The sequence below is a fragment of the Diabrotica virgifera genome, chromosome 1 (assembly GCF_917563875.1).
Source record: "Diabrotica virgifera virgifera chromosome 1, PGI_DIABVI_V3a".
NCBI classification, from domain to species: Eukaryota; Metazoa; Arthropoda; class Insecta; order Coleoptera; family Chrysomelidae; genus Diabrotica; species Diabrotica virgifera.
Genome location: NC_065443.1, coordinates 33,214,938 through 33,503,295, shown reverse-complemented (window position 1 = coordinate 33,503,295; position 288,358 = coordinate 33,214,938). Strand labels below are relative to the sequence as shown.

The window sequence follows — 288,358 nt, the reverse complement described above, 5'->3', positions numbered from 1 at the left end:
TTTATTGTTTGTTATACGTTTGTAATTATATGTTTATGTTATTATTATTGCATAAGAACATTAATGTTCTTATTATTTACAAACATTACTCTTAATTGTTCTAATACATTCTCTCTTTTTTTTTGTAAAGTTCCTAAAAAAAAAAAAAAATGTAAAGTATCGACTTTTGGATTGCAATGTAGTGTTGTTTAATTATCGCACAATATTGCTTAATCTTTCAACAGCCTACCATTAGTACAAATGTTCGAAATGTTATGTGAAGGACAATTAATTGATTGGTTGACTTACCTGTTAAGGAAGGACAATCATAATTGTCCTATCTTACATTTCGAACATTTGTACGCTCCCTCCCTTTGATTCTTTCGAACCCACCCGTTTTTGTGCGATCAAAATAAAAAAAAAAAAACAGTGATGTGCGCACGTCACGTGTCAAGAAGCCTAATATCTTCTTTTTTCTTATTCTTCTTCTTTAAACTGTGATCAGCGGCCAGAAAATGCCACTACCATTAGTACAAATGTTCGAAATGTAAGATAGGACAATTATGATTGTCCTTCCTTAACAGGTAAGTCAACCAATCAATTAATTAGTATAGCTAAATATTGAATTTTAATATACAGTGCGTCTATAAAGTAACGCATAAATTCATTATTTCGTAAGCCGCCCACTTTAAGGAAAAATCCCGAAACAGGTCGATTTTTATTTTTAAATTCCGATGTTTTGGCATATATATCATACTAGTGACGTCATCCATCTGGGTGTGATGACGTAATCGATGATTTTTTTAAATGAGAATAGGGGTCATGTGATAGCTCATTTGAAAGGGTATTCAATTCTCTATTCACTAATATAAGCATTAACATCATTATTTATACAAGGTGTTCAAAAAAACATTTTTTTAATTAAAATAATTGAGACAAAAAGAAGAATATAAAATACGTTTTGCTGTTGTCAGAAAACAGGAAAAAAATGTTTATTTGACAAATAAATATAGTTTTTCGCTTAAATTCAAAGTTAAAGCTGCCACCCACCTGTCTCTTGGCAGTTTGAACATTTCGTTTAAGCGAAAATCAATGTTTATTTGTGAAATAAAATTTTTTCCTGTTTACTGACAGTAGTAAAATGTATTTTGAATTAAAATAAATTACATTATATTCTTCTTTTTGTCTCATTTATTTTAATTAAAAAAATGTTTTTTGAACACCCTGTATAAATAATTATGTTAATGTTTATATTATTGGATAGAGAATTGAATACCCTTTCAAATGAGCTATCACACGATCCCTATTCTCATTTAAAAAAATCATCGATTACGTCATCACGCCCAGATGGATGACGTCACTAGTATGATATATATGCCAAAAAATCGTAATTTAAAAATAAAAATCGACAGGTTTCGGGATTTTTCCTTAAAGCCGCCGGTTCATGAAATATCGAATTTATGCGTTACTTTATGGACGCACTGTAGAGAGTTGGTCGAAACTAGGAATGAGTATTTTTTGAGTTTTCTTAAATGGAACTCTATTTTAGTATTGTAACGAAATGATATTTTATGTTACTTTTTGATTTCCTAAGCATTCCCTATACATACCTGACTGCTTCAATTTGTGCTTAATTGTTAATCGCACCAACAATCTTAACTACAATACATATTTTGATAGCTCAACCATTATTGGTATATTTTAGGGATTAGTCAGATCAGACAAGTGCTATTTCAGAGATGCAGGGATGTAAATTCCAACTGATTCCAGGTAAATTCCAGGGAAATTGACAACAAAGATCTGAGAACTATCAGAAACATTTATTACAATCAAACGGCCAAAACCAAAATAGATGACCAGTTGACTGATAAAATTGCAATAGAACGAGGAGTACGACAGGGCTGTATTTTATCTCCACTACTATTCAATATTTACTCTGAATGGGTATTTAAGGAAGCTTTAGACGGTCGTTGCGAAGGGAGTATTAATAAATGGTGAATGGTTGAATAACATTAGATATGCAGTAGACACCACAGTTTTGCCGAGAGAATAATTTACAGATATTAACAAATCGTATAACAGAAGTCAGCAACAGATACGGACTAGCTCTAAACATAAAGAAGGCAAAATTTTTGACAATTAGTAAAAAACCAATACTAAACGCTCAACTTACAATCAACCAACAGAATGTCGAAAGAGTTGAGCAATATACATACCTGGCCAATAATGGGACCACTCGATAGAAATTAAACAGCGAATAATAAAAGCGAAAGCAGCATACGTTAGAATGAGACCCATTTTCAACAGTCGAGACACACATATCATTAAAAACAAAATACCTTCTGTTGAAATGCTATATACTCAGAATTCTGCTCTACGGAATGGAAGCGTGGACACTAACTGTTGCATCTATGAATCGGGTATTCTTCTGGATAATTAGTATTGGATAAAATCTGACTTGCCCTTCCTATGACATTCAAACCTAGCAAACCAGTTTCTGCCCAGTAGACTGGCGTGGTTGCCTTCCGTGACTATAAGAGGAAGTTTCGCTGATCATTGGCCTCTTTTCACCTCCACTGGACAGTCATCCAGTATGGGTATAACTGTGTTTTGATAATCGAGCAAAATAACACTTAATTGATTTAATTTAGGTCGATTTTCCCTAAACATTTTATGGTAGGTTGATTTGCTAATCACTGAGAAACTTGCTGCCGAATCAATCTCCATTTTCACATTTTTGTCATTGAGTAGCATGTCTACTAAATATTTACCGATAATGCTATCAGACGATGCGTTAAATAACGAACAATTATAGTCACCACTTTGATAAAAAACCTTTGAGTATTTTCCGAAACAGGGTCGGTATTGGTCGTCGATCCCTTGGTAGTCTGATGCTCTTTACGTCTTTTATTTTGGTCTTTCTTTTTACCAAAACAAGCTATTTCAATATGTCCAATTTTCCAGCAATATATACAGGTTGATTTAATGTGTTCACAATGTTCAGGAGAATGTTCATTTTCGCACCGAAAACACTTTTTCCGTTCGCGATCAGCTGATTTTTACGAAAACCTACTGCGTTCACCTCTGTGTTCAACTCACTTTCTCGTAGCACCTGCAAACTTTGAACAGCCACCTCGTGTGCCAGGCACATTTCTTCTGCGTCTTTAAGTTTTAACTTTTCTGTGGCCAGCAACTTTTGCTGTAGGGACTCATCAGAAATGCCACAAACTAATATGTCGCGTAGCTGCACTCTGTCAAGGCCAGTTCCTAAACCACATGGTTCTGTAAATTTTCGCAATTCTTTTAGATACACAGAAATTGTTTCACCAGTCTGCTGATTTCGCCTATACAACTTAAACCAGCAGACAATTTCAGACGTTTTTGGCGCAAAATTATTTTTTCAACTCTGCAGTGATCTCTTCGTAGCTCAAATTACTCAATTTTACTGGTCCAATCAAAGATTTATAATCGCATAAGTATTTGCCCCACACAGACTCAGAAATGGCTTTTTTCTTCTCTTTGGCCGTAATATTATTATCCGTGAAAAAAAATCCATTCGTTCCGTTTCGTTTAAAACTTTTCTTATTATTTATCACCGGGACAAATAACGCACTTAATATTGTTGTACTCCACGCATTGAATTTATCTCGTCGCCAGTTTTAAATATTCGGAGTTGATATAATATACAGGGTGTAACAAAAATACAGGTCATAAATTAAATCATATATTTTTGGATCAAAAATAGTTCGATTGTACCTAACTTACCTTAGTACAAATGTTCACATAAAAAAAGTTACAGCCCTTTGAAGTAACAAAATAAAAATCGATTTTTCTAATATATCGAAAACTATTTGTGGTTTCTTATTGAAAACGGACATGTGGCATTTTTATGACAGGAGCATCTTAAAATAAAATTATAGTGAAATTTGTGCACCCCAAAAAAATTTTATGGGGGTTTTGTTCCCTTAAACCCCCCAAACTTTTGTGTAAGTTCCAATTAAATTATCATTGTGGCACCATTAGCTAACAACAATATTTCTAAAACTTTTTTGCCTCCTAGTACTTTTTCGAAAAGCTAGTTTTTATCGAGATATTTTGAAAATTTGTCAAATCCACCACATATTTGTATATTGTTACATACGATTATACAGACCTGGTAATAATATGAAGAATTTATAATTAATTATAGTTTGAGGTATATTTTGACTGTGCATCCTTGGGACTATATGGGAACGAAACTTTGATGTTAAATTAAAAAAATACACAGAAATTGGAACGATGTGAAAGCTGACGGAAAGCGCAAAAGAGGAAGGCCAAAGAGAAGTGGTTAGAAAGGTTAAAACGGATGTAATAAAACTAAGAATACCGAACTGGGAAGAACAAGAGGAAAAAGGGGAAAATAGTGAAGAAAATAGAATGAAGAGCAGTTAGTAATTACCCTTACTTTTCTGCAATGAATTGTGAAGATATAGATTTTTACAATGTTTATGTACTCTAATACATATATATTGTTATATTTCTATTTGATATGAAAATTAAATTTTGATAATTATAAACAAAATTCAATTTAATATAAAATATTTTCAATTTTCTCAACCACGGGCATATAAATTTAAAACAACCTGTATACAACAAATTGTTATATGTAATTTTAAGAAGTGATTAGAATAAGCGTACGAAACTCGGAACAATGTGCTTAGAATTAACAAAGTGAATGACGCGTACCATTATCGTTTCTTCGCGGAAGGTCGATCATTAGCCTATGCTAAATAAAACTCAGTGAAATAGATGATAGTTCATTATCGTTTTTCGCGGAAGGTTTCGATCATTAGCCTATGCTAAATAAGACTCATTTGAAAGAGAGAATAGGTCATTAACCCTTTGAATGCTGCGGACGTCATTTGACGTCTTTGATTTGCCGTGCCTACAGTGCTATGGACGTCATTTAGTTATTTTGATTTGCCGTGAAGTGCTGTGGCCGACAATTGCAGTTTCCTGCGCACGTGTTCATTTGTGGGTAATTCAAGGCGGGGCTAGCGCTTGCTGAGTAGTGGGCGGTCTCTTTACGTCTGCGTTTAGATGTTGTTATTCACTCATTGCCGATGCTTGTCCCAACACGAAAACATTGCGATTTCTATCAGTTTTACTTTAGTATTGCATCATTTTTACATCAGTATCGTCCTATTAGTTTTTATAAATAATGGACGAGCAGCAACCGGGGCCTTCAAAAGCGTTACCAAGACCTAAGAAGGGGCAGTTTTATACTGAAAAAGAGTTACTTGAAATTCTTACTCGAAGCGACAGTGAAGACGAATACATAGAAAATACGCAAAATGCTTTAGATTCCGATGAAGAAATGGACGTTGCTCAAGAGCCCGAAGACCAAACATCGAATAATACCTACGATTTTCTCTGGAAAAAAAAAAGACCTTCTACCAAAAACATTTGCATTTGACTCGTCAGAGGTTGGTTGCACAATTGATGGGCTGACTGCTGAAAATAAACCTTTGGATTTTTGTAAAGTATTTTTTACGGACAATATAGTAAATCATATAGTTACGGAAACAAACAAATTTTATATTTACGTTTGTGAACATGTGGAAGTATCCGCTAAGTCACGTTTGAAGAAATGGAAAGATACAGATTTCAATGAGATGTGGTTATTTTTTGGGATTACATATCTGATGCCTCGTGTAAAAAAATTGCGCCTCAGTGAATACTGGTCAACAAACACACTATTATCTACTCCAGCATTTTCTGAGCTTATGTCGCGTGACAGGTTTTTTCTGATTTTGCGAATGTTGCATTTCTCGGACAACAATCTGCCAAAAAACGGCGACAGTTTGGTCAAGATTAGAGCAGTAATAGACCACGTACGTGATGCTTTCCGAAACGCTGTCAAGCCGCATAAAGAATTGTGCATAGATGAAAGCCTTTTGCTTTTCAAAGGCCGACTCTTTTTCAAACAGTACATACCCTCGAAGAGACATCGATTTGGTGTAAAGTTTTTTGTTTTATGCGACGCAGTGACTGGGTACATTCTCGATTTTGTTGTCTATACTGGAGCAACAACTGACTTACAAACGAATAATTGTAATTTGGGTAAATCTGGCGATGTGGTGCTAACGCTTTTGGCACGCTATTTGGATAAAGGTCATACTTTGTATTGTGACAATTGGTATACAAGCCCCAGTCTGTTTGTATGGCTGTATAATAGAGCTACAAATGCGTGTGGAACTGTGCGGAAAAATAGAAAATATATGCCGCAAATGGCAGAAAAGCTTCAGAGAGGAGAATGGAGTTTCCGAAGTGATGACAAATTGTTGTCGCTAAAATATTGTGATAAACGAGAAGTATACATGCTTACGAGCTTACATAACAACACCGGTATGGAAACTGGTAAAAAAGATCGCCTCACTGGGAGGACAATTGTAAAACCCCAGTGTATTGTTGCATACAATAAGTTTATGGGTGCAGTAGACAAGACGGACATGCTACTGAGTTCAGTAGAGTGCGTCCGAAAAACTGCGAAATGGTACAAAAAAGTTTTCCTTCACCTTATGGATATGGTTCTGCTCAATGCAAACGTTTTGAATAATATAGTAGCAATAACTAAAACTTCGTTGGCAGAATTTCAACTGACACTCATCCAACAGATAGTGGAAGAAAATCACAAGGGGAAAATGCGCACGTCAGCAGGTCGAAGATCAGTCGACGACAATCCATTGCGGCTTACTTGTAGGCATTTTCCGTCGCATGTACCTCCCACAACAAGTAGGAAAGTTGGACTAAGAAAATGTGTTGTGTGTGCCAAAAACAAAAAAAGAAAAGAAACAAGTTTTATGTGCCGTGAGTGCAATGTGCCTTTATGTGTTGTGAATTGTTTTGAAAGATTTCACACCATCAAACATTTTTAGAAAGTAAGTTCTACATAACAAATGACTATTTGGTTTTATTTTTTGTTTTGGATAATTGTGTTTTTCTTTTGTTATGGATAATTTTGTTGTTTTTTTGTTATGGATAATTTTTTTGTTTTTATTTGTTTTGTTAACATTTGTTTACATTGAATTTGAATGCAAAAATATGTGCAATAATTTTTTAATTTGTTTTATCTATCTTTCTATCCTAAGTTTTTCTAAACAATAGCGTTTTTGTATTTTTTTGTAAAATTTATTTTGTTTCAAAAAAAAATAAAAAAAATTATAAATAATTACCCAATTATTTTGTTTATATAAAACAACGTTATAAAGAATCATTTAGTCGCATTATTTAGCGCGAAAGCGGCCGACCGTTTTGACGTCAGAAATAGCCGCACTGGGGCATGAGTATCGCCGGAGAGAGAGCCGCATCGAAAGGGTTAAAATTTGTAAATAGTTAGAAAGTATTTTAGAATGGGAATTAAATATTTTCTTTTGAAATCCATTAAGCATATTTAGAAAGATTAAAAAATTGGTTTTGAGGAATATTACGAATGAGAGTTTGGTGGTGGAAGATTGATTTGTGAATCTGGAAGGGATATTTAGAAAGTAGGTGAAGGAATGACAAAGTGAGATCAGAATGTTTTGAGCTGTCGAGAAGTGAAGTCGAGTAGTAGACGGTAGTGTACGGAGAGTGAGAAAGCCGGTATAGTTCCGTGAGTGTGGAGTATCTATCGTGGAACGAGAAGTAGGCCAGGTCGAGAGTAAAAGAACCTCCTTGAGCCAAGAGTGTCCCGGTAGCTGATAGCAGTTTCGAAAAAGGTAGAACACAGCATCACGACAAAAGCAGGAACGAGAGCTATTCGAGCTAGTTTTCAAAGGAGAACATTACTGGAAGCCAGGACGAGGTTTGATCGCAGCCAAGGATAGCAGGAAACGGGTCTTGTGTGAGGACATTTTCAGTTCACCAGGAAAAGGTCAGTCTCATTTGTTTGGACATGAATGTATGGGTTTTTCGCATTAAATTCCACATAAAAAATTGAATAACATAATCAATAATATCAGAAAAGCTTCATCAAACTTAAATAGAGTTGTTCCTAATAACTCCTAATAGTTAAATGTTAATAAAAAACTTTCAATTGAAAACCAAAAGGAAATAAGATTCCCATTAGTAAATGTTATGTTTAAGAATAATAAGAAATAGCAAATATTAAGCATTGATTGCCTTTTAAATAAAATAAAAAATATTTTGATTATAATTGTAACCCATATGTGTATTTTTTTTACTCTTTTCTTTTCTATCCCGATTAGGAACCATTAAGAAATATTTAGAATCCACGAAAGTAAGTAATTAATTTATAATTCGCCCTGAGATTGAAAACATATTGATATGTGATCTGGTTAATTAATTAGATTAGTATTAATACATTGATTAAATTAAGTGACATATAAGAATATTATCTCATATCAATAATCAAGATCACATCAACTGTCGTCCAACGTGGAAAGCATTGTAAAGTATTTCTAGTGGCAAATTTGAAGGATAGAAAGAGTAAAGCCGGTATTTGAAAATTTATATGCCTGTGGTAAAAAGTGAGATACTTACATTTGATAACATAAAATTTTAGATCTCTTTAGGTACAAATTTTACATAACTGATTTAATATTTTATTTTTACGATATTTGCATTTGATATATTTATTGACAATTTATAATATTTGGGTGAGAAAAAGTCGTCTTGGTAACATACTAGTAAAATTTCATATTTGGCGGGGACAGTACTTCTTGAAAACAAATGTCTGTGACAAGAAGCCAAAGCAAGGACAACAAAAAACAAAAAGAATATTCAGACCAAGAAGATATATTAGACACGACAATCATGGCATCAGAACAGCAAGAATTATCAGGAATAGATAAACTATTACAACTTGTGCAACTCCAGTCACAAAAAATGGATGAAGCAAAACGAACAATGGATAAAAATCAGGAAGAAACATCAAAGAAAATGGATGAATCACAACAAAAAATGGATCAAAAAATGGATGAAACACAACAAAAAATGGATGAAACATCAAAGAAAATGGATAAAGTGGATCAAAAAATGGATGAAACACAACAAAAAATGGATGAAACACAACAAAAATTGGATCAAAAAATGGATGAAACACAACAAAAATTGGATAAAAAAATGGATGAAACACAACAAAAAATGAAACAAGCAATAGAAGAGAACAACAAGAAAATGGAGGAACGCATAGAAAAGTATGAAGTGAAAATGAAGGACCACATGAAAGAACAAGAAATGAAAATTCAAAATAAAATGAAGGAGTTAACGAATTGCCAGAAAAAAGAAATGGAAAGTTTGGAAAACAAGTTGGAAAATGCTATTCAAGTAGACAGAGAAGAAGTGGAAAAAAGAATCACAGAAATAGAAAAACAAGTCACCGAAAACAGGACGCAACAGAATGTCGGAGAAAGAAGAGAAATGGTTATACATAGCACAGATGACGTGAAGATAAGGTTTGGCGGGGATGTAAGAAGATTACACCCAGTGCCGTTCATAAATAGCCTGAAAAAGAAAATACAGCACTTCGGAAATTTCGAAACAGCAAAAGAAACTATCAGAAACCATCTCAAATATGAAGCAAGCCTATGGTTCGATAGTAAAGAAGAAGAATTCGGCAATTGGCAACAATTTGAACAAAAATTTTTGAATTATTTCTGGGGAAAGGTCCAACAATTGGAAATTAACAAGGAATTGCAAAATGGGAAATACAATGATAGGATGGGTGTATCAGAAAGGACATATGCTTTGCAAATTTACAATAATGCAAAACATTTACAATATAATTACTCATCGGAACAATTAGTCGAACTGATTGCAAGACATTTCGAGGAAACGCTGGAAGACCATATCACATTGCAAAATTACAAAGACATAGATAGTTTATGCCAATTCCTACAAATAAGAGAATCACGTCTAAGAGAAAGAAAATCAAGAAGGTCGCGAGAAGATTACAGGCCCCGAGAAACACAAGATTACAGAGATAGAAATCAAGATAGGAGGGACTATACAAGACGAGATTTTAATCCCAGAAGGGAAAACGAAAATAGAGACAACGGAAGAGGAAATTATGAACAAAGAAATAGGCAATGGAATGAGGACAGAAATCGAGAATACCAGAATAGAAACACCACACGCTCAAATCAAGAAAACAGAAATAATGGTAGACAAAATGAACAGGGATATCGAGAAAACCGAAACAGATCCGACAGACCAAGAGAAAATAGAAGAGAAGTAAATAATACCCAGACAGATGAATATGACGGAGAGAGACATTATGACGAAAATATAAACAACGATGAGCAACCGGCGTCTTTTCACGACGGCGCTCACTAAAAACCGAAAATCAAACAGGAATCTTTTGTCACCCCAAGGAGTTTATTAAATTGGCAGGAAACAACGAAAAGAAAAATGGAGTTAATTTAAAATTTGTGGATGGATTTATCAACGAGAAACCAATTAAAATTATGATAGACACTGGATCTGAAATAACATTGGTCAACAGAAAACTAATAGAAGAAGTTAACTTAACAAATTTAATTTATAAAATACCTAGGGTAAATTTAGTGGGCGCAAACAAACGGACATTGGCAACTATAAATGAAGGCATACGAGTAATGGTACGACTGGGCAAGAATATGTATGCACTACAATGTGTAATAATGCCAAACATGTCACATGACATGATAGTAGGAGTGGACGAATTGGCAGAAAAACATGTAGTGATAGATTTTAAAAATAATACGATGAAACTAACAGAAGAAAAAGAAAAAGAACAGGACAAGGAACATGAGAAACAAAATACGGACGAATCAGGTAAAGAACAAACAGTGGAAATGAATTTGGCAGCGAAGCAAGGACAAAGAAGAAAAAGGAGAAAAGGTCAGAAAAAGATAAAAGAAAATGAAACCTGTGGCTCCTCAAAAGAAGAGTTGAGCCCAGAAGAAGAGAATTTGAGAGTATCAGAAACAAAGGAAACCTGGTATTCCTCAAAAGAAGAGACGGGCTCAGGAGAAGAAGAAATAAAGCTAAAAAATGAAAGTGAAAAGAATATGATTGAAACAGTGGTATTTGAAGAGGAGGTATATGCAAACGAGGATGCAGAATGCACGGTAAACATGTGTGAAGAATCTGAGAAAAAAGACAGAAAATTGATATGTGGAGAAGGGAAAGAAAAAGAATTGCGGTTGATGTTAAGAAACTACGAAAATTTGATCAATGAGGAAAACAGAGTGGCTAAAAAGTACGAACATTCATTTGAGGTGAAAAACTTGGGAAATTTTCGATCAAAGACTTACCCGATTCCATACAAGTATCGACAAGAGGTGAAAGAAGAAATAAATAAAATGTCGGAAGATCAAAACATCGAAAGATGTGATTCACCGTATGTTAACCCGATTGTGATAGTAAAGAAAAGCAGTGGAGAATTGAGATTATGTTTAGATGCCAGGAATATCAACCAGCACACTGTATCACAATATGAATCACCTCTAAACATCGAGGCCATTTTTGGAAGAATCACCGGGTCACACATATTTTCGAAAATTGACTTAAAACACAGTTTTTGGTTGATACCATTAGCTGAAAAGTGTAGAAACTACACCGCTTTTTCTATTGATGGTATTGTCTACCGGTTTAAGGTAGTGCCGTTTGGATTGCAGAGTGCTTGTGCTGCACTCGTCCGAGCTCTACATACCATTTTGAATCGCCACGAAGATTTCATAGTTCATTATATCGATGATTTATTAATTTTTTCACAAGATACTCAGAGTCATCTGAAACACATAGAAATAATTCTGGAAGAATTGGACACAGCGGGATTGAAATTAAACATTGAAAAATGTCAATTTTTTCAAAAAGAAGTCATTTATTTGGGTTTTCAATTGGACACCAAAACAGTAAGATTATCCGAAGACAGAGTCAAGCTCATAGATGAATACCCAAGACCAACGAATTTGAAAACATTGAGAGGTTTTCTTGGCACGATTAATTATTTTAAAAAACTGATTCCCGATTTGAGCCAAAAGGAAATCCCTCTGATAAAGTTGCTTAAAAAAGGAATAAAATGGAATTGGAAAGAAGAACAGGAGGAAGCTTTCGAAACATTAAAACGAGAATTCGCAAAAGGAACGAAAATATACCACCCCATTTACAATTTACCTTTTATACTCCGAACTGATGCGTCCATACAAAAATTTGCAGGAGTTCTGTCTCAAATACAAAACGACCAAGAAGTGCCGATATGTTTCATATCGCGAGTGACTAAAACACATGAGAGAAAATATAGTGTTACAGAATTGGAGTTTGCCAGTGTACTATATTCTATATTGCGTAAACAAATTGAGGTTTTACTTATTGGGAGCAAAATTCACAATCGAAACAGACCATGCAGCTTTAGTACATATCATGAAGAACAGATTAGTAAATAATAGAATACATAGAGGCATTCTATTATTACAGGAGTATAATTTTGAGTTCCGATATATAAAAGGAAAAGACAACATAATAGCCGACGCTCTAACACGGGATGAGGACACGGGAAAAAAGGAAACAATTACTCTACAGGTGGGACTAAATAGATTAATACAAGAAGAAGGGATATATTCGTTAAATGAGATAAGGACAAACCAAGAAGACCTAGAGGAAAGAGAGAAAAGAAGAGCGGAAGTAGAAAATGACATATATTTTAAGAGAATAGACGGAAAGGAACTATATTTAGTGACACAGACATTGGCCGAAAAGATAATAAAGAAATTACATGAGGACAATGGGCATATCGGTAGCAGAAAAGTTTGGCTCGTTTTTAGGGAAAATTACATCAGCCGACAGGATTACCGCATTGCAAAGGAAATTACCCAGAAGTGCGATGTATGTCAAAAATATAAGAGTCGGAATTTCAAAAACGAAAATTTTGTCAAAAATATTGAAGCCCGAAACAAACTAGACATTGTAGCAATAGATATGTTAAGCGATCTAATTATGACCACTAAAAGGAACAAACATATTCTGGTAATGGTGGATGTGTTTTCAAAATACGTAAAATTATATAGTTGCCGCACCACAAAGGGGGAGGAAATATTAAGAAAAATCGACAATTTTATAGCCATAGTAGGAACACCAAAAAAGATTCTACTGGACAATGCAACGTATTTCCGAAATGATCGTTTCAAGGGACAACTTCGAGAACGAGGAATAGAGACAAATTTTGTCAGCATCAGGCATCCACAGAGTAATCCTTCGGAACGATTCATACAGGAAGTGACGAAATTTCTTCGCATTGCAACAGATGGTCAACATCGCCACTGGGACAGGAAAATGGCGGAAATAGAAAGGTATCTAAATACAATTCCGAGCACAGTAACAAAAGAGACCCCAGAATACATCATGAAGGGTGTATTGCCGATAAGGCCATGGGAAGACCAAGAGCCAAAAGAATATCAACAGGTGATTGAAACCGTACAGAGAAGATTACGGCGAAGCAACGAAAAATATATCCAAAGACAGGAACAAAATAGAAAAAGAAGACCAGTGACTTTCCAAAAGGGTGAAAAAGTACTCGTGAGGGCATTACGAGTATCAAATCTTCCTGGGGGCATTTGCGCAAAGTTGATGCCTGTTTTCGAAGGCCCGTACATCGTGAATAATGAAAATGGGATAAATAGTTATGACTTGAGGCACAGGAACTCGGAAAAGATCCGAGGAATTTATAATATTCACGATGTATACAAATATCACGAATAAAAGACAGAATTACATGAAGTAGATAGTAAGTTAGGATATAAGACGTAGATTAAAGTAAGGAAATATACAGGGAGTTGGTTTTGCCTCGAGAAAATTTATTTAAAAATGCAGATAAATTTTATCGAATACAAGGCGGGGATTTGTTATATTTCTATTTGATATGAAAATTAAATTTTGATAATTATAAACAAAATTCAATTTAATATAAAATATTTTCAATTTTCTCAACCACGGGCATATAAATTTAAAACAACCTGTATACAACAAATTGTTATATGTAATTTTAAGAAGTGATTAGAATAAGCGTACGAAACTCGGAACAATGTGCTTAGAATAAACAAAGTGAATGACGCGTACCATTATCGTTTCTTCGCGGAAGGTCGATCATTAGCCTATGCTAAATAAAACTCAGTGAAATAGATGATAGTTCATTATCGTTTTTCGCGGAAGGTTTCGATCATTAGCCTATGCTAAATAAGACTCATTTGAAAGAGAGAATAGGTCATTAAAATTTGTAAATAGTTAGAAAGTATTTTAGAATGGGAATTAAATATTTTCTTTTGAAATCCATTAAGCATATTTAGAAAGATTAAAAAATTGGTTTTGAGGAATATTACGAATGAGAGTTTGGTGGTGGAAGATTGATTTGTGAATCTGGAAGGGATATTTAGAAAGTAGGTGAAGGAATGACAAAGTGAGATCAGAATGTTTTGAGCTGTCGAGAAGTGAAGTCGAGTAGTAGACGGTAGTGTACGGAGAGTGAGAAAGCCGGTATAGTTCCGTGAGTGTGGAGTATCTATCGTGGAACGAGAAGTAGGCCAGGTCGAGAGTAAAAGAACCTCCTTGAGCCAAGAGTGTCCCGGTAGCTGATAGCAGTTTCGAAAAAGGTAGAACACAGCATCACGACAAAAGCAGGAACGAGAGCTATTCGAGCTAGTTTTCAAAGGAGAACATTACTGGAAGCCAGGACGAGGTTTGATCGCAGCCAAGGATAGCAGGAAACGGGTCTTGTGTGAGGACATTTTCAGTTCACCAGGAAAAGGTCAGTCTCATTTGTTTGGACATGAATGTATGGGTTTTTCGCATTAAATTCCACATAAAAAATTGAATAACATAATCAATAATATCAGAAAAGCTTCATCAAACTTAAATAGAGTTGTTCCTAATAACTCCTAATAGTTAAATGTTAATAAAAAACTTTCAATTGAAAACCAAAAGGAAATAAGATTCCCATTAGTAAATGTTATGTTTAAGAATAATAAGAAATAGCAAATATTAAGCATTGATTGCCTTTTAAATAAAATAAAAAATATTTTGATTATAATTGTAACCCATATGTGTATTTTTTTTACTCTTTTCTTTTCTATCCCGATTAGGAACCATTAAGAAATATTTAGAATCCACGAAAGTAAGTAATTAATTTATAATTCGCCCTGAGATTGAAAACATATTGATATGTGATCTGGTTAATTAATTAGATTAGTATTAATACATTGATTAAATTAAGTGACATATAAGAATATTATCTCATATCAATAATCAAGATCACATCAATATATATATATATATATAATATACTGGGACTCAAAGGGTATTAGGATCGATGGAAAGATATTAAATCATCTCCTACATGCCGATGCCATTGTTCTCATAACATATGACTTATGCTTGATACGACGAGAATAAGCTATAACTCTAGTTACACTACAGCAAAAGTAACAAAGAGAGTATTTTTAAAGATAAACTATGGATAACAACAATAATGACCAATCTCTTCCCCAATGAGTTAATAGAAATCGAGAAACCGCCCATAAAACTTCTGGAAAAATATGTGTATTTGGTTCACGAAATAAGGTTAACGCGAGACAACCAAACATGTGAACTGCTCAAAAGGATAAGTTCAGGTTGGGCTGCATTCGAAAAAATGACAGACGAGTTTAACACTAGAAGCACCAGAGCGGTCATTTTGACTGCTTTCTATTTTTGACACTCTGTTTTACTCATTCGTAGTTATTTTAGAAACTTGATAATTTATTACTTTTCCTAGATCTATTTGAAGATTATAATTTCTCTTTTACAGCTACTTAGCGGAATTACTTTTTAAAATATGCTATTGTCTACCTAGAAGCACCAGAGCAGTCATTTTGACTGCTTTCTCTTTTTGATCCTTTGTATTACTCATTCATATTTATTTTACAAAATTTATAATTTGGGACTTTAAGATTTATTTGAGGGTTATAATTTCTCTTTTACAGGTACTTTTACAGTATAATTGTATGAATATGGTTAATGTCTACCTAGAAAAATTGGGTAGCAATGACAAGGTATTCTACATTTTTTCCTATTTTTCTGGGAAGTTTTTACTTATTTTATGTATAAAATGCATCGAAAACATTTGTTGTTAGGTACTTAATTTGAGTATAGTCTTTGCAAGTGCGTGCTCAATATGTATTTTGATTTTTCATTGTGATCTTTCTCTTTTCTGCTGTTATCACGTCTCGTCGATATTTGACTGAGCAATAACTATTGGAGTGGTTACAGAATTTGTCAGATAATGAATATGAAGTAGAGTTATGTAATGAAAATGTATCCAATAATGAAGAAGACGAGTATGTGCCTGATAAAGTTGATCAATGACATTCATCGGGTAGCGATTCTGAAGATAAAGTTGAGATTGAGGATATGCTCAGTACTTCTGCTTCAACTTCGAATGCTGACTTCAATACCTCTTTAGGAATTATTACCAACCAGGTAAGAGGAATTCGCGGAAGCAGTTTAGAGAATTCCTCCATCGACACTAGAGGATGGGAGTTACTTTTGCAATAGCGCTAGTACACCAGGTTAGCAACTATATTAGATTAGTAGCTTCACTAGCTTATATTTATGTATTCACTTAGGCATATAATATTTTTGAGCATATTATTTTTTTATGTGCCTATCCGTGATGAATGTTGGCGACCATCATGGGAATTTTTACCTTATCCGCAGGATGTTCTTGTTCATGGGCCCCGTTTTCCAAATATTTTTCCTTGCAGGATGGCTTCTAGAAGGGTATATCTGGATTCATTTCGCATAATGTGTCCAAAGTATTCGAACTTTCGAGATTTGATGGTGGTACCTCTCGGTTCTTCTACATTCTTCTGAGGACCTCCTCATTTGTGACTCTCCGGTTCTTTTGTGGCTATTCTCCGATATAGCCACATTTGGAATGCTTCCAATTTTCTGCACATATTCTTTGTTCAAGGTCCACGATTCAACACCACAAAAACAACAGAGAAAACGTAGCAGGTGAAAGTGAAAAACATGTGAAATTGGTCATATACATAAATGTAAATAAAATTTGTGTGGGTCTTGTACAAGCAAAATTGAAAAATTTTGCTACTGCATAAATCGTGCTTAAATAATTAAATAATTCATTTAAATTAATTAAATATGTCTTTTATTATTAGTTATTAACTCAATATAGGTTTTTATCAAATAAAAAAGAATTCAAAAACGGCTGGCAATAGAAATTCTAATACTCGTCATTTTGACCGCTGCGGTGCTTCTAGGTATGCAGAAATGTTGGTGCTTCTAGTGTTAAAACAAATATACAAATCCATTTAAAAAGTAAAAGACTTAACCGGTGCGTTTTACCAGTCTTTACATACGAAGCAGAAACCTTAACTCTCACAAAACCATCAGCTGAAAAATTGACAAGGGCATAACGAAAGGTGGAGAGATCTTCTTCTTCTTCTTCCTTCTTGTATGTAGGCTTTAAAGCCTGTTTCTTCTTCAATATTATCCTCCTAAATTGTTTAGGTTATCGCACCACCTTTTTCTTGGTCTGCCAATACTTCTTCGTCCACTTGGTGACTTATCTCGTGCTATTCGTACTATCCTATCCTCTGCCATTCTACTAATGTGTTCGTTCCACTCCTGTTTCCGTTTTGTCACCCATCCATTTATGTCTTCTATATTGCATGATCTTCTTATGTTTTCGCTCCTCTCCCTATCCAACAGACTTTTCCCTGATATTCGTCGGAGTATTTTCATCTCTGTTGTTTCTAGTAGTCGTCTCGTTTTAGATGTGTCAGGCCTTGTCTCCGCCGTGTATGTTAATATATGTCTAATTGCTGCTTTATAGATTCTTGCTTTTGTGTCTTGTCTTAAGTGTTTGTTCTTCCAGATTGTGTCATTAAGAGATCCCGCCGCTTTACTTGCTTTTAAGCTTTGTTGTCGTACTTCCTCTTCAACATCTCCGTAACTGGTTATATCAATTCCCAGATATCTAAACCTTGCTTCCTGCTTTATTATTTTCCCATCAATTTCGATTTTACATCGTAGTGGGTATTTAGATGTTGTCATACATTTGGTTTTTTCTGCTGATATTATCATATTGTATTTCTTGGCTGTTGTATTAAAGATGTGTGTTAATCTTTGGAGATCGTCTTCTGTCTCGGCGATTAATGCGGCGTCGTCTGCATAACACAATACTTTGATTTCTTTATTCCCCATTCTGTAACCACGACCTTTACGTACTGCTTCTATTATTTCGTCCATTATTATATTAAAGAGCAGTGGGCTTAATGAGTCACCTTGTCTGACTCCACTTTGTACTGGTATAAACTGCGTTAGTTTTCCATTTATCTTTGCCTGTATTCGATTATGAAAGTAGATGTTTTCGATGGTTTGTATAATATTGATTGGTATGTTTCTTCCATACAGTAAATGTAAGACGTCTTCGACTTGGATGCGATCGAAAGCCTTTGTCAGGTCTATAAAACATAGATATGCTGGTTTATTGTACTCAATGGCCTTTTCTGTGATTTGTCTCAGTACAAATACGGCGTCTACGCAGGATCTTCCGGATCTGAATCCTTGTTGTTCATCTGATAAAGTTGTTAGTTTATTGATTTTGTTGGTTAGGACTTTTGTGGTTAGCTTGAGATCAATGCTTGAAATAAGCTTAAGGAGTAGAGTAAGAAACTGAATGAAAGATATTATCGAACGTATTATAAGGCAAAAATGGAGATGGACGGTATAGGTTGCAAGAATGTAAAACGAGAGATGAATAAAAAAATTCCTTGAGTGGAGACTCAAGCAATTCGGTGCAATTTGAAAATACAGTAGAACCCCGCAAATCCGAACTAATTGGGGGGACAGCCTGTTCGGATTCCGAAAAGTTCGGATTATCCGAAAGTTAGCCTAAGAAGCTAACGAAGATGATTTTTAAAAGATTTGGACTGCCACCGATCCCTTTATGAAACTCTATCCGCACGTTTATGCCTCCAATATTCTAAAGCTGAAAAATATTTAGATCACTGAAATATTAAACGGCTAAGGCCAGTAGTTTTGTTTGGTCACAGGACATGGGAATTCGGCCATGTACTTAAATGATTCATTTAATTTGTAATCTGGATATTGATTACACTATGTTTCTCATGTTTCTTATCTTTTTCAATGTTTTCGTTCATAGTATACCATGGAAAATGTGTATTATGCACATTCCTTTATTGATTGTGTTTAGTCTAACTCGACGCTTTTATTCATCCATTAGTGTTCCAGTGTTTAATACTGTAATTATATCTTACGTAATTATTTTCTCACATAATAAACATGTTTTTAAATTTTTATTTTGAATTTTTAAAAAATTTTTTCACTTTCCGTTGGTTCGGATTTGCCGAAAGTTCGGATTTGCGGGGTTCGGATTTGCGGGGTTCTACTGTATTAATTTATAATTCTAAATTTCTAGCACACCACTAAATATTAATGAAACAAATTAAAGTTTCCTTATTCTTATTTTAATGTAGTCAAACTATTCGAGAACTTTCTCATATTCAGATTATTAAAACAAAACTGTTTTAAACGCAAGAATTTAATACCAACAAATTAGTGGTATTTACTCTTGAAGCACGTCAACCAATTGGAAACTTGAGTTTGTTGATACAATTATCCACGCTCGATTCAGTTTTGAATTCCGCATTCCGAGGTTACGTAGCTATTAGTTATATGCTACAGGGTAGTTTTAACAAAAGCTCCCGTCAATTATTTTCTAGAAATGAAGCCATGCAATTGGAAAATAGTGCTTACAATTATTCGAACAAAGTGAATTTTGTATTTTAATTATAAGGTTTCCATCTCTGATAGTTTTGGCCACAGTGCCATGTTGTTTCCTAAATATTAACCAATCAATATTGTGTATTGTGTATATTGGATTATTTTTGGTTTTATCATGAACAACTACTGTTTAAATCAACTCAACACTCCAGTGGTTAGAAGAGCCAAGAGATAAAACCTTTGAGCTAGAAGAAGAGTTAAATGATGGACCAAGAATATTACAGCAGGAAGGTTGTTCTGCAATAACAGAGTTAAAGGACGGCAAAGCAGCAGGTCCGTAAAATATAGAAGCAGAACTACTCAAACTAATAGAAAATGAATCAATAGCAATGATCACACAGATACTCAACAACATATACAACTCTGGAGAAATGCCAACAGAATGGCTGAAGTCTGAGTTTATTGCACTTCCAAAAAAACCAGGGGCCAAAAAATGTGAAGAATACCGTACGATAAGTCTCATGAGTCATCTCCTAAAGATAATCCATAAGTGAATTTACAAGCTCTGTGAAAGTCAAATTTCTTCCAACTACTAGTAGTTTGGGTTCATAAATGCTGTTGGTACGAGAGAGGCTTTGTTCTTAACACAAGTCTTATTTCAGAGATGCAGAGAAGTCAATTGCAATGTAGACGCATGTCTGTTTGATTATGAGAAAGCATTTGATCGAGTATAGCACGCCAAGATGATACAAATATTAAAAGAAGCGGGAAGTAACAACCAAGATCTGAAAATAATTAGAAATCTTTACTGGAATCAGACCGCAAATCTCAGAGTTGAAGGTGAACACACTGGATATGTGAAGATCATGTGTAGAGTGAGGCAAGGCTGTATTTTGTCTCCTCTAATCTTGAATACCAACTCTAAAAGAATATTTATCGAAGCTTTGCACGAAACTTAAAAAAGTATTCTATTAAACGGGTACTGGCTAAGTGGCTAAACAACATCAGATACGCAGATGGCACCATAGTATTTGCGGACAAACTAGAAAACCTACAAGTCCTTGTGGACAAAATCACGTTTTAGAATCAACAATAATATGGATTCAATATAAACGTAAAGAAAATAAAGCTTATGATTATTAGCAAGAAAAAGGTAACAGAAGGTCAACTCTGCGTCAACCAAACGCCTGTAGAGAGAGTGAGGCACTACAACTACTTCGGCACCATAATAAATAAAGAATGGATCCACAACCAAGACATAGCGTGCATCGGAAAAGCTAGATCCACCTTCAACCGGATTGGGGCCTTTTTTAAGAGCCACAATCTTTCTCTTAGTATCAAAGTAAGAATGTTGCGATGCTACGTCTTTTGTGTTCTTTTTTATTGTGTAGGAATCGTGGACCTTGAACGAAGATATGTGCAGAAAATTGGAAGCATTTGAGATGTGGCTATATCGGAGAATACTTAAAATCCCGTGAACTGACCGAGTCACGAATGAGGCGATCCTCAGAAGAATGAAGAAGAACCAAGAGGTCCTAACCACCATCAAATCTCGAAAGTTATAGTACTTTAGACAAATTATGTGAAATGAATCCAGATGTGCCCTTCTACAAGCCATCCTGCAAGGAAAAATATTTGGAAAACGGGGTCCAGGAATAAGAAGAAAATCCTGGTTGAATAATCTTAGAACCTGGTTCAACACAACATATGTGCAGCTTTTCCGAGCTGCGGTAGATAAGGTAAAGATTGCCATGATGATCATCAACATTCGTCACGGATAGGTACATCAAGAAAAAGTTAAAAATGAATAACCATTTTCAATAATGAATAACCATTTTCAATTTCGTTGCAAAACGAAAATACAGCCGAACCATATTCCAGTCTAATCAGAGAGTGCTGCAAGCACCTCTACCGGTTTCGAATCTTATTAGTCTCTCATCAGGAGGCACATATGCTGCTCTCCCTGATCCAACCAAAACAAACCCCAGCGTGCAGTCCCGAATTGCAACGAACGAAATGGCATAGATGCCCTAGCGGCAACTGCTAGCAAAAGACTAAGTTTTCACTCTAAAGAGAAGACACCAGAGAAGGTTCCCATTGTTTTCATTCTGGTGGGATATGTTATGTGCCATTAGAGTGAAAATTTAGTCTCAAGAAAAAGTTGTTGGAAAATTTTACACGTACGAAAATTAGATCCAGATTATATGCGGCCGGCCAGGCGGTAAGTAAGTGAGACATCTCAGCTCCAGGCGACACAAGATGCCTGGAGTGGGGTGTTCTCATGTCTAAATATCACAGAGATCACGTCTCATGGAGATGGTACCTCCCTGGCTCCCAAGCTACCTCTGCCCCCTACCCAATCGTAGATTATAACGTTAAAGAGAAGAGGCTTTGCTTGGTTTTAATCTTGGATGCGATTGTAAGTGGAGCCTCCAAGGGGCCTTCCTGCGGTGATTCCTTTCGTAGGACTGGCGTTATTCGCCTTTTTACCTCATTTACCTTTCTGTTTGTGAATTGTCTAGAATTGCCTCTTCTTTAAACGTGTGCCCGTCCATCAAGCCAGTGGCCTTAAATTTTGAACTTGATCAAAGCCTCTCCGTACTAAGGTTTTGTTTGTGCCGAATGGTCGACTGTTAATTTGGCAAACGGTGTTTGCTTACCTCGCCAGAAGACCACTCGGAGGGTCTGGTCACCAAGCCCATAGGTACCTAATACGGTTTGATTACTAAGGAATCTCTGTTGCTTCATCTAAAAAAATGAATTCCCCTCACTCCGATCCCCCGATCTTACTAGAGGGAGATGAATTCCCCCGAACCCGACCCCCTATCTTTCTGGGGGAATGTCTTTCCTCTTTTAGATGACCCAAAACTCAAAATGGAATTGATTAAATGGTGTAAACTAGTACATAGTATTTAACCCAAAGGGTGAGGCATGTATTCCTAGTGGTATAGTACCCTCACATACCTGGTGTATGTGTTGTTTTATTTATAATTTTTTTTATAAAGCTAACTATTGCACAAGTTAGAATAGGGGAAAAATATCAAATGGTTTTTGCCTAAATTCTGAACCGAGACAGGGAGATCCGTTGACCCCATTTTTAGAATATATCATGCGAAAAATATATCCAAAAATCAAACCAGACATAATGTTTTATGTGGCTGCTAGGGGATCAAAAATTGTACTAGCTTGGTCGATGACGTAGATGTAGTAGAGTACAATAAACATGAAAAGTTAAGGATATTTTTTCGAGCTTTGAAGAACCTCCATGAAATATTGTTTTAAAAATATTAAACAAAATACATGTTCGTTCCAAAACAAGAACTATGGCTAATAAGACAAAATATTAATCTAAACTATCATAACTTCGAAGTAGTTAAAGAATTTAAATATCTAGGAGCAATAGTTACCAATGACAACAAAATATAACGAGAAGGTGAAACACGAATAATGACGGAAACAGATCTTTCTTTGCAATGCAACATCTAATGAGGTCAAAACTTCTCTCGCAAGCAAAAACCCAGATATAGAACACCATAATACGACTAGCAGTCGCGTATGGAAGCGAAAGATAGACACTAACGAAAATATAAGTAAATAAATTGGTGACTCATTGAATTGATTGGTGGCCCTTGCAGTGACAGTGGGACAAACAAATGGAGGAGCAGACACATTATCGAAAGGAAAATCTAGTAAAATATGTAAAAGACTAATGGTCAAATAGACTAAGTTAGTCAGGGTATGTGATTTGCTATACGCAGTAACGACCATCGTCTTATAAACAGTGTGTTTTGGAAAAATCAGATTGGAGAAGCTTTGTAGGAGGGCCTATAAAAAGGGAGAAGGACGCAATTAGAGAAGATTTCGAGAAAATGGGAGAGGAACAATGGAAATTAGTGGCACAGGACCGACAAACATGGAAGGCAATAGTAAACGCGACAAAGACTCACGAAGCGTTATAACGCCATTGATGATGATAATAATATGTATGTGAGAATATTTATAGTCTCAATTATAATGTGGTATGTGCTACTTGAATTTTCTTCCTGTTGGTTTAACAGGTTTATCCCCAAACTACTGCATGGTCCATATATGTTATGGCAGGTATGAGGATGCCGTTTGCTGGTCTTAACGTTTTCTTTAGGTTTACCCTGGTGTTTCTTCCAATAGCAGATCTTAGAGTGCTCCTTAATGTCCTTCTATTAGAGATAGCATGTTGACATATTATGGTAGGTATGTCTGTCAATCTTTTGTCCATTAGTATTCCTAAATATTTTGCTTGATTGGACTATTCTGTTCATTGAACAACCTCAATCCTGACGTTTGGATTTGGATCCAAACGTTCCGTTTCTATGGTTGTGTCATTGGCATATAGACTGAGCATGATTTGCGAAGTGGTTCGTGTGTCCGCAGTGTATATGGTATACAGTAAGCCCCGGCGCAAATTGATCCTAAGCGAGACACAACCTGCACCGGCGAACTGCGTGGACAGTTTTGTGAAGCACGCTTATAAGCGAGGGAACGCAAATTGAACACAACCTACGATCATAGCTTGCGCTCGCAGGTCTCACTTGGGAACGTTTGTCATCGGCGTACAGTTTTCTTGGGTCGCGTGACTCACTGCCAGATGTTTATTTTTACTTGTTTTTGTTTGCGAGATAGACGTATCTGAAATGAATACGGATGGTAATTACCCAAGTACAATTTATTGTGATAAATAAAAATATTAGCATAGTCAAAACCCCGAGTGAAAACTGCTTTGTCTTTGTCATTAAATTCTGATAGCTATTGGTAGACCAAATAAGCGGCGAAACGAAATTAATAATCAAAGTTATGCCTTTACAGTAACACATTATTAGAAAAATAAGGTGAAAAATTATTCATGTTGCTTAAGGTTGATCTGAACCCCCCCAAAAAAAAATTTGAAGTTCAAAAATTTTGAAAAAATTTGAGAAGGTGTATGTGATTACTAGAAGTATTTTGACAAATTTTGAGCGAACTTCATGTTTTCGTTTTCGAAAAAACTCAAAAATACTCTTTTTTTACAAGTATAAAGCGGGAAAACCAAACATACAATTTTGTTAATTTTCTTACAGCATAAAGATATAATCCTAAGAAATACTTATGAATTTTTTGAAAATTTTTGATCTTACAGTTTTGCCATAATAGGAAAAAATAATATGTTTTGGCTTATAATAAAGCTACCGGCAAGAAATCGGACAAAATTTTAATAACAACATATATAAAACTGTAAGAGTGGAAAATATTTGCAATAAAATGTTGAATATTTTTTTCTAAACATATGAAAAATCTCGTTAAACAAGAATTATATCTTGAATTGCCGCTGTGAATTTGTGTCGCCATGAAGTGACTCCATCTACAACATCGGTAATATTTATGCTCGATAGATAGCAGTACCTTCTGCTAGAATCGCGTCAAACAGAACTTTATCCTAGCAGCGTTGCCATATCAATTACTTTGTACAACAAAACGTGTTATTGTATTATAGTTAGTAGGTAATATAATACAGATATATATACTACTATAACGTCTATTTATAACGCATCAACGTGACCTTCTGAAATTAATTTAACTACTTTTCTTGAAATATTGTCAGTCCCCTTGGCCGTATTAGATTTTGATATATTTAGGGCCGGTACTTTTTGTCTCGATTAAACCCGAGTTGGCTTTTTAATGTTTTTAAGTAACATAAAGTTGTCTTTTTTATTTGTATTTTTTCATGTATCTCTGAAGCTTTGTATTTGACTATATTTTGAATTGGAGCATAAATAGTCTACTTTTGTCAAATAGTTTTTCTAATAACTACCATCCATGGTGTTTCTCTTTTGTCGCACTTATGTTTATTAAAGATTTTAATTGAAATCATTATTTTATCTTTAAAATTTTCATTGTTCATTACTTTTTGCATTTGTGGTGAGCTAAATTTAAAGGAAACCAATTGGACGATATTTAAATAGATATGGAGTAAGAGTACCTAAATAAATAACCACTTTTGAAATTAATTCAGGATAGGTTAAAAAATATTTTCACCGTCATATTAAAAATAAAAAAAGGATCAATATAAAAGAAATAATAACAATCAATTTTAAAAATCTTACATCTATATTGATTTCTTCTATGTACAAAAACAACAGAAATAAATAAATATTAGCGAAGACAAAAGAAAAAATGTGTTGACACTTAATAATATGTTAAATAAACGTATTGATTAGTCTGATGCAAGTAGAACTAGAACTGTTATATGGAGCTAATCTGGATCGGTATAAATTAGATGAGAAAGAAAAAAATCTAATAAACAGTTTCTTTGAGAGAAGAAAGAGAAAGAGTATAGAATATTAGAAAATGAAAACGGCGCGGCAGAATAATCATCGATAAAGAAGTAAAAAAGGAAACGCGATAACGATATCTGGAACAATTGTTTTATCTGATAAGACACGAAGAAAAGCCAGAAATTGCTATCAAAACTGTTTCTTTTAGCTGTAACCTTTCTGATGTTTTTGTGTCCAGCATGCCTACTACGATACGGTCTCGGATCAATTCCTCCTTCAGTTGCCCATAATTACAATGTTCTGCTAAGGTATGTAGGCTAGTAATAAATAAGTCAATGGTTTCACCTGGTTTTTGTACTGTAGAATTGAATTTGAAACGTTCATATATAATATTACGTCTAGGGATAAAATATTTGTCAAAAACATTTAGAACTTCCTCGTAAGTATCTGGAATTTTTTGAAATTGTATCAAAATATCTTCGGATTCTTCTCCCATAAGGTACACTAGGATATCTATTTTTTGTTTTTCTGTCTTTTGGAGCTGCCCTGATACCGACATGTAGCGTTCCAGCCTCTTCCTCCATGCAGGCCAAACTGCTGGGGCCAAAAAATTGAATTTATCCGGAGGGTTAACATTCAATGGTGCTGGACTTACTATACCTTGAGTATTTGCATCAGGAGTAGTATTAGTAGACACTTTCAGTGTTATTTTATGTCGGGTATGATTTCAACCACAATTGACCACAATGCAGAATATTTTCTTGCCCCTTAACGTTGCTTTGCTACTCTTGGCATGTGCTAGTGGTTAATGGGTAATATAGTTTTATACTTAAAATATACGTGCTGCACTCAACACCGCTGCCACCATGTTTAGTTGGGTTCTTTAATAATGACTATTAAGTACTCTTGATTAAGATATCTTTATTTAGTTTGATCATCTTACATCGCTTGTCCCGGTACCGGTTCCCCGGATCAGACCTAACCTAACTTAATCCTAATCCTTGTTCACCTATATGACATCTATATAGGCAACCAAAGATACACTAACAGAACAAAAACAAAAAATATAGTAAAGCAATGTGGATTGTTTGTGTGCTTGGAAAAAGGTTATCGGTATTCAGCCCGAGAATATACACCTCTAGAGACAGCCAAATCCATAAAAACATGTAGCTTGTTAAGTGAATGTCCCTAAAGAAAACAATAACTTCTTCTTTAGCCTGTTTGCATCCACTCCTGGACAAAGGCCTCCCATGAGTTTTCCACTCTTCTCTGTTTTGTGCTCTTTGGTACCAGTTTCTCCCCACTTTTGCTTTGAAGTCATCTAACCATCGTTTTTGTGGTCTTCCTCTGCTACTACTATGCTCGCGTGGTCTCCAATGTACAATGTTCTCGTCCACCTTTCGTTGTTTTGCCGTGCCACGTGTCCTATCCAGTTCCATTTCATTTGCGCAATTCTTCCAGTTACATATTCCACCTTCGTCCTGTTTCGTACGTCCCATTTCAAATATGTTCTCTCAGAGATACTCCTAACATAGCTCGTTCGATGGCCCTCTGTGTTCTTAATCTATTGGCTGATAACCCTGTAAGTGTCACGGTATCCACTCCATCAGTCATAACTGGTAGAATACAACTGTTGAATACCCTTTTTTTCTAGGTTTATTGGTATCTTTTTGTTTTTCAACACATCACTGAGTCTTGCAACTGCTGCCCAAGTAATTCGGATTCTTCTAGTTATCTCTGCCGTTTGATTCTGTTTGCCTAGCTTGATCGTGTGACTCTTCGACACTTTCGATCTGACTTCCATCTAAGTCGATTCTGATATTTTGATTTGTCATCACTTTTGTTTTATTTAAATTTATTTTTAAACCGCTTTTCTTCTCAGATTCCTGTTTAAGCATCTTTAGTATGTAGATTAGTTCTTCTGTATTGTTGCTTATGAGCACTATGTCATCGGCAAATCTTAGATGACTTAAAAATTTAAGTGACAATTTAACTTTTTCTTCTAAGACATAAGGCATCTTCTAATTCAATAGTAAATAATTCTATATTCTATATCTGGAATCAATCCTTGCGTTATTCATTCCGTCTAATACGGCCCAGAGTTCTATGGAATCGAATGCCCTATTGTAATCAACAAATGCTGAATGAAGAGGGTTATTGTATTCGTTACACTTTTCGAGAAATGTCCTTATTGTCTGTAGGAGTAGGTGTTCTACGGTACTATAACCTTTGCGATATCCCGCTTGTTCAACAGGCTGGTAACTATCGAATTTATCTGATAGTCTGTTGGTCATTATTGTGGTAAGCAGTTTGTACGGATGTGGTAACAGACTTATTGGTCTGTAATTTTCGAGTTTGTGTTTGCCTCCTTTATTTTGTAGTAGAAGTAGCTGCGCATTTTGCCAAGTGGTTGGAATAGCAATATCAAAGAGGCACTTCTTCATTAGGATTTTAACTGCTTCCAAGGTAGTTTGACCTCCATCTCTAATCATCTCTTTTGTTATTCCGTCGTCTCTATATTTTCCATTTTTCATTTGATTTAAGGCATTTATAACTTCCTCGTTAGTAATAAACCATACCATAATAATAACTTTAGTAATAAACTATACCATTTATACTACAGCCAACGATCAAATGTGTAATTTGGAGAAGTGTCAGAACAAATGGAGAAAAGGAGAGGGGCCAGGCAAGGTTACATACTGTCGCCGTTATTGTTTAGTTCTTATTCTGAAGAAATCACACAAGAAGCTTTGGTAAACGAGACAGTCGGCATAAAAGTAAATGGAAATTTAATTAATAACATTAGGTATACCGACGATACAGTCATAATATCAGACAACTTGGAAGACTTAGAAAGAATAATGAACAAAATATTAAGATATATGTAATGGAGAATACGGACTCTCCCTTAACCTCAAAAAACCAAAATTTATGAAAAATAGCAAGAACAACAATATAAATGAAATATTAACGGTAGGCGGCCAGCAGTCTGAGAGAGTAAAAAAATATACTTACTTGGGAACGATAATCACAGAAAATAACGATTAGACTGCAGAAATAAGAGAGAGAATTGAAAAAGCACGTGCCAACTTCGTGAAAATGAAAAAGATTTTATGCAGCAAAGATCTGATATTGGCCCTCAAAATAAGTCTAATTAAATGTTATGTACACAGTGTGCTTTACTATGGAACTGAATCATGGACATTAAATCGAAATGCAATAAATCGACGGTTCTCTTAGCAAGACAGAGACGAACTAGTTTTGGTGTTAGTGAAATAGTTTTCAGTATCTTTTCTGTTAAGTCATTTTTAATATCTTTATTATAACCTTTTTTGTCTTATTCTGAGGTATCTCATGAAACTGATTACGCAAAAAGATCTCATGGGAATATTTTTCTCAAGAAACGCGAGGTTTTCGCCTTGCTTAAACATATTTTGCGGAATTTAAAATCAAAATCCTGTTATTACATCTACAGATGCATATAAAATATGATACATCCATGGCCGTCGTCCACATGTTTACAAAAAACATATTGTTTCCATAATCTATAAGCGCTAAAACAAATTTAGCAATTTCCCTATTCTACTTTGCAAAATTCATATAGTATCACAACACTTGATTATACATTTGAGGCATTCGCACTGTCCGTCAACGTGTTAAAAGGTTTATGTGTATAAACAAAATTTGTGCAATGTAATACACTTTTAGATGATTTGTCGACAGTGAATGGAAGAGGTCGTAAAATTTTATTACCATCTTTCAGTGTCAGTGTGAGATAAGATGAATTCCTTACTAACTGGAATATTTAGTTACGGAGAAACATAATATGTAATTAGTCTATTTTGTGAGGCCGCTCCCGTCTAAAAAAATTCTGATTTGGTTTCTTTGCGGATTCCTATTCAAAAATGTCCCCTTTAAATAAATCAGAAGAGTGCCAGCGAAACTTTTGGGCAAAAATTGTTAAAAAAAATGTTTCTAAACAAATTCACAAGATTACCATTTTTTGTCCAGGAAAATATTTTTTCTTGTTTTTTTGGTCATTCTAAGCAAGAAAAATATCTTGTCATTTTTTTCAAAAGTTGATAATTTTCGAGTTAGAGGTGAACTAAAATATGAAAAATGCGAAGATAGACATTTTCGAGGCGTAAAAACTCATATTTAAATTATTGTATTTAAGGTTGGCAAGTCCTTAAAGTGAAGTTTAAACATTCATTTTTGAAATTCTGAGTAGTAATCGGGTCTAACTTCAATTTAGACCGTTGTTTTTTAATTGTTAATTATGCGCGTCGATCCGATTTTAATGCCAATGCAGCAGGGTCTATTTCAACAATCTCCTATTTTTGACTGTAACTCTTTAGGTTTTTTGGCTTCTTCTAAACAAAAAAGATATCTTCTCATTTTCTGAGAAGTTAACAGTTTTCGAGTTACAAGGGATTTAAAATCTGAAGATTGCGAGAATACACGTCGCTTGCTGAGAACATTAGTGACGTAACTTCAAAAACGTAGTTTGTAGCGCCTTAACTGTATCATGTATGGATATTGCACGTAGAATATAATATGTTTTAATGTAATACCGCCACATGTTGCGAGTGCTAGGGGTATTTTACAGAAACGTTTGCACAATATTCCGAAGTATGGGAGAGTTGTAGAAGGAAGTAATAGGACAAACAATTTATGTTTTTATTTAACTATAAACAAATTAAGGAGAAGAGCATGCAAAATATTTTTATTAATACCCTTAATATTGGAGATCGATTTATTCGAACAAGTTGGGCTAAGTCAAAAGAGTATAACATCGTTCAGAAAGATAATAGAGGAAATCATCAAAACGCACAACTATAAACGAGAAACTTAAGGAAACCGTAAGAAAACACATAAATAGCTTTGAGCTCGTAGAGTCTCACTATTTAAGAGCTCAAACTCGTAGAGAATTCCTTGATGGATCATTAACCTTAGCTTAGATGTATAGATACTACAAAGAGTAACGAGAAGAAAAGCAGTTGCCATCTGTCAAAAGATGTACATATGAAACATTTTTTAACACAGAATGTAATATTTCTTTTTTTAAACCGACGAAAGATCATTGCGCAACTTATGAGGTGTATAAACAATGCAATCAAGAAGAAAAATAAAAAGGCCAAGAACAATACACACGTCACATTCGTAGTAAAGAAAGAAGCCGAGAAGAAAAAGCAAAAAATATTACAAATCCTACATAAAAAATAATAAACTCATAGTAGCTTGCTTCGATTTGCAAGCAGTATTACCTACACATTGCGGAGATATTTCTACATTTTTTCATAAGTCCTGTCTCAATTGCTTTAATTTTACGATTTTCGAAGTAGCATCGCAAACAGTTCCTGCTGTTTTTGGCACGAGGCCATTGCTATGCGAGGAGCAAATTAAATTGCAACATGCCTCTCTAGCTATCTATCTACTTTACCTGCAGGAAAAGATATTATTTTTTATTCCGACAACTGCGTTGGCAAGAATAAGAATAAGGCGGTTTTGGTGGTACTTATGTACTTATATGCAGTTACGCATGCTGAAATAAATAACATTACTCACAAATTTTTTACTGTTTGTCATACCCAAAATGAGGGTGATTCGATGCATGCAGTAATCGAGAAAGCAAAAACACAGTTTAACTCAATTCATGTCAGTGGCCACCTCTAATAAGTGCTGCAAAAAGAAAAACGGTAGGCCCAATAAAGGGAATGAAATGGACGCTGAAGACTTTTTGACTCCAAGTACCTTTCAAAAATTTTTGGGCAAAAATTCACCAAAAATTCGGATAACGAGAAAGTAATATGGAATAATATAGAAATTCTTAAAGTAGAAAAGTGTTTTCCTACAAAATTTTTTTACAAAGTTAACTTTGACTATACAACCTATAAAACTATTGACCTTTCTACTCGTCATTTTTCTGATAATAATAATATTTTAGAGCAATATAACTCAAAACCAGCCTACGAAAAGCCTCCTACTGTAGGAGAGAAAACAAAAGAGCATTTACTGGAATTATGCAAAAAAAAATCTTATTGCAAATGTACATCAATCATTTTATTTCAATTTGTTGAGTTAATTTCACTTTGTTGTGATTTATAATATACAATAATTATAATTATTAGATAAATTTATCTAGTAAACTACCATTTATAACTTTGTCTGGTTTTTCATTGTTAATCTGTATAATCGTAGCAGTTATGGTTGATGAGTTATTTAAAAATATAATGCAATACCGCCATATCTTACAAATATTTATAATGGTTAAATATTGCTTGTTTTTCAAAAAAGATATCCATTCGTGTGCTATTGAATTACTAATATTCTAATATTCAATTACTTGTCTTAAAATATCTATTTTGTAGAAGAAGAAAACCGCAGTTGTATCGGTATTGAATGGGATGTGCGATATATTAAGATAAATGAGCTTTTAAGCTTCGAAAATGCGTATTTTCGCATTTTTCAGATTTTAAATCGCCCCTAACTCGAAAACACTCAACTTTTGAGAAAAATGACAAGATACCTTTCTTTCCAATTTCTGGCCAAAAATTTCGCCCTCAGATTTCCTTCCGCAAAGAAACCGAAACATAATTTTCTTTCAGACGGGAGCGGCCTCACAAGATGGACTAAATGTTTCTTGCTATTAACATTGTTATTAGGCGTTGATAAAATTACTGTTTAAACAATTTGGCATCATAGCCAATTGAGCCGATGGGTGTAACGATAAAAAAGTGTTCAGGTTTCTACATATTACTGAGTCATCATGTAGAAATCTACAATTAAGTTGAAAATGTTACCACAATGGCATGCTACAGTAGAGCCATCTCTAGGATCAGAAACAAATTAATTGAGGGTTCATATCAACCTTAAAACCGTGATCGATAAAAATATCATATTACCCTCAACTTCAATTTGTCGGCAGTTTTGTTTATGCTTAAAAATTAAAAACGAAATATGCAGATAGTATTATTTTTTATGAAATATCCGTAGCGGAAGGATTATGAAATAACTCTGAGATTATTGTAAATATGTAGGTATTATGTGTAGAAATGAAATACTGAGTGTAAGATATCTTTTTATGCTCCCGCTTATGATCATGTTCGATGTTTTCGAAAGTCATACCGCTACGACTACTAGGAATGTGTAAGATATTTTTAAAATGTTACGAGTTACAAGTACGGAAATACCGAGTTAAAGTTGCTCACTCAATTCAGTACAAGGATCAGATACATCAGTATTTTGTAATCAGTATTTGTACTCAGTACCACTGAGAACCGGTATCAAAATTAACCGTTACACGTCCGCACTGATTTTGCCCGTCTCTATTCGCCACGTCGACAGCCAACCGTTGAGTCGGGTTGGGTTCAATATGCGCTGTGCTAAAAAAATATATGCACGGGTCACCCTTCCTGCCGGCGCAGGTTGTGTCTCGCATAGGTTCAATTTGCGCCGGGCCTAAGGGTAACATGTGGCACTACACTGACTTCAGAGAGGAGGTACAGAGCGTTTACTTTGTAATTTGGTATAGGACATTGAAGGAAGCGCTAAAATCGGCAGCATTGCTTACTATTCCACTATAGTATTGATGTTTAATCGTCCGTCGGCAGATTCAAACAAATAATTAAAGTTTGGAAATTACTCATTTACAAGGAGTAGGTAACCTAATACGATTGTTAAATTAATACCGGCAGTGGTTATCTACATTTTCGTTTATTGCTTACTATTCCTTGCTCAGCCTTCCCCTCTCTTTAACTTTGGAACCTCACCGCTCAGCAAGAGTAAGCAAATAGTGAGGTATGACATTTCATTTAATATAGAGATGGAAATTACCGAAGAAGAAGAAAGAGGAACAACGAATGCATGTGGCGGAAATGAGAATGCTTAGATGGATGAGTGAAGTGACAAAGAAGGATAAAATTAGAAATGAGTATATTAGGGGAAGTCTAGGTGTGGCACCAATTGATGCCAAAATGAGAGAGCATAGGTTAAGATGGTTTGGTCATGTTCAACGTCGAGAAGTTAATCACCCAATACGAAGAATAGCTGAAGCAGATTCCTGGAAGGAGTAGTAGAGGAAGACCAAAGAGGACCTGGGGGAGACGATAAGGCAGGACATGTTGGTAAAGGGGATTGACATTGATATGACCCAAGATAGAATTGTGTGGAGAAATGCAATTAGGGAAGCCGATCCCGCGTAGGGATAAGGGAAAGAGAATGATGATGATGATGATTATGGAAATTACCGCTATTTAACGGTAACGTTCCCAATGTTACTAGATATCGCGGTAATAGGTGACAATCACCTATTATTTTGTCACCATATTTCCAGATGCATGTTAGATAATTTCCGTTGTCCCGTCCCGTTCTCGTACATGGCGTTCTTGACTTGCCGGGCCAAAACGACGAGCTATTTCGTTATTGTGATTAACTTCTAATCAAAGCGACACTTTGTCACTTTTTTGTAACGATTTGCTGGTGTGGTGCTAACACACACAAGATAAAACAAAAATATAATATTTATTTGTCAAAGAGTAATTACCCAATGTACAACATTACAAAATAGTATGGTATAGAACTTTAAAATTTAAATAGTTAAGTACATGTCATAATAAAAATATAAAGTTAAAACTAACATAGACAAAATAAACAGTGAACGAAGTGACAAAATAATTCCTAATAAAATGTAAAATATTTCTTTATGCCCTACAGTGTACAGAAATGGTTCAAATATACCACCGTTTGCATATGAACTATATCCCAATCTGTCATAAAAACTCCTGCGGACAGATGACAGAGTCTCTGCTGTAACAGAATTGGAGACTTCTCTTGGGATCATCCATGAACTACGTCGTGAAAATTTTGAAGTTTTTAATACCCTCCCCCCTTCCGTCGTAAAGCGTCGTTTGCTGTTGATCCCCCCCCTCATACCGACGCGCGACGTCGCAATTGCAACTCATGACCCCGCTTTTTAGTGATTTTTTTTAATTCCATGTTATTCCTAGATTTTTAAAAGTTAGTTCTCAAAGTTTATTTACGAATGTATCCAAATCAGTATTACTATGTAGCTCATTAATATCCGCGTATTCCCTCAATTCACTGTAAAACTAATAATTAGCTTTATAGGGACAAAAGAAAACACTTTTACCTGAGTTCCTATGCTTTCTTAACTGCATCATATAAATCTTGATACTTATTGTTTTGATTTCAATGCCATTTCTTTTATTAAGTATAAATAGATATTTTTTCTCATGATCATCTTTCAGTGCGTCACAGTTTCTCCATTTCTTTCTAACGCATTAAATTGTATGTGACAGAAAAAAACGTACGTGCCTGATTACAGACATTTACAACATTTATTCTAGTTATTCTATGTAGTTGTCGATAGGTGGCGCCATAATAAAAAAAAATATTTTTTTTTAATTAGATAATAATATTACCAATATAATCTGTATAATTTATAAGACTATACAAATGAAAGAAAATACCATTTTATAAATGCAAGAAACATATTTGATTTGTTTTTATTCCAAATTGAAAATAAAATGTGACAACTGTCAGTTTTAACTAAAATGTCATGTTAGAATAAATGTCATAAATGTGTATTATCACGGACTTACCCTTTTTCCTATCATTTGTTACGCACTGAAAAATGCTCATGAAAAGGACAATACAATGTTACTAACCAAATAGAATAGAATATTTTATTTATATTCATTCTTTTGGAATTTTTTCACACAGAGAATTCAGTAAATAAGTTTACTACAGTTTAATATTTTATGCTTGCAGACGTTGAAAAGAAGCGTCTATTTAAAGACATAGGACAATGTTTTATTGTTTGTTATTCTGTATAAAACTGCTAGCAATATTATTAAGGCTGTGAGTGATAAAAACGAAATGAAAAGTATGCGATAAAAGTAATATACAAATTTTTTTCCTTCTAAAATAGGGTATATTTTTTATATTCGTGAACTTCAAACGACGTCGGATGTGCACTTATGGCCCCCTCCCCACTGTCGTATACCGTCGTAATAAGAAAAGTCCCCCCTTCCCCTTTTTAACGAAGTAGTTTATGGATGCTCCCTTTTAATTCATCCAAGTTTTGAGCTCTAGCCTCAGGATGATCGTAGATGGTGTTTGTTAAATATCCCCAAATAAAAGTCCAGTGGTGTAAGATCTGTTCCACTGATCACCTGTTCCACTGATAACTCGATTCGGGAAAGTATTGTTTAAATACGTCCCGATTATTCGTGCGTTGTGAACTGAACATCCATCTTGATGAAACCAAACATTCTCCAGATTTATATCAGGAAAATTGATAATAGCGGGAAGAACATGATTCTGCAACATATCGAGGTATTTTCTGCTGTTCAAGTTGCCTCAATAAAAAATGGACCTATTATGTGGTCTTCTAAAATATCTGTCCAGACGTTAACTTTTTGGGGACGTTGAGTTCGGCCAACAACACTGCCGTCCTTAGGAAAAACGCCGTATCTGCAGAGAGATCGCATTTGAGTAAAATCGGTTTTTGTTTAAATGTCTAGCCGTTGAAAACTATTTAGAATTTTTTTTTGTTTTCTACTTTATATACATAATAAATATCATAGAATTCATATTTATACATAAGATTGACAAAATATATTTTATTTACTCTAAAAACTCATGTTACTGCGTTCTTTCTAAGTATACTACATAAAAATTAACTTCTTCCTGCTTAGGAAGAATGTAGTACTGCGTTTGCGCTAAGCATTTTCTTATTTTATAATACAGTAGGCTCTCTATAACGAACACGGTTATTACGAGGTTTCGCTTATAACGAGGTACACTAGATGTCCCATAAAATTCCTATTGAACTGAACATTTCTATAACGAGGAAAAATGAAATCGTAAAATATGTATCTTTATTATTCTTTATCTATTTTTAGCGCTGTAATGGCTACAAGTAAATAGCCCAACTACCTACCTGTATACATAAATTCCCAACATCTATGCTCCGTGGCGTTACAACCCTTCGTAGGTTTTAGCCGACTCGACAACATGCCTCCACTGTTTTCTGTTGAGGCCGACTCCACTGAAGATATCGAGGGTAGTGCTTTAATAAAAATCCACGCCTACCTATAATAAAGTTCTTCCTGTTCTGTTTATTTATTGGCCGATACTGAATATTGTAAAAAAATTTATAATTTATGATGGCGAAGCCTTATTGTGGAAGAAACAATATTTAGCAACTTATATTGCTCCGAATGGCATCACTATATAATAGAAAGTTAATATTTTAGACAACGATATAGGTATGTATGCACAATATAATTGTTGTCTGATATAACGAGATCCGCGTATAACGAGGTAATTAGTCTGCCATTTCAGTTCTCGTTATAGTGGGACTCTACTGTTTAATAAATACAATATAACGATGAAAAAGGAGAATAAAAAACATTTTTTATAAAAGTGTGTCATGAAAATGGATAAAAAAAGTGTTGGAAATAATTTTGGAATTAATAAGTTTGCGTTTTAATAAGGGGCGTTTCTTGAATTTTAAAATTAAAAACATTCCAGAAACGATTAACATTTACGATCAAGTTTATTTTTAATTATTAATTATTATACATTGATTTAACTATGTACTTTTATAACACATTTTTTATTTGGAAATTCTACGACGTACGGCGATCAAAATACTTGGTACCAAAATTCCTATTTCGAACAAACTTTATAAAATTTGCACTGTTTAAAATGCCTGATGTAACGTAATAATACAATGTCGCATCAACAACAATATTCATACACATAGGAAACTCCGCTATACCTCACATTATTTCTTGATCACCAACAACTCAAACATATGTGTTTAGATTTTCTATTGATAAAGAAAGAATAGCGTTCTGCAGTATTAACTTTGTTCTATTTTCTATTTGACATATTTAAAAAATTATATCAAACAACCGTTCACGTTGAAAAATGGCAACAAACTAACCCTATTGAAAATTTTACACATGCTGTAAAAATCTGTCAAATGCTTAGGCAGAACGCCGCATCTAGTGCCTGCTTAGGATAAACGCGGCAAGTGACCTTTAAATACGGCGTTTTTTCTAAGTATTTTTCAGATGACGCATTTATTCTAAGTATCCATGAACATTTTTGCAGATACGGCATAAAATGCGTTGTGTTTAATGTATTTTGGCTTAATTTACGTCATTTTTAGTAAGTAAATAAGATAGATATGCACATTTGGGTTAGAAAAATGTATAAATCTAATTTTTTCAGATTTTTGCAGATACGGGGTTTTCGCTAAGCACGGCAGAACACTTCTATGTCTGGTTTTCCCGAGCCCAATACCTCGTAAGGAAGGATCATGTCTCCCTACTAACGAAACAGAAGATTCATCAGTGAACAACATGTTTTTAATAAAATTTGGATCATCATTAGCCTTCGTCATTAGATCTTCACAAAACTCCATTCTTCGAAAGTAACCGTCTGGATAAAGTTGCTGAGTTTTTACATATTCAAAAGTCTTGTAACCGTGCTTTTTCAATACTTTAGTTACAGTTGCATTGCTAACATCCAACTCTTGAGCAACGCTTCTACTTGAATGTGTTGAATCTACGTCGACTGTAGCACAAATTTGTGTATCCCGGTATTCTCTTTTCTCAACTTTTTCTGGTGACACTTCTTGAGGGTGGCAATTTCTGCATTGTTTGAGGCAATAACAATTTTCAAAATTTTTAACAATATTATGAATTGTTTTTACGCACGGAATTGGTCTCCCCTCACAAAACACAGAAAATAAATCTACACACTGTTGTCCGGAATTACCACTGTAAAACCATTTTATTGTTTTAGCCTTTTCTGCTGGAGTATAAACTGACATGGTAACAAACAGAACAAAACAGATAAAACACAAACAGAAATTAAAAAACATACACTGTACCGTCTTAAACAACCAGGTAGAATTTGAATAAATGAAAGAATTGCCGCAAAATAAATTGGCACAAAATGAATTGGTGCGAAATGGGGTGCAATAAGTTAAATTTCAAGAAGATATCGTTGTTTAAGATGATATTGTAACTGTTAAAGATGTAACTGGAAAAATGTATCTACTCGTTCGAATAATAACAGTATGTTATTAAAATCACTTTGTCAATTTTTCTCTTTCCTCGATTATTAGTCTCTTTATTGCATAGTAATATAAATTATTGCAATCACTGAGTACGTAGTTGGTGAAAAAATAATCCTATTAATTAATAATGAATAATGTAAAGCAATTAACAAGTAATGAATTATAAGTAAAGCAATTAACAAGTAAAGATTTTTAAAAGAATATTCAAAAACTAAAAAAATAGCCACCTCTCTTTTGAAGATGAAATTATGACTATGCTACACTCTTCTTGTTTATAATACATGTCTAATAAATTATTATAAGAATCCAGGGCTGATTGAATTTGGGAATCCGGCGAAGAAATTGATACTCTTTAATGATTACACATGCCGCTGACACTTTTAAGTTTACATGTCTATAAATTATAATAATATAGTTTATATGTAACTTATTGCATGTGGGAAGCCGACAGTACATATTGCCATTTTAAGACCCTATCTCTAATCGCCAAGTTAACACAGTGTACTAGTACTAGTTAACACAGTATGTATCCTATCTAAACCCTGAACTAATTATTTTCTAGATATGACGAAATAATGAATGTAACCTTTCTCTATTCAAGTTGAATAATTTTGTAAGCCCTTATTGTCAATATGAATGAGTCAGATAAAATTATATTACAAGAGGTGTTTATCAAGCAACAAAACAAAAGTTATTTATCTTATTAATATTTTCCATTTTGTTAACGATTTCTGAAGTAAAAAATGGAGCGTCAAATAAACTAATTTTAAAGTAAAATTATGGTTTATTCCCAACAAAAATGGAAAATTACATTTAGATGTCACAAGAAAATACCTTCAGAACAATATTTTAAATCTAAATTAAAGGTTTTTAAACCTTTTATAAAATAAATGTATAAAACGGATCTGTAAGTGGCTTTTTGAAAATGCTTTAAGTAAGTAATTATATTATCATCTGTTTTTTGTTAACAGTCAAAATTTTACCCTAATTTCATTAAAACAAAGTGAAATTTCTTTCTTTCAAGTATCACCAATCATCGTATGAGAGCACGAAAAACAATTTTGTATCCTTTTAGATATTTTCATAATTTTATCAATTTTACAAATTATATCAATTATTACGTTTGAAGTTTTACACGTCATTGTAAGTTTTATTTATTGTAACAAGCTTTTAGAATTTTTCAATTATTATATTAATATCCGACCGGTATATTATTTGACAAAATTTGAGATTCTCTCATAACATCTTAGAGAAATACGATATGCATTTTTAAAATTTTTAAAAATATTACGTGTATTGCATATACAATTTGTTTGTTAAGAGTGTAATGTTTAATAATTAAAAGTACTTATTGAAAATGCCAAACAGCCGAAACGTTTAAGCAGAACCAAGTGTTTTATTTATAACAGACCGCAAACCCAGGAATAAAAAACCAACTGTTTATAATGTAATAAAGCATTATCTTGACAGTATGGTCGAAATGAGTTTAATTTTAATATGATATAATATTATGTCATATATAAAAACGAATATAATATTACAGAGTATTTATTTGTTGTTTAATAATAAAATTTGTGTTACACTCTTCCATAGATCAAGAAGAGAAATGATAGAGGCATTCAATCAAATAGAACGAGCTGCACAAAATAGTGGCCTGAAAATCAACCAGAACAAAACAAAATATATGCAGGTAAGTAAAAACACAGAAATAAGGCAGCCACAAAATATAACAATAGGAGAATACAACATTGAGGGGGTAAAAAACTTTACATACTTGGAATGCCTAGTCACATCTGATAATAACGTAGCAGAGGAAGTGAAGAGGCGAATATTTATTGCCAATAAAAGTTATTATGGCTTAATTCGGCAACTAAGATCAGACAACGTCGCAAGGAAAACAAAATGCCAAATATACAAAACCCTAATAAGACCGGTACTCACATACGGCTCAGAAACCTGGACACTCACTAAAAGAGAGGAAACATTGCTAGCCACCTTTGAAAGAAAAATCTTGCGACACATATATAAGGGCACAAAATAAAATGGAATTTGGCGAAGAAGGTACAACTTTGAACTATACGAAATATACCAGGATCCAGATATCATAACATTCATTAAAATAGGACGGCTGCGTTGGATGGGACATGTAGAAAGAATGGAAGAAGGCGAAATACCAAACAAAATATTCAAACAGATGCCAGTAGGAAAAAGAACAAGAGGAAGACCGAAGCTGAGATACTTAGAACAAATAGAAAATGATATAAAAACCTTAAAAATAAAAAAACTGGAGAAAAAAAGCACGAAACAGATCAGAGTGGAGAGGAATCCTGGAACAGGCCAAGACCCAGAAAGGGCTGTCGAGCCAATGATGATGATGATGACACTCTTCCATAAATAAATTTGCTCATTTCATAATGGAGTTAAAGCAAAGCCCATTGCAAAAATATTCTTAAACACCTAACCAAGAAATTAACTCACCACCATCAAAATGGGTCATTTTTGCTGTCTCGAATTTCCTAAACCTGTTGTACGACTTAAGCATTTTTTTAATATGTTATAGCCTTATTCTTTAACAATATCCCCTTAATAATATTGTTGCTAGACAGGTTAATTGTCATTGTATACCGGGTGTACAAATTAAACTGTGATTTTTTCTCAAAGTTCGGGTGACCCTGTGGAAAATTCTAGCATTTATAAAATACTGAAATTAAAATCCAACTATAGCCTTATGTTTTCTCAACATTCTGTTTTTTGATTTATTCGCTTATGTTGGATAGGTAATAAAATAGTTAGGTACTTTAATAACTAGCCTTGTTTTTCGTCAATACAGGATGTTTTTAAATAAATATGGCAAACTTCAAGGGGTAATTCTGTATAAAAGAATAATGACAGTTTGCTTTGGAATCGTACATTTTCAAATGTTTCCGAGATAGGGAGTGTTAAAATTTATCTTACAAACTGACGATTCATTTACTGCTCTCAAACCGGTTAAGATATGCAAATGAAATTTGGTGGGTTTTAAGAGGTAGTTATTACGCATTTTTTTATACACAATTATGAATTAAATATTCACCATGGTCGCGCATATGGATAATGTGAGCCTTATATGCGCCAATGGTGAACATAAAATTCTTAATTGTATGTCAAAAAATGCACAATAACTACCTTTTTAAACCCACCAAATTTCATTTGCATATCTCAACCGGTTTTAGAGCAATAAATACATCGTCAGTTTGTAAGAAAAACACCCACTATCTCAGAAAGGAAGCATTTGCGGGCATTCGTTTATAAAGCAAACTGTCATTGTTTTTCATGCAGAATTACCTCTTAAAGTTTCTCTCACTTATTTAAAAATAGCCTGTGTTGATGAAAAGCAAGGCTAGATGTTAAAGTACCTCCTTTACTTTTCTACTATCCAACTACTAAGTAACTTTTCTATTATCCAACATAAGCGAATGAATCAAAAAACCGAATGTTGAAGCATGTGGCTATAGCTGGGTTTGAATTTCAGTATTATTTTATAAATGCTAGAATATTCCACAGGGTGACGCGAACTTTGAGAAAAAATCACAGTTTGATTGGTACATCCGGTATACAATGACAATTTACCTGTCTATCAACAATATTATTACAGATATATTGTTAAAAAATACGGCTATAACATGTTAAAATATCACTTAAACCGGACAATAGTTTTAGGCAACTCGAGACATTCAGATGACCAATGTTTAAGGTGGTGCGGGTGAATTTTTTGGAGAAGTATATAAATTACTATTTTAATTAAAAAGAAGTATTTTACATACATACAAACAATTCACTATACAGGGTGTCCCAGACTAATTTAGCCAGGCTATATCTCTTAAACGAATAGAGATTTTCGAATGGGACTAAAACTTATCTATTCCATTTGTAATACACTGTAATATGGCATAGAAAAAATTATCCCCTAAATATTCATCCCTTAGTTACAACCCCTAACTTTAATTTTTTTAATAGCACCCTGTACATTTTTTTATAGTTTTGGATGTGGTCTTCGATCTTCTATTCAACAAATTTGCTAAAAATAAAATCGGTTCGTAAATAATCAAGAAAATATCAGTTTATTTTTGTTAATTATGTGTCCCAGAATTTATCCAGGCTATATTTCTTAAACGAATAAATATTTTCGAATGGGACAAAAACTGATCTATTCCATTTGTGATACACTTTAATATGGTGTAGAAAAAAAATCATCCCTTACATATTCATCCCTTAGTTACAGGGTGCTATTAAAAAAATTAAAGTTAGGTATTTAACACAACTCAAGTTGGCCATTGAAATCCAATATGTGAGGTTTTCTCCAAAAAAGTTCCAACCACGTGGGGAGAGTCCTGTGTTGCCCTGGGTAACATCCAGGTTTATCTATAACATCCGATGAATTTTATATAAATATGTAAAATATCTTTATTATTTACATTTAAAGGGTTTTTACCCTATACATTTTGGTGGCTCAGGCATGCAAATTTTGGCTTTTAAACACTGATGATGGATTCCTTAATCCGAAAACCTTTTGTATTGTGACCCTTATTTAGGGTATTTTAATATATACCTTTTACAAGAAACTTGTTATTATTGTCAATTTATTCTCACTCTCTTGTGACATTAATAATAATTATAATTAGAGCTCGGGAAATATGCAAAATGCATATTAAGTGCACATTTGCATATTTTGGATACATTTTATAAGTGCATATGGATTTATTAAGAATGCATATTTTCATACTTTTTTTACCTTAAACTCAAACGATAGCAACAGAAATTTTCTTTAAGAGAAATGGGAAGTCTCAGATCTAAACAATAAATCTGAAAATTCTCGTGGAACCACTTTCTGGTAACATCCTTAATCTCTGCCTTTTACAATTTATAAGGCAAGGTGCCGACGAATAAAGGAGACGAAGGGGACTCTACAATATGCAGTAACATTTTGTTAGTGAAATTTTTTTTTGTTATGGTTAAGTGATGCTGGCCATATGACCAAAGGTGGACAACATTTAAAAATATTTTTTTCTGTTTGTTACTTGTTTAGCACACGCTTTAAATAGAGTAGTAAAAACTGTAAGGACAGAATAACCACTGGTCAACACTCTTGTATCAAATATAAAAAAATACTTTTAAAAAGCCCTTCTGCAAGTAGGTACAGGTGTAGAACGTTTACCTAATGTGCATTTGCCACCTGAACCTGTAATAAATAGATGGGGAACAGTGTTAAATTCTGTAAATTTCATAACCGATATTTTTGAGCGAATTAGAGACGTCATTTGTAGTTTCAATGTAGATAACACTGCTTAAAAAAATTTGTGGACGTTTTAAAAAAACCGGTATTAAAAAGTAATTTGATACATCCAAACAAATTTTGTAAATATTGTAAAACCAATTATTAAATTAGAAAAGCGAAACATTTCCAAACACTTCCAAAGACTAAACAATTGATAATTTCCAATTGAAATTATCAATTCATTAAATGAAAGAATTAAACACCTTGGGGAAACCAACAAAGTGTATCAAAAATTCTGCACGGTGTTGAGAGAAATATGATGTGTATGTCAAAAAAATTGTTCAAATAAATATTATTAAGATGAGGAAATGTGAAGATCATTTAATTTTATAGGCAGAACCCTCAATTGTACAATATTTTAAGTTTGCTCCTTTAAATTCATGTGAAGTAGAAAGAAGTTTTTCCGTGTATGAACAATTATTATTAGATAGACGGCTAAGTTTTTCTGTAGAAAATTTAGAAAAACATTTAATTATGTATAGTTTTAATTGCAATAATAATATAATAAACAATGATGATAAATATAAAGTATAAATGAATGAACGTATATATGTGCGTAATAATAGAAATTTCAATAAATATTATTTGTGACTTTAGCATAAAATAATTTTTTTTTATTTAGCTTAAATGCCTCGGCAGCTAAGGCCATTGATATACAATAAATAATTAAATACCTTCAAAACAAGGATTACTACGTTTTTTATTTATATGCATATTATAAAAAAGCATATTTTAGTGCATATTTCAACTGTTTTTTGTGCATATTTGCATGCATATTTTAGGTTTTTTAAGTGCATATTTCCCGAGCTCTAATTATAATGTTGGGAATTTTCTACCTAGATTATTATAGTTAGTATTATGAGATCTAAGGAATTGAAACCTACCTTTAGTCTGGGCAGATTATCGGAGAATATGCCATTTTTGGGAAAAATTAAAAAAACACGATTTTCGGGTGCCATTTTGTTTATAAAAAAATATCACACTATCTGTGGACTTTGCTTACCTATATTATTAATATATATAATCATAAGGTTCGATTCCAGCAATAAAATTGTTGGTAAATAACTTTTCCCTGTATTTTGCTAATTAGCCCAGAGTAACCTTAGTTTATGGGCCTTGCAGTCCTCTACAAACTTACACCATTGTTTTTTCTCTTAAGTACAAGGGAAAAATTTTAAAAAAAGTTAACACAGGCTGCTTCTGTTCACCCCATTGAGTGAGGTGAATAGAAGCAGACACTGTTTTCCAAGTATGCAGGTGCAGTTGCTTCTGGTTGCTTGTAGCTTTTGAGTCCTCTAAAGATGGTAACATCTTTAGTACTTGATTGCGACAAAGAGGCACAATACCACATTTTCTAGAAACAGCTGTGAACTGTGTTTCTATTCACTCAACACATCCTAAATATGTTAGCCCAAGTAATGAAGCTTAAAATAGGACAAAACCTCGCAATTTTTACAGAATGGATCGATTTGCTTGAAAATTTGAGAATAAGTAGTGGATAGTCCAAGGATCAAAATCTATATTATGTCGAAAAGCGCTTTTGCCGTGGGGGTGGTTGCCACCCCATCTCGGGGGTGGAAATTTTTTATTATATTTTAATCGCAAAAGTTGGTAAAAACGTTCATTCTAAGCAAAAAACGATCTATACATTTTTTTGATAAAATTGATAGTTTTAGATTTATTCGCTATCGAAAAAGTTGTTTTATATAGAAAAAATCAATGTTTTTAATAAGTTTTCTGCTAATAACTCCAAAAGTTTTCGTTTTATCAAAACAACTTTACTTAACAAAAATGTACCTTTTGAAAAAATAAACAAAAACTTTTTTTTTAATTTTCTTTAAGACCAATAGTAATCGAGCTATATTTTATTATATGTTGACTCTTCTTCGTCAAATGCTAAATATTGCAGTTTCAAAGTCAAAAGACGGGAAAACTATGCATTTTTTGAGGACAACTTGTTCAAACTAATTTAAAGTAAAAAAAAATGAATAACCATTTTCAATTTCGTTGTAAAACAAAAATACACCCGCATCGCATTCTAGTCCAATCAGAGAGTGCAGAAAGCACCTCTACCGGTTTCGAAACTTATTAGTCTCTCATCAGAAGGCACATATGTTGTTCTCTCTGATCCAACCAAAACAAACCCCGGCGTGCAGTCACGAATTGCAACGAACGAAATGGCATAGATGCCGTAGCGGCAACTGCTAGTGAGAATCTCGTGCTAGCGAGACTGGTTCCAATCTGTAGAGGTGCTTGCTGCACTCTCTGATTGGACTAGAATACGATGCGGGTATATTTTCGTTCTGCAAGGAAATTGAAAACGGTTATTCATTTTTGATTTACATGTTTACTCTGATTGGAGTACGAATGGAACCATTCTCGTTGGAACTTTACTGATCTGAGCAGATGGGACGTGAATTATAAATTGTAAAATTCCCTCATCTTCCTTAGTTCCAGCATCCGTTATGGCTTGCAATTTGTAGAAGCCTCAGAGGTGTAACCAGATAATGTTCCCATTGTTTTCAGTCTGGTGGGATGTAGAGTAACATTATGTTGTTTTACATGCCATTAGATTGAAAACTTAGTCTTTTGATAGCAGTTGCCGCTACGGCATCTATGCTATTTCGTTCGTTGCAATTTGTGACTGCACGCCGGGGTTTGTTTTGGTTGGATCAGAGAGAGCAGCATATGTGCCTCCTGATGAGAGACTAATAAGTTTCGAAACCGGTAGAGGTGTTTGCTGCACTCTCTGATTGGACTAGAATACGATGCGGCTGTATTTTCGTTTTGCAACGAAATTAAAAATGGTTATTCATTTTTGATTTACATGCTTACTCTGATTGGAGTAGGAAGGGAACCATTCTCGTTGGAACTTACCGCGCTTAGCAGATAGGACGTAAATTATAAATTGTAAAATTCCCTCATCTTCCTCAGTCTCTGCATCCGTTATGACTTGCAAATTGTAGAAGCCTCGGAGGTGTAACCAGAGAAGGTTCACATTGTGTTCAGTCTGGTGGGATGTAGAGTAACATTATGTTGTTTTACATGCCACTTGATTGAAAACTTAGTCTTTTAATGTAAAGTACTTAAAAATATCTATCTGCAGAAATAAGAAAAAAAAGTTTATAGCTCAAAAATTAAGTGACTTATAATGAAAAGAATGTCAGTCTCTATTTTTTATAGCGGAAAAGTGATCGCAGGCAACCCCCTAATCACCATCCTAGTTAAAATTAGTCATTGACCTTATTTGGTCTTTTTTATTTATATATTCCTAATAGGCTCTAGAAGTTTTATCGACTTAGAATGACTAGTTTTAAAAAAATGGAGTTAAAAACGAATAACGAATTTTTGTAGTTTGGAAAAAATGGCCTTTTCTTCAGAATAGCAGGATTAGCATCAGAGATACGAAAAAATGTTTAAATATGAAATTGTAGCCTATTTAATTCCCAAGAACTTGGTTTGTAAAAATTTTTTCTACGTCAAAAATTGAGTGAGCTATTGACAATTAAAATCTTATAATGACATGCAAAAACCATCTTTACCAACCCTTTCAAAGTCACCTCTTCTTGCGATTGAGGATTCTAAAAAGATTTAATATTAATAGACTTATAGATTGTGTAAAAACCTACACAATTATTTTTTACCAAACTTTCTAAGATAAAAATAAAAAAGTGACGGTAAAAAATCCATAATTTTTTTGGAACAAAAAAAAGAAGAAATCCAATTGGAAGCATAATTGAATAAACTTGGGCTGGAGCTGGACTGTACATAGGTGTTTTCTTTTTGTGTTTCCAATGGTTAAATAAATTTATACTGATTTACATCTATTAATTGAACATGTATTATGGAAAAAGTTACAAACCAGTATATGAAACAAAATTTTTCTACATTCAACATTAAAATATCTATGGCAACAAAATACAATTCTTCTTCTATTCTTCTTTCAAATTCTTCAAGGTGGGCTAAAAGGAAAACTGTACATACCCCCCACCTTGAAAGAAAGTCTTTCAACACTAAGTTTCAGCCAAAGGAAGAAGGCACAAATTGGCTACGGCTCTTCTTATATTTCCTCTGGAAGTGCGTAGGGACGCCACTCGTGCTACACCATCAGAACCAGTATGGAGGTGGGTAACTCGTCCTAACGTCCATTGCATAGGACCTTGATGAGGTTCTTCAAGAAAAACAAGATCATTGATCTTTAATTTAAATTTATTTTCCTTCCATTTTGGCCTGGACTGCAATTCAGATAAATACTCCAATGACCATCTCTGCCACAGGTGCTGTCGAAGCTGTTGAATTCTTTCGAAATGGTCCAGTCGATTAACGTTAATTTCTGTGAAGTTCTTCTCAGGTATAGAGGTAAGAGGTCTTCCAATTAAGAAATGAGAAGGTGTGAGACAGGAAAAGTCGTCAGGATCGGAAGAAAGGAGTAAGAGGTCGTGAATTTAAAATTGACTCAACTTGAACTAAAATAGTTTGAAAATCTTCATATACGAGAAGAGCCTCGGAGAGAACACGCTTTAAATGTCCTTTCATGGACTTTATACCAGCCTCCCAAATACCACCGAAATGAGGGGAGTAAGCAGGAATAAAATGCCAAGCAATTCCTTGGGAGGCACAAGAGGAAGATATATTTTCATTATTAATATTTAAAAATTTTCCAAGTTCCAAAAGATGATTGTTGGCACCTAAAAAGATAGTACCATTGTCTGAGTAAAGGGCTTGGGGTTTTCCCCGTCTGGAAATAAATCGTTTCAAAGCTGCTATGAAGGCAATACTTGTCAGGTCAGTAACGATTTCTAGGTGAACCGCCTTCGATGAAAGGCAAATAAATAGGCTAATATAAGCTTTATAAGTTTTAAATCCTCGACCGCGTCTGTCTTTTAAAACAAAAGGTACCGCATAGTCAACTCCAGTATTAATGAAGGGAAGGTATGGAGTCACTCTTACTTCTGGGAGATTTCCCATAAGGGGAAAGTTGAAAACGGGTCGAGCCTTAAAACAAATAAAACAGCGATGGACTACCTGACGGGCCAAAGCCTTGCCGTGTATGGGCCAATAGGTTTCGCGAATTGAATAAAGCAATTGTTGATGACCGGCATGCATTAGTCTCAGGTGCTCATGTTCAAATAATAATTTGGAAAGACGATGCTTTGGAGAAATTATGATAGGATGTTTCTTATCATACGAGTAAGAAGATTGATGTAGTCTACCCCCCACCCTGAGTAATCCACTTGCATCAAGAAAAGGATTCAAAGATAACAGTTTACTGTTAGATGGGATAGTTTTTCCATTCAACAAGCTAAAATATTCAGTATAAAATGATTCAATGTTGAGAGAATTTGACTAAAATACTTAGAGCTAAATCAAGCTCTTCTACAGAAAGAGCTCCAGATTTCATCTGTTGGGCCTTAAGTACAGCAGATGAGTTATGAATGAATCTCAAACAGTAGGCAAACGAACGCTTTAAACGACCAATTCTAGAATATCTATCAAAGGGAAATTTAAAACTTTCTATAGATACCATTAAAATTATTTTTGGTTGCTTAATTTCAAGTTTAGTTTTCAATTCTAAGGGTATAAAGGGCTATTCTTCAATAGATTTTAACAAAAATTCGGGGCCATGCCACCATAAATTACAGGATATGAGACTAAAGGGATTGATTCCCCTAGAAATAAAATCTGCGGGATTTTTCTTCGTGCTTATATGTCGCCAGGAAAAATTTCTGGTGAGAGATTGAATCTCTGACACCCTGTTAGCTACGAATGTTTGTAATACGTGAGGTGACGTTTGAATCCATGAAAGGGCTACAGTTGAGTCAGACCAAAGAAAAATATTATGAATATTAATCGATAAAAATTCAAGGACTTTCTTTAATAATCTGCTCAAAATCAGGGCAGAACATAGTTCAAGACGAGGTATTGTTACCCTTTTCAAAGGTGCCACCCTAGATTTGGCGCAGATCAATTCGATTTGAACCTTTCCAAATGCATTAATGGAGCGAACGTGAATGCATGAGCCATAAGCAAGCTCATATGCATCACAGAAACCGTAAAGTTCATTGAGGAGAGAATCATGTAACTTGACGTTACGAGGTATAGTCTGTTCGCTAAACTCAGACGCAACTTTCTAGATATTTTAGTCGGTAATTTTGCCAATTTTAGTAAAATTGGCAAAAAATAATTACTAAATAGTTAATAATCACTAAATAGTTAGTAATTTCGCCAATTTTTGCAAAATTGGCAATAGTAAAATTGGCAAAAAATAATTACTAAATAGTTAATAATCACTAAATAGTTAGTAATTTCGCCAATTTTTGCAAAATTGGCAAAAAACAAAAAAATTATCGACTAAAATATGTAGCCAGTTGCGTCTGAGTTTAGCGAACAGACTATACCTCAAGATCATTTAATTTAAGCAGTTGCTCCCGAAAGGTCATCCATTCAGTATGAATTTGTGAAGGTGCTGATTCATCCCAACTTAAGTTCTCTAACCACAATTGTTGCATTAACACTTTGGCCTTGATAATGACTGGACTTAAAAGTCCTAACGGATCAAATATACTGGCAATACTTGAAAGTATCGTGCGCTTCGTTATCACACTAGAAAAAATTTCGGAAGAAATAGTATATTTAAGCGAATCGGAGCTTTGAAGCCAATGAAGACCCAAAGCTTTCGTCCCATTATTGGAACCAAAGGTATATGTAGTATTCTGAGATTCAATAATTTGTTTGATACCTTTTAGAACCAAGACTTCGTTGGATACCCATTTACGAAGAGGAAAACAACCTTTAGCTAAGATGGCTACGATTTGTTTACAATGCAAAATAAGTTTAGAAATGGAATCGGAGCCAGTTAGCAGATCATCCACATAGAAATCATTAGCTATAATTTTAGATGCTTCAGGATACTCATTTAAGTGTTCCTCAGAAAGTTGTATTAAACATCGAGTAGCTAAAAAACTTGCCGAAGCAGTACCATAGATCACAGTATTCAGACAAAAAGTTTGCAAAGGTTGGGAAGGATCTGATCGCCAAACTATTTGCGATTGAAGGTTTGCCGAAGGTTTCTTTAAGAAGGATCGATTAAAATTTGATGGTACATTTTTGTAATACCAGCGGATACTACATAAGGATGTTGTCTAAATCTCAGAATTATTGCAATTAAATCATTTTGAACTACTGGACCTACCATTTGTAAGTCATTCAACGAAACTCCAGATGTAGTGGGTGACGAACCATTGAAAGCAACTCGAAGTTTTGTAGTTAAGCTACCTTCTTTTTCCACTCCATGATGAGGAAAATAGAAGTTAACTGGAGACTCGTTATTACATGGAGACATGTGACCCATGGATAAGTATTCGTTCACAAAATCAGAATATTTTTCCTTTAACATAGGATTCTTTTGAAACTTACATTCAAGAGACATAAATTTACTTCTAGCAATAGATTTTGACTCACCTAATTGATCAAGAGAGTCCTTAAAGGGAATTGTTACGATGAACCTGCCATTTTTGTTCCTCTTACGAAATGACTGAAAATGTTCCTCGCAAGAGATTTCTTCCTTCGAACGTGGGGAAGATGTAGAAATTTTCTCTATTTCCCAAGAGCGAGATAGATCGTTTACATCAGATAAACGGGAAACATTACAGATTGTCCGGTTAGACGTAGTTTGAGCAATTGGACCAGAAACAATCCATCCTAATCTCGTTTTCTGCAAAATGGGACCAACGCGATTTAATTTTATCTGTCCCACACACAGCAAGTTATAAAATAGACCTACTCAAATTAATAAATCTATCGATGAGTTAATATGAAAATTAGGGTCAGATAGCTGAATATTAGAAGGAATTCGTAATGAAGATATATCAACATTACAGCCAGGGAGTTGATCACATATTGAGTTAGTAATTAGACAATTGATAGAAATTTGGAACGATGAATAGCAAAAACCAATTCTTAAATTACAATTGTATTTTAAATTCGAGGAATCTTAACCAAAGCCAGATACTGATACATTCAAACGGTTTTTTGAGATTCCCAATTTATCAAAAAAATTAGAGACAATATAATTTGATTGTGAAGCACTATCCAGGAGGGCACGACATTTGTGCGCTGTCAAAAACATTCACTAGAACTGTTGACAACAGAGCAGACTTGTATTCTGGGACATAGTTAGATAGTGTTTGAGTATTGTGTACAGTCGAGTCAGATTGAATATTCGAAGATGACTGCACTGGATTGGAATATGAAATTAAGTTATTTGAGTTGTCCGTATTGATATGCAAGAGAGAATGATGCTTTTTACCACATTTAGTACACTTTGCGTACTTACAATTTAAATTAATGTGGCCTGAATGTAGGCAATTGAAACATAATTTAAGCCTTTTAACATTTTCGGCCCGATCAGAAATACTTAAACGATTGAAATCGGAATACAAACTTATTTTATGATTGATGGATTTGCAGAAAGCACAAGAAGTTTGGGTGGCTACTAGAGCTCTTGAGGATTTCTTATCGGAACTGAATCGTTCTTTATTATTCTGTCCAAGGTTGGCATCAATTTTTTCCAAAACATCAGCCTTACCTTTTAGAAAATTAATAAGATCCTTTAACGTTGCGTTTGAAAGTTTCTTAGATTCCCACTCCTGTGTGGTGTAGGAATCAAGTTTTTCTATTATAATAAATATAAGGTAGGGTATCCCAGGTATCAAATGGTTGGTCCAATGATTTAAGTGACCTTAAATTACCTTGAAGTTCATCTATTAGTTGCCTGATGCTTGATTCAGATGGCTTTGTGATTTTTGGGAGAGAAAAAAGACACTTGGTATGATTGTATATTAATAAATCTTTGTTTGCAAATCTTTCACATAGCATTTTCCACGCAACTGAGAATTTATCCGAAGACACTGGCAAACTACTAATGACCTTTTCGGCAACACCGCTAAGAGAGGATTTCAAGTAGTGGAATTTTTGAATAGGATTTATATCTGAATTATCCAAGATTATTGACTGAAACGAATCTCTATACTCTAACCACTTCTCATAGCTCCCGCTGTATTTTACAAGTTGAAGAGTAGGTAATTTAATGTTACAATTGACGCGAATCTCTATAGTCTAACCACTTCTCATAGCTCCCGCTGTATTTTACAAGTTGAAGAGTATGTAATTTAATGTTACAATTGACGTTAGGTCGACTAGAAGGACCTGCTAGGGATTGAACATCGTTTTCTGAATTAATGTTATGCAAAACTTCATTGGGATTGGACTTTGATAGCAGCGATCGTGTTTTAGTAATAATAGAGAATAATATTTTTCGAAGAGCTCCCTTTGGGACGCTTCCTCCTCTAAATCGTTCACATGACATTCAATTTCGGATTGAATTTCATCGAAATTATATAATAAATCTACAGCTTCATTTAACCTTAATTTGATTTCCTCTGACGGAATATTATAATCATCGTTGGAAATATTGGACTCTACATCTGTGATATAATTTTTAAAAATTGTCAATTTAGATTTAAGCCCTGCTCTCTTTCTCTTGTACCTCTCAGCGTTGGAAACTTGACTATGATTTTCAGTTTCGGACATTGTGACTTATATTGAAGTAAAAAAGAAGAAAATAAAATATGTCAGATAGTTTTAACAAACCAAATTAAATGAAGAATTGTTAAATATAAAGGATTGATATTAAATAATTTGGTTAATAAGTTTGAAAGTAACAACAAAATTAATAACCAACTGGAAACTTAGGCGTCACAAGTGAATGATTAGACACTGTGACCTTAAATATCAAATAATCGATCAATAAAATAAACCAAAGAAATATGAATAAATTTTGTGACAATTGGTGACTCTGGCGAATGGTTAGACGCCGAAATTGTCAATTAAATAGGAAAATTAAATATAATTAAATTTTATAACACTGGCAAATAACTAGACGCCGAAATTGTTAATTTAATTATATCCAAAGTACAAATTCGAAAAATAACAAGTACCTATGAGTCAATTCTTATTCAACAAGAAAGTGGAATATAAGAAAAGGAATATAAGTTCTAACCTTTTAACTTCAACGGCTAAAAGTCGGCTTCTCGTTATTATTCTTATATGCGGTTCGAATAGGACCAATGAATAAACTTGGGCTGGAGCTGGACTGTATATAGGTGTGGTTTTCTTTTTTGTGTTTCCAATGGTTAAATAAATTTATACTGATTTACATCTATTAATTGAACCTGTATTATGGAAAAAGTTACAAACCAGTATATGAAACAAAATTTTCTACATTCAACATTAAAATAGATATGGCAACAAATTACAATTCTTCTTCTATTCTTCTTTCAAATTCTTCAAGGTGGGCTAAAAGGAAAACTGTACACATAATAATGTCAGTTATCGGTGTTTTTAGTGATTGGCCTTATTCATTCTTATTTATGTATGTATGTATGTATTATTAATAGATTTGACTGGCTTAGAATGATCAGTTTTTAAAAAACTGGAGTTAAAAGCGAATAACGAATTTTTGTAGTTTGGTAAAAATGCCATTTTCTTCAGAATAGAAAGATTAGCATCAGAGATACGAAAAAATGTTTCAATATGAAATTGTAGGTTATTTTAGTTCCCAAGAACCTGGTTTGAAAAAAAATTTTCTACGGCAAGAATTGAGTGAATCGTAAATGAGTAGGTATATTGAAAAACATTGATTTTTTCTATACAAAACTAACACTTTCGATAGTGAATAAATCGAAAACTATTAATTTTATCAAAAAAATTTATAGAACATTTTTTGCTTAGAATGAATATTTTTATTAATTTTTGCGGTCAAAATATAATAAAACATTTCCACCCCCGGGATGGGGTGGCAGCCACCCCCATGGTAAAATCGCCTTTTAGAATCACATAGATTTTGATCTTTGGACTATACACTACTTATTCTCAAATTTTCAAGCAAATCGATCCATTCTGTAAAAATTGCGAGGTGAAAAGCTTCGGTTCCTGGCCTATGTGACACAATCTCAACTAACATCCTGAAAATAGAAAACTGTGTTATTTATACATTCTTAAAGTATGTTATCCTTTTTATAGGTATATAACACTAAAGAAATAGTACAAATCAAGAACATAACATGACAAGATATAATACTTACATCCTTACAAGTAAAGTTTGGAAAATGACGAAATATCTGCTTAAAACAAAACGAGTTATTCTTGCAATAAAAATCTGACTCTCAATGTTGCCAACCACATAAACTTATTTTTCTCTTCAAATTTAGAGTGTTATCAACTTGCAACCAGAAATTTACCCCTTTACTACTACTTTTACCACCTGACATATGACATAAAACTATTTTGGAAATTTTGTTACTATTCGCCCCACTGTTTTTATTCACCCCATTTTACAATATATTAGGTTTGTTCTAGCAAACAATCAAACTAGTCAGAAACCGTCAGCGAACAGTTGGTCAGTGCAGTGGTGGATTTAGGGGGGCTAGAGGTGCTGTAGCACAGGGCCCCCACGTTGTAGGGGCCCCCAGAAGACCTACACATTTGTCTAAAATTACGTATTTGGCATTCTGACGCGCCGTCGTACTTACCCTACCAAACTCCTCTTATTTATTGTAAAAATTACTTTGAAATTATTGTTGTATTGACAATTTCATATAATCTATTTTCTGAGAGAAAAGGAAAGGAACGACCGATAACCACCCTTTTATGACATTACATAAATGGCAACAGATTAGCAGGTATACTTTTACATCTCCTTTTCCGAAATCTTACAATACAATGCTTTTAAATCGCTCTGAAAGTTGAAGGTGTTTGACAAAAATAGATGTCTTTCAATGGGTGCCATAAAGTTAAGAAATGAAATATAAAATATACCTACTTTACCCTTTAAGCTTAACAATAAGTAAAGCTTTTGTTTACAACCAAGTAAAGTACCTGAAGAACGTCAAAGACGATAATAATTAGTAATCCATACCTACTTGTGTTGACGTTAGCTTTTAGTCATTTATCATTAGACTGTGAATCGTGAGTTGACGCTGGTAAATTTGAAACTGCTTTTTTAACCGTATTTTGGAACGAAATTTTAAAACAACTTGGAACAGTTAGTACCATTCTTCAAAAACTTGGTCTGGATCTAAACACTGGCACACTTCTACTACAAGGACTACACAGTAATATACAAAAACATCGTGAAAATTATGAATAGTTTGAAGAAAAAGCAAAAAAATTGAGTTTATACGTTAAATTTGATTATTCAAACAAACGAGTAGATTCAAAAAAAATTTTCCAGACGGGCCCTCTTCACATTTAGAAGGTTCAAACAAATTTTAAGTCGAAACATTTTATTTATCGCTCGATACATCAGTGACAGAGTTAGACAAGCGACATGAAGCATACGGTTATGTATCTAATCTTTTTGCATTTTTTGGAAATTTTCGCACTATTGAAGGTGAAACATTAAAACAATATGCGCGAAATCTTATCGAAACGTACCCGCTTGATATAGATCAGGCATTTATCGAAGAGATTATATTTTTTCAAAATTTTATTTTATCTCTTCCTAATTCCGACAATTCTGTAGTAACACCTAACGACATGTTGGATATTATTATCGAAAAAGACCTTGTTTCAGTGTTTTCAAATACCTATATTGTTTTAAGAATATATTTAACTATATCTATCACGAACTGCGAATCCGAAAGGTCATTTTCAAAATTAAGCTTTATTAAAAATAAATTAAGGTCATCAATGGGCGAGAACAGATTAGTTTCGTTATCGATCTGCTCTATTGAGAATGACGTATTGGGGGAAATTGATTTCGAAAGTGTCATAAAAGCATTTGTTGAAAATAAATAAAGAAAAAAGCGTTACCTTGTCTTAGCCTTGTATCTTGTGCATAATTTTAAATGTACTGAAGTTTATATTGTTTTAATTTTTAAAGTGTCTTGTCAAAAAAGAGTTGGGTAGGACCCTCTACAAGAATTAGCACCGGGCCCACTAATGAATAAATCCACCCCTGGGTCAGTGAGATAACATAATACAGTCACCAGTGCTATCCCCTCTACTCGCGCTGGTCCACTATTCGCTGATGGTTTCAAACCGTTTGACACTGATGCTAGAACAAACCTATTGTTTCTGTTTATTTACAACAAGTTTCCTAATTTTCACAACTGTCACATTCAGAAAATGAACCATAATAATCTTTTAGTTCTACATCTAATGTCAACGAAGACAATAAAAATCAGCAATTCTAGCCGCTCGAGTATACTTCGGTAAGATTATTTTCATGAATAAAACTGTACTTATAACTAATATTTTATTGATATCTTCCTCTGAATATTTGTTAACCTGTACTGTTCATTTTGACGAGTTGAAAAATATGCGACACTTACATATAAAATACAAAGACTTGAATTTTATATGTAAATATTCAAAAATAATTTGTCGAATATCACACCATAGTAAGAACAAACAAGAAAATAATGCTCCAATTTTGTTCTCAAACTTGTTTTCATTCGAAAAGGCAACAAGTTTTCCAAAAACTGTCGCATAATTTTCAATTTATTCTCACTCTTTTGTGATACTAATGTTAAGTATTCTATTAAAAATACAAGGATTGATATCATCTGCTCATATTCCATAAATAACTTTCTCATACTCCATAAAATAAAATTAGGAGATTAGGTTCTTGGTTTAAGAACTAAAGAACGTATGACAGATGATACAAAATACAAAAACAAAAGTTTTCTACATGAGCTAAACTTTTTTAATCCACATACTTTTCGAAATACCTTTTTGTTGATGAGTCTAGGTACAACTTTTTAAGAAAAGGAGTAATTTGATTAAAGTGCCGAGCGCGGAGTTGATCATCAAACAAGACTCGCAAACACTAAAGTACAACAAACGAAGTGATTGCATAGTTAAGAGACAACTTTAAAACAAAGAGATCCGTTTTCTTGAAACAAAGTTCTCAACTAAAAAAAGTTTTAAAAGATCGCGAAAGAGTTTATTATTCGTTGTATTAATAATTTTATTTTATATTATAATATTAAAAACACGTTATAAACTATTACAAAGATAGTCCGTTCTTTAACGGTAAAATATTGCAAAAACTCTAAATTTTAAAGAACCGCTTGGATTGACATGAATTTTGGCATACACATAGCTAACAAGTCAAAGAAAAAAAGTGATATTGTGCCGATATGTGCTTTTGCCCTGGGGGAGGTTTTCACCCCCTCTTGGGGGTGAAAAAATATTCGTCCAAAGAAAGTCAGGAAATGGATAAACTGGCTAATTTTAAGTAACTTTTCTTCTATAAAGTTTTTTCACTAAGTCAATAATTTTCGAGTTATTTGATAGTGAATATGTTCATTTTTTCAACAAAATAACCACGCTTTTAGACGGTTTTTCGTAAATAACTCAAATAGTAAGTATCTTGTCGAAAAAACATTCTAAGCAAAAATATAGCCTGTAAAATTTTTTAAAAAATGGTGTATATATCACGTCTCTACACCTAGTAAAAGCAGAGTTATAGCTAATGAAAAATAGGTTCATATTCGTCAAATTCCAAATGGAATAATTTAACGTGAAATAACCAAAAATTAAGCACATTTAGGGGAAAATTTATTAAAACTTATTTAAATTGTTTAAAAAAGCTTCATTTTTGTTTTATAAAAAAAATTTCTAACATCAAAATTAAACAAGTTACGCTCAAAATAAAGTTAATCCCTTTTGGTTTTGGTAAAAAAATCGAGAAAATCACCCCCTAATTAATATCTTAAATGAACTTAATCGTTACGACTTCACAAGTTTCTTGACTCGTGTATATATTGTTTATATGATCTGTAAGTTTAATCGGTTCAAAGTCCTTATTATTGAAAGGGCTGTAGTTAAAAGGGGTAGAACGGGTCACTGATCACGAATGTATGCAAATTTAGAAACACCAAATCTTAATCAATTTTTGTATAACAGAAAAAAAAAACATGATATTTAGAAAAGCAAATCTGACTTTTTTTGTTTTTCGAGATTTTTGGTATCTCTAACAATTTTTAAGTTATTTAAAAAAAAGCATATTTTTCAAAATTTAAATTTTTAAAAATTTTATTTTGAAACCAAATTTTTTCAAAAATAAGCACTTTGACTCGATCAAACTTACAGATCATATAAACACAACATACCTAAGTAAAATAATTTGTGAGCGGTAACGATTAATTTCATTTAAGTTGCTAATTAGGGGGTGGTCTTCCCGATTTTTTTTTTGCAAAAACAAAAGGAACCAACTTTATTTTGAGCGTAACTTGCTTAAATTTAATGCTAGAAACTTTTTGTAAAAACAGAAATAAAGCTTTTTTTAAACAGTTTAAAAAAGTTATAATGGGTTTTTCCCAAAAAGTGCTTAATTTTTTGGATATTTCATGTCGAAATTTGAAATTTGGTGAATATGAATCTATTTTTCATTGGCTATAACTCTGATTCTACGTGATCCAGAGACTTAACGCGTACACCATCTTTTTTCACTTTTTTATGTGCCATATTTTTGCTAAGAACGTTTTTTTCGACAAAATACTTACATTTTGAGTTATTTGCGAAAAACCGTCCAAAATTGTGGTTATTTTGTTGAAAAATGAACATATTCACTCGCAAATAACTCGAAAAGTGTTGACTTGGCGAAAAAGCTCTATAGAACAAAAGTTACTTAAAATTAGTCAGTTTACCCATTTCCGGGCTTATTTTGGACATATACTTTTTCAGCCAAAAGAGGGGGTGAAAGTCACCTCCAGGGCAAAAGCACACATCGGCACAATATCACTTTTTTTCTTTGACATGTAAGCTATACGTATGCCAAATTTCATGTCAAACCAAGCGGTTCTTTAAAATTTAGAGCAAAAACCGTGAAAGAATGGACTAAGATACAGTAGGATATCGTACCGTTTTTGTTACTATTGGCAAATTAAAAAAAAATAAAGAAAAGTTATTCACCAGCAATTTTATTGCTGGAATCGAATTTTATGATTTTATAATATTAACACTAGAAAGTCGGGCTTAGCTTACCTACCTAGAAAGCCGGAAGGGATCATTTTGGCTCCACGTTCTATTAAAACTCAGTTTAAAGAAATTAAATCTACTCTAGACGATATAATCTGATTTTATTTTTTACTTTTATTGTTTAACACCTTCGCTGCCTATCAAAAACATTCGGAACACCATACAGTTTGCAGTTTTTGATATTTGCCACAAATTGCCTTGTTACAGCCGCGGCAATGATTGGAAGTATGATTTCCTTTACAAAATATTTTCAACTGATATTTTTGTCGTTTTTGGATAGTAACAGTGATAGTTGTTGGTAGACCTGGTGTTGCTAGGCGTAGTTCCAGATTTCGAGAGGCAAGGTATGGGGCCCATAATTCTTCACACAGCCGAAGAATAAACTTACAAAGACTGAGTCTACTTACAGTTATTTCTTTATAAATAATCCATGCATTTATTGCTTTCAAGTCAAGAGTATTATAAAACACGTACATAGATAGGCCATCGTATTGAAGTTACTTTTATAGTGTGAAGACGCGTCATTTGGTCCTCTACACCCACAATTGTATCTTTGTGTTCACTTGTGTTCACCAACAATTTTATCTTTATTACGTGGATGGTCAGTACCAGTATAAGGGTAGCCATTTGCAATAAACATACATAAACATAATTTTACCCATCCGACAGGTATTTGAAAGAAAGACTCGTCGAATTTCCCAGAAAACGATAATAATTTACACAGGGCCAATTTGGCCCCTTTAGACTTCTATGGTAGATTTTTTAGAAAAACCATTTAATAAATTTAGTAAACAATATTTTTTTGTGTTAAATAAGTCTTTGTATCAAAATATTAAAAGTCATAAAATATTAAATTATTATTGCCTCAAATAAAAAAACTTCAAATCGGAAAAGGGGCCAAATTGCCCCCCCCCCCCCGACTTTCTGTCCGCAAATAGTAAGCTATTTTTGTTATAAATAAATAAGCGCTCCGAAGTCGGTTTTTTTTTTCAATTATTGTTCTGTAACTTCGAAGATTTTAACTTTACATAAAAACACTCAGATAAACATTCACCGGAATTTAATTCTGGATAGTAATATTTATGCAGATTTGCTTCGACAAAAATTTTCCTCGGAAAATTCGGGTTTTCCCAACAAAATATTTTTTTTGCAACTAAAATTTTAGGTAAGTAATTATTTATCAATAATTAAATAACTCGGTAACATAAACCTTTTTTGGTATCGATTATATTTCCAGAAACCGGTGGAAATTTAACGAATAGTTTAGCAACAATTAATTTGTTAATTAACAATTTACGGTCGCAATAATTACTATAATAATTATGGCATACTGAATCATCTACTTTACATCGTGCAATCTGCGTAGTAGATGACTCAACGCCACTTAAACTGAAGGAACAAGAAATGCGCATAACCCACCTATCTAAGCAAAAAAATGCGCATCTGGATTGGTAAGCCTCTGCATGGGCGACATCTTAATGGGGTCAACCAAGAATATGTCGACAGTAGAACGTCGAACTATTGGTCGTGGTATCGGGAAAGATGTTTCTCGAGACAGAGGGTTTCCTACTTGCCATACAGGATCAGGTTATTTCAGCTAGAAATTACCTGAAGTACATTATCAAAGATCCTCATATCCAAAACGACAAATCTCGATATGAATGTCAAGCCCAAGAATCCATTCAACACCTTACTGGGGGCTGCCAGGCGTTTGTCGGAACTGATTATAAAGAACGCCACGACTCAGTAGGAAAGATTCTCCACCAATAACTAACTAGCAAACTTGGACTTCTCCGAACCGATCAGCTCCCTTATTATTAATACGTCCCTGATTAACTGCTTGAAAACGATAACTACACGCTATACTGGGATCGCACTGTGCTCGTGCTCACAGACCAAACAGTGGCACACAATAAACCGGATCTCATACTAGTTAATAAACTTACTAGGCAAACAACATCAATTGAGGTGGCGATACCTAACAACAATAATTTGCATGTTAAGCACAACGAAATGGTCGCCAAGTATAGAGATCTCAAAATAAGAATAAGGAGATAATGGAGAATGGAAAGTACCCAGACAACACCTATTATTCTTTCAACTACTGGAGTCATTCCGAATAACCTCATAGAAAACATCAAAAAGCTGGGTCTAAATGAACATATTTACAAGACTATACAGAAAGCTGTGCTACTCTCGACGTCCAGATGAAACTTTTTGGGAGATACTCCGGCGTACCAAGTCACCTAGGGCTCGATAACACGGAAAGAGTCCCACCAGAGCTCAATCAAGTGAATTTTCCCCATTAGAGGGAGTGTGGGCCGTATGGCTGAATCTGGATGGTATACCAATGGTATGGTTTCGATATGCAAAATGACCAGAACATCGAGGCCTTGCGCGGCCATCTCGCTGTAAAGCAAGCGCGGAAAATTGACATTAACAAATGAAAACCGACACGGTAAGACAGCTTAATCGGTCATATCTCAATAGAGACATTTGTTTAATAGTAGGGGAGCGAAGTATGCTAAATGTGCAGACACTTGAGCGCTTTGGGGACCTATTGGGTTGTAACGAGTATGTCCTAAAACCAGGCCCGGCCCTAGGAAATTTGCCGCCCTGGGCAAGATCGTCGACCCCCTTGGTAGACCCAAAAACACAAAAATTTCACCATGGCTCTTAAGTTGCTGAAATATATCAGTTAATGCATTAAGGGTTGTGTCTATAATTTTTAAATCGAAGTCAACTTAATACCATTTTTCACTTTTCTCTTATCACTGTGCCTCCGATTTTCGGATTCTCGATTTCTAACTTTGATGATAGCTCTTTTGCGCCTGTCAAATAGCCCTAGAATTTTAAATCACTTCTGAGAGAACTAAAATGGATTTCCGTTTTTTTTCTAATAAACTTACAGCTTGATACACTCCCATATTAATACTCTGCAGTGATTTGCTGACTACGTTGATGTGAAGTAAAATGTTATGCCATATTACCACAGAGCAAAGAAAGGTAAAATCACGAAGTTGATTTGCCAAACAGCTTGCCTCATGAGCACCCATTTTATTGTTATTTTTATTGATAGTCATTTCTACAAAAGCATTGTAGATTTCTTCAATTTGGTATCTGATGGGAGTATTGGCATCAATTCTACTTTCCAATCTAGTTTCGGAGAAAGGTTTCAATTTTAGGCTAGAAATATGATTTTTCAGTACAGCCCAACGATAAATAGATGCTGAGAAAAAGTTGTAAATTTTTGTCACTAAGGAAAAGAAAGAAACTGCAAACTGTGAGGCTTTAGCAGCATCGTTCACGACTAAACTGAGTGAATAGCTAGGCTAGAGCATGGGACAAAAATGTTCCCAAGTTCTTCCCTTTCATGTTTGCCCCATTATCATACCCTTGTCCTCTTATATCTTTCAAAGGCATTCCCAGTTCATTCAGTTTTTGCAAAATAACTTCTGTAAGTCAAAAGCCAGTGGCTGCCAGTACAGGCACAAATCTAAGAAAATGTTCTGCAATTTTTACACTTTGTGAAGAACAAGAACCTAAATCGACAAAACGTACAACAATAGTCATCTGTTCCACTCCAGAAATATCAGGATGTACAATCTAAAATTATGCTATAATACTTTGCTGATTTCAAAAAGTTTAAAATTTTATTTTTGATTTGGTCATAGAGGAGCTGAATATTTTGGTTTTGAATACGTTTTCCCAAGTAGTGATGCTAATTGTTACTACTATTCGTTGTTCTCCTAATGTGCTCTTGTAAAACACAATAAAATTTTCCAAAGAGCTCAACAAGCTTTAAAAAATTACCATTGTTGTGATGAAAAAGTCTATCAGAATCGCTTCTCAATGGAAGACAATGTTGTGCTGGGAACTGTATTATTGATATAAGTTTTTCTATACACTGTGTCAATTTTAAAACTTACAATGGGCTATATCTCACGAACAAAAGCTGATATAGAAAAATGCTTGAAACCGTTTCTAGGAAAGTACGGGGGAACTAAAATGACATGAAAGAGAACTCACCCCCATCAACCCCCTAGGCTTCACCCACCACAACCAAAAAAATTTAAATTGCAAGCCCCTACTTGTGATACATCATTTAAAAGACTATACTATAAAAAATGCTATCCAATGGTATAAATAATAATTATACAGGGTGTTAATATCAGGCGGCTTACTATGACTTTTATATTTGTAATGCTATCTCCCTGACTATTATTTTGAATGATAAATTAAATGTCCGTCGGTACATTTTTTTGTATAAAAACTTAATTTGCCGTTTTGGCAAAACAAGTTAAAAACATCTGTTTTTTGGTTTCTGTCAGACTCAATAATTTTTGGTTTATTTGAGACCTTTAAATGTCATTAGTTTTCATCATTTGCACGATCGGTACTGTCATTAAGCTGTAGTTGTCACGATGGTATTTACAGTATACCTAAACGCGTGGAGATCATTTTCATAATTTGTGTCCCAGAACCAGTGTTATTTAACCCTTTGACTGCGGGAACCGCATATTTGCGTAATTTCAATAGTGCACGATATGTGCGGGAAACGCATTTATGCGACAGGGCTAACCGCTTCGCTGCGGTTAGCGATTATTTGCGGATAGACGAAAAATAACGTAAACAAAATATAAAATATAATGTCATCAGATGTTTTCTTATGAATGGGCGTGAACCGCCCACCTAAAGTGCCTCGAGCGGGATGAGTAGGAGGGGTAACTGAGAAGGTGTTTAGTATTGCGAATGCGTTAATACCGTAAAGTGAAATTGTCGCTAATTATTACGTTTTATTTGAGATAAAAAATACTGGTAATAACTATTACATCATGCCGCTGCCACCAAAAAGGGGTAAACATTATTCGATGGCGGAATTGGAAGAACCATAAGAACAAATGAACCCTATCATTTGTTTTACTACATTATTTATTATATATATTATAATAGTTCTAGAATTGGCAATAAATAGTTGAAATAAAATAATAAAGTAAAACAAATGATAGAATTCCAACAATTAAGTCAACTGTAACCTAAAAGCCAAAAATATTTGCTTCACTGCGGGAGACGTCTATTAGCGCCGCAGTGACGAGATGCAAATACTCTCAGTAACTCCGCAGCGAAAGGGTTAAGAACAGCTCAAATATTTAATAAAAGGCATCCGGACAAAGATTTAAGTCACGTGTACGTCCGCGATTTAGTTGAAAAGTTTAGAGAAACGGGATCAGTGCAAAATAAAAAAGGGATGCCCCAAGATTAGTGAATGAAGCATCATAAATTGAGGTCCTTGGAAATTTTGCAATATAGCCTACTGCATCAACACGTCAAGTATCTGCAATGACAGGACTTTCACGTGAGTCGGTTAGAAAGGTGTTGAAATTACATAAGTTTCACCCGTACAAAACACAAATTCTTCAAGAACTAGGCGATGATGATCCAGACCGACGAATTGAGTTTTGTGAACTCATGACTGAAAGAATTCGCGTTGAACCGAGATTGTTAAAAAATATTTGTTTCACTGATGAATGTACTTTTATGCTAAATGGTAATGTAAATATACAAAACTGTCGGTACGGAGTGATGCGAACCCGCATCGATTCAGAGAAGGTCACAATCAATATCCTGAAAAACTGAATGTTTGGGCAGGAATATTAGGCGATGCTATAATTGGCCCCTTGTTCATACCAGGCAATTTAAGTGGCGACATTTATCTCGATATGCTGAAAAACACCATCGAACCTTTAACTATGCATGAATTAAAGAACCAAATGGATGACCACGGCAACCTAGCTCTATGCTGCACTTCCAACAAGATGGAGCACCCCCTCACTAGGCAGCTCCAGTTAGGCACTGGTTAAATACTAATTATCCGAACAAATGGATTGGAAGGAAAGGTCCTATTGATTGGCCACCGAGATCACCAGACTTACCGCCACCTGATTTTTTTCTATGGGGTTACCTCAAGTCAGTTGTTTATAAAAGTCAACCTGCGTCACTTGAGGAATTGCGAGAAAGAAATACGCAAGCATGTCGGGCTATTACAAGAACAACATTTGCCACAGTTCGTGCAGAATTTTAAAATAGGCTGTATTATTGTTTACAAAACAATGGAAGCCACTTTGAATATTTATTTAATTGACATTTTTAACAAATGTGTAGTTCAACAAAAACCTTATTAAATTTTTCATTTAAGCCAAAGTTTCACAATTATTGCTTCACCCTGTATAATTATTATTTATACCATTGGATAGAATTCTTTATAGTCTTTTTAATGATGTATCACAAGTAGGGGTTTGCAATTTAAACTTTTTTGATTGTGGTGGGTGGGCCCTAGGGGGTTGATGGGGGTGAGTTCTCTTTCATGTCATTTTAGTTCCCCCTTACTATCCTAGAAACGGTTTCAAGCATTTTTCGATATCAGCTTTTGGTCGTGAGATATAGCCCATTGTAAGTTTTAAAATTGACACACTGTATAACTTTTTGTGTTTCTTCGTCTATGGTTTTTTCTGATTCTTGTCTAATTGCTAGTTCTACCCACTGTCGCTGTGACTGTCGATGAGCTGGAGAACTTAGCGTGGCTGGACAAAGTCAGCCATATGTTTTCGTTTATTATATCCATTTTCACTAAATTTAATTTTGACATTGGAAAATATTTTACAGAAAAACCAGTACACAGAAATATTTGTCTTAGAATAAATTAACCACTTTCTCTCAAGAGTTTCACCATTGCACATTTTGTATCTGTAGTACTTAGTTATAAATCTACGGGCATCTATCTAAAAATCTGAATTATCTTTCGGGCACAACTGAGCCTCTGCAATGGATAATTTTGGCGGGGGCGTCTTGTTACCAAAGTTGTTCTAACAAAATCATTAATTTTATTGGGCCACTTTGCTGGATCATAATAAATAATAACATTGTTACCTGTGACAGTAGTAGTTTCATCAGTAGCTGACGTAGATGCTGATGATTCTTCTAGGTCCTAGATGACCGTCGTTCGACTGAGAGGGGGCGGTAGCAGATGTGGATGCTGATGATCGTCCTAGGTAACTGTCGTTGGTTTTGCCGCCCTTATTCATAATATTGATTTTTCACAATATTAAAAACATAATTTATTATTTCTTCAATTTCAAAAATTAACTGTCCTCTAAAATTTGCCACCCCTAAATTTGCCGCCCTGGGCAGCCGCCCAGTTCGCCCACCCCTGGGGCCGGGCCTGGGCCCTAAAACCAAAAAAAGTTAAGTAAAATTTTTCATTTTAGTGGGTGCTTGCCATTTTTTAATTTAATTTTCCATTTCAAACAATCGTTTTTTCCGATTATAGCGCCATCTATCCATAATTTGAAAAAATGTTTCTAATAAAAGTTGCTTAGTTTTACGTAAAGAATCCAAATCTGGAATAAAAATTTGGGGCTCCTATTTAAGATTTTAAAGTAACCCCCACCCCACCTCCGTGTGGGGTCGTGTTTGGTACCATTCGATATCGAATTTCATTGATAAAATGCGCATATCCCACCGATCTTCGCTTCGATCATACACAGAGGTATAGGGTTTCATGTCCACATGGTGCCCTCTGCCTCTAAACAAAAAGTGACATGATACTTTTTATAAAATGCTTATTTTTGTTATTTTATACAGTAGGACATAGTGCTTTATACCTCTGTGTGGAGAATTAAAAGTTCATTATAACTGCAGTACAATCCCAATATTGACAAAAATGGACATAGTGCCCTTTACCTCTGGCATATACAAATATTTCCTTGCAAGATGGCCTGCAGAAGGGCGTGTCTGGATTCATTTCTTATAATGCATAATGATTATGGTAGATTACGGTAGTAAGTATTTATTAATGTAATTTGAATAATAGTAAATAAAGTATAAAAAATCCACAAGGAAAAAGTTTTCCTGTAGTCGGCTGTATACCATGTGATACAAAAAAAAACAGTAAAATCCTGTATAAAAGGTATGTTTAAAAACCCTCAAAAGGGCCACATCAAATTCACATAACTAGATTTCGGCTGGTTTACCAGTCATCATCAGTGCTTACCTAAAATGAATATAACCTGATAAAAAGGCAAAGATGTTGAAATTTTGACTAGGGTTAAAAAATAGTTGGTTATACTCACGTGCAATGTACGTGCTAACCACCAAGATAGTATTATACAAAAATATGTGGGTCAAAGCCCAGTAAAATTAGTCCGTCAAGGAAACATTGGTTTAAAATGCTACCTTAAGCCTTAAGCCTTATGACTTGTTCACATGTTGGAAGTGAGACGGCAGGTGAAAATGAAATGGTTGGGAACCTCGGAACGATGACAAGACAAACGACAGTTCCACAGGTAGTTAAAAAATAACCTGTCATATTTAAAAGTAAGGTGTGCAGATTGTTGAAATTAGAAATGATGTAACAACACACTCCATTGTGAAAATTATCATTTAAAATTCATTAAACTAGTTGTTATAGTAAAAATGGATTCACGTAAACTCTAAGTGGAACTAGTTAGGCAAACATTACACAGAAGTTTTGTGTTCGACAACTAAATACAGTAGGTAATAAAATCTTATTATCAAGAGATCTAAGATTTAAAAAAGCAATTTTGTGGTGATTTAAGGTTATCGAATTTATTTAACTTATTATTAGCTGTTGGAATTTGTGTAAGTGTGTAAGAAATCACAATGGGGGTGTCTTAGGTGTAAAAATGTCTTAAATAATCTAAGGGATGTATCATTAAGAAGGCACAAACTCAAACTGAGGCGACTATTTCCTAAAGGCATTGCAGGCTGCCCGGATCTCTAAGGGTCCAAAAACCAAAACCGTAATAGGATGATGACAGTAGAGGCTGGGGGGTATGAGATGTCTGTTAGGAAATTAGTGAAAAAGGAACAAGAACGAGACCCAGAAAGAAAAAAATTAAACTGTTGATTTGGTTTTGCTAACGATGAGTATTATTATGTTGGTGATGACAGATGGAGTAGGTATGGTGATAATAGTCATATGTAAAAATATAGTGGTGGGTTGAATGCAGATGAAAATTTGTTTAAAATGGATGTCTGCGGATGATGATATCAGTAATTTATATGTAGGTTATGAATGGATAAAATTGGTCAGATGGCTGAGGATGACAAAAGGATTATTGTGACTAGTAACAGATAAATTATTATAAGTGTGAATGAGAATGAAGCAGTTGAAAGTAGGTGAAAAGAAATATTGTAAATGTATTAAGAAAAAAGTTGTCGATGGAGTGGTTGGAAGTCCCGATTGAACGAAACATGGCGGTTGACACAATTCGGACTTTTTTGTTTTTCTTTGATTATTTCTAGGTCCTCGTATAAGTCTAATTTTAAGAAGTCTTTCTGTGGGATATTTTGAAGTAAAGCGACATCATCTGGGATATTCAACGTATTGTTTTTTTGTTTGAGCTATTGTGAAAAGGTAGAGGTGTTCTCTCTTTTGGTGTGTTCAAGAGAGCGAGAAGCAAGTGATCTACAAGTTCTTCCTATGTAAGTAGCATCACAGTCAGAACATTGTAGTCTATAAACACCACTACGATTCATGTAATTGATGCTATCTTTGGAATTAGATAGAGATTGTCCTAAGTTGTTGGATACTTTAAAAGAAATTTGGATGTTGTCTACTGATCTTTTGATAATATTCGAAATATCCTCAGATAGCCTATCTTAGTGAAAGGGTATGGAAGCATAAGTAGGTTTGGTTTTCCATTTGGTAGGTTGGAATTCCATTACCATTTCCACCACTGATTCAATTATTCAATTATTACAATTTTGTCTAGCTCAAGACTTCTTTGTATTCAACAATAAATATTACAGACAACCTGATGATTTAGCCATGGGTAGTTGCCTATCTCCTCTTTTAGCTGATATTTTTATGGGTCATTTAGAATTCATACATATCATGAAAAATCCTGAAATTCTACATTGGTATCGTTATGTTGATGATTGTTTATTGATCATCTCAGGTAACTCAAATACACCTGCCTTATTACTTTCTAAAATTAATCAAATCCATCCCAATATTAAATTCACCATGTAATTAGAGTCATCCCAATCAATTAACTTTCTTGACCTCACTATTACCAGATTAAATGACCACTTCGATTTCAGTATGTTTAGGAAGCCGACACAGACTGACCATGTCATACCTCTATCCTCTAACCACCCTATGTCACACAAACTTGCCGCCTTTCACAGTTACATACACCACCTTGAAACCATTCCCCTGTCACAATCTAATTACAATAAAGAATTAAACATACTTCGTCAAATTGCTTCTAATAACGGTTACGATCCAAACATCATAGACAAACTCATTCATAAAAGACAGCTTAAAGTCTTACTACTTGCTGCGTTCCCTAGGGATTCGACAACCAAACCTACTTATGCTTCCAAACCCTTTCACCAAGATAGGCTATCTGGGGATATTTCGAACAATACCAAAGATCAGTAAACGACATCCTTTCTTTTAAAGTATCCAACAACTTAGGACAATCTCTATCTAATTCCAAAGATAGCATCCATTACATGAATCGTAGTGGTGTTTATAGACTACAATGTTCTGACTGTGATGCTACTTACATAGGAAGAACTTGTAGATCACTTGCTTCTCGCTCTCTTGAACACACCAAAAGAGAGAACATCTCTACCTTTTCACAACATCTCAAACAAAAAAAACATACGTTGAATATCCCAGATGATGTCGCTCTACTTCACAACATCTCACAGAAAGACTTCTTAAAATTAAACTTGTACGAGGACCTAGAAATAATCAAAGAAAAACAAAAAAGTCCGAATTGTGTCAACCGCCATGTTTCGTTCAATCGGGACTTCCAACCACTCCATCGACAACTTTTTTCTTAATACATTTACAATATTTCTTTTCACCTCAGTTCAACCGCTTCATTCTCATTCACACTTATAATAATTTATCTGTTATTATTCACAATAATCCTTTTGTCATCTTCAGCCATCTCACCAATTTTATACATTCATAACATACATATAAATTACTGATATCATCATCCGCAGACACCAACATAATAATACTCATCTTTAGCAAAACCAAATCAACAGTTTAATTTTTTTCTTCCTGGATCTCGTTCTTGTTCCATTTTCACTAATTTCCTAACAGACATCTCATACCCCCTAGCCCCTACTGTCATCATCCTATTACGGTTTTGGTTTTTGGACCCTTAGGGATCCGGGCAGCCTGCAATGCCTTTAGGAAATAGTCGCCTCAGTTTGAGTTTGTGCTTTCTTAATGATACATCCCTTAGATTATTTAAGACATTTTTACAACTAAGACACCCCCATTGTGATTTCTTACATACTTACACAAACTCCAACAGCTGCTAATAAGTTAAATAAATTCGATAATTTTAAATCACCACAAAATTGCTTTTTTAAATCTTAGATCTCTTGATAATAAGATTTTATTACTGTATTTAGTTGTCGAACACAAAACTTCTGTGTAATGTGGTTTGCCTAACTAGTTCCACTTACAGTTTACGTGAATTCATTTTTACTATAACAACTAGTTTAATGAATTTTAAATGATAATTTTCAGAATGGAGTGTGTTGTTACATCATTTCTAATTTTAACAATCTGCATACCTGGACTTTGACCCACATATTTGTGTATAATACTATCTTGGTTGTTAGCATGTACATTGCACGTGAGTATACCCGACTATTTTTTAACCCTAGTCAAAATTTTAACATCTTTGCCTTTTTTTCAGGTTATATTCATTTTAGGTAAGCACTGATGATGACTGGTAAACCAGTCGAAAACTAGTTATGTGAATTTGATGCGACCCTTTTGAGGGTTTTTAAATATACCTTTTATACAGGAGTTTATTGTTTTTTTTTAAATAACGTATGTTTAGGCAATACGTAAAGTATCCTTAACAATAGTAACCTATACTTATTGTACGGTTATAGAGTATATTCCCATAGGTAAGCTGGTTAAGAGTAGATAACGATTTTTCATATGTAATTTAAAGTATTATCTGCATAAATGGCACAAAGAATATTTGCTACGAGAGGTATATGGTTCAAAATGCATACAGTATCACGACTAATAAGTTATGTTCACATACATGTAGAGTACTTACAGTTTTATTCCTTGATGACGTGTCACATCAGAGCTCTGATTGAATTCCATAATCCATTTGGTTCATTTGTAAGGCACTCACTAATACGCTAAATAAATCATCGTCGATAATACTGAGCAGATTGAATTATCTGAGCGGTATAAAACGATAGCAAAAAAAGCCGGTAAAATGCGGCCTTTTTACGAATAGCGGGAGCGTCGATAGATTAGAGATGATTCTCGTTAGGAAGCTTTTGACGATCTGCCCCGGCGAGGGGTTCAAATGCGAGTCTCAACAATAACCTGGAGTTTCCAGAAAGGTTACATAAATACTACTTGAATTTTAAGTAATCAGTAGTACAGGGGCGTAACTAATTATTTTAGTGAGCCGTGTATAATATATTTATTGTACATATTGCCGGGGGCGACAGGCGAGAGAGATGGCCTATATCACCTCGAAGAGAGGGGATTGGCAAAGATGTGCACAACGATAAGAAATGTTTGAAGAAATTAGAGTTTATATACACAAGGGGTAACAACGATAAAATGGAGGAAAACGATAAGTTTTCCCCCTAGGGATAGATTTTAATCTTCCAGGGGAATCACAGCGATTTTCGTAATACCACGAAGAAAATCACCGTGAGTAGTGTGAATCTTGACAGTACGAACTAGACCATCCTTACCAGGCAATACATCTATTACCCTGGCAGTTGGCCATAAGAGTGGAGGAGTACCATCCTCCTTCAACAGAACCAAATCCCCGATCTTGACAGGGTCAGTAGGGTCGGTCCATTTATTTCTTTGCTGCAGGAGGCAAAGATAGTCTTTTTTCCACAATTTCCAAAATTGCTGTTGAATTTTACTAATACGCTGAAAAAGATTCAACCTATTTTCAGGTATCTCTGAAACACTTGGTTCAGGGGGCGCGGTTAAACTTCTTTGAACTAAGAAGTGAGCTGGAGATAGGAAAGCGAAGTCATTGGCGTCAGACGACATCCTAGTGATGGGTCTCGAATTTAGAATAGCCTCGATTTGGTATAATACTGTGTTAAACACTTCAAAGGTGAAGTGGGAATTTCCTATAATTCGATAGAGGTGATACTTCACACTCTTTATTCCTACCTCATGGAGGCCGAATTGATGGGGGTTGCGGGGAACACCCATCTTGAAAGTTATGGAGTTTTGAGTACAGAATTCCTTAATCTGTTCCGAATTATTTTGATTTAAGAAAAAATCATAGAATTCGCGCATTTCATTTTTTGCCCCATGGAAATTTGTGGCATTGTCGCTCCAAATAATACTGGGCGTGGATCTTCTGGCAATAAACCTTTTCAGAGTAAGAATATAGGCTTCTGCGCTTAATCCTGTGACGAGTTCGATATGAACACATTTAGTGCTCATGCAAATGAAATAGGCTACGTATGCTTTGTAAAGCGGTGCCTTCCTCAAATGTGAGGACTTAATTAAGAAGAACCCCCCATAGTCCACTGAGACGACTTGGAAGGGTCTAGTGGGGAGTACACGATCGGGATGCATATCTGCCATCTGTTGAACAGAATTGGGTGTCATGAATCGGAAACAGTTTACACACTTACGAATTAAGCGTTTAATCTGTCTTAATCCGTCAATTGGCCAGTACTTCATTTTGACATACGAAAGTACTGTTTGCGCGCCTGAATGTAATAACTTATGATGAGCTTGAGTCAAGATTAGTTCTACAACTCGACATTTAGAAGGAAGTAGAATGGGGTGTTTTTGATTATACGATATGGGGGCGTGTCGGAGACGTCCTCCCACACGAATCAGCCCATCATTATGTTGTAGGAAGGGGTTGAGTTTACGAATGGCTTTATTGGTCACGAGTTTAGCATTTTTCAATTCAAGAATCTCTTTTTTAAAGTAGATACTTTGGATATACCTGATGATCGCGTGATCAGCGATCTCCATTTCGGGTGGCGTCAATATATCCGTATCTCGTGGAGAGTTATTTATTTTCTTTTTAATATTACTGATGAATCTAAAAAGATAAGCGACAATTCTTTGAATTTTACGAAAAGAAGAAGATTTAGCGAATAGATTTTCAAAGGTGTCGTTGAGTTCGTGATTTGTTGCTATGTTTGAGACAACTAACTTCCTTAATTCAGGAAGATCATCCTGAAAATGAGGAATTTGATGAAGAGAAAAATCGATGGGATTGTCTCTAATAAAGCTAGGTCCGCATAACCAGTCTTCGGTGGTCTGGGGATTATCAAAGACATTTATCCCTCTGGAAGCGGGGTCAGCGATGTTTTCGTGACTTCTGACGAAATGGAAATCACAAGGAAAAGTTTCCAACAAGGAATTGACCTTTTGAATTCTGTTTTGTACAAAAATGTTCCAAATGTGTTTTTTAGAAAGTATCCAAGACAAGGCAATTGTAGAGTCAGCAAAGAGATGAGATGAAGATATACTCAAATTTTTCTTGAAGATGTGAAAAAGTCTATGAGCCAGAGTGACTCCCAACACTATTCCACAAAGTTCCAATTTGGGGATGGTGAGTTTATTTTTTAGCGGAGAAATTTTGTTTTTAGAAGCGATAAGCCGCGACGATACAGAAAAGTCTGAGTATGTCGCTTTGAGATACACACAAGTGCTGTATATTTTTTCCGATGCGTCGGTGAAAATAATTAATTGAACATCAACAACTTTCTTTTGTAAAAGTAAGCATCGAGGTACCTTGACCTCTTCTATAGTTTTGAATGTCGATAAGAGGTTTTGCCAATTTTTCATAATGATGGGTGAGTCAATGGGTTGATCCCAGTCCAATTTCTGGGACCATATTTCCTGTATCAAGAGCTTAGCGTTCACAAGGACAGGGGATAACCATCCTAGCGGGTCATACAAAGTAGCAATGTAGGAGAGAATAGTACGTTTAGTAACAACATTAGCCAATTTGAAGATAGGAGTTTTAAACGAAAAGTGGTCGCGTTCTGAATCCCAGAATATGCCTAAGACTTTATCAGATCCCGTGAAGTTAAGACTGACTTCAGAGACGGGATTTAAATTGTGTTGAGACAGAAATTCTGAAGAACTGCAGTTCCACTTGTGGAGGAGGAAACCATGGGTTTCTAGCAAAGAAGTTAATTGTTCGAAAAGACAACTTAATTCATGAAGACTGTCAGCACCGCTGATCAGGTCATCCATATAGATAGATTCTTGCAGAACACTAGTAGCAAGTTCGTGGGTATGTTTGTTGTTGTCAGCGATGTGCTTGATAACTCTTTGAGCGATAAATGGGCTACTTGGGAGCCCGAAGGGTAATCTTTGAAATTGATAGCACCGTAAAGGCTGCTGAATATTGTCCCTAAAGAGAAAATTTAACAGAAATGTTTCAGTGGGACAAATGGCGATTTGTAGGAACATAGCCTTGATGTCGCCTACTAGTGCGAATTTAAACTGACGAAACTTAGCGAGAATGTCAAAAAGTTCATGTTGGACGACATAACCTTTGTCTATGACGTCACTGAGGGAGATTCCCGTAGACGATTTATTGTTTGGATCGAAAACTATACGAGTGGAAGTAGTAGAGTTGGATTTGAAAACGGGAAAGTGAGGGAGAAAGTAATTAGGTTTACCTGAGTCATTTAGCATTTTTAACGGCACTTGAATTATTTGTCCGTTATTGAGATATTCCGATATAATGTCCTGATATTTTTCCAATAAATCAGGGTTGAGTTGAAAACGTTTCTCGAGACTGAGAAAACGTCTTTTTGCCGAGAGAAACGAATTTCCCATGTCTATATCTTCGATAGGGAGTTTGAGATTGAGTGTGGACTCATATCGTCCATTGGGGAGAACATTAACATGTTTTACAAAATTAATTTCAGCGGGGTGATCATTAATGAGATCGGTGTTCTGAGGAGCGGCTTCTTCCAGCTCCCAGAATTTTTGTAAATGATCGGATAGTTCCTCGTTGGACACTACCGGCTCATTTACGGCGGAAGGAGTGTTATGAGAACAACAAGTAACGAGAGAGTTTGAATAAAATTCCAAAGCCTTTTTAGTATTTTTCGACTTAAGAGCAAAGTCTGGAACTGACCCTGATATCGTGTACCCGAGTAGAGTGCGTTGAAGAACGGGAAGACCTTTTCCCAAACGAATTATTTCAGGTTGAATGATATCGTTATACAGGTCTGCACCGAGCAGGATACCAATTGGGGATGTTACATGGAACATCGGATCACCTAATGGTATCTCTGAGGGTATGTTTAGTTTGCTCGCCGAAATAGAAATTTGAGGAAGCGGATTTGTTATCTTTGGGAGTACAGAGCACGAGATGTCAAAAGGAACGTCGTTAGCGACAGCGAAAATTGTTGTATCTACAATAGATTGAGACGAGGATGAGGTGGAGTTAATTCCATTGATCCGTAATTTTCCATCTCTAGTGGTGAGTGACAGTTCCTTTACGAGGTCAGCACTAATAAATGAAACCTGTGAGGCCGAGTCTAAAAGTGCCTTTGCGAAGACCCTCTTGCCGCTAGGAGCGACAAGATAGACCTGGAGTGTGCTTAATAACACCAAATGATTATCAAGCGAGGCTGCAGATAGAGCCATTGAATGTGGAGTCGAATTTTGAAGATTAACTTCCGTTTCAGGAGCTCTAACATGTGAGGGCCCCTGTTGTGAATTACCCTGTGTATGGGAGTTATTTGAGATAGCGGTTTTATTATGATTATTTGAGTTGTGTTGGCCAACAGCCGCGGAAGGGTTACTATGACCCGTTTTGTCGAAATGGAGCAACGTGTGATGACGAGATTTACAAACTATGCAAGAGAATTTGGATTTACACTGATCGAGCATGTGAGACCCAAGACAATTAATACAAAATTTATTTTGTTTGACAAAACTAAAACGTTCTTTAGAATTCAACTGCTTGAACTGAGGACAAGAGTAGATCGAGTGAGAGTCGTTGCAATAGGAACATTTCTTAGGACCTAAGCGAGGCGAAAGGTTACTGGTAGAAGTGTCTGAGGCTAGGTGTAAAGAGTGTCTGGAAGTAGTAGTCGATTTTGGTTTTGATTGAGATTGAATATTCTCAAGATGAACAACGCGTGTCTCGATTTCCCCTAGAAAATGGACAAAATCAGGGGTAGCTTGGCTACCACCGGATTGGAACTCAAGAGCCCTAATGGTAGGTGCGTCGAGTTTCTGAGTAGCGATATGTATGAGAAGTAAATGCAAGAGATCTGAAGGGGGCCTATTCAAGTTCAATAGGGCCTTGAAATTATTTGACATGACCGTATGAAAATTTCTTAATTGTGAGTGATTTGCGTTTCCAGAAATAGGAGGCGCATCAAGAATTTGAGAGATGAGAGTTTTGATAAGCGATTTAGAGTTGGCGTACCTTTGTGTCAGGTTATCCCGGGCTATTTTGTAATTGTCACCTGTGAGTGGGATATGCTCGAGAAGCGTCAAAGGCTCGGAAGTTAGAAAACTTTTGAGGTAAATGAGTTTTTCCAGATCACTTAATGTAGTATCAGATCCTATTATTGTATCAAAGGTCTCAATGAATGAATTGTATTCAGTAACTAAGCCACTAAATGGTTTTAACTGAATACGAGGGAGGTTTACTGTTCGTTGCCTAGCCATAGACTGTGAGGTTAGAGAAGAATTAGGGTCAAATTGGAGGGAGGGGGTAGCAGTCACATTAGAACTTTCAATGACCTCTAACCTTTCTTCCAATAGAGAAATTGTATCCAAATATTTATCAAAAACCACAGAGGAATCAGTAGAGGGGGTAGGTTCCTCGGGGATCGTCTCCAGCACATTTTGAGCATCGCGGAAAAGTCCGTAAGAATGTTTGAGTTGTGAAATTATTTCACGAATTTTATATTTGTTTAGAGAATTAAGAGTTGTGGGAACCGAATCAGCCAACTTGGTTATATCAAGTTTTGCGGTGAGCCTCTGTCGGTTATATTTTGATCGGTCAGCCATGTTGCGAGAATGTGAGATTAGATAGATTATTTGCAAATGTCTAAACCTATAAATCGATGCGAAAATGAGAGAATATGTACAATATATTATATATTACACGTTTAATAGTGTGAGATTGGCTTAATAGTATCACCCTGTATGAGCGCAGATTAGTATATGAAATGCAAAACTATAAAATTTCAAAATATATGCAATTTTCCAAAATGGGTATTTTTCAGCAAGTGTGAGACACCCTTAACAAGTATTTAAATTAATTAAATTGAAGGAAAAAACAATTATTTATTTTCTATAGTTTTCTAGAAGTGTAAAATGAGCTTAAGCGAAGCTAAATGTAGCAAAAACTTACAATTTATGCAAGAAAACAAAATTATTTTTAATAATTTTTGTAACCTGTGAACCAGGCTTAATCGGATTCAAAATTATAAATTTAATTTAAATCAAAAGGTTGAACAAACAATGTTAAAATTATAACACCCGTACTATCAGCCAAGAAATGAGTACACTTTTTGTATACTATAAACAGAAAAATATATTTACGAAAATAAAATAATGTAATATATGCAAATATTTTTTCATACAAACAAAACGACTCCTTTATTTGAACAAAGCAAGTAGTTTCTGAAATTGCACGTGTAGACCGGGCTTAACAACCTACCAGCTATTGTAGAGACGTGCTGGGTTAAATACTGAGAATTTGAGTGCAGAAAGAGAGGAATATTTTATTTTTGTGCCGGGGCGGCGTGGCTTGGAAATTTCCAAATGCAACAGAAAGACACTATAAATGAAAAACCGTTATTCTCAGAATAGAGATTATCAAAATATGCAAATACGAAGGACCTTGAGGATTTAATTAATAAATAATTAATATGATACGGCTCGATGGAACAGAAATGTTTAGGCAATACGTAAAGTATCCTTAACAATAGTAACCTATACTTATTGTACGGTTATAGAGTATATTCCCATAGGTAAGCTGGTTAAGAGTAGATAACGATTTTTCATATGTAATTTAAAGTATTATCTGCATAAATGGCACAAAGAATATTTGCTACGAGAGGTATATGGTTCAAAATGCATACAGTATCACGACTAATAAGTTATGTTCACATACATGTAGAGTACTTACAGTTTTATTCCTTGATGACGTGTCACATCAGAGCTCTGATTGAATTCCATAATCCATTTGGTTCATTTGTAAGGCACTCACTAATACGCTAAATAAATCATCGTCGATAATACTGAGCAGATTGAATTATCTGAGCGGTATAAAACGATAGCAAAAAAAGCCGGTAAAATGCGGCCTTTTTACGAATAGCGGGAGCGTCGATAGATTAGAGATGATTCTCGTTAGGAAGCTTTTGACGATCTGCCCCGGCGAGGGGTTCAAATGCGAGTCTCAACAATAACCTGGAGTTTCCAGAAAGGTTACATAAATACTACTTGAATTTTAAGTAATCAGTAGTACAGGGGCGTAACTAATTATTTTAGTGAGCCGTGTATAATATATTTATTGTACAACGTATATTGTAGTCAGATGGGATAAGTTGTATTAAACATTTAATTAAGGACTAAAGGCACTTGATCTTAACCATCAACATATTTATTTTACCACACACTGTTGTTAACACGAATAAAAATCTATCTTTAAGGTATTAAAAATTGATCGGTATGTAATATTCCACAAAGTTCCGTCAGTGAATCTAAGGGAACATTTTAAGGGCAACCGTTTAGCACAACTAAATTTAACTTTTAAATTGTATTCGAAAGTTATTTCGAGTTTCGAGTTATATTCCAAATATATCCAATAAGCAACACTTGAACCTTTTGTTAAAGTACATGATTTTCTAAACTAAAACTAATTTATATTATAGATGTGGTACTGACATATAAAGCAAAGAAAGTTATGACGTTTGATAACAAAATATGTAGCTCGTAAATATAGACTATGCAGAAAGGGGCTGCTTAATTAATTTCTTTTTTATGTTTTGTAAACCATTAACAAAGTAAAAAAAATATTTGAGTTTTTAGACACTAAATGAACTTGTTTACGCGTTATTTTTCTAAAATTCTTATTTCGTTTTAAAATATGATTAGAGGTTTTGACTCGTTTTGAAAAAATGTGAAAACCTTGAATTATTCATGTCGGTTTGTCCCAATGTTAATAGATCATTGCATAGGTTGTCTCGTAACTTTAGACCAATCAAATGCTCGCTTTTTAAAGGTGGCAATACGTTACCCGTACGACAATTTTAAAATTGTCATAAGTTTCAATGCTAATAACAGGTTCAAAAACTTAAGTTTTGCAATATATTTTGGGATTTTCTTGAGTATAAGTTTATTAAGTGGTTCTTATATTGTGGATATTACAGTAAAACCTCCGTTAACCGAAACATCGTTAAACCGAAACGGGTAACAGTTTGTATAATTTCATCAATAAAAAGAAAATATTTATCGTAAAACGGAGACAAGTCGATGTTACAATGCTTTTATACAACTAAAGAACACAATTAAATATACAACACATTATGAAATCACCTCATAGTATTTTTTAATACCAACTTTGACCAAAAATACCATGTAATTTGATACAAGAAGAATACAAAAAACAATGTTATTTTTAACCGAATTTTTTTTATCCGAAACGGCCTACCCCCCAGTTATTTCGGTTAACGGAGGTTTTACTGTATATCCATTTTCCCCTTAAAAATCAATAGTCTGATGACAAAAAACTAGAATTGATTGAACACTTATTATGTGTGTTTTAAATGGACAAAACAGTTTAATTCGCACAAAAACCCAAAAAATAAAAGAAAAAGTTTAAAAGCAAAAATAATAATATGTAGGTTACTTACTTATTATGCTTTTCGTGGAATGTGCAGCATTTTTATCATTTTTAGTGGTTTGCAACAAAAAAAGAACGAATAATATAAATAATTATTTATTATTAGATTAAAATACAAAAATCACAACATAATATGTATTAACATATTCAGACACGAGGAAGTGTTTGCTACATATTTTCTTATGTTTAGACGCCCATTCATCTTTATGGCAACATTTTATTATCAATTGTTTGATAATGTTAAGGTATTTGAGAAATGTAAATAAACATTATTTTGTTTCCATTCGGTTCAGGAATTTTGGGGTTGCTTTTACATATATGTAGCTATGCTACAAATGTTACCGCCACTCATCTAAAAAACATTTCGCTTGGGTTTGTCCGTCTGTAAACACAACTCCTCCATGACTAGACGTGACTCGTGATTAGACAGAATGACAAGTGAGTAGTGAGGTGCCGAATAAAAGCTTATAGCTTTTGATCGCGCTGTACATCCTGGGTATACCCAGAGGGAGAACGCCTGCGCATTACAAAATCGAGGGTTCGCGAACGACTTGGTTATACTAACATCCACTTTAGCTCGAAATGACGAAGTACACGATTGAAAACATTGATTTACAAAACACGTGCAGAAAATTTGACGCGAAAGACGACCCACTTTAACACATACAACGTTGTTACACCGAAAGTTGAAGTTTGACTAATTTTTAAACTACCAAAACAGGCAAGTTAAGTCTCATAATATTCCCCACAGTCAGCAGTACATTATTTTGCACATTTAGAACGTTGTTCCATGGAAAACCCACATATGAAAGTATTGGCGGTTACAACCTTGTTCCAGCATAGCATTCAATTAACGAAACAAACTCCAATTATGCGGAGCTTCTAAAATCGTCTTATTCGGACCGCATAAAGAAGTTGGAAAATCGCCGAATATTGAACTATTAGATGAATATCACATACAATAAAAGAATTTTCTTGAAAGAAACATGTTACCGTTTGATAACCTCGTTATCAAACGAGGTTACTTATAAGATCAGCTATTATATGAAGCAAAAAACAAAAAATTTCACTCTTAAAGACTATTAACTTCAGTTAATCAGTTGACAGATCACTTCCTGATAACTAAAGTGCTAAAACAGAGAGATGGGCTTGCTCCGAGCTCCGACTCTGTTTTATATATGTGTCGAATAATGTTATTTATAAGAAAAATGTCCGCAAACCCAAAATTTATTGTTTAATAAGTCTAAGCAGATTGTGATGTACGCAGATGATCTAAGCTTGATGGGATGAACCGCAAGAGACATCTCAGAACTTTATGTGGAGCTTGAAAAAGTTCGAAATAAATAGGGCTAGCCGTCAACATATAACACTAAAGTCCTAATACAAGCAAGGAAATAACAAAACTTGCAGAATTCGACAAAATACGATGCTAATATCAATGCTAATATTGAAGTAGTAAAACAGCTCACATACCTGGGCGTACAGATAACTAAGGGAGAACAACAATTTTCTCCTCCTCACAACGAGGAGGAGAAAATACGGAAACGCATAATGCTTGCTAATCAGGGCCGCCTTAACCCGGAGGTGTAATCCAAGTAATAAAGTCCAAGGGGCGCAATCTGAACACTTGCTAGGCTCAAGCTTGCGCTTTTTGTCCTTAAAAAACTACAAATAACAAAAACATACAAGTGCACTTTCGGTATTTTTACAAAGGCTATTAAGGCTTACTACACCTACGATATAGAAATAAAATATGAAACCCATTTAGATTATTCCGACAATAATTTCAAAAAGGTGACGCGTACACTATTTTGACCAATATTGAATGTGGAGTGACAATGAATCACCATCTTGTAAAAATTATCAGTGTATCCGAATCGCTGCTATAAATTGCAGCAATTTATCCTCATAATAAATTGCTGCAATTTATAGCAGCTACAAATTTATTATGACGATAAATTGCTGCGATTTATTGATCCTTTTAAAGCTGTTTAGACGCTGCGATAAATTGTTGCGATATACCAATCCGATACCAACTCCAATCCAATTACAATTCCGATAAATCGCCGCGATTTACCGTTTACACACAATGATAAATTGAAGCAACACGATTGACATCTATAAATTGCTGCGATTTATCGCTGTGCCTAAACGCAACCTAAACAAAATTTTAAAGTTAACTTTTATTATTACATATTAGACATTAATTGCCATTGCAAAATCAAGTGAACGATTTAAAATGTTGAGAGAACATAATTATAATTTGTTTTCATGGAAAGTATATTGAGTTGGAGAAACTCCGAAGAACACTCAAAAGACCACACAATGTTTAAATTTACAAAATAAAACTAGCCCTTGGAAGCAGATCTGATATAGATAATGAAGCTATCTATTCCATGAGTTAGAATTTTTACCAATATTTTTTTTAAATATAGACACAACTCCACTCGATATTTTAAGCTACATACTGTTATATTTCTATTTGATATGAAAATTAAATTTTGATAATTATAAAAAGGATTCAATTTAATATAAAATATTTTCAATTTTCTCAACCACGGGCATATAAATTTAGAACAACCTGTATACAACAAATTGTTATATTTAATTTTAAGAAGTGATTAGAAAAAGCTTACGGAACTCGGGACAATGCGCTTAGAAAAAACAAAGTGAATGGCGCGTACCATTATCGTTGTTCGCGGAAGGTTCGATCATTAGCCTATGCTAAATAAAACTCAAGTGAAATCGATAATAGGTCATTATCGTTGTTCGCGGAAGGTTCGATCATTAGCCGATGCTAAATAAGACTTAGTGGAAATAGAGAATAGGTCATTAAATTTTGTAAATAGTAGAAAGTAATTTTAGAATGGGAATTAACTATTTTCTTTGAAATCCATTAAGCATATTTAGAAAGATTAAAAATTGGTTTTGAGGAAGACTGCGAATGAGAGTTGGTGGTGGAAGGTTGATTTGTGAATCTGGAAGGGATATTTAGAAAGTAGGGGAATGAATGACAAATAGAGATCAGAATGTTTTGAGCTGTCGAGAAGTGAAGTCCAGTAGTAGACGGTAGTGTACGGAGAGTGAGAAAGCCGGTGTAGTTCCGTGAGTGTGGAGTATCTATCGTGGAACGAGAGGTAGGCTAGGTTGAGAGTAAAAGAACCTCCTTGAGCCAAGAGTGTCCCGGTAGCTGATTGCAGTTTCGAAAAAGGTAGAATACAGCATCACGACAGAAGCATGAACGAGAGCTATACGAGCTAGTTTTCAAAGGAGAACATTACTGAAAGCCAGGAAGAGGTTTTGATCGCAGCCAAGGATAGCAGGAAACGGGTCTTGTGTGAAGACATTCTCAGTTCACCAGAAAAAGGTCAGTCTCATTTGTTTGGACATGAATGTATGGGTTTTTCGTATTAAATACCACATTATAAATTGAAGAACATAATAAATAATATCAGAAAAGCTTCATCAAACTTAAATAGAATTGTTGCTAATAAATCCTAATAGTTAAATGTTAATAAAAACTTTCAATTGGAAACCAAAAGGAAATAAGATTCCCATTTGTAAATGTTATGTTTAAGAATAATAAGATCTAGCAAATATTAAGCAGTGATTGCCATTTAAATAAAATAAACAATATTTTGATTATAATTGTAACCCATATGTGTGTATTATTTTACTCTTTTCTTTCCTATCCCGATTAGGAACCATTGAGAAATACTTAGAAGCCACGAGAGTAAGTAATTAATTTTATAATTCGCCCTGAGATTGAAAACATATTGATATGTGATCTGGTAAATTAATTAGATTATGATTAATGCATTGATTAAATTAAATGACATATAAGAATATTATCTCATATCAATGATCAAGATCACATCAATACATATATTCTAAAATAATTTACTCTCCGTTTTCCCAAATATTTCTACATGTCTAAGGAAAATATTTAACCCTTCCAGTAACAATAGCTGAAGGAGAAAGGTCTTTTTCTAAACTTAAATTGATCAAAAATATATAATGTAATAATAATAGTCTCCCGTTTTATACCGCTCACGTGGCTTTGGGAGTGTATTAAATAGTGTGTTGTTACTGCCTTCTGGTTCTAATTAATTAAAAAGACTAAACACGTCTTACTATACATTATATTTTATTCACTGGTATCCAATATCTAAACAATAACATTAATGATTCATAGCGCCTCGCCTTACTACATACTAACTTCTAATAATTATTTGTATATCTATATCCATACTGATTGCTCAGCGTGTTTTTATACCTATCTGAACCATAACAATAAATATAGTTCAACTACACTCAACTTCACTCGTAATAAACATGTGATACAAACTATAAGCTATTGTTTTTATGTATGTTCAATACCCTAAAGGTTAATAACATCATATTTAAATTATGATTTATACAGAGGGTTCATAATATACCACATCTCCGCCGTTTTAAAAAAAAGAAAGTCCTAAGAAGAGAAGAAGAATATCTGACGGTATATTCCTCTTTCCCTTTTACAAAATGTTTATGGTTACCTAATACTATTTTCAAAAATTAAATTTCCTAACTATGCTAACTAACACTTATTGTAAGATATTGTCTATCCTTAATTCAAATACTTCCATTTTCCGCGAAAATTTAACCTGAATTCATTATCTACATTTAAAAATAAGTTATTTATAATTAATATTACTTTAGAGAAAAAAAAATTTACAGCTTTAATTCTTAGACATAATTCAATGATTAGCTACTTATTTGATATTATTCTTAATTTTGCTTCTTTTCTTGCAATTTTTATGTGTCTTCTTTCATTTTTCCCACATATTTTAATAAAAAAATTATCTTTTTTTCTCTTCTTCTTCTTGTCTGGTACTACAACTATATTTCTTCATTTTCTCCACATAATAACACTTCTACAGTGTACATAATTCATCTTCATATATATCTTTCATATAACAATCATATTATCATTTATCTCATATATCATTTCATATAACATCATAATCATCACTTCATATACTAGCTCCGATACCTTCGTTTTACCTTAATAAAAGAGGTTTCACTCGGATGTCTTAGTTCTCCGCCAATATTAACCCGAATTTTCGCCCTGATCTGTACGCACCATTTAGGTGGTATAGTTAACTCAAAACACGAAATAGGTATTTTATGCGGTTCAAATTCTTCTAAAAATATTACAACCTCTATCCCTTGCTTTGAGGCCGTTGTTTATTCACGAATAATCATGAATAAAATAGGTACCCTTCAAAACACAGAGTGGGTCTCTAATAAGCTTTCAAGCTTCTATAAATCACTTAGTACCTTCCTAATTTGACAAGAGCAGTGGGTTTCTTATTGTCTCTAGTTGCCTCATAATATTTAGCTTATAATATTGTTAGTTATTCTTCTTATCTATATAGTTCTTCTTCAAATTCCTTATCTCGACTCATCAGATCGGTTCGTTAAAAATATATCTCTTGCTTATAGCAATGTTTGTTGCATGTCATCCCTAATCATTATTCATTAAAAAAAAATCATTTATATATCATTAGTCACACAAAAATTATTAATTCAAGTTCATATCATAAAAAAATTTAACACAAAATCGATAAAAATGTATCTAAAAGATCAATAACAAAAACAACTGCTAATAAAATTCAATAAAAATTCAAAAATAGCATATGCAAAAGTTAGATAAAAATATTCAAAATCAGTTCATATCTCAAAATTCGATAGAAATTTTTGAAAAAAAATTCGAGATTCCATAAAATATTCAAAAATAACCGGACTAAAAATCGAAATCGGATAGAGATTTTTCAAATAAATTCAATAAAAATTCAAAATTCAATAAAAATTCAATAAAAATTCAATAATAACATATATAATAAACTTTGATAAAAATATTCAATTCAAAAAATCACTTCATGTTTCAAAATTCATAGATAAAAAAAATCGATACTTCATAAATTATTCAAAAAACAGCAAAGATAAATATTCAATGTTCAATAATAATATAAAAACGAGGGAAGCATTTTTAATAAAGATAGACATTCTTACTTACATTTTATCACTTTGTCTTTGTTCCCTGGGTTCTCTGCATCTTCGCCCTGGTCCATCTTCGCCGTCTCCGTTTCCAATTTGTTACCGCCATCTCTGCTCCTTTCAGAAGACCTCCTCTAATCTGCAGGATCAGCCATGTATTAAATAGTGTGTTGTTACTGCCTTCTGGTTCTAATTAATTAAAAAGACTAAACACGTCTTACTATACATTATATTTTATTCACTGGTATCCAATATCTAAACAATAACATTAATGATTCATAGCGCCTGGCCTTACTACATACTAACTTCTAATAATTATTTGTATATCTATATCCATACTGATTGCTCAGCGTGTTTTTATACCTATCTGAACCATAACAAATATAGTTCAAGTTCACTCGTAATAAACATGTGATACAAACTATAAGCTATTGTTTTTATGTATGTTCAATACCCTAAAGGTTAATAACATCATATTTAAATTATGATTTATACAGAGGGTTCATAATATACCACAGGAGTATAGCAGGGTATTTTGCTATATCTAGAGCCTACGGTATACAAGGAAGGTAACAGGGCCAGTGCTACGCTTCAACCGCCTATTATTACCCCTGGTTTTACCCAAGGTACTCATTTTATTCAGGCTGAGTCGACCTGGGGCCTATAAACATTTTTAAAAATGTCTAATAGTTGTTCTTGTCGGCGGAGGTAGGATTTGAACTCCGGACCACCGGCACGGGAGCCAAGCACACTACCGCTTAGTTACGTCGGCCCTATTGATAAAAAAATAATTGGCTTTAATAAGTAGAGAAAAGCAAGTAAAAATAGATATCACCGCAGCAATAAAAATTTTTTCCAACTTAAAAGCTAGAAAAGTTGATTTTATATTTTTTATGATTTTATATTAATCTACATTAAAAAGTATGGTATAGTTTATAAGATTGATCTCTTTTGAATACTGAAACCATGTTTTTTAATATACAAGGTGGGCCAAAGAAAACAGTCCACCTCGATATTTGGCAGTAGTTATTAGATTTTAAGGAAATGGAGAAACATTTCGATTTTTATTTTTATATTGCAATTTTTTAGCATATATGTATTTTATACTGGTGACGTCATCCATCTGAGCGTGATGACGTAATCGATCATTTTTTTAAATGGGAATATTACTATTGGGAATACTATTCAGTAATATAAACATTAATATCACTATTTATACAGGGTGTCCAAAAAAATAATTTTTTAATTAAATTAATTGACGCAAAAAGAAGAATGTATGTAAGTTATTTAACTCAAAATACCTTGTACTGCTGTCAGAAAATATAAAAAAAAAATGTTTATTTCACAAATAAACATTTCTTTTCGCTTGTTTTTTTGCCTGTTTCGGCATTTCCTTAAAATCTAATAACTACTGCCGAATATCGAGGTGGACTGTTTTTTTTTTGGCCCAGCCTCTATAAATAAAGAAAGCCAACATAATTAGTTTTAATTTTAACGTACCTATAACCTATATGATCTTCTGACAGAAAAGGGGGCGCAAATATGAGTCTTGTACCCCGGCGCCGTGTATGGTTAAGACGACCCTGTTGCTAATAAAGCATACTTCTCTGTCGCAGGTTTTTCTATCTAAAAATATCCACAGGAAATTAAAGTTCAAAGTTCCTATATTTATAAACGATTACTCCAAAGAAATCAAAGTTCGAATAGAGAAAGCAAGAACAAACTTCAATAAAATGAGAAAGGTACTTGTGTACCGTCGCGGAGATGGCACGTGAAGAAGAAGATATTTATAAAACTGGTACGACGAATAGCAACATAATGGCGTAGACACATGGCGTAGAAAAGGTATTGAGAAGGATACTAGGACCCATTTGCGGCAGTGGTATGTGGAGACTAACTCAGACTAAAGTTCAACCACGAGTTCTATCAATATTACAAAGAACCCTCAACTATGTAACAAATTATGCAAAAATTCAAATATTGTGCTGGCAGGTCACCTTATAAGAATGGATACTGGCAGCGCTTAGCAGTAGGTACGTTTAGTGGAATGCAGTAGGTATGTTGGGATGTCGGCCAGTAAGAAGACCAAGGAAGAGGTGAATAGACGAAGTGAGAACCGTTACTAAAGAGATATTTAGGATTAAGGGTGGATAACTGGAGGAGAGCAGCCAGGGTCAGAAATACTTGGAAGCGGATGCTGGGGAGGCCAGTGTCCGACTTGGGCTGTAGCGCTGTAGGAGAAAGAGAAAGAATATTTATAAACCACATAATCAAGAAATTAGTCCTTCTTCTTCTTATTCTTCTTTTAATAGGATTATGTCCTGTTTCTTCTGTTGCAGTCTCTGCTGCGATCTGGAGCTTCATCTCTCGTACCATCGTTTTTGGGTCTTCCTATGGATCGCTTGGTGTTGGGCTTCTGCTGTGTCTTCGCCCATTTCGCCATGCATTCAAGGTCCATCCGAGCTACGTGCTCTCCACAAACGTCGTCGTGCTCTTGTCTCTTGTCCATCTTCATCTCACGTCTTGAACACCTAGATGTGTCTTCGTTTGTTCATTTTAATCCTGCTATGCTTAGTGTGACCAACTAGTCCGAAAAATCCGGGACATAGCCCGAATTACGAAGTTGTGTCTCGGCGTACCGTACAAGGCTTCCGGGCCATCCGAATTTTCAAAATTTTGGTAAAATTCTATTTTAAAATTTTTAATTGAATTGGTGGGATGAAAAAAAGTCGACAATTTCTATAGTGTAATAAGGTAGGTACTAATACCACATCCAAAACGCATGCATTTTATATCATGATATTATAGTTCTACGAAAACTAGAACGGTGGACTTTTTTTCGTTTCTGTATTTTAATTATCGTCTTCTAAAAAAAAGCCCGATTTTTATTGAAAAGTCCCGGATTTCAGGTATTTTTTTCAGCCTTGCCCCGGATTCGACTGAATTGGAGTTGGTCACACTAGCTATGCTATGTAGTTTTAAAGTAAAAATATTGCTAATTTATACCTACCTATTTTTCAGATTTGTTGAAATAAATCTATATACAGTCGGAAAAATTAAAGAATACCCATGAACGATCACATCAATCACTTATTTTGTATTTGCTATCTTTTTCTATAACAAACGTTTGTTATTTATAGAAAAAGACAGCAAATACAAAATAAGTGATTGATGCGATCGTTGATGGGTATTCTTTCATTTTTCCGACTGTACATGACAACCCTGTAAATAGTAACCAATACTCTACCAATTACAACGCATTATGATAATGATAAAATGATAAACCTCACCGACAGTGTCGCGTTCCAATGAACAAACAGTCTACCTGCTTGTCTATCAGCTCAGCTCAAGCTCAGCTATCATTTTACGTCTGCTGGTGATAGTGTCGGTGTCTCTTCTATATTCTGCATTCTGCGTCCTGCTTAGACCGGTCTTGTAAATAATAAAATAGATACAATTTAACCTTTTGTGTGTTGACTGTAAATGACCAGTTGTTTAAAAAAACAGTGGAATTGTTTTTACCGCATTCCTAATAATGGCATTATCTGTTTTAGGTAAGTTTTTTGTGTTGTTATTTAAATATTAACAGATTAAAAATAAATTGTTTTGAATTGGTTTATTCTATAAATAGTGTAAAACAGCATTTTTCTCATATACTGGACTATATAATTTTAGCTAATATAGGTAGGTACATACTTGGCGCCGCGCCGTAGTAATTTATATTGATTGTATAACAACATATTGATTTGATTTTTAATACAATTATTTAGAACCTTGAACAAGCATGACAATGAAAATTACAAAATGTATATTTCACTACATTAGATGCAACCATTCCTATAATAATGCAATTTTTGTTATTTCCATACTAGGCTATTCATTATGTTCAAAATAAGAGAGCTCTAAAAGGAACTACAACGTTAACGAGATTTTATTGTCTCATATGGTCAATGTACAGCTGGTTCTTAAAAAAATTGATAGATTCTACGACTCTTAGTAAGATTTGATCATTTTGAGCAGTGTATGATTGGTTTGAAATTATATTATATTTATTATCACAGACAAATAATAAAATAAACAAACAAACAGCCATTTTTTGAGGTTGAAGTTATCATGACAAATTTTAAGATTTGGCAGTGACAGTGACAGTATGTAAATAATAAGTACTATCGAACAAGCGAGACGTGGCGCGTGACCTTGTCGTATTGTGCATTTATCGCTGTGTATTTTCGGGCAAGGTCAGCCGCCAGGACTCGTTTGTCAGATAGTATTTATCCTTTAAAATGTAATAAATTAAATATAATTAAACTCATATTCATTATATCACACTTCACCAAAAGCTTTTTACAAGAACATAGTCAGCGATTTTGATATGGCTTAGAGCCAGACTACATCAAGATCGCCTATAAATCGTGCTGGTAATCGCCTTGCAGCGAGACCAAAAACAAAAAGAAGAAGAAGAAAAAAATACACTGCTCAATTTTCTACAAAATACGCTTTAAGAGTCGTATCAGTTTTTTGGAACCAGCTGTAAATCTAAATTTGAAAAAACCGCGGAGTGCTACCATTTAAATGGGTGCGATTTTGAGGTGAATTAGTCCCTAGGCACAGGGTGAATTAGGGTGAGTTCTATGCCCTTTTGGTACAAACAAGACTACTTACCGGAAAATTGTTCCAGGTTAAATTTACATCAAAATATCACATTTTAAATTCAAAAATATTTCTTTTTACAACAATATACTCAAAAAAAAGAAGAAAGAAAGCAATTTTGTTTTTTGCCCCATAACTTTTTTCCACAGGGAGATAGGTATACGCATTGCTTCAGCGAAAAATAACTTCCATCTTTCCTCTTTAAAATGACGTTTGGTAGAAGTCTCTAGGACCTAGAATTTATAGCTTCTGAAATTAGATTTTTTAAAGTTCGCCGCTCACAGCATTTTTGGGCTATTTTCCCCATTATTTCGCAAAAACTGTTCTGTAACTTTTTTCTACGCATTTCTAGGTATATGCAATGGTGCATTTAGTAGGAAAAGAAGTCAATTACCTTAATAATGGTCTATTGTGTAAGGTTGTACGACTATTTTTAAGCAAGTTATGCTTTTTCATGGATTTATCCTTTTAATGATTTTTTGATATTTCTATGATTATTTTTTAAATGTTTCATTATTACTATTTTTCTTATACATTTAGGTTTATACATTGTGAAATAAAAAAAGCATATTTTGTTTACAAAATGGTGTATTGCAAAAAATTCTGGGACTATTTTTAAATAAGATATCCGTAGGATATCCAAGGGTATCCGTAATTTGAGAAAAAATTTTAATTTTTTTATTTTTTTCAATTAGGAGAATATAACTGCATATTATAACATAATTTTTAATTACAAATAACTTATCTTAATAACACTTTTCGATATTGTAAAATATAAAGGTACTTTACTCTTGAGCGAAATTCATATTTTTTAATATACCTAGTACTAACGTGTGATCCAAAATTATTGTCACCATAGGTGGCTCTGAACGACAGAGATAGCTATACTCTGCATGTCCATTCTTAATTCAGATATATCAAATGATATATTTACCAGTTTACGTCAACTTTGCAGTGTACGTCAACTTCAAGAAAAGTAAGGTTATGTAGAGATGTTGGTTGTTTGATTTTATTTATTATTGTTACTTATAATTTTGTTAATTCTTTTTATTTTTGATTAAAGTTCTGTGTTAAAGGTTTTGACTGATTTTTATGTTTTATAATGTTAATCAAAATTAATTGATAAACCAATGATATAAATTCCGATTCAAAGAGGACATACGTAATTTTTTGCACGGCTAGCTTTGATCCCAATAATTTTGGATCGCTCGTTAGTACACTATTAATAAAATTTTATATCATCTGATAATTGCTTCTTAGGTTTTAGTCTATGCAGAGCATTTTATAAAGAATTTTCAACGAAAACATTTCGTTTATAAATTCGCAAAAGTGTGTGTGTTATTGCGTTGCCGCTCCTGCAATACCCAGATCAGATTTATTAATGGATTCTTATGTAGTTTTTTCTTCTGAATCCAAATCTGAAAACGGCATTTCGATATTTCTAACCGTCTTCGAGATAATCGACTTCAAAGTCTAAAATGTGACGTCACAATCGTTTTATTTTCTGCCGACACATTACACGTCCTGACGTCCAGCTGAAATCGTTGCTATTAAGTAGGCTAGTTTTTTAATCTCAATTTGTTAAGGCTATGGGTACATAATTCGCAAATATTTTACGTGTATCCCTACTTTTTTTGTCTTTACACGGCAAATTACGTGTAGTAAAATTCACACTGGTATGGATATGTAAACATTACTAGAATGTCATTCCACTTGAAAATGTCATCATTAATTTAAAGAGATGGGTTTTGAACGTTCTTGGATAACTGTTATTTTTATAATTGCAAATTATTAATTCAGTTAATAAATGTGATAATTTTTTCACTAACTATGTATTCAGTGATTGTAATAATTTATTTGTACAACAAAGACTAATACTCAATCGAGAAAAGAGGAAAAGTGTTAAAGTGATTTTTTAATAATATATTGTTATGGAACGCTTACAATTTTGAACATCTTTAACAACAAAATACTTGGATCACAGAATATATTATCCTGATGTATTCTCTGCTTGGATCTTCCACAAATAATACACAATAAATAACTTTTTATTAAGTTCACGTCTTAAATCAATTATTTATCAAATACACTATATATCAATAATATTTAATCAATTACTCAACATATTCCCGATGCAATGTCAAATATTTAAAATTGTCACTGATTGTCAGTGTCTGACTGACAATATATGCTGACAATATTATATTCGGCTGAGTGCGTTGTAAGACAAAGATAGATTTGGAAAATATTACCACGGCATTGTGTTCATTTTTTTCGAATCCTGAAAAAACCAATAAATATTTTTGAAAAATTTAAACGCAGAATGAAAGACTAAATTATTACCGAGGGCCGAAAGTCCCTTAGAATAAATAAAAAGTTTATTTTGAATGATATATTTGAAATTAAAAATCACACTAAATTTTCTCTTAGTTTTTCACCCCTGTAAATTATTAAAATATACATTATAGAAGTTCTCAGGGACTTTCGGCCCTCGCTAATAACGTAATCTTTCATTCTGCGTTTAAATTTTTCAAAAGTACTTATTAGTTTTCTCAGGATTTGAAAAAAATGAATCCCCATTTGATTAGCATTGCAGCCGAAAATACGTACCGATCCTCTTAAGCAAAGCATAGGTTATTTACATTTGAGTTTGACACTTCGTGAATGTCAAACTAAATTTTAAATTAAGTATTAATAAGACATTAATGACATTTGATAGTGAATTTAATTATTATATAAAATAAATAAAATGTTCAAAAATACAATTAGAGTATATTTTAAAATAATAATTATTTATTAACAGCTTTAAAAAGGTTTATACGGGTATTCGGCCTCCCCTTTATGATAAATGGACTGTTCCATTTGCTATGAAATTAAAATATAGTCGGTTCGCTAAACTCGACACAACTGGCTAGTAATTTTAGTAGGTAATTTTTTCGTTTTTGCGAATTTTGCCAAAATTGACAAAATTACTAATTATTTAGTAATTATCAAGTAATTAGTAATTATTTTTTTTTTGCCAAATTGGCAAAATTATTGACTAAAATCACTAACCAGTTGTGTCTGAGTTTAGCGAACCGACAGTATATATATATATGAAATAATATTGTTTGGTATAAAAAATTATGGTCTGATATGTGCAATTACATCCTTCTAATGGAAAAAAATATTTGAAAATTTTTCTCAAATTATGGATACCAACAACATTTTCATTTATAACTCTTTTATTTTTAATTTGACGAAGAAAAGTTATTCTTCATAAAAACCTCTTCATGTTCTAAGATTTATGATGCAACCAACCATCATATGTAAAATTTTAATAATTTTATACGAGGTATATAAAAAATATGAATTTCTATCAAAAGTAAACTACCTTTATAGTTCATAACATTTAAATTAAAATGATATAATTGCACATTAAAACATAATTATTAATTCTAAACTACTTTTCCTAATAGCAATTTTCCATATTATGAATTAAAATACATACGTAAATAAACAAAGTTTTCGTTATAATAATGCTCGCATTTTCAGCTTGTTTTTTATAAAGTTAATAATAAAAAAGTTTTCCATATGGATCTAACTTAGTGGGACATATTATTGCATCTGTATAATATGTCACACTTTGAAAAACCATATCTTGTTTACAAATAGTCCCAGAATTTTTTACAATACACCATTTTAAAGTAAAGAAAATAAGCTTTATTTTCTATTGCACAGTGTATATACATAATATGTACCTAAATATACAATAAAAAAGTTATAATGAGAAATTTAAAAATAATCGTAAAATATATCAAAAACCATTAAAAGTATAAAACCTTGAAAAACCATATCTAGCTTAAAAATAGTTATTCAACATAACACGATAGACCATTTTTAAGGTAATTTACTTGTCTTTCTACTAAATGTAACAATTACATATAATATGCCTAAAGCTGCGTGGAAAAGAGTTACAGAACAATGTTTGCGAAGTAACAAGGAAAATGTCCCAAAATCACTCTGAATGGTGAACTTCAAAAAATCATATTTTGGAAACTGTAAATCATAGAGACTTCTACCATACGTCATTTTAAAGAAAAACGATGGAAGTTTTTTTTCTGTAAAGCAATGCCTATACCTATATCTACGTGGAAAAAAGTTATGGGGCAAAAAACCAAAAATGGCTATCTTTCGTGTTTTTTTCTTGCTTTTCTTTTGAATATATTTTTGTAAAAAAATATTTTTGACTTTAAAATGTGACACTTCGATAGCAAATTTAACCTGGAACAATTTTCCTGTGGACGTGTTTGCGCTAAAAGTGCATAGAACTAACCCTAACTCGCCCTGTGCCAAAGACTAATTACCCTTTTCTCAAAAACGCACCCCTTTAAATGCTAACACTCCGCGGTTTTTTCATATTTAGAGGTCCATGGATTATATGAAATAAAACCCCGTTAACGCTGTAGTTCCTTTCTAAAATACATAATCAATAGCCTGTACATATAGGTTATTAAACCTACAAGTAAATTTGTATCTCTGGGATTCCCTAACGCCTGACAGATTACAGATTGAGTAAATATTATATTTATATAGGGTGAAGCAGATAAAGGGCCTATTAGAAACATCTCGAGAACTAAAGGTAACTGAATTATGAAAATTGGAATAATGGGGTTTTGAAGACTGATCTATTTAATGCAAATATTTTCATCTACATGGTACTTCCGGTTATACCGGAAGTTGCTTATAACTTCGTTTTTTTAAATGGGACACCCTGTATATTTTGGCATTTTTGGATTCTCCTCGATTTCTTCTTTCTTAAAATATAATGTTTTGTAACATTATACAGGATAGGTTAAAAGATAATTACGTTATCTTAACTTCGTAGCATTATTAATTTCGTAGCAATATTCACACCCTGTAGGATTGTAGTAGTTTGACATAATAAACTCTATTTATGTTCAAATGATTTTTAATATAGTCTACTATTGTTAACAATTATTAGTATAGCTAAGTTTTTAATTTTAGTATACAGGGTGGGTCTAAACTCGGAATGAGTATTTTCTGAGTTTTCATAAATGGAACACCCTATATTTGAGTATTTTAATAAAATGATATTTCATGGTACTTTTTTATTTCTTAAGCATTCCCTTTACCCAACTGCTTTAATTTGTGCTTAATTGTTAATCGCACCAACAATCTTAACATCGATGGTATTTTGACAGTTCAACCATTATTGGCAATTTTAAGTATCGTTCTAGATTAATATGTATTTATTTCCAAAAAATTATTTGTGATTGAATATTTTCACGGTCAACCTAATACAATTTCACATATTTTGTGTTGCAATTAATGTTTTGCTTGAATCACCAATAACTCACAAATTAAAGCAGTTAGGTATAGGGAGTGCTTAAGTAATTAAAATGTACCATAAAACAACATTTTATTACAATACTAAAATACAGGGTGTTCCATTTAAGAAAACTCAGAAAATACTCATTCCGAGTTTCGACCAACCCTGTATACTAAAACGAAAAATTTAACTATACCAATAATTCCTAACAATAGTAGACTATATTAAAAATCATTTGAACATAGAGTTTATTATGTCAAACTACTACAAGCCTACAGGGTGTGAATATTGCTACGAAATTAATAAGAAAACCTAATTATCTTTTAACCTACCCTGTATAATATTACAAAACCTTATATTTAAAGAAAGAAAAAATCGAAGAAAATCCAAAAATGTAAAAATATATAGGGTGTCCCATTTAAAAAACGAAGTTACAATCAACTTCCGGTATAACCGGAAGTAGCAAAGAGACCAAAATAGTTTCATTAAATAGTTCACACCTCAGAACCCCTGTATAACAATTTTCATGATTTTATTACCTTTAATTCTCGAGATATTTCTAATAGGCCCTTTATCTGCCTCACCCTGTATAGTATAGAGGTTTTGTCCTTGGTACCAAGAGCATTATTAGATCAGGGCACTTGGAAAAAATCAATCGATTTTTAAATACAGCACCTAGAGACTTAAAACTTTTTGCATTGTCTTCGGATGACGCCAGGAAAAAAGTATAACTACTATTACGCCAGTCAATGGGAACAAGAATAGGATATTACCTCCGAATTCTATCCTACCGCATGGATTTTAATGAAATTTTGGGAATAGCTTCTACTTATCTCCTATTTCAAAGTCTACCCTATGCCGATGTGTGCTTTTATCTTGGGGGTGGAAAATTTATTGATGAAAATAATCACGGAAGTGGCTAGAGAACCTGATTCTAGGTAAAAATTGTTCTATTATTTTTTTTTTGAAAACTCAATACTTTTTGAGTTATTCGTGGTTAAGAATTGGCCATTTTCATTGAAACATAACTCCTTTTCGAACGGCTTTTCCGAATACCTGAAAAACTATGGATCTAACTAAAAAATCGATATAAAACATTTTTGTAGCTTATAGAAAAACAAAGAAATTAGTTATTTCATAAATCTTCTAGTTATGATACAAAAAGAGATATAATAGGTGAAAATAGTTTGTTTTTTGGTGCATGCTCATATCGGTTTATTCAACTTGAAATAACAGAGAAACGGTGGATTTTAGGTGTATGATGCTACCAGTACCTTTTGTAGTGCTTGAATTGACCTTTAAATTGAGCAATATTAAAGGTCTATTAGATATAAACTAAGCGATATATGCTGCAAAAAAATTAATGACTAATGTATTTTAAGAAAAAATGAGAAGTGTATTTAACCCTTCATCCACCAGAATTTTAATGCATCATTTTACTTCTACAATACATTTTATTATAATGTTATTTATATGTTCAAAAAGTTGACCGGTTTAAAATGAATGGTTCAAAAAAATAAGATCAATTTATAAAGCGCATTTTTAATTTTTTTTAAATCTTCCTTTTTTTACATGTAACTTGAAAATGATAAGAGATACAATAATGAAAATAGAAACAGAATTGTTGGCAAACAAAACCCTATATTTTTGCATGTTATCTTTTTTCGTATCTCTTACCATTTTCAAGTTACATGGAGTAAAAATTATTGTAGAAGGAAAAGATGCATTTAAATTCTGATGGACGAGGGGTTAAATATAATTCTGATTTTTTCCTAAAATACATTAGTCATAATTTTTTTTGCAGCACATCTCGCTTAGTTTGAATGTAATCGACATTTAATATCGCCCCTTTTAAAGGTCTTCTCAAGCACTACAAAAGGTATTGGTAGCATTATACACCTAAAATCGACCGTTTCTCTTTTATTTTAAACTAGAAGATTTATGAGGCAACGAATCTCTTTGTTTTTTATAAGCTACAAAAATATTTTTTACAGTTTTTTTCGTTAGATGCATAGTTTTTAAGGTATTCTCAAAAAACCGTCCGAAAAGGTGTCATTTTTCAATGAAAACGGCCAATTTTCAACCACGAATAACTCAAAAAGTATCGAGTTTTCAAAAAAACATTATAAGTAACAACAGTTGTTACTTAGAATTAGGTTCTCTAGTCACTTCCGTGGTTATTTTAACAAAAAAATTTTACACCCCCAAGAAGGGGTGGGAACCACCCCCTAGACAAAAGCACACATCGGCAGAGGGTAGACTTTGTTTATTGAGCTATTCTCTACTTACTTTGAAATTATCAATTAAATAGATGTAGTAGGATGGAATTCGGAGCAAATAACCTCATTGACTGCCCTATATAGAAAAAGTTGTGGACATACAATTGCATTTTAAAGTACATAACATGCATCCAAAAATTCATAAACATATCAAAAACAGTATATTAAGGACCAGATTTTCTTATTCAGGGGGTTTTTGGGGTCGCTGAATACGAAACCGACCCAACCCAATCCATGACATCAGAACCGACCCGCGGAAAGCCTAGTGCCCAGGGTGACTGATATGCACGTCATTTTCTGGAATTTCGAGGATTTCCGACACTAAATTGATGCAAATAGATTACTCCGGATTTTTTGGGGTGACTAAACACGAATACGCCATCAGAACCACCTCCGAAAACCCAAAGCCCTCGAACTTCCAGAAAATGACGTGCATATCCTTCACCCTTGGCACTAGGTGCTCGCTCCGAGGGTCGGTTCTGATGTCATATTCGTGTTCAGCAACCCCAAACCCCCCAAGTAAACTCATTGTTAATAATTAAAAATAACAGCTTAATAATAAAAAAATTACAAAAATATCTTCAGGATCTTGTAGGGGGGCCTTTAAACCTTGATTTGGTCACTTTCTGACTTTCATATTAATAATTTTTAACCGAGTTATTAAGCCTTGTAAATGGCCATTTTCGAGTTTTTCAAATTTTAAATGGGGTCATCTCGACAACAATCAATTGTAGAGAAAAATTACAAGGGTGCTTTTTTGCTCAGAATGGTTCAAAAATCTAAAAAAAAATTGTCCGAAGAGAAAAAATTTATTTTTTGAATTTGTTTAAAAAGAAATGTTCAAACAATTTTCCGACCGCGGTACTGCCTGGCACCCTATGGGTTTGTTATAAGAACTTCTTTTTGAGTAAGTTTGTGCCTTGTGTAGGGACTTGAAATAAATAACTTCTTGTTGTTTTGTTTTATTATTTTATCTGTCTAGTCGATTTCCTGATACATTTTTGTTCTGCGAATAATAATATTTCAATGTGTTTATGGTTAAACCTCTTCTTCTGAATTATTTGACACTCTTTCTTTTTTGTTGTGCTCGGTTTCAGTGCTCCTCAAATGGACTTGTTGCTAAGTGCTGGATATATTGGAGGTTGTCGCCATTTTTCCTTTTTGTTATTTTCGTGGGAATTGTTACGCCTTATTTACATAATAGGTACTGCATGTTTTTTGCTCTATTCGATCTTTAATCATAATATCATAAATATGATTAAGTGAACCATGTGATTTACAACGTTGCACTTCTTCTAGGCGTTTCTAAATGCTTCTTAATTTCTAAAGCCCTTTACAGTCTAGCGTCCTATTTATAGATCACTGAAAGTTTTATTTTGAATCCTTATAGACCGGGAGATACCTATTAGATATAAGTTCAGCCACGATTTTATGAGTCCTGCTCTTTGCAACTGGAAAGTTACAGTAAGTACTTACAATTTGTGGAAAAACTCGCGGGTTTCCTGTGACATTTTCCAGTAAAAATTAGATTTTCCATGAAAAAAATAAATTGGGTGCAATGAATTTCCAAGTCCTGCCATATCCATAGAGTGACATGATAATATCATGTACTATCGATTTTATAAAGAAAACTGTTTGGGCAGAAGGGGTTGCAAAAAGAGCTAAGGGAGTATATAATATGCAGTGATAAACGCACTAATAACCGGCAACATAACGCAAAAGGTGCAAAACATAATACATTTTAAAGTAAAAAGAGATGAAACTTGTAGAGGTGGAATTATGAATATAAATATATAAATTAACATTACATAGTTTCCCACCTTTAGATGTATCGGAGGGGTATGACAACCGTCACTGTGCCAGATGAATTTTATAAAATTCCTTTCACTCGCCAGTGAAACTCCTTTCACAGACGACTAAAGGTGGGAAACCATGTAATGTAATGTTAATTTATAGGTTCATATCGATAATTTCCAATTCTACCAGTTTCAACTCTTTTTATTTCACAATATTAGGTTTTCCATCTTTTGCGTTTTTTTGCCGGTTATTCGCGCACTCATCACTGTATATACAAACATGTAATGAAAGTAATAAAATCTCATGTAATTTAAATTTTTTTTGTATTTTACAGACTGATAGAAGTATTATAGTAATTAAGGTACCAAGGGTATTATAAGGATAACGCTTGAGGTCAATGGTGTATATACCGAGGGCCTTCGGCCCGAGGGATATACGTTGACCGAAAGCGTTATTATCTATGATATCCGTGGTGCCTTCAACGTTTAATGTCGACTAAATTATTCTTTATATGCAAAAAATTTGAATGAATTTTGAATTAATTAGTTTTCAAATAAGTACATTTACCAGCAATAGTTGTAACGTAATTGTGGTAACCATAGTTTTACTTATGTTGTTATTTGTCAACTTAACAGTATTTAACTAGTTATTTAAATTTAATGCCCTAGGACGTTATTTTTCAAAATAGCGCCCTAGGGCATTATATCATACTTAAATGACTTTGAAATCATGTCATTATTTGTCAAATCATATAAAAGCCGAACATTAATATACAGGGTGTTTGGTAAAGAATGGGCCATAGCTAAACCTTAGATTCCTGAGGTTCAAATAGGCCGATTTAAGCTAACTTGCCTTACTACGAAAGTTGATAATAACCGAAATACAGGGTTTCAAAATTAAACTTTTTTTTTTATTAGAAAAAGAAGTCGCATCCACCAAAAGGTTATTAGCGACGGAACAAAATATAAATAACAAAAGTAAACAACTACAGATTGTAGAAAATGTTTATGGATCTTAGATAATTAACTATATTGTCATAGGAACAGTTTTGACCTAGAGCCTCTGGTAGAGCGTTTGGAATATTGTTGCGCTGTCTTTCTTAGTTATATTTACTACAACTTGTTAAAAAGTGTTCGACTGTTAATCGAACGTTACACTGATCACATATAGGTAGATTTTTCTTTGTTGAAAGGTAAGAGTGCGTTAACCTGGTATGTACTAGACGTAAACGCGCAACCACAATTTGTTCTCGTCTATTCCGCGACGGTGGAATCCACTGAGACACATTATTTTTGATTTTATTCAGCTTAAAATTATTTTGAGACCACTCATTTCGCCACAAACACAACACTTTATTTTTAAAATAAGCTTTTAAGTCACTGGAAACACACTTGCCTATCGGTTCCGAAAAATCACTTAAAATTGCCTCTCGTGCAGTCCCGTCAGCTTCTTCATTTCCTGTTATTCCGACGTGTGAGGGAACCCATAAAAATGGGACGCGTCTTCCATGTTCATGAGCTTGGGACAGCTGGTATTTTAGCAACTTTTCAAAAGGATGTTTCGGAAAAATGTGTTTTAATGTGTTTAGAGAACTAAGAGAATCTGTTATGATCAGGGCTTTTGTGAGTGTAAGCTCGTTAAGAAGTTTCACAGCACGGTATATGGCGTAGAGTTCAGCTGAATATGTGCCACATTCTGGGGTTAAACGGAGAAGATTGTTTTCTAAAGAAACGATTGCTATTGCTACACCACCGCTTGCACGACTTGCGTCTGTACGGTCTTTGCGGAAGCAAGTGAAATATTTTGAATTGTACAACTGATTGGTTTTTGAGTTTGTCTCCTGTAGACAAATAATATCTGGATAATATTCAGATAAAAGAAGCTGTAGCATAGGGAGATGACGGAAAAATTCATCAATGTTCCATTGAGGTATCGAGTTGAATATTGTTAACAGATTCGGAGTTGGATGATACTGAACAATTGTCTACAGAAGAGTCACTGTCTAAGTCAGAAATCTCTTTCCCTAAATGGTTGTGTAGTTTCTTTTGAAGCTTTGTAAACTTGGTTTTTGTAGATCTATCATTTGCATATTGATAGCTGCTTTGTAAAAGATGGAGTAAACCAGCCATATCAGTTGTAAATTCTTTAGCGACGCTAATAGTGTCGGGGGAGCCTTGGACATTATCAATCAGTAAGGACAATTGGTGGTATGTAATTTAAAACGAATGGTGAGGTATGATTATCAATAAAATTTTCAAGAGTTTCCCGTGTAGATGGGACTTTAGATGAGCGCGGTTTTTTTGGTTTAGAGGATTTGGGTTTTGCAAACAGATTTTGTGATGAAATTGCTGAGTCTGAAGGAGGCGTAACAACCTCACCAATACTGCGTTTCATGGAAGAACTTGCGTTTTCGCAAGTGCTATTAGAGTTTTCACTTAGATGTTGTGGCTTTATTACATTTGGAAGTACTGGAGCAGATTCATTGGTAGTGACAGAAGTCGAGCTTGAAGTTTTGTTTGTAAGATTGGTTGAAATGGTTGTTTCAGAAAATTGTGGTGATGTATCAGTTTTATTAGAGTTTTCTGCAGTTATATATAATGGAATAGGTGCTGATAGATAGGAGGATATTGCTTCCGAGGTTTGTGGAAACCGTATTGCTGCCGCTGAATGTGGTTGATTGAAAGTGTTGCTATGAGTAGGAGTATTAGTAATTTCTTGGTCATGAAAATTTGTAGGTGTAGGTGATATGCTCGGATTTGATAATGCATCACTTGACGACTGCTGAGTGTTTGGTACCTTGTGTAATATACTTGTTGGAGCTGTTTGATTTGGTACTTCATTGTTTGAATCAATAAGAGTTGATTCCGTTACTGAACTGTTATTTCATTGGGATGATATGTGTCCTGTATTTTTGCAAATAAAGCAGGTGACTGTACCTTGTGACAAAAATATGCGGTAAGGTGTTTGGTCGAAATTTATTAGAATAGAATCTGGAATTGATGATGTTATGGGGCTTACATAAACTTGCCTCCGGAAGCTCAATATGTGACTATATTCCGTAAGATTCGAGCTAATTTTCAGAAATGTTATTGGGGAAATAAGCTTTAAACGGATATTCTGTAATTCTTCAACTAATACTTGATGAGGAATTGACGGGCAGACACCAGACAAGACTAGTCTTTCTGCTGGAGAGACAAGTCTCCGTGCTGTTACAACTTCGCCGAGTACTTCTATAGAGCCATGTTGTGTCATGAAATTATCTACCTACTACGGTTTTGTTTGCCAAATACATGCAGATTCTATTATGAGATAATCTAGATGAAAAAATGATATTTTTTGGGTTTATTATTGTGCCCAACGGAATTAAATAATCCTGCAGTTTAGCATTATCGATACAACTAAATACAATTGCTTGGGTCTTACTCGGAAAAGAATGTGAAGCGGCTGATGCATAACTGTTTGTGATATTCGAACGTTGATTTACTGGACTGGTTAGATCGGAAGGTGTGTTTACATTATGTGAAGTCATCTTAAGCTGCGGTGGCGAAAGCTTCAGTCCGACTCTGGTAAGTGACAAACCAACCGCATGTTAGCTAACCTCACAAAATGATTGTACGGTGGTGTATATTTATTATTTAACGTTTTCTTTTCACAATAATAAAGTATTAATTACGTATAGATGACTTACGTAGTAGTGTCTAGTAGATAAACACTTTAATTTTAAAAACTATTTAATATTACCACTTGTTTTTAGTAAAAACTAGGAGTACAATATCAGTACAACTTGACCATACCTTGCCAGGGCCGGTCTCAAAGTTAAACTTTTATTTTATTTATTCTTGAATATTTCCTAATATGCATGGGATAATAACACGAAATTTGGTAAGCGGGGGTTTTTTGGGCCAAGAAATCTAAATTCGCCACCAAAAATGATGTATTACCCAGATCGCGCCACATACTCCCTTCGGCGCTCATTTAATAGGTTAATTTTTTTTTATTACCCACTCTACATACTTTTTGAATCAAAACTTTTGTTGTCTGAATATGTTTACTTAAAAAAGGTATACTACATTCATCTCGGTATACTCAACAGTTTTCAAGATAAAGCATTTTAAGTCTGCGAGACAACATAATTTTTTGCATAATATCATTGTAGTAACTACAAACTGTAACTGTTACACCCGATAACTTAAACGAACCTTTAACGAAAAATAACTTAAAACCATAAAAATTTCCAAAAATGTATCGCAAATTTCTTCAAATAGAATTTGCCATGCAATGACATAAATATGAGAACTGGAACAATTATTATGTTTTCAAGTTTATTTTTCGGGTGTAACTACAATGATATTATGCAAAAAATTTTGTTGTATCGCAGATTTAAAATGCGTTTATCTCGAAAGCAGTTGAGTTTAGCGAGATGAATGTAGTATACCTTTTTAAGTAAAAATATTAATAGAATAAAAGTTTTGATTCAAAAAGTATATAGAGTGGGGGATAAAAAACATTGAACGTATTAAATGAGCGCTGAAAGACGTATGTGGTGCCCTCTGGGTAATACATAATTTTTGGTAGCGAATTTGGATTTCTCATCCCAAAAAACCCCCCTTACCAACTTCGTGTTGTTATGTCATGCCTGTCAGGAAGTATTCAAGAATAAATAAAATAAAAGTTTAACTTCGACATCCTGTATTTGGGTTATTATCAACTTTCGTACTAAGGTGAGTTAGCTTAAATCGACGTATTTTAACCTCAGGAATCTAAGGTTAAGCTATGGCCCATTCTTTACCAAACACCCTGTAATTTATAGGCTGATAGGAGTAAAAACGTATTTTCAATAAAAAACTATATTATTTTTGTAACAGTTACATAATTATGTTTTTTCAAAAAACAATATTGGTTTGAAACAGCACGCCACAAAGTCAAAATGAATATGATAGCAAATCATTTATCGCTGTGTGGCTTCTAAGTAGCTTCGAATTTCTAGCAAGTTTGTTCTGGCCATTTTAATTCAAGGTGTTATTAGAAATGTTCTAATTCAGGACTCAAATCCTCAACAGTCAAACTGCCCAGTTATTTGAACTTAGAGGCTTTGGTTCCATCTTCCGTATACATTTGTATGTACCAGTTGAATTAAATCCCGGTTTACCACCAATACTTTTTGTTGTGATGTTAATTTTAAGAATAATAGATGTCCTCGGCTGTGTCATCAGCATGTCTTCACTTATTTAGCAATGTTCCGTTTACTTTTATGCTATATTCTGAACACTCAAGACCTTTCTGGACTTTAATCTCAGAGATTGATTTTTTCATTTATTTTGATAGCTATATTATTTAATTTTCTTAGTTTGAAATTTTATTTGATTGTCCTTGTGGTAGTGGAGCCCAAGCGGGGATTTTTGCAGTTGCTCGAGCGCGTCAGATTATTACATAGGGAGAAACCTTGTACCCTGAAAATGCACCTCTAACCATATTATTGGCTCTTAATGCAAGAGAGCTCGTTAAGGGGGGGCCGAAAAAAAAATATATCCTTAGAAAAACTCGAAATCGTCATAAGATAAGGTAAGTTAAGTATGTACATGCAAAACAGTTTATATTTTAAAAATCTGACGATTTGAGCTGGGCCTAAGGAAATGGGTGAGTCTCCAAAGTTTCTCAAGAAAAAAGCGAATATTTCGCGAAATGAATGACAGATCGAAAAACTAAAAAATACGTGCTCAATATTTTTCAAAAATCTATCGAATGATACCAAACACGACTTCCCACGAAGAGGGGCGGGGGGTAATTTTAATATTTTAAATACGAATCCCCTGCTATCTCGCGAAATGAACATCAGATCGAAAAACTGAAAAATACACTTATTTCAATATTTTTGAAAAATCTATCGAATGGCCCCCACGGGGCTGGTGTGGGGGGTTACTTTAAAATCTTAAATGGGAGCCCCCATTTTTTTATTGCAGATTTGGATTCCTTACTTAAAAATAAGTAACTTTTATTCGAGACATTTTTTCAAATTATGGATAGATGCTATAATGTAAAACAACGATTGTTGAAAATGGAAAATTAAATTAAAAATAGAAAGTTCCCACTAAAATGGAAAACTTTACAACTTTTTTTGTTTTAGGACCTACTCTCCACAACCCAATAGGCCCCCATAACGCTCGAGTGACTGCACATTTAGCATACTTTGCTCCCCTACCATTGTTATCAAGTATTTTCCTATTATTGAATAAGCAGAGTTTCTCGTAAAATATTCAAAACTATGATTAATTCATATTAATGACAGTTTTGTCAATACCAGCGATAAACTGTAATATTTGAAATTTCTGATAACTAACAATAAATAAAAATACAACTACGTAAAATTACTGATAGTGATAACAAAACTGTTACTAAGGTGAATCATATTTTTAAATAAATGTCATTTAAATGATGGGGGAATTACCAGCTATTCAAATAAAACTGTAATTTATACATATAACTTCGATTTGAAGTTTCCCGAAGGAGCTCTGTGTGATTCCTGTGGTTTTTCAGGTTTGATTCCTCGTTGAACCGTTTTGGTTTTGAGAAAAACCATTATTTTGACGAGGTTTCAGCAAGGTTTCAAGTTATCAATCTGGGGATCATATGGGTCATTCACTGCCATCTATTCTTGCAATCCATTAACCTGGAAACCTCTGATACAAATAATCCCAGAAGAAATGTTTTCTCGAGTATCTGTCGTAGTAGATAAGTCTGGTCAATTGTTGATTTTTGTGCAGTGATTCCGGCCTGGATTTTTCTATTATGGCCACTGTGAAAACTTGTAACTTTTCATGAGGTATAACATGATTATACGTCTGTAGTTTTCACACTAGAGGTGGTCGCCTTTCTATGTAACGGGTATATCACGCCTTGAGACCATTCACAGAGCATTTTGCCAGACAAGGAATAAAAGTTTATACAGTGTTTGTAGGGCATCCTCACCATTCTTATAGAGCTACTGCAAAATTGATCAGTTCCTGGTGACTTATGTTATTTTTAAGCTTTTTAACGGCTTGGGTTAACCTTCTTAATGGTGGTGGTCTTTCGTTGAAGGGATTAATTTTTCTATCTCATAGGATGTAATCTACTTCTTCGTTATGACGGCTAATAAATTTTGCATTGAAAAATTCAACCCCTCTGTTCAAGATTGAGGTTGTATCATTTAGAATAATATTTCCGTCTTTATCCTTACAGCTCCTTATTCATGGCTTAAACTCTTTGGTCACTTTATTTAGATTTCTGTAGAGCATTCGAATTTTGTTTTGATTTATTAGCCCTTCTATGTTTTTAAACTGCTTTTCCTCAAATTGCCTCGTTTTATTTTATATAACCTTTATCTTCTCTTCTTAGAGTTCGCTATTCCTCCTTTGCTCTTCTGGTGCATTCTGCTTGATTTGTTTTTAGTCTAGTTTTACCAACTAGTCCTATACTATTTCAGTCATGGGGGCGACTGAATTCGAGTAGGTTTTGTATGCAGAGTATTAGTTACATATCCTATGCTATTTCGGTCCTGAAATGAACTGTATCGGTGTAGGATTTGTAAGCGAAATTTTTTATTATTTTTGAGCAAATGTCTATACTGTTTCAGTGATGTAAAATAAAACTAATCAAATATTTACTAAATGGATTTATTATTATATCATAAAATTTAGATATGCTTTGAAAATTAAAATTAATAGTATATATTTGGATAATATTAAAAATTAAAAACAAATGAATAATTACTAATGTATGAATATACAATATACATACATATACAGTATATCCCTGTAAGTTGGAACCATATGGAAAACTTTTTTATTATTGATTTTACGAAAAAAATATATTCTTCATAAAAAGTTCTGCATGGTCTAAAACCGAAGATGCAATCATCTAATATCAAGCTTTTTCAATAGGATACGAGGGATGTCAAAAAATATGAATTTGTCTCAAGAGTAAAGTACCTTTATATATCACAAGATTGAAAATTGTTATTACGAAAATTTGTTTGGACTTAAAAAATAATTTTCTAATATGCAACTACATTCTTCTAATTGAAAAAAAAAAATTGAAATTTTTTCTCTAAAGATACTTTACTCTTAACAGAAATTCATATATTTTGACATTTCTCATATACATACTATTAATAAAACTTACTAGTAGTAATATCAGATGTAATAATTCAAAAGTAATATCAGATGATTGCATCTTCTGTTTTAGACCATGCAGAACTTTTTATGGAGAATATGTTTCTTTTTTTCGTAAAATCAATAATAAAAAAGTTTTCCATATGGTTCCAACTTACAGGAACATACTGTATATATTCGTATATTAGTAATTATTTCTTTGTTTTTAATTTTTAATATTATCCAAATATATATTATTCATTTTAATTTTCAAAACATATCTAAATTTTATGATATAATAATAAATCCACTTAGTAAATATTTGATTAGTTTTACTTACATGACTGAAACAGTATAGACATTTGCTCAATAATAATCAAAAATTTCGCTTACAAATCCTACACCGATACAGTTAATTTCTGGATCGAAATAGCATAGGATATGTAACTAATATTCTGCATACAAAACCTACTCGAATTCAGTCGCCCCCATGACTGAAATAGTATAGGTTTCGTAAATTCGCGTCCCGGAAAAGGCTTCTGGGCCATCCGAATTTTCAACGTTTTGGTAAAATTCTATTTTGAAATTTTGAATACGTTATTCTTCTAAGAATTCTCATCAAACTGAAGTGGTGAGACGAAAAAAGTCGAAAATTTCTAGAGTGTAATACTAATACCACATCCAAAACGCATGAATTTTATATTGTGAATATTTATATCGTCTTGTGAATATACGATGTAAAAACAATAATGTAATATTTAAAAAAAATGGACCGGTTTTCATTTAACCGTCCCGGATTTCAGGTTTTTCTTTTCAGCCTTGTCCCGGATTCGACTGAATTGGAGTTGATCTGGTCACACTAGTATGCTCTATTTTTGTTATCTGTTACTTTTTAGCACCACTTGTTAAACCATACGGATTCTTAACTGGTTTGGTTTTTCCCAATATTTCCGTTGCCTTCTTAGTTATTATGTGTCTAGATTTTGTCCACAATTTTTCCACATTTTTTCCGATTCCAGGCTTTCCTTTCCCTCCTACATTTGTCTCCTATACTCTCTCGCAACGGATTCAATACGCGCGTTATCCACATTAATTTGGTCTTGTTTCATATGTTTATCCTTCTTTAGGTTTGATATTCTTCCTCTGATTTTTGCCATTACAATAAAGTGGTCACTATCTACGTTTGGACCTCGGTAGCTTCTGACGTCCATGAGATCCGAAGAATGAATAGTATCTATCAGGTATTTCCATGTTCCTTTGTATATCATTTTATGGGAAAATATCCCATAATATTGGTAATAGACCAATTTGAGAATGTATCAAAAAACTATTATCGTTTTGTATTATAACTAGAAGATTTATGAAGGAAAGTGTCTCTTTTTGTTTTTTTTATAACCTACAAAAATGTTTTTTATTGTAGTTTTTTAGTTAGATGCATAGTTTTTAAGGTATTTTCGAAAAACCGTTCGAAAAGGTATTATGTTTCAATGAAAATGGCCAATTTTCAACCACGAATATCACAAAAGTATTGAATTTAAAAGAAAAAATTATAGAACAGTTTTTGCTTAGAATTAGGTTCTCTAGCGAATTCCGTGGTAATTTTAACCAAAAAATTTTCCACCCCTAAGAAGGGGTGGGAACCACCCCCAAGATAAAAGCAGACATCGGCATGGGCGCCCCTACGCATGAGCAGGGGGGCCGTGGCCCCCTGGCTTTTCGGGTGCTGTTAACTATATATGGTTATCCAAAGTACACAAAATATAATGTGCAACATCTTCACGTCTGGCCCCCCCCCCGAAAATTTTTATATGGGCGCGAGTGGACATCGGCATAGGGTAGACTTTGAATTAGGAGATAAGTAGAGGCTAGGCCCAAAATTTCATTAAAATCCATGTAGTAGGATAGAATTCGGAGGTAATATCCTATTTTTGCTCCCATTGACTGGCGTACTACTCGTCGTACCCTGTTTTATTATAAATGATAAAACGAGTGCAAATAGGTGTTGAAACAGTTGTTCATCCATTCTTGAAAAAATTTTGTAGTCATCTAGCTTACTGTGGAGTCCTCGGATCATTTACCCATAACCATGACTCGAACGTCTACTTAACCAGTTTTTTATCCACACTGTTCTTTGCCTCCTTTTTTCCTCTTTTTGAGAACCAAAGCAGATGCGATTAGAAACTCTAGATCCAATATTATTGACTTCACAATTGATACTGACACTTTTTTTTGATCAATATTATTGAGTCTTGTAAGGGCTACCGTTTTTTTACCATTTATTCGTCAATAATATTGCACCAATAATATTGACCGTGCAAAGTACTCTTAAGGCTAAACAAGGTTAACAGCTCATAATTTAAGGACATTAACTGTGTTAATAATTTAACGACATTATTAACAAAAATAAATTAAAAGACAGTGAGCAGTAATCGAACCAGTTCCGTTTTATGTATCTGTAGGCTTAATAAATTACTTAATTTAAAATCAATGTCTTAGTTTTATACTACTACTAAGTAAATGTTTTCATAAACCTCCAGTAATCATGAACTTCTAAACTTCTTCTTCTTCTTATGCCGTCTTTTAACGAAGGTTGGCGATCACTTTTTTAAACCTTCTCTATCTTTTGCAACGTGAAATATCTGTTCAACACTAAGGTTAGAACAATCTCTGATATTCCTCTCCTCAGCCAATACTTCTTCTTTCTTACCAAGCCTTTTTTCCCCTCTACTCTTCCTTGCATGGTGACGTGTAGCGGAGATTATTTATCGTTACGAAGTATGTGGCCCAGATACGATGTTTTTCTTATTTTAATTGTGTTCATAATTATTATTGTGTTCACTTCTAAACTAAGGTCCATAAAATTCAAAATCTATTGACCGGAAAGTATGTACATCATATCGCATTATCGTAAGTAAGATACCAGTTGAAAGAAAATCGAATAACAGTTCAAGTTTAAATGAGGAACTCGACCAGTTTAATATTTTAGGAGTAGTGTTATCTCTAGGACAGTGATTCTCAACCTTATCATTATTGTTTAATTTCACTTCTTCAAGGAGTAAACACAACCCTACACTTGAAAGAGTGTCAATGGAAACATTTTTTTATGTCGGTCTCTGAGACGGATGTTAGCTTTAATGTTCAGAAAACCTATGTTAGTTGCGGAAGGTTAAAGAGATGGCTTTTGAATGTTCTTGGATAACTGTTACTTGTATAATTGCTTAAATTATTAATTCGGTTAATTAATATGATCATTTTTTCACTAACTATGTATTCAGTGATTGTAATAATTTATATACTGTACAACAAAAACTAATACTTAATCGAGAAAAGAGGAAAAGTGATAAAGTGGTTTTTTAATGATATATAGTTACTATGAACGCTTACAATTTTGCACAACTTTAACAACAAAATACTTGGATCATTTACCCTGGTGTATTCTCTGCTTGGATATTCCATAAATAATAAACAATAAATAAGTTTTTATTAAGTTCACGTCTTAAATCAATTATTTATCAAATATACTATCAATATTATTTAATCAACAACTCAAAATATTCCTGATGCCATGTCAAATATTTAAAATTTTCACTGTCCTGTCACCATATTATATTCGACTCACTGTGTTATAAGACAAAGATAGCGAATGTTCGATTTGGAAAATATTATGGTGCCCTTTTTTCTAATCTTGAAAAAACTAATAAATGTTTTTAAAAAATTTAAACGCAGAATGAAAGACTAAATTAGTATCGAGGGCCGAAAGTCCCTTAGAATAAATAAAAAGTTTCTTTTGAATGAGATACTTGAAATTAAAAATCACACTACATTTTCTCTTAGTTTTTCACCCCTGCAACTTATTAAAATAAACATAGAAATTTTCAGGACTTTCGGCAGTCCGTAAGAACCTAATCTTTCATTCTGCGTTTAAATTATTCACATTAGTTTTCTTAGGATTCGAAAAAAATGATTACCATTTAAATAGCATTGTAGCCGAAACTTTGTACCGATCCCCTTAAATCAACGTTTGTTACCTTTTTTGAAGTACATGGTAATCACTTGTTTCTTGAACAGGATAGTCCACTACAGCTCCTACGGGTCTCTTCAACAATTTATCCATTACTTTATAATAAGAATAACAAGGTACATCCTCCTTCTGTATTTTAGTTTTATAGTCACCTATTTGTAAAGTAAAATTGTATTTAAATTTATTAGTATTAAATTATGCGGTCCTGATTTTGGCAGTGTTTTTGTGTTTGTAGAACCACCTCAAATAATGATATTATGTACCATAGTTCGAGAACCGCTGCTCTAGGATATTGCGATAGTAAACTATTGACTATTTAACTTAAGGCTGCCATGCTAATGTATATATATATATATATATATATATATATATATATATATATATATATATATATATATATATACATCCCGCTATCATTATGTCATCTTTTCATGTTGCAGTCATTTGGCATCACTAAGAAATACTATCATTTTCGAATTTTAATTCGTGTATGTTTGTTGAGCGCATTTTTTAATGCCCTGTATCGTTCTCAGTTTTCTAAAATTTTGATTTTAAAAATTTAAATTATATACAAAAATTTTTACACTTCACAGCCATTTTGACTTCCACCACATAAAAATGTGTATTTGCGATCTATTTGCCGTCAATCGAGGTTGCCACGAGTTAAAAATATCGAGCGTTTGAGGCCAGGTAGAAAAGGTATATTAGAAACTATATAAAAGGTGGGTTCTTTACCTGTTCGGCTGGTAAGGGTCCAAATATTTTACGAGTTGAATTGTGTTTATTTTATTTCATCTGTTAAATTATAATTTTCTCATAACGACTTAAAATATTTGTTTGAAAAATTAATTTTGTGTCATTCCATTTCAAATCACTCAATTTTGGAGCAAAAAAAAATTTGGACCTCCGATTTGTTTGAAAATTGGTATATAGCTTCTGCGGGACGTAAAAATAAGATATTTAAGGTCAAAAAATCTTCTTCTTCTTTTTTTCTCAAAATGTTATTTTATTCGATTTTACAGTGATTTGGTGTTTATTTATACAAATTTCCATTTTCTCTCGTAAAGTATCAATGGAAAACATAATATTTTAATAGAAGGGACTCAAAAATGTCATTATATGGCATTATAACAAGTTACTTTGATTCAAAACAAGCTTTTGATTAAATTTTATAGTGTAGAAAACGTTAAAATACCGTTTTTTTTACATTTTTCTCCATTCCCAAAATGCATCATAATCGATTTGGCTGAAAATTTGCCCACAGATAGACAAAACATAGGACTTTAAGTGGTCATAAGGATTTGAATTATATTACAATACCCAAAAAGTTACATGCAATATTATAGTCAAAAATATAGGCGTCTACTGTAAGTAAAATTAACTCGAAAATATCGACCTCACGACAAAAATTGTTAAAAATAAATTGTAATAATTGTAAATACGATTTATTTGGAACAATTTCAGTTCCTTCCATTTTTGTGGAAAAGTTAAAAATGGCGGAGATATTGAGCAAAACAGGTTCTCCTTTAAAATCAAGATGGCCGCTAACGTAACGGAGGAATTCATTCGCGATTTTAAATTTAGGCTACTATTGACTCCCCTAAAGATCAGAAAAATAAATTTTTGTGCAGCTTGGCATTCAAGGTCAAATGCTATCCCGACTGGACTAATATATACTTTTGAGTATGATATTACTGCATGTAACTTTTTTGGTATTGTAATATAATTCAAATCCTTCTAACCACTTAAAGTCCTATCTTTTAGCTATCTGCGGGCAAATTTTTAGCCAAATCGATGATGATGTATTTTGGGAATGGAGGAAAATGTAAAAAACGGCATTTTAACGTTTTTTACACTATAAAATTTGATCAAAATCTTGTTTTGATTCAAAATAACTTGTTATAATGCCATATAATGACATTTTTGAGTCATTTCTATTAAAATATTATGTTTTTCATTGATACTTTACGACAGAAAATGCAAATTTGTTTAAATAAACACCAAATCACTGTAAAATCGCATAAAATAACATTTTGAGAAAAAAAGAAGAAGAAGATTTTTTGACCTTAAATATCTTCTTTTTACGTCCCGCAGAAGCTATATACCAATTTTCAGACAAATCGGAGATCCAAATTTTTTTGCCTGAGTGATTTGACATGGAATGTACCTTTTACATTTTCATTTAATTTACTTACGGTTTTTGTTCAGAATTTTGAAGAAACGCTTGGTTTGACATAAAATTTAGGACACGCATAGCTAATATGTTAAAGAAAAAAAGTGATATTGTGCCGATATGTGCTTTTGATCTGGAGGTGAGTTTCGTCCGTTATCGGGGATGAAAACAAACACGTTCAAATAAGTCCGGAATTGGATAAACTGACTAATTCTAAGCAACTTCTATTTTATAGAGTTTTTCACTAAGTAAATACTTTTAGAGATATTTGCGAGTGAATATGTTCATTTTTCAACAAAAAAAAAAAACACGTTTTTAGACGGTTTTTCGCAAATAACTCAAAAAGTAGGTACCTACTTTATTGAAAAAAAAAATTAGCAAATAGCAAATATAGCTTATAGAAAAGTGAAAAAATGGTATATGTGTCAGGTCTGTAGACCCAGTAGAAGCAGAGTTATTGCTAAGCTTTGTTTTAAAACCAAGAGGAGTAGGTAAACTAACCCTAATAGCACACGACGTCCTCTGGACGTCGAAAATAGGTCCATTTTTGGTCCTAACGTCCATGGACTATAAATGGACGTCCTTTGGACGTCCGGCGTTGGACGTCCTTCGGTGGACTAAATATGTACGTCCTTCGGACGTCCGACGTTGGACGTCCTTCGGTGGACTAAATATGTACGTCCTTCGGGTGGAATAAATATGAACGTCCTTTGGACGTCCGTACTGGACGAAATACGGACGTTTGCTGATCGTCCATATTCGACATATTATACGAATTACGGGATAAAATAGCAAAATAATTCAATAAAATATTAACTTAATTATGTTAATAAAATAGTTTACATCGAAAAGATAATTATATTTAATTCAAAATTGCACAGTTTAATATTCTAAACATGTTTTTGTTTTTTTTTTGTAAAGTGTGAAAATCTTATTTGTAAATTATTTGTTACAATGTTTTATTATTCAGTTACCAAGATGACATAATTTTGCTAATTAATTCTAGTAAGCAAAAATATAATTTTTATCAATGTATCTGTACTAAAAATGAATCTTAAGAGCATCTTTTTGAAGTTAAATATACGTGGCCGTGCCCAAAATAGGTCCAGTCTTAGTCCTAATATCTATGGACTATAAATGGATGTCCTTTGGACGTCCGACGTTGGACGTACTTCGGGTGGAATAAATATGAATACGGTGGACTAAATATGTACGTCCTTCGGACTTCCGATGGTGGACGTCCGTTGGTGGAATAAATACGAACGTCCTTTGGACGTCCGTACTGGACGAAATACGGACTTTTTGTGGACGTCTGAAAATCACCCCCACTACTTGGTTCCTCTGTTCACAAAACTATAACGATAGGCGATAGATTTTCGATTCACCCACCGATATCAGTTCGAAGTTGGAGAGTTGATCTCTCAGTCGTTGTCGTCGTTAGGGCTCCCGCGTAGAGTTTTATTCATTAACCACTGATTTTCATAATGTAAGAAATTATATTATATACGAATTAAAGTATAATATACTTATACATATACTATATATTACGTAAAACTATGAAGACGCTGTTTCACAACATAACACAGAGTCCGACCGCCTCATCGGGCCATTTAGAGCATCAATGCATAAGCCCATCCAATGGATTATTATGTGCCCCTTTGACATAGGCGCACAACATTTTAATCTACCACCCTGAGGATTCCTGCTCCTGGAGTTTTTCTGAAGTGCCGAAACAGTCTATGTTCCTGATTCCTCGATCAGATGAGGAGTTTTCGGAGCCATCAACCCCAGACAGCTACTGGAGCTCCACGTTGAAGCCAGTCACTTCTTGGTAAGTGAACGCCAAAGAGGAAGCATTCAGACTCTGCTGCTACCACCGTCTGGACATAGCCTATCGATCCCTGATGGCCTAGAGGACAAACTCACCGAGAATGATAAAAAAAACCACCAGCCAGGACAACTGGTATCCAAACATTGGTATTATTTACGTTTTTTATTACATTTACATATTTTTTCATGCTCTTTGATATATATTTCTTATTCTTTCTGGTATATTTTTCATACATTTTTCAATCTTATGGGTGTTTGGTAAAAAATAGGCCATAGCTTAACCTTGGATTACTGAGCTTAAAATAGGTCGATTTAAGCTAACTTACTTTAGTACGAAAGATGATAATAACCGAAATACAGGGTGTCAAATTTAAACTTTTATTTTATTCTTGATTATTTCCTGGGCAATACATCAATGTTGGTGTTGAATTTAGATTTCTTGTCCCAAAAAAACCCCGCTTACCAAATTTCGTGATATTATCCCATGCTTGTTAGGAAATATTCAAGAATAAATAAAATAAAAGTTTAAATTTGACACCTTGTATTTCGGTTATTATCAACTTTAGTACTAACGTAAGTTAACTTAAATCGACCTATTTTACCCTCCGAAATCTAAGGTTAATCTATGGCCTATTCTTTACCAAACACTCTGTATAAGTACATATTTGTATTCTAGCCAATCTTTTTGATTTTCTATAAAGTATAGACTTCCTTGAATTTTGAATTACAATTGTTAAAGGAAAGTTTCGCTACCGCGGTCGCCTTTTGTTCGTCTTAACTTATTACCTTTACCCATAACGGTTCTTTTGTCAAACAGATTGGGTTGGTTATTGTACCTAGTAAGCAAAAAGTATTTATCTCAGTATTTTATAATCTATTTATAATATTGAATTATCTAAAGACAGAAAGCGAAGGCGGATGAAAAAAAATTAGACAAAAGTTGAATGATTATTATAATATTATAATATAATATTACACTATACACACTATACAGTGAGCACGTAAAGGTTGGAATAAATTCATTTTCTCGAAAATGGACTATTTTGGAAAAAAATCCTGAAACATGTCAATTTTTATTTTTAAATTACGACTTTTTGGCATATATATTATACTAGTGACGTCACCCATCTGGGCGTGATGACGTCATCGATGAATTTTTTAAATGAAAATAGGGATCATATAATAGCTCATTTGAAAGGTAATTCAATTCTCTATTCAGTAATATAAACATTAACATAATTATTTATACAGGGTGTCCAAAAAAAATTTTTTGAATTAATTTAATTGACATAAAAAGAAGAATGTGCGTAATTTATTTAATTCAAAATACATTTTACTGCTATCAGAAGACAACAAAAAATGTTTATTTGGCAAATAAATATTGTTTTTTGCTTAAATTCAATATTAAAGCAGCCACCCACCAGCCTCGTGACAGTTTGAATATTTAATTTAAGCGAAAAGCCATGAATATTTTTCAAATAAACATTTTTTTGTTTTCTGAGAGCAGTAAAATGTATTTTGAATTAAATAAATTACATACATTCTTCTTTCCATGTCAATTAATTTAATAAAAAAAAAATTTTTGGACACCCTGTATAAATAATTATGTTAATGTTTATATTACTGAATAGAGAATTGAATTAATTTTCAAATAAGCTATCACACGACTCCTATTCTCATTTAAAAAAATCATCGATGACGTCATAACGCCCAGATGGGTGACGTCACTAGTATGATATATATGCCAAAAAGTCGTAATTTAAAAACAAAAATTGACCTGTTTCGGGATTTTTCTCCAAAATCCTCCATTCTCAAAAAAAAATGAATTTATTCCAACCTTTACGTGCTCTCTGTATAATAAGTATACATAGATAGAATATCTTCTTTTTAAGAAATTGTCCATTATCTCCAAATGAGCAAGGTGTCGATTTGAAATAATATGTATATGTATAATATACAGCCCATTACGCACCACCTTAAAAATTGAGCATTTTTGATGTCTCGAATTTCTTAAACCAGTTGTCCCATCTAAGTGATTTTTTTTATAATATTATAGCCTAGGCTATAGGTTACCTCCTTAAGCTTGTCATGCACGGGGAGCTATATACTGTAATATATATTATATCACATAGCTCTCTATAGTAATGAGTGAGCCTGCACACACGGAACCATTAGTTCCGTGTCTCCAGGCTCACTCATTACTATAGGGAGTGATATGATATAATATACATAATATATTACAGTATAGCTCCCCGTTCATGACAAGCTTAAGGAGGTAACCTTGTAGCCTAGGCTATAATATTATAAAAAAAATCACTGAGATTGGACAACAGGTTTAGGAAATTCGAGACACCAAAAATGCATCATTTTAAGGTGGTGCGTTAATTTCTTGGAGAAGTGTAATTGTAATTTAATGTAAATAATGTAATATCCAATAATTGTAATTTAATATAAGATGTAATATGTTCCTTAAAAAATGTATTTTTTATTTCCCACAATACATTCTCCACAGGTCTAAATATCGTCGCTAGATGTCCACCGAACGTCCTCTCAGGACGTTAGATGGACGTTCGGCAGCACGACATTGGACCAAACTGGGACGTCCTATGAAGGTCCAATTGACGTCCACCGAACGTCCCTTCGGACTTTAGGTGGACGTCCATTGGACGTTAGATGGACGTCCATTGGACGTTTGGCAACGAGGCATTTGGACCAAACTAGGACGTCCTGTTAAGGTCCAATTTACGTCCCCTAGGACGTCCGATTAAGGTCCAATTTACGTCCGATTAAGGTCCAATTTACGTTCGATTAACGTCCAATTTACGTCCGATTAAGGTCCAATTTAGGTCCCCTCGGACGTTAGGTGGACGTCCATTGGACATTTGGCAATGTGGCTTTGGACCAAACTAGGACGTCCTGTTAAGGTCCAATTTACGTCCCCTAGGACGTCCGATTAAGGTCCAATTTACGTCCGATTAAAGTCCAATTTACGTCCCCTCGGACCTTAGATGGACGTCCAATGGACGTTCGGTAGCGCGACATTTGGACCAAAATAGGACGTATAAAGGACGTTCCTCGGACGTAAACGGACGTCCTTAAAGTCCGTGAAGGACGTCCTATGGACGTCCATTGGACGTCCTTGTGCTATTAGGGTAAAAAGACAGATTCACACCCAAGAAAGTCACTAGAAATATCTTCAGATACATCTTCTTTTTTGGTTGATCATATCGGCCTTTGACGGTAATATTGACTAAAAATCTAAAAATAAAAGGAATAACGCAGAAAATGCAAAAATCGCTGATAAAATAAATAAACTAACCTATGAAATGCCAATAGTGTTAAAATTTTATAAATGTCATTATTGTCAAAATTTGATATGAGTAAAATTGCCTGAGGTTGTACCAATTACAAACAAGGTTTACGGCGCGGGAAATTTGAATTACTCTTAGTTTAAAAACAGACTATAGTGAAAAATAAGCTCTTATATGTCAAATTCCAAATCGAATATTTTAACGTGAAATAAAAAAAAATGAAACATTTTTCTGGGAAAACTTATTACAACTTTTTTAAAGTGTTTAAGAAAACGTTTATTTTTATTTTTTTTTTAAGTTTCTAGCAGCAAGAGTAAGCAAGTTACGCTCAAAATACAGTTGTTCCTTATTTTTTGGTTAAAAATATCGTAAAAATCTCCCTCTAATTAACAGCCCAAATGGAATTAATCGTTACCACTTCACAAGTAACTTTATGTATTGTCTGTGTTTGTAAGTTTCATCAGTTCAAAGTGCTTATTTGTGAAAAAATTTGGTTTTAAAGTAAATTTTAAATCATTAATTTTGAAAAAAAAAAGACTTTTTTCAAAATAACTTAAAAATTATTAGTGATACCAAATATCTTAAAGAGTAAAAAATGTAGGTTTTGCTTTTTTAAATATTTGGGATTTTTTGATTTTCTGGAAGACAAAAATTGGTTAAGATATGGCTGTTTAAAATTTGCATATACATACTCGTGACTAGTGATTCGTTAGAGCCCTTTCAACAAAACCCCTTTCAAAAATAAGCATTTTTAACCAATGCAACTTACAGATCATATACAGGGTGTCCCCGAAAATAGTGCGTTCCTTAAAGGTATAGATAGAAAGCACAATGTAGAGCAAAAAATTCTTATAATAGTTTCAGCAGTTTAAAACTTTTATAGAACAAAATTTGCTTAGAATTAGAATTAGTCAGTTTATCCACTCCCGGACTTATTTTGAACGTATGTTTTTTCACCCCCAAGAAGGGGTGAAAGTCACATCCAGGGCAAGAGAACATATCGGCATAATCTCATTTTTTTCTTTGGCATCTTAGCTACGTGTGTGCCAAATTTCATGTCAATCCAAGCGGTTCTTTAAAATCTGGAGGTTTTGCGATATTTTACCGTGAGTGAATGGAATGATTGCCGTTGTCACTTTTAGATAAGAAGTCATTATCACAATGACATAGTCAGGTTAACTGAATTATATAATTATTGTTTTTATTATTAAATGTGAAAACCTAGAATTATCCATGTCTGTCCGTCAATAAACACAACTCCTCTGTTAGTAGGACAGAAAGAATGACAAATAAGGTGTCAAATGAAAGCCTATAACCAAAATATGATATTTTATGTGAGAAGTTTGACCTCGGACTGGCTGTTCCAGAGTTGCAACCGAAAATACTGTTTTAAATTCGTCGAAATAGTACAAACTATTATTCAACGCGACTAAGAAAGACCAGAACAAATACATACTTCCGGTTTCATGCCTGTCTGTTCGTCCATGTCTGGCGGTGAACAAAATTCATCCGTCATATCAACTGACAAAAAGTTACACGAAGAGTTCAAATATCGACTGCCGGTTCAACTTCCGGTCACCTTGGGTGAAAAATTAGAACTTACGATGTCCAATTGCTTGTTACAATTTTTTTATAAGTGTTCTACTCTATCTATTCTGACTTTTTCTATAACTTACTTAGATCACATATAATTTAATACAGTTTTGATGTCAGGGTCTTCAAAATTTATGTGGTGAGTTCCGGTATGTGATGAATGAAAAACGACTCTATAAACAGAAGAAAAAAGTGTTCTTTAAAGTGTTCTCAAGACATAAGGCAATACATCGACTCACAAGAGCGTTGTCACAGTAGCAAAAATTCGAGTTGGGGTTCGAATTACTTTCTCATGCGGCTTAGTCTCCTGACTTGGCCCCCTCCGATTATTAAGTGTTCCCAAATCTGAAGAAATGACTCGTAAATAAAAAAATCAGCTGAGATAATTGAAGAAAAAAATAACTATTTTTCAGAGCTTTCAGAATCGTATTATGCGCACGGCATCGACATAAAAAATTTGTAAAACCGTTAAAATCGCTGTATTGAACATATTGAATAAAATTAAAGAATTTTCATGAAAACATGTTTTTCATGAAAATATGTCTACTTTTATAGGACGCACTTCAGCAGTTCACAAAAAAAGCTTACAGACTTTCTAATGCTTTATGCTAAGTAGCAAAAATAACAAAAAATTTTTTACTCATGAAGAAGATCAAGCAGCTAAATTTAAAGTAAAATCATTAGATGGCATATAAATAGATATGGAATAATGGAATAGAAGTTGATATCCACTTCTGAACCCACCTCAGAAGAAGTGGACGAAATAGAGTAATTGGGAGTCCTTCAAAGGTCACCTGAGCACTCAGAACCTAGTACCAGTGCATGCAGCTGCGATAATATTAAAGAGAAATCCGATAAAAGAATTGAGAGGGAACTCTGGACCAAATATCAAAAACCAGTGTAACCTAACACTTCCAGCTTCATATTAATAATAGAAAATCACCGAAAGACAAATATGTAATGTAAAGAATTAATATCTCAATATTCCAGTCTACTAAACAATAACGACTGGAAAAACATTAAAGTCTTTATTCAAGTCGTATATTCAAAAAATAAGACAAGTAGAGTAATAAATGGATAATTAAAAATTGCGAGAAACAGTGCAAGAAAATTATTTAATAGACCCGAAGACAAAACAAAAATTAATGTGCTAAATAAAAGTATTGATTCGTTACTGCAGAACTAGAACTGTTATATGGAGCTATACTAGTCTGGATCGGTGTAAATTAAATGAGAAAGAAAATAATATAATAAACACACTTTAAGAGCAGATAGAGAAAATATATGGATTATCAGAAGGTTCAAACGGCAGAATTATCAACGATAAACAAGAAACAGTCAACAAAATAATGATTCTGGACCAACTGTTTTATTATAATTAGGGGTACGGAATTTTCGTTTTTACGAAATAGATGCGAATTTCGGCGAAATTTTGAACATAAATGCGATAAATGTGAAATATGGAGTTTTTGTTTATTTCCGCGAAATACCTGCAGGTGCCCAACTCGCCCGTAAATAAGTAGGTAGTTACGTAGTAAATAAGGCATGAAAAGATTTTACGGAAAGTTTTCTATTGTACATAATTTTTGAAAGGTTGTTTATTTTTCTAACACGTGTTGAAACAGAAGGAACTTTCATTGTTCATCATTAAATAGATAAAGATAAGATAAGGAATTGATATTTTTCAATGTTGATTCTTTGAGAAATATAAATAATCTGACTGTTGTTATCTGCATTTCGGTCTTTTGTATTGGTAAAAATCTAAGTAGGAATAAAAGTCGGCTAATTCTTATTTTCTAAACATATAAATTAGTCAAACAGGACAATCAGTGCTCATTCCGTCAATTTTTATTAAGAACATGGTCTATCAAAAAAGTTTTCATAGTAACATAAAGTTACTTAAAGTATCCCCTAAAATGGGACGCCCTAAAACAATTTTGAGTGATCGAGTCAAAGAATTTGCAACAGATGACCTATATCTGTGTGACACAAGACACAATTGCTACACAGTGCAGTTTTCCGTCATTTGCTAAAGCAGCATTACAGAGCATTTGGAGTCCAACGAACAGCGTAGACGCAGAACGATTCTTCAGCACATATAATATTGTAGTGACAGATCGAAGAACAGCTCTTAAAGAGTCGAATGTCGAAATTACAACGATGCTAGCTTTTACTTAATGTTTTCTGTTGTTTTACTCGTAGTTAAAAATAAATGCGAAATTTTGTAATTATAAAAAAAGTAAATGCGAAATTCATGTTTTTGTTTGCGAAAATTCCGTACCCCTAATTATAATTAGTTATAAAATAGCTTCAATGGGGAAAAGCTGTAAGCTTAGACCAAACACCAGTAGGGGGCATCCAATTAATTGAGGAAAAAAATTAAATGTATAACAATATTCACTTCATTTACTGAAAAGGCATTGTCCCGCAAGAATGGTTGAAATCACAATTAATAGCCCTACAAAAAGACAAGCGCTTAAAACTGATAAGACCATTGAACAATAAGCATGTAAGCTACCTTTTAAACACATTCTCAAAAATAATCCATAACACAAGGATTGTTAGGAAATTATTTTATAGACTTCAGGCAACAAATTCTCCTGATCATGTTTAAAAAACGTACGGAATGTACTAAATAAAAAAATATATTTATCATTTAAAAATATATACCCTTATACTATAACATAATTCTAACGTTGAATATATAATGCTTTCCTGTGGAGTATACAAAGGATGGTCCTGTTTTTCCGCACGCTGCCTTGTTTAGTCTTCTTTGTCGTTTAATTCGTTAAATTCTATCCTCTTATGTCACGGCTTCACGAAGCAGTGGATATATGCAGTGAACGGGAGGCCTATGTCGAACAGTGAACGAACGGAGCCTTTTCGCGTTTATCATGTAGAGAAGTCACTTGTCAAAAACTGGACATATGTAATCGTATTCAATTTGTTAAATACTCTCACATAATATGTCATACACCTCTGTGCGTTAATCCATTTTATTTCTACAATTTTAAGGTGCTATTACATGCCGCCATTTTGATTTGTCTACAGCCGCATTCTGCCCGTTAAATCCCATCGTTTGAGGCGCTGTACGTCACGATTGGATCAATTGTAGCGAAGCTGCATGACTAAGGCCCTTTTAACATGTCGCTGTATTTGATTTTTCTGTGCCATTTTATATTATTTGTCAAATACTATTATTTGAGGTGCCGAACATCACGATTGGACCAATAGGACCGTAGATACAAGACTAAGGCCCTTTTGACATGCTGCTGTATTTGATTTTTCTGATGTCATTGTATTCTATTTGACAAATCCAGTTATTTGAGTTGCTGTACTCCACGATTGGACCAATAGGAGCGAAGATACGTAAATAAGGCCCTTTTGGCATGTTGCTGTAATTGATTATTCTGTGTCATTGTATTCTGTTCGTTTAACCCTATCATTTGAGTTGCTGTATGTCACGATTGGACCAATAGGACCGAAGATACATAACAAAGGCCCTTTTGACATGTTGCTGTATTTGATTTGTTTGTGTCAAATTTGATTCTATTTATGAAGTCCTATTATTTAAGATGCTGTACGTCACGATTGGACTAATAGGACCGAAGATACGCTACTAAGGCCCTTTTGACATGCTGTTGTATTTGATTTTTCTATGTCATTGTATTCTGTTTGTCAAATCCTATCATTTGAGGTGCTATACATCACGATTGGACTAACAGGACCGAAGATACATAACTAAGGCCTTTTTGACATGCTGCTGTGTTTTGATTTTTCTGTGTCATTGTCTTCTATGATGCCTAAGGCATGTCTATGATATGCCTTATTTTTAAACAAAACAAGTAATTGGACTTCGTAAGTCCTAGGTTTTCACCCAAAGTAATCGAAAGTAGAACTGGAAGACGATATTTGAATTTTACGTGAAACTTTGCGTGGATTGATATACGAATTTACTAATTTTGAGTCATTTTTACTAAACTTTGACATTTGTCACCTCATTTGTAATTCTACCCGGTATAATGGCGGAGGAGTTATATTGGCGGTCGTACGAACCGACAGAAAGATTGCCTAGGTCAAATATCTCACCTTTAGTACCATCCTTGGATTATAAGCTTTCATTTGACACCTCATTTATCACTCTAGCTGGTATAATGATGGAGGAGTTATATTCGCGGTCGTACGAACCGACGGAAAGACAGCCTAGGTCAAATATCTCACCTTTAGTACCATCCTTGGATTATAAGCTTTCATTTGACACCTCATTTGTCATTCTACCTGGTATAATGATCGAGGAGTTATATTCGCGGTCGGACAGACCGCCAAGGTCAAATATCTCACCTTTAGTACCATCCTTGGATTATTAGCTTTCATTTGACACCTCATTTGTCATTCTACCTGGTATAAGGACGGAGGAGTTATATTCCCGGTCGTACGGACCGACGGAAGGACCGCCTGGGTCAAATATTTAACCTTTAGTACCATCGTTGGGTTATAATCTTTTATTTGACACCTCATTTATCATTCAAGCTGGTATAATAATGGAGGAGTTATATTCGCGGTCGGAGGGGCCGACGCACAGACCGCCTAAGTCAAATATGTCACCTTTAGTACCATCCTTGGATTATAAGCTTTCATTTGACACCTCATTTGTCATTCTACCTGGTATAATGATCGAGGAGTTATATTCGCGGTCGGACAGACCGACGAACAGACCGCCAAGGTCAAATATTTCACCTTTAGTACCATCCTTGGATTATTAGCTTTCATTTGACACCTCAATTGTCATTCTACCTGGTATAAGGACGGAGGAGTTATATTCCCGGTCGTACGGACCGACGGAAGGACCGCCTGGGTCAAATATTTAACCTTTAGTACCATCGTTGGGTTATAATCTTTTATTTGACACCTCATTTATCATTCAAGCTGGTATAATAATGGAGGAGTTATATTCGCGGTCGGAGGGGCCGACGCACAGACCGCCTAAGTCAAATATGTCACCTTTAGTACCATCCTTGGATTATAAGCATTCATTTGACACCTCATTTGTAATTCTACCTGGTATAATGATCGAGGAGTTATATTCGCGGTCGGACAGACCGCCAAGGTCAAATATCTCACCTTTAGTACCATCCTTGGATTATCAGCTTTCATTTGACACCTCATTTGTCATTCTACCTGGTATAATGATCGAGGAGTTATATTCGCGGTCGGACAGACCGCCAATTTCAAATATCTCACCTTTAGTGCCATCCTTGGATTATCAGCTTTCATTTGACACCTGATTTGTCATTCTACCTGGTATAATGACGGAGGAGTTATATTCCCGGTCGTACGGACCGACGGACAGACCGCCTAGGTCAAATATCACACCTTTAGTACCATCCTTGGATTATCAGCTTTCATTTGACACCTCATTTGTCATTCTACCTGGTATAATGACAAAGAAGTTATATTCGCGGTCGTACGGACCGAAGGAAATACAGCCTAGGTCAAATATCTCACCTTTAGTACCATCCTTGGATCATAAGCTTTCATCTGACACCTCATTTATCATTCAAGCTGGTATAATGATGGAGGAGTTATATTCGCGGTCGTACGAACCGACGGAAAGACAGCCTAGGTCAAATATCTCACCTTTAGTACCATCCTTGGATTATAAGCTTTCACTTGACACCTCATTTGTCATTCTACCTGGTATAATGATCGAGGAGTTATATTCGCGGTCGGACAGACCGACGGACAGACAGCCAAGGTCAAATATCTCACCTTTAGTACCATCCTTGGATTATCAGCTTTAATTTGACACCTCATTTGTCATTCTACCTGGTATAATGACGGAGGAGTTATATTCCCGGTCGTACGGACCGACGGAAGGACAGCCTGGGTCAAATATCTCATTTTTAGTACCATCGTTGGATTATCAGCTTTCATTTGACACCTCATTTGTCATTCTATCTGGTATAATGACGGAGAAGTTATATTCGCGGTCGTACGGACCGAGGGAAAGACAGCCTAGGTCAAATATCTCACCTTTAGTATCATCCTTGGATTATAATCTTTTATTTGACACCTCATTTATCATTCAAGCTGGTAGTTATATTCGCGGTCGGAGGGGCCGACGCACAGACCGCCCAAGTCAAATATGTCAACTTTAGTACCATCCTTGGATTATAAGCTTTCATTTGACACCTCATTTGTCATTCTACCTGGTATAATGACGGAGGAGTTATATTCACGGTCGTACGGACCGACGGAAAGACAGCCTAGGTCAAATATCTCACCTTTAGTACCATCCTTGGATTATAAGCTTTCATTTGACACCTCATTTGTCATTCTACCTGGTATAATGACGGAGAAGTTATATTGGCGGTCGTACGGACCGACGGAAAGACAGCCTAGGTCAAATATCTCACCTTTAGTACCATCCTTGGATTATAAGCATTTATTTGACACCTCATTTATCATTCAAGCTTGTATAATAATGGAGGAGTTATATTCGCGGTCGGAGGGACCGACGCACAGACCGCATAAGTCAAATATGTCAACTTTAGTACCATCCTTGGATTATAAGCTTTCATTTTACACCTTATTTGTCATTCAACCTGGTATAATGACGAAGGAGTTATATTCGCGGTCGTACGGACCGACGGAAAGACAGCCTAGGTCAAATATCTCACCTTTAGTACCATCCTTGGATTATAAGCTTTCATTTGACACGTCATTTGTCATTCTACCTGGTATAATGATGGAGGAATTATATTCGCGGTCGGACAGACCGACAAACAGACCGCCAAGGTCAAATATCTCACCTTTAGTACCATCCTTGGATTATCAGCTTTCAGTTGACACCTCATTTGTCATTCTAGCTGGTATGTTGACGGAGGAGTTGTGATTACAGACAGACGGACGTGGATAATACAAAGTTTTCACATTTTTTCAAAATTGGGTGAAAACAACATGATGCCAGAATGATTTGTTGATGAAAATAATATATACATTCTCAAATTGCCTATTTTTCGGTGTGGATAATATTATATTCAACAGTGATGCCAAATTTCTGATGCCAAAATGATTGATAATGAAAGTGGGATATACGTTTTCATGTATATAGCGGCAGCGACAAAACGGTAAAACACTGAACTAAATGTATATAATATTTTCACTGTACCATCATTTTGGACTCAAACATTTTATGGAATAAACTTATATAACTTAGTAAGGGATAAACAAAGAAAGCTGATATATTAAAGTAACATCAAGAAATCAAATCTCTAACTACCGAGTTGATTAGACTTCTGGTAACAAGGGCAGAAAAAAAGTTATTAAGGTAGTGTAAAGTGGCATCGATATACAGATGCCACTTTGCAAGACGATGCCAAATCGATGGTAAATGCATAATGTATCGATGCCAAATTGATAGTAGGATGTATATATATATATATATATATATATATATATATATATATATATATATATATATATATATATCTCTTCTTTTCACTAATTGTTGTATTGATTTCCAACTTTAAATGTATCTATTCTAGCCTATTCGATTGCAAATAATTCATAAACTTTTTACTGCGCCTAATGAGATTAGAACATCATGGAACTGGCTGTATGGCAAATTGCCGAAGCCATAAAAAATAAAAAAAAACTCAAGGCTGCTCAACCCCAGGCCCGCGGGCCAAAGTGTGGCCCGGAAAAGAATTTAAATGGCCCGCAAGTTAGTTTTGAAAATATGAAAATACGCACCAAATTCAAAAATCCCGCCAAGTTACCTGCCGCGTAGATGGGCAGCATGTCCATACAAGGATGGATTCAATTGATGGCATGTCCATTCAAAAGGATTCAAGGGGCAGCATGTTGAAACATTTCTTCGACTTGAGAGAACAGGTGTTGCAATTTTTAGAGCAGAAAGGGGCTTTGCTGAAGTTGATTTACTAAAGAATAAATCCTGGTTGAGTGATCTTGCAATTCTTGTTGACCTTACGAATTACCTCAATATTTTGAATCTCGAATTACAAGGTAAAGATTGCTCACTTCCAACTATGCTTAATTTGATAAGCGGACTTAAACCAAAATTAAATCTCTTTTCAATTAATTTGACCACAGAAAATATTGATCTCTTTCCCACACCAAAACTTTTGAAAGATGAGTTCAATATTGCTACTGTTAATAATTCTAAATACCAAACTAAAATAATGCTTATCACAGTCGTTTGAGAGATGATTTCAAGATTTCGAAAGTAAAAACAAAATATTCAAATTTTATAAATCCTTTCATAACCTCTTTCATAATAAGTTTGGCTGAAATAGTTTGTTATCCTGCCGATATTCATTAGAATATCAAAATCATGATACATTAAAAAACATTTTTTCTGACAGATTGTCTTCGAAAGCAAAAAATTCTTCAGCTGATTTTGCAGATTTCTGGAAATTGGTACCAAAAGGAGAATTTCCAGCAATCATTGACATGGCGCTACAGTTTTTAAGTAGTTTTGGATCTACATATCAATCGGAAACAGTTTTTTCAGATCTTAATTATGTAAAAAATAAATACCGCACATCTCTAACTGAGAAACTGAGCAACATATTTGTGACTTGTTACTATCAATACCAGATTTGTTGCCAAATATAAATAAATTATTAAAAGACAAACAATCGCAGAAATCGCATTGATTGTAATCGAGCCAGAAAAATCGGTCAAATGGGACTAAGTTTTACCCATACAATCAATGTGATTTCTGCCTTTGTCTTAAGCTTTGTCTTAAGCTACTTACGTTCAATTTTGCTAGATTTTAGAATAAGATTTGTTCCTAATATTATCTGCCTAAAAACAGTAATTAAATTTTATTTTCTTAATAATTGGTCTTTATTGCGTTTGTCCTGAGAATAACTGGAACAGGAAATTTATTAGTGGTCCGTCGTGAACGTCTGAATCCACCGTTTGGCCCTACACTTCAAAAGGTTGAGCGAGCACCCTTGATTTAAATGATGAATATCTGGTGAATAATCAAGTGTCTACCTTGAAAACAAAATCGACTGGTCTGAACGATTTCAAAGAAAATTAATAAATTACCCAAAAATCCTGTTTAGTTTTTGGTGCGCCATCCTGTATGAATATAACCACGACGACATCATTTCTATAAGTAAAAGTATTTTTATACCTGGAGCCTCCGCAGCCACATCTACATTTTTATTGTACCGTCTGCATTTTTGTAACACGTACATTAATTTTTGTAATACCAGCATTTTGAGCGAGTTTTCATATTTTCATAATATTTTGCTGAAATAGGATATCCGCCTTATTTTTACCGTTTAAATTACTGGGATTCTACTACACATCTACTATTTCTGTTTAAACTATTGACCTTAAAAAAATTCAAGAATTTGAATACTTTCTTTCAATTTATCCAAAGTGGCAAAAAACTTAGATGGTATTTTTTAGTGACGTGAGTTATAGGGCTTTTCATTCAGTCATTTGTTTCGAGCTTCTGTCATGTGTCACATAATATTAATATATCTACGTCATACCTTATTGGTATTCTGTATCCCGAAATAACCAAAGTACGTGCCTCCTAGCGGCGGGATACGGGCAACAATACATTGGCTTATAGGGCAGTCCTTACAGTAGGGATCCTGGCCTATACAGAAAAATGCAGGCGGGTGTGGGGTAATACTGCACTTTGGTTGCATTGGTGGTGTATTGGCTAAACGTGCAGGGCAGGGTATGGTGCTGATAGAAAAGGCATTCAGGCATCAAATATCCAAAAATCTTTTCAGGCCATAATAATGAAAAGACCTTCTCCAAACGCAGTAAAAACTTATACTGAAATGATGGCATCTCCTGAGGTAAAATGTTCCGGAAGTAAAATGAGCCTCCGTTCGGATCTCCGGGTGAGGACTATCTCAGGGGGAACACCATTGCAGGTTAGAAAAATCAGGATAGGGTCTTGGAATCTTGGTAGTCTTACAGGTAAGAGTCTGGAGTTAGTGGATGCGCTCAAACGAAGAAGAGTTCAAATTGCTTGTATTCAAGAAACTAGGTGGAAAGGACAAAGGGCGAAAGAACTAGGTGAAGGATACAAATTGTGGTATGTAGGGAGTAGTAACACTAGAAATGGAGTTGGTATAATTGCTGATAGTGAAATGAAAGGTAACGTAGTAGAAGTTGTAAGAACGAGTGATAGAATGATGTCAGTGAAATTTGTAATTGATAAAGAGGTATTGAATGTTGTTTGTGTGTATGCTCCCCAAACAGGTCTGGGTGAGAATGAAAGAAGAGCTTTCTATGATCAATTAGGAGACGTACTGAGTGATATTCCAGCAGAGGAGAAAGTTATAATAGGAGGTGATTTCAATGCACATGTGGGCCAAACCAAGACAGGATATGAAACAATACATGGGGGATTAGGCTTTGGAACTAGAAATGAAGCTGGAGATGACATGCTTGAATTAGCAACAGCATTGGATATGGCGATTGTTAACACATTCTTTAAAAAGAGAGAAACTCAACTTATTACCTACAAAAGTGGACAACATCAATCCCAAATAGACTACTTCATGATAAGGAAAGAAGACATACGTGAATGCAAGGACTGCAAGGTAATAGTGAGTGAGACAGTAAGCCAACAACATAAGCTGCTTGTTCTGGACATCGAAGTAAAAAGCGAAACTAAACAAAAATATCGGAGAGGACCACAAAAAATCAAATGGTGGCTGCTGAAAGACGAGAAAGAAGGTCTATTCAGGAGAAGAATAGTAGAAAAAATATGTTGGAACATGAAAGGAAGCCCTAATACAATTTGGAGAAAAATGGCCAGTAGTATTAGAGAGACTGCTATTGAAATACTTGGGAAAACGTCAGGAAAAAAGTTTGAGGATAAAGAGACTTGGTGGTGGTCAAACGAAGTACAAGGAAAAATAAAAGAGAAGAGAAAATTATATAAAAAGTGGCAAGAAACCAGATCCGACACAGATCTTCAAAACTATATGGTGGCGAAAAAGGAAGCGAAAGTAGCAGTAGCAAAAGCCAAAGCAGAAGCGTATTCAAACCTATATGATCAACTTGATACCAGGGAAGGCGAAACGAAGATATATAAAATAGCCAAACAGAGAGCAAGGAAAGCAAAAGATTTTAATCAGATTAGATGTATCCGAGATGAAAATAATAAAATACTAGTTCACGAAAGGGAAGTCAAAAAGAGATGGAGAAAGTACTTTGACAGCTTATTAAATGAAGAATTTGACAGACAGCCTGTAGAGTCAACGGAGACAGTAGCAGCAATGGTCACCAAAATAACCAACGAGGAAGTGGCTCAAGCGCTTCAAAAAATAAAGAAAGGAAAAGCGGTAGGACCAGATGATATTCCTGGGGAAGTATGGAGAGCATTGGGAGAGACAGGAACAAGGTGGCTAGCAGGTCTATTTAATAGAATTATGGAAGTCGGACAAATGCCAGACGAATGGAGAAGCAGTATACTGGTACCTGTTTACAAAAAAAAGGGAGATATACAACAATGTACAAACTACAGGGCTATAAAACTGCTTAGCCACACCATGAAAATATGGGAAAGAGTAATTGATAGACGGATACGTGAAGAGACCGAAATATCCGTGAATCAATTTGGCTTTATGCAGGGTAGATCAACAACAGATGCAATTTTCATTATAAGGCAGTTGATGGAAAAATACAGGAGTAAAGAAACAAACGCTCATATGGTATTCATTGATCTTGAGAAAGCATATGATAGAGTTCCTCGAGAGATTCTGTGGTGGGCACTCAATAAGAAAGGAGTCCCTGGTGAATATGTAAAGATTGTGAGGGATATGTATGAGGGAGTAACGACTAGTGTTAGGACAGGTGTGGGAGAGACTGATAAATTTCATGTGAAAGTAGGATTGCACCAAGGCTCTGTGCTTAGTCCGTATTTATTCTCATTAGTTTTGGACCAGATAACAGCGAAACTACAGGGTAACATTCCATGGTGCTTAATGTATGCTGATGATGTCGTGTTAGTAGGAAATAGTGAAAGAGACTTAGAACAAAAACTGGAACAGTGGAGACAAGCTCTGGAGGAAAAAGGTTTAAAACTTAGTAGGACAAAAACAGAGTATTTGGAATGTTCATTTAAAGATGGAGCTACTACAAATAAAATGGTATCTTTGGATGGTGAAATGATTGTGAAAAGCAATAGTTTTAAGTACCTAGGATCGGTATTACAGAGTAATGGAGAAATAGATGGAGATGCATGCAGTAGAATTAGGGCTGGATGGATGAAGTGGAAAGAAGCGAGTGGTGTGTTGTGTGACAGAAAAATTCCAATGAAGCTGAAGGGAAAATTCTATAAAACAGCCATAAGACCGGCTATGATGTACGGAACTGAATGTTGGGCAGTGAAAAAGAAAGAGGAACAACGAATACATGTGGCGGAAATGAGAATGCTTAGATGGATGAGTGGAGTGACAAAGAAGGATAAAATTAGAAATGAGTATATTAGGGGAAGTCTAGGTGTGGCACCAATTGATGCCAAAATGAGAGAGCATAGGTTAAGATGGTTCGGTCATGTTCAACGTCGAGACGTTAATCACCCAATACGAAGAATAGCTGAAGTGCAGATTCCTGGAAGGAGTAGGAGAGGAAGACCAAAGAAGACCTGGGAGGAGGCGATAAGGCAGGACATGTTGGTAAAGGGGATTAACATTGATATGACCCAAGACAGAATTGTGTGGAGAAATGCAATTAGGGAAGCCGACCCCGCATAGGGATAAGGCAAAGAGAATGATGATGACCTTATTGGTATTTTACAATAATACAAACCAAAGACGTATGACTTAGTTATATTAATATTAACTGACACATGACAGAAGCTCGAAACAAATGACAATCCATGAAAAGCCCCATTGAAAAGGTACAGTTTTACCTTGGTATAAATTGCATTGTAATCAAACAAATTTACAGTTGAGTCCACGAGTCTTTACCCGTGCGTCATCATTTAAAATTTAAAGCATACGAAATAAGTCGGAAATTTATTAAACGCAACAAGTGACAGAAAGTAGGTATTAATTATTATTCCGATCACGGATTATAGTATACTTTGACGTTATCAAATAAATAGAATGTCAAATTTAAGTTTTGCTTTAAAATTTTGGTGCATAATTACAACTACATTTGAAGTAGCTTAATGAATTCTTTTATTATCACATAATTTATAATAATAAACATATATTAATAAACAATTTATAAAAAAATTCAATAATATATTTTCTTTTTGTTATTTTATTCACTTTGGCGGAACATTAAACACAAGCATTCCTTAACTGTGTAAATATGGTTAGCTTTCTACGTTGTGAAAATTTATCGTAAAATAACATAAACTTACTATAAAATTTCTCCAATATAAAATTAGTTGTGAAAACAACTGTTAGGTACTGTTTGTATACTACAAAAAACTTAAAATGCAAAAATTCGACAAAATAACAGCAACAAGTTCAACAAACTGACAGCCACAAAAGTAAACAAACCAAAATGTCAGAAATTGTATTTAAAATACATATGTGAAAACATCCCCAATCGTCTTCCTGTGTACCTCTCTCTTTTCAATGCATTGAGTCTAGAGTCTAGATCGTTCATAAAAATAACATGTGTTTTTACTTAATAACAGGCGGCAGCTGGTTTGTCATTAGTTTCATGCGTAGAAGAGAATGATGCTGATGCTAGATAAAAAGTATGTGTTTTATCTCGCCAGGTATTAATGACGTACAGGTAAAGACTCGTGGACTCAACTGTATGTGATTTTTTATTTTTTTTTCATTATACACAATAAAATTCCAATGCACAACTCAATTATTTATACAATGGATATTCGTGCTGTCGCCAGGGGGGGTACAACGGCCTTCTTTATTTATTGTATTTTGACCAGTAGAACACGAATTTTTTAGGTAACAGTTAGTCCGGATGTCGATAAGATTATTATAAACAAAAACTTGCCAAATTACATAAAAGCGATTTTTGGCAAAACAAAACATTTTTTGTATTTTTGGGGTCATTCTAAGCAAAAAATGTTGTTATTTACAAGTTTTTTCATAGGATGCCTAGTTTTCGAGATAAACGCGGTTGCGATGGTGGGGATTACAAGACTAGCATTTCCGTTCCGATAATGTACTGGGAAACGAGATCTCCTTTGTGGCCTCACCTCACCGACAGGCAGTTTAATTGATAAATTCTATGTCTGCACCAGAAATTGTTTTCGGTGCTTTTTTAATTGAGGGATCTGCCAACATTATGGCACCTATGTAAGTGGAAATTGTGAGAACGATAAAAATTAGTACACATCGTTGGCGTGTAATGTGTATTGCGTCGTGGTATGGGGAAGGGGGAACTGGAAGTTAGAATTAGCCAATTGTAATATAAAATAGAAATTCGTCTTCGTCATAGGGATGATACAAATGTATTTTTCAGTAACAGTTACGTTACGTTCCGGTTCCATATTCATACACTTGTTCCAAATACTAGTTACTTTTTAACCTAGTATTTTTCATATTTTCCTGTCACAAACGGTTGTGATGCCACAGCTACCGATTTTTCGGCAGATCTACCGAATTCCTGTCAAATCTAGCGATCTACCGAAGTTTTTTTCTACGGAAAAATGAAAATTGAAAATATAAAAATATTCGTTTTTTGTTTTGATACTTATTGATTGCAGTTCATTATTAGAAATTTTTTTGGCGGTTGCCCTGATAGATTATTTGGCAATAGAGTTAATAATAATTTGGCAATAGAGTTTAGTCAATTTTCAAGAATCCATCCTTGCATTTGCTTGCAGTTACTTTGGTTGCTCTAACTTCGGCTTTTGGGTTCAGGAACTCCACGCCACCCATAAAAATAAATAAATGGCATTAATAAGTATGGCTTACAATATATAGGTCCTACTCCTACTATCCCATATCGAATGTAATCTTTATTTGCTTTTTTAATTTTTAATTAACTAAAAAGTTATTTGCACATACAGAAAGTGTGCCATTCAAACAAAAAACTAAAATACTTTAAGTATAGAATAATATAGTAAAAAGAAAGAACCAACATGATACGTTTCACATGTGGCATACTTACCCCACCGTAAACCGTATTAATCCCGTGAAAACCTCAATAAAACTACATACAAAGTATGTAATACCCTACACACAAAATGTATAGTAACTGAAACTGTTCCCAGTGCGTATCAGGTACCTGTTACAAAAATACCACAGCGCGTATCGAGTAACGATTATAGACCTTAAAAAAACATTAAAAAGTATAGCTAAAAAGATTGAATGGGTCTCTTCGCTCAATAAAAATACATCAGCTACAACTCTTTGAAATCAAGCTAAGAAACTTTACAGAAAACCGGTATCAAACATAAAATCTTTAGATCAGAAATGAATGGATGACTTTCTCATTAAAGTTGCACCCCCCAACTGCGAACCCTCAAATAATTCCCAGCTACATAGCATCAACCCCAGCTGACAAAAATCATTTTCTCTTAAAACCTTTCACTTGCAATGAACTAATTTTCGCTATAAATAATCGTAAAGATAATAGTCCAGGATACGATCATATCAAATACTCCATGCTTCTAAATCTTCCAGAAGTAGCAAAACATTTTCTATTGGACCTTTTAAATCGTATAGTTCCAGACAGTTCTGACGTAAATATTTTTAAAAACATAATTGTTATTCCGATTCTAAAACCTACAAAAGATCCAAATTCAGCCGAATCTTATCGACTCTTTTCTATTTTTTCGTGTGTATTTAAAACTTTAGAACGGATGTTAAAAAACAGACTAGAATGGTGGGTACATACTAAAAAGTTACTACCAAACAATCAATTTGGATACAGACGAGGATGTGGAGCTTTAGATGCTCTAGCTAAAGTTGTAATGGACATACAGAGTAATTTTTCTAGAAATAATTATTTGCTCACTTTATCACTAGATATAGAAGGCGCTTATGACAGTGTGTGTTTACCTCGATTAAAAGACAAAATAATCAATCAGTTTTAAATACCCATAAAACTGGCACAAACCATTCTTAATTTCTACACTGATAGACGCCTATACGTTAGAAACCATAAAAATGAACTTCTTGGACCACGTTATAATATAGGAAATGGTTGAATGCTCGAATATATTATGAATTTTACAAAGGCAAAGGCAGATATCGAGCACTGAATTTATTTAATCTTTCTTAAGTATACTTTCGCTATCTAGAACATCATCAGGGGTATCTGAAATAAGTAAAGAAAACGCCATTGTAAAGGAAGAAAAAGTTGAAACTTCGACAAAAAATCGAAAATGAAATGATAAAAAAATTCAATAACGTTTTTACTAACTTCGTCAATAAAGAGAAGGTATTATCCTCGAATGTCATTTAATATGAAATAGTTTGGTGGCAACTTGCCACCAGCAAGTATTTCAAATAACTTATTATGTCTGTATGGATTGTCATTAGTGTTCAAACTTTCAAATCCATTTATCTCAAAAGTTAAGATTTTGACTTAGTGCATTTTGGTTGTAAGCCCACGATTTTTTATCTGGGACTTTTTTCTTTTCTTTAGGAGATGTCGTTACAGGGTCCTAAAAGTGGATTTTCAACTATTTTTAAAATTCCACTTAAATATACAGTTTGGTTTCGTTTTGATTCAGAGGTGTGCGCGCAGATCCCCTGAGTAAAACAGAAACAGCTGTCTGGAGATTGTATATCGCCTCTGAATCGAAAGCAAACATACCTATAGTCCGTTTAGAAAATATCCGGAAAAAAGAAAGCAGAATTATAATTTTACGGTATTTATTTCTATCAGTTGAAATATAAAATTTCAACAAATAATTCATCTCATTTACTTATACAACCTCCATTTAATGTTGTTCTGAAGGTATTTCCTTGTGGCATTTTTATAACTAACTATTTTTAATGGGAATAAGCCACAATTTTACCAAAAAAATGATTTTTTTTTAACGTTTCGAAGCCCAAATCGGGTTTCGTTGTCAATATACAAAATACTACTAAAAATGTTGTTGCTACGTAAAAAAAATTCTTCTAATAATTTATTTAATCTGACTCATTTATATTGGCAATACTTCTGAATATTATACATTTTAAAGTAGAAGACTTTAAAATGATATCGCCAATATTTATGAGTTGCGTTCGTGGGACGACTTTACTAAAAGATAGTTCATTCGATTACATGAAATCAATCCCAACTCAAGAATATCCGTCACAAAAAAATCATAGCATGTGATCTGTCTTTAAAAAGACAACCAAATGCAACGATGACAGTAAAATTCTCGCGTTAGAGATTCCATAGTAAATCACGACGGAAAACCAGGAAAAAACCTCGTGATACTATCCCGACGTCGTAAGTATTTATTTGGTCTTACATTTAATTTACTTTCAAAAAACTAATACCAAATTCTGACCTTAATATGTTTAAATTATAAATAATATTAATAATACATAGATATACAATAAGTAATACTAAAATATAAAATTTGTACTAACTCGATATGATATTGACTTACTAATCGTGGTATTTTCTTTCTATTGACTTCCTCTTTCAGTATGGATAACCACATCCTACTGCATTCTACCGAGGAATTTGCGACACAATTGGTTTCATTTAGCATAATTAGAGCCGCTTCTTTGATTTTTCTCTTTTTACTATCTGATTTTTTCAGGACTATACTTGAATCTCTCCACTGAACTCATATGTTCATTATCCCATGCGTGATTCGTGTATAGTCCTGAAAGAATCATATAGTAAAAAGAGAAAAATCAAAGAAGCGGCTCTAATTATGCTAAATGAAACCAATTGGGTCGCAAATTCCTCGGTAGAATGCAGTAGGATGTGGTTACCCATACTGAAAGAGGAAGTCAATAGAAAGAAAATACCACGATTAGTAAGTCAATATCATATCGAGTTAGTACAAATTTTATATTTTAGTATTACTTATTGTATATCTATGTATTATTAATATTATTTATAATTTAAACATATTAAGGTCAGAATTTGGTATTAGTTTTTTGAAAGTAAATTAAATGTAAGACCAAATACTTACGATGTCGGGATAGTATCACGAGGTTTTTTCCTGGTTTTCCCTCGTGATTTACTATGGAATCTCTAACGCGAGAATTTTACTGTCATCGTTGCATTTGGTTGTCTTTTTAAAGAGAGATTACATGCTATGATTTTTTTGTGACGGATATTCTTGAGTTGGGATTGATTTCATGTAATCGAATGAACTCTATCTTTTAGTAAAGTCGTCCCAGGAACGCTAATCATAAATACTGGCAATATCATTTTAAAGTTTACTACTTTAAAATGTATAATATAGGTCTGAATTGCCAATATAAATGAGTCAGATTAAATCAATTATTAGAAGAATTTTTTTTTACTTAGCAACAACATTCTTGTTTATTTTAGTAGTATTTTGTATTTCGACAACGAAACCCGATTTGGGCTTCGAAACGTTAATAAAATCATTTTTTTGGTAAAATTGTGGCTTATTCCCATTAAAAATAGTTGGTTAACCTCCATTTAAATTTAAACACTTAACTAAACGTCCAGGTACACCCGAAACTAGGTCAAGGCCATAATTTTCGGTAATGGTGTTCCAGGCCTGTAAAACTGACGGAATCAAACCATCTTTATCTCGTGGCGCTTCTCGTTCCACTTCAATCTTCATCGGTCCCCATATGTTTTCAATGGGGCTAAGATCTGGAGATGCCGCTGGCCACGGAGTTGTTGCCAATTCGTGTTCTTGCATCCAAGCTTGAGTATAAGCAGAAGTATGGCATCTTGCATTATTTTGCTGAAAACGCCACCCCTCTGGATATAAAAGATGAACCGTTTCAAGAGGAAAACCATTTAGGATGTCACAATATTTCGCACTATCAACAGTACCATTAACTATACAAAGAAGTGTAGCACCACGCTGAGATATTACTCCCCAAACCATTATTTTAGTGGGAAATTTGGAAATTTGAACGGTAACATTTTCTCTTGATATAACTTTTAGATGATTTACACCAAGCTGGAAACAACTTTCATCAGATATAAAGACATTATTAAAATTATCTTTTCGAAAACGTTGACAAAAATCTATTCTTCGTTGCCTTTGCAGAGGTGTTCTTGTAGGGATTTCTTTTGGATACCTTGATATGTAGCCTTGCTTTTTCAGTGACATGCGGACAGTTTCTGGGCACACTTTTATTCTTCGTTGATTTTCAAATCTGTTCGCTAATTTTCTAAACTCTAGGCGCGGATTTTGTCGTCCTAAAGCCACTAAAGCATTTAAATTGTTTCCGCGAATCTTAAGCGGTCTACCCGAAACTGGTCTATGTCTCATATCTATGCCATTTTTTATCCTGTTTATTTTTTCATACACCGCACTTTTTTCGAGTTCAGTCAATTACACTAATTTTTTAACGTTTCGGACACCCTTTCTATACAAATATTCCGCCACATTTCTTTTTTCTACTTGCGACATTATTTCACAAACCTTAAGTCTGTTTACAAACAACAATATTTGACAGATGGTGTTGTCATGCTATTTTGCCCATAACCTACTATCGTCACAACCTACTTGATGCATTACTTTTGTCTTAAAATATTAGAAAAAGGAAATCTATTACAAATAGGAAAATATAAAATTCCGGATACTTTCTAGTAATATAAATGTCTTTTATTTTCACATAGTATATTTTTTATTTTTTGTGTTTTTAGAGGACTTCGTTAAAGATCTTTTGAAAGAAAATATCATCCAGAATTATACAGCACAAAGAATAACCGTTCGTGAATTTTACAACAAAAATTACAGAAATGTGGGAGGGATGTGTTTTTATGAGTTTAACATGGAGTTATGGAGATATTGGTATATAAACTCCTTTACCACAAAAACTATAAAATTTGATGAACGATGGATCAATTATTTTGCTCTTCAAGTTGGTAAGTAGTTTTTCAACAATAAAAGATACTATACGAAATGCGAAATATTTTGATAAAAAAAATCCTTTATAAAAGGTATATATTTAAAAATCCACAAGGAAAGAGTTTTCCTGTAGTTGGCTGTATACCATGTAAAACAAAAAATAGTAAAATCATTTATAAATGGTATATATTTAAAATCACTAAAAAGGGCTACATCACAATCACATAAATAGTTTTCGATTGGTTTACGAATCATCATCAGGCTAACCACCAAGATATAATTTTACAAAAATGTGTGGGTCAAAGCCCTGTAAAAGTAATCCGTTAAGGAAACATTGGTTGAAAATGTTAACTTAAGCCTGGATGTTTAAAATATCGATACATTTTTGTCAAAGTAACGTAAGTGACATTTTTGGCGACAATCATGTTTTTCCATTAAACTAACGGTATTAGTGTTTAGAAGGTACTGCCAAAGTGTAGTAAGCCTAGAATTACTTTAAAACCTTTTTTTTTAACTATTAAACGTATGTCCAGAATTGTTTTAATCATACCCGCAAAACAAACGCAACTTTAGCACAATTTCCATAATAATAACGTAAGCAAACGTCGTTTACCGCCATAATAACGTAAGTACCGGTCGGTTTCTGTTACTTACGTCAGATTTTCGCAGTCAGTGTTTGGCTTACGACAGTGACAGATTCGTGCTACAATCGACTAAATTATTGATTTTAGGTAAGTTATAACGAAAAACATGTTTTCAAAAAACTCTAAAACCTTAACTAACATTATGAACCTGTAAAACTCCTTTTCATATTTAATTTCGTTTATTTATTACAAATTATTTTCTCATAACCTAAGAATAAATTCGGTTGAATTGTTTGTTAAAAAATCTTTGTAAATTTTGACATAGAATGTAAAATGTTTGTCAAGAATAAGTTAAAAATTGTAAAATTATCAATTTGAACTCTTGTATCTAGAAAACGATCAGAAATAAAAAAATATTGCTTGCATGTTTCTATTCTGATTTGCATAGAATAGTGCAGTCACTGAAGCTTTTCACCTTCGATTTCGTTGAACCTTCATCGATTTTCATTAAAATTGGCGAGTTGTTAGAGGTTACCATAAGGAATAAAGTTGACATAATGCAAACTTGCGCTTTTACCCTGGGAGTGGATGATCCCCCTTCTCGGGGTGAAAATTATTTTATTAAAAATAATACCCTAAGTCGATAGAGGGACAGATTCTAAGCCAAATTTGTTATATAACGTTATTAAAATGAATTAATGCTTTTTTAGTTATTAAATATCAAAGATTTTATTTTTTCGTAATAAAAAGCCTGTTTTAAAGCGGTTTTTCACGTATATCTAAAAAACTATAAGCTTTTACAAAAAGTTGTTACTGGCGAAATTGAGGATAATAAAAAACTAAATACACCCCTTACTCAAAAAACTAAACTAATGTTAATTCAAAGTGAGTTATGGGTAATTGAGTGTATATTATTTTCGACGAGTACTCAAATCTAAGTATTCAAGCTTAAATAACGGGAAAACGATGCACTTCATAAAATATACCTGCTAAACACTTGTCAAAGTACTTGGGAATACCTATCAAATGAGCTGCAAAAAAAGTTAATAGCTTCAAAATTAAGCAAGTTATGATGAAAATAACAGAACCCTTTCGAATTTTTTAGGAAAAAGTGAAAAATAAAACATATCCCATTTCCACAAAAATTAAAAATTTATAGTAATGCTTACAAGAATTTCTTTATATTAGTATAGGTAATTATTCCAACAAGTTTGACCGGTTTAGAATGCATATTTTTGAAAAAAGTGTAATTTAAAAAAATCAGAATTTTTAAAATGATCGTAAGTTTCATTTTCTTTTGATAATAACTCTAAAAATTTTAGTTTTTTCCGTGTCAAATATTTTACCTTTTTTACTTAATTGATTGTTGTAACATTATTTTGTGTTTCTTATAATAAACGATTGTTTGTAATTCTTTCCAAATTATGTACTTTAAGTGCTACAATTTCCCGCCAAAGTGGCGTATGTGTGTGATTACGTTGTATTTTTTATCAAGACTCAAGATTTTAGAACCCATAAAATAACTTAAGTATCAATTAACAGTTAAAAATATACAAAAACTTTAAAAAATATTGTTCTTTATTAAACTGTATACCTCAAAAAACACCCTGGTAAATTTTGTATAATTTGAATAAGCTTAACCAGGTTAAATTAAAAACATGGTTTTTCTACAAAAACGTTTTTGGTGACTTACGTTACTATGCCAAAAAATATTATTTTACTAATATGCCCCAGGTAACATCTGAGCTGTGGTTTGACTTGTTCACATGGTGAACTTGCTGACATACCTTCACCATCTGATCAAGTCAAACCACAGCTCAGATGTTACCTGGGGCATATTAGTAAACTATTTTAAACATCCATGCTTAAGTTAGCATTTTCAACCAATGTTTCCTTGAAGGATTACTTTTACAGGGCTTTGACCCACATATTTTTGTAAAATTATATGTTGGTGGTTGGCATGTAAATTTCACGTAAGCACTGATAAATTGGTAAACCAATCGAAAACTAGTTATGTGATTGTGATGTAGCTCTTTTTAGACCAGAGAAATTAGTAAATAAATGGCCTCTTTCGTGATATCCGTTGATACAGGTATCTAAGAACTGCTTTGGGTAAATTTGGTTACAACAATATCCAATATAAAAATTATGCAAAAGATCAAACGTACTTTTTATCTTATAAACAATATATAAGCAATTAAAGATCGCTATTTGATTGTAAATATTAAAGGTGGAGACCGGTATGTTATACGGAAAGGTGATACAATTTTGCTGAAGAAGCATAGAAAATTGTTTAAAATGAGAGTTTGAAAAGTTATTTTAAAAAGATAGAAAAAATATAGAAGAAAAGATAGAATAAGTTTGAAAAGATATAGTATTACAAAAATATGTGGGTAAAAACCCTTTACAAGTAATCCGTCAAGAAAACATCGGTTAAAAATCCGAACTTAAGCATGGGTGTTTAAAATATTCCATTAACCCTTAAACGCCCAAGGGTGGGTAAAAAATGTCCACCTAATGCGTATATCCTTGTAACATATTTATTACGTGTTTAAAAATTTTCCAAAAATTATTTATTGTTAAAAAGACAGCCTTTTATCGAATGTTAAATTGTTTCTACCGATATTTTTGAAAATAAAAGTAATAACTTGAGTTAAATATGGGTGGGCATAAAAAAGTACACCCTTGGTAAAACTTTTTACTAAAGTTTTCTATATAATTTCTCGTTGGTAGGAACATAAACCATATAATTATCAACATATAATTACATAATCGACATAATTATCCGCCAACCAGGAGGCTGAAAGGAAGAATATGGAGAAAATCTACAAATTTGAATTACTGGCTTTTACTGGTATGTTAATTTTGATGTACATTGTAATTTTGTTGTAAGGCTTGTAAATTGTTTATATTAATATTTTACAAGATGCTGCGTTTATTAAGCATAAGATCCTTAAGTTTAATCCATTTCCAACAACTCTCAATAAATATATTAGCTATTTTCGAGGTGGACATTTTTTACCCACCCTTGGGCGTACATGGAACCTAAAAAAGGTTGGGCGTTTAAGGGTTAATACGCCCCAGGTAACATCTGAGCTATGGTTTGACTTGTTCACATGATTACAGTATGGCAGCAACATCCATGCTTAAGTTCGCATTTTTAACCGATGTTTCCTTGATGGATTACTTGTAAAGAGTTTTTACCCACATATTTTTGTAATATTATATCTTGGTGGTTAGCATGTAAATTTCACGTAAGCACTGATGGTGATTGGTCAACCAATCGAAAACTAGTTCTGTGATGTAGCCCTTTTTAGGGATTTTAAATATATACAAAAAACAGTAAAATCCTTTATAAAAGGTATATATTTAAAATCCCTAAAATCGGCCAGAGAACTAAGGATTTTCCCGTGACATCCGTTGATACAGGTATCTAAGAACTGCTTTGGGTAAATTTAGTTACAACAATATCCAATATAAAAATTATGCAAAAGATCAAACGTACTTTTTCACTTATAAACAATATATAAACAATTAAAAATCGCTATTTGATTTTAAATATTAAAAGTGGAGACCGATAAGCTATATGGAAAGGTGATACAATTTTGCTGAAGAAGCATAGACAATTCTTTAAAATGAGTGTTTGAAAAGTAATTTTTGTTAATTTGTTGCTTAGTTATGGGGAAAATAGCTTTAAAAGTCGGTTTTTTGAAAATCATTAATAACTTTTCTAAAAATACACAAAAAACTTTAATTTTGCGTCAGTATAGGAACAATTACAAGTATTCAGCTGTTAAAATTTCAAGAAGTTTCACTTAATAGTTATTGCAAAATTGAAATTGTTTATCCCAAAAAGCTTTTATCTACGGCAATATTATGCGTAAACTGTTAGGTCCACATAATTTCTGAAGACATCAAAAGAAAGAGAAAGGCTCATTCTATCAAACTAGATCACTTCTTGAATAAAAAGTTTGTAATAAATGTTGTAAAATAATTTTGAAATAGTAGTGTTATTTTAAGCTTATAAACAATTAAAATAACTCAGACGCATTAACATGAAGAAAGTTGATTTTTTTTATTCGACATGTTGGTATTCTTATACAAACTGAAACAAAAATTTAATACCCTCCGACCCTTAAAACCCGAGTTAGCCACTTTTTTTCAAAAATTCGCAGGGGCTTTGTTTATAAACATTAGAAAATTTGAAAAGAAACATTGAAACGGCTGAAAGATCACGTTTATACAAAAAAAAAATCAAAACGATTCTTGTAAAAATGAGCCGTCCATGAAAGTGAAGGGTTTCAAAGTAAAGCGATTCTTACCCTATAGATTTTATTATCAAAAACTTAATACACATTTATAAAAGGCGCAATACCTCCGGTTCTTACCAACGAAAATGGATGTTCTTTTTGCAGTGAATACTTCTTATCGGTTGGTATGGAAATTTAATGACAAATACTAAATTCATATTTGGCGTCATTCAAAAATCATGACGCGATTGGTAAGCTTGCGGTATACCGTATACATCTGCATCTGTAGAGTAGGGAGGGTGAGTCAAGTCCCACAGCACTTATTCCACAATTGACCCATTGTGCATCCTCCCAGGGGGTTGTCGTCTTTAGTTCATTATCCATCCTGCCATTTCCAGAAAGGCGGACAAATCACCAGGTGACATCTCCCCTATGTCGGCAGACGTTATACCGTATACATAAGTATTATACTTTCATAATAAACTTGATCCTGACTGTTTGACTGGTTTCAGGGTGATTTCAACTATAGATCCCGAATTTTAAATAATTAACTGGGTTTAGGTCGTTTCAACACTAGAGGGGTGATTTATTAGGTTTTTCTTAAAAATAAAGTACGACACATCCTTTTATGGTAAAACTAAATATAGATTCCAAATTTTTTATCTTTGGCTAGCTGTTCTGTTTTTTTTTTAATCTAAAGCGAAACATGTTTTAATACTGAAACTAAAACTAAATCATGTAGATTCCGAATTTTAAATTAGTGGGGTGGTTTGTCGGTATTTGCTGGGTTTGGAGTCATTTCAATCATATAGGGGTAGATTTATCTAGTTCTTCCAAAAAATAAAGTGCGATACGTATTTTTATGGTAAAGCTAAGTATAGATTCAGAATTTTATATCATTGGTTCGGTGTGGGGTGGTTTCAACCCTTTGGGGTTGATTTGTTCTGCTTTTTAATCTAGTGCGAAACGGACATGTTTTTATACTAAAACTAAATCATGTAGATTCCGAATTTCAAATTAGTGGGGTGGTTTGGCGGTGTTTGCTGGGCTTGGGGTCATTTCAACCTTATAGGGGTAGATTTATTTAGTTTTTCCAAAAAATAAAGTGCGATACGTATTTTTATGGTAAAACTAAGTATAGATTCCGAATTTTATATCATTGGTTCGGTTTGGGGTGGTTTCAACCCTTTGGGGTTGATTTGTTATGTTTTTTTTTAATCTAGTGCGAAACATGTTTTTATACTAAAATTAAATCATGTAGATTCCGAATTTTAAAGTAGTGGGTTGGTTTGGCGGTATTTGCTGGGTTTGGGGTAATTTCAACCCTAAAGGTTGTCGATTTATCCAGTTTTTCCAAGAAATAAAGTGAGATATGTATTTTTATGGTAAAACTAAGTATAGATTCCGAATTTTATATCATTGGTTCGGTTCGGGGTGGTTTCAACCCTTTAGAGTTCAATTGTTCTGTTTTCTTAATCTAGTGCGAAACATGTTTTTATACTAAAACTAAATCATGCAGATTCCGAATTTTAAATTAGTGGGGTTTTTTGGCGGTATTTGCTGAGTTTGGTGTAATTTCAACCCTATAGGTTGTCGATTTATCCAGTTTTTCCAAAAAATAAAGTGAGATACGTATTTTTATGGTAAAACTAAGTATAGATTCCGAATTTCATATCATTGGTTCGGTTAGGGGTGGTTTCAACCCTTTAGAGTTGAATTGTTCTGTTTTTTTAATCTAGTGCGAAACATGTTTTTATACTAAAACTAAATCATGCAGATTCCGAATTTTAAATTAGTGGGGTGGTTTGGCGGTATTTGCTGGGTTTGGGGTCATTTCAACCCTATAGGGGTAGATTTATTTAGTTTTTCCAAAAAATAAAGTGCGGTACGTATTTTATGGTAAAACTAAGTATAGATTCCGAATTTTATATCATTGGTTCGGATCGAGGTGGTTTCAACGCTTTGGGGTTGGTTTGGTCAGTTTTTTCAAAAAATATTGTGCGACACATCCTTTTATACTAAAACTAAATATTGATTCCGAATTTTTATTTCTTGTTGATTTGTTCAGTGTTCCCAAAAATAACGTTGGACACATGTTTACAATAAATCTAAATATAGCTTCCAGGGGTAAACCCCTTCACTGATTGAAACCGCCCTCCCCCCCAAAGCGAGCCAATCATAGATAATTAGTAGTCCACACTTAGTTTTACTTTTTTTGTCTCAATTAATTTAATTCAAAATTTTTTTGAACACTTTGTATAAACAATTATGTTAATGTTTATACTATTGAATAGAGAATTGAATACCCTTTCAAATGAGCTGTTACATGACCCCCATTCTCATGTAAAAAAAATCATGGATTACGTCATCATGCCCAGGTGGATGACGTCACTAGTATGATATATATGCCAGAAAATCGAAATTTAAAAATAAAAATCGACCTGTTTCGGGATTTTTCTTTAAAGTCGCTGGTTTACGAAATAATGAATTTATGCGTCACTTTATGGACGCACTGTAATATGTATATTACGGTATACCGCAAGCTTACCACTCGCGTCACAATTTTTTTATGACGCCAAATACGAATTTAGTATTTGGCGACAAATTTCCATATCAAGCGATGAGAAGTATTCACTTCAAAAAGAACATCAATTTTCGTTGATTACAACCGGAGGTATTGCGACTTATAAATGTGTAGTTGTTGTGAATTAAGTTTTTGATAATAAAATCAAGAGGGAAAGAATCGCTTTATTTTAAACCCTTCACTTTGGCGCATCATGGACGGCTCATTTTTACAAGAATCGTTTTGAATTTTTTTTGTATAAACATGATCTTTCAGTCGTTTAAATGTTGCTTTTTAAATTCTCTAATGTTTATAAACAAAGCCCCGGTGAATTTTTGAAAATAAGTGGCTAACTCGAATTTGAAGGGTCGTAGGGCATTATATTTTTGTTTCAGTTTGTATAAGAATACCAACGTGCCAAATTAAAAAAATTAACTTCCTACATGTTAATGCGTCTGAGTTATTTAAATTGTTTATAAACTTAAAATAACACTACTTTTTCAAAATTATTTTACAACATTTATTATAAACTTTTTAATCAAAAACTGATCTAATTTGATAAAATGTGCCTGTCTCTTTGATATAATGTCTTCAGAAATTATGTAGACTTAATAGTTTACGCATAATAACGCCATAGATAAAAGCTTTTTGGGATAAACAATTTCAATTTTGCAATAACTATTAAGTCAAACTTCTTAAAATTTTAACAGCTGAATACTTGTGGCATTGTTGCTAAACTCACGTGACATTAAAGTTTTTTTGTGTATTGTTAGAAAAGTTAATAATTTTCAAAAAATAAACTTTTGAACCTATTTTCCCAATAACTAAGCAACAAATTAACAAAAATAACTTTTCAAACACTCATTTTAAAGAATTTTCTATGATTCTTCAGCAAAATTGTATCACCTTTCCATATAGCTTATCGGTCTCCACCTTTAATATTTAAAATCAAATAGCGATTTTTAATTGTTTATATATTGTTTATAAGTGAAAAAGTACGTTTGATCTTTTGCATAATTTTTATATTGGATATTGTTGTAACTAAATTTACCCAAAGCAGTTTTTAGATACCTGTATCAACGGATGTCACGGGAAAATCCTTAGTTCTCTGGCCTATTTTAGGGATTTTAAATATATACCGTTTATAAAGGATTTTACTGTTTTTTGTATATATTTAAAATCCCTAAAAAGGGCTACATCACAGAACTAGTTTTCGATTGGTTGACCAATCACCATCAGAGCTTACGTGAAATTTACATGCTAACCACCAAGATATAATATTACAAAAATATGTGTGTAAAAACCCTTTACAAGTAATCCATCAAGGAAACATCGGTTAAAAATGCGAACTTAAGCATGGATGTTGCTGCCATACTGTAATTATGTGAACAAGTCAAACCATAGCTCAGATGTTACCTGGGGCGTATTAATGGAATATTTTAAACACCCATGCTTAAGTTCGCATTTTTAACCGATGTTTCCTTGACGCATTACTTGTAAAGGGTTTTTACCCACATATTTTTGTAATACTATATCTTGGTGGTTAACATGTAAATTTCACGTAAGCACTGATGATGATTGGTCAACCAATCGAAAACTAGTTCTGTGATGAAGCCCTTTTTAGGGATTCTAAATATATACCTTTTATAAAGGATTTTATTGTTTTTTGTATTACATGGTATACAGGTAACTACAGGAAAAGTTTTTCCTTGTGGATTATTCATATTTTGATAAAAATAATTATAATAAAATTGCGAAATAATATTTCGATTATTTCTTATTCGATATGCAGATTACACAATAATAATTATAGATTATCTAATATTAAAATCCCACACAAGTGTAAATAATATTGTATAGTGTAATATTAATTCCCCTAAAACTACGTCTAGTTAAATGCTACCTACATTTTCCAATCTTTACAGATTTTATTAATGTCATTAAATTAATCATAAACATCAATAAAGTAATGTCATCAATTTAATCTTACCTACTCCTACTATATGTTGTGTTGAGGCCTCGACGCTGACAGAGACCCTCATAAAAAAAACTAGAAGCATTCGAAGTGTGGGTGTACCTGAACCGAACATGTCACCAATATAGAGGCAATCCACAGAATGGGAAAAGAGAAAGGAATCGTGAGCACAATTAAACAAAGAACACTTGAATATCTAAGCCACATATTGAGAAACGATCAGTACCTCCTACTGTATTTGATTATCTAATCTAGGGCCTAGGGGAAAATAGAAAGTAAGAGTGGTTCAAGCAGGATAAGCCACTCCAAAGTGGCTCCAAAATCTGCGGAAGTAATTCGAGCTCACATCGGTCGAACTATAGGGCTTTTCATCGCTTCTCATTTGTTCCGGGCAATTTTCATGTGTCACATGAATGTATTATACTATATGACACATGACAAGTCGCCGCAACGAATGAGAAGTGATGAAAAGTCCTATTCTGAAGTGCCGTAAGCAATATCAAAATTGCCATGTTAATAGACAACGTTCGCAACTTACAGGGTACTCAAAGAAGAAGAAGTGTAATATTACACAAAATATTTGAGACTGAGCTCTAAAGACTAGACTAGGTTGACAGTGTTTGATGGCAAATGCGAGTTGTTAAAGCAGTCATGTTGTCACACCAGAGGCGTTGAGCGCTAGCTTTCTTTCCCGTTATTTCTGGTATCTCGCGTTTTTAACAGCTGGCAATCCTAATTTGCGGCCATTTTTTTACAGGCACTCTTATATCATCCTATTAGAAAAGAATACTTTTCTAATAGGCTAGCTTTAATTTTTGAATGACACTCTGTTAACAATGTATTCTCCTATTCTCAAATTTATATGAAAATGTAATTTTAATTATCTAACTACCTAATGAACGTATAATACTTTTTTTAGGAGGAAGCTCTGTGAATAAGAAACCATTTAACGAACAGGTCTATATCAATGACAAAAAGTGTCTGTTGTGTAATGTTACTTTTGACAATCGGAATAAATATGTAAGCCATGTAGACAAACAAAGTCATCAAGTTCGTTTGAGCTACGCTAAAAACAAGTAAGTTATAAATATAACATACTCCCATATACTGAATTCGAAGTCATAACGAATGAAAAAGTGCATCTTGCATTTTAGACAGAGCACATCAAAAAATTTAAAACAATTTAGGCTATTTGTTATAATTTGCTTTGAATTTTTTTGTGGGAGTGATTAACCTTCATACCGAAAGGTCGGTTTATACACAGCCGTGACCGTACCGTGATCGGTACGTGATTCTACCGGCGGACTGTGGTTCCAAATGCCGAAAACGTGGTCATGAACCTTTAAAAGCGTATATTGTTCATACTCTTCGGAATTACTTTCCTAAGTACTTTTCCTAAGGATTTTTGACATCGCTGATTATGAATCTGGCGTTTTTTTGAAAAACAAAATGTCGGATCCAACACGGCGGAAAGAAAATGAAGACTTATAATATATCAATCGAAACGCAATATTTTTTTTTTCAAATTAAGGTATTTTACTTATTCATTAACAAATTTTATGCATTTATTCTTATAAAATCTTAAGTCAACTTTTATCTTACATTAATAGATATTTGAAAAAGAAAAATCTCTACAGCGATAAAATTAATAAACTACCAAACTTTCAAAATTACTTCGTACTTGTCCCTGAGCTATGAATGGGAATACATCCGTTCTGATCCTGATACCTGCGTATTACGACTCTGCGAAAGTATGAGAAAACAACTGTAAACATAGCTCATGACCACTTTTTCAGCATTTGGAACCACTGTGCGGCGACGTAAAAATATTCTTCTGGGGAAAATAAACGGCCGAATTAACACATGTCCGGCACAGTGATCAGTGCTGTCAATCGGCGGGTGTAATTTCCTCACCAAAATAATCTTTTGCCTGCGTTTATAAGGGTATGTCATAATCTCACAGGTATTTTCCTCACCAAGACCAAAATGGTTATTTCAGATATTTCAGGTAGATTTTATTAAAAGGCATTCAATTGAATTATTTATCTACTATTAAATTACAGTAGGTACCTATAATTATAATAATTAATTAATTAATTATAGTATTTTATTTTTAGTCACAATTGGAATTTTGACAAAAATGGCATGTTTAATAGAAAGTGATCTCGGTAAACCTTACGCGTTATTGGTATTTGAAAATTTTATTTTTTATAAAGTGAAAGTTTTAAAAAGGGAAGAAGTATTCTGGAGGATGAAACAACTTGTAGTGCGAAATTTTTTACTATTGGTGCATTTTTTACAATATCTAGAAGTAGCCGACAACATAATCATGAACTAGATTGTCAGAAGTTAGATCGAAAAATTATTTATTATTATTATTATTATTATTATACATAAGCAAGGGCAGAGGGACAAGTCCCTATTATGCCCAAAAACAAAGAAATTACATAACTAACCTACTAGTAGATACAATATAAAACAAAAGAAAAAAGATATAATTTTTGTTTACATAAAAAAAAATAAAATAGTTCAGCTATAATAAGAAACGGTCAAGTCTGTTTTTAAACGTGTTAGTAGAGGGGGCCGTGACAATGTTATCACTAAGGTTATTCCAACTCTCGAACACTCTATTTGGTAGGAAGTTCTGCCTTGATCTCGTAGAAAAGTTCTCTTTTTTAAGTTTGAACTGGTGACCTCTGAGGCGTTCATCTTGGTTTATAGTAAACATTTCGTCGAGATTTCCGAAACTGAATTTTAATATTTTAAAAGTGGTTATTAAGTCTCCACGTTGTCGACGAAGTTCGAAGGAAGTTAGATTGGCCATACTAAGTCTCTCTGCATAGGAGGGTCTTCTCAGTCCCAATGGAATTCGAGTTGCTTTTCTTTGGACGTTTTCCAACAATGTTTTGTCTCGAACCAAATCAGGATGCCACGTTGGACCAGCGTATTCAAGAATCGGTCTTACGTAAATAGTGTAAAGTTTACAGAATGACTGCATTGAAACTCTCGAAAAACACCTCCGAATAAGATATAGTCTGGAGTTCGCACGTTTACAAATAGAAGTAATGTGGTCGGACCACGTTAGACTGCTGTTTACGATAACACCAAGGTCGTTATACGAGAACACTGAATCTAATGGTCGCCCGTTAACAAAATACGGCACAAGTGGGTTATTTTTACCAATTCTAAGCACTACACATTTTTCCGCGTTTAAGGGTAGTAACCATTGGGAACACCAAGTAAAGATAGAGTCCAAGTCCATTTGGAGGGTTAACTGGTTTGTCATAGGATTGGCATATATTTTTGTGTCATCAGCATAGAACGATATTTTACTGGAAACATAATAAGGAACATCGCTGGTATAAACCGTAAAAAGCAGAGGTCCGAGGACAGAACCCTGAGGCACTCCACTTTCCACTAACCTGTCCTGTGAGAAAGATTCGCCAACTCTAACTTTGTAATGTCGATCTGTCAGGAAATCATCTATCCAACGAAGTAAAGTACCGCGAACTCCGAAATGTTCTAGCTTATGTAGAAGTCTGCGCTTAGGGACACGGTCAAAGGCTTTAGAGAAGTCTAGATAAATAACGTCGACCGGCTGCGAACTGTTAAGGGATAGCGTCCAGTCGTTAACACAATGTAGGAGATTGGTTAGAGTAGAGCGGCCAGACACAAATCCATGTTGTTGTGTTGGAATGACATGTTCCTGGAGAAGGAATTTAGTCATCTCCTCGGAAATAATGGCTTCCATGACCTTACCAACTACTGACAGCAAGCTAATCGGACGATAATTGTTGGGATCGAGTTTGTTGCCTTTTTTAAAAATAGGGGTGACGGATGCTAATTTCCAACTAGGGGGTAAGGAATTCTGGATAAAAGAAGTCTGCATAATTAACGTTAAAGGTATTGCAAGCGTGTCTGCGCATCTTTTTAACATTTTTGGTGTTAAACCATCTAAACCAGGTGAAGCGACTGTGCGAAGTTTCATTAAATGTTGTTTGACATGATCCACTGTAAATTCGACTTGCTCTAAGGATGCGCCGACACGGTTACACCTAATAGGAGGTAGATTGCCATCATTCGATTCTTTAGTAAAAACCTGTGAAAATGCTAAGGAGAGAGTTTCGGAAGAATCTGTGTCAGAAGAGCATAAAGTCTGATTAGGTTTTTGTAGTAAAGGTATGGACACTTTAGATGTCAATGAGGATCTTATGTATTTGTAAACTTTTTTAATGTTACCGCTTTCAATAACACTTGTTTCAAAATTACGTCTTAAAGTTTTTAGAAATGTTTGTAAATTATTTGAAAATCTGCGGTGGTTTTGAAAATCGCTGTAAAGCCCGGTCTGTTTAAATTTCCGCCAGAGATGTCGTTTGTGATTAATTTTTTCTGTTGCCGTTTGATTAATCCACGGTTTAAGATTGTTTTTATAAGTCTTACGGATGGTAGTATTTTTAGAAATTATATTGTAGACGGTATCGAGAAATGCAGTCCACATTGATGAAGGGTCGTTTAAGTCAGCAAAAAACAAATTCCAGTTGATTTGAGAGAATTCAGCGTCGACTTCAGAAAAATCTGTTATGGTGTATGTTACAATATTATTTTTGCGGGGTAGAATTTGATTGAATTGGATGTGAGCCGTTATAACTGCATGATCTGACTTTCCTATAGGAGAGCTGATTTCGAGAGATGAAATCAGCTGTTCGTCGTTAATAAGCACCAGATCTAAAGTAGATGGTTGGTTATTAGTTCTAAATCTGGTAGGTTCTGTAATGAGCTGTATTAAGTTCGAATTTACTACAAAACTTTTAAATAAATTATGAGAGTTTTCGGTGTCAGATAACGAAGTTATTGGCCAGGTGATCTCCGGAAAATTAAAATCTCCAGTAATAATGAGATTATCGAGAGATGATAGTTCTTCAAGTTTAGTAAACATAATATTATCGTGTGCAAGTACTGTAAGAGGTGGACGGTATATACAGACTAAATTAAGGCAAAATGGATTTTTAGTAATAGACACGTGAATAGCATCTATTCCAGGAATATCTAATGGGTTAATGTTAATTTTGAAAGTTGTGGTAATAATATTAGATAAATAAATGCATACACCACCACCGACACGATTTTCTCTGTCTTTACGATAAATTGTATATCCATTGATGTTAACAGAAGAATCAGGGATTGAGGGTTTAAGCCAGGATTCAGCAATACACATAATGTGTGGCTGAAGAAGTTGCACTGTGCATACAAATTCATCAAATTTTGCAGAAAGTGAATCTAAATTCGTATATAGAAATAGCCAATCATTAAATCTATCGGTAGAAAAATTATGAACGAAATTTCGTGATTCTGGGAGTGCCATTAATGTATTTAATTGTTAAGTCATGTTCACCGTTATTTTTGCGAATTTCTAGTTCATTTCGGAGTTCTTTTAAGCGTGTTTGTTGGATGGGCGTCTTATCGTCAATTATTGAGAATTTTTCCGTGGCTTTGTTTTCCAAAAGTTTTGCTTTATTTCTCAAAATATCTTTAACGTGGTATTCCGAACTCATTACTACCTTTATCATTCGGGGAAAACGTTGGTTCGCTTTGCCGACTCTGTAGAAAGTGATTTGCTTTTCCTGACAGCCAACAGTTGCCAAGACAAGGTTAATCTTATTTGCGTCGTCATCTTTTCTGCGTTGTGCATCCCCAGAGGAAGATTCTGGAACGCCTCTGATTAGAATATTCTTCGCACGTGTCATGCGATCTACAGCTTCGTTTGCAATATTATCCGTGAATTCGGTAGACTTAAACAAGTCAATTTGGCTGAGCTTGTTATTTAACTCAGTTATTTTACTTTCAAAATCATTAATTTTCGTACGAATTTCCATTTTAAAGTCCAGCAAAAGATCTTTTATTTCCGAAAAATTAGAGATATTTGAGCTGCAAGAATTACATAGGATACTTATCCCACGAATTTTCTGTCGAGTAACGCGATCGTCGGAAGAAAGATCCGTGCATGTGATATGTATTTGTCGCTTACAACCATCGCACTGAAGTTTACGGTCAGCTGTTGCTATGTTTTTGGAGCAGTTAGAACAAACTGAGGTAGAAGGCATGATCGGGTTTTTTACTGGTATGTAATTAGTATAGTTTGTTTTATTATTAATAAATTGTGAAATGGTACTCACAGTTGTTTATGTTCACTGTAATTGCACTTTTTTTACACAAAATTTTTTACAACCACTAATGACTATTGGTATATGGAAACTGGTATGCAAAATTTCTTTACGAAATTATTATTATTTACAGCGTAATCTTGAAAATTACTAGGAGCACAAAAATGTACGTGTGTCGTTAATCTACTAGCGATAGACTGAATTTAGATTTCTAACTATTGTAAACGTAAAGCCGAAGAGAATTGAAAAACCAGCAAAAATTATACGCCAAGCACTTGCAGCTAATTTGTCTGAAACAATTACTACGATTGTTGTCAGTTAGATAAGAAATAATATTATCGACGAAAAATGATACCTGGTCGACTTCCTTCCAATATTGATGAGGTTAAAGAATTTGTGACGGGGTGTGATCAAAAAACAACCAAGAGGGAAAATTTTCTCTTTATAAACTGTGTCAAAATTAGGATAATTGTATTTAGTTGCGAAACAAATATAAGACTTTTAGCCACATTGAATTTTATTATATGGATGGCACATTGCAATTATTCATTAGGTATTCATGGGCTAATGAATGGGCATTATATTTCATTATTATACTGTTTACTGCCAAACAAAATAACAGAAATTTACAACAATATTTTTTATTTGTTAAAATCAGAAATTTTTAAAGCTCTCAAAATTGAGTTTAAGCTAGTAAAATTTTTGAAGATTTTGAAAATGAATGCAATCATTGAAATGTGTCCGAACACTGAAATACATGGTTGTAAATTTCACCTACACTAAGCTTGGTATAGAAATGTTGGTATCTTGATTTAATATCAGAATATAAAAATGATTCTGAAAGAGGCAAGTGGCTCAAACATACTTTTGGGCTTACATATAAAACCAGAAGACGTATCAGATTGTTTTGTGTTTGATTTAATATCATGCAAACCAGGAAAAATTAAATCTAAGATAGATTATGTTGATTATTTAGTTTAAACTTATAGGTCTAGACGAAAATGCCATATTCTCCCCATATTTGTGGACAGAGGCAAATTCTTCTGTTAGTCGTATTACGAATGCTTGCGAATCTTTTCATTCGTATTTTAATTTATCGTTTTGTAATACGCATCCATCCATATTATATATTTTCTTTGAAAAAATAAAAGAATTTCTTTGAAAAAATTGAAAGTTTGCATATTGCAAACCTATAAAATAGGTCTGGATCCCGCGTATGAAAAAATAATTGATTAATAGCAAGCTGAAAATTTGTTAATAGCTTAAGGGTGTCTAGTCGGATAAACTCTGATATATGGGAACACTGGAACAGGGGCAGTTTTAATTGTGGAACAGGTTAAAAATTTGGAACGGTCAGACCACGAAAACGGCACATTTATTTTGTCCGACAGAATAACTTTAAACTCTCCGAACAGAGATTAAACTCTCATGCAAAAATCAGACTGCTATTTATCACCTGTCATAATTCCTGTCATTTGACATATTCTACATGTTCCACTCATTAAAACGCCCATTTGGTGATAAAGAGCAGTCTGATTTTTGCATGAGAGTTTAGTCTCTGTTCGGAGAGTTTAAGTCTGTTCTGTCGGACAAAATACATGTGCCGTTTTCATGGTATGACCATTCCAAATTTTTAACCTGTTCCACAATTAAAACTTCCCCTGTTCCAGTGTTCCCGTACATCAAAGTTTGTCCGACTAGATACCGTTAAGCCATTAACAAATTTTCAGCTTGCTATTAATCAACTTTTTTTTCATACGCGGGATCCAGACCTAAAAGATAAACAAGTTAAACTGAAATTAAAAAATGTAGTAAATTTATTAATAAGATATCAGTCTAATCAAATGACTAGAATGGATTTTGTAAAGTGTCTGTCTTGTTATAGATAGTAAATATTAAATAATAATTTATACGTCTTGCATATTATCTATATTATAAACTATTATAATGTAAGGAAATTAATGTCTTGTATTCGGATTTCGGATGCTTTCATAATAGACATTTTTAAATTAAACCTATATTTTTATTTTATTACCTGAGTGAGTTCGTGAGGAAAATACCTACCGGATTAATAGGAACCTTTAAATTTGGTGAGGAAAGTACCTGTCGGATTATATGTTTTTAATGGTTGGTGAGGAATTTACCTCCGCCCCTGTCAATGTTGTCGACGTAACCGTACCGTACATAAAGATTTATCGCCGACGTAATTTTTATTTTCACTGACGGACCACTGCTGCATTTGTCAAAATAAATGACGAGATGTTAATTGAATTGGTGTTTCAAAATTTGGTTCTTTTTGATATGTCAAATCCTAAGTATGTGGACACGGAATATTAAAATATGATATGGCACAAAATCGGCCTGGAAATTCTTTTGTGTTTGTATATTATTTTTGCATTATTTCTCTTGAATTTTATAAATTGCGTTTTTGTATTGATGGTAACTATTAGTATATATCGCCGGTCCGGAATAAGAATGACGTAACTGCAAATTTTGTCAATTCCTGTTTATCGCGTAATTAACTTCTAAAATACTGTGTAAAGATGATACAAAAGCAACAGAACTGTAATTACTTGCTGAGCCACTACAGGGTAGTTGCATCGTTATTGAAATACGCACCATTTTAGACCTATTTCAGATGAAGAATGACGCAATTATAAATAGGGTTGAAAATGGGGAGACTAAATTAAGATAATGAAATGCAGACCAATAGGGATGAAAATAAAAGCCATGGCTGTAAGAATAAACGGCATACTAAATATTTAAAAATAGTTTTTTGTACCTACCGAAAAATTTTAAGATTAAAAATTACGCAACTGTAGATCGGGTTGAAAATGGGGCGAATAAATGAAGATAATGAAATTCGAATCAATAGGGATGAAACTAAAAACCGTCATTGTAAGAATAAAGCGGAATGGGACGTTTCATCGACGCCGGTTCGTCGCCGCCGTTTCGATACCGCCGGTTCATCGCCAGTCCATTTCATCGCCGTCCGTTTCATCGCCGTCCCTTTCATCGCCAGTTAGTCCGTTGATTTTGTATTATGGGAGATGACACGACACGACGTTAAATTCAGTTCAAAACTTTTGACAATTAAAAAGATAAAAAATATTATTATTTACTGTTTACTGAAGAGTTGGTCTGTGCCCATTGAATTGGCAAGTACCTAGTATCTTCGAGCAGGGAACCATGGCACCCTTTTAGCATGTGTTCCACTTTATCCATTAACATCGACTTGTAGTCATAACATTTTAACATATTACATTATGTAAACCATATATATGATGATGTTAACACTATTTACAGTGTGCTAGTTTCAAAATACTCGGCAGGATGCACTGAAGATGTTCTGTTTAGAACGAAAACGTTCTGCAATCGATGACATTTTATAGTTTTAAATAAACGATTTTATACCAGAATACATCTCGAAGTTTTTACTTCTGTATTGGTTTTGTAAGTTATATTATAATATTTGGTATATTATGTATTTTTTTTCTGTGATACTATTTATTTTGATTTAGCTATCTTTCTTTCCTTTATTTCTATTTTTTGTATAAAATTTGGTTCCTTAAAGTAACCAGTGGCGCCCAATTGTTTATTTTTTTATTTTACATCCTTATTTCGATTTTTCTATCTTTTTAAATTTTTTTAAGCTAATAATAGTATATTATTAACACCACTTAAGAATCCACACCTCATTAGATCTCTGAGACTAGAGCGACCGTGGCCTTGAATTTTGTTGTGTAACATCCCCTTATATGACATATCAACATCTTGTCAAATTTCAATCCCCATTTCATGTTACAAGTTACGTCATTCTTATTCCGGACCGGCGATATCTAGAATAAAAATTTTGCCATTAGTTTAATTACAGCTCTCGACCGAACTATGGCTGGTGAGAGAAATCCTGTCGCGTAAAGTTTAGGTGGGTGTACGACTGACGACAGCGTTTGTCACCGGCTAGGAATGGTTCGCTCCGGGAGCTGTGTCCTAGGAGCTGTATCAAAACACCTCAAACTGCAAATCATTCTACTAGTGTGATAGCTTTTCTACAGTGTGTATTTTATTAGTTAGATATACTTCTAGTTTGCTCAGCACCACCATGAACGAATTGTGAGACATTATGAAATAGGTATTCAAAAACTTGTTTCCATCGGCCATCAACTCTTTATATAGAGTATAGAATTCCCCTTTCGTTGCTCTCTTCATCCAAGCTTGATTCCACAAGCGTTTATTTGTAGTTTCTGTTTTCTTTCCCTGTCGTTCTTCTTAATCTAAGTTTATAGCTATCATCAACAGTTCGCTATCGGAAAATACCGCCATTCTGGTAACCTTCACGGCACTGTCACCGTATAAAGAGGGTCCCTCTTTATACTGTGGCACTGTGCTGTGTGAACACGAAGTGGAACCGTCAAAATCACGGTCCGGCGAGGCGGGGAAGAACTGACGGCACTGTCCCGTTGCGGTTACGTGACGGATGTGTGCGAATCGACCTGAAGGAAGGTTTTTCTTCAACGACTTAATAGTTTTGTATATTTTTTGTATATTTTTTGTATATTTTGTAAAATAATATGTATTATTTTAGGTCAAGTTTTAAAAACAATAAAGAATTAAAAATAACTTTAATATTTAACGGAAAAAATTATGCGGAGAGAAAACTTCAAGTTCCTGTGAAAACAGATATGCAAGCAACCGTACGCATCCAAAATATCTCGAAAAAAGTAATCAACGTTATGGACATCATTAAGATTAATAACTTGTTCCGAGATATCAGCATTCAAGAAGAATTTGAGAGTGGGGTTCTTTTGAAACCGTCTGGTTCCGTTGATGTTACTATGAGGGCTTATTTCGAACATAGCGTATCTGTTGTATATCCGATTGTAGTGGTTACTGAAGAAAATAAGACAATGAAGCAAAGTTTCCACTTAGTCATGTTTGTAAGTACTGGTCTCAAATATTTTTTAAATTAAAATATAGTGTCATGGTGTATATCAGTGGTCGAATTAGACTTAACTGACGAACCGGAACGCACATACTTTTCATTTAGTGCCGGCGCAAATTGAACCTAAGCGAGCACAACCTGGCACCGGCGGGACGGGTGACCTGTGTAGTTATTTTTCTAGCGCACCGCATATTGTTCACAACAAAACCCAACCGTTGGCTGTCTCTGAAACGAATAGAGGGACGGGCAAAATCAGTGCGGACGTGTAACGGTTACTTTTGATACCGGGTCTCAGTGGTAGATACTGAGTACAAAATACTGATTACAAAATACTGATGTACCTGTATCTGATGTGTTTCATAGATTATAACAAGGCCTTTGATAAAGTGCGGCATGATCATCTAATCAGACTCCTGGTAGAAAAGAATTTAGATAAACGAGATATCCGACTAATAGCAAATATGTACTATAATCAGAAAGCAGTAGTGAGAGTAGAGAATAATACCACTGAAGAAATTGAAATAAAGCGAGGTGTGAGACAAGGGTGTATACTGTCACCAACCCTGTTTAATCTCTATTTCGAAGACGTAATGAATAGAACACTCTCTGAGCAATCCATAAGTATTAAAATAAATGGTGTTAGATTAAACAATCTGAGATTTGCCGACGACACCGTTCTGATAGAAACACTTGAAGAGCTACAGACATTGGTGAATAAGATAGCAGCGACTGCAGCGAAGAATATGGACTATCTTTGAACATAAAAAAACTAAATTTATGGTAATATCGAAATCAACACGAAATGTCCAAAATTTATATTTACACAATGAAATTATCGATCGAGTTAACAAATACAAATATTTAGGCACTTTTATAAATGAAGACAACGATAGCTCAGCAGAAATCAAAATAAGAATAGAAAAAGCAAGATCCATATTCACTAAAATGAAGAGTGTTCTGTGGAAGATTTGAGCCTTGAAATGAAACTTCGCCTGATGAGATGTTACGTACTTTCTGTGCTGTTCTACGGAATGGAGTCAAGGACGCTGAAAAAGATTGATACCTAAAAATTAGAGGCATTTGAACTGTGGATGTATCGCAGAATCTTGAGAATATCATGGACGGAGAGAGTCACAAACGTCGAGGTCTTGAGAAGAATGAATAAAGAAAAGGAAACTTTGAGGTGATGTTTAAGAAAAATTCTAATCCTAAAATCCTAATAACTAGGACTGTGGACAATAGATTTCTACTTCCTCTTGTAATTTGCATCTCATTTGTACCTTTTAAAACTTTAAATGCCTACGTTTTCTCAACAATTAACAAATTTGCTTTTATGTACGTCAGTGTCCCGAAAGGTGCGAACTTTGCTAAAAACTAATTATTTTATCAGCCGATGCCGATACTATTATTATAAACAACACTGACTGTGATTTGATTGTCGTTGCAAAAACTGCTTACCTATTATAGGTCTGGATCCCGCGTATGAAAAAAAAGTTGATTAATAGCAAGCTGAAAATTTGTTAATAGCTTAAGGGTGTCTAGTCGAATAAACTTTGATATGTGTGAACACTGGAACAGGGGTAGTTTTAATTGTGGAACAGGTTAAAAATTTGGAACGGTCACAGCACGAAAACGGCACATTTATTTTGTCCGACAGAACAGACTTAAACTCTTCGAACAGAGATTAAACTCTCATGCAAAAATCAGACTGCTATTTATCACCAAATGGGCGTTTTAATGAGTGGAACATGTAGAATATGTCAAATGACAGGAATTATGACAGGTAATAAATAGCAGTCTGATTTTTTCATGAGAGTTTAGTCTCTGCTCGGAGAGTTTAAGTCTGTTCTGTCGGACAAAATAAATGTGCCGTTTTCGTGCTGTGACCGTTCCAAATTTTTAACCTGTTCCACAATTAAAACTACCCCTGTTTCAGTGTTCCCATATATCAAAGTTTATTCGACTAGACACCCTTAAGCTATTAACAAATTTTCAGCTTGCTATTAATCAACTTTTTTTTCATACGCGGGATCCAGACCTATTACATATATTTATATCTCGTCTACATATTTTGTTTTTAAGCATGAACAAGCCCGGTATGATGACACATTTTATTTGAGGATATGCGATATTCACAGGTGTGCTTAACTGTTTTTAGTAATGAATCATTTTTAATGATAATGTTGTGTAGATTTAAGAAATGAATGATATTTACAAAATTTTTATACCTACAGAAAAGGGATTACGCCATCATTTGTGATATTGTATTTCTAGGCCTGGATCCCGCGTACCAACAAAAAGTTGATTAATAGCAAGCTGAAAATTTGTTAATAGCTTAACGGTGTCTCGTCAGACAAACTTTGATGTACGGGAACACTGAAACAGGGGAAGTTTTAATTGTGGAACAGGTTAAAAATTTGGAACGTCATACTACGAAAACGTCCCATGTATTTTGTCGGACAGAACTTCCAATTGATTTGTTACCCTTTCATTAAACTCTCATGCAAAAATCAGACTGGTAATTCCGAACGAGTTCTATTAGCTTCTCTACGTCCATCTCGAAACCAAAACCACATCTGAGAATTGAGTCACGCGTCCCACGACACCAGAAAACTGTGTTTCGATGACAAACGTTCGCATGTGTAGACCTGGCACTGTATTCACTGATATAGGATGCGCAGAACTCTCTACGCACCCCACCGGTGCCAGGTTGTGTTCGCTTAGGATCAATTTGCGCCGGCACTTAGAGTAAGATAGAGGCTAAGAGGGGACCTGGAATAAACAGTGCTGGAAATACATAGGACTAGAAAAAAAAATATGTGGAATTAATTATTCTGAGACGATCTAGATCTAGAAGATATTTTTATTGAAATTGGATTTAAACATTTCTTGCTTCAAAACTGTTAAAAATTTCTTTTAAAATATAGATAAATACAAAGATATTAAAATGTCGCTTATCCCTATGAATGCTGGTGACGCCCAAAAACGTCATACCGTTACCACTGTCAGTTGCGTATGACGGCTTCAGGCGTTATATGCGGAATACGGATATGCACAACATTCGTTTAGAGATTAGTATTTGTATGACTGACTGAAACAAGTTGACTTTCTTTTGAGTATGTAGATAAAAGTCTTTTTATAACGTCAGTTTAAATTCATAATATGGACACAGTATAATGCTAACGAATCAGTAGAGTCACTTTCGATTTTTAAGGTTCGATATTTTTTTCGACGAGTACTCAAATCTAAGTATTCAAGCTTAAATAACGGGAAAACGATGCATTTTATAAAATATATCTGCTACACACTTGTCAAATTACTTTGGAATACCTATCAAATGAGCTCCATTAGAAGTTAATAGCATCAAAATTAAGCAAGTTGTCATGAAAATAAAAAACCTTTTCGAATTTTTAGGAAAAAGTGAAAAATAAAACACGCCATTTCCACAAAAATTTAAATTTATTGTAATCCTTACAACGGTTTCTTTATATGAGCATAATTAATGATTTTAAGAATTTTGACCGGTTTGTAATGCATATTTTAAAAAAAGATACAATTTTAAAAAATCAGAATTTTTAAAATTATCGTAATGTTCATTTTATTTTGATAATTAGTTTTTTTTTTGTATCAAATACTTAACCTTTTTATTATTTTTCTAGGGTAATAAATAACCGAGATAGAAACGTTTAAAACTTAAATTTTAAATTTAAGGCGTTTAAAAGATTAAATTTAGCGTTTAATAGCCCTTGGAATTACTTTTCAAATGGTTTTTAGTTGAACCTGATATCTTAAAAATTCACGGAGTTATTTAAAAAAAAACAATAACATTTTTTGGAAAAATGTTTAAAAGATAAATTTTAAAAATTTTTGGAGCATAAATTTTAATGCTATCAACTTGTTTGGGCGGCTCATTTGATAGACATTTCTAAGTACTTTGACCAATGTCTAAAATTTATGTTATAAAATGCATCATTTTCCCGTTATTTAAGCTTGAATACTTAGATTTGGCTACTAACCGAAAAAAATATAGTCAATTGCCTATAACTCACTTTTAGTTAACATTAAAAGGTTTTTCCAATAAGGAGTCCATTTCATTTTTTATTAACTTCAATTTTGATAACAATAACTTTTTTGTAAAAACTTATAGTTTTTGAGTTATTTATCGGTTAAAAACATGCATTTTTCTCACGAAAGATTAAAATTTTTGATCTTTAAGAACTCAAAAAGTTTTGATTTCTTTTAATAACTTTATATAACAAATTTTGCTTAGAATTTGTCCCTCTATTGAGTTATGGGGTTATTTTTAATAGAATAATTTTCACCCCGAGAAGGGGTGGCATCCACCCCCAGGGTAAAAGCGCAAGTTGGCACTGTGTCACCTTTGTTCCTTGAGCTATCATCTAACCGCTCACCAATTTTCATGCAAATCGATGGAGGTTCAACTAAATCGAAGGTAATAGCTTATATCCACCTTCAGTCACTGTAACTAAGAGGATTTTGCGCGGAGTAATCCTAGTAATCCTACTGACACGTTAGCATTACACTATTTTAACTATTTATAATGGGAAAGAAGCCACAATATTATGAAGATAATCTACAAAAAATGATTTTTATTAACGTTTCGGTTTCGACGCCCAAATCGGGTGCCGTTGTCAAAATACAAAATACTACTAACATAAACAAAAATGTTGTTGCTTAGTAAAAAAATTCTTCTAATAATTTATTTAATTTGACTCATTTATATCGGCAATTCAGATACATATGATACATTTTAAAGTAGAAGACTTTAAAATGATATTGCCAATATTTATGAGTTGCGTTCCTGGGACGACTTTACTCAAAGATCGTTCATTCGATTACATGAAATCAACCCCAACTCAAGAATATCCGTCACAAAAAAATCATAGCATGTGATCTGTCTTTAAAAAGATAACCACATGCAACGGTGACATTAAAATTCTCGCGTTAGAGATCTCGTAGTAAATCACGAGGGAAAACCAGGAAAAACCTCGTGATACTATCCCGACATCGTAAGTATTTTGTCTTACATTTAAGTTACTCTCAAAATTAATACCAAATTCTGGCTTTACTATAATTTTGTTTAAATTATAAATAATATCAATAATGCATGGATATATAAGTAATACTAAAATATAAAATATGTACTAACTCGACTATTGACTTACTAATTGTGGTATTTTCTTTCTATTGACTTCCTCTTTCAGTATGGGTATCCACATCCTACTGCATTCCACCGAGGAATTTGCGACACAATTGGTTTCGTTTAGCATAATTAGAGCCGCTTCTTTGATTTTTCTCTTTTTACTATCTGTTTCTTTCAGGACTATACTTGAATCTCTCCACTGAACTTTATGTTCGTTATCCCATGCGTGTTGACATATTTGAGATCTATCAAATTCTCTATTTTTAATAATAATATAATAACATTTAATAATAATATAATAAATTTAATAACATCAATCTTATATTAAAAATAGAGAATTTGATAGATCTCAAATATGTCAACACGCATGGGATAATGAACATAGAGTTCAGTGGAGAGATTCAAGTATAGTCCTGAAAGAAACAGATAGTAAAAAGAGAAAAATCAAAGAAGCGGCTCTAATTATGCTAAACGAAACCAATTGTGTCGCAAATTCCTCGGTGGAATGTAGTAGGATGTGGATACCCATACTGAAAGAGGAAGTCAATAGAAAGAAAATACCACAATTAGTAAGTCAATAGTCGAGTTAGTACATATTTTATATTTTAGTATTACTTATATATCCATGCATTATTGATATTATTTATAATTTAAACAAAATTATAGTAAAGCCAGAATTTGGTATTAATTTTGAGAGTAACTTAAATGTAAGACAAAATACTTACGATGTCGGGATAGTATCACGAGGTTTTTCCTGGTTTTCCCTCGTGATTTACTACGAGATCTCTAACGCGAGAATTTTAATGTCACCGTTGCATGTGGTTATCTTTTTAAAGACAGATCACATGCTATGATTTTTTTGTGACGGATATTCTTGAGTTGGGGTTGATTTCATGTAATCGAATGAACTATCTTTCAGTAAAGTCGTCCCAGGAACGCAACTCATAAATATTGGCAATATCATTTTAAAGTCTTCTACTTTAAAATGTATCATATGTATCTGAATTGCCGATATAAATGAGTCAAATTAAATAAATTATTAGAAGAATTTTTTTACTAAGCAACAACATTTTTGTTTATGTTAGTAGTATTTTGTATTTTGACAATGGCACCCGATTTGGGCGTCGAAACGTTAATAAAAATCATTTTTTAATAATATTGTGGCTTATTTCCCATTATAAATAGTTAAAATTGTAAAAATGCCACAAGAAAATAGCTTCAGAACAGCATTATACTATGTTATAGATGAAGCAATTCCAGTGCCATCTCGACCAAAACACTAAAATGTAAATGCAGCGAAAAATCGAGTATCTGATCCTGATATTCTGGAATCAGGATCTGGAATAGAATCACTGAGAGAATCTGGAATAACAACAAGGGGAACCAATATTAATAGGAGTCTTATAAGCGTATGTGGATTATGAGCGGTATGAGTGGTCTTATGAGCGTATAAGCGTATGTGGATGCCATCGATATCCTGGCAAGAAGAAAGGCGGACCTGGTCCAATACTTCACGGCATTAGAAGTAGCAGCAAAAGAATGGGGCTATACGCTATACGTTAATACTAGTAAAACAAAGTATATGAAGGCGACAAACAATAAGAAAGTAGTAAAACCTAGTGGAACATATAATTTCGAAGCAGTAAGAGAGTTCATATATCCAGGCTCACAAATCAGCCAAAGTGACACAATAACAGCTGAAATCAACAGGCGAATATATCTAGCAAATAGAGCATACTATAGATTAAAATAAACTTTTAACATCAAACATAGTCACGAAAATATTGATCTACAGAACTCATGTCAAATCCGTCCTCACTTACGCATCAGAAACGTGGACAATGACAAAAAGTGATGGACAACGTTTAAGCAGTTTTCAACGTAAAATCTTTAGATATATGTTTAAAGGCGTGCAGGAGAAAGGATTATGGGGTGAACGCTATAATTTTGAGCTAGTATTGGCTAGTATTGGTACGTGGCTACGCCACGTAGACAGAATAAACGAAATAGAGCCGTCAAAACATACTTATAACCAAAGACCGGATGGAGTGAGCAAAATATACATGATCAGAGCATGATTTAAGGACTAGGTGGAAGACGACTTACCAAGTCTTAAAAGTACGAAAACCAAGGCGAAGGATAGGAAGGAATGGAAGCTGACTCTAGAACAGGCCAAAATCCACCAGAAGTTATAGAGTCGATGATGATGATCCTGATACTAAAATATTATTTGTTTAGTTATTAGTCCATTAAAATGTTACATTTAGGTTGCATTTCTTAGAGGAGTCAATTTTATTTTTTTAATGTGTAGGGGGTTCAGTAGAAGCTTAAGTTCAAGTTTTTGGGGTCGCCACCCTTGTCCCCCGGCCGCCATATTGGAAAAAGGGGTGCAAAGGGCTTTTGCGCCGTATCTCATAAACTAGCAATCCTACAGAAAATTTCATTAGACATAAAATGTAGAAAATTAAATTTTCTATAATTTTATATCCATTACTTTTTATCGTCAAGTGACCAACAAAAAAGTTATACACAAAAATATGAGAAAATTGTGTAAGAAGTTTCCTTTTGGTGGTTATAAGTTTTTTTTCCTTTCATTTCACAATAAAATAACCTCATAGCGATTTTGCAGAGGATTTTTCAATTAATAATTTTCACTATAAAGTTGTTTAATTTTATTTATTATCTAGGTTTTACAGCGCTCCAATCTTGACCAGATTCTCGAATTCTCATAGGAATACAATAAAAAAAAATACTTTTCTATAGTCGAGCGGCAGCAATCGTTATGCCTACCACGAAAATCAAATTTAAGGTGAATGACCAATTTTGGTCTATTTTTATGTTTTCGAGGTCGCTGAATCCGAATATGAAGTTTATTTTTATCTAGATTTGGTGGAACATGTTCAAAAATCAGATTTTATACAAAAATGCCGAAAATCAGTTTTGATGATTTTTCAAATTTACCTCGCTGTATCCTTGGTCGCTGTAAATATTTCCTTTTAAAAATTTTACTGTGTCATCTTTGAAGTATGTAACTAACAATGGAATTTGTCCAAAATTTTTAAACTCATTAAAAAAGGAGTTGTTAATTTTTAAACATTTTGTCATCATATTTCGTTAGTTTCATGTTTACTTAAAAAAGCTGAGTGACAAATTTTTTAGTTTATAATTTTAACCAACACAACAATAAAATATAATTCATGAAGAAGTTTTTGGGAAAATTTTAAGTCAAAATATACAATAGGAAAAAAGTTATGTTACTTCAGACAAGCGGCACACCCCAAAAAACGGTTTGTATCTCGAGGTCCTGACCACGGTGTGGTGAATGGCTAATTTTAATCATACTTTATGATTTTGATATCAAAAATTTTTTTTTCCTCTTCTTAAGAATTTTACATTTTGCGGTTGCGTCATTCTTCTTCTGAACCGGCAAACAACTTCTTGGGTCTTTTCTATATCGTCGCCTTAATACTATAACTTGATAACTCGAAATTAGTAGTTTTGAGATAAACGAGTTTAAAGATTTTAAAGATATTTGTGCTGCTCCCATGATGTTGGTAAATACGGAATTCACTCTGCGGCTATAAAATACTGTTCCTTAACTTTTTGGCAACTGATCTATTTAGGAATATGGTGTAAATTTGTTTTCCAATATGGAAAAAACATGAAAAATTAAAGTTATCAACTTTTAGCACTACCATAATCTTAACATTTGGTAATGCCGCATGTTGTGCTAAGTCGCATATAAGTGAACTTTTAGCACAACTAATATTTTAAACATCATTTTGTTGAAAATTAGCCCCCTGCCATGGGGGTTGCCAGATCTGCTAACAATTCTCGAATTCTTGCATTAAAATGAACCGAATTAACAGATAGCAATTATGTGGTAAGTTCAATGGTTTCAGAGAAACACGTGCTAAAACTAGATACCTCGAGTTATCTAGTTATAGCATTCAGTGTATGTCGTATTCACGATTATTTCTATTAAAAAATAGCTTGATAACTTATCTTGTCAAGTTTTAGCACTGAATATTAGCGGCATTTGAGTTTTATCAACTTTCGTCAATCGTAAATAATTACTTAACCCGTTTAAAGCTAGTTATCAAGTTTTTACACAATATAGAGGCAAATAAAATACATCTTGTGAACTAGTTATCTCAAAAACGTCAATTTTGGAATTATCAAGTTATAGTACTAAGGCGACGATATATGCTTAGGGTTATAAGTTTTATAGTGGGGAGAAAGGTCAAAAACAGATTAATAATAGCATAGGAATGTTAAAATCATAATAAATTGTATGAATAAAAAATATGTATAGATAGAAAAGTAAGCCTAACTTTTTTTATCGTATCCCTATGAGCATTCGAGAATCTGGTCAAGTTTGGAGCGCTGTAAAACCTAGATAAATAAATAGAATTAAACAACTTTATAGTGGAAATTGTTCGCTGAAAAACCCTCTACAAAATTGCTATAATGTTATTTTATTTTAAAATGAACTGAAAAAAAGTTATATCCTCCAAAAGGAAACTTGTTAAAAATTTTTTACATTGTTTATATCTTTTTGTTGGACACTTTACGACAAAAAGTAATACAAACAAAATTGTAGAAAATTTAATTTGCTACATTTTATGTTTAATTAGATTTTCCGTAGGGTTGGTAGTTTACGAGATATAGCACGAAGCCCCTTTGCACCCCATTTCCAAGATGGCGGCCGGGAGACAAGGGTGGCGACCCCAAAAACTTGAACTTAAGCTTCTACTGATCCCCTTACACATTAAAGAAATAAAATTGGCTTAAAAAATGTAACATTTTAATGAAGTATATGTATTAACTTACTGTATAGTATAAGAGCTGTGAGACATTTTTGAGTAGGTATTTTAGGCAACCTGAAAATTTTTCAGGTAACTCTTCCATGACAGCCTAATACAAAAATGCCGGTCTGGCTGGAGGGTAGCGGTTATTTTCCCCAAAAATCCCCCCCAAAGTTAAAAAAAAGGGTAAAAATTGTTATTACAAAAAATATCATTGATGTGACTTTAAAGTAAATTTAAATATTCAAATATAAAGAAAATAAACAGGCCAGGCGATTTGAGGGCGATTTTAACTCTGCAAGATACTTGCATGGGCGCCCCAGGATTATTTTCAGGGGATGCATCTGAACTTCAGAAGATTTCATCTGAATCTGTACATACTATTAACGAGTATAAAATATACAACTATACATGCAAAGCTATGTACATTCCTTCAGGACAGGGAAGTACAATTATTATTTTGACAGGGTATTTTTTAATATTAAAAATAAATATTCTAAAAAGACAGGTTTTTTTTGGTGAAATTTTCCAACTGCCATGTGATCGAACAAATTACGCGTGCATATAAATGAAAAGCGCTATAGGTAAACAGGAGTGTGAGAAAGAGCGTATACCGATAGCTGTGTGCGTCCTATGTTGTACCTGAGCGAGTCCGTTAGCTCGAGAAAAATCACGTGACCTGGCGATCCCATGTTGTTGTGCCTCGAAACGTCAGAGTAATTATTATATATTATAGTTTTTTTAGGTAACTTTTTCTTAATTAAAGGAAAATAATACGTACTATACAATAGATTTTGCAAATATGATAGAAAAAGACAGATTTATTATTATAAAGATATAGGTAGAAAAGTATAAAAGTATAAACTAAATTGAGTCTGTGTCCGAGTCTTGTACTTCTTCTTCAAACTCCTCATCTGAGCTTAAATATTCACTGTTTTCTTCTTCGTCAGACTCCCCTTGAGACTCAGATTCCTCTTCTACATGATCTGAAAATAGTTGTAATATGTATTTAGAATTAATTAAGAATTAATTAGTGATTAATTAATTGAGTCTACGTATTCTCTGTCCTTTTATACGGAGTCGAAGCCTGGAGAATCACGGGCGCATCTGAAGATAGACTTGCCATTGTTGAGATGTGGTGTTATCGAATAATGTAAAAAAATATCATGGACGCAACACGTAACAAACACGGAAATATTAATAAAGACAAAAAGTCAAAAAAATACTCAACACTATGAAGGAAAGAAAAATGAGCTACTTTGGTCATATACTAAGAAATAAAAAACGTGATATAATTTATAATATAAGGAAAAGTATTAAGTATTAGTTATACATTAATTTTTAATTAATTCTAAATACATATCTACAACTATTTACAGATCAGGTAGAAGAGGAATCTGAGGCTCGAGTGGAGTCTGACGAAGAAGAAGAGAATGAATATTTATTTTGGCTCATTTTTCTTTCCTTTATAGTGTTGAGTATTTCTTTTGCCTTTTTCATCTTTCTTAATGTTTCCGTGTTTGTTACGTGTTGTGTTCATGATATTTTTTACATTATTCAATAACAGCACATCTCAAAAATGGCAAGTCTTTCTTCAGATGTGCCCGTGATTGTCCACGCTTCGACTCCCTATAAAAGGACAGAGAATACGTAGTAATTCAATTAAATTATCGCTAATTAATTTTTAATTAATTCTAAATACATATTACAACTATTCACAGATCATGTAGAAGAGGAATCTGAGTCTCGAGGGGAGTCTGACGAAGAAGAAGACAGTGAATATTTAAGCTCAGATGAGGAGTTGAAGAAGAAGTACAAGATTCGGACACAGAATTAATTTAGTTTATACTTTTATACTTTTCTACCTATATATTTATAATAATAAATCTGTCTTTTTCTATCATATTTGTAAAATCTATTGTATAGTACGTATTATTTTCCTTTAATTAAGAAAAAGTTACTTAGAAAACTATAATATATAATAATTACTCTAACGTTTTGCGGCACAACAACATGGGATCGCCAGGTCACGTGATTTTTCTAGAGCGAACAGACTCGCTCAGGTACAACAGAGAACGCAAACAGCTATCGGTATACGCTCTTTCTCACACTGCTGCTTACCTATAGCGCTTTTTTTATGGCAGTTGGAAAATTTCACCAAAAAAAATTCTGTATTTTTTAGAATATTTATTTTTGATATTAAAAAATACCCTGTCAAAATAATAATTGTACTTCCCTGTCCGGAAGGAATGTGCATAGCTTTGCATGTATAGTTGTATATTTTATACTCGTTAATAGTATGTACAGATTCAGATGAAATCTTCTGAAGTTCAGATGCATCCCTGAAAATAATCCTTAGGCACCCATGCAAGTATCTTGCAGAGTTAAAATCGCCCTCAAATCGCCTGGCCTGTTTATTTTCTTTATATTTGAATATTTAAATTTACTTTAAAGTCACGTCAATGATATTTTTTGTAATAACAATTTTTACCCTTTTTTTAACTTTGGAGGGGATTTTTGGGGAAAATAACCGCTACCCTCCAGCCAGACCGGCATTTTTGTATTAGGCTATCATGGAAGAGTCACCTAAAAATTTTTCAGGTTGCCTAAAATACCTACTCAAAAATGTCTCACAGCTCTTGGACCAGTATTTTGTATGCGTCTATTGAGCTTGCCTACTTTTTATATTCTCTTTTTCTAGGAAATTGAATCATTGTCCGAATTTTCTTTCTTAAAGCCAAATTCAAAAACATTTGTGAATAAAGTACCAGATGCTTTTACGATTTTCTCTAGTGAAGGCGACATTGTTGTACCAGGACAGAGACCAGAAGAGTAAGTATCTTCCATTGCTTTTATGAAATCTATTTTTTATATTATAAGAAACCTTATGAGCTGGAAGATATCAATAGATTTTTCTACTAGTCCAGGTAAATAAGATTTTTGTCGGGAAACTCGCCCAGCCAGGTTGCAAATGTGTTGGATAGTATATACCCAATAGTAGCATGTCTGACTTCCACGCAGGTAGGCCGGGGTGGTTCGAAACCCAGCGCCGGCGAGAACATCTAGACCAGCGGTTCTCGACCTTTTTGAGTGACGTAACACCTACAGTTATTTTTATTATTTTTGGTACCACCTATATTTTTAAATTGTATTATCAATACTTACTAAGTACTACAATTTTAATTTTTTCTGTTTTGTGTACCACCGCCAATAATGATATGTACCACCAGTGGTACATGTACCACAGATTGAGAACCTCTGATCTAGACATTTTTTAAATATCTATAGGCCCCAGGTCGACTTAGCCTGAATAAAAATAAGTACCTTGGGTAAAACCAAACAAAACCAACCACGACACAAGAAGCAAAAGCAGCAAGATTAAGTGGTTGCCTCCGAGAAAACATACGGAGAAACAAATATCTGACCACTGAAAGCAAAATAAAAGTATACAATACAACAGTAAGACCTATCCTAACATATGCAGCAAAGACAAGCACCGATACAAGAAAGACGAAATAACAAATCAACAATATCGAAATGAGAGTATTAAGATCAATAGCGGGCATATCATTAAAAGACAGACAAAGTAACAGAAGTAGACGAGAACGATGCATTATTCAAAATATTAACAGGTGGATAAAAACAAGAAAGAAAAACTGGAACGAACATGTAAACAGAATGGAACCAGATAGATTAGCGAACATCTGTAAAAACAACAAACCGTATAGCAGAAGACCCGTTGGAAAGCCGCCGAAAAGGTGGAAAGACAATGTACAGGGTTATTCACTACAGGGTGAGGCAGATAACTGGCCTATTAGAAATATCTCGAGAACTAAAAGCAACAGAATCATGAAAATTGGAATACAGGGGTTTTGAAGGATGATCTATTAAATGAAAATATTTTCATCTCTTTGCAACTTCCGGTTATACCGGAAATTGCTTATAACTTCGTTTTTTTAAATGGGACACCCTGTATATTTTTACATTTTTGGATTCTCTTCGATGTCTTCTTTCTTAAAATATGAGGATTTGTAATGTTATACAGGGTATTTTAAAAGATAATTACGTTTTTTTATTAATTTCGTAGCACTATCCACACCCTGTAAATTGTAGTAGTTTGACAACTAAAACTTTACTTACGTTGAAATGATTTTTAATATAGTCTACTATTGTTAAGAATCATTAATATAGCTAAATTATTAATTTTAGTATACAGGGTTGGTCGAAACTCGGAATGAGTATTTTCTGAGTTTTCTTAAATGGAACACCCTATATTTTAGTATTGTAATGAAATGATATGTTATGATACTTTTTTATTTCTTAAGCATTCCCTATACCTAACTGCTTTAATTTGTGCTTAATTGTTAGTCGCACCAACAATCTTAACTACGTCGGTATTTTTAAAGCTAAACCATTATTGGCAATTTTAAGGATCAGTCTGGATTAATACGTATTTATTTCTGAAAAATTATTTGTGATTGAATATTTTCACGGTTAACCTAATAAAATTTTACGTATTTTTTGTTGAAATTAATGTTTAGATTTAATCACCAATAACTCACAAATTAAAGCAGTTAGGTATAGGGAATAATTATAAAATAAAAAACTACTATGAAATATCATTTCATTGCAATACTAAAATACAGGGTGTTCTGTTTAAGAAAACTCAGAAAATATTCATTCCGAGTTTCGACCAACCCTGTATACTAAAATTTCAAAATTAGCTATACTAATGATTCTTAACAATAATAGACTATATTAAAAATCACTTGAACGTAAGCAGAATTTTTAATGTCAAACTATTACAATTCTACAGGGTGTGAATATTGCTACGAAATTAATAAAAAAAACGTAAATATCTTTTAAAATACCCTGTATAATATTACAATACCTCATATTTTAAGAAAGAAAATATTAAGGAGAATCCAAAAATGTAAAAATATACAGAGTCTCCCATTTAAAAAAACCAAGTTATAGGCAACTTCCTGTATAAACGGAAGTTGCAAAGAGATGAAAATATTTTCATTTAATAGATCATCCCTCAAAACCCCTTTATTCCAATTTTCATGATTCTGTTGCCTTTAGTTCTCGAGATATTTCTAATAGGCCAGTTATCTGCCTCACCCTATATATTTTGACCCCCCCTTTAAACTGATTTATTTACAGAATTAGAAAAAAATATAAAATGCAAAAAATTCGGTTTTTAAATTATGATTTTTTGACATATATATCGTACTAGCATTGATTATAAATATTCCAATAGTAGTTATTAATCAATGGTACTAGTCATCCGTTTGGGCGTGAAGACGTAATCGACTATTTTTTTTAAATGGGAATAGGGATCGAGTGGTAGCTCATTTGAAAGGTTATTCAATTCCCTATTCAATAATATAAACATTAACATGATTAATTATACAGGGTGTCCTAAAAAAAAATTTTAAATTAAATTAATTGACACAAAAAGAAGAATGTATGTAATTTATTTAATTTAAAATACATTCTACTGCTGTCAGAAAACAGAAATAAATGTTTATTGAACAAATAAACATTACTTTTCACTTAAATTCAATGTTCAAGCTGCCACCCATCTGCATCTTGGCAGTTTGAACATTGAATTTAAACAAAAATCAATGTTTATTTGTGCAATAAACTTTTATTTCTGTTTTCTAACAGCAGTAAAATGTATTTTAAATTAGATAAATTACTTACATTCTTCTTTTCGTGTCAATTAATTTAATTCAAAAAATTTTTTTTGGGCACCCTGTAAAAATAATTATCTTAATGTTTATATTACTGAATAGATAATTGAATTACCTTTCAAATGAGCTAGCACACGACCCATATTCTCATTAAAAAAAACAGTCGATTACGTCATCACGACCAGATAGATGACGTCACTAGTATGTTTATATTTATGTCAAAAAATCATATTTTAAAAATCGAATAACTTTTGTATTTTACATTTTTTTCTAATTCTGTAAATAAAGCAGTTTACAGGGGGGTCAAAATATAGTGAATAACCCTGTACAGTCGAACAACAACTGAAACAGAATAAGAGGCAGACAAACAGGAGTAATCCTAGTCGTACGAAGAAGAAGGGTAAAACTAGGGGTAATAATAGGTGGTTGAAGCGTAGGACTGGCCTTGTTACCTTCCTTGTATACCATAGACCCTAGATCCCTCTTTATACTGTGCCCTGGATATAGCAGACTACGCTGCTATAATCCCAAAGACGCGTTAGCGGTATAAAACGGGAGACTACTATTATTATATACCTAATACATTATAAATATAAAAATGCCCTTTACGGTTCGGAGGCACATACTAGCTGTTATTAACAAATAATAGTTAAAAATGTCAGTTTTTTTGAAATTATATAGGTGTGTATATTCGGCAGGTCTGAGAATAGTTGTAATCTATTTTTCATACCACTGAGTGAAAAGGGGTGTTCTCCCTAACATGTTGTAATGTTAGGTGGTGATATATGTACATACTGTACAAGACTACGAGTATATAAATATATACAAATTAAAAAAATTATGATCAAAATCCATCGACAAGCTCCTGAGATATTAATCGTAGCATATGTTAGAAGAATCAATTTAATTTTTGGAGTGCACGGATTTTATAATACACCTCCACGGGGTCCGAGCCGATTTATTTAGGACTTCGGTTTAACGCTTTATTAACCGCTCTGTGGAAGTTAAAAGTTTACTCAATCTTTTAAATAACATGTATGTTTATATTATGTTTACATTATAAACTGTATAACTTAACCTTCGAAATGGCTCTAGTTAGGTTGCTTAATTTTTATAAACAAAATAGCTGTGAATTAAATAAACAAAGTGGCCAACTTTGACTCTAGTTGATGTAGGCGAAATTTTTTGTGAAAATTCGTGTACAAATACATATCATCTTTACAAATATCAAAGTGTACTTCTACAGTCAATATTATCAAAGTTATTCAAATTATTTATAAGCCAAAAATTAGTTTTATTGATTTTTGTTAAATATACTGAATATGTCTGTATACTGATATGTCTTCTTCTTTCATGTGGTATCCGCAGAATCGCTGTATCATTATCATTTTCTGAGCGATAACATTGTAAAGAAAGTTCTGTGAAATAAACAAATTGAATAAAATTTAAGCTAATTAACGAATCGTCTTGAAATTTTTTGTGCATTATAAGGACTAGTTAACGCAACTTTTTGTGGAATATCAAAGTCCCTACATTCATTTTCGGAAAAATTATAACAGATTTTTTATTTTCAAAATTTAAGCATTACATATTTTACAATTTCCGAAGCAATAAACGATTCGATAAAAATTCAAAAACTGCCATTTAAAATCTTAGCGCGTCTACTAAAAGGTGAATACTTTAATAATATATTTTTTGTACAATCACTTGATAAAGAAGACTTTTTTGCTTGTCAATGGTAACGAAAAGTTGACGTTTACTGAGTACCGTCACTTTATTGCTCTAGCGCGTAAAGTATGCACAATACAAACACATTGAACATTCTGGTAGGGGAGCAAAGTATGCTAAATGTGCAGTCATTCGAGCGCTATGGGGACCTATTCGGTTGTGAAGAGTAGGTCCTAAAACCAAAAAAAGTTAAGTAAAGTTTTCCATTTTAGTGGGCACTTGCCATTTTTTAATTTAATATTCCATTTCCAACAATCGTTTTTTCCGATTATAACGCCATCTAGCCATAATCCGAAAAAATGTTTCAAATAAAAGTTACTTATTTTTACGTAAGGAATCCAAATCTGCAATAAAAAATGGGGGCTCCTATTTAAGATGTTAAAGTATCCCCCCATCCCATTTCCGTGCTGGGTCGTGTTTGGTGATATTTGATAGATTTTTAAAAAATATTGAATAAGTGTATTTTACAGATTTTCGATCTGATGTTCATTTCGCGAAATATCGCGGGATTCGTATTTAAAATATTAAATTTACCCCACCCCTCTCCGTGGGAAGTCGTGTTTGGTATCATTCGATAGATTTTTAAAAAATATTAAGCATACATTTTTTAGTTTTTCGATCTGTCATTCATTTCGCGAAATGTTATGACATTATAATGACAGATATAAAATAAAGTTAATGATGTAAAAATAATGTCATTTTAGTAAGTGATTGTAGAAAAAATGTTGTATGTATTACAAGCGCAAAGTGACATTATTGCTTTCGAGTAATTACCGCTCTCCGCTACGCGTCGAGCGGTAACTCTTACTCTCAAGCAATAATGTATCACTTTTCGCTGTTAATACATAAATAACTATTAATTGCCCTATTTTTACCGTTAGATATTTAAACGAGAAAACTGCCATTTGAGTCACTTATTTGTTAATAACTATTATATGCCTCCGAACTGCGACGGGCATTTTTGTATTTATAATGTTAGGTACATAGTACCCAAAAAACGCATTTGCAACCTGGCTGGATCAGTGTTCCGATCAGGTATATTTTTGCCCTATTTCCCTGGAGTATTTATAACCCGAATTAACGAATTAATACCGAGCTCTTAATTTTTTTAATTCTTGGTTCATTTTTATAGTTGAAGTTGCCTTAATGTATTATTAAAATTAAAAATACAAAATTTCATATCGATGACATGGACGATATTGATATAAAAGATATCTTTGTTCATAATTTACATGTTAGAAAAATAATCTTGGAATTATAGGTTTACATCGTACTACAAAGAACAGTTACCATTGAATCAATTTAAAATACCACGTGAACTAGAAAATACATTCCAAGTACTACTAACTAAATATCCTCAATTTGGAATGAGAGTACCTGTACTGTACAAAACAATCAGTAACATATTGGAGATTACCCCAGGCATTGACCAAAATAACTATTTTACCAAGCTTGAAAAACTATTACACGTAGAAGAAAATCAGTTAAGAATAGACATAAGAAATTATGACACCTTGTCCACTTTGAAGGTTGTCAAAGGAAAATCCTTATATGAACTAGAGGTAAGTTTTCGGCCACTCAAAAGAGATTTCAGCTATTATTTTCTATATTAACTCTATTCTTATGAAAAATATTAGTTTATTGAGTGTTAGGTACACATCCTAAAAACGTACGCTGATGTGCAAATTTCAATTATTTATCGTCACGTCAATAACTAGGGTAAAGTGGGGTAAAGTGGAATAGCTAATTTTTAAAATTAAATAAATTTTACAATTTTCGAAATAAAATTTTTTAATAACCATATCTAATTACAATCATTATGTCACAATATAAATTAAATTAAGTCATTTAGTCAAGTACATTTTTTGTTATGCATGGATTATTCAGACATTGTCTTTTTTCCACTTTGCCCCGCTTGGTTGGGTAACGTAAAATAGTTTGGAATACGGTTTGAAAATCTGCCTAGCTTCTTTCTTGATGCTTCTTCCTCATTTTTTCTGGATTTAACGTAGCAATAAGAATTCCCTGTCGAATAGCAGCTTGATTTTGGCTAAGGATTGCAGATTTCATTGACTCCACGGCCTATTGTTGTTGGGTCGGTTTTCGTTTATAATTTTGGTAATCAAGTATAGTATCTTTACTACAAAAGCGATATTACGTAGGTCAAAATTTTTGACGTAAGAGAACTGTCAAAACATTAGAATGTGACTTTTCATTATTGCCATGTTTATAACCAACATGGCAATAATGAAAAGTCACATTCTAATGTTTTGACAGTTCTCTTACGTCAAAAATTTTGACCTACGTAATATCGCTTTTGTAGTAAAAATACTATATAATTACATGTGGAGCAAAGTTAAACGATATTTCACTTTGCCCCATCTATTCACATTTCACATTGCCCCAGCCAAGTGGATTTAAAAGCAACACTTGTCCAGTAAACTGTAAATTTTTAACCCTAATTTAACACTCTATATTTGCTATAAAAGATAGTTAAGTATGATTGTCTTTGTGCGTTGCTTTCAAGAATATGTTTAGTTAAATACGATAGTAGAATTAGCAATAAATTACACTCATCTGCAGATGTTGCAATTAGTCGCCCAAAAATGTATAAACAGTAATATTTTCAATGAGATCGACAGATTATAACAGATGAATAAGATCGCCACAAAATGGTCGATAAGCACGTACTACTTCTAAACATTGACTGGATTGTAAACAGTGGTGGCTCCGTTTGCTGATGAATTTGATAACGTGATATTTCGCTTTACCCCACTTTTTCACTTTACCCTTCCCTCCACTAAAAAACGAAATTCCAAACATTGATAGGAAACTTTATTGAACTAAACTGAACCTAATGAGTATATTATTCTAACAAACGAAGAGCCGGGAGGCGAAGAAGATGATTTCGATATAAATCTATTACCAGGACGGCAACTTTCTGCAAATGCTGAAGTTGTATTATACAATAACCAAAGAATAGGTGGTAATATTGGCATCGATGATGGGGTTAACAATGAGGATGAGTCATGTACTAAGCCGCGCATTGAGTTAGACAAAAACTTTTCTTGGGTATTTGTGTAATAGTGGAATGGGTGGAACTGACCTAATGGACGGAAATGACGGTCGATATAGGATTGCAATACCTTCGGAAAAATGGTGGTGGGTAATATTTACATGGTTGGTTGATGTATCGATTGTAAATGCTTGGATTATTCATCGATCATATGCGGGTACAAAAATGTCACAACTGGTCTTCAGACGTAAAATTGCAAATATTTATCCATCTCGATATGGAACTGCGCCTCAAGTAGGTGGAAGACTATAGTAGCTACATCAAGAAATAGTATTTCCTTGAACAGAAAATATGATGATTTAAGGTATGATGGAAGAGATCATCTTTTGGTACCCACTTCAGAGACAAATAAGAGAGATGAAGGTGAAGGATGATCGTCAATTATTCGTACAATGTGCAAAATATGTAATATCGAGTTATGTTTGGAACGACATTTTATATTTCATCAAAAATGAGCAACAAAGCTGAATAAATATTTTTAACATGCATTTGTAGTAATTTTCTAAAACAATGTGTGCGATTTCATAAAGACCTAGCGTTGCCATATGGCAACGTGCATTTTTGAAAAAACTACAAAACTTTTTTTGAAAATAATAAATATTTTGGTTTAATTTAACTCATTGTGGATTAATTCGTGCTTTTATGGGTTCAATATATGAACTAAAATTAACTATATCTAGATCTATAAAATGACCTAAATTTTAAATTAATAAATCCATAGTTCACAACAGTTTGCTCTTCAGCTAAAATTATTGAAATAAATAATACTACAAATGATATCCACCTACAATAAAAATACAATTTAACATTTGAAAATTTTGAAGAATTTCAATGAATACTAGACTAAATTCATGCACTACTCATTGACCTTTAAATAACTCCATACGAAGAAGTCCAGTGGACTTAAATCGGGGTATCTTGCTGGCCGGTCAATAAAACCTCTTCCGATCCATTGCCTAGGAAACTGTTCATTGAGGTTACGTTAATGCCAAAATGCGTAAGTGCACCGTCTCGTTGGAAAACCAATCATCTTATGAATACACACCTGTTACAATTTTCCATTCAAATTTTGTTGCAAAAGGATGGCCCAACAATACGATCCCCATAACTTTCTGCCCATAAGCTTACTTTTAATAGCTGTTAGGTAAGCGTTTCTTATAAAATTCTATTTTCTACGAAAATATGATGGAAGTGGTTAAATGGCTGATAAAAATGGATTTTTATCCGACCAATAACTGTAATTGTGTTGATTTACAGTACATTAAAAAAATATATTCATTCACAAAACGCATTAAACATAATTTTTATTGAGTTTGGATTATTACCCACATAACAATTTCATGTTCTTAGTAGATTCATAGAACATACTTTTCAGAAAAAGTATATACTGAGAATGTGCGTAATTACCATTGCGAATGTGCAGAGCAGATACTGAGTATATACTACATTACAGTACTTAAACGTTCTATGTATATACTTAGAATGTACTACCGCACTTCTTTTCAGTATATACCAAGAATGTTCTTTTTAGAACATTCCAAGGACGTGCTATAAACCTTCTATGTGTATACTTAGAACATACTACCGCACATCTTTTTAGTTTATACCAAGAAGGTACTTTTTAGAATATTCCAAGGAAGTGCTATAAACCTTCTATCTATATACTTAGAACGTACCTACTACCGCACATCTTTGTATGGGAAGAATATATATTTTTAAGAATATTCTAAGAAAGTGCTATCAAGTGCTTTATTGCTTAGAAGTATGTTTTCAGCATCACCTAATCTCATCTTAGGTTCTACTGGTTCTACCAAATATCTATTTACATATTTTAATTGCAAATGAGAATGTAGTTAGTACCTATATTCTACAATATTACTTAAAAAGTAAGTACATATTTATAAATTTTAGTTATTTATATAAATCATTATATAATATTTAGCTAAACTAAACTATGCATAATAAGTAACTAAAATTTATATAATACTTATATGTACTTACCTATTTAAGTAATATTGAGTTATCAAAATATGTATTTTGAAGCACCGCAAACAAAATAAACAGATTATGTATGTTCTTTAGTCCTAGTCCTACTACTACATCATTCGCCTTCATCCTTAACACTGCATCTGCATAGATCTAGGTCTGGATGAAAAAAAAGTTGATTAATAGCAAGCTGAAAATTTGTTAATAGCTTAAGGGTGTCTAGTCGGATAAACTTTGATATATGGGAACACTGGAACAGGGGCAGTTTTAATTGTGGAACAGGTTAAAAATTTGGAACGGTCACACCACGAAAACGGCACATTTATTTTGTCCGACAGAACAGACTTAAACTCTCCGAACACAGATTAAACTCTCATGCAAAAATCAGACTGCTATTTATCACCTATCATAAATCCTGTCACTTGACATATTCCACATGTTCCATTCATTAAAACGCCCGTTTGGTTATAAATAGCAGTCTGATTTTTGCATGTGAGTTTAATCTCTGTTCGAAGAGTTTAAGTCTGTTCTGTCGGACAAAACACATGTGCCGTTTTCGTGGTCTGACCGTTCCAAATTTTTAACCTGTTCCACAATTAAAACTTCCCCTGTTCCAGTGTTCCCATATATCAAAGTTTGTCCGACTAGACACCCTTAAGCTATTAACAAATTTTCAGCTTGCTATTAATCAACTTTTTTTTCATACGCGGGATCCAGACCTAATCCATAGATGATACAAATAATGAAATAATGCCTGTTTTCTTTTTCATATTTTACGGTTTTTTCCTATCCCTGATCCATTCAGGTAATAAGAATAGAAATGGTCAGAATATGATGGGGGGAGGGGGGGGGGTTATGAATGTATTGTGGAATAACAAAATCGGTGTTGCCAAACGGAGAGAAATTTCCCTTTTTGAGGGAATTTTCAACATAAAAGGTGATAAAGGGAAAAAGTTAACTCAAAAGGGAATTATTGTTCCAGTCCAAATTGTAAAATATTAAGAAAAAATCAAAATATTTGAAAATAATTCAACATATCTTCTCAGATTTTGTAAACAGGAGGGAAGTTTTTTTTATAAAAGTGGGAATTTTTAAGGTAAGTTGACGGAAAAAGCTTACTCGACGGTTGGCAACGCCAAAGCCTCTGGTTGCTTTGGTTGTGCAGTTTGGCACGTTTTGGAATTCTGCGAAATGGCCTATTGAATTGAATATACCTAAATTCAAATTCCAAGGATGTAAAAATACTAATGATTCATGATAAACTCGAAATGATAAAGTCATTTCAATTATGAAAACGAATTTTTAATAGTATCTATGTAAACGTTAATACAATTAATGTTTAAACTTTTTTACCCTACAACAATTTTGAAATGAAATTCGTCCAATACTACCTACATACATAAATTTTATTAATTATGTATTCTAAAAAATAACGAAGTTGATAATCTATAAGGCTAATATTATACTTCCTATACATACAAATTATTTTTAAGATATTTTAAAAGTATCTACTTACAAGTATGTGTTAAGAATGTACTTATAAGTATGTGTTAAGAATATTCGATAAAGGTATATTCTAAGAATAAACTTTTACGAATATTCCGAGATCCTACGTACACGAATATACTTAGTATATTCGGTACGAGAATATACTCTGAAGTATATGCAAAGAACATGAAATTTAGAATGTTTTTTAAGGTAGATGCTATGCTTGTACTACACATATACTAAAAAGAATATACTCCGACGAATGTTGGTAGTATATGCTTAGAACATGATGCGAACATCATTGTTATGTGGGTATTTAGTTTATCAGGTTATATTCTCAAAAAACCATAGTCCCCTCTCTGGAGCATATTTATTTATTTCCTGTACCAAGTGTATTTTGTAGGGATAAAATTTCTAATGTTTCAGTACTCTGCGGACAGTAATGAGCGAAGAACCCGTTTCTTTATTTCTGAGCTATTTTTTAGTACCTACTTAAGTGGGTCCAAATAAAATTACTTAATAAAAATATATTACCATAAATTATTATATTCAATGCTTTTTACTTTGTGAATAATAAATATTTTATCTCATATAGATTAGCGTCCTGTTTCTAATGGAATGAACAACAACCAATTTTTCCAGTAAATTAAATTCTGATTATATAATTAAATAGGTACTTAACAGTAAAATATTTCTACTCATGATAAAACATATTTGTGTAAACAAATTGCTACAGGGTACTTTGCAATAAATTGTAAGATAATTTTAAAATTGCTTTTTTTAATTTAATTTATTTATTTTATTTGAGGTTTGAAACGTCAGTACCCTGAGTACCTTAAGTGTAAATAATATCCATATGCCAGTGATCCACCATACTTTGCTTACTTCGTTATTTCTTCATAAAAATTATAAGGAATATCACTAAGCCACAAGCCCTTATCTCTTGCTGTACTGCTCCAACATAGGCCCACATAGGCCGATCAGACACCAGTGTATTCTAGTCTTAAGATGGAGATTTATTTATAATTTTAAACTACTGCGTTAGCCTTTTCTTTTATTTTTCTGTACATTAGGGCCTGGACTTAAACTCAAATACATTCGAGTATTTGAAACAGAATACCGAAAACTCAAATAAATAAATAAATAAACGAGAATCTTTTACTAAACGGAACTAATGTCGAACGAATATGGATATCTTCGAACAATGATCAACAAATAATTACTTTCAGGAAATCAAAATCAAAATAGGAAAGGCTAGAGCAAATTTAGGAAATACAACAAAAACAAAGTTGCTTGTGGTTGAACTGAATGAACCTTTAACAAAAGTCAACCATTTGAAATACCTAGGATATTGGATAAACGAGACACTAAATCCGGATGAAGAAATTAAAACTCGTATAGAAATTTAGTACATTTTTTCACGGTTTTTGCTCTAAAGTTTAAAGAACCGTTTGTATTGACATAAAAATTGGCATACGCATAGCTTACATGTCAGAGAAAAAAAGTGATATTGTGCCGATGTGTGCTTTTGCCCTGGGGGTGACTTTGACCCCCTCTTGGGGGTGAAAAATTATTTGTCCAAAAGAAGGCCGGAAATGGATAAACTGACTAATTTTAAGTAACTTTTGTTCCATAGAGCTTTTTCGCCAAGTCAACACTTTTCGAGTTATTTGCGAGTGAATATGTTAATTTTTCAACAAAATATCTACATTTTTAGACGGTTTTTCGCAAATAACTCAAAAAGTAAGTATTTTGTCGAAACAAATATTCTTAGCACAAATATAGCCTGAGAATATTTCGAAGTGAAATATCCAAAGAATTAAGCACTTTTTGAGGAAAATCCATTTTAATTTTTTTAAAGTGTTTAAAAAATCTTTATTTCTGTTTTTATAAAAAGTTTCTAACATTAAATTTAAGCAGTTACGCTCAAAATAAAGTTGGTCTCTTTTGTTTTGGCAAAAAAAAAATCGGAAAAACCACCCCCTAATTAGCAATTTAAATGAAATTCATCGTTACCGCTCCATAAATTATTTAACTTATATTGTGTTTATATGATCTGTAAGTTTCATCGATTCAAAGTGCTTATTTTTGAAAAAATTTGGTTTTAAAGTAATATTTTTAAAAATTTTAATTTTGAAAAATATGCTTTTTTTCAAAATAACTTAAAAATTGTTAGAGATACCAAAAACCTCGAAAAACAAAAAAAGTCAGCATTGATTTTCTGAATATCATGTATTTTTTTTGTTTTTCTGTTACACAAAAATTGATTAAGATTTGGTGTTTCCAAATTTGCATACATTCGTGATCAGTGACTCGTTCAACCCATTTTAACTACAGCCCTTTCAAAAATAAGGACTTTGAACCGATGAAACTTACAAATCATATAAACAATACGTACACAAGTCAAGAAACTTGTGAAATCGTAACGATTAAGTTTATTTGAGATAATAATTAGGGGGTGATTTTCCCGATTTTTTTTACCAAAAAAAAAAGGGACTAACTTTATTTTGAGCGTAACTTGTTTACTTTCAATGCTAGATTTTTTTTTATAAAACAAAAATGAAGCTTTTTTTTAAACACTTTAAATAAGTTGTAATGAGTTTTCACCGAAATGTGCTTTATTTTTAGTTATTTTACGTTACAATATTCCATTTGGAATTTGACGAATATGAACCTATTTTTAATTAGCTATAACTCTGCTTCTACTAGGTATAGAGACGTGATATATACACCATTTGTTTAAATTTTTTACAGGCTATATTTTTGCTAAGAATGTTTTTTCGACAAAATACTTACTATTTGAGTTATTTGCGAAAAACCGTGTAAAAGCGTGGTTATTTTGTTGAAAAAATGAACATATTCACTGGCAAATAACTCGAAAAGTATTGACTTAGTCAAAAAACTCTGTAGAACAAAAGTTACTTAAAATTAGTCAGTTTATCCATTTCCGGACTTACTTTAATATGGAAATGCCATTGAAGACACTGAATGCCAAACAAGACCCCCGATTACCATTGAAGAAGTCACGTCAGATATTAAAACAACTAAAGATGGTAAAGCTGTAGGGCCTGACCAGTTTTATGTAGAATTCCTAAAACTTATGGATGAACAAGGAATAAAATGGATAACAACTATATTCAACAAAATACACGTTACTGGAAAAATACCCCAAAGCTGGTTAAAGTTGACCTTGGTAACTTTACCCAAAAAAGTAAATGCCAAAACATGTGAAGACTACAGAACAATTAGCCTAATGAGCCACTTACTCAAAATGTTTCTGAAACTGATACACGGCAGAATATATAAAAAATGCGAAGAACAGATATCATGGACGCAGTTTGGATTCCGCGATGCCTTAGGCACCCGAGAGGCTCTATTCGCTGTCCAAGTGCTTATGTAAAGATGCAGGGATGTTGACTTTGACGTGTATATTTATTTTATCGACTACAAAAAGTCGTTTGATAGAGTAAAACATGATAAACTCATAAACATCTTGAAAGAAGCGGGAGTAGATGACAGAGACTTGAGAATCATATATAATTTGTATTACAACCAAACTGCCAATATTAAAGTGGATAACCAATTGACAGAGGCAGTCTCCATAGATAGAGGAGTGAGGCAAGGATGCATCCTGCCCCCGGTGCTGTTTAATATATACTCTGAATGTATCTTCGAGCAAGCGCTGGGAGAACTACAGGAAGGCGTATTAGTCAACGGAGTGCGTCTGAACAACATTAGATATGCCGACGACGCTGTAGTTTTTGCAGACATTCTAGATGGTTTGCAAAGAATAATATCGCGCATATCAGATATAAGTAGAGAATACGGACTTGATCTCAATAAGAAAAAAAAACAAAGTACATGGTAGTCAGTAAGCACGAAATATTAAATACACAGCTTTTGGTTAACCAACAACTAATTGACAGGGTCGACAGCTACACATACCTTGGTACCAACATAAACAGCCAGTGGGACCACTCAATTGAAATAAAACAACGCATAGGAAAAGCGAGATCAGCGTTCATAATGATGAAGTCTCTTTTCAGAAGCCACGATTTACCTCTTGCTACCAAAATCTATATCATCAGATGCTATGTATTTTCTACGTTATTATACGGAGTAGAGGCCTGGACACTTTCCGAGGCTTCTTTGAGAAAACTCGAGGCATTCGAGATGTGGTGTTACAGGCGCATTTTGAGAATTTCGTGGGTGGATCGTGTGACTAATGTTGAGGTTCTACGTAGAATAGGCAAGTAATGCGAGATTATTAACAAAATCAAAGAGCGCAAACTAGAATATCTTGGCCATGTTATGAGGAATGAACATAGATATGGCTTGTTGCAACTCATTCTTCAAGGCAAGGTATTTGGAAAAAGAAGACTAGGGAGAAGAAGAATATCTTGGCTTCAAAACCTGAGAAAGTGGTTTAATACATCGACAACCGGACTATTCAGAATAGCGGCAAGCAAAGTTAGGATAGCCATGCTGATCGCCAACATCCGGAACGGATAGGCACCTTAAGAAGAAGGACTTACTTTGACCGAATAGTTTTTCATCCCCAAGAGGGGGTGAAAACCACCCCCGAGGCAAAAGCACATATCGGCACAATATCACTTTTTTTCTTTGACTTGTTCGCTATGTGTATGCCAAATTTTATGTCAATCCAAGCGGTTCTTTAAAATTTAGATGTTTTGCAATATTTTACCGTTAAAGAACGTACTAATTGCAAGAGATCTGTTCTGAGCAACTCTCAGCTGAATTTACAACTAAGAATCAAGTTAATAAAATGTTATGTGTATCCTGTATTACCGTGTGGATGTGAAACCTGGATCATGAAGATTAACATGATGAACAAATTAGAAGCCTTCGAGATGTGATCATACCGTAGAATGCTCAGAATATTTTGGGTTCAACGCATTTTAAACAGAGAAGCCTTAAACTCGGGAAATATAATGAGAGGTAGCAGATATAGGATGCTATATTTGGTAGAAAGAAATATTCATGGCCCCGAAACCTTCGTCAATGGACTAGCTTATCAACAGGATCAACTATTACATGCCGCACAAGATCGAGAACGATATCGGCAAATTTTCATGGAAGCTACCCACGCCTTAAATTTGGGCACGATACTTAAACAAGAAGAAGAAGAGCAAATTTGAACAAAATGAGCAGAGTGTTCTGCACAAGAGATTTGGAGTTAGAGTAAGAGTCAGGTTGGCTATGTGCTACGTTTTCTCTTTGTTTTTGGAAGAAACACAGAGGTCTGATAAAAATGACCAAAAAAATGGAAATCTTAAATACCTACATACAGTCAAAACAAGAAAATTTGCTGGACATATTACACGTGGAGAGAGATACAACTTGCTTTAACTCATTATGATTATGCAAGGAAAGACTTTCTAGCAGACATCTCTATAAAGTCCGAATAGCTATGATGATTTCCGAGCTCCGTCGTAAAGAGGGCACTTGAAGAATATGTGATCATAGAATTTACTTTAGCGTTTTTCATGCCTTTGTTTGGTATAAGTCTTTAGTGGAAGTTTTCTTGTTCTAATGTATGTCATTTTTAAAGGATTTAAAAAAATGTGCTTTCCACGTTAGCTGTTTCAAGCGTTTATTTTGTTCAAACTTCATTGTGTCTGTATTTCGTTGGCATCAATTTGTAATCTGGACAGCAAAGCAAAACTCACCTTTTCACTCTTTTCGGTTGTAAAATCTCCTTATATGAGGAATTTTCGGTTACATTTTTTAAAAAAAATCCACGTATAACTGTGAATCAAGCACAAAATAGTAAATTGAGATTTGAGATTTCTAGCTATGCCAAAACTGACATACTAGTGTCAAGGCTATGCTGTTTAAATTCTGATTTTTTGTGTATTATCGCAAACATTAATTTTTTCTTGTAATGCCAATATGATCAACTGTCTTATTAGTCCAGTCGGGTTAGACGTATAACAGGCCCTACCTTGCATTAGGAGCTGCCCCAAATTTTATTTTTCTAATCTTTAGGGGGGGTCAATGTAGTGTAAATTTAAAATCTCGACTGAAATCGCCCGTTGCGTTAGTCGCCATCTTGATTTTAAACGGGAACCGTTTTTGTTCAATATCTCCGCCATTTTCAACTTTTTGACAAAAAGTATAACAACCAAAATTGTTGAAAATGTGATTTTCTATCATTTCTATTGTTACAATTTTTTCGTGCCGTCGATATTTTCCGAGTTATGGCGGAAAATAGTGATAGTTAGAGCATAATTATTGAATTATCTCGTTTATTATTAGTTTTACGACAAAAATGTTCCTATATAAAAATAGAGAGAATTAAATTCTACATAATTTTAATCTCTTTAATTTTTTTGCTTAAGTTAATATTTAAGTTAGTACGTATGCGATAATGGCGCGAGCGTAAGACCTGATTGATTTTTAGCAATTTTTTTGTTCAATATCTACGCCATTTTCAAGTAAAATTGTTCCAAATATGATTTCCTACAATTTCTTTTTAACAATGTTTTTCATGCGGTTGATATTTTCCGAGTTAAGTGGGTAAATAGTAAAAAGTGATTGGGGGAGCATAATTAGGTACTGAATTGAATCTTGTTTCCGAGCTGCCCCAAATTTTATAATTATATCCTTTAGGGGAGATCAGTAGTAGTGTAAATTTAAAATCCCGACTGAATTTCGAGGTTGCATTAGCCGCCATATTGATTTTAAAGGTGAACTGTTGTTGCTTAATATCTCCGCCATTTTCAACTGTTCGACAAAAACGGTAAAAAATAAATTGTTGGAAACGCAATTTCCTACAATTTCTTTTCGACAATTTTTTTATGCGATCAATATTCTCCGAGTTAAGGGGAAAAATAGTGGTAGCGGAGGGGAAGCATAATTATTGAATTGTCTCATTTATGAGATACTTTACGACATAATTGTACATAAACAAAAATAAAGAGAATTATATTTTATACAATTTTTGAAATTGCCAATGAAACACCAACCAAACTAAGTACATAAAAGACAAATAATTATATGCATTAAGTTCACTTAATTTTATTAACTAGCGGGTTTTATTGGTTGAATTTGTCTGTCTATAAATAAGTTTCATGTCAGCTAACAAATTTTAATATTTCAATAATTTTTTTTAAATTTTGGACCCTGTTAGTGGGAATTTTCCCATCCCCCCCCTCGTAGACCCGCCACTGGTTCTCTCGAAAAATTGTAGTAAATCGTAATTGCAACAATTTCAGTCCTTACACTTTTTGTCGAAAAGTTGAAAATGGCGGAGATATTGAACAAAAACATTGCTATAAAATCAATCAGGTCTTCCGCTCGCGTATTTACCACATAAGTACTACCTTCAATATTGATTTTATCAAAAAAATGAAGAGGTAAAAATTGTACAAAATTTAATTCTTTTCATTTTTGTATAGGTACATATTTGTTGTAAAACTAATAATAAACGAGATAATTCAATAAATCAATAATTATGCTTTAATTGTCACTACTTTTTCCCCATAACTCGGAAAATATCGACCGCACAAAAAAATTATAATAAACGAAATTATAGAAAATCGCATTTTCAATAAGTTTAGTCTTTACACTTTTTGTCGAAAAGTTGAAAATGGCGGAGATATTGAGCAAAAACCGTACTCGTTTAAAATCAAGATGGCGGCTAACGCAACGGTCAAATTCAGTCGAGATTTTAAATTTTTACTACTATTGACCCTCCCTAAAGATTAGAAAAATCAAATTTGGGGCAGCTCGTAATGCAAGGTTAAATGCTATCCCGACTGGGCTATATTTTTTAGTATTTGAGAGTATCGAGCCTTCATGCAAGACAAATATTGATCTCTGAATTAGAATATGTTAATGTCTGATTATTGATTTTTATAAAATAAGTGATTTATAATATTAAATGTTTATAGGTTCCTGGATTGGCTGAAGCCAGGCCGTCCCTTTTACGAAATGATAAAGTTTATATAAAAGAAAAGAAGTCTGATTCTGTAAAGTATGAAGGATGTATTCACGTAGTACTTGAAAGAAGCGTACATATAGGATTAAATCATAGGTAAGAAATATTTTAAAAATTATATTCAGAACAAAAATGTTCTAGTTCTAAAAGTCAAAAACCATTCAAATTATTTGTTTTCTCAATAAAATTTTAATTTGTTCTTCTTCCTCTTCTTCCTACTTTATAAATAGGCTCAATGCCTGTTTTACTTCGGTTTTTAGCATTAATTGACGTTGTCTGACCATCTTTTCCTCGGTCGTCCCAATGATTTTCTTCCATTTGGCGATTTGTCTCTTGCTATTCGTACTATTCTATTTTCTGTCATTCTTTCTATGTGTTGATTCCATTCAATTTTTTCTCATTTTGGTGCACATGTTTATTTCTTCTATACCACATCTCGCTCGTATTTCCTTACTTCTTACTCTGTCTTTTAGAGTATGGTTTGTTATTTTTCGTAAGAGTTTCCTTTCTGCTGTTTCCAGCAGCCTTTGTGTTTTCGCGTATCTGCTCTTGTTTCCGCTGTGTACGTCTTTATCGGTCTTATTATTGATTTATATTTCCTGATTTTCGTTTTCGTTGTGAGGTATTTGTTTCTTCAGATTGTGTTGTTGAGACATCCTGCTGCTCTGTTCCCATGTTCACTTGTCTTTGTACTTCTTCTTCCACTTTTTTGTAGCTTGACAGTTTTATTTCCAAGTAGGTATTCCGTTTCCATCACTTGTTCTATTTTGTTATTTACGACCAATTTACATCGTCTCGGTTCCGCTGATATTACTATCGATTTAGTTTTCTCTATTGAGATCACCATGTTGTACATGAGCGTCCTTTCTTCGAATTCTTTAATTAATCTTTGTAGGTCGTCTTCATTTTCGGCTGTTATTGTGGCGTCGTCGGCGTAGCATATTATTTTTATTTCCTTTTCTTCCATACGATATCTTCTTCTTTTTTTAACTTTCTTTATGGTTCCATCCATTATCAGATTAAATATTAATGGGCTCAACGAATTTCCTTGTCTAATGCCAGTTTCATACTTGATAGGTTGCGATAGTTTTCCTTTACATCTTTCCATAGCTATGTTATCTGTATATATGTTACGGTTGATGTGATAAATCCGATCTGTATTAAGAGTAAACAGTAGCGATCAACAGGTAGCAATAAAATATAACTTCGGGAGATAGTATCATAAACTTTGGCAACATTGGTAATCTTTGACATTATGTAAGATTAATATTATTGAAAATTTAACTCATAGGCGCGCTAAATGGAAGTAACCGAAAACAATTTTGTTATTAGTAAATAAATATTTATAAAAATAAACCCAAATGGGTGAAAATTTTATGTTAACATAGGTATTTGTACGAAAAAATAATAATAAATAATAATTTCCTTGTGAAGCAAAACGAGTGCAGTCTTATTTTATTTAGTTCATAGAGCGCCAAAGGCACTCTAGAACACCCTTTAACCCTTCTTAGGGTCCCATCAGAGGTGCATATTTCATTCTCTTTGAACTACTAAAATTCGGGCTACCGTTATCGGTTCACAACGAAATGATGGCATGAATGCCGTGGCGGTATCTGCTAAAGACGAACGAAAGTTTTACTTCTAATATTAACAATATCAAAAATAAAATAAAACTTAGAACTAGTCTTCTGGTTAAACCAATCGTGGCTTGTGGCTTCTAAAATTTGCAAGCCAACGAATTGCCGGAGCTAAGAAGGCCGAGGGAAATCTACCAGGTTAAGTCGTACTTCATGGAATGATTATTTATTATTTTGATTAGTTCTACTCGTAATCTGAGTATTCGGAACTAAGCTTTGTTGGAATTTTACCGTGCTGGACAGGCGGGAAGTAAGATGCAGCCTGATAGATCTTCCTCGGCATTGTTAGCTCCTGCACTTTTTATAAAAATACACTTTCTTCAATTTTTTTATCCGATGCCTAGATTTTGTGTCATTTTGGAACTACTAATGAAATAAAAAATTTTAGTAGTTCCAAAATTACACAAAATCTAGGCATCGGATAAAAAATTTATTTGAAGAAATTGTATTTTTTTGTTCTTCTTAATGGCGGTACAGGCTCGTTTTTTTAATATTGTATTTAATTACAGAGTAATTTCCATATATTAATATATTTTTCAAATTGGGCCCTGTACCGCCATTCTTTATTTTATTACGAATACGTGTGCCAAATATCTCGAAAAAATATTCAAAATTACAGCCGCAATCTTGGAACGCGTTTTTGCTACCTGTTGATCGCTACTGTATCACCTTTAGCAAAAATAAATTTTTTCGGGTTCAAAAATTGCAATTTTTCGATTTTAAGTTCAACCGCGTTTATCTCGAAAACTATGCATCCTACGAAAAAACTTGTCAGAACAGTTTTTGCTTAGAATGACCCAAAAAATACAAAAAAAAATGTTTTGTTTTGCGAGAAATCGCTGTTATGTAATTCCTCAAGTTCTTTGTTTATAACAATCTTATCGACATCCGGATCAACTGTTACCCAACAAATTCGTGTTCTACGGGTCAAGATACATAAAAAATCTTGGGTAAGACCATCTGAATAAAGGAGGCCGTTGTACCCCCTTGGCGACAGGACTATGAATATCTACCTAAAAAAAATTGGCATTTGTACTGTAGTCAGGATTTCTGTACCTAAACATAGATTTATTACGAATTTCATTTTCATGGGAAACAACTTTTCACACTTTTTTTATGTATGACAACAGTATTCTTGTTCTCATGATCATTTTTCAGTGCGTCACAGTTTTTCGATTTCTCTCTAATGCATTAAGTTTGATGAGACGGAAAAAGCGGTAGCTCCGTGATTAAACACAAAAATAATGCAGCATTACAATGGTTGTTCTGAAGCTATTTACTTGTGGCATTTTTATGATTAATTATTTATATGGGAAATAAGCCACAATTAAAATGAAAAAAATAATTTTATTTTATTAAAAATAAAATAATTTTTTTCATTTTAATTGTGGCTTATTTCCCATATAAATAATTAATCATTACAATGGTTATATACATAAGATGTCTATTCCTAACCTACGTTTGATTCGTTGATATTTAGAATGCGCGTTTTTTATAGCCAATCAAATACACGTATTACGAATATTTGACGAAAACTTCGTCCATTTTGGCCACTTTTTAGAAGTGTCAAAGAGTCAAGTGACGGTTATTATTCAGGTCAGTATTTTGTGTACCTGTCATTTTGAAATTTCGAATTCGACTTCCCTTGTGTTTCACAACTTTTTTGTGCATTATTTTGTGTTTTGGTTTAGAATTTAGTTCGTTAAAAGTTAGTTTTGTATTTTGGTTTAGAATTTAATTCGTTAGAAGTTAGTTTATACTCCAGGTCATTATGCAAGAAAAATATCCATAGTAAGGAGACGTAACTCATGGCTGAAGAACCTTAGGAACTGGTTTGGATGTAATAACAATGAATTATTTAGAGCCGCGGTTTCAGAAATAAAGATCGTTCTGATGATTACCAACTTTTTAAGCGGAGACAGCACCTAGAGAAGAAGATAAAACACAGTTTATGGATAGTTTTGTGTCATTTTTTAATGTTTCCATATTTATAAATTTAATTAACAATATTGTTTACTTTTTAATTTTATTCCCCTTTATAAAAAATACCTACATGTTAATATATTGTGTAAAAATCAAATCTACTAAATTACTAATTAGTTTAATTCCACAAGCTTTTCATCTAAAGTACGATTCTGGCATCTCTCAGATTCGTCAATAATTACACGAAATAAGTCTCGACACACCCAATACAGTATATGACGTCATAATTAATGACGCACTGAAAAATGATCATGAGAACAAGAATAGATTACTTCTCATAGGTACTTACATTGTTAAAATTTGTGGTGGCTCCAATTTTGATGTTCTCATAATTTTGGCACGGCTTTTAATGGACTTTTTCTTGGAATTATTCGCTTTATTTGTCGTTTGATTAACTTTTCCCATTTCGTTAAACTATTGATAATATGTTAAAAATAAAATATCCTCCTAAATCTTTATACTCGCATTAGAATTCCAAATGTTTTTACGTAAAATATACTTACCTACCTACATAGAACTGAACTAAAACACAATTAACAACAATCTATTATTTCAAACAGGCCAACAACTTATACAACAACAACAAAAATATAATAAATAACTGTCAATAAACACTATTTTCCTATGAAACAACTATAACGAATTCTTAAATTAACACACTACTGCACTGGACTAATATCAATAAAGATGACAGAACAAATTAGAGAAAATCTGACGCAGGTTTGTCAAAATGGCACTGATAATTTCTCTATGTTGCCTAATTAGTTATTTAGTTATAATATGTTCGATTTCTTGTTAGAAATAAAAAATTTTAGTAGTTCCAAGATTACACAAAATCTAGGCATGCGATAAAAAAGTTTATTTGAAGAAAGTTTATTATTTTTTTCTTCTTAATGGCGGTACAGGCTCCTTTTTTCAATATTTTATTTAGTTATAGAGTAATTTCCACGTACTAACATATTTCTAAAATTGGACTCTGTACCGCCATTCTTTATTATATTACGAATATGTGTGCAAAATATCTCGACAAAATATTCAAAATTAGAGCCGCAATATTGGAACGCGTTTGCTGCTACCTGTTGCTCGCTACTGTAGCCTCTTAATAATTACCAGTAAATATTAATAGTAACCGTAGCAGCTGGTCAATGTGATTAATAATGCCTTTTTAATCAGATTTACCGGCTACTATTAATACTTTCCTAACAATTCTGGTTAATGTAATAAAAACACATTTTGAGCTTCACTATTGCTTATTTATGAAATTTGATAATAAAGTCATGCCTGGTAAGCTTAAGCCATGCCTTAAGCTTAGCTTACGAAACATACGTGTTGCACCAGTGACTATTAGATCAATATTAGGCTTGCCACAATGGATTGTCACGAGGATTGCATAGATAAAATTCGAAAATTATGGTGCAACATAAGTGAGACTTAAAGCGGCCATATCTATAAACTGAGCTGGGCCAAGCTGGAGCTTAAGTTTTGTTGGTGCAACCAGGCATTTAACACTTAAACATAATTTATCGATAACAAACTTCAACTAGATACCTTATAAGTAAAAACAAAGTCATAGACACGCATTACGCTTTAAGTTACTATACTCTAATTACTTGTTTTTATAGGAAAGGCTCTTGTGGCACTTAGAATTACAAATAACGTTTAATTTTTTGCGTTTGCAGCGTTTTTAATTGCATTGACCACTACAATTGCAGTGGTAGAATCCTTGACTGTCTAAATTCGAATCTTTGCGAACGCATTCAATGAGACTTATGTGAGTATCAGGCGCTTCATTGATTTATATAAGTGTTATAGCTTTTCATCTACAGTCTTAGCTTTATCAACTTCTGGAATTCGTACTCTAACACTTTGACTTACTTTTTCAACCGGGAATCTATCATTGGAATGCTTTAACATTCTGTCAGATTCTTTTACAAGTGGCTGTTTAGCAAGATCTCGAGTTTTCTGAATTTTCTTTTGAAGTTTTGTTAATTGCACTGCCATCTTTTTCGTCTCCCTCATTTTGTTTAACGCCAATACCGGCATTGTCTTTCTCATTTACAGCAATTATCCAACACGCATTATGTTCCATTGGGCTGTTAGTGTTACCTGCTGTATCTTCAATATTCGCTAACTGTGAATCCTCGGTTGTACTGTTGAGTTGCATATCACCACGATGCTTTGCTCCATCATAAGCGTCATCAGAATGATCTGCTATTATCGCTTTTAAATCTTCTTCTGATTTCGGATAAAGTACCAGGAGGTAAACATGGTTTTATTCCTGCTTTAGCCTTATGTATTTAATATATTAAAATTTAATAGTGTATTACACAGTGGCCGACTACATTTTGACTAACACTGTGGTGTGCGTTATGCGCCGTATTTAGATTTGGTATGTCGCAGTGACTAATAAATCTTTGTACTTTTCAGCCCGAAAATAATTCACCTGCCTGGTCCTCGTTTTCCTTCTACTTTTTCCTGCAAGATTAGTTGCAGCTGTCCATCTCTCGCTGTTCCTTATGATGTAATCGAAGTATGATTTTGACAGTTTTTATTGTGGTCAACAGCTCTTTTTCTTTTTGCATTCTCAATAAAACACCCTGATTGGAAGCGTAGTCGGTATAAGATATCTTCACGATTTGAGGAGAAAGCCTCATTTCGAAAGCCTCAATTTTCTTGCAGGTGGCCTCTGTGAGAGTCCAAACCCAACTCCGTGGTTATACCCAAATTGTGGTTAATTTCCGTTAAAGATATTAAATTGAATATTTTGTGTTTTAATTTTTTCAATTTGTTTATACACATATATTACACATATTCTATTTGTAGGTTCAACAAAATATTTATCCCTAACAAAAAATTCCATATCGAATTTGGTTTTAACAGAAGGTCAATACGAGTCGAGAAACAAGCTCTATTTTTAGCTCATACACATGGAATTATTCCAACTTTATATCCGAAGGAAATTGGGATTGGGTTATTGACTGAAGTCAACCTGTAAGTTATACAAAATTTGTCAAATCCGCCAAATTTTCTACAATATTGTCCGTAAGACTTTCTTTTTGGTACTTCAGATTTTTCAAATACCTTTTGAAAAACGAAGCAAATTATAGAATTAGCTCGTTTTCAAAATATAATCTATAAAATCAGGTAATATTTATATGAGGTTTAATTTTGAAGTAAAATTTGTGAGATCAGCTGATATCCATCGCTATATTGGAAATTTTATGAAGAGGATATAATAAAATATTATAAAAATGATAATTATAATAAAATTATAAATAGTATCAAACTTAGTAGGACAAAGGCTGAGTATTTGGAATGTTGTTTGAAAGATGGAGTTGCTACAAATAAAATGATATCTTTGGATGGTGAAGTTATTGTGAAAAGTGAGAGTTTTAAATACGTACCTAGGATTGGTATTATGGAGTAAAGAGTAATGGGGAAATAGATACAGATGCATGCAATAGAATTAGGGTTTGGTGAATAAAATGGAAGCAAGCAAGTGGTCTTCTGTGTGACAGAAAAATTCCAATGAAGCTGAAGGGAAAATTCGATAAAACAACCATAAGACCGGCTATGATGTATGGAACTGAATGCTGGGCAGGTAAGAAGAAAACGGAATAGCGAATGCATGTGGTGAAAAGGAAAATGCTTAGATGGTTGAGTGGAGTAACAAAAAAAGATAAACTTAGGAACGAGTATATTGGGGAAAGTCTAGGAGTGGCACCAATTGTTGCCAAAATTAAGGAGCATAGGTTAAGATCGTTTGGTTATGTTAAACTTCCAAACATTAGTCACCCAATACGAAGAATAGCTGAACTGCGAGTTCCTGGAACAAGCAGAATAGGAAGACCTCGGGGAAGACGTTTAGGCAAAACATGCCGATAAAGGGGATTGATGTTGATATGACCCAAGACAGAAACTTATGGAGAAATGTGATAAGGGAAGCCGACCCCGCAGAGGTAATGGCAAAGAGAATGATGATGATGATGATGATGAATTATAAATGATAACATCTGATGTACGACTGCAGTCCAGTAATTTCTTATCCTCACCGCCCGATGGCGCTACAATCGCAAGAGGAATTCACTGTCGTATATTAGGTACATTCTAGTAGACGGCTAATATAAAAATTTCAGCCGAATTGGACTTATACTTTTGTTTTGACCGACGTTTGTAGAAGCGGGTGTGCCCGAGGATTTTAGAAAAATGAAAAAAGAGCGATATGGGTCATTCATTCGTTCTTGTTTGTGGAAGGGAAATCGCGCAGCTAAATCAAAGAGCGCTTAAGCTGACAACTCACGGTACTGTGGTGTCGTTCGACAAGATCGTCAATGATATCCATTCTGCAGTACTGCAGCAGACAAGTCAGTCTGTCTGCGGTCAAATTGTACGATTTCTTTAGATGCACGGGACAACAAGCGCAAGGGTGAAACCACTTCAGAGCAGTGTTTAAGCGCCATCCAAAGGAGTTTCTGATTGGTTTTGTGACCACCGACGAAACATGGATCCACTGGTTACACCCCAGAGATCAAATAACAGTCGAAATAGTGGGTTTCATACGGTTTAAGTGACCTGAAAAAAAGCGAAGACTCTCCTATCGGCTGGAAATGGAATAACCACTGCTTTCTATATCGATTATCTGGGTTAGAGTGAAACGGGTCACAGGGCTGTAATATGTCAGCTTATTGAGCTGCTTCTACGTCAAATTGCAGAAACAACTACCTCCTTGTGGCGAAGAAAAAACTGCTCTTTCACAATAACAATACATCGGGTCACACTTCCGCAATCCCCATGCCCAAATTGGGCTATGAACTGCTGCTCCACCCAGTTGTGAATTCTGACTGTGCTTTTCTCACCCATTATTCTAAGACTAAGTTAAATGTGTCTTGCTTGTTCTTAAAATATCAATTTATTTAATTTTTAAGGGCAATGTCAAACAGAAAATTAAACGAAGAACAGGTACTTGCTGTTAAAAATATTGTTAAGCATAGGAGTTATCCCTTTATAATTTTTGGTCCACCGGGAACTGGAAAAACAGTAACAATTGTGGAATCAGTGTATCAAGTAAGTAAAAATGTTTAAATAAAGTAAATGTTAACTATTTGTTAATATATGCATTACAGTTGAGTCCGAGAATGTTTACCCGTGTGTCATCATTTAAAGGATACGAAATAAGTCGATGATAAGTCGGAAATTGAAATTTACTAAACGCAACAGCAAGTCACTTACTGTCACTTGCTGCACCCGTGTTGAGCTGCCCCCCCCCCACTTGCAAAAATCAAAAAACAAATAGCCCTGATTTATGAACTCTCATATTCCGCAAACTAAAATTTTGAGCTCGTTCCACTGAGCAGAAATTTGACACTTTAGTGGGGGGGGGGCTGAGTCAGCCCCCCCCCCACTACTTAAAAATAGGAATATTGAATCGGTTTTTGCGGCAGAATTACGAGCTATTTATGAGCTCTTAAAATTATATAGTTTCAATTTTTGAGCTCATCCCCTTCACCCCCAAACAACCCTTTAATTGATTTAACTTAAGAGAAAAATGCTGAGAAAACTTAAAATATATCGTATTGCGGATATAATTCCTATGGCTTATATACTCTAAGAATAAACTATTAAATCACGTGCATTTCGATTATTGAGCTACAACCCCTTCGCAAGAAAACCACCCTATCTTCCCGGCTTAAGAGAAAGTTGTACTTAAAATGCATTAAACTAATTATTTGGCGACAACATATAATTGAATAATTTATAAGCTTCCAAATTACGCGCATTTAGATCAGTAAATTGCAATTTATTTTGTATAGTGCAGTCACTGAAAGTGAAAATCAACGATTACCTTCAATTTCTGTGAACCTTTATCGATTTTCACGAAAATTGGTCAGTGGTTAGAGGATACGTCAAGAAACAAAGGTGACATAATACTACCTTGCGCCTTTACCCTGAGGGTGCATACCGCCCCTTCTCGGGGGTGAAAATTATTTTATAAAAAATAACCGCACAAATCAATAAAAGAACAAATTAAAAGTAAAATTTATTATATAAAGTTAATAAAATAAGTCAATACTTTTTAAGTTATTAAAGATTAAAGATTTTAATTATTCGTGAAAAAAATGCATGTTATGAAGCGATTTTTCGTAAATCACTGAAAAACTGTAAGTTTTTACAAAAAAGTTAATAGTAGTTTAATTCGTATAGCTTATATTCTAAGAATAAACTCTTAAATCACGCGCCTTTCGATTATAGAGCTACAACCCCTTCGCAAGAAAACCATCCCATATTCCCGGCTTAAGAGAGGGTTGTACTTAAAATAATTTAAATTAATTATTTGGCGACTACATATCGTTTAATAATTTATGAGATTGCAAAATATACGCATCTCAATTATTGAATTGCCATTTTCTTTCTATAGTGCAGTCACTGAAGGTAAAAATCAACTATGACCTTCGATTTCGGTAAATCTCCATTCATTTTCACGAATTAACAATAACAATTTGAGGTTTTAACCGGGGGTATATGTCACCCCTTCTCGGGGGTGAAAATTACTTTATTAAAAATAACCCCACAAATCGAGAGAGGGACAAATTATAAGCAAAATTTGTTATATAATGTGATTAAAATAAATCAATACTTTTTTAATTATTAAAGATAAATATTTTAATTTTTGTGAAAGAAAATGCATGCTTTAAAGCGATTTTTCATAAATAACTCAAAAACTGCAAGTTTTACAAAAAAGTGTTTATCACTAAAATTTAAGCTAATAAAAAATATAATAAATTGCTTACTTGAAAAACCCTTTAATGTTAATTTAAAGTTAGTTACTGGTAATTAAATGTATATTTTTTTCTGTGACTCTTCAAATCTAAGGATTCAAGCTTAAATACCGGAAAAGAGATGCATTTTATAACACTTAGGTACTAAATACTTGTCAAAGTACTTAGAAATACCTATCAAAAATGAGCTCTAGAAAAAGTTAATAGCATCAAAATCCGCTCACCAATTTTCGTGAAAATGAGATTTACCGAAATCGAAGGTCATAGTTGATTTTTACCTTCAGTGACTGCACTATAGAAAGAAAATGGCAATTCAATAATTGAGATGCGTATATTTAGCGAGCTCATAAATTATTAAACGATATATAGTCGCCAAATAATTAATTTAAATTATTTTAAGTACAACTCTCTCTTAAGCCGGGAATATGGGATGGTTTTCTTGCGAAGGGGTTGTAGCTCAATAATCGAAAGGCGCGTGATTTAAGAGTTTATTCTTAGAATATAAGCTATACGAATTAAACTATTATTAACTTTTTTGTAAAAACTTACAGTTTTTCAGTGATTTACGAAAAACCTCTTCAAAGCATGCATTTTTTTCACGAATAATTAAAATTTTTGATCTTTAATAACTTGATAAGTATTGAGTTATTTTAATAACTTTATATAATAAATTTTGCTTATAATTTGTTCTTTTATAGATTTGTGCAGTATTTTTTATAAAATAATTTTCACCCCCGAGAAGGGGCGGTATCCACCCTCAGGGTAAAGCCGAAAGGTGGTACCATGTCACCTTTGTTTCTTGAGGTATCCTCTAACCACTGACCAATTTTCGTAAAAATCGATGAAGGTTCACCGAAATTGAAGGTAATCGTTGATTTTTACTTTCAGTGACTGCACTATACAAAATAAATGGCAATTTGCTGATTTAAATGCGCGTAGTTTGGAACCTTATAAATTATTAAATGATATGTAGTCGCCAAATAATTAATTTAATGCATTTGAAGTACAACTTTCTCTTAAGCCGGGAAGATAGGGTGGTTTTCTTGCGAAGGGGTTGTAGCTCAATAATCGAAATACACGTGATTTAATAGTTAATTCTTAGAGTATATACGCTATAGGAATTATATCCTCAATACGATATATTTTAAGTTTTCTCAGCATTTTTCTCGTAAGTTAAATCAATTAAAGGGTTGTTTGGGGGTGAAGGGGATGAGCTCAAAAATCGAAACTATATAATTTCAAGAGCTCATAAATAGCTCATAATTCTGCCGCAAAAACCGATTCAATATTCCTATTTTTAAGTAGTGGGGGGGCTGACTCAGACCCCCCACTAAAGTATCAAATTCCTGCTCAGTGGAACGAGCTCAAAATTTTTAGTTTGCGGAATATGAGAGCTCATAAATAGCTCATAAATCAGGGCTATTTGTTTTTTGATTTTTGTAAGTGGGGGGGGGGCAGCTCAACACGGGTACTTGCTGCTGCGTTTAGTAAATTTCAATATCCGATTTATCATCGACTTATTTCGTATGCTTTAAATGATGACGCACTGGTAAACATTTGGGGACTCAACTGTAAAATATTGTCTATTTACTGGCTAGCCTTGAAAATGTCACCAAGTTTTTAAAGCGTTTTAATTGCTGAGATAATTGATGGTACACTTCACTAAACGCATTATTGTGATTTTCGGTTTCAAGGTAAAACTCGTTAAAAAACTTATTGTACTTAGTGAATTTTTCTTTAAAATCTGGAGCGACGAATCGGTAGATCTTTCTAACAATTCGTTAGTAAATAATATAAGAGTAGATGGGGTTTCAGAGTTATCAATTTCTGATAGCGAGAGTAAGCTTTGGTTTTGCGAAGCAATATTGCGATGAGTAAACGTCAGATTGCGGTCATTTAAGGTTCTTCATTGCGGCAATGAAATGTGTAAACTCAGAAAGCGTCGTCAGTACTGTTTTGCGGTGAAAACAAGCGACTATGGACGAGCTCAATGTTGCTCTTTTTGTAGTGCTAGATGGTGAGGAATCAGAAAAAAAATTCATAGAAGAAGTGAATCTGGCCTTTTTAAAAATAAAACTGTAGAGGGTGCACACCAAATTTTTATTTGTCGCCATCTACATACGAACGAAAATAAGTTCATAGAATATTTTCGTTTGACTCCGGGATTATTTGATTACGTCTTAGGATATACAGTGCGCTGGAATAAGTGCTACCCCCTCACCCTATTTAACTTATTTATTTTTAGCACATAAGCAAACGCTCGGACAGTGCATTTTTTAAATTATTATAGTATATTATTGCATCAACGTTTCGAACTTTACGCGATCTCTCTTCAGGTGAAGAGCGTAGAGGCAAAATTTTGGTCCAATGCCTTTTAAAATCATCCATTTTTTTCGAATCTTTAGAAAACTAGTAAGTATTTTTGAAAAATTTAAACGCAGAATGAAATATACATTATTACCTACCAAGGGCCGAAAGTCCCTTAGAATACCCAGAAGTTTCTTTTGAATTCTATCCTTGAAATTAAAAATTACATCCAATTTTCTCTTTTTTTTTTCATCCCTGTAACTTATTAAAATAAACATTATAATATACATTTTCGGAAACTTGTGGACCTCGGTAATAAGGACATTTTTCATTCTGCGTTTAAATTTTGAAAAATACTTATTAGTTTTCTCGGGAATCGAAAAAAAAATGAAAAAAAAAATTAGACTGACGTTTTGCGCCTACGCTCTTCAAAAGTATTAGAGTATTATAAATTTTTGTAATAAATATGTCAAAAAGTTTTTAAATGAGATGTCACATAATGTACTTTTTCATATAAAAAATCAAAGTTATGACTGTCACCTGAAGAGGGATAGCGTAAAGTACGAAACATTGATGCTATGATATACTATGATTTGTTTAAAAATCGACCTGTCCGAGCGTTTTGCTTATGTGCTAAAAATAAATAAGTTTTGCAAATCCATTGACTCCTGAGCAGAAATTATGCCCGTTTTTAAGGTACTTATTTCCATTACTATTGCCTACATCGAACACAAAAGTAATACATGTTATATATACATGGTGGGTCAAATAAAACAGTCCACCTCGATATTTGGCAGTAGTTATTGAATTTTAGGGAAATGCCGAAACAGGTCGATTTTTATTTTTAAATTACAATTTTTTGATATATATATTTCATAATAGTGACGTCATCCATCTGGGCGTGATAACGCAACCGATATTTTTTTAAATGGGAATAGGGGTCGTATGGCAGCTCATTTGAAAGGAAATTTAATTATATATTCAGTAGTGTAAACATTAATATCACTATTTATACAGGGTGACCAAAAAAATAATTTTTGAATTCAATTAATTGACGCAAAAAGAAGAATGTACGTAGTTTATTTAACTCAAATACATTCTATTGCTGTCAGAATGTCAGAAAAAGTGTTAAGGTAAGTTTTCCATAAAGTGGGGGACTTTCAATTTTTTAATTTAATTTTCCATTTCCAACAATCGTTTTTTCCGATTATAGCGCTATCTATCCATAATTAAAAAAAATGTCTCGGATAAAAATTGCTTATTTTTAAGAAAAGAATCCAAATCTGGAATAAAAATAGGGGGCTCCCATTTACGGTTTTAAAGTAACCCCACACCCCACGTTCGTGGGGGGTCGTGTGTGGTGTTATTCGATAGATTTTTTAAAAATATTAAATATGTACATGTATTTTGCAGTTTTTCGATCTAATGTTCATTTCGCGAAATATCGCGGGGTTCGTATTTAAAATTTTAAATTTATCTCCACTCCTCTCCGTGAGGGTCGTGTTTGGTATCATTCGATAGATTTTTGAAAAATATTGAACACTTATTTTTTAGTTTTTCGATCTGACGTTCATTTCGTGAAATATTCGCCTTTTTGGGAAATTCTGTGACTCGCCCATTTCCTTACGCCCCGCTCAAATCGTCAGATTTTTGAAATGTACACTCTTTTGCATGTACTTAATTTACCTTATCTTAATCTGACGATTTCGAGTTTTTTTAAGGATAGATATTTTTTGGACCCCTTAACGAACTCCCCTGTATTAAGAGCCAATATATGGTAGAGGTACATTTACAGGGTAGGTACAAGGTTTCTCCCCATGTGATAATCTGATGCGCTCGAGTAACTGCAAAAATCGCCGCTTGGGCTCCTCTACCATTGTATTTATATGGGATTATAACTAAAGTTTAACGTTTGGATTGCCACTGTGGAATTCGTTCTCAAAAAGATTCTTTTATTTTTGAGTTTTGTTTTCTTACACCCTCTTCAACAAAGTTCTCTCAAATAATCTTTTTGAAATCAAAAATGTATAAACATTTTCGATTTCTTTGCAACACGAAAATGCAGCAGCTGCATACTGCTCTGGTTAAATCGGAGAGTGCAGGAAGAGTCTATACCAGTTTCGGAGGTCTTTTCGGAGAAATTGCAAAGAAAGAAATGTCACGGATGAACTAGAGTCATCTACCAAAAAACAAAGTAAGTTATCAATCGAAGTAGCACAGAAAACAACAAAAAATATCGTTCCCATACCACCAGATTGACAAAAGGTGGAATACTTTCTTTGGTTACACCTCCTGAGATTTTCAAAATTTATAAATCATACAGGATGCCGAGGAAATTAAGATGAGAAAATTTTAAATAATTCACAACTCATCTGCTTAGCGCGGTAAAAGTTCCAGGGCCGTGCCGTGCTATGATGCGGTGAGGCAGCCGCATCAGGCGGCATCACAAGGGGGGCGGCATATTCAGTAAAATCTAATATATGCAATAATAGATAATTCAACATTATTGGAGAGAAGTTTAGGAGAGTTTAACGAGAGTCTGATAAGTGGTTTGTTACTTATTTAAGCATCAGTAGACAAGATGAATTGATAAGTTTAATGGGTAATATTATCTTAAACAGAATTGTCGAAATAACCAAAATCGCCAAATATTTTTCGATAATCGCCGATTGTACCCCAGACGTAAGTCATATTGAACAGCTCGCATTGACGATAAGAGTTGTCGCTTTTAATTCTTGTCAGAACAAATACCTATACTATCGAAGGATTTTTATTGGTTTTTTTGAAGCTAGTGATTCAACCAGTGAAGGTTTAACGGAACTTATTTTGACAAATTGGGAAAAGTTAGGTCTTGAGTCTTGAGTTAGAATGGCTTAGAGGACAAGGCTATGATAACGGGACCGATATGAAAGGAATAAGAAAGGGTGTGCAAAATAGAATACCTACTTGAAAAATATCCGAGGCGCTTTAGGTGCCCTGCGCATGCCTCTTTTTATAATTAGGTAGTCATAATTGACGCAGCGTCTTCTTCTATAGAAACTTCATCCTTTTTTGTATTATACAAGAACTGTAGGTGCACTTTTTGTCTGGTTCTACAAAGCGTTGGAAAGTTCTGAAAAAACTAGTCTCAAACTAACTCTAAAACCGTTGAGTGTTACTAGATGGTCAAGTCGAATAGAAGCATTGTAATCTTTAAGATTTAAATTTTGTTAAATATATGATGTCTTATTCGAAACAATAGAAGATATCAACAGATCCAGAAACTAAAGTCAAAGCACGAGGATTAGCAAAAACTACTTATTAAAAATTATAAAGTTATATGCGTTGTTGTTCTTTGGCATTTGGATATATCATATAAATTCAGTCTCGAAAATGTTGTAACATATAACTATAAATTTGTCAGATTGTGTAAAAATGTTGTCAGAACTACAGAAAAAATGAAAAGTTACAGACAATCTGGCTAAAAACAAATGCAAATTATTGTTAATGGAATTGCAGAAAATCTTGATATAAGTTCCGAATTTCCAGCTGAAAATGAAATTCGAGCCAGGAGAAAAAAACGCAAATTTGATTACAAAAATCTATGGATGAGTTCTTAGCGGAGGAAGATAAATTTAAAATAAGTAATGTTTCATCTATATTTTAAACATTGCCATTAATTCTTTGAATGGCCGATTTTCGCTTCTAGAAACTCATAATAAAATTTTTATTTATATATATTAAATGGAGGAAAATAGATGATAAAACACTAGAAAAATGTATGAACCTTCATTCGATACTTTCAATAGAAAAAAGAATAAGAATCATATATAGAGTCAAATGATATTCTAGAAAAATTGCGTGATATATCTCTAATGATACCGTACTCCATGAAAACTTTTTTTAAGGTTTGGAGATTTTGAACTGTTTGTGCCAAAATAACCTAATTTCTTTATAACCAAATATAGTTGTACCACTAAGAATTTTATTAACACTCCCTGTCTCGGTAGCTAGTGGGTAAAGAAGTTTTTCAAAATTAAAAATTATTAAAAACTATTTACTAAAGTCCATAAGACAAACAAAACTAAAAAATATAGCACTCATTCCAATAGAGTCCTCACTAGCTGCTACTTTAACCAATGTGATTGACGAGTTTGCCAAAATTAAAGTCAGTAAAGAAGGGCAAAGTTGTAATGTTTGTAAATGTTATTTAATGTTAATACATTATTTCATTTAATTTAAAGTAGGTTTTGCCTTTAAAATAAAAATTGTCCTTCATTTTGTGTAGGTTCATTTAATAAAAATAAAAGTTAAGTTTCAATCATACTTAAGGGGCGGCATTTCGAGGACTTGCATCATATTGAAATGCTGTACCGCACGGCGCTGAAAAGTTCCAACAAGAAAGATCCCTTAATACTCATACAAAAGAGTAAATGAATTAAAAATGTATAAACATTTTCAATTTCTTTGCAACACGAAAATTCAGCAGCTGAATAATACTCTAGTTAAATCGGAGAGTGCAGGAAGAGTCTATACCGGTTTCGGAGGTCTTTTTCCCCTCATCAGTAGTCCCATATCCTCTTCTCTCCGATTTCCCCAGGCATCACACTTTGGGCCTTCCAGAATTGCAAAGAAAGAAATGTCACGGATGAACTAGAGCCATCTACCGAAAAACAAAGTAAGTTATAAATCAAAATGATTTAACCAGAGCATTATGCACATGCTCCATTTCGTGTTGCAAAGAAATTGAAAATGTTTATAAAGTTTTAATTCATTTACTCTTTTGTATGAGTATTAAGGAATCTCTCTTGTTGCGTATTAAGGAATAATTATTAATGAGTATTAAGGAATTTTTACCTCGCTGAGCAGATGAGTTGTGAATTATTTAAAATTCTCTCATCTTAATTTCCTAGGCATCCTGTATGATTTATAAATTTTGAAAATCTCAGAAGCTGTAACCAAAGAAAGTACTCCATCTATTGTCAATCTGGTGGTATGGGAACGCTATTTATTTTCGTTTTCTGTGCTACTTCGATTGATAACTTACTTTGTTTTTGAAATCAATTTCTAGAGTGCAAATCGAAACGTCAAACATTAGTTAGTTAAAAAATTGTAATTTTAATTTTAATTACAATCAATTGTCGCTTATTTTCAGTAGTAATAACCCAAGGACATTGATAATTGTTCGAAAAAATTTTATAACAGATTTCGAAAGCTTGTTGCTTGGAAACAGACCGACGCCGTAGGCGGAGGTCTGTTGCCTGTAAGCAACAAGCTTGAGAAAGTTGTTAAAAAATTTTTGAGCATTTTTCAATGTTCGAGGGTTATTCGGACAGAAAATTTTTTGTTGGTTATGAAAAAAAAATACAGAGCAGAAACAATGTATTTAAATGTGCAATTAACAAAGGAACAATTAGAAAAATTTAATGAAGATCCAGACATGTTACAACCAAAGTATTAAAAGTATTACAACCAAATCGTGACATTTTGAAATATTGAATATTTGAAATGTCAAAATCGAATTGAAACGAAATGTAGGTATCCATAGCTACATGATTGAGTCAAAACAGCCCATGGGATCTGTTTTCAGTATAATGTTGGTTGTATTCAATCAGATGACCACAAATTAATTGATTTCATTGGATTTCTAATTGAGCAAAAAATTTTCATGTAAACAAAACATTTAATTTAGACTTGCCACAAGAAAACAGTTTCAGAACTTTAAAATAGGCATTTTAAGATAACCTATCACAATATTTTTGTTTTTATTTTAGATTTGGAAAAATTATCCCAAATCCAGAATTCTAATTTGTGCCCCATCCAATGCTGCAACCAATGAAGTTGCTGTAAGGTTAAGACCAATAATTCCCAAAACCGAAATATTTAGACTTCTTGGAGCTGCCTATTCTCAAAATAAGCTTGAGTTGCACGGAATTGAAGATATTGTGAATGTAGAACACGGTGAATTTTACATGCCTTCCATGCAGGATTTGCTGAAATACAGGATTTTGCTAACAACAATAGTAACAAGTGCAAGGTATGTAAAAACTTTTGTTAGGTAGATTTAATTTTTGCCCACAACTCGTTTACTTTTCCTCTTTTGATTGTAGGAGTTTTGATTATAGTACTCTGTTTATTTTTTCTTAATAAGTGGTGTTTTGATTAAAACCAATTTGTGGGTCGACAATAAATTGGGAGTCTTTAAAACGACTAAAACTAAGACACTTAAAGTATCTAATAACTGGCGAAAACCAGATAAGTTACCTCTGGAAAAAATAGTAAGTTCAGAGAAAAATAAGGAAATTTTTCTCCCACGTCCGCGCCTATGAGAAATTTTAGGTTAACCACTTTTCAGCAACAACTTCCAGTTCCCCCTTCCCCAACCCACTACACAGTCTGCAATTGCGGAGTAAAAACCGGCTTTAATTTACGCCGGCACTAATCCAGTGGTATTTTCGGGATTCTGTAACAGAGGTCCTTAATGTCCTACTTCGTGTCATGTATTAAAAGGACCACTCATGATCTAGTATATCTTCCTTATGCCTCCGGCTGCGTGTGAATAGAAGATTTTTTCTTTTTTCCAGTTTTCGAAAGTACGTATATTTCGGGCGTTCAGTTCTATCAGTATCTTTCGATATCAAATCTTTATGATCAACATTCTTATCATCATTTTAATAATCGAACAGTAGAGCTTATCATTCCACATTTGTTTGGGAGAAATTACGTTAGGAAAAAATGGAATCTTACGCTGTTTTAAGGGTGCCTATAGTTCTCAGGTTCTTCATTTTTAACACAAGTAAAATGGTTTCAATATCTAGGAGCAGTTTTGACAACAGATGGGCTAGGACAAGATTGAATTAAACGACAAATAAAACAGACAAAACGTATTTGGAAACCTTAATGTGGAAGTCTCCAGTATGGTGAGACAGACAGAGAACACAAAGATTAGGATTGGACGAGCATTTGTGGATTCTGTAGTAAACTATGGAAGTGAAGTGTGGACTTTAAATACTGAATCAAATGCTGGATGAATCATTTACATAAAACAAAAAGTTACAAAAAACAAAACACCGTAAGTTCCACAGGCAAAACTATTCAATACATTCCGTAAGAAAAAATTTACAAGAATTTCCAATATTTGTCGCTTTAAAACGAAAGAAAGATAGGTGATCTGTTAACACCTTCAATGAAAATGGTGAAAGTTTGACACAAAATTTTATTGTGAGTGCCGGGGTCTCTGGTGTTCAATTGGAGTTTAAAATGTCCGTCTATACGAATCGCCTTGTATAGTGTGAATGCTTCGACATTTTATAAAAAGTGGGATATTTTAAATGAGGGAAATGAGAAAGAAAAAGAAATAACCCATCAAAACTTGAAATCAATACATAACAGAATATGTGAACTTTGTACAAATAAGTTTTAAAAAATATGATCTGGAAGAGGCGCTTTTCCAAAAGAGGTAAAGTAGGCAATTTAATCAGAAGATACATTTGAATTTATTTAGTTTCTTCATTAATTTTTCACTTTTATCTTCTTGTTTGCAACATTTTTTTATCTTTTGTTTTTTACCTGTATAGTAAAAGATATTGTTCAGCAGATTTCCTCGATATATCTGAGGTTTTCGACAAGGTCCCACATAACAATGATGTTCGCATCATGTTCTAAGCATATCCTACCAACATTCGTCGAAGTATATCCTTTTTAGTATATGCGTAGTACAAGCATAGCATGTACCATAAAAAACATTCTAAATTTCATGTTCTTTGCATGTGCTTCGAAGAATATTCTTGCACCGAATATACTGAGCACATTCGTGTACGTACCTAGTATCTCGGAATGTTCGTAAAAGTTTATTCTTAGAATATACCTTAATCGAATATTATTTTAGTATAAAAGTTTATTCTTAGAATATACCTTAATCGAATATTCTTAGTATATGCGTAAGTATATGCAAAAGTATATGCTTAACACATACTTGTATATACTTTTAAAATATCTTAAAAAAAGAATATACTGTATGTATGTACCTATAGGAAGAAGAATAATGTTAGCCTACAGATTATCAACTTCGCGTTAAGAATAATTAATAAAATTTAGGTATTTTGGTAGGTACTACTGAACTATCTAATTCATAATTTTTTTAAACCGTTTTAATTGTATGGTAAAAAAGTTTAAAACTTAATTCTATTGAAGAAAAATGAGAAATTCTCGTTTCGTTTTCAATTGAAATGAATACACCATTTTGATTTGAATTTATACCATAAAAATATTTTTACCTATAATTTTCGGGAATCCGGAAACGGCCATTCATTGTCATTCTGACCCTTGCATTGCATATTTTATACCTGCACAAGGGAAGGGGGTAGGTAACAAAAAGGCAAAATATGAAAATAGTTTCCAGTACAGTTAAGGCATTTATGTCTACGCTGTGAGGAAGAAGCGACTGTATTTGTAGCTACAAGGACTAAAACATTTTAAGAACATAAAAAGCAGCTTGAAAATAATAAATTCATATTGGTACTTCAATATTTCCTAAATACCTAGTAAGTAAAAGTATGTATAATGTATATAGATACCTATAAATTTTAGTAATTTACATACATATTATAATATATTTGGCTATTATATAATTATATAAGCAGCATTTTTATTTTGATGTGCACATAATAACTAAATATATTACTTATATTTTATATATAGGCTACTTACCCATATAATATTTATTATACATAGGTACCTATATAACTAACTGAAGTTTATATATTTTATACTTACTTTTTACGTAATATTGTAGAATGTAATAATACATTCTCATATGCAATTAGAATATGTAAATATAATATATTAGTAGAACCTAGGATGAGATTGGGTGATGTTGAAAACATACTTCTGAGAAATATAGCACATCCTTGGAATATTCTTCCCATATACTAAAAATATGTGCGATAGTACATTCTAAGTATATACATAGAAGGTATATAGCACTTCCTTGGAATATTCTTCCCATATACTAAAAATATGTGCCCTAGTACATTCTAAGTATGTAACTAGAAGGTATATAGCATTTCCTTGGAATATTCTTCCCATATACTAAAAATATGTGCGATAGTACATTCTAAGTATATAAATAGAAGGTTTATAGCACCTACTTAGAATCTTCTAAAAAGTATGTTCTTGGTATATACTGAAAAGAAGTGCGGTAGTACATTCTAAGTATATACATAGAACGTTTAAGTACTGTAATGTAGTATATACTCAGTATATGCTCTGCACATTCGCAATGGTAATTACGCATATTCTAAGTATATACTTTTTCTGAAAAGTATGTTCTATGAATCTACTAAGAACATGAAATTGTTATGTGGGGTGTGGCATGCATGATTGTAAGTTGAACTAAAGAAGCTACTGCCCCATCCCCACTTTCAACTACTACAATTATACCGGACATAGGGTGCATCGAAAAAATAAAAGTTGAAAATGTTATATCTAATAGCGTGAAAAAGTTGCTAGTGTTATTTTTCAGCATATTAGTATTTTTATTTTTTTTTTCTGAGCGAATTTGCTGCCCCCCCAACCACCTTGAATTTTATTAAATATCTGATTTTTATGGAAATTGCAATTTATATTATTTGTAATAAAATATGAGCTAAGTCGATCTAAGATTAATTAAAGAAAACTAAACATGTTGTCAATTACAAATTTAAACGATATTTAAAGTTTTATTTGTTTTTTCAGTCTCCCCAGCCCCTTTGAAATGTCCCGCTTCGTGAGTCCGTGCGTGTAATTTTCGCTTATGTTTGGTGCGGTGCGTTACTTTGTTATTATTGTTGTTTGTAAATTAAAGATTTTTAAAATAGATAAACCAGGATCATGGCGAATAAAATCAAGATGTGCTGTGGACCGCCCCATTTTTGGGTAACCACCAAATATACCTGAAAATATTTTACCGAAATACAAACAAGCGATGAAGTTTTGTAGTTGCAAGAGGATAAAAAACTCAGCAAGAGACAGAATTTTCTGGTATTGCCGAACACGTTGCAATTAAATTGGAGGAAATATGGAAAAAGGCTTTAATTCCAATAATTTAACATACAAGAATTATTCGGCTTTTAAAAGCCTATCATGACAAATATAAATATGAAACTTATGAAACCATTTAAGAGCAAGCAAAACAGTGAATTTTACAAATATAAAATTCAATGCTTTAAGAACAAAAGTAAAACTACACGTTTCGATCTTGCAGCATGCAAATGTGACACTCTGATTAATTGTCTTTGTAGCAAATCTCAAAAAGTGCCTCTGGATGAGCGCGAATTTCTATTAAATCAAAGAGGTCCCAGAAAAATGGTGATAAGCTCGATTGATAGGGAAAACAAAAATAAATATAATCAGAGAGAACAACGGTAAAATAAGAAAGTTACCGACGCAAAGACAAAACTTTAGCTCAAGTAAAAAACAGTACCAAGTTTTATGGTCAATCGATCGTGGAAGAACACATAACATTTGTGCATGAGCCAGGGTGCAATTATTTCGGATATGGGTATCCGCTGTCTGGTATATCAGAAAGTATCAAATCCAGCTATTGCATGTGACGAAACAGTCGTAAATACTGGCGTTAAGGGTGATGTAATACGGCTGTTAGGAGAACATCTTTAAAAACCGCTACAGTGGTTTGTATGTCTGCGACATTCAAATGATCTACCCCTTGGACATCAAAAGAAGTTTGCCAGTGACCAAATCAATAAACGTGAGGGTCTTCAAACTTTCTCCTATAAAAATTTTGATTCAAACCACTACTTTGAGTTAATTAACTAACAAGAATATCACCTTACAGAACCACCTATATTCATATTCTCTAGATTTTCGAGTGACAATCTGCGAGATTTTATTAAGAATCCTAACTTAGACCCTTTTAACATTGAGATTGAGAAATATCACTGCCACAAAGAATAGAACGATGTGTCAAGCTTGTGACACAAGCTTCTCTATCAGTTTGTGGAGCGTATTCGAGGGATGGATTTATAAAAATTCGAATTGATTCCAGAAAAACTGTGCCTCACTTTAATGCTAAATCGGAAAACATCTTCGAATAGGATGCTTTTACCATATTTTTTTGTAATATTTATATACCTAATTTTGTACTTTGCTTTATATTTATTTTAGTATTAAAAAACTTGGGTGACGTCAGGGAGACGAATAAGTTAGGCTATTTTGTTATAAAAAGAATGTTTTAGTATACTTTTCTTAAGTAAAATTTTTAATTGCCTTGTGAAACTAGAAAATATTTTCCAATTTAAACCGAATTTATTTATTCAAGCTCTATACGGTATTACATTTCACTCACAAAAGAAATTCGCATATTAATGTACTTTTTCTAATATTTAGTTGCCGTGGGGGCAGAAAATATTTTTTATTTAAACGCAATTTTACTAAAATACTAAATAGTGTGTTAGGCCACTTTTGTGAGCTATTACATTCTCGTTTCGAAATCAATTTTTTTTCGTCTGTTAACATTTTCTCAAAATTTTTAACTGTCTTGGGGGGGGGGGGGGCAAAAGATATTTTCCAATTTCGAAAAAAAATTTATCAAAATACTTAACAGTTGATGGGGCAACTTTTTTGAGGTATTACTTTTCCATCGCAAAAAAATTTTTTTCGTCTGTTAACATTTTTTCAAAATTTTTAACTGTCTTGGGGGGGGGGGGGGCAGAAGATATTTTCCAATTTCGAAAAAATTTTACCAAGATACTTAACAGTTGATTGGGCAACTTTTGTGAGGTGTACAGGACTTATATTATCATTCCAAAATAAAAGCAACTCATATTCATTTAATTTTTAAATATCTTAAAACAAACATTGCCTGTTGTTGTAAATAACTAGGTGACACAAATTTCCCAATATAATGCACTTGTTTCAAGATCACCTTAGTCAGCTATTTTGATATAATTATTTCATTAGGTCGAATCGTGTCAACAATCATAATAAACAATTGGGATTGATTATAGATACGTAACAAGTAAATAAAGAGATCATTCATTATTCAGCATTCATTATTCAACCATCAAGGTAGTTATAATATAGACTTTCGTCCACCAACTTGTTACTGATAATAAGTAGTAGTGTTCAATAAATAAAGTATGAACAAATAGTGTATTCCTAACAACCAACCCTCTTCTCAGAGTAACTACCCCATTACGAAACGTATTCTATTATATGGCGACCTGGAGAGACGAGCTGGACTTCTGAGGTAGGGATCAGGAAAGATGGCGAGCTTCTATAATTGGAAGAGAAGGAAAAAATTGGTAGATGGAGTATGAGATGGATTTGGAGAGACCTAGCCGCAGGGTAGAAATGGTAGATGTCGGCAGGAATGAAGTTCGGAGTCTTGGGACCACGCCCAGCTTCAAGAGGACTTGGAAACCAAATAGACAGTAGTGGACAATGACAATAGTGAATGTGAGTAACTCTTAACTATTTTTTAAATTGCATACAGTCTCACAGACACGTACAAATTTTCTTTTAGTAAATATAATGCATAATATATAATTATTATGGAAGTATTAGGGTAATTATTTTTTATTACAATTAGTAAATTAGGTCTAGTTTTCATAATATTCGTTTCAAGAAACATTTACTTGACAAGTTACTTGATATTTTAACTACATAAGTGATGTTATATTTTATTTTTTGAAAATAGATGAACTTTCATTTAAATACCTAGATATAACTTTTAAAAGTGTTTACGATTTTTTTATTTACATAATAGCTATTTTTAACTCAATACGAGTACATATTATACATAAATCTATTTTTAACTTGAACGGATTAAAATGCTATATCAGGCTTTTATTTGGCATAATATTATACTTTTGTTACCTGACCCTGAACGAGTCAGAAATACATACATGAGGAATTTGCTGAATAGAGTTTTACGCATTACATAAGACATAAAAATTACTGAAATTATACACTAGGAAAGGTGAATTAGAATTATTGTTAATGGAATTACGATAATGAAGATTGAGAGAATTTTTTTTACAAAGGACAAGACAAAGAGAAGAATCCTAAAAAGGAAAATAAAAAAAATACATGAAGATGACAAAGAAAATAAAATTATTTATGTACAAGGATATACAAGAATTTTTATACAATGATTTTAAGAAGAAAAGAAAGTAATGATGTAAGAAGAAAATAAAGACATACAAGTTATAATGACGTAAGGAAGATATATATGACAAGGAAACCCCATTGGAGGAAAAAGACAAAAGAATATGGACAATTAAGCCTTAAAAATTATCATAATGAAGGACAAGTTTTAAGGATAATTTAAAGAAGATTTGACTACAAAAGATTAGGAAACCGAATAATTAAAAATAATTTTATACGGTAAAAAGTACTATTTAAGAAGAATACGTTTTATTGCTTCAAGTACATGTAGATATTTAGTATAATACTAAGTTACTTTAATTTTTTTTAAGGTAAACTAACTTTAAATTCTTATAATATAAATATATTTTGATTGAAAACATAAGACAAGTCATGTAAGACTGTATCTCAATTAGAGAAATAGAGACTTTTTTGTGACGTAATTAGTGACCATTCGCGAACCGAACCGAACTAAGCTGAACTAAGTGAGAAAAAACTATTATTTAGTAAATAGCAAAATCTCACATTATTTATTTAGCGTTTATTCATAAGTTTTTCTCGCTCTTAACTTTTAGGTTCATTTTATAGGTAGTAGATGTGCACATAGTATAGGGCCCTAGATAGGAAAAATAACCCTAGATAGATAGATGTTATATAGATAAATAGAATAATCGAAAAAGAATAATGCTAGATAGAATAATCCCTAATAGCACAAGGACGTCCAATGGACGTCCATTGGACGTCCTTCACGGACTTTAGGGACGTCCATTGGACGTCCGTTTTCGTCCGAGGAACGTCCTTTATACGTCCTATTTTGGTCCAAATGTCGCGCTACCGAACGTCCATTGGACGTCCATCTAAGGTCCGAGGGGACGTATATTGGACCTTAATCGGACGTAATTTGGACCTTGATCGGACGTCCTAGGGGACGTAAATTGGACCTTAATCGGACGTAAATTGGACCTTAATCGGACATAAATTGGACCTTAATCGGACGTAAATTGGACCTTAATCGGACATACATTAAACCTTAATCGGACGTAAATTGGACCTTAATCGGACGTAAATTGGACCTTAATAGGACGTAAATTGGACCTTAATGGGACCTTAATCGGGCGTAAATTGGACCTTAACCGGACGTAAATTGGACTTTAATAGGACGTAAATTGGACCTTAATCGGACGTAAATGGGACCTTAATCGGACGTAAATTGGACCTTAATCGGACGTAAATTGGACCTTAATCGGACGTAAATTGGACCTTAATCGGACGTAAATTGGACCTTAATAGGACGTAAATTGGACCTTAATCGGACGTAAATGGGACCTTAATCGGACGTAAATTGGACCTTAATCGGAAGTAAATTGGACCTTAACCGGACGTTCTAGGGGACGTGAATTGGACCTTAACAGGACGTCCAATTTTGGTCCAAATGCCACGTTACCAAACGCCCAATGGAGGTCCACTTAACATCCGAAGGGACGTTCGGTGGACGTCAATTGGGCCTTCATAGGACGTCCCAGTTTGGTCCAATGTCTTGCTGCCGAACATCCATCTAATGTCGTGGGAAATAAAAAATATATTTTTTAAGGAACTTATATTACATCTTATATTAAATTACAATTATTGGATATTACATTATTTACATTAAATTACAATACACTTCTCCAAGAAATTAACGCACCACCTTAAATATGGGGTATTTTTTATGTCTCGTATTTCCTAAACCTGTTGTTTCATCTAAGTGATTTTTTTATAATATTATAGCCTAGGCTATAGGTTACCTCCTTAAGCTTGTCATGCACAGGGAGCTATGCTGTAATATATGTACATTATATCATATCGCTCTCTATAGTAATGAGTGAGCCTGCAGACAGAAAACAAATGGTTCCATATGTGCAGGCTCACTCATTACTATAGAGTGCGATGTGATATAATATATATTACAGTATAGCTCCCCGTGCATGACAAGCATAAGGAGGTACTTAACCTATAGCCTAGGGCCTAGGCTAGAATATTATAAAAAAATCACTTAGATGCAACAACAGGTTTAGGAAATTCGAGACATCAAAAATGCCCAATTTTTAAGGTGGTGCGTAATCGGCTGTATATACAGGGTGTAACAAAAATACACGTCATAAATTAAATCACATATCCTGGGACCAAAAATAGTCTGAATGAACCTAACTTACCTTAGTACAAATATGCACATAAAAAAAGTTACAGCCCTTTGAAATTACAAAATGAAAATCGATTTTTTCGATTATATCGAAAACTATTAGCGATTTTTTATTGAAAATGGACATGTGGCAGTATTATGGCAGGAATATCTTAAAGAAAAATTATGGTGAAATTTGTGCACCCCATAAAAATTTTATGGGGGTTTTGATCCCTTAGATCCTCCCAAACTTTTGTGTATGTTCCAATTCAATTTTATTATTGTGGTACCATTAGTTAAATTCAATATTTTTGTTTCTTAGTATTTTTCAGATAAGGCAGTTTTTATCGAGTTGCGACTTCTTTTTTAACATGTCTACATAAAATTTTTATGGGGGTTTTGTTCCTTTAAACCCCCCAAATGTTTGTGTACGTTCCAATTAAACTATTACTGAGGTACCATTAGTTAAACAGAATGTTTTTAAAACTTTTTTGCCTCTTTGTATTTTTTCGATAAGGCACATTTTATCGAGATCTGGCTTCTTTTTTAATATGGTTCAAAATATCCCTAAAAATGTAAAGCATAAATAAGTCTGCATATTATTACCAAGTCTCCATAATCGTACTTAACCATATAAAAATATGTGGTGGATTTGACAAATATTCAAAATATTTCGATAAAAATTGACTTTTCGAAAAAGCAATAAGAGGCAAAAAAGTTTTTAAAACGTTGTGTTTAAATGGTACTGCAATAATAATTAAATTGAAACGTGCACAAAAGTTTGGGGGGTTTAAAGGAACAAAACCCCCATAAAATTTTTATGGGGTGTCCAAATTTTACTATAGTTTTTTCGTAAGATACTGCTGCCATAATAATGCCACATGTCCATTTTCAATAAAAAATCTCTAATAGTTTTCGATATATTGGAAAAAATCACTTCATCTTGTAACTTCAAATGAATGATAAAGGCACAGAGACTTAGATGGCGAGGTCACATTGAAAGGATGCCAAACACGAGGACTCCAAAAATGGTACTAAACTACACTACAGCTTCAAGAAAGAGAAGAGGAAGGCCGAAAAATAGATGGAAGCAAGAGGTCGAAAAAGGTTTGGAAAGAATGGTGCTACAGGGTCAGAAAAGAAAAATGAATAACAGGAAGGAATGGAGAAAAATCACATATCAAGCCAGAGAAGATCTCAGTACATAAAGAAACGTGAAAATGAAGAAAAAAAACAAACTTTTCAAGCCATGGGCCTCTAAGACCCTTGGTGCTATTATATATATATAACTTCAAAGGGCTGTAACTTTTCTTGTGTGCACATTTGTACTAAGGTAAGTTAGGTCCAATCAAACTATTTTTGGTCCCAGAATATGTGATTAAATTTATGACCTGTATTTTTGTTACACCCTGTATATATCTACATACTTCGTCTAATTTACTAACTGTTGCGCGTCATCCGCGTCGTAGCCTGTGAGGTTGCATGATACCAACACGAAATATTTAGGCGGTAGGTGTGTTCTTTTTTAGAATCACTTTGCCGAGTACACTGGAATTACAGCCACTAGACATATTTTATTATATACGCGTAGAAATAATATTTGAAGATTTCTATTAATGTTAACCTAAAGAAATACACAATAATATGTTTCATTTAATTTGTATAAATGGATTATAAAGCGTTTTTATGAAGCAGATTTGTTCGGATCACACTGTAACTGTAATCGAACGAAGGTGACATTTTAGAATAAATTGGTAACATTTATTTGACAGTTACGGTGATGACACTTCATATTTGTTTATATTCTTTACTATAAGTATCTGTTTTATTTATTATATTTACTGTTTTTATTATTTACTTTACTATAAAAAGATCCTCTACTATAAAAATATAAATTTCACCTAATTTTATAACGACTTGGAATAATCGAGGTATCTGACAACTTTTTTAGTTGTTATTGTAGACATACTTATACAAAGAAACCTACCGGCTTTTTGCCAAGAGTTCGGAGCCGTTTTTTAATTATTAACAATGCAGTGCAAAAACTCTTGCACTGCAAATCTTAAAAGATTATAACTTAATTCTTGTTCTCTATTTCTTAAGTTTTTACTTATTTACATTGAATATTAATTTGTTTTGTTGTATAATCCACGTTTACAATAATTATGTGACATATTTGATTTAAAATGGATTCAGGATCTTTTTATACTTTGGCAACTATGTCAACTTAGATCTCTGGCGTAGATAATGACGTGCAACAGTAAGTAAATTAGATGGACTGTAGGTTATATTTGGTTCTTGGGACATCAAAGTATATTTTTTAGACATTCTTAGTCACTGATGTGACATACCTCCGATTTGTTTTTTCATGAGTTTTGTAAGAGAGACTAAAAACTTTTTTTATAGTCACCTCCTGTTTTCATATATTTTTTGACATGTTTTGTAGTAAATTCAACTATCTATTTACTACAAAACATGTGAAAGCAGATGATCCTAAAAATGGTTTTTCGTCTCCTACAAAATTCATGAAAAAGCAGATAGGAGAATTATTGTACATTACAATTCTCTGATGTTTGGGAAAAAGGGCTTAAGTCAGAATTGCACATCGATAATGTTTTGATGATTTCTACAGTACTGTAGTAGATTCTACTGTACATACAGTTTACATCTACAACAGTTTTTTTCTGGTCCAGAAATCATTAAAACATTATCAATGTGCAATTCTGACTTAAGTCCTTTTTGCCAAACATAAAAAAACAATCTGGTCATAACTGACCAATGAGCAATTTTAATTTAGCCTAAATTACTACTGTTTCTTAAAATGAAGAGCTTACCCCATAGCGTCTCTTATCTAATCTAACAAGATCGTGCACTATTCTAATATACACAGGCACAGCACACAAGCACTATGCTCCGTTTTTCACTATCACCTATCACTCAAACTAGTTCAAAAGGATTTGTCCTCTTCAATCTTCTAGTTTGCCCAGTAGTATCGAGGAGCTGGATTTCCTCGATATTCTTGAACTCATGAAGTTGATGCTCGTGACCCTGCTATCTTCTTGATATTTGTTGATAATGTAATAACTTATTATGCATGGACAATGTGGACTTTCTTCCAACTAGCCAATACACTTTTTATATCTCTCTTTTGCCTTTCATAGCCACAAGGCTATACATTTCCTTCTTGGTTTTTTTTTGTAGGCCACTTTCAGCTGATTCTAAAAAAAATTAAAATGAACGGTAATTTTTCTATTCTTTACAATTAAAAATCAAAAGAAATAGGTACCTATTTACAGGTAATAATATGCATGTATAAATGATTCGTTTCATAAAGAATAAAGAAAATTAAAAACGGATTTTATAATACTTACAAAATTGTTTAAACAAGAGATCTAGCCAGTGCCCAGAGCAAAAACTAGCAGACAGTACAGCAAAAAAGCCACTAATTTCCATTTCCCACATCCCCTTATCGATGCATTTTTTTCCAATCAAAATTTTTACTTTTTTACTAAATTTTTAGGTTATCGGTTATGTTATGAAAATGAAATGTGATGACCAATGACCACGAGACGCTACATAGATACTCGCGCGGCAAATTTGAAAATGAACGCAAATTGAACAGTACAATAAATGGCCTCTCTTAAAATCTTGTAATGGAAAATTTTACCCCTCCAGGAAGACATTGTACTATGTTCATAGAATCTTGTGGTAACTTTCCACCCATAATTTAATCAGATAGATGTTCACGGAATAGAACGGTAGTACCCTACATTCCTGGAATGTTTTGTGTTGTTAGGATTAAACTTTTATTTTATTTATTCTTGAATATTTCCTATTGTTAAACATTGTAACCAATAATTTACAAATAAGATTTTCATTACATTACATAAAATCAAAAACATTTTTTGGATATTAAACTATATAGTTTGTTTATAATTGTAATAATTGTATATACAATTTTGAATTAAGATTTAATCTTTTCGATTTAAACTACAGTAAAACCTGTGTTACCGGCCCCCTGCAAACACCGGCCACCTGTACTAACGGTCAGTTTAAAAATTCCCCAAACCAATTACAGTAAAACCTGTCAGTAACGGCCACTAAAAATGAAAAAGCTATTGGCCGATATAGAAAGGTGACCGGTATTGCCAGTTTTTGTAGTCTAGATATAATTGGTTTGGGGAATATTTAAACTGGCCGTTAGTACAGGTGGCCGATTTTATCAGGTGGCCAGTAACACAAGTTTTACTGTATATCTAGACTACAAAAACTGGCAATAACGGCCACCTTTCTATATCGGCCAATAGTTCTTTCATTTTAGTGGCCGTTACTGACAGGTTTGACTGTATTTCATTAACGTAAAGTTAACGCGTAAGTTAATATTTTATTGAATTATTTTGCTATTTGATCCCGTAATTGGTATAATGTGTCCAATATAATATATACGCGTTCATAAAACGTCCGTATTTCGTCCAGTATGGACGTCCAAAGGACGTTCAACGTCGGACGTCCAAAGGACGTCCATATTTATTCCGTCCGAAGGACGTCCAACGTCGGACGTCCAAAGGACGTCCATATTTATTCCTTCCGAAGGACGTCCAAAATGGGACGTCCAAAGGACGTCCGTTTATAGTCCATGGACGTAAGGACCAAAAATGGACCTATTTTGGACGTCCAAAGGACGTCGTGTGCTATTAGGGATGATAGGTAGAATAGTGTTAGGTAAAACTTTTTCCGTGATTTTTTAATAAAATATAGTCTATTTTTATTACCACTTTCTTTCGAATTTTTATTGAATGTTGAAGTTTTGATACCGACAATAAGATTTTTGATTTCAAGTTTTTAGTATCGGTTGAATTTTAATATAAATATGATTTTTTAATGTGTTATGATGAATTAAGTAGAGTAGACAATTGATTTTTTTTAAATTTATTAGAAGCATAATTAATTAAAGACAACTCAGGAAAAAACACACTCTTGTCAACGAAAAAGGTACAAAATGAACATCAGAAGATTTTAGCATGCTCATTTCATGTTTTGAAGCTAACCGACTCTCATCAAGACTGAGCAGTTCGGATCAGACAGGAATTTAGAGATGCAAAATGTAGAAGATTTTTTTTAAGCGCACAACTATCCATTTTGTCTTTTTGGAACAAACCTTCCCACGACTAAGGACGTGGAGAAAGGACCGGAAGCAAATACAAGGATTGAAAGCTGCGAAAAACCCACCGAGTAGGTAAGGGTTAGAAAAGAAAGAATATGTGAAGTAAATACGAGTTTAATGAAGAAATATGAAGAAGAAGAAATATGTTTAACAGTACACTATGAAGAAAGTACTAAGTATAAAGAAAATGAAAATATGTATTAGTAAAGTACCAGTCAAGAAGAAGAGGAAGAAATCGGAGAAATTTTTTTTAATTGAAGAGTATGTAAAAGGTCAGAAAATCAAATAATTATTTTAAAAGTGAAAGAAGTATAATTAAAAAGTAAGTTCAAATGTAAGAATTAAAGTTATAATTTTATTTTAAGTAGGGAAAAGGTAAAATATACATTACAATTTCTGAGTGTAGAATTTCGCGAGATATAAGGAAGTAATAAGTAAGAATAGACGATGTTTGAGGACTAATTTTTTTATAGGGCAATAAGTTGTATATTTGTATATATTATATTTGTATTTTATATTTGTATATTTGGATAAATCTTTAACACAGTAATGAGTTGGTGACGTTGTTTAGAAAAATTTTCTTCTTTGTCGGAAAGGCAGAGGAAATAAGGTACATCTCTCAGAAAATTTTTCTTGTAAGGGTAGGGGATGTACAGGACTTATATTATCATTCCAAAATAAAAGCAACTCATATTCATTTAATTTTTAAATATCTTAAAACAAACATTGCCTGTTGTTGTAAATAACTAGGTGACACAAATTTCCCAATATAATGCACTTGTTTCAAGATCACCTTAGTCAGCTATTTTGATATAATTATTTCATTAGGTCGAATCGTGTCAACAATCATAATAAACAATTGGGATTGATTATAGATATGTAACAAGTAAATAAAGAGATCATTCATTATTCAGCATTCATTATTCAACCATCAAGGTAGTTATAATATAGACTTTCGTCCACCAACTTGTTACTGATAATAAGTAGTAGTGTTCAATAAATAAAGTATGAACAAATAGTGTATTCCTAACAACCAACCCTCTTCTCAGAGTAACTACCCCATTACGAAACGTATTATATTATAGAGGTATTACTTTTCCATCGCAAAAAAAAATTTGTCCAAAATTTTTAACTGTCTTCGGGGGGGGGGGGGGTCGACGAGGGGGGGGCAGAAGATATTTTCCAAAACAGTTGATTGGGGCAACTTTTGTGAGGTACTACTTTTCCATCGCAAAAAAAAATTGTTCGCCTTTTTCGATGCACCCGGACAGATAGACACTTCCAAATAAAACATGGAAGTGAATATACAGAGTTGCATCCAATAAATTCCACAAGGTAGCGTGGTTGGACTGATCCTTTACTTATTGTATACTGCAGACGTGCCCTCAACACGACTTACCACTGTTGCGATATTTGCTGATGATACAGTCATTTTGGCGTCCCACATTGATCCAACATCAGCCTCTAGCAACCTGCAAACTAATCTAAACAAGATCCAAAACTGGATAAAAGGATGGCGTATTAAAGCAAACGGAGTGAAATCAATACACGTGACGTTTACCCTCCGCAGAGAAACGTGCCCCCCCTGTCCAATTTATTCTAAATTTTCACAATCTGATAGCACCAAATATCTCGGTATGCATGTGGATTAACGATTGACTTGGACAAAACACATATTCACTAAGCACAAGCAACTTGGCCTCAAATTAAGAAACATGTATTGGCTCATCAGTCGCAAATCAAAACTCTCAATAAACAATAAAATATTAAAATAAAAATGTATACCATTTTTATTATTCATTTGCAATGCGAAGGCAAAACAATCTTACTTTTCAATTAGAATACGGAGTGCAATCCAGCTCTCTGAATCGCGATTTTCGATTCTTATTGGAATCTCATCGGAGAGAGCGCAGGCTTGTTATATTATCCATATCCTAACTGACCAGCACCGAGAGCTTTTCCCACACATTGCAACTGAAACAAATGGGGTAGGTGACTAGCGTCATCTGGCAATTGAAAGATGAAGTTTTTCAATCCTAATAGCAACATTAATAATATTGAAAATATTAAAAATATTACTAAAAGTTTTTTAAGAAAGTTAGGATATGGAGAACAAGCCTGCGCTCTCTCCGATGAGATTCCAATAAGAATCGAAAATTGCGATTCAGAGAGCTGGATTGCACTCCGTATTCTAATTGAAAAGTAAGATTGTTTTGCCTTCGCATTGCAACTGAATAATAAAAATGGTAGACATTTTTATTTTATATTCGTATTACTCCGTAGAGTATCTAGGTGCATTTTCCGTTGGAACTTTACCAAGCTGCAGACGGGGATGTGAATTGCATAGTGTAGAATTCCTTCCCTTTGTCTTCACTGCAGCATCCATTTGGCTTGCAAATTGTAGAATCCTTGTAGGTGTCACCAGGAAAATTTACCAATAAATTTTTCAATTTAAAAATCTTTTAGTAATATTTTTAATATTTTCAATATTATTAATGTTGCTATTAGGATTGAAAAACTTCATCTTTCTAATAAAATATTATTATACAAAACAATCTTAAAACCTGAATGGACCTACGGCATCCAGCTGGAGCTGTGGGGAATTGCTAGCAACTCCAACATATATCGATATTGCAGAGATTCCAAAATAAAGTACTGCGAACTTATTGTTAATGCTCCCTACTATATCAGTAACGAAATCATTCAACATGATATCCCTTTAGAATCCATCAAAGAAGCCATACATTGTTTTACTGTCAATTATAATAGTGAAAGAGTGTCAGAGCCATTGACATATTAAGCGTAGACTCGACATATTCATCAAAACAGCGTAACGCGGAAACAGCATGAAAACAGTCGATTGGTGGTCTATCTATTTCTTTTAACCAAACGATCCCGCGCATGTGACCGACAAAGATAGCTAGACCACTCAATCCTATGTCGACGTTACACCCCGATGCATTGAGTGGCATATCCCTAGGCAAGTCTATTCTCTTAACATGCCTCTGGTTAGTGCACACAAATCGGTTCCCACATAACAATTTCATGTTCTTAGTAGATTCATAGAACATACTTTTCAGAAAAAGTATATACTTAGAATATGCGTAATTACCATTGCGAATGTGCAGAGCATATACTGAGTATATACTACATTACAGTACTTAAACGTTCTATGTATATACTTAGAATGTACTACCGCACTTCTTTTCAGTATATACCAAGAACATACTTTTTAGAAGATTCTAAGGAGGTGCTATAAACCTTCTATTTATATACTTAGAATGTACTATCGCACATATTTTTAGTATATGGGAGGAATATTCCAAGGAAGTGCTATATACCTTCTAGTTATATACTTAGAATGTACTATCGCACATTTTTAGTATATGGGAAGAATATTCCAAGGAAGTGCTATATACCTTCTATGTATATACTTAGAATGTACTATCGCACATATTTTTAGTATATGGGTAGAATATTCCAAGGATGTGCTGTATTTCTCAGAAGTATGTTTTCAACATCACCCAATCTCATCCTATAGGTTCTACCAAAGAATACTAACACACCCACTGGGTGTGTCAGTATTCTTTGGTTCTACTAATATATTATATTTACATATTCTAATTGCATATGAGAATGTAATTATTACATTCTACAATATTACGTAAAAAGTAAGTATAAAATATATAAACTTTAGTTAGTTATATAGGTACCTATGTATAATAAATATTATATGGGTAAGTAGCCTATATATAAAATATAAGTAATATATTTAGTATTATTATGTGCACATCAAAATAAAAATGCTGCTTATATAATTATATAATAGACAAATATATATAATATGTATGTAAATTACTAAAATTTATAGGTATCTATATACATTATACATACTTTTACTTACTAGGTATTTAGGAAATATTGAAGTACCAATATGAATTTATTATTTTCAAACTGCTTTTTATGTTCTTAAAAATGTTTTAGTCCTTGTAGCTAGAAATACTTGATCCTACCTAACATCGTCGACATAAATGCATAACTGTACTGGACACTGGAAACTATTTTCATATTTTGCTCTTTTGTTACCTACCCCCTTCCCTTGTGCAGGTATAAAATGCAAGGGTCAGAATGACAATGAATGGCCGTTTCCGGATTCCCGAAAATTATAGGTAAAAATACTTATGGTATAAACTCAAATCAAAATGGTATATTCATTTCAACTGAAAACGAAACGAGAATTTCTCATTTTTCTTCAATAGAATCAAGTTTTAAACTTTTTACCATACAATTAAAACGGTTTAAAAAAATTAATTAGATAGTTCAGTAGTACCTACCAAAATACATACATTTTATTAATTATTCTTAACGCGAAGTTGATAATCTATAGGCTAACATTATTCTTCTTCCTATAGGTACATACAGTATATTCTTTTTAAGATATTTTAAAAGTATATACAAGTATGTGTTAAGCATATACTTTTGCATATACTTACGCATATACTAAGAATATTCGATTAAGGTATATTCTAAGAATAAACTTTTACGAACATTCCGAGATACTACGTACCCGAATGTGCTCAGTATATTCGGTGCAAGAATATTCTTTGAGGCACATGCAAAGAACATGAAATTTAGAATGTTTTTTATGGTACATGCTATGCTTGTACTACGCATATACTAAAAGGGATATACTTCGACGAATGTTGGTAGGATATGCTTAGAACATGATGCGAACATCATTGTTATGTGGGTTAGCCGCCCAAATAAACATGCACGATGCCAATGAAATCCGTAGGCTAAAACGTCTACTGCCATCCGACCTATCTACATCACACAGACTTTAGTTTAGTTTTTAAGGCAAATGTTTATAAATTCATACAAACAATGTTTAACTTAGGTTTATATATCTTCAAAAGATATTATTCATTGAGATTAAGAAACACAGAAAAAACGCTTATTGCCTAATAGGCGGATTGCAGTTCTTTCTAGGAGTGAATAAAAAATATTTTATTATATGTATATGTATATATTTTGAATATGTACTTAAAATAAGCGTTCATTAACAAATTGAACGTTCCAGGCTCGTTAATGGCGGCGTTCCACCCAACCATTTTTCGCATGTATTCATCGATGAAAGTGGATATGCCACAGAAACGCAAACTCTGATTCCAATCGCAGGAATTTTATCGAATAGTGAACGAAATGGTAATGTTATGGCCCAAGTGGTACTTGCTGGAGATCCGCAACAACTAGGTCCATTGGTTCATTCTGGATTTGCTCAACATTGTGGATACGGTAAGTAGGTACTAGTATAGGTGAATAATGTTTGTATTTAACAGGTTGACTGCCCATGTATAAATAAAAAAAATTGCCCCATATGCCAAGCACATATTAATATTAAACATGCCTTTCTGAAATAATTACTCTTTATTTAAATAAAAAAAAATTCAGAATAATGAAAATTTTTCAAAAAAACCGTTAGCGGGCGTATGCGCCCGCCCGGGCACAGGCGGCATATTTATGCCCGTGGTGCCAGCGGGCGTCGTACTGGCGGTCGCTTATATTCGAGTCTGAACTTGTCAAACAGAGAAGTGCCACAGTGCCAGACCAGACTACTCAGTATATCTTTGACTGTTGTTTGATGTATGTGTTGTGTAACAATGAGTAAACGAAGCAGAAAAATTGTTGAACTTGCTTTGAGAGATGCTGAAATGTCAGGTAATAACGATATTCATTTTTGAAATAGATATTATTTTTTTGAAATCCACGGATTTTTAATTTTTTTGTTATGGTTCTTTTTATGAGGATTTTTCAGTGCGCCACTAACGATAGAAAAAAAGGTAAGTCCGTGATAATATATATTTTAGTGACATGCCATTTTAGTTAAATCTGACAGTTGTCAAATTTTATTTGCAATTGGGCATAAAAACAAATCAATTGTCTTTATTGCATTTATAATATGGTATTTTCTTTGATTTGTATATTCTTATAAATATAAATTGTACAGATTATATTCGTAGATATATTATATAATTAGTAAATAAATTGTTTTCGATTATAGCGTCATCTATCGACAACTAGAATAATCACAGAACTAGAATAATTACCAAAGTAATCACCGACGTGCCTTTTTTTCTGTCATATACAACTTAATGCGTTAGAAAGTTACCGAAAAACTGTGTCGCACTGAAAAATGCTCATGAGAAAAAGCATAGTTACTATATTTCGTATTTTTTATTATTTCAGGTGACGAATCTGACCCCTTTAGTTCACTTGATTCCGATCTTGATCCCATGTTTTTGCCAACCAGTGATGAAGAAATATTATCCAGTTCAGATTTCTCAGACATAGAAGCATCTTCAGACATGTTTTCTCAGAAAATAACATTGTCCAAACCCAAGTCAAATATTAAACGCAAATTGCAATCATCCAAAATCACTTCAAAGAAATTGTGTACGAGGAATGTTTTGGAACAACCAAGCTGTTCTACATCACTTTTGCCCGATGATGCCTCTGAGGAGGAAGAAGAAGTTGCTGATGCTACAGCCACAATTCCATTTACAGCAACAGACGACAATATGTTATCTAAAAATTTGGAAAGGGAACAGAACAATATTTCATCTGAACAATTGGAAGAATTTTTTGATGTTGAAACTTTAGCTCAAACTCAATTAGCAGATACTGACGATATCCAGGAAAATGAGGTTGGAGCAAATCAAAATGTTCTAGAACATACGTGGACGCAGCCAATTGGAAATCATCACGAATTTGAATACTCTGCGGAAGATGGATTATGTGGCAATTACGCTGCAATCCTTATAAATGATTTATCGCCTTATAAGTGTTTTCGTACTTTCGTTGATGATGAAATAATTGACGAGATTGTAAATCAAACAAACTTATATGCTACTCAAATATTGTGTGATTCCAACGATATTACCAATGATTCAAGACTACAGAGATGGGTTCCGACCGATAAAAAAGAAATGATTAGATTTCTTGGTATAGTTGCTTACATGGGTCTGGTAAAAATGCCTTCTTTGGAAAAGTATTGGAGCAACGACGACCTATATAAAAATGTTATTATACCAAAAACTATGTCCCGAAATAGATTTCAGCTGCTTCTTAGAATGTGGCACTTTTCGGATAATGAAAGATGTCCAGAAGGAGATCGTTTATTCAAGGTGCAGCCATTACTAGAAAAACTTATCAAAAATTTTCAAAAAGTTTATACTCCAGGTCGAACATTTTGTGTAGATGAGTCTATCGTTCCATTTCAAGGAAGATTGATATTCAAACAATATATTCCCCAGAAAACGCACAAATACGGAGTAAAACTTTTTAAATTATGCGGTGGCAATGGATATACATGGAATCTACGCATATATGCTGGAAAGGAAACAAGGGAGGGCAACGCTTCTGTACCAACTAACATTGTCATTAATCTCTCAAAGGACCTACTAAATTCAGGACGAACTATTATTGCTGATAACTATTATACAAGTCTTGAACTAACAAATATTTTGTTGGAAAATAAAACACATTATATTGGTACATTGAGAGCTAACCGGCGTGGAAATCCGAAAGATGTCATACTCAAAAAGTTAAAAAGAGGGGAAGTATTTGGACAGGAAAACGAAAAAGGTGTATGCGTCTTGAAGTGGAAAGATAAGAGGGATGTTCTTCTTCTCACTACTAAGCACACTACAGAAACCGTAGCCATACAGCGACGCAGTGGTGTGGTTCATAAACCGAAGGCAATAATTGAATATAATAAAGGAAAGTCATCTATTGACCAATCTGATCAAATGACCTCTTATAATTCATCGTTAAGAAAATCACTAAAGTGGTATCGAAAACTAGCGATAGAATTCATTCTGGGGACAGCGGTTGTAAATTCTCACATAATATACAACCAACTTGCTAACAAAAAAGTAAAAATTACAGAGTTTCGGGAAGAATTAGTGAGATCCCTGCTAACTTATGATGAGATAAATGATGATGAAAGTGAAACAACACAATCGACGTCAACGAAATCAGCACAAATTCATAAGCTACTTAAAAAAGAAGGGCCTTTTAATAAAGCCAGAAGATATTGTAGAGGCTGTTATGCAAAAAAACTTCGTGGAGAAATATCCAAAAATCGTGTAAAAAAAGTTGTGACCTATTGCGATATTTGCGAGGACAAGCCTCACTTTTGTTTGGATTGTTATAATATACATTCAAAGTAGTTATATTAATTTGTTCATAGTATAATGTAGCCTTTTTTCTTGTGTGTAGTAGATTTACTTTAATTTTTTATTAAAAAATAAAAATAAATAAAAATTGTAGTTTTCTTCAATATTTGTCTAGCAATTCTATAACTCGCATTTATATGCGAGCCTTGTATGCCACAGCGGTCGTATACTGTATCTAAAACCATTCTAAATAAGACCGCTGGCAAATATAGACATACAATTTTGTCGAGTGCATAGCGGGCGTATACGCCCGCCGGGGCATATCGGGAAAATTAGGTAGCGGGCGTATACGCCCGCCCTGGCAGTCAACCTGTTAATAATTTTTTATTGTGGATAAGTGAAATTTTTGAAGTATATTTAAATTAAGAGGGACGCGCCTAAAAATTACAAACCCTGTCAAGTCTAAATATTTTCTGAAGGGAATATGCTTTAAATTATGTAGAAAACAAAACAAAAATCGAAAGTAATATTTAAGTATGGGTTTTAATCCTAGAATGTAATATAATAATGATACTACAAAATTTGAATTACCTATTCGCTATAATATATGCATGCAAAAACTAAACTACAATATTAAAGCTAGGTTTAAAGCATCTTTGTGCAATATGAGTTTTCATCATTCAATTTTCAGGCGCTTAACTGCCGTATGGCGTATTTTTAAGGGATCATAATTAAATTAATTAAAACCCAGAAGCTTGTTAGAATTCTGTATAAAAATATTGTCGACTCCAGCAGGCGCGATCTATATCATGTGTGTATACCTACCTATAGAACGTTCACAAAAATAGTTCATTATCCTACTTACTTTACTTTACTTAATCAGTAGACCCATTTGCACCTTTCGGTGTTAAGCCGTTTATAATACAATTCATTAAATTAAAATATTTTACAATCTTCTGAGTTGTCCTAGCTCTTAACGAACTTTCTCCATTCCTTCCTATTGGATGTCATCTGTGTTGCTTCCTGCCAAGTCTTACCCTTACTCTGCAGTATCTGCGAGATGTCACTGTTCCATTCTTTAATGGGTCTTCCTCTTCTGTTCTTCCCTATTGGTTTGGCGTCCCACACTCTTTTTACTTGTCTATTATTGTCCAACCGGGTTAGATGTCCGAACCATACCAATTTTTTCTCCTTGATTGAGTCGAGTATCGGGTTGATTTTAAGTTTTTCTCTTATTTCTTCATTTCTGATTCTATCAGTTCTTTTTACTCCGATCGTTCTTCTGAGGTATTTCATCTCTGCTGCCTGAATTCTAGTGTCTTTTGTTTAATATCCAATTTTCTGCTCCATATATCACCGTAGGTCTATATATTGTTTTGTATATTGTCATCTTGGTCTTTGTTGATATTTCTTCGTTATTAAGGAATCGTCTATTTAGTGCTTGGAATAGTTTTCCTGTGTTTTCCATTCTGTTGTTTAGATCGTCCTCGATGTCTCCTTTGTTGTTGATTACTGTTCCTAAGTATTTGTATGAATTTGTCTGTATTATTTTTTGTTGGTCTATCATTACTTCTATTTGATCTTCCGTCCCTTGTTTCCTTGATATTTTCATTATCTGAGTCTTCTCTTTGTTTACGTTTAAGTTGTATTTGCTTGCTTCTAGGTTCCATTTATCTAAGTTGTATTTCAGTTTTTCTGCTGTTTTCGCAATTAATACTATGTCGTCTGTAAATATATACATCTCAGCGTTTATCATTTGCATTCTGTTCCAACCGATGCAGTATTTCTTGAAAGTTTTCTTACATTTTTTCACTATCTCATCTATTACATTTATGAATAGCACTGGGCTGAGACTTCCCCCTTGTCTAACTCCTTGAGTTGTTTCAAATGGTTCTGACTGTATATTTAACATTCTTACTGTAGTTGTTGTTTTCATGTATATACTCTTTGTTGCTTCTATCAGTTCTTCACTTACTTGCTTCTTCTTTAGGCTTTCCCATATATCTTTTCTTTTGACTCAGTCGAATGCTTTTTTCATGTCTATAAAGCTCAGATATATTTCTCTATTTTTCTTTAATGCTTTTTCTATTACTTGTTGCATGGTGAAATATATGGTCTTGTGTGTTGTGTCCTTTCCTGAATCCACTTTGTACGTCCTCTAATTTATGTTCTCTTTCTTTTCTGATTTTCCTTTCTATTATGGTTTCGTATACTTTTGCTGCTACAGATAGTAGTGATATACCTCTATAGTTCTTACAGTCTCGTGTGTTTCCTTTCTTGTATAGAGGTAGAATTGCTGCATTTGTCCATTCTCTGGGTATTAATTTTCTTTTCCATTTTAAGTTTTTAATGTATAACAATTTTTCTTTTGCTTTTACTCCTATATATTTCATCATTTCTGGTGCCACTTTATCGCTTCCTGGTGCTTTTCCAATCTTTATCTTTCTTATTGCTTCTTCCAGTTCTTTTTCTGTAGTTTCTGGATTTTCCGTGTTTCTCATGGATACTCTCTTGATGTGGCTTTCCTTCTCCATTGTATTCGCTTGATTTCCATTCAGTATCCACTGGAAATGTTCATTCCATCTTTCCATTATTGTCTTATCGTCATTTATTATTGTTCCTTCCTTGTTCATTATTTGTTTCAGTTTCGTTTCTTTGTTGCTTCTTAGGTTTTTCAGTGTTCAATAAAATAATTTTACGTTTTCTGTGCTGTTTTCTTCCATTTTTTCTCTGAATTTTCCCAACTTTTTTCTTTCTCTTTCTTAACTGTCTCTTTAACTTTTGTTCTTTGTCTCTTATAATTTTCATATTTTTGTTGTGTTTTGTCTTGTATGTATTCTTTCCATAATTTCTTCTTTTCTTTTATTTCTCTTTTCACTTCATCGTTCCACCAAGATGTTCGTTTCCCTCTGTTGTTATTTCTTGTAGTTCCACATATTGATTTAGCTGTTTGTATCGTCGCATTTTTAAATTTTCCCCATTCTTCTTCTATTGTTTCTGATGTTTCATGTTCATTGTCCATCTCTTCCTCTAGCCCTTTTTATTATTTATTTGTGTTTTCTGTTTATGTTTTCATTTCTTTTTATTTCTTTTCTTTTGCTTTTGAATGTCGTTTCTAGTAGATAGTGGTCACTACCAATTTCATAACTCGTGTTCACCCTTACGTCTCTTATCCAGTTCTTCTCTGTTTTTTGCACTATAGTATAGTCTATAATTGATTGTTCGTCTCTTGATTTGACTTCTCTTGTAATCTTGTGTATCCTTTTATGTTGGAAGTGTATGTTCATAATCACCAGGTTATTGTCTAGACAGAATTCGACTAGTAATTTTCCATTTTTGTTTATTTTTTCCTCCCCATAGGTCCGATGACATTGTTCCATTTTTCTCCTTCTTTCCCCACTCTACTGTTCATGTCTCCTGTGATCACAATTTTCGCTGTACAGTCATTTATCACTTCTTGTAATTTGTCCCAGAACTCATTCTTTTCGTTTTTTGTTGCGTCTTCATCTGGTCCATAGCATATGATTAGGTTTGTATTGGTTTCCTCTGCATCCATATCTATGTCTACTCTTAGTATAAGTTCGTTGTAATATATCCAATTTTTTACTTTGTTGATACTGTCCTTCTTAATCATGCACGCTACTCCTGCCTGAGCTCTCTTCGTTTCTTCCACTCCACTGTATATTAGTAACATTCCGTTTTCTAATATTATTGATCCTCTTCCTTTTTTCTTTGTCTCTGTTATAGCTACTATTTCAATGTTCTTATCTCTAATTTCTTCCCCCAGTTCTATTTCCTTCCCATTTATACCTCTTACATTCCATGATGCCATTTTCAAAATTGTTGTGTTCTTTTCTGTGTTTAAGTTGTACTTTAATTTGTTTTTCCTTTCGTTTGTGTTTTTATCTTTATATCTGCTCATGTCCCTGTTCTGTGCCTGTTTTGTTTCTCAGTCCGTCATTGTGTTTTCTTCAGCTAGTTTTAACAAGTTGGTTCTGTATTGTATGTTACTTTTTCTATCCGGCTTGTTTTTTGGTTCCATTTCCACTTAATGACTTCAATAACTATGAAACCATATCCAATTTTTGTCCTTTTCCGATTAGTCTTTTCATCTGCAGCTATATTCCTAAGGTTTCTTTGTATTTCTATCTCTTTTAATGCTAGGTCACATTCTATATATACTCTATGTTGCTTTTAGTTCATTAGTTTACCCTTGGCTTTCAGTGTTTTCATTTTATCTTCGAATCTTTTACATTCGATAACACACATTGTTTTATTTATCTTTTGTACCCTATTTATTTCTGATTATACTCCCATTTTTGTTTCTATGAAGTTCTCTAGTTGCTCTGCTTCTATTGTGTCTATTGGTAAGCCTCTCATTATTAGGTTATTTTTCTTTTCTTCCTGACATGCTTCCAAGGTTATTTCTATTGTATTTATTTTTTGTTTCATCGTAGCAATTTCTTTCTTTAGATTTTCAATTTTCTCTTATTATTTCTTTCATTTGCAATTTGTATTCACTATTTTCCTTCCTAACTTCTTTTAGTTCCTCAATCCATATTACCCATTGTATTTTTTATATCTTCCAGGTCCTTGTTTTTCTTTTTAGTATCGCTTGCTAATTGTCTCAGTTCCATCATGTCGTTCTGGCTGCTGGTTTTTCATTCGTTGATGGTTTCGACCTGTCTGGTGTTCGGTTCACTTATCTGCTCCTGCTAAATATGTCTAGCTCCTCTTTGCTTTTTCTTTTACCCTCTTCATTAATGCTATCATTACCATCCGCCATCTTTCTTCTTATTCAAATAATTAAAGTATTTATAAATATAAATATTTGTAACGGTTACGGATCGCGACAAGCGCCGCACCCACCTCAACAGTTAAATCTTAGCAATTCTCGACCCTAACCAGTTTCGACTTCCACCGCTTGTAAATACATAAATATACAATCAATATCAAAACAAATAAATTCAGCCTTTATAATTCTGTATAGTTTTACCGAAGCCTGAATAACAAACCTATTGTTTTTGTTGATAATTATTATTGTTTATCGTTCTTAATCACCCGTCCAGCGCAAAAAGTTCAACTTGTTTCGACCACTCAGAAGTTTCACTTTTATCCGTAGGGCAATTAAAACTAACTATTAATTTATTAATACAGTTCAAAAACAGATGCTCAAAACCACCCAAAATTGGAATTTAATTTCGGAGCGACACTACACACGTCCAACTTGTACGATTGCCACGTTCTACCTCATTATCCTAACGGCATTTTAAAAATGATGATGAAGTATTAATATAGTTCCCACTTATAGATATTCCATATATCCGACATATTTACAGTTTTATCAATGCCTTTTATTATGCGTATAAATATAATATGCATATTCTGTCATTATTGCCGCTTAAAATTTCTGCCTGTTTTATTTACTTACTTATTCGTGGCTTTATATAGCATATTCTGTTTGCCGTTTACCATATCCCAATCGTCATTTCTTCTTCTCCTATATGCCTTTTTCAGCGAAGTCTGTTTTTTCCATTACCTACTGTTTGTATTTGTCCGTTCCACTGTAATTCTGGTCTTGTCCATTCTTTGCTTATGTCCATATGAGAGGAATTTTGATTTTACTATTTCATCATTTAGTGTCTTCTTCGCGGTCATTAGTTCTCTAATTTGTTCATTTCTCACTTTGTCCATTAGTGTTCATCTGCAGCGTCTTCTGCAAAACATAATTTCTATTGCATTTATTCTGTTTTCCATTTTTTTATTTGTCATTTAAGTATCTGAGCCATACATCTAGCAGCTTTCCACTATTGTTTTAAATATATGTTTTTCAGTTTTGCTTGTAATATCGTCGGTACATATATTCGAGTGTAATAGGGAACTTGCATAAATTTTTAAATATTAAAATGATATTAAAAAACATAAGGTATTCTTGTTCTCATGATCATTTTTCAGTGCGTCATTAATTATGACGTCATATACTGTATTGGCTGTGTCGAGACTTATTTCATGTAATTATTGACAAATCTGACAGATGCCACAATCGCACTTAGCCACAGGTGAAAAGCTTGTGGGATTAAACTAATTAGTAATTTAGTAGATTTGATTTTTACACAATATGTTAACATGTAGGTATTTTTTATAAAGGGGAATAAAATTAAAAAGTAAACAATATTGTTAATTAAATTTATAAATATGGAAACATTAAAAAATGACACAAAACTGTCCATAAACTGTGTTTTTATCTTCTTCTCTAGATGCTGTCTCCGCTTCAAAAGTTAGCAATCATCAGAGAGATCTTTATTTCTGAAACAGCGGCTCTAAATAATTCATTGTTATTACATCCAAACCAGTTCCTAAGGTTCTTCAGCCATGAGTTACGTCTCCTTACTATTAATCTTTTTCTTGCATAATGACCTGGAGTATTAGATATACATCTCTCATCACATGTCCCATATATCTCAGTTTTCTTCTTATTTGTTAGTTCTCGTTCCTTATGCGTAAGTCTCATTACCTCCACGTTGGCTATTCTATCTACTCATGAGATATTTAGCACTCTTCGGTACAAATTGAATGTCTCTAGTCTCCTCACGCCAATGACTAACTTTTAACGAACTAAATTCTAAACCAAAACACAAAATAATGCACAAAGACGTTGTGAAACACAAGTGAAGTCGAATCCGAAATTTCAAAATGACAGGTACACAAAATACTGACCTGAATAATAACCGTCACTTGACTCTTTGACACTTCTAAAAAATGGCCAAAATGGACGAAGTTTTTGTCAAGTGTTCGTAATACGTGTATTTGATTGGCTAGAAAAAACGCGCATTCTAAATATCAACGAATCAAAGGTAGGTTAGGAATAGACATCTTATGGATATAACCATTGTAATGCTGCATTATTTTTGTGTTTAATCACGGAGCTACCGCTTTTTCCGTCTCATCTAACTTAATGCATTAGAGAGAAATCGAAAAACTGTGACGCACTGAAAAATGATCATGAGAACAAGAATAACATGATCTTAAAACGCTTGCATGCGAAAAAAACAAATATTTTTAACCCGTACGCTAATTACGACGCTTTGAGAATGCTATAAAGTTCAAATATGTCCTGTTATAAAATATTAAATGGTCTATATCATTGCCCAACTATCTTACAAGCTATAAGCCTCAATACTGTCCAAAGACGGGTTTCCCCAATTTTTCGCATACCTTATCATAATACGAACTATTGCTTTTACTCCCCATTGTCACGCACCTTGCGTCTAATTAATCAAAATCAAAACAGTCTTGATCCATTTGTGGACAGTCTTCGTGTATTTAAAAGAAGCATACATAATTCAGTAACTGAAGTAAAGCACTAAGTTCCTATAATTTATTAATTATTTATTATTGTTACTAATTTAATTTTGTTGGTTTTTATTGTTGTCATTGTTGTCATTTTTATTATCTTTTGTTATTTGTTAATTTAGGTTAAAATTGGTTATCTTTACTGTTTACCATAATATTTCATTTTTTTTATACATTTTTTGTAAATTGGCTCTGCCGTTTATTGAATAAATAAATAAAAATATCTTAGGAGGCTCTTGAACGTCCTTCTATTGGTTCGACGTCACGGGCCACGTTCAACCGGGCTAGCTAGTCGGAAACAACGCGATTAGGGTAGGTATCACGGGTATATTACATTTTAATCGTCTTTAATGGAAAATTCCTAGGTATTATTTATGTTCATCTTATATATTGTAATAAGTAGTTCCCCAATCAGCTTAGTTTTAAACTGAAATTGATAAAGTTGAGTGCTACTTTGTAAAGAGTTTAAAACGCATAAAATGACGGACGAGGGTTTTTCAAAAGGTCAATCTGACTAACTTACCTACCGTTGATGTCTTCATCGTGGCAACTTTTATAAAAAGTAGTGAAAGCTATTCTATTGGAGAAATGCGAGGTGTCAAGGCAAATAAGTAAGAGTTATTAATAAGCATGTTTAAACCGTTTATAACAATAGTTTGGTACCATTATATTATAGTATACGGTTTACCCCGAGGGTTTGATCTACCTACCTCTAATCGAAGGATTTCGTATATCCTGGAAAAGATTACGGTGTAATTTGCATTATAATAAGGATTATATTTTATTGTAATGTTTATTAGTACCTACTGGAGCCTTTCATTATTGTGTTCAAAGCCTTCTGAGAAAAGATTATGGTGATTAGCAGACGTACCGATAGAACGTGTACATAGCCAACAAAATCCTTCTTTACAAAGTTAATAATACGCATAAATAAGAAGAATCATTGTAATTTTACAAGTTAATAATATCTTTATCATCTCAGCTTATACTTACACTGCATCCCTCGGTAGGCCGCAAGCTATAGTAGAAACCCGACTGTAGACCGCAAGCTATAGTAAAAACCCGACTGTAGACCGCATACTATAGTAGCACCAATACTTTTTAGTTACTCTTACTTTTATTACTAAAAGTTTTGTTTATTTTTAAGTTACTTGTTTCTTCTTTGTTCTTCAACACAAGAAACGACAAAAGTAATTTCATAAAAAAGAACTTTTTCATACAAGAGATAAAATGTTTATATTTTGCCTGTCACAGAAAAAATAATTTTTGCCACAAAGTAAAACAAGATATTTCAACTATATTATTTATCTATATGCAAACTGCATTAAATGCAATAGCCCACCCCAACGGATAAACGATACGAGTGGCCTGTGATGTCAGACCCCAGGTCTCGCTTTTGAAGTTGTACGGAAATTTTAGGCGCGGAACTTTGATTAGATGTTGTACGTACACTATTCATTGTTAAGACGTAATATTTTGAATATAACATTTTAAAACAGAAATTAACAATTTTATGCAAAAAAATTTTTAGTGCAAGTTCCCTATTATAGGGTTATTATTTTTCCTTTTTTTTATTTGAAGCGTATAAGTGCAAAACCAGACATTTGACATTTTCTTAAATATATGTAAACATTGATAGAGATTGATTTTCTGACCCTTTAGTCCATATACAGACATTTGAATGGGATTATTCACATTTTAAATTTAGCCTTAGATGCAAAAGCAGACATTTGTGTAAACTTGTTACGTGCTTAAGCACACATTTGCCTTTAAACCAATCCAAATCTTAGTCACGTGCCGTCGTGTTTGTGCTATTTTGTTGTTGGATTCGTATTTGGTTATCCTCGATCCTGGCATTTTCGTTTTCAACCATCTAAACGATTATTTAAAGAAAACAAGAAAGGGTGCGTTTATGTCACCATTTTATAAAAATTTACTTTCTGAGCCAAGAGCATCTACAAGAAAGGAAAAAATATTACTAAAATTCAGTTACAACCATGGAATCTAAGGGAGACGTTTAAAATCACATAATATAAAAAACATATCAACTTTGTTAACGAAACTTTTTGAGGTGCATTGGGCGGCTGATGAACGTCTTCATTTTTTCAGAAGTTCTTTGTAACTTCTTGTAAAATACTAACCAAGCGGAAGATCATGGTGGAGAAGACGAAAGAATGATTACTTCATCTGATACTGTAGATATTAACTTGTATATTTCATTCATAGTAGATTCTGACCAATAGAAAGATACAGAAATAAAAATTGCAGCGATTACGTTTTAATGATTTTAACTTCCAAACGTACAGTAAGATTTTTCATCACGTGTTTAATTATGTCCAATCGGACTATTATTACATCGGTAATTTTCTACTGTACAAAATTACAGTGGGAATTTTTTAAGAAGATTGTTTCTGTTTATTTGCAACCAGTTTACAAGTTGTGACAACTGTCAAATTTAAGAGAATATCCATAACAAACTTTTAGTTCTGCATCTAATGTCAAACTGTCACGAGGAGAACACAAATAGGCAAATTTAAGCGCTCGAGTTTACTTCGATAAGATTATTTCATGAATACAACTGTATTTATAAATAATTCTTCGTCAAATTCTAATATCTTCATCTAAATATTTGCTAAGCTGTGCCGCTCACTTTGATTTATTGGTATCAATGTCACTGAATGTTTTTATGCAAAAACTTGAATTTTATATGTAACTATTAAAAAATAACCTTACCAATATTACACGACAGTAAGAATAAATAAGAAAATAATGCTCCAATTTTTGTCAAACTAGTTGTCATTGGGCTATAGCCACTCGAGCCCTTCGGGTTTTTGTGTCTATTGCCAGACAAGTTTTCGAAAAATTGTGGCATTATTGTCAATTTATTCTCACTCTCTTGTGATATTAATGCCGATAATTTTTCACTCCCAGATACCCTTCGTTACTACGCAAAAATAAACACTCAGTGACATTAATGACAATTAATGTTTTACAACTTGTCACAGAGAACACCGAGAAACAGGTTTAGCAAATATTCTGGTGAAGATATCAATAAAATATTGATATCTTTAGATCACCATGATTCACTTTATAGTCAAAGTTGACCTAAGATGGTTGATTGAGGTTTTGGTAGGGTTTCACCATGTTCCCATAGGCTATATCCTTTAACATCGGCGTTTAGCCTGTTTATTATTATTTTTTAAATAATGTAAATTGAATTTTAAATTCAACCATTGTTTGGTTCCGGGGCTATTTAGCAAGTATGCACATTCACTGATGATGGACCGACAGGTCTGAAAACGTTCTGAATTGGACATATTTTATTCAATCCATTGGGATTTTTTAAGTTTTAATAAATATACCAATTTACATAGAAGTGGTTTTACTTCTTGTTAGAGTTTTTTAACTATATGGTATACAGCCAACCTAGGGAACTTCCCTTTTAGTCAATAAAATATTAGTTAAAATGATTTAAAAAGACACTTTGACATAATTTCACGACCCGCAGGGGAGTCAACTTTCAAAGTATCACTCGGGAAACAAATCGATAATTTTTAGAGCTCTAGTGAAATTCCTACTTATAATTTAGTTTTGTTTATATACTCATTAAAAGTATTATTTTCCAAATTTGGTTTTATATTATTACGACCGTTTTTTGTCAGTATCACACATGAGACCATTAATATTATAAGAAATACAAAATCAGTTGTGGTTCATTTAATTTAGATGCATCAGCAGACATGTGCAAGTTTCAAGTGCAAAACAAAACATGTAAAATTTTTAAATAAAAATGAGTCTAGGGGAAAAACAAGGAATGTCACGTATTCATTAATTTTGGTTGTCCTCGCCATGTGGTAGCAAAAACTGAGTACATACTATCAACTAGAACTAGGCTATCGATTCAGTACAATAAACAGAAAGACCAGTCTATATAAATTTTCTAAGAATTTGTATCCAGACGAAGGACCAGGATTGTCCGCACGCCACTAAACAAAAATAAGGGATGTTAGCAAGTTTTTTAATGCATTATTAATTAAATAAGTTAATATAGATTCATATTATATTAGGATTAAAGAATAAGAATTGCTAGAATTCTGCCAAGAATCTCCTAAGTAGTTTTTAGATATCATAAGAATTAAACGTTTATTGGTGTTTATCTCAATATGTATAAAATGTGACATTCCTTGTTTTCTCCCTGTACTCTTCAAATATCTTTTTACTAACAAGTCTAATTTTGTGTTGTGGGTACAGTAGTTTCGTAGATTACAACAAGGCTTTCGATAAAGTCCGCCACAAACAGCTAATGGACGTCCTCAAAGCAAAACAAATACAATACAATGACCTTCGAATTATAACAAATCTATATTATAAACAGCAAGCACACATACGCATTAACGAACACACATCAGAAGAGTTCGAAATTAAAAGAGGAGTGCGACAGGGATGTGTATTGTCACCACTACTATTCAATGCATACTCTGAAGAAATTATGAAAAGAGCTCTTGAGGGAGAAACAGCAGGACTAAAGGTAAATGGAACGCCAATTAACAACATTAGATATGCGGACGATACTATCATAATAGCAGACAACCTTAAAGACCTCCAAAAGCTAATGAACAAGATAGTTGAGTATGGAGAAGAATATGGATTATCAATAAACATCAAGAAAACTAAATTTATGAGGATATCAAAAACCCAAAATAATGATGAAAGCCTGACAATTAAAGGTAAAACTTTAGAACAAGTAGAAAACTATAACTATCTTGGCACAATAATTAATCACACAAACGATTACTCCAAAGAAATCAAAGTTCGAATAGAAAAAGCAAGAACAAACTTCAATAAAATGAGAAAGGTACTTTGTGCAAGAGAACTGAAATTAGACTTGAGAGTTAGGCTGGCAAGGTGTTACATTTTTTCGACTCTGCGTTACGGGATAGAAGCATGGACTCTTAACGCATCGACTACTAAAAAGTTGGAAGCATTTGAACTGTGGGTGTACAGAAGAATCCTGAAGATATCATGGACCGAGCATATAACAAACAACGAAGTCATGAGAAGAGTCGACAAAAGACTGGAAATATTGGAAACCATCAAGACACGAAAGCTGCAGTACCTGGGGCATGTTATGCGTAATGAGAGATACAACATACTTCAGTTGATTATACAGGGGAAAATCCAGGGCAAGAGAAGTGTAGGAAGGAGACGAATTTCGTGGTTGCGTAACTTGAGGGAACGGTACGGATGCACATCAACCGAACTGTTTAGAGCAGCAGCATCTAAGATTAGAATAGCCATGATGATTGCCAACCTCCGTCGCGGAGATGGCACGTGAAGAAGAAGAAGGTACAGTCGTAACTATTTCTATTAAAGATAGAAAATTTTTGTTAAAACGCATGTTCATTGGTGTCAAATTCCGATTTTGGTAGGCTTTTTTTTTGTTTTACTCAAAATAACTTCAACAACGCCAAATGTCTGGTTTTGGATTTATACGCTTCATTTATTATGATATGCTTTTCGTCTGATTCTGTATTTGTTAAATTTACCCCCAAGTATTTATATTCATTTGTTTGTTTTATGGAGTTATTATATTTATCTCTAGGTCTTCTGCACTATTTGCAATAACCATGTATTGCATTATACATATAATAATTAATATTTATACCCAAGCTCTCAAATTCTTCTTCTAGATTTTCATCATGTACACGATGTTGTCTTCTACTAAAATTATTTGATCATTGGCAAACAAAAAGGCTATGGATATAGTTGGCAATTTTACGTAAAACTTCGGGAAAAAGTAATTCCAATTTACTGCAAATAAATTCCAAAAACGATGTAATTATTATATTATTACGTTTTTATTACCTAAGGTATGTTGTTTTTTTTTTAGGTCAGTCAATGCTACAAAGACTTATTTTCAATCAATTATATTCTAAAAATGAAAACAATTCATTTGACGACCGTTGTGTTACCAAATTGGTAAAAAATTATAGATCTCACGAATCGATTCTTAAAACATCAAGTAGATTATTTTATAATAATGAGCTGATAGCAGCTGGCAACGAATATACGGATTTGTTCATCGGTTCAGAAAATCTAGTAAACCAGAAATTTCCAGTTATTTTTCACAACGTTGAAGGGGAAGACGTAAGAGATGAAACATCACCAAGGTAAGTATATACTTTTAACCAAAGTAAGTAAAAAGCAATAAATGGTATAGTATATGTAAGAAGTATAGTAGGACGGTCAGATTTGTAGTTTTGATAGTTCTACTTTAAGCTATAGTGCGGCGGCTGGGTTTTTCTGGTAATTAATCCTTCTTCAGTATTTTTTTGCGTCACTATTATCATCCAATTCAATAATTTTATTTTCTCCATTAACGTAGAAGTGTCGTATCTTCTTATATTATTCTTCAACTTTGACCACTTTGGCGATTCTTTTTTGCCAGTAGACTTTGGTAATAAATTAGTTCTTTAGTAATTAGTAGACGTCTCAATATAATGTTCCATACTTTTTGGTACACGGGGGCGTATAATTTATTACATTGCTTCGTGTGTAGAACTTCAATAAGTCGATTTTTTGTGTAAAAATCTTCGAAATACAAATCATTTTCCATTAAAATGCTTTGCCGTTCAGCTTTTCTGAAGATGTAGTTGGTATCTTAGTGAGCTGTCGAAAACTATTGGAAGGGTTGTCAAGCACTATTACACTGTTTGGCTTTAAGATTGGGATCAGGAGTTTTCAATCTAATCTTCAAAAATTACTACAATGAAATACAAACTCGGCACAAAAAACTGTATATTTTACTGGATTAAGAACAAGTGTGTATAAGTACTATAGTACATATCAAGATATTTTAGAAAACCTTATCTTAATCCTATTACAAAGTCATTTGTATTTGAATGGTATCATTAAATTTCGAGAGGTGAGCATACTGAATAGCAGGTATAATAATTAAAAGTACAATAGATTAAAACTTGAATTGAATTTCTACCTGGGCCGAAAACTTAACCACACCATTCAAACTTAAAATAAATAATAAGTATAATATACTATATATATATTATATATATATAAAGGGTTGTCTAGAGCTAATGCCGTTTCCCTTCCGTCAGCCAGGACTTCCATTTTTTTCGATCTTCCCAGTCTCCGTCTTCCAATCCTTTCTTAGACATGGCTTCGTCGACTTCATTTTCCAAGATCTTCTAGGTCGTCCTCTTCTTCTCGTTCCTCTTGGGCTCCATTCTGCAACCTTGTTTATCCAAGTGTTTTCTGCTCTGCGTACGTGGCCGTACCATTTCAGTCTTCTCTCGTCTATATATTGCAGGGCATCTTTTTCCACTTGCATTCTTCTCCTTATCTCCTCATTTGTTATTCTGTCTTTTCTGGTGAGACCACAGCATCTTCTCCAGTATTCCATTTCGGTTGCCAGAATGCTTTTTTGGGTTTTTTTGTTTATGACCCAAATTTCTGCGGCATATGTCATGATGCTTCTTACTATTGTTTGGTATATCATTCTTTTTGTTTTTCCCTTGATGTTTTTATTCCAGATTACATTATGGAGTTGTCTGATGCAAGATCTTGTTTGTCCCAATCTACTTTTTATTTCTGCTTCTGTTGTTCCGCTTTTCGACATTATAAAGCCCAAATATTTAAAATTCTTCGTTCCTTTTATTTCAACTTGTTCTTCTACTTCTAAGTTTTTTACGTCTTCTTCCGATATTACTAAGTATTCCGTTTTCTTCATATTTATTTCCAGGCCCACCTTTTTGTATTCCTCTTTTAGTTTTCTTACCATGTAACTGATATCCTCTTCATCTTGAGCCATCACCACCTGATCGTCTGCGAAACACAATGTGTAGAGATAATCGTCCCTTATCGGTATTCCCATACCCCTACACTTTGTCTTCCAAGTTTTTAGTGCGTGTTCTAAAAATATTTTAAATAGAGTCGGTGACGTTGGGCATCCCTGTAGTAATCCTTTTGTTGTTTTGAAGTTAGCAACTACCTTGTTTCCGATTTTTATATTTACTTCATTTCCACTGTACATGTTTTTGATTGCTTGTGTTAGGTTAGGTGGTATCCCTATTTTAGTCATTGCTTTGTACAGTTCTTTCCTTGGCACGGTGTCGTATGCCTTCCTAAGGTCTATAAACGCCATGTGTACATCTTTGTTCTTAGCTCTTTTTTTCTCTATTGTCTGTTGTATTGTATGGATATGATCTAGACATGATTTCCCTGATAAATAATAAGTAATAAGCTTAAAATTAAGGTTTACAAAAATATATTGATCGGTACTATACAACGAGCACCAAAAATACTATGCCTATGTAATTAAGGTGCGTATCTACTTTTACTATACTGCAAAAACGGACACGCTACAAACTGTACGCAACTAACAAGCGCATTTTTTTGTAATTGGAACCTATGTGCAATTTTTTATTCCGCATACCAATACACATTGTGTTTTAGTGTAAGAAAATTATTTTTTTTTTAAGTTATACTTCTTTACGATCGAGAGTGAAATTTTATAATACCGGGCGCATGCGCACACAGACAGTATGCAGTTCATTGCTAGTATTTCAAGATATGTATGTATCAGCGCTGTCAGCGTAAATATGTCATTAAAAGGATATATTAGTGTTTTTAGTAAATGTATTATTTATTATAATTTTTGTGTCTTTGGATTTGTCTTCCTCGGGAATAAGATATTTTATAATAATAGTAAGTATATTTAAAGTATTTTTGTATACTTCACTTGGTCTATTAAATTTGTCAGTATGTATGAGAAATCTTGTAACCTATCAAATCGAAGAGAATATAGCTCAGTAGGAGAGCGTGTGACCGGAGATCGAGAGGTCCCGGGTTCAAATCCCGGACGATTCATATATTTTTTTTATTTTTGGTATCGTTTTAATAAAACTTTTTTAAAAGTGGTAGGTAAGAAAGTTAGTTTAATATTTAAATAAAATACAAATAACCTGTTAAGTATATTTATTTCTTTGAAATTATATAATAGAAGTATAACTTCTTACGTGCGTACAAAGTACACACACACATTCTTTTTTTTTATTTATAATTTTACACTTGTGCTTTTGTATGTTAACGAATACGGAAAGAACAAAATTAAAAACGTAATACGAACATGGTAAATTTCACTATTATTCCACATGTGATTAAAGATATTAAGCAGGGTTTGTTTCGCCGTTTCTGGAAGATTTTTTAGAAAAATAGGAGGGATGTCATCGGGGCCAGAAGAACTGTCTTTTAGTGATGAGAGAGATTCCTCCATTTTTTCTTTTGTCAGTGGCTTGTTTAGGGAATCAAGGTTTTCCAGCTCTTGGATTCCGTAGGGAGAGCAATGTTATTATTGGTTATATTTCTGTTTATGGTAAGCTTATGATAATAGTCTGCGAATGCTTCACCTATTTCTTTTGTTTGGTTTATTCGTTTGCCGTCATAATCTAATGCTTTAATGACATGGTTAGTTTTGTTTCCATAAATACCTTGTATCTTCCTCCATGCCGATGATATTGAAGTGTTTCTGTTAATGCTTCCGACGCACTTCTCCCGTGACTCTTTTTTACTTTTGTTGGTAATATATCTTGCTTTTGCCCTATGTTTTTTGTATTCAATTATACATGTTGCGGCTTTTTCCCTCCTACATCTATTTAGAGCAGATTTGCTGTTTTGTTTAGCGTTGGCGCATTCGTCATTCCACCAAGGCACAGGTTTAAATTTCTTGATATGCTTTGTTTTCCCTATTGAAAATGCAGCGGCTTTTATTATTATTTAGTTAAGTTGAGTTACTGCTGTATTTGCGTCCTTCACATCATTAATTTTGTATATGTTATTTTCAATGATTTTTGAGAAAGAGCTCCAGTCGGCTTTCTTTATTTTCCATTTGTGATAGACGCAGTCTCCGTTTCATATTTTGTCTTTTATATTTGAATTCGTTAATTTTATGGGAAGGTGGTCACTGCCTAGTAAGTCATCCATTACTGTCCATTGTAGGTAAGGACTAATAGTTGGGCTACATAATGAAATATCGATGCTAGAAGAATTGCCAGTGACTATATTGAATCTAGTATTGCTGCCATCATTCAGTAGACTTATGTTCATGGTGTTGAATATGTTTGATAGAATGCGTCCCTTCTGTCAGTTTCCTGAGAACCCTAGGAGTAATTGTGGACATTAAAATATCCTAGAAGAATGAAAGGTGTTGGAAGTTGATTAATTAGAGATTATAGTTCATCCCCAATGAAATATTTATCAGGAGGAATGTATATGTTGCAGATGGTGTAATTTAGTTGTGCTTTAATTTTTACGACTATCGCTTCTAGGTTTGGTATTTATTCTAAGTTGTGTTGCTTGTAGATTCTTTGAAACGTAAATTGCTACGCCGCCACTCGCAACTTGTACATTTCGGTTTGTAACGAACTCATTATATCCCATCATTTTGTGAACATTTTCGTCTCGGAAATGAGTTTTTTGTAAAAACAATATATGTCCAGAGAATGGAGGGCTATGATATGCTGTAGCATATTTAAACGGGTATAGTACCCATTTAAGTTCCACTGAAGTAATGACTCGAATGTATTTATTGGGTCTCTTGAGATGGGTTTGAGGTATCAGATTGGGTATCACTTAAATCTTGGGATTGCTTTAGTAATTGGTTTTCTAGCCTTGTGACACGAGTTGTTAGCTTCGTAGTGTTTGCGTGGGGATGAAGTTCTTTTAACATTATTAATTTTGGAATATATTCTGTAAAGCCTTCAGCAATGCTAAGAACATCCCTCGACCCGTATGTATTTTCTAGGAGCTGTTTAAACTGACGGCTGTTGATTATAAGGGGAGAAGAATGGGAGTCGATATAGTTTATAATGGATTCAGTAAGTTCTTTTTCTGGATCTGATGTATTAGATTTGGGTTTTTTGTTTTTCTGAACGACTGTTTGGGGAAGAGAGAAGGTAGAAGTATTGGGTGGCATTTGTTCTTCTGGAGTATCTGGAGTCATATCTTCAGCTGTTCGTTTTGTTGCGGATGAAGTTGTTGAATTAATAGTTTTTTCCGAGGTTGGGATATTTTTAGATTGAGCAGTGCGATCTGGATTTGTTACCACATTGGATGTGATTAAAGCCGTATTGGCGAGTTTTGCAGAATTTTCTACTACTGAGGAACTTTCGGGTAGAATATTATTTATTGTGTGAGAATTTAAGTCATTAGGAAATGTTTCTTCAGGTTGAGATATTGGCGAGATTTAAACATTATGTGTGGGTTGTGGTGATTGTTCTGTATTTGGGTTAATATTACCAGAAGGGCATTGGGATGCAACATGACCAGATAGTTTGCAAGTGAAGCAGCGTTGCCTGTCTAGGGCTAAAAAGATTCGATATGATAGATTCTCATGTGTTATTTCTAAGAATATCGAAGAAGCGATATACACCTGTCTTCTGAAGCTGAGTATGTGTTGGTATTCTGGATTTGATGCGCCTATTCTAAGAAAGTTTATTGAAGCAACTAATTTTAATCCAATATTTTCCAGTAAGGTTACAAGAGATTGATGTGGGATCGTTGGGCTTACATTCGATAATACTAGTCTGTCCGCTGGTGAAATCAGACGTCTTGCTTTGATAATTTCATTATTTACAACTATTTGACTATAATTAGTTAAAAACTCATCAACCAGTGATTTATTGTTAAAAACTCATCAACCAGTGATTTATTGGTTAGATAAACTCATATTCTGTTGTGTGAAATTCTGCTACAGAAAATGATGATTTTTTGGTTTTACCAGAGGTCCCAATTGGAGAAGATAATCTTGAAATTTTGCTCCCTGAATGGAGCCGAAGATAATTGCTTGGTCCTTGTTAGGATACTTGTAGATATTTTGTGAGACAGTGCTTGCATAAGATGCGTTGGATGTACTCATATTATTTAAATTGGTTATCTGGTTGAGTGTTGGTGGATAAAGATTGATTTGTAAATGTTGGTTGTGACATTATATTTAAAATATTCAAATTTGCTAAGTTATTTTGTTGAATATAATTATTGTCCAAAACATTTTTCTCAGGCCGATCCTGCCTTTTTGTTAAAAATTCACTAATGGCCAGGCGAGTTTTTGCCAGCTAATCAATTTTCAACCGTGTGGATCTGAATTTTTAACGTTGTTCTGAAGCTATTTCCTTGTGGCATTTTTATAATAAACTATTTTTAATGGGAATAAGCCACACAGTTTTACCAAAAAAATGATTTTATTAACGTTTCGAAGCCCAAATCGGGTTTCGTTGTCAAAATACAAAATACTATTAAAATAAACAAAAATGTTGTTGCTAAGTAAACAAATTCTTCTAATAATTTATTTAATCTGACTCATTTATATTGGCAATTCAGACGTATATTATACATTTTAAAGTAGAAGACTTTAAAATGATATCGCCAATATTCATGAGTTGCGTTCCTGGGACGACTTTACTAAAAGATAGTTCATTCGATTACATGAAATCAATCCCAACTAAAGAATATCCGTCACAAAAAAATCATAGCATGTGATCTGTCTTTAAAAAGACAATGAAATGCAACGATGACGGTAAAATTCTCGCGTTATAGATTCCATAGTAAATCACGAGGGAAAACCAGGAAAAAACCTCTTGATACTATCCCGACGTCGTAAGTATTTAGTCTTACATTTAATTTACCTTTAAAATACTAATACCAAATTCTGACTTTAATATGTTTAAATTATAAATAATATTAATAATACATAGATATACAATAAGTAATACTAAAATATAAAATTTTTTACTTAGCAACAACATTTTTGTTTATTTTAGTAGTATTTTGTATTTTGACAACAAAACCCGATTTGGGCTTCGAAACGTTAACAAAATCATTTTTTTTTGGTAAAATTGTGGCTTATTCCCATTAAAAATAGTTTATTATGAATTTTTAACCTCAATCTGCCTAACAAAAGTTGTCTGGATGCAGTTATTATTGAAAATTTTACTCACAGTGGTGTTCTTGGTGTTTTATGTCACTGCACTATTAAAACTTAGCTATTAAAAGGCTTTAATTTAGCGGCAATTTGTTTAAATCGACTGTAAATTATAAACGTGTGTTTATTACAAAACAGGTCTCACAGACAAGTCCGTTCTTCAGTTTTACTATTGCTCTTTTATATTCTTTCCATTTAATACCATCTCGATCATTAGTTTCAGCACTAATATTTATGAAATCCTCGATAATTTCCTCTTTTTTACCGTTGAATTCACAAAGTACTGTTGTCATCTACTAATAATTTGTGTGGTAGAGAACAACCGCCTTCATCCTTAATATCTCAAATGCGTCTTGTATTGCTTGAGACTTTTAGTCGTTCTAAATAGTAGTTGGCTTGTTCTCATTTCAAAAATCTGAATACATTAACTAAATATATAATTGTTAAATATTTTCTTCCAACTTTTTCACTTAAGACTCAGTTGTAATTCAAATTAGCCTGTATAATTCCCAAGTGCGACAAACTTTTAATTAGTTTTTGATTTAAAAACAACATTCTTCAGATTCATTTATTGTTTGGGCCGTGGCGAAAATTTACAAATTGTATAATCCACTGCGGTAGCTCAAGTCAAAAAACTTTGTGAATTTTTAAATCTGTCTTTAGAGTTATACGGTTATACAATGATGCTGATAAAATTACTACTATTTACTCTTCTTTGAACGCCTACTCTTTTTTATACAGCTAGTTATTTATTACTTTGTTTTTTGATTAACCCAGATATTCCTAAAACTTTTTATATTTGTAATTTTTTTTTTCAAAATTATGCGTTATTTATATAAGGTAAAAAAACATACACTCACGGACAAAAATATTGCATATTCTGAAATTAACGTGCGAAATGAAATTTTTTTGTGCTGCCGCCAGTGTCATAAATAGGATTTCTTTTCCGAATGTGATGTTTAATGTACTATAATCGGATTTAAATTTGATATGGGCTATATGATGGCCAACATAATTTTTCAATTAATCTTATCTAGGTAAGTATTCACTATTTCACGGACATGACCTGCGTTAAGGTGCATTAACACGAATTTGTTATCCAATATGGCTGGAAAATGGCGAAACATGATCTTCTAAAATATTTTTAATATACATATTAGCTGTCATTCGCCCAATCACCTCCACAAGTTCGGTATCTCCTTCCTTTCGAAGAAATACCACTCCATATCACTATGCCGCCACCACCAAAATTAACGCTGTGTATGAGGTTACATCTGGCATACCGTTCATCATATGGAAGCAAGATTGACAAAACTTCGTCTACAGAAAAGTTGGCGAACAGTATGTCAGTTGTAACCTCATAAAGGGCGTTAGTTTTGGTGGTGGCGGCATACCAAATGGCATACCAAACACGTGGAGGTAATTAGGCGAATGCCAACTAACATGTACATTGAAAACATTTTAGAAGATCATGTTTTGCCACAGTACCGGTGCTAGAGTATCAGATGCCCTCATGCAAAACTAGCACAGCCCCCCCCCCCCACACACACATATATATTTGTACAATCGCAGCCTCGGGGGATATGTGTGTTCTAATAGAACATTGGAACCCACATGTCTGAAGATCAAACCGGTCGCACTCCGTAATGGTGTGAAACCTATCTGACCTCCAAGCTATACCACCACGACTTGTGTACAAGTCGCACTACCTCCCCATCGCAGTACATAACGAGTAAGGAGGCTTTGTACTGAACTTTAACTTGGATGCCCTGGATAATGGGACATCTTCTGTGTTACTTTATGTGGTTAAGCCACCTGATTTTAGGGATAGCTAGAACTTCTTTTATCCCTATTAATGACTTGACTTTGGACTTGTGTCCTAAAAATGTGTGTTCCTGACTGTGCGCGTGTCTCGATGTCTGGACTGTGTGTGCTCGCTCACTCAACCGTCGAATTGGCAAAATAAATTTTGTTCTCCTCGACGACTGAGCGCCCGAAAGGTGTGGCCATCGAGCTCACGTCTATCGGTACGTCACCTTGATGCTCAACTTCCGCGAGTATGGTCCATTTGACCAGTGTTTTTTATCGACAGTTTTTTACCTTTTGCCATCTATTGGCATTTCTCGAAAGCTGTAGAACGAGCGCTGACATGAACGAGCAATGAGAAATGCAATCCCGACAAAACCGTAGATCACCGGTGAACCTGGTTCAACTGAACCATAGATTACCGCAGGTATGAGAAATCGACCCTTAGAAATTCTTGAGTATTGTCGATCTTTGAAAGTATTAGATTCTGCCCATCACTAATACCTATGTATGTTATATTTGCTAGTGAATTTAAAACACTTTTAATTAATAATAATTATTTTTAACAAACCTTTTTAATTTATTTTTAGTTTCTTTAACGTTCAAGAAATTGAACAGACTGTTGAATACGTTTCAAAACTACTATCGACTAAAGCTAAGGGGGTGGCTATTAAGCAAGATCACATCGGTGTTATCACCCCTTACAGGAAACAGGTAATAATATTTATTTTCTCACATACATACTTTAAGTGTACTCCAATGGATCTTATTTCCGTGCAACTTATAATTATTATTATTGAAATTTATAGCAAATATCGAGTTTTTAAGTTTAAAATGTTAACTTGTACAATTCTAGTTCTTTTAATAATAATTAAATGGTTATGGCTATTAATTGTCGTGGCATTAGGCTAAATAAAATAAATAATAATTAAAGATATTATTCCAATAGCAAAATATCACATACATTAACCCGGTGGCGCCCAAAATCCCGACAGCCAAAATCCCGACAGGCCAAAATTCCGACATGCGACAATCCTCGCATAAGCAAAAATCCCGACCACTACATTTTTAATATTTATTGTTTCCTTTTCAAGTGCAAGGCCAAATCATATTATACAGTATTGAAATTGAAAAATGAATTACTTAATAACAAGTACGGGTACTAATTATTATGTATTTTACAAGGAAAAATCATTCATAACACTTCATTCTATAATATAAAAGCTATACTTACTGAAATGGAAGGTTGTTAGTGACATGATAATATCTATCATATGAAAGTAAACTTGAATTCAGGATTTGATTATACATATATTATTGGACTATATATGGTAAAAAAAAATTTAATTCATATTAGTATAGTATAGTTGATCCAATTTATTTAGCGTATGGCTTAAGTATATCACAGAATATATTTAGATTTATGCATTATACAATGCATCACAAACAGATGTCCAATTTTTTTTTATATATTCGATTGACCCTCCGGTTGCCATTACAAAGTCTATAGGGTCGCCTGTGTATGCTCTGCGTGGGCAGTCCTGAACAATGTGACTGATCGTCTGTCTTGCAGCGCCGCAGTCACAAGAAGGCGAGGGGAGTTTACCCCATCTGTGGAGGGAGTCGGCGCATCTTCCACAGTTTGTTCGAATTCGATTAAGGGCTGCCCAAATCTTACGGGGACGTTCAAATTCGCCAGGTTTCCCTATGATGTCCGGTAGACTATGGTAATGCGGATCTGTCCTACTTTCCCAATCTTCTCTCCATCGGGTATTTAAGTCAAAGTTGGATTGCTGCAGCGCTTGAGCAGATTGTAGAGGGGGTAACCTGGATCGGAGACGGTTTCCAAGAATATCGGGGATGTCGTTGTGGACTAGAAGCTGGCGACTGTCCATTATTTTGTTATATTCTTTAACCAATGCATGTTCGCGGCGTAGGTTGGGTGGTGCTATATTACTAAGGGTAGGTAGTCACATTGTAGGGGTGGGCTTAATTGTGCCTGTTATCATACGCATAGTACGGTTTAGTTGGGTGTCGACCAGGTGGGTATGCCTGCTATTTAGCCACACTGGAGCACAGTATTCTGCCACCGGATATATCAGGCCAAGAGCAGAGGATCTTAATGTTGATGCTGTGGACCCCCATGTAGTGCCGCAGAGTTTCTGTATTATATTGTTGCGTGTTTTCAATTTTGCTGCTGTTTTCGTCAGGTGTTCTCTGAATGTGAGCGTTCTGTCTAGAGTAACCCCAAGGCATTTCGGGTATTTATTGTGTTTTAACAGCTTGTTATTAAAATACACTCGCAATTCTCTGTTTGCCAACTTGTTGTTTAGATGAAAAGCTGATATTTCAGTTTTTGTAGTACTTGGCTGTAGTCTCCATTTCTTAAGGTATTCGCTGAGGATGGATAAGTCATTGGTGAGAGTGATTTCTGTAGTTTCTAAAGATTGGTGGCTTGTTGCAAGGGTCCAGTCGTCAGCATATCCAAACTTCCGAGATTCGGTTTCAGTCATGTCAGCAATATAGAGGCTGAAAAGTAAAGGGGCAAGGACAGAACCCTGTGGAAGACCATTGTTAAGTTTCATCTGTCTACTCGTCTCCTTTCCCATTATAACCTGGAAGGCTCTGTTGGTCAGCATGTTGTCAATGAGGTTAATTATCTTTCTGCAGGGGATAATGCGGGCCAGTTTATATATTAATCCCTGTCTCCAAACAGTATCATATGCTGCTGTTAGATCTATAAATACTGTTGCTGTCTTTTGTTTCTTTTGAAAACTAGCTTCTATAAAAGTTGTTAATGACAGCACTTGGTCCGTACAGCTTCGATGAGGGCGGAAGCCAGCTTGTTCAATGGGGACATTTTCTAGTATCCTGTGACTAATTCTGTTGAGGAGAAGCTTTTCTAATAGTTTATATACCATGCTGAGTAGAGCTATGGGGCGGTAGTTTTCTGGCTTATCGTTTGATTTGCCCGGTTTCGGAATTGCAATTATCTTTGTTCGCTTAAGTGAGAAAGGAATGTTACCTGACTGAAGTATATCATTAAAGAACATTGCAAGCCACTGTTTCGTGTATGCACCACTGTGTATCAAGAACTCTGGATGGATACCATCAAAGCCAGGTGCTTTACCTGATTTCATTTCTTTCAGCGCATGTGTGATTTCAGAAATAAGTATTCTTGCTGAATATTCGGAGTTCGTTCTGTTCATTTGTTTTAATGCCCTTAAGTCTCTTTTCACGTTGGTAGTATGTGTTCGATCTCGTGGAGCTCTGGATAGAGATACTATATGGGAGGCAACCTTGTTAGGAGACATTTTAGACTCTCTGGATTCCAGCTGGTTAACTCCTCCAATTTCCCGCAACAAGGACCATGCCTGCCGGCTTGATTTTTTGAAGTCAAGGTTTTCGACAGTCTTTATCCATTTTTGGCGTCTAGCTGTATCGATGTTGTGTAAAAGCTCATCGGCTATTTCTCGGTCACCACTTTCGAGAAACTTCGTGTATAAGTCTTCACATGTTTCAGTCCATCCAGGCACATATTCTTTGCGATACCCCCTAGGGATGGTTTTATTGGCAGTGCTTATTACTGCGCCCACAAACCTCTCATAATGTTTGCTGGTTGGAGGGACCCAGCTGAAGGTCCGGTCTAGTTGTTCAGAGAACTTCTTCCAGTTTGCTTTTCTAAGATTCCACCTGGGTCGAGGATATGATCTAATTATTGGAATTGATATTCCGATGGTGATAAGCACCGGACGATGTTGAGTATGTGGGAAGTCTGCAAGGACACTTCTCGCAGTTGTTAGTGGTCTGTCATTGGTATCTTTTGAGACAAAACATAGGTCTGGGTTATATTCTTTTCTCCATGCAGCTGATTTAAATGTTCCTCTGTCTTTGGCATCAAAAACTAGGTATGTGTTTTGCTCTTCGGACCATTCTACTAGTGCCTCCCCATTTTCATCATTCGTGGTGTACTTCCACATTTCGTGGTGGCTGTTGAAGTCGCCGATGTATATAGTAGGATGTGGATGAGTCTTTAGCACTTCTGGGTTCCATGTAGTGGCTGGAGGTTTGTATATGTTAACTACGGTAATATCTCCAATCTTGGTGACTACTTCATGTATATTATTTTCATTGGAAGCAGAAAGTAGGAAACCATTTTCTATATTGCAGCGAATGTAGGTTGCGACGCCGTAATGTTTATCATAGGTGGCTCCCAGTAAATCGTAGCCAGGTATCTTTCCCCTTAAATCAAGCTGGACTTTGTCTTCAGTATGGGTCCCTTGTATGGCAACCAGGTCAATGTCGTTATCGTGTAGGATTTTTTGCAACACTTGGCATTTTGCCTGGCTTATGCCCTCGATGTTAAGGTGACAGACTCGGATACACGGTCCGAGATCTCTAGTCAGTTGGTTCTGAGAAGAACCTTTATTTGTTCCCATCGTATGTTTACGTATAGATAAGATTTCTGTTTGTGATCTGTGATGTTGGCAGGATATTGTTTTTGTTTTTCGTTCGTCTGCCGCCAAATTTTTGCTAGTTCATTAAGCGTTACCCAGGGTACACCACATGGAGGCGAACTAGCATTACACCCCACACCCCACCCCAGTTGATCCAAAAGATGGCATAACCCAGACATCCAAAGTGAAAGTTATCCTTCAACACCAAATTGTTCTATATGGTCCACACAATGTCCAGAAAAAAGTCACACCATTTTGAGCGTCGGGTTTTGGGGGGAGAGGGGGAGAAATCGGTAAATTCGTAGTTTTTTAAGTTTTTCGCCAATATTTCTAAAACTATGCGGTTTAGCATGAACAACCTTCTATACAAAATTGTTCTATATTAAATTTGAAATAAAAAAGGCCCTATGCATAATCTTCCTAAAATGAATGGTTCCAAAGTTACGGAGGTAGTATAGTATAACTGGTCCAAAAAAAGGCCTAACCCAAACATCCAAAGTAAAAGTTTTCCTCCAACACCAAAATGTTCTATACGGTCCACAAATTGTTCAGTAAAAAGTTACACCATTTTGAGCGTCCGGTTTGGGAGGGAGATGGGAGAGAAGCCGGTAAATTAGTAGTTTTTTTACGTTTTTCGTCAATATTTCTAAAACTATGCTTTAGCGTAAGGAATTTTCTATAGAAAAATGTTCTACATAAAATTTAAAACAAAAAAGGTTCTAAAGGTCCTGCCCGGACTATTCATCTATTATCATCTCCTATTAACCACATAAAGACCTGCTCAATAGGTATCTCAATCACCGGGGTCAAACTTTAAAGAAACATTCTGTTGACAATCATGTTATATGTATATGATCAAACTGATCACAAAACATTAACTGAAAAACTTTGTTAATGCCTTTCTCCTCGAACTTTTTTCTTGTTAGGATAATTAACATTTTTAATATTATAATAAAACATATTATATCAAAGCGATTTTTATTATAATTCACTATTATTTTGTTATAGGTACCTTTTATTCCGGCAAGCAGATTTCCCACTTATATGTTTATTATTTATGTATCTCCGTATATTATTTTAAATATAAATTAAGTATTTAATATCTGATTAATTAATTCCCAAATCACAGATATATCAAAAGATATATTGTATTTAGTAAAACTTTAAGGTCTTTGGTAGTGTATATTCTAAATACATCACCCTCGTCAGTGTCATAAATTTTCTTCTCTTTTACCCATGTACCTCTAATAGTTGTACAAGAAATTATAATTTTCGACTAATGAAACGCATAAAACATAAAACCCACATCTACATGATTTATAGTTCTTCGAGTTTAGTTGCTTCTGTCTGTGAAATAGGGATTAATAGGAAACGTCTGGAGTTGAGAACTTTTAATCAAAAAATGCTTTTAAAAACGTCATAAAAGTGGAAAGCTGAAATAATAATCTTTTTTAACTTAACGTAGCAGAAATATTTGAAACATTCACTACTCTCATGAATTTCAATATACATACAATGTGTACAGAAAGTAGCTTAAGTCGATGGTCTCCTAGCGGAACTACTTATATGAAGACACAGTAGGTACTGGCAAATTATGGCGAAAAAGACAGAATAATGCATACCTACTCAAGGAAGGAGATATATTTGAATCCTCTAACCTCAGATGAATTACGATTCTAAGTATATCGTATAAAATATACTGCGAGGCATAAGTTAGGGATATAGAAAATTATGTTTATTTTGAAAAGTTGGAGTATGTATAAGTAGCAATGTTAATTTTCACACACGATTTGAATTTAATATTCACTTTTGTAACTAATTAAAAACAATTCATGTTTTCTAGCAAGTGTTTATTTTTGGATCTTACAGGAGACTAACTTTGCCATATGGCAACATACTATTTTGAGAAAAATAGATAACAAACGTAATTATTTCTTGTTGTTTTAAGCATTACTAATAATTTACTTTAATAATTTGTTTAAAATTATTCTAATTTAAAAAAATTTTAAAACCCGTCCTTGATGGGTTAAAAAGTAAAACCGCCTAGTTTCTTTGTTATTACAGATATCCAAGAAATTAAAAAAATAAAATGTTCACAGAATATATGACTACAACATAGTATCGATTTATATCCACCTTTGTACCATTTCCTCCCTACAGGGTGCCTCAAACTTTTATTTCGGTTAAAACACATGTCAAGCTACAAAACCGTCTATATTCTTTGTCTCTAAAGATATTAGGGACATTTAAAAAACAATATTCACACACAAAACATAAGAGTATAATATGATTTCAATGTATACTCACATTTGTACCTCGTCCTCCCTACAGGGTGTCTCAAAATTTACACAAGAAAAACATTTCTTTTCTGCCACCCGGTTTAAGTACAAAAAAGGAGGTTAGGGATGTTCACTAATTTTTAAATATAGTTAAATTCAATAGATTACAAGGTATACAAAAACGTAACAATCATAAAACTGTTTAAAAATGTATATTTTTTAAGATAAATGAGTTCATAATGTTGATTTTCTTGGAGGCTAGAAAAACGGTACCCTGCAGCGAGGCTACGGTCTGTGACGTCAGCAGTCGTAACGTCTTTGATCGACGACTAGTTTTGTATACTTATTTACTCAGTGTATTTGAATGTGCGCAGTTTTTTTGCGTATTTTTATTAAAAATAAGCCAAATAAGTGGTGTTTTGTTCCTGGGTGTGTAAATACATCAAAAATCAGTTCTGACAAGATTTTTATTACCGTTCCAGCCAATTTAAAACAGAAAAAGAAATGGTTTGTTGCAGCTAGAACTTAAAATAACTAACTTAAAGAACTAACTTAATAAAATAAACATTATAGAAGTTTTCGAGAGACTTTCGGCCCTTGGTAATAATGTAATTGTTCTTTCTGCATTTACATTTTTCAAAAATACTTATTAGTTTTCTCAGGATTCGAAAAAAATGAATGAATTTAAATAGCATTGGACCAAGATTTTGCACCTACCCCCTTAAAGAGTAAATGAAAAAGTTTCGGGACCTCAAATTTGTATTCCTTAAACTGGGATATTCCTAAAAACGGGATTCTAATAATACATACAGTAAAAGTAAACCTTGAAATAACTACATGTGGATGTAGGTATGACTTTATATTATATTAAAATCATTAATAATTTAGTGAAAAGATTGGTTGAAATGAAAATGTATAATACCCAAGTTCAAAAATATTTTTTACCTTGGAACAGTTGTCAACTCGAAATACGAAACAACCGAAATAAGATATAGAGTTGAAAAGGACATAGCAACAGTTAACAACATGCATGAGAAATATTTTCACCCATTGCGACATAATATCTCTCCCACTAAAAATGCGGCTGCTAAAATGTTATTATTTCCGGTCTTGCTATATGGCGCAGAGGCCTGGACAATAATGGAAACATTAATGAAAAAGCTAGAGGCATTCGAGATGTGGGTGTACCCACGTATCCTCAAAATATCCTGGGCGACCCACACCAACGTATAGGTATTGCGTCGAATGGGAAAACAAAAAGAAATCTCTTTTACAGTTAAGAAACGAAATCTTAAATATTTCGGTCATATCATGAGGCATGATAAATATCGTATACTCCAACTGATAACTCAAGGTAAAATAGAGAGCAAACGCGGACCCGGAAGAAAAGACACTCATGACTTAAAAACTTACGCCAATGATTTGGACAAAAATCGATCGAGTTATTCAGAAACGCCTCAAATGAAATTAAAATTGCCATGATGATAGCCAACGTCCACAACGGACAAGGCACATGAAGAAGAATAAAAATATTTTTAATACACCTAACCAAGGTAAAGTAATAACCAGCCAATGTATGTATACAATATGCATGCGTACAATGCATGCATACAACTTTCTCTATTTTTTTTGTGGAGTATTAAGCATTTATTGTTTTAGCTTAAAGAAGACATGGAAAGTTATATGGAATATAAACTCAGTAAAGCTGTGGTAGATTTATTTTTTTACAAGATGCCAATAAATCATAAACCATTGTTACATCTACACTACAGTCGGTAGTTTATACGAATCGGCTTTCTGAAAACCTTCTTCCATTTTATTTGTTTATTTTTGTAAAACCCAAAATATGTCCTTACAAACAGTCTATCCATTTAAACTAAACAAATTCACTATAAAACTCCACTTTAACCCTGATAAAAAAGAAGAGAACAAAATAAAAAATGACCTGAAACGTCAAACAGGTAAACAGTAACACTATGAGAATGGCGCGCGCTTGGGGTATGCAACTAGTGACGTCAGGCCAATAGAGAAGCGTTCTTGAAATTTAAAATAATGCTAGATTTCTAATAAAGATTTTTTATAGAAAGGCTTTTTCAATTTTGTTGAAATTTTGGACAATTATTCCTAGGGTGTTTCTTAATCGTTTTACCTGTTTGAAATGACTTTTTAATTTTTTGTGAACATCCCTATTGTGTAAATACTAAAGAAAAATCTAAAATAATAAAAAAAATTGTGGAATCCGTGAATCTGTTCACGAAACAATCAAATACGAAAATGAGCATTATTTTATATATCCCTAACTTATGCCTCGCAGTTTATTATTTACTATATAGTAAGCTGCCATATGGCACCATATTATGCTGAAATTATAATTAAGACTGGAGAAGTATTGACGACAAGAGCTCTTATACCTGAGAAATCCTCCAAATTGGAAATAGATGATCGCAGAGATAAAAGGAAAATTTGTACGGCCGACAGGTGCCAATTTCGACTAAATCCCCTTTTCAATTCTCAAATATATCCAGAAATATAAAAATAAGTATTTATATAACAATAATAGGCTCGGTGTTACTTAACACACAGCTGAAAGACGAGAGATAGTCAATATATTTACCGAAGACAGTTTTAGATATTGCTAATTTTTATTTTTACGTCGCAGTTCCATTTCCTATTCAAGGAGCTCCAAGGTATGATTTGCGAAGTATCCATTAATTCTTTTGCATTTAAAGGGTACAGGGGAAGAACGGCAATAGTCCATTTGGATTTATCTCAAGAACCCTGACAAAAGATTAATTTTAGCTTATTGAATGTCAATATAATATGATATAAAGTTTAAGTATTTAGTATTTTATCATTATTTTTTTAATCTAACTGATTATTTCTCTTTAACTTTGACTTTATAATAGTTAACAAATATGAACTTTCAAGTTTCTCTAAAAAATCCAAATGAACTATTGGCGTTCTTCCCCTGTACCCTTCATTTGGTATTGGTCAAAGTTGCTAAAATTCATCAAGGTGATCCTATAGCTAGCAGATCTCGAACTATTACCTTCCAACATAAGTTTAAAAATGCACCAATAAGTTCTGATGATGTTGAAAGAAGTTTCTCCATTGAAAAACATTTATACACAGATAGAAAGCATAATATTTAAATTGTAAATTTTGGAAAACAAAAGATTATTGTCAATTTTTTGATTACGATAACACTATACTAAAATCACAATAAAGATGCACTAAAAATAAAGAAACCAAGACACGCTTAGAGGAGCACTCCCAAATCATAATTTACAATGTACATGGAATTGGAATTTACAATGTATTGATGTGATCTTGATTATTGATATGAGATAATATTCTTATATGTCATTTAATTTAATCAATGCATTTATAATAATCTAATTAATTTACCAGATCACATATCAATATGTTTTCAATCTCAGGGCTTTTTTTAAAATTAATTACTTACTTACGTGGCTTCTAAGTATTTCTCAATGGTTCCTAATCGGGATAGGAAAGACAAGAGTAAAATAATACACACATATGGGTTACAATTATAATCAAAATATTGTTTATTTTATTTAAATGGCAATCACTGCTTAATATTTGCTATATCTTGGGAATCTTATTTCCTTTTGGTTTCCAATTGAAAGTTTTTATTAACATTTAACTATTAGGATTTATTAGCAACAATTCTATTTCAGTTTGATGAAGCTTTTCTGATATTATTGATTATGTTCTTCAATTTTAAATGTGGTATTTAATACGAAAAACCCATACATTCATGTCCAAACAAATGAGACTGACCTTTTTCTGGTGAACTGAGAATGTCTTCACACAAGACCCGTTTCCTGCTATCCTTGGCTGCGATCAAAACCTCGTCCTGGCTTCCAGTAATGTTCTCCTTTGAAAACTAGCTCGTATAGCTCCCGTTCCTGCTTCTGTCGTGATGCCGTGTTTCTACCTTTTTCGAAACTTCAATCAGCTACCGGGACACTCTTGGCTCAAGGAGGTTCTTTACTCTCGACCTGGCCTACCTCTCGTTCCACGATAGATACTCCACACTCACGGAACTACACCGGCTTTCTCACTCTCCGTACACTACCGTCTACTACTGGAATTCACTTCTCGACAGCTCAAAACATTCTGATCTCTATTTTCAGTCATTCACCTACTTTCTAAATATCCCTTCCAGATTCACAAATCAACCTTCCACCACCAACTCTCATTCGCAGTATTCCTCAAAACCAATTTTTAATCTTTCTAAATATGCTTAATGGATTTCAAAAAAAAAATAGTTAATTCCCATTCTAAAATTACTTTCTACTATTTACAAAATTTAATGACCTATTATCTACTTCAACTGAGTCTTATTTAGCATAGGCTAATGATCGAACCTTCCGCGAACAACGATAATGACCTATTATCTATTTCAACTGAGTCTTATTTAGCATAGGCTAATGATCGAACCTTCCGCGAACAACGATAATGGTACGCGTCATTCACTTTGTTTATTCTCGGCGCATTGTCCCGAGTTTCGTAAGCTTCTTCTAATCACTTCTTAAAATTAAACATAACAATTTGTTGTATACAGGTTGTTCTAAATTTATATGCCCGTGGTTGAGAAAATTGAAAATATTTTATATTAAATTGAATTCTGTTTATAATTATCAAAATTTAATTTTCATATCAAATAGAAATATAACAAATCCCCGCCTTGTATTCGATAAAATTTATCTGCATTTTTAAATAAATTTTCTCGAGGCAAAACCAACTCCCTGTATATTTCCTTACTTTAATCTACGTCTTATACCCCTTCTCCTTGTATTACTCTAATTAGTCCCACCTGTAGAGTAATTGTTTCCTTATTTTCAGTGTCCTCATCCTGTGTTAGAGTGTCGGCTATTATGTTGTCTTTCCCTTTTTCCCATATCAATCTTCTGTCTTTTTCCTCAGATTTTTCACATACTTTTACCGTGTATTCTGCATCCTCGTTTTCATATGCCTCCTCTTCAAATGCCACTGTTTCGATCATATCTTTTTCGCTTTCATTTTTTAGCTTTATTTCTTCTTCTCCTGAGCTCGTCTCTTCTTTTGAGGAATCCCAGGTTTCCTTTGTTTCTGATACTCTCAAATTTTCTTCTTCTGGGCTCAACTCTTCTTTTGAGGAGCCACAGGTTTCATTTTCTTTTGTCTTTTTCTGACTTTTTCTCCCTTTTCTTCTTTGTCCTTTCTTCGTTGCCAAATTCATTTCCACTGTTTGTTCTTTACCTGATTCGTCCGTATTTTGTTTCTCCTGTTCCTTGTCCTGTTCTTCTTCTTTTTCTTCTGTTAGATTCATCGTATTATTTTTAAAATCTATCACTACATGTTTTTCTGCCAATTCGTCAACTCCTACTATCATGTCATGTGACATGTTTGGCATTATTACACATTGTAGTGCATACATCTTCTTACCCAGTCGTACCATTACTCGTATGCCTTCATTTATAGTTGCCAATGTCCGTTTGTTTGCGCCCACTAAATTTACCCTAGGTATTTTGTAAATTAAATTTGTTAAGTTAACTTCTTCTATTAGTTTTCTGTTGACCAATGTTATTTCAGATCCAGTGTCTATCATAATTTTAATTGGTTTCTCGTTGATAAATCCATCCACAAATTTTAAATTAACTCCATTTTTCTTTTCGTTGTTTCCTGCCATTTTAATAAACTCCTTGGGGTGACAAAAGATTCCTGTTTGATTTTTGGTTTTTAGTGAGCGCCGTCGTGAAAAGACGCCGGTTGCTCATCGTTGTTTATATTTTCGTCATAATGTCTCTCTCCGTCATATTCATCTGTCTGGGTATTATTTACTTCTCTTCTATTTTCTCTTGGTCTGTCGGATCTGTTTCGGTTTTCTCGATATCCCTGTTCATTTTGTCTACCATTATTTCTGTTTTCTTGATTTGAGCGTGTGGTGTTTCTATTCTGGTATTCTCGATTTCTATCCTCATTCCATTGCCTATTTCTTTGTTCATAATTTCCTCTTCCGTTGTCTCTATTTTCGTTTTCCCTTCTGGGATTAAAATCTCGTCTTGTATAGTCCCTCCTATTTTGATTTCTATCTCTGTAATCTTGTGTTTCTCGGGGCCTGTAATCTTCTCGCGACCTTCTTGATTTTCTTTCTCTTAGACGTGATTCTCTTATTTGTAGGAATTGGCATAAACTATCTATGTCTTTGTAATTTTGCAATGTGATATGGTCTTCCAGCGTTTCCTCGAAATGTCTTGCAATCAGTTCGACTAATTGTTCCGATGAGTAATTATATTGTAAATGCTTTGCATTATTGTAAATTTGTAAAGCATATGTCCTTTCTGATACCCCCATCCTATCATTGTATTTCCCATTTTGCAATTCCTTGTTAATTTCCAATTGTTGGACTTTTCCCCAGAAATAATTCAAAAATTTTTGTTCAAATTGTTGCCAATTGCCGAATTCTTCTTCTTTACTATCGAACCATAGGCTTGCTTCATATTTGAGATGGTTTCTGATAGTTTCTTTTGCTGTTTCGAAATTTCCGATGTGTTGTATTTTCTTTTTCAGGCTATTTATGAACGGCACTGGGTGTAATCTTCTTACGTCCCCGCCAAACCTTATCTTCACGTCATCTGTGCTATGTATAACCATTTCTCTTCTTTCTCCGACATTTTGTTGAGTATTGATTTCCGCAATCTTTCTTTCCACTTCTTCTATGTCTGCTTGAATAGCGTTTTGCAACTTGTTTTCCAAACTTTCCATTTCTTTTTTCTGGCAATTCGTTATCTCCTTTATTTTATTTTGAATTTTCATTTCTTGTTCTTTCATCTCGTTTTTCATTGTTGTCAAACATCCTTTTACTTCCTTTTCATACTTTCCTATGCGTTCCTCCATTTTCTTGTTGTTCTCTTCTATTGCTTGTTTCATTTTTTGTTGTGTTTCATCCATTTTTTGATCCAATTTTTGTTGTGTTTCATCCATTTTTTGTTGTGTTTCATCCATTTTTTGCTCCACTTTATCCATTTTCTTTGATGTTTCTTCCATGGCTTGTTTCGTTTCACGTTGATTTTCATCCCTTTTGGTTGTGTTTCTCTTTGATTGTCATCCAGTTTTTGTGACTGGAGTTGCATCAGTTGTAATAGTTTATCTATTCCTGATAATTCCTGATTTTCTGATGCCATGATTGTCGTGTCTAAAATATCTTCTTGGTCTGAATGTTCTTTTTGTTTTTTGTTGTCTTTGCTTTGGCTTCTTGTCACAGACATTTGTTTTCAAGAAGTACTATCCCCGCCAAATATGAAATTTTACTAGTATGTTACCAAGACGACTTTTTCTCACCCAAATATTATAAATTGTCAATAAATATATCAAATGTAAATATCGTAAAAGTAAATTATTAAATCAGTTATGTAAAATTTGTACCTAAAGAGATCTAAAATTTTATGTTATCAAATGTAAGTATCTCACTTTTTACCACAGGCATATAAATCTTCAAACACCGGCTTTACTCTTTCTATCCTTCAAATTTGCCACTAGAAATACTTTTCAATGCTTTCCACGTTGGACGACAGTTGATGTGATCTTGATTATTGATATGAGATAATATTCTTATATGTCATTTAATTTAATCAATGCATTTATAATAATCTAATTAATTTACCAGATCACATATCAATATGTTTTCAATCTCAGGGCTTTTTTTAAAATTAATTACTTACTTACGTGGCTTCTAAGTATTTCTCAATGGTTCCTAATCGGGATAGGAAAGAAAAGAGTAAAATAATACACACATATGGGTTACAATTATAATCAAAATATTGTTTATTTTATTTAAATGGCAATCACTGCTTAATATTTGCTATATCTTATTATTCTTAAACATAACATTTACACATGGGAATCTTATTTCCTTTTGGTTTCCAATTGAAAGTTTTTATTAACATTTAACTATTAGGATTTATTAGCAACAATTCTATTTCAGTTTGATGAAGCTTTTCTGATATTATTGATTATGTTCTTCAATTTTAAATGTGGTATTTAATACGAAAAACCCATACATTCATGTCCAAACAAATGAGACTGACCTTTTTCTGGTGAACTGAGAATGTCTTCACACAAGACCCGTTTCCTGCTATCCTTGGCTGCGATCAAAACCTCGTCCTGGCTTCCAGTAATGTTCTCCTTTGAAAACTAGCTCGTATAGCTCCCGTTCCTGCTTCTGTCGTGATGCCGTGTTTCTACCTTTTTCGAAACTTCAATCAGCTACCGGGACACTCTTGGCTCAAGGAGGTTCTTTACTCTCGACCTGGCCTACCTCTCGTTCCACGATAGATACTCCACACTCACGGAACTACACCGGCTTTCTCACTCTCCGTACACTACCGTCTACTACTGGACTTCACTTCTCAACAGCTCAAAACATTCTGATCTCTATTTTCAGTCATTCACCTACTTTCTAAATATCCCTTCCAGATTCACAAATCAACCTTCCACCACCAACTTTCATTCGCAGTATTCCTCAAAACCAATTTTTAATCTTTCTAAATATGCTTAATGGATTTCAAAAAAAAATAGTTAATTCCCATTCTAAAATTACTTTCTACTATTTACAAAATTTAATGACCTATTATCTACTTCAACTGAGTCTTATTTAGCATAGGCTAATGATCGAACCTTCCGCGAACAACGATAATGACCTATTATCTATTTCAACTGAGTCTTATTTAGCATAGGCTAATGATCGAACCTTCCGCGAACAACGATAATGTTACGCGTCATTCACTTTGTTTATTCTCGGCGCATTGTCCCGAGTTTCGTAAGCTTCTTCTAATCACTTCTTAAAATTAAACATAACAATTTGTTGTATACAGGTTGTTCTAAATTTATATGCCCGTGGTTGAGAAAATTGAAAATATTTTATATTAAATTGAATTTTGTTTATAATTATCAAAATTTAATTTTCATATCAAATAGAAATATAACAGTATATAGGTACATTGTAAATCCCAAGTAAAACAGTATATTATAAGTAGTTATACATTGTAAATCATGATTCGCGAGTACTCCTCGTCACAGTCAATGCGTCTTGGTTTGTTTATTTCTTCATCTTTATTATGATTTTAGTATAGTCTGTGTCTATCTCAGAGATATGTAAAGAAAATAGATCAGGCTAGTCATATGCCACTCAATGCACCGGGGTGTAACGCCGATATCAAGTACGGTGGTCTAGCTATCTTTGTCTGTCGTGCGAGTGTGAGCGTATCTACCAAGAGGTGGGAATAACGGAACGACAGTGACACACAGGCGGCGGCCATCATATGCTAGAGAGAGAAAGCTAAGCATCGGTAGAGAGAGATAGATAGACCACCGACCGGAACTGTTCCGCGTTACGCTATTTTTCGAACTGGCCTAATCTATTCTGTTATATCTATGGTCTATCTACTACAAGTATGACAGGTTCTGCATTTCTTAAAATTTTGTTATTTTATATAGTAAAATAAGTAAATGTCAAAATTGTATTTTAATCTTCTTCTTCTTCCTGCGTGATGAATGTTGGCCATCATCATGACAATTTTAATCCTATCTGCAACAGCGCGAAAAAGCTATACATACAGGGTGATCAACTTCTGTGACAAAGTCCAATATATCTGTTATTAAACAATATATGAAAAAAAGTTGTTAATAAAAGTTATAGACACCTTTAATGTACATATTTTAAAATTAGTGAGAAATATACAGGGTCCTCCATAACACGGTGCCAAACCAAAGTTATGTTTTTTTAAATGGAACACCCTGTATTTTATTAAAAATCTGGTTTCTCTACATTTTTCTGATTCTACAGATGTAAGACTTGTCTAGGGTTATACTGAGTGTTTCAAAGTTACGAGCACTTTTATTAAAACATCATACTGATTTGATCGACCTGTATGTTTCTAACGGTGTAATATAAATTTATTTTTTAATACTTTTGACTGTCAATATTAAAGTAGTTTTGCAACAATGTACAATTTTTTTATAACTATACAAATTGTATACAGGGTAAGTCAAAATGTAAATACAATATTTTCTTCATGATTTTAAATGGAACACCCTGTATTTTATATTATTATCGAAAAGTTCTGTCACTATACTTACATATCTTTTAAATATTCCCTATACCTAGAGTTATTAGTTTTCGAGATATTTTATTTTTATTGTTGATAACAACATGTATTGCTTAGTTAATAACAATATTTTATTAAAAAAAAACTAAATTAAATAAAAAAAATGTTCAACGTACTTCTTATGTTATAAAAGGTGTTCAAAAGGACCTCCCATAACGTCTACACAAGCCTGGAGACGAGCTTCGAAAGACCTTATGTTTGTAAGCATTTGTTGTGTAACACTTTGAAAGGCGTTTTGAATCCTTATTTTCGTATCGTCAACTACTATTGTTGGAGTTGTACACTACGTCTTTAATATAACCCAAAAAAAAGAAGATAACTTTGTTTAATTCTGGTGATCTGGGTGGCCAGTGAACTGGCCCATCTCTTCCTATCCATCTTTCAGGAAATAGTTCATCGAGTTCACCGTTGACAAGTGCGTTGTGGTGAGCAGGGGCTCCGTCGTTTAGGTACCACATATGTTGGCGGATGTTTAATGGTACATTTTCAAGTAGAATAGGTAAACGATTCACTAGAAAATTTAAATTAACCGCACCATTTACCGATTCCTCAAAGAAAAAAGGACCTATAACGTAATTGCCTGCGATTCCACCCCAAACATTTAAGGACCATCTCGTTTGATTATGTGTCTGAGCACAGTACGGATTGATTGTGGAATAATAATGAAAATTGTGTCTGTTTACACTACCATTTTTGTGGAATGTTGCCTCGTCTCCAAAAAAAAAGAAACAAACTCAAAAAACCTCTCTGGATAACTATTTGTTGTTTTGACCATTAACAAAATTGTACTCTTCGTTCGAAATCATCCCCAACAAGTTCCTGATGTAATTGTATATGATATGGGTGCATGTTGTTTTTCTTGAATATGTTTTGGATATATCCATAACTTATATCTTGCTCTCTTGTAATATTTTGAATACTTGTATGAGGATTTTCCGTCACAGGCAGTAAAACATTTAATTCATTTTCATCCGTAATAATAATTTTTGTTTTTTTCCTTTGCTTCATAAAGAGAACCAGTACGATTAAACCTGTCTAATAAGTTTTCACATACTCTCTTATTTGGTTGTTGACGCTGTGGATACCGTTCCTTATAAATTCTTATGGCCACTAATGAGTTTTTGAAACACTCTCCTAAAAGCTATATCATGCCTGTCATTTCTTCACGACTAAAATTCATTGTTAGGTAACAATTATAACAATATGGCAAACAATTATAATCAATAACAAAAATAAAAACGTACAAATAATTAAAATCTTACATCTGACAGTTCTTATGTCAATTATTTCAAAGCCACCATAAACAAGAACTTGCAGCAGTTTAAAGTTCCCATTTCTTCGCGGAAAATTAATATGATTTTGTTAGTAAATAAAAAATTGTCGTTATTGTATAGAATTTACCATAAACTTGGAGAAAAAATGAAATGCAGTCTAATTTTAATTATCATTAATAAACTCATTGGAGGTTTCTAATATTAATAAGAGTAATTAATTTACTGTAATAAACATAGCTATGAGTTATCAACAATAAAACTAAAATATCTCGAAAACTAATAACTTTAGGTATAGGGAATATTTAAAAGATATGCAAATATAATGAAAGAACTTTTCGATGGTAATATAAAATACAGGGTGTTCCATTTAAAAATATGAAGAAAATATTTTATTTGCATTTTGATTTACCCTGTATACAATTTGTGTAGTGATAAAAAAATTGTACGTTGTTGCAAAACTACTTTAATATTGACAGTCAACAGCAGTAAAGAAATAAGTTTATATTATACTGTTAGAATCGTACAGGGCGATCAAATCAGTATGATTTTTTGATAAAAGTGCTCATAACTTTGAAACACTCAGTATAACCCAGACAAGTGTTATATCTTTTTAATCAGAAAAATGTAAAGAAACCAGATTTTGAATAAAATACAGGGTGTTCCATTTAAAAAAACATAACTGTATATTTCTCACTAATTTTAAAATGTGTACATTAAAGGTGTCTATAACTTTTATTCATATATTTTATAATAACAGATATATTGGACTTTGTCACAGAAGTTGATCACCCTGTATGTTGTGTTTAATCAGGTTCTGAGATTCTTCAACAAGGATGTTCTTTTTCTTCCCTGACCCTGCTTTCCAAATATTTTTCCTTGCAGAATGTCTTGTAGGAGAGCGTATCTGGATTCATTTCGCATAATGTGTCCGAAGTATTGTAACTTTCGAGATTTGATGGTGCCGAGTACCCCTCGGCTCTCCTTCATTCGTATGAGGACCTCCTCATTTGTGACTCGGTCAATCCACGGGATATTATTCTCCCAGATAGCCATATATCAAATGCCAATTTTTTGCACATATCTTCGTTGAAGGTCCACGATTCAACACCATAAAAAAAACAGAAAAGACGTAGTATCGCAGTATTCTTACTTTTATACCAAGGGAGAGGTTGCGGATCTTGAGGAAGGCTCCCATCAAGTTGAAAGTGGATCTAGGTTTTCCGATGCGCGCTATGTCTTGGTTGTTGGTCCATTCTTAATTTATTATGGTGCCGAGGTAGTTGTAGTGATTCACTCTTTCTACAGGGGTTTGGTTCACATAGAGTTTACCCTCTCTTATCTTTTTCTGGTTAATGATTATAAGTTTTGTCTTGTTTACGTTTATACTGAGTCCATATTTTTTAATGTAATACGTTATTTTGTTCATGAGGGCTTATAAGTCTTCTAGGTTGTCCGCAAATACTACGGTGTCATCTGCGTATCTAATGTTTGTTTAGCTGGTACCCATTTAGCAGAATACCCTTTTTAGTTTGGTGCAAAGCTTCGATAAAAATTCTTTCAGAGTAGAGATTGAAGGAGACAAAATGTAAAAATGTAGGCTTGCCTCAATCCACGCATGATCTTCGTATATTCGGTGTGTTCACCTTCAACTCTGAGATTGTCTGTCTGATTCCAGTAAAGGTTTCCAATTCTTTTCAGATATTGGTTGTTAATTTCAGTCTTCTTTTAGTATTTGCATTATCTTTCTCGTAATCAACCAGACATGCGTATACTTCACAATTGATGACTTTGCGTCTTTGCATTTAAATCTTATTGCAGTTTTAATCTTTTTTAAATACTAGAAGGAAGGCATTTGATATTATTATTATATTAATTGGCTTTTAATCGCAAAATGTATATACATTTTCTTTAAAAAATCTTGCATATTGCTGTTTTCTTTTACTGTTGCATGTATTGCAGTCTCTAGTGATAATACAGCATTCTACACAAGCTAAATATTTTTATAGCTCATAATTAATTTGTTTATAGGTTGAGAAGTTAAAAGAAGCTTTTGCAAGTAAAAAGTGGAATTCTTTGCTCACTGGATCCGTGGAGCAGTTTCAGGGAAAAGAAAGACTAGTTATCATTATCTCTACAGTGAGATCCAAAAATGCAAGTAAATTTGAACATATTGACAAGATGTGTGATTTAGGTTTTCTGAAAAATCCAAAGGTATATTTAAACAATTTTATTATTTAGTTGAAATGCTTTATAAAGGGTATATTTAATTTAAAAATTCCCTTGAAGGGCTACATCACAAAATATTTTCGAACTAAAAAGTTCATCATCGCAGTGCTGTTAATCTGGAATAATTATAACCATTTTAATGAAAGCAAACGTTAATATGAAATTTTGACGGCTAAAAATATATGATGGTTATTCTTACAGGTTTTAACATGCTGAAGTGACCAAAATATAGGGATGAAAACCCTTTAAATGTTGTACAGTTGTATATAATTTGCATGTTTATTAAATTGAGTGTGATGTTTAAAATAATCCTAGGTTTTACATCAGGCAACACAGGACTCCCCAAGACACGTAGGTTGTTCGTCCAGAGCACAACCCACGTGCTGTAACTTGTTTACACTCTCACCTAGGACGGCGCAAAGTTGTTCCAAATGCTGAAAACGTGGTCGTAAGCTAAAATAATTCCCTATTTAGGGATTTTCATGTTTACAGTGACTTTCTCATACTATCGTAGAGTTGTAATACGCAGGTATAAGGATAAGACCGGATCTATTGTTATTCATAATCCCGGTACAAGTGAGTCATGTACGTCCTTATTTTGGCTGGCAGTGAAAGTCAAAAAGAACGCGTAGATTTGAAACGCTGTAAATCGTTTTGTGGTTTATCAATTTTATTGCTGTAAAGCAGATTTTCCTTTTTCAAGTATGAACATATTAATTTAAGATGAAAGTTGACTAAAGCTTTGATTCCAATAAATACATAAAATTTGTTAATGAATAAACAGTAAAAATATGCTTGAAATAATCAAACTTTCGTAAAAATACATTCAAACGGTACATAATTCTGCATAATTCTGCTTTTAATGTTTATTAATCTCAAAACGTACTACAGTCAGAAGATACATAGTCACATTGATTTAGCTGCCTTTAACTGCCTTTGCATTGCTAGCAGTTATTTAAATACGCATAATACGCAATAAATGACGCATATTATATGATTCTGGCGATTGTTGTTTACGTATGGGCGGTTGTACCCAAGTAATAGGTTCTAAATATTGTACTTCAAAAAGAAGATGTATTGGTAATAACCAATTTCAAAAATCCCTTATAATAAAAAATTTCAAAAAAATATGCGTTTAAAATAAAATATTCGAATGTCTTTCGGCCGTATTGGATCCGCCATTTTGTTTTTCAAAAAATAATGTTTTGTAATAATGATTTGTAATCAGTGACCTTAAAATACCAAATTTGACAAAACATTTTGTGTTTTGATTGATATTTTTAATTTCTTTCCGCCATGTTTGGTCCGCCATTTTGTTTTTCAAAAAAAGTCAGATTAGTAATCGCAGCGATGTAAAAAACCCTCAATACGGAAGTCATTCCGAAGTGTGAACAATATAAGCTTTTAAAAGTTCATGGCCACCTTTTCGGCATATGGGACCGCAGTGCTGAGTAACAAACTATGAGCTTGTGGAGTAAAATAAAAAAATATTTTTTGCTTTAAATGCCTTGTGCTAAAACTTGAGATTTAACAAAAACAATGTGTTCTCAATGAAATTGAATTACTTTGTACCACTTCGAAGATGACAAAATATCCTGATGTCCTTATTTATTTCTGATACACAATTAGAACCAGATCTTTCTTTTGTAACATTTCATTGATGACTAAAACTTTTCTCTTTTTTTAGCGACTTAACGTAGCGTTAACAAGAGCGAAGGCCCTTTTAATCGTAATTGGTAATGGAACTGTTTTGAAAACCGACCAAAATTGGTCGTCCTTCATACAATACTGCTCCGAAAACAAGTCTACTACAGGAAAAAGCTTTTAAATCTAAATTAAAGATTATTGGAAACTATTTTATCAAGCCATTGGAAGACTTAGATTAAGAATATTTTTTTAAAATACCAAAATATAGTTCTAAGTTTTTGTCACACGTAGTTTTTTAAGTGTACTACAATGGTACAATGTTTTAAATAAACATACTTTTTAGTTATTAATGACCTTGATTTTATTGGATCTTTTTCGTAATGTTATTTATCCCACGACAGTTCTAATATAAAAATATACAGGGTGTACCAAAAACGCAGGTAATAAATTAAAACACATATTCTGGGACCAAAAATAGTTCGATTGAACCTAACTTACCTCAGTACAAATAATGTGTACATAAAAAAAATGAAAGCACACATGAAAGTGCTGACAGAAGTGAAAACTTATAGTATATAAATTACGAGCTCGATGCTTTTTCCCCATCTAAAAGGAAGTGCTATACCTATATTATATACGCGTTGCGTACATTCTATGCTATTTGTGTATACATACACATAATGCACATAATATAATATACAGTGACGAGCGCGCTAATAACCGGAAAAATAGCTCAAAAGATGGAAAACATAATACATTACGACACAAAAAGATATGAAACTAGTGGAGGTGGAAATTTTCGTTATAAACGTCTAAAATAACATTAAATTACATAGTTTCTCACCTTTAGACGTATCACAGCAGTATAACAACTGCCACTGTGACAGTAGAATTTTATAAAATACTCCTGCCACAGACGTCTAAAGGTGGGAAACTATGTAATGTAATGTTAATTAATACGTTTGTAACGATAATTTCCACCTCCACTAGTTTCATCTCTTTTTGTTGCTCAATGTATTATGTTTTCCATCTTTTGAGCTATTTTGCCGGTTATTAGGGTGCTCATCACTGTATATACGTACGAAATTTAGTTCGGCAAAGTGATGACGGTCGCAAACTCAATACTTTTTCCCATCTAAAAAGTTCTCAACGTCCGTGAAGAAGTTTTCACTTCAAAAATTTATTTTGTCGAAGCAATGACGGTCACGATGAAGGTCGCTAATTCAATAGTTCTCCATCCAAAAAGTGCACAACGTCCCTAAAGAAGTTTTCATTTCAAAAATTTATTTCGCCGAAGCGACGACAGTCGCTAATTCAACACTTTTTTCCCATCTACAAAGGGCACAATGTCCCTAAAGAAGTTTTCACTTCAAAAATCTATTTTGTTGAAGCAATGACGGTCGGTAATTTAATACTTTTTCCCCGTCGAAAAAGTGCAAAACGTCCCTAAAGAAGTTTTCACTTCAAAAATTTATTTTGCCGAAGCGATGACGGTCGCTAATTCAATACTTTTTCCCCAGCTTAAAAGGGCACAACCTCCCTAAAGAAGTTTTCACTTCAACAATAATTTATTTCGTCAAAGTATTGACGGTCGCTAATTTAATATTTTTCCCCATATAAAAAGGGCACAACGTCCCTAAAGAAGTTTTCACTTCAAAAATATTTCGTCGAAGCCATGACGGTCGCGATGACGGTCACTAAATCAATACTTTTTCCCCATCTAAAAGTGAACAACGTCCTTGAAGAAGTTTCCACTTAAAAAATTTATTTCGTCGAAGCAATGACGGTCGGGATGACGGTCGCTAATTCAATATTTTTCCCATCGAAAAAGGGCACAACGTTTCTACAGAAGATTTCACTTTAAAAATTTATTTCGCCGAAGCGATGACGGTCGCTAATTTAATTTTTTCCCCATCTAAAATGTGCACAACGTCCCTAAAGAAGTTTTCACTTCAAAAATTTATTTCGTCGAAGCAATGACGGTCGCTAATTTAATACTTTTTCCCCATCTAAAAAATGCACAATGTCATTAAAGAACTTTTCACTTCAAAAATTTATTTCGCCGATGCGACGACGCGACGGTCGCGATGACCATCGCTAATTCAATAATTTATCCCCATCTAAAAAGTGCTCGACGTCCTTAAAGAAGTGTTCTCTTCAAAAATTTATTTCGTCGAAGTAATGACGGTCGCTAATTCAATACTTTTTCCCATCTAAAAAGTGCACAACGTCCTTAAAGAAGTGTTCACTTCAAAAATTTATTTCGTCGAAGCAATGGCGGTCGGCTAATTCAATACTTTTTCCACATCTAAAAAGTGCACAACGTCCCTAAAGAAATTTTCATTTCAATAATATTACTATTATTATACGTACATTATAATAATATACGTACAAAATTTATTTCGTCGAAGCGATGACGTTCGCGAAATCAATCCTTTTTCCCCATCCCAAAATAGATTTTACATTTATTTTAAATTTAAATACTTCTACACAATTTATATATACATACACATAATAAATATACGTACAAAATTTATTTTGCCGAAGAGATGACGGTCGCGAAATAAATCCTTTTTCCCCATCCTAAAAGAGGCTTTACATTTATTTTAAATTTAATCTGTTTATACAATTTATATATACATACACATAATATGCCTATACTTATGTGTACAAAATTTATTTGGCCGAAGCGATGATGGTCGCGAAATCAATCCTTTTCCCCATCCTAAAATAGGTTTTACATTTATTTTAAATTTAAATACCTCTACACAATTTATATATACATACACATAATATAATAGCATAAGCGATGACGGTTGCGAATTCAATGATTTTTCCCCTATCCAAAAATCGCACATGGTCCCTAAAGAAGTTTTCACTTCAAAAAATTACAGCATTTTGAATTTACAAAATGAAAATGGATTTTTTCAATATATCGAAAACTATTAGAGATTTTTATTGAAAATGGACATGATGTGGCATTCTTATTGCAGGAACAGCTTAAAAAAGAATAGTAAAAATTGTGCACCACATAAAAAGTTTATTGGGGATTTGTTTCCTTAAACCCCCACAAATATTTGCGTAAGTTCCAATTAAATTATTATTGTGATACCATTAGTTACAACGCAATGTTTTTAAAACTTTTTCGCCTCTTAGTACTCTTTGGATAAGCCAGTTTTTATCGAGATATCTTTGAACGTTGGTAAAATCCGCCAAATATTTTTAAATGGTTAAGTAAGATTATTGAAAAAGTACTAAGAGGCATAAAAATTTTAAAAACTATCCCTCTCTCTTACCCGTTCCGCCTCGCTGAATTGCTCAGTGTCGGCCTAGCAGCTTTAGAAGATTGAGGTTCCTGTCGCTGTTACCGCCAATGTGAAATTCATGCTGTAATGTTTTTAAATGCGAAATGGATTTCACCTATTGACATCCATGGTCAGTTCATATCGCATAAACTTCGATTAACGCTTTCGCTGCTGATGACTTTAACGACGTTGTTCTCTTGAGGCTGACAATATACGAAAGTAAGTTATATGCCCTTGTCGATGGCGTCAAAAGACGTCATCCGCCTGTGACTTAAAAATCAGATGACGTCCTTTGATGTCATCTGCAGCGAAAAGGGTTAACTGACGATGAATTTCAATAGATAATTCACAGTATGAATTTCACATTGACGGTAACAGCGTCCGGGACCTCCATCTTCGAAGGCTGGTAGGCTGACACTGACCAATGCAGTGAGGGAAAAGTGGTGAGGTAAGAGAGAGAGAAAGAGAGAGATGTGTATGGTAGTATTACCAGATTTTTCCCAGCACGTCACACTCTTTTTCAGCGGTTTAATTAGGGAACTTTTTTTACGAATGACTTTGACGGTAACAGCGACCGGAAACTCCATCTTTGAAGGCTGCTAGGCCGATACTGAGCTATACAGCAAGACGAAAATGTAAGACTGATGTGTAAAGTAGTGTTGCCGTATTTCTCCCAGCACGTTGCACTCTCTTTCAGTGGGAGAGGATGATTCAATGAAATCTTACCGAATTACTCTCGAGCTGTTAAAAATTATCGATTTGTTTTGCTCTCGTGACACTTTGACATAATTTCACTCCCCTTTGGGTCGTGAAATTAAAACTGTCAAAGTGTCATTCGGGATACAAGTCGATAATTTTAGAGCTCTCGTGTAATTACTACCCATACTTCCGGCATTTCCTCTCGTTCCCAGATTTTCGTCAGAAGGCTATTATAATATATTCTCGATAAGTGCTTCTCCCCATGCTTGATTAATTACCAGTACTACTTTCACTTTTATTGTTTTTCATGCTATGTATGATTTATCTTATTTCTTCCTCGTTTGGAGTATCCGTTGTGTCCGCCGGGTAGTTAACTTCCTCTTATCATTTCCACTTGCCCCGTTGCCCCTCATCACTTCCATCCGGTTCTTCATTAAGTAGCTCTCTAAAATGATCCTGCCATCTATCTATCTTCCCCTGCTTATCTCCTATTAGGTGCCCTTCCTTACTCTTGTAGTAATTCCGTTTTCTTGCACATTATGGTCACTGCACCTTCTCGCCTCCTGGTAAAAGTTCCTTACTTTTTCATTGATATAATGCTCTTCAATCTCTTGAACTAATAATTAAGTGATAAGTGAAGTAAAATTAAAAGAAAAATCAAAACAACTGGATAAGACGTCAGAAGCGAATGGCGGAAACTGGGGGAAGCCTATGTTCAAAATTAATTTAATTTTCAATGTTCAAAATAATACTCATTAACAATTATTATTTAATAAATTTATTCTTTTGCACATCTAGAGAGACCTAAATGAATTACCAAAAAGTATCGAATTAACATGTTCATGAAAATGATTCTTGATAATTTAATAGAATAATTTGCCAATTCATGTCTTAGAAAATAGTTAAATTATATGCCGTAAATATAATAAAGCAATTTAGTTGGTATATAAATGGATTTAGATGTATTAAAGCTAATCTTCCTAACTTCTAAGCTATTTTCGTATATAGCCACCCACCAATAGAGATATTATGGGCGACCCTAAAAACAAATAAAGTTTAAGACATAAGCCTATTACGACCACCAAAGATATATTCGGAAAAACCAATAAGCTGAATCAATATTACACTCACGTCTCATCAATTATTGATGCTTCGTGATTTCCAAATCCCAAACCTTATTATATGGACGCTAAAATATTCCTACATCCAACCAAATTTACATGCTACAAGATAACTATCATGTCAAATAAGTACGTAGGTACAGTGTGATTTTCCATACACTAGTGATGGCTAACAATATTTGTTTTGGAGTTTTGCACCAAATATATTGTACTTGAATATTAAACAATTAACAATTAAATAACTTATTAGAACTGAAGTAAAATTGCGCATAGAATAATGATAAAACACAGTGAGAAAGCACAGACAATATAATAAAATAAATCTCAACTCCGATCTTTTTAAACACCTAATTTTTTTATAAATAACAAAATATTCTATAATACATACAGGGTTCTTAAACTCATAAGTGGAGCATAGAGCTTCAGTCCTTCAGTGAAAATGCGTCAAAGAGTTCTATTTTGCGCTAATAATGCCTTCACCTCATTCCAAAACTCTCGACGTATTATCGTCGTCCTTTGCTTGAAGATTCTGCACTCCTCTAGGGCAGTCTAAGCAGTGGCGGACACATATGGGGGGCGCACGAGGCGCGCCCCCTCCCCTTGCTGTCTCACATCAAAACAGCACCTTAAGACCACTAAAGCGAACGCCACTTATATAAGTAAAACAACGTGTAACGAACTTATTTCATGCTGTGAAACAGTAATGTTATCGAGAATACTGGAGGATATCCAAGATTTTCGTTATTACAGCATCATCTTCGACGAGACTACGGACATAGCACACATCGCCCAACTGAGTTTAGCTGCAAGATATGTTGCTGATGACGGAAAATTTTTAACGAAACGAAACAAAACGAAAGATTTTTAAGTTTCATTGACATCCATAAATAGAGTATTGTAGTGAAAATATTTACGATGATCCTCAAGGGAGTTAAGAGCGTAGCATTACTGGTGAAGTATTGGGTACTACAATTCTAAGGAGAATGGAATGCCTTTCTCTGTCCCTGGAGAACTGTCTGTATAGCCTGTGATAGTTGCTCAGTTGATATATCAGAGTTGAATGGAGTCAATATTGTAACGAAAGAGTTTCGAATCTGCGCAATAAACAGTCCCCGGCTTGGGAGAATTCCAACCGTCGGAATACCAGTAGCCGTGACGTCACAGAAGCGACGGCGCTGTGAGCGAAGATCTCCAGAATATTCATTAGGCCGAGGGATATGTAGACATTTCGAGAACAGGACCTATTGGCTATTTAAGCGGAGCGCGCTGTTATTAGAGTTTAGTTTTAAGCTAAAGTTTGTAAAGTAAAGTCTGTAAAAATAAATTCGTCTGTACTGTTATATAAATAAAATCGTATATAAATACGAACCGCTTGTTTCTTTGTAATTATAAGTTATTACAGTAAATAACCGCTACAGTGCTGTCAGGTGTGGGGTGTAAATAAATGAAAAGTGAAAAAAAAGACTTTTGAACTTTATTCGTGGGGAATAATCGGAGTGCGTTAATTGTTCGGTATTCGGAAAGACTTTTAAAAGACTTTTGAACTTTATTCGTCGGGAATAATTGAAGTGCGTTGATTGTTCGGTATTCGGAAAGACTTAAGACATTTTGAAAAGTACGTGTGTGCCGAACAAAGATGTTGCTACAAGAACTGACCATAAAACAGCTCCGTGAACAATTAGAAGAGTACGAATTAGACAGCAGTGGGTGCAAGATAGTCCTACAAGCACGACTCAAGGATGTCCTCACGAAGAACGGAGATGACCCAGAGACGTTGCACTTCCAGTCAGCAGAACAAGTAATCTTAACGAAATTAAAAACTGTTTCTGAAACGATCGATGAAACTTCTAGAAAAAACAACGAAAAACTTGAAGAAGTTAGTAGACAGAGCGACGAGAAATTTGAAAGTGTTTCTCAAGTAATTAAAGACGTTTGTAGACAGAACAACGAGAAATTTGAAAGTGTTTCTCAAAAGATCGATGAAACTTCTAGAAAAAGCGACGAGAAATTTGAAAGTGTTTCTCAAGTAATTAAAGACGTTTGTAGACAGAACGACGAGAAATTTGAAGAAGTTTCTAGAACATTCGATAAGATGCAGAAAATTGTAGAGACTGTAGAAGAAAAGATCAAACAACTAGAGAGCATGATAACCGATACACAAGTACAACCATCAGTTAATGCAGCAGCGTTAGATCCTGTAGTGAAAGATGAACTACCGAGAGACGAAACGTCGCATAATATGAGATTCAAATTACCACCATTCGATGGAAAGTCCTCTTGGTCCATATATCTTGACAATTTGAAGCTATTGCGACCGCCAATCATTGGACCGAACAAGAAAAGGCTGTTTCATTGACTGCTGCTTTACGAGGTGATGCTGCAGATATCTTAAGGTTAATTCCTAAGGGTCAAGAAAACGTAGACAGCTTTGATGAGTTTTTCCCGAAAAGTGTTTCAATTTTTGGTTATTTCAGGTTGAAATATTCGATTTGGAATTGGACGAATTTTTGGACGAAGAACAATTTTTCATGAGCTACAACTTTGCTTTTACTGTGTCGATAGACTGACTACAAATCAATGTTAATAATTAAAAATAAATACTATTAGAATTATAATATAGCTACATCCATAATTAATACGAGTGTAGAGTTTGGTTTACTTAGATAAGGAAGGTACAGAGAAAAAAAAAAGAGTTCAGATAACATCTTCTTTTTGCTCTCCTGAAAAGTTTGCGATTTCAGGGTTATGGGTCT

At 33.5% G+C, this 288,358-nt stretch overlaps 2 protein-coding genes and 1 long non-coding RNA gene across 3 annotated transcripts; 2 read left to right on the top strand and 1 right to left on the bottom strand.

Annotated features, from left to right (window-relative positions):
• Positions 1-90,783: 90,783 nt before the first annotated feature.
• Positions 90,784-280,830, top strand: LOC126882762 (putative helicase mov-10-B.1). Its single transcript, XM_050647766.1, has 15 exons — positions 90,784-91,028; positions 142,351-142,572; positions 152,847-153,003; positions 162,674-163,025; positions 175,704-175,834; positions 181,691-181,991; positions 194,896-195,038; positions 201,386-201,553; positions 203,488-203,626; positions 213,399-213,661; positions 233,173-233,387; positions 249,513-249,792; positions 259,013-259,136; positions 278,636-278,818; positions 280,521-280,830. The coding sequence occupies exons 1-15, from the start codon at positions 91,010-91,012 to the stop codon at positions 280,659-280,661; spliced, it is 2,838 nt and encodes a 945-aa protein (XP_050503723.1). The 5' UTR covers positions 90,784-91,009; the 3' UTR covers positions 280,662-280,830.
• LOC126882798 (uncharacterized) lies at positions 223,790-226,700 on the bottom strand. Its single transcript, XR_007697400.1, has 2 exons — positions 226,300-226,700; positions 223,790-226,146 (listed from the first exon to the last, which is right to left on the bottom strand). It is a non-coding gene; the product is annotated as an uncharacterized LOC126882798 (long non-coding RNA).
• LOC126882780 (piggyBac transposable element-derived protein 4-like) lies at positions 233,735-236,417 on the top strand. Its single transcript, XM_050647825.1, has 2 exons — positions 233,735-233,810; positions 234,339-236,417. Exons 1-2 carry the CDS (start codon positions 233,738-233,740, stop codon positions 236,321-236,323), a joined length of 2,058 nt encoding a protein of 685 aa, XP_050503782.1. The 5' UTR covers positions 233,735-233,737; the 3' UTR covers positions 236,324-236,417.
• Positions 280,831-288,358: the final 7,528 nt, after the last annotated feature.

Bases quoted from the DNA above. Each gene is read 5' to 3' on its own strand.
- LOC126882762 (XM_050647766.1), top strand. The intron at 201,554-203,487 runs GTAAGTTATACA...TTAATTTTTAAG, and splicing joins TTATTGACTGAAGTCAACCT to GGCAATGTCAAACAGAAAAT. The intron at 249,793-259,012 runs GTAAGTATATAC...ATTTATTTTTAG, and splicing joins AGAGATGAAACATCACCAAG to TTTCTTTAACGTTCAAGAAA.
- LOC126882780 (XM_050647825.1), top strand. From the start codon at position 233,738: ATGTGTTGTGTAACAATGAGTAAACGAAGCAGAAAAATTGTTGAACTT. The intron at 233,811-234,338 runs GTAATAACGATA...TTATTATTTCAG, and splicing joins GAGAGATGCTGAAATGTCAG to GTGACGAATCTGACCCCTTT.